This window comes from Micromys minutus (assembly GCF_963924665.1).
Source record: "Micromys minutus genome assembly, chromosome: 13".
Taxonomy (NCBI): domain Eukaryota; kingdom Metazoa; phylum Chordata; class Mammalia; order Rodentia; family Muridae; genus Micromys; species Micromys minutus.
In genome coordinates, this window is record NC_137982.1 from 1,481,777 (window position 1) to 1,756,491 (window position 274,715).

At 51.1% G+C, this 274,715-nt stretch overlaps 24 protein-coding genes across 37 annotated transcripts in view; 12 read left to right on the forward strand and 12 right to left on the reverse strand.

Moving 5' to 3' along the window:
* The first annotated feature begins 63,283 nt into the window (after positions 1 to 63,283).
* NRARP (NOTCH regulated ankyrin repeat protein) lies at positions 63,284 to 65,786 on the forward strand. The gene has a single exon (XM_080927455.1). The coding sequence runs from the start codon at positions 63,625 to 63,627 to the stop codon at positions 63,967 to 63,969; it is 345 nt and encodes a 114-aa protein (XP_080783581.1). The 5' UTR covers positions 63,284 to 63,624; the 3' UTR covers positions 63,970 to 65,786.
* A 9,032-nt stretch (positions 65,787 to 74,818) lies between these two features.
* On the reverse strand, positions 74,819 to 76,807 carry TOR4A (torsin family 4 member A). Its single transcript, XM_080927864.1, has 2 exons — positions 76,722 to 76,807; positions 74,819 to 76,164 (listed from the first exon to the last, which is right to left on the reverse strand). The coding sequence occupies exon 2, from the start codon at positions 76,126 to 76,128 to the stop codon at positions 74,845 to 74,847; it is 1,284 nt and encodes a 427-aa protein (XP_080783990.1). The 5' UTR covers positions 76,129 to 76,164; positions 76,722 to 76,807; the 3' UTR covers positions 74,819 to 74,844.
* A 2,889-nt stretch (positions 76,808 to 79,696) lies between these two features.
* On the reverse strand, positions 79,697 to 93,944 carry NELFB (negative elongation factor complex member B). Its single transcript, XM_080927201.1, has 12 exons — positions 93,814 to 93,944; positions 93,564 to 93,663; positions 93,007 to 93,237; positions 89,464 to 89,649; positions 88,224 to 88,336; positions 87,317 to 87,419; positions 87,010 to 87,105; positions 86,467 to 86,609; positions 86,274 to 86,380; positions 81,006 to 81,147; positions 80,618 to 80,726; positions 79,697 to 80,425 (listed from the first exon to the last, which is right to left on the reverse strand). Exons 2-12 carry the CDS (start codon positions 93,612 to 93,614, stop codon positions 80,279 to 80,281), a joined length of 1,428 nt encoding a protein of 475 aa, XP_080783327.1. The 5' UTR covers positions 93,615 to 93,663; positions 93,814 to 93,944; the 3' UTR covers positions 79,697 to 80,278.
* Positions 93,945 to 96,130: 2,186 nt separating this feature from the next.
* STPG3 (sperm-tail PG-rich repeat containing 3) lies at positions 96,131 to 97,916 on the reverse strand. The gene is made up of 6 exons (XM_080928154.1): positions 97,588 to 97,916; positions 97,339 to 97,496; positions 97,108 to 97,242; positions 96,931 to 97,019; positions 96,425 to 96,719; positions 96,131 to 96,309 (listed from the first exon to the last, which is right to left on the reverse strand). The coding sequence occupies exons 1-6, from the start codon at positions 97,692 to 97,694 to the stop codon at positions 96,176 to 96,178; spliced, it is 918 nt and encodes a 305-aa protein (XP_080784280.1). The 5' UTR covers positions 97,695 to 97,916; the 3' UTR covers positions 96,131 to 96,175.
* A 1,128-nt stretch (positions 97,917 to 99,044) lies between these two features.
* On the forward strand, positions 99,045 to 104,551 carry CIMIP2A (ciliary microtubule inner protein 2A). The gene is made up of 9 exons (XM_080927322.1): positions 99,045 to 99,059; positions 101,138 to 101,319; positions 101,466 to 101,598; positions 102,547 to 102,761; positions 102,861 to 103,111; positions 103,193 to 103,319; positions 103,710 to 103,804; positions 104,049 to 104,166; positions 104,436 to 104,551. Exons 3-9 carry the CDS (start codon positions 101,543 to 101,545, stop codon positions 104,522 to 104,524), a joined length of 951 nt encoding a protein of 316 aa, XP_080783448.1. The 5' UTR covers positions 99,045 to 99,059; positions 101,138 to 101,319; positions 101,466 to 101,542; the 3' UTR covers positions 104,525 to 104,551.
* On the reverse strand, positions 104,515 to 106,971 carry TUBB4B (tubulin beta 4B class IVb). The gene is made up of 4 exons (XM_080927321.1): positions 106,838 to 106,971; positions 106,424 to 106,532; positions 106,240 to 106,350; positions 104,515 to 105,711 (listed from the first exon to the last, which is right to left on the reverse strand). Exons 1-4 carry the CDS (start codon positions 106,892 to 106,894, stop codon positions 104,651 to 104,653), a joined length of 1,338 nt encoding a protein of 445 aa, XP_080783447.1. The 5' UTR covers positions 106,895 to 106,971; the 3' UTR covers positions 104,515 to 104,650.
* Positions 106,972 to 111,102: 4,131 nt separating this feature from the next.
* On the reverse strand, positions 111,103 to 115,296 carry SLC34A3 (solute carrier family 34 member 3; the record flags this gene model as incomplete). Its single annotated transcript, XM_080927550.1, is given in 12 exon segments — positions 111,103 to 111,567; positions 112,514 to 112,638; positions 112,715 to 112,831; positions 112,913 to 113,130; positions 113,132 to 113,181; positions 113,350 to 113,439; positions 113,602 to 113,797; positions 113,885 to 113,996; positions 114,073 to 114,216; positions 114,298 to 114,426; positions 114,862 to 114,948; positions 115,197 to 115,296. Coding segments are annotated over 12 exon segments (1,818 nt in total). The 5' UTR covers positions 115,282 to 115,296.
* A 2,451-nt stretch (positions 115,297 to 117,747) lies between these two features.
* On the reverse strand, positions 117,748 to 118,218 carry RNF224 (ring finger protein 224; the record flags this gene model as incomplete). Its single annotated transcript, XM_080928158.1, has 1 exon — positions 117,748 to 118,218. The coding sequence occupies one exon, from the start codon at positions 118,216 to 118,218 to the stop codon at positions 117,748 to 117,750; it is 471 nt and encodes a 156-aa protein (XP_080784284.1).
* A 2,362-nt stretch (positions 118,219 to 120,580) lies between these two features.
* Positions 120,581 to 121,015, reverse strand: CYSRT1 (cysteine rich tail 1; the record flags this gene model as incomplete). The annotated part of the gene is made up of 1 exon (XM_080927239.1): positions 120,581 to 121,015. Exon 1 carries the CDS (start codon positions 121,007 to 121,009, stop codon positions 120,581 to 120,583), a length of 429 nt encoding a protein of 142 aa, XP_080783365.1. The 5' UTR covers positions 121,010 to 121,015.
* A 2,456-nt stretch (positions 121,016 to 123,471) lies between these two features.
* On the forward strand, positions 123,472 to 125,750 carry RNF208 (ring finger protein 208). Its single transcript, XM_080928025.1, has 2 exons — positions 123,472 to 124,021; positions 124,272 to 125,750. The coding sequence occupies exon 2, from the start codon at positions 124,786 to 124,788 to the stop codon at positions 125,581 to 125,583; it is 798 nt and encodes a 265-aa protein (XP_080784151.1). The 5' UTR covers positions 123,472 to 124,021; positions 124,272 to 124,785; the 3' UTR covers positions 125,584 to 125,750.
* Positions 125,751 to 127,642: 1,892 nt separating this feature from the next.
* On the reverse strand, positions 127,643 to 136,452 carry NDOR1 (NADPH dependent diflavin oxidoreductase 1). Of its 3 annotated transcripts, XR_013975290.1 has the most exons (15): positions 136,297 to 136,452; positions 135,943 to 136,020; positions 132,935 to 133,032; positions 131,455 to 131,553; positions 131,271 to 131,372; positions 130,975 to 131,184; positions 130,579 to 130,700; positions 130,274 to 130,494; positions 130,082 to 130,189; positions 129,826 to 129,940; positions 129,575 to 129,724; positions 129,366 to 129,484; positions 129,206 to 129,300; positions 127,866 to 127,985; positions 127,643 to 127,692 (listed from the first exon to the last, which is right to left on the reverse strand). XR_013975290.1 is itself a non-coding variant. In XM_080927006.1 (14 exons), exons 1-14 carry the CDS (start codon positions 136,429 to 136,431, stop codon positions 127,949 to 127,951), a joined length of 1,689 nt encoding a protein of 562 aa, XP_080783132.1. In that variant the 5' UTR covers positions 136,432 to 136,452; the 3' UTR covers positions 127,771 to 127,948. The 3 variants fall into 3 exon arrangements, 2 of the variants coding, with proteins under 2 accessions (XP_080783132.1, XP_080783131.1); XM_080927006.1 differs by lacking the exon at positions 127,643 to 127,692 and having other exon boundaries at positions 127,771 to 127,985; XM_080927005.1 differs by lacking the exon at positions 127,643 to 127,692 and having other exon boundaries at positions 127,771 to 129,100.
* A 102-nt stretch (positions 136,453 to 136,554) lies between these two features.
* TMEM203 (transmembrane protein 203) lies at positions 136,555 to 137,464 on the forward strand. The gene has a single exon (XM_080928155.1). It carries the CDS (start codon positions 136,751 to 136,753, stop codon positions 137,159 to 137,161), a length of 411 nt encoding a protein of 136 aa, XP_080784281.1. The 5' UTR covers positions 136,555 to 136,750; the 3' UTR covers positions 137,162 to 137,464.
* Positions 137,465 to 141,412: 3,948 nt separating this feature from the next.
* Positions 141,413 to 148,605, forward strand: TPRN (taperin). 2 transcript variants are annotated; one of them, XM_080927025.1, is made up of 4 exons: positions 141,422 to 143,292; positions 147,771 to 147,990; positions 148,081 to 148,187; positions 148,307 to 148,605. In XM_080927025.1, exons 1-4 carry the CDS (start codon positions 141,430 to 141,432, stop codon positions 148,367 to 148,369), a joined length of 2,253 nt encoding a protein of 750 aa, XP_080783151.1. In that variant the 5' UTR covers positions 141,422 to 141,429; the 3' UTR covers positions 148,370 to 148,605. The 2 variants fall into 2 exon arrangements, with proteins under 2 accessions (XP_080783152.1, XP_080783151.1); XM_080927026.1 differs by having other exon boundaries at positions 141,413 to 143,292; positions 147,771 to 148,187.
* A 1,381-nt stretch (positions 148,606 to 149,986) lies between these two features.
* On the reverse strand, positions 149,987 to 151,319 carry SSNA1 (SS nuclear autoantigen 1). Its single transcript, XM_080927745.1, has 3 exons — positions 151,195 to 151,319; positions 150,828 to 151,027; positions 149,987 to 150,500 (listed from the first exon to the last, which is right to left on the reverse strand). The coding sequence occupies exons 1-3, from the start codon at positions 151,244 to 151,246 to the stop codon at positions 150,393 to 150,395; spliced, it is 360 nt and encodes a 119-aa protein (XP_080783871.1). The 5' UTR covers positions 151,247 to 151,319; the 3' UTR covers positions 149,987 to 150,392.
* An 86-nt stretch (positions 151,320 to 151,405) lies between these two features.
* On the forward strand, positions 151,406 to 163,018 carry ANAPC2 (anaphase promoting complex subunit 2). Its single transcript, XM_080927744.1, has 13 exons — positions 151,406 to 151,572; positions 151,809 to 152,431; positions 152,693 to 152,825; positions 153,600 to 153,774; positions 154,726 to 154,845; positions 155,903 to 156,020; positions 156,431 to 156,612; positions 157,293 to 157,434; positions 158,186 to 158,261; positions 158,343 to 158,546; positions 161,987 to 162,116; positions 162,370 to 162,605; positions 162,684 to 163,018. The coding sequence occupies exons 1-13, from the start codon at positions 151,408 to 151,410 to the stop codon at positions 162,894 to 162,896; spliced, it is 2,517 nt and encodes an 838-aa protein (XP_080783870.1). The 5' UTR covers positions 151,406 to 151,407; the 3' UTR covers positions 162,897 to 163,018.
* A 2,522-nt stretch (positions 163,019 to 165,540) lies between these two features.
* Positions 165,541 to 166,528, forward strand: TMEM210 (transmembrane protein 210; the record flags this gene model as incomplete). The annotated part of the gene is made up of 4 exons (XM_080927348.1): positions 165,541 to 165,628; positions 165,784 to 165,919; positions 166,149 to 166,178; positions 166,339 to 166,528. 4 exons carry the CDS (start codon positions 165,541 to 165,543, stop codon positions 166,526 to 166,528), a joined length of 444 nt encoding a protein of 147 aa, XP_080783474.1.
* An 852-nt stretch (positions 166,529 to 167,380) lies between these two features.
* On the forward strand, positions 167,381 to 168,455 carry LRRC26 (leucine rich repeat containing 26; the record flags this gene model as incomplete). Its single annotated transcript, XM_080927466.1, has 2 exons — positions 167,381 to 168,053; positions 168,130 to 168,455. 2 exons carry the CDS (start codon positions 167,381 to 167,383, stop codon positions 168,453 to 168,455), a joined length of 999 nt encoding a protein of 332 aa, XP_080783592.1.
* Positions 168,456 to 169,349: 894 nt separating this feature from the next.
* GRIN1 (glutamate ionotropic receptor NMDA type subunit 1) lies at positions 169,350 to 193,182 on the reverse strand (the record flags this gene model as incomplete). Of its 8 annotated transcripts, none has more annotated exons than XM_080928229.1 (21): positions 169,350 to 169,496; positions 171,809 to 171,919; positions 173,156 to 173,301; positions 173,385 to 173,494; positions 173,841 to 174,002; positions 174,163 to 174,320; positions 174,436 to 174,584; positions 174,658 to 174,770; positions 174,882 to 175,000; positions 175,075 to 175,239; positions 175,497 to 175,624; positions 175,704 to 175,845; positions 179,503 to 179,586; positions 179,684 to 179,828; positions 180,735 to 180,909; positions 180,982 to 181,103; positions 185,418 to 185,518; positions 186,316 to 186,378; positions 188,161 to 188,337; positions 191,019 to 191,153; positions 192,925 to 193,182. In XM_080928229.1, the coding sequence occupies 21 exons, from the start codon at positions 193,180 to 193,182 to the stop codon at positions 169,428 to 169,430; spliced, it is 2,832 nt and encodes a 943-aa protein (XP_080784355.1). The 8 variants fall into 8 exon arrangements, with proteins under 8 accessions (XP_080784355.1, XP_080784357.1, XP_080784360.1 ...); XM_080928228.1 differs by lacking the exon at positions 169,350 to 169,496 and adding an exon at positions 169,736 to 169,852; XM_080928231.1 differs by lacking the exon at positions 186,316 to 186,378.
* An 11,937-nt stretch (positions 193,183 to 205,119) lies between these two features.
* On the forward strand, positions 205,120 to 223,283 carry MAN1B1 (mannosidase alpha class 1B member 1). 3 transcript variants are annotated; one of them, XM_080927280.1, is made up of 13 exons: positions 205,120 to 205,328; positions 205,775 to 205,883; positions 206,745 to 206,860; positions 209,994 to 210,148; positions 212,234 to 212,337; positions 213,614 to 213,799; positions 215,384 to 215,532; positions 215,823 to 216,011; positions 219,193 to 219,383; positions 219,726 to 219,846; positions 220,317 to 220,514; positions 220,597 to 220,728; positions 221,498 to 223,283. In XM_080927280.1, exons 1-13 carry the CDS (start codon positions 205,212 to 205,214, stop codon positions 221,699 to 221,701), a joined length of 1,971 nt encoding a protein of 656 aa, XP_080783406.1. In that variant the 5' UTR covers positions 205,120 to 205,211; the 3' UTR covers positions 221,702 to 223,283. The 3 variants fall into 3 exon arrangements, with proteins under 3 accessions (XP_080783406.1, XP_080783408.1, XP_080783407.1); XM_080927282.1 differs by having other exon boundaries at positions 220,601 to 220,728; XM_080927281.1 differs by having other exon boundaries at positions 220,317 to 220,446; positions 220,601 to 220,728.
* A 112-nt stretch (positions 223,284 to 223,395) lies between these two features.
* DPP7 (dipeptidyl peptidase 7) lies at positions 223,396 to 227,279 on the reverse strand. The gene is made up of 13 exons (XM_080927287.1): positions 227,157 to 227,279; positions 226,955 to 227,068; positions 226,741 to 226,880; positions 226,472 to 226,635; positions 225,791 to 225,926; positions 225,636 to 225,717; positions 225,372 to 225,538; positions 225,168 to 225,228; positions 224,654 to 224,772; positions 224,410 to 224,566; positions 224,219 to 224,283; positions 223,808 to 223,878; positions 223,396 to 223,690 (listed from the first exon to the last, which is right to left on the reverse strand). The coding sequence occupies exons 1-13, from the start codon at positions 227,251 to 227,253 to the stop codon at positions 223,543 to 223,545; spliced, it is 1,521 nt and encodes a 506-aa protein (XP_080783413.1). The 5' UTR covers positions 227,254 to 227,279; the 3' UTR covers positions 223,396 to 223,542.
* A 5,973-nt stretch (positions 227,280 to 233,252) lies between these two features.
* On the reverse strand, positions 233,253 to 237,487 carry UAP1L1 (UDP-N-acetylglucosamine pyrophosphorylase 1 like 1; the record flags this gene model as incomplete). Its single annotated transcript, XM_080928259.1, has 9 exons — positions 233,253 to 233,345; positions 233,709 to 233,775; positions 234,251 to 234,436; positions 234,841 to 234,981; positions 235,352 to 235,545; positions 235,641 to 235,813; positions 236,372 to 236,547; positions 236,755 to 236,959; positions 237,199 to 237,487. 9 exons carry the CDS (start codon positions 237,485 to 237,487, stop codon positions 233,253 to 233,255), a joined length of 1,524 nt encoding a protein of 507 aa, XP_080784385.1.
* A 6,487-nt stretch (positions 237,488 to 243,974) lies between these two features.
* On the forward strand, positions 243,975 to 248,360 carry SAPCD2 (suppressor APC domain containing 2; the record flags this gene model as incomplete). Its single annotated transcript, XM_080928151.1, has 6 exons — positions 243,975 to 244,542; positions 246,946 to 247,052; positions 247,592 to 247,738; positions 247,859 to 247,966; positions 248,053 to 248,154; positions 248,232 to 248,360. The coding sequence occupies 6 exons, from the start codon at positions 243,975 to 243,977 to the stop codon at positions 248,358 to 248,360; spliced, it is 1,161 nt and encodes a 386-aa protein (XP_080784277.1).
* A 16,319-nt stretch (positions 248,361 to 264,679) lies between these two features.
* On the forward strand, positions 264,680 to 269,713 carry ENTPD2 (ectonucleoside triphosphate diphosphohydrolase 2). Its single transcript, XM_080928256.1, has 9 exons — positions 264,680 to 264,832; positions 266,059 to 266,176; positions 266,680 to 266,830; positions 266,971 to 267,130; positions 267,214 to 267,441; positions 267,921 to 268,175; positions 268,258 to 268,377; positions 269,193 to 269,327; positions 269,402 to 269,713. Exons 1-9 carry the CDS (start codon positions 264,716 to 264,718, stop codon positions 269,603 to 269,605), a joined length of 1,488 nt encoding a protein of 495 aa, XP_080784382.1. The 5' UTR covers positions 264,680 to 264,715; the 3' UTR covers positions 269,606 to 269,713.
* Positions 269,714 to 271,100: 1,387 nt separating this feature from the next.
* The window catches only part of NPDC1 (neural proliferation, differentiation and control 1), a 5,723-nt gene continuing 2,108 nt past the window's right edge, over positions 271,101 to 274,715 (forward strand). For both annotated transcript variants that reach the window (XM_080927411.1, XM_080927412.1), the window contains exons 1-2: positions 271,101 to 271,363; positions 273,763 to 273,906. In XM_080927411.1, coding sequence (XP_080783537.1) covers positions 271,252 to 271,363; positions 273,763 to 273,906 — 256 coding nt within the window. In that variant the 5' untranslated portion in view covers positions 271,101 to 271,251. The remainder of the gene's footprint in view (positions 271,364 to 273,762; positions 273,907 to 274,715) is intronic.

Consider the following 274,715-nt stretch of genomic DNA (forward strand, 5'->3'; position numbering starts at 1 on the left):
GTGTCTGGTAGTGTGCACTGTGTGTGTATCACAGTGTCTGGTGGTGTGCAGTGTGTGTGTGACAGTGCCTGGTGGTGTTCAGTGTGTGTGTGTGATAGTTCTGGTGGTGTGTAGTGTGTGTGTGTGAGACAGTGTCTGGTGGTGTGCAGTGTGTGTGTGTGACAGTGTCTGGTGGTGTGCAGTGTGTGCGTGTGACAGTGTCTGGTGGTGTGCAGTGTGTGTGTGACAGTGTCTGGTGGTATTCAGTGTGTGTGTATCACAGTTTCTGGTGGTGTGCAGTGTGTGTGTGTGACAGTTCTGGTGGTGTGCAGTGTGTTATGAATGGGAGTGTTGAGAACTGAGGATGGCTTCCTGCTATTAGGTGCCATGCTGGCTTATGGCCTCAAACCAGGCCGCTCCCTCGGAGACACCAGGGTAGGTAGTCATATGCTGCTTGTTGGTCTCTTTAGGAGCTGTCCTGTCACCTGCCTGAGCATGGGGACATTTGTCTTGTCTATGGACACAGCACTGCAGACATTAGTACAGCAGACTAAAGGGGGGTTGGACGACAGAGCGGCAGCTTTGGGAGAAGAGCTGTATCTCCAGGGTCCAGGGAGGATGGAAACTGATACCAGAGCATAGCTCCCTGAGGGTCTCCGGGGGCCTATGGCACTTTCTCAGGACCCTCTGCAGACACCCATGTCCCTGTACCTTAGCCCTATCCCTCCATGGGTCATCTCAGAGCCATGTTCACATAAGTGTGAGGACATCTGGAGAGACATCAGTGATCCAAATGTCCCTAAGTTCCCAGGACCCCTCCTACATTTCCTCAACTTCTGAAGAATCCATAATTGTCTGTTCTGAACTTCAGTAAGTCGGCCTCCCTAGGTTGTAGCTTCCCCTCCCCCTCCCTGTGTGCCTGGGAAGCAGCGCCTGGGGTCAAGGTTCAGGCTCTGGCCAGAGGCCATCTGTCTTGCTGTCCCAGACCTGCCAGCAGTCCCAGGATGTTCTTACAGCAGCAGCTGTGGACTCGGGCATGGCCTAGTCCCAGGTCGGCTGTGGAGAGGGATTCAGCCAGAGCCCATGTGTGAATAAAGTGAGAGGCAGGCTAGAGGGACTGGAGCAGAAGGCCCCAGAAGTCAGCAGTGTTCACCTGGCTCCTCAGCCCTACAGCTCTTCCATAGTATCCCTGCCCAGCTTGCTTGCCATAGCCACGCCCTGGAGCTACCCTCTTGTGGCTCTGCAGAAAGCCACAGAACTGGCTTCTCTCATTCATCCAGACGAACGCCTCTCTGCATCCTGTAGTTATGTCATAAGAACAGGACGTAGCAATTGTTTGCAATGTGTGTCAGCGTGCCCCTGGACCTGGCTGTGATCGGTGCTGCCTAGGTAGAGACCCACACCTGCCCACAGGCATGACCCACACAGCCTTGAGGCACCTAGGGCCCCTCCGCTCTCACATGACTGGCCACAGTGTGGACAAGGAAGAACAATGATTAGGGAGGTTACCATGGGGATGTTTGTCATGCACTGTGCCACGTGCTCCAGAAAGACAGGGCTGTTAGTGCCTCTGGGCCTCAACACTGGCAAGGACAGTATACAAGAGGCCCTTGGGGAACTCTGGGAAGGAAGCATCTAGTGACAAGTGGGGAGGTCATAACAGGGGTAGTGCCTTCAGGCTGAAACCCAGAGGGTCTAGTGACAGAGGAGCGAATGGATAAATATTAGCTTTGGTGCCAAGTCCACTAGGGCATTAACAGGCAAAGCCTGTGCTGTTTTCACGGAGTTTCCCAAAGGTCCCTGGAATCTTTGCTGGGCTAGCAATGACAGGGAAGCAGCAGGTCCCTTAGAAAGCTAGAGTGACAGTGACAGTGCTCACCTCTAAAGCCAGCACTGGGGAGGCAGAGGCAGGCAGGTCCCCGTGAGTGTGAGACCAACAAGGTCTTCACAGTGAGTCCCAGCACATCCAGGGCTACATCAAGAAACCGTATCTCAAAAAGCAGAAAACTAGGGAAAGCTAGGGAAACCTGATTGGGGGTGGGGTCTGCTGGCCGCCAGAGCTGACAGACACTGCAGTAAGTGGAAACGGTACGGAACACAGACCACAGACATTAATCGGGAGCCTGTAGGCTCAGCTTCAGGTCCACCACCGGAAAGGTTGGGATGAATCTATTGAACTTAAAACAGCATTTTTGGTTACTCTTTATGCTTTTAAAACAGCTGTCATTCTGTAGCTCTGACTAGCATATAAACCATACTGACCTCAAACTTTTAAGAGTTCTATTTCTGTTCACCCAGTGGTGGGAGTCTGGGAGTCTATTGTTTCCAGCTCCTGGGTGGTTTTGAGGTTTTCTTTCTCCTAATCTATTTAATGTTTGAGGGTGTTTTGCCTGTGTGTGCGCAGGGGCTCCACATACTTGCACTACACAAGGAAGCTTGAAGAGGAAGCCATTGGATGCCCTGGGACTGGAGTGGGAATGGCTGGGAGTCACCCTGTCAATGCTGCAAGTTGAGTCCAGCTCTTCTGGAAGAGAAGCTGATGGCTCTTAACCACTGAGCCGTCTGACTCCCAGCTTTCCACTGAGACCAACACGTTTAAGATCATCCACCTTCAACTGCGTGTGTGCACTGTCCCGCCACCTTGCAGACCTGAGGCTGCTTTGAAAACTGCCTCAAGACCAGGCAGAGTGGTGGACACCTTTAATTCCAGCCCTCAGGAGGTAGAGGCAGGTGGATCTCTGTGAGTTCAAGACCAGCTTGGTCTACATAAACAAATCCTGTCTCAAAAGAAAAAAATGAAAAAGAACAAGAACCCTTACTCAAGCCAGTGGCAATGATTATGAGCCCAGCGCTGGAGAGGCTGAGGCAAGACAGCCACTAGAGCCAAGAGCAGAGTAAAACTTGATACATGGTAAGACCTGTATATGAAAAGAAGGTGGTGTTGGGCTATTCTCCCAAGGTTCTTTTTTTTTTTTAAGATATATTTATTTATTTTATGTTTGTAAGCACACTGTCACAGTCTTCAGACACAGCAGAAGAGGGCATTGGATCTCATTACAGATGGTTGTGAGCCACCATGTGGTTGCTGGGAATTGAACTCAGGACCTCTGGAAGAGGTCTTTTAACACTACTGAGTGTTCTTAACTACTGAGCCATCTCTCCAGCACCCTATTTTTGATTCTTAGTTCCCATGTTGTGGCTGAAAAACAATCTGCAACCCTAGTTCCAGGGGATTTGGTGCCCTCTTCTGGTCACGGCAGGCTTCAGGTAACACAGACATAACATATACAGGAAAAACACCCATAAGCAAAGAAAAAATATAATTACATTTAAAATAAATTAATTAATACAAATAAAAACAAACAGGGTGCTAGAGAGATGGCTCAGTGGTTAAGAGCACTGACTGCTCTTCCAGAGGTTCTGAGTTCAAATCCCAGCAACCACATGGTGGCCCACAACCATCTGTAATGGGATCTGGTGCCCTCTTCTGGTGTCTGAAGACAAATAGCTACAGAGTACTCATCATATACATAAAATAAATAAACAAATCTTTTAAAATAGAACAAGCAAGCAAAAACAAATCCTAAGTACAAGGATGCACACATGTCCACATACACACATAGTTGCTCACATTCAAATCTGTACATATAAAAACATATAAATACATATTGCTATTTTCATGGACATAGTATATTATCTATTGATTTCAAAATTAGGGACTTTGTAGATAATATGATTCAGCCTTAACTTCGCCTTTGAAAGAGAGATTAGAAACTGGAGTTTGGAGAATTCCCAGGAGATACCATATAAGGAAAGAAACTGACAGGGATGGCGAATCCGTGGCTTTTCTTTCTGAGATGGGGGTGCTAGAGTGAGGGTCAGGATATTCTGAAAGCTTGCGTTGTGAATGGAGTGTTGGTTTGGGGTTATGGTCAGTGTTAAGGCATATTACATTCTGGTGGACCTAGAAGAAAAGGAAGTTGAGTTTAGGGTGATGCTGGGTAAGAGAAAAGAAATTTGTTGGAAACACAGGGATTTGGTTAGACATGCTATGCTCAGAGATGGGACAGCAGCTGAAAATGGAGGCCACGGGGGCTTGGCTGTTGCTATCACCCATCTCACTATAAAACCAAATGTGCTGTCATCTAAGAACACTCGAGCCAGGCTTGCTGGCTGCTGCAGTCAGGAAAATCTTAGCAGGTTCCTGGAGATGTCTGATCCACCCAACCTCAGGACCCAGGGCCTCTTAGCAGACATATGCAAGAGGATTAACCCACAGGTCTGGCCAGCTGTTTAGCTGCATGGGGGCTGGGGGAGGAGTTCAGGGTGGGTGGAGTCACTGCTGGATGGCAGGCATGGAGTGAGGGTGGGCATTTGAGGGTGAGTGACTATAGTAGTCCAGGAGCAAGGGAGAGCAGGAACAGTGTTTGGGCAAGGCCACAGAGATAGGAACTTTTAACATGGCACTAAGATGGCTGGGCAAGGACAGAAGCTGAGCTGTTCCAGGATATATGGACCACACTCTGGTGGGTGAGGTCCAAAATGCCACTGGTAAAAATAAAAATAAAGGAGAGTAATGAAGGGTAGGGAAACTAAGCACTTGATGAGGATTAATATCTAGACTCTATAGAGAAATGGAAAAAATTAAACAAAAATTCATTCAAAATGACCACATTAATTGAACACAGTTCTCAGAAGAAGAGATTAAAAAATGGCTAAAGGTCCATGTGATGTTCAGTGTCCTTAGCCATGGAAAATGTATTATTAGGAGTGCACTGAGGTTCCAGCTCCCCAGCCAGAACAACCATCACCAAGAAATGAACCTCAGGGCTGGGGAGACTCCCTCTGCTCTTCAGAGCGCCGGCTGCTTTCCCACGGGACCCCGGCTGATTCCCAGCACCCACGCGGCAGCTCACAGCTGTCTGTAACTCCAGATCTGAGACCCACACACAGACATGCAGGCAAAACACCAATGAAAGTAAAAAAAAAAAAATTGGAAGAAAAAGAAGGAAGAAAGAATATGAATATCAACAATATCAGCCAGGGTGTAGAGAGAGAGGAGCCATTGAGCACTGCTATGGAAACGTTAACTAAATGCCACTATAGAAATTAACTTACAGTCTTAGCATGGAAGAGCATGTTTGGTTGGTTCGGATTTTCAGTTTTGTTTTTGTTTTGTTTTTTAAATATTTATTTATTTATTTTATGTATGTGAGTACACTTTAGCTATCTTCAGACACACCAGCAGAGGGCATCAGGTCTCATTACAGATGGTTGTGAGCCACCATGTGGTTGCTGGGTTTTGAACTCAGAACCTCTGGAAGAGCAGCCAGTGCTCTTAACACTGAGCCTTCTCTCCAGCCCCGCCCCTCATTTTTGTTTTGTTTCTTGTTTATTTTGTTTTTTTTGAGTCAGGGTTTCTCTGTGTAGCCCTAGCTGGTTGGAACTCACTCTGTAGACCAGGCTGGCCTTGAGCTCAGAGATCAAGACAGAGTATTCTATCAGAGACAACAAACAGGGGGTGGGGGTGGTCCCGAGTTCAATTCCCAGCAGCCATGTTGGGCATCTCACAACTGCATTTAACTCTAGTTCTACTATTACCCTCTTATAAACTCTCAAGACAACTCTACTCACATGCATACACACTCCTGCAGACACACACACACACACACACACACACACACAATCTTAAGGATAATAAAGATCCATCTTTAAGTTCTTTTGGTTCTTTTGAAGTCAGTCTTTCTTTGAATAATTTGAGCTATTTTCTTTGTTTGCCTTTGAGACACGGTCTCGCTACATAGCCCTTGTGGCGTGGAACTTAGAGACCAGGCTGGGCTTGAACGCTCAGATCTGTCTGCCTTCTGAGTTCTGGGATTAAAGGCGTGTGCCACCGTTCCTGTCTTCTTAGTTTTGTCACTTTATTTCTTTAGCAACTGTAGGTATTTTTTTCTGTGCAATCTCTGTCTATACCCTGCTGTTGAATATTCTCAGAATATTATCAGTTTTGGTGGCTTGCTTCTTGGCATTTTTTTAAAAGTGGGTGTGGGGGGGGGAGACTCACTTTGAAGACCAGGCTAGCCTCAAACTCAGAGATCCACCTGCCTCTGCCTCCCAAGTGCTGGTATTAAAGGCATGTGCCACCATGGCCAGCTTGCTTCTTAGTATGATTTCTAATTGACATTTTCCCCTTGGTGGCACTGGCCAGGAAGTCCTTGTATGTAGGTAAAGAACATTTGTGCTTTGATTCTATAAATAATTAGCACTGGAGATGACTTTCAAGACTCCATGTACAAATGGTATTCCATGCCCCATGGTGAAATCCATGCCCACTGTGGCTTCCTTTGATTCCAGGAGTTCACATAGACAGGCACCTTCCCTCCTGTGGAGGGCCCTAGACGCCGCTCCTTGTGTAGTACTCCTGAGCCACTGGCTCCCGACAGCCTTGGGGTCTCTTCCGTGCTCTTTCTTGGTATGCAGCAGCCATTGGAGGTGTTGATGTTGGAGCATGGATGTCTCTAAAGTCTGTTTTGTTGTCAAGATCGCTGCGATTTTAAAGCTAAGTGAAAGCCTTACAGGTATCCTTGAACTTCCCTCTAAAGCACTGTCGACAGCCTCCCTGACATGGAGGGAGCAGGTCTTCTGCTCGTAGACACATGAGGCTTTTTAAGGGGAGTCATTCTGTGGCGGTAGGTGACATCATTAATCCACATGAAGAAATGCTTTACTAAGCAAGAGTCCCAGGCTTTGCCTAAGTCAGAGATCGGAAGTATGAGAGAGGCAGTGAGTGGCCCTGGGAAGTGGCAGACCTGGGTACCATTCAAGGTGTCTCGTTGACCACCCTGGTGTAGCTCTGTACTGTAACCATTGGCTATGGGGCAAATTTTTGGCCAAGGCTTGGCTCAGTGGGACCCTGGGGAAGCAACCAGAGCCTCAGTAGAACAGAGTAAGGAGACCTCTGACTGGGAGGAGGCCTTAGGAACCATTCTAAGCTGTTTCTGTTCTGGGTATTTGAGTGGTCTTCCTTCATCTTCTCCCCTCCCTGTGTCCTGAGGGACTTACCCGTGGGCCAATAGCTCCCCATACTAGGGGCATGCCCTGGCCTGCAATAGGGACATGGAAACCCCTTGCTCTCTGCAGCCCAGTGGCTGTCCCTCCATCCTCTAAGATGTAATATGGATAAAGCCCAAGGTACAGCTGAAGGCACAGTTTACCTCTACATTAGGTGAGACCAAAATCATGTGTCTTCTGGGGAACTATTCCTTAAGTGTATCTGGGGAGAGAGGAGAATTCACCCAGATGCATGCGCAGTACCTAAGCATGGACTTCTTTTCTTGGGACATTCAGCATCAGTTTGTTGGGTATGCAGAGGGAATTGAACATGTATGTAAGGCTGACCTGACAGGCCAGCCCAGAACAGACTCATTTTGGACTTTCCCTTCTCATAAGCAGGAAGGTGTTAGCTGTTGCTGCCTCCTAGAAAGAGAAGCCATGTCTGCTCTGTCAGAGATGAGTTGCAGCGAGCAGGTCCCTGCTGCTGGTCTCAGACCTCAGGACAAGTAGCTGCTTCTGTCTTGGAAGCACTGACGCCCTCCCTGGGTCTGACCAGCAAGTCCTGAGGCTCTCAGAGACAGCCCCCTCCTTATACCCTGTGGACCTGCCTTAGGTTTCTGGTAGGGTGTGGTCAGTTCTGTGTCAGTGAATATGTCTACATCCACATATCTTGCAGTTCTGAGAAATGATCTACCAGAATCTGTCATGGCTCAGAATAATCTTGGCAGTGGATGTCCACAGGGTGAGGTACAACCCAGAAGTCTGTACTACATAGACCCTACTGTATGGGGTCACACTGGCAGCTGCTTTCAACCCTGGTTGGTTCTTTGCAAATGGAAGCCAGTGGCCTAGTCACTCTCAATTCCCAGATCTACAGGTAGGGAGTTGGGTCAATGACAGGCGGTATCGACTCAGGTTCGGTGCTTCTGTCCACTCCCCTGTTACCAGTCTGGCTGTGGCAGACTCAGGTTCAGCCCTTTGGCTTAGACCAAGCTCCAGTCTTTACGGGATGGTGTGGACAAGGGCCATGGCCCAGGACCTTGGGGCTCAGCGGATCAAAGTGGAATCTCAGTGGCACGGGAAGTCATGGATGTTGGCTAAATAACAACAGTTACCTTCTGAACAGATTAATTTTTAAAAACCTCTGTGCAAGTAGGAAAGGCTGTAAGGGGCCTCTGAGGAGGGGGACAAAGTGACAATAAGGTTTTGTGACTCTTCAGCTCCAGGAGGAAGCCTGGATGGGTTGGCTGCACTGGATGAGCCTCTGGCCAGATGGTTGGGCATGACTGAGGGCAGCCAGGGCTGGTGGCTGGAGGCTCCCTAGAGGCTTGTGTGGCCTGTGAGACGCAGCCACACTCAAAGTCAACACAGGAGGGAAATTGAGCCACTCCCCTGCCATTCCCGAGTTTGCTGAGCTCCTTGCCAGACTAACCAGCCCTCCACTGTCCACTAAGGTGGACAATACCCACAAGCCCCTGGCCATGCTTTGCCTGTGAGCTTGACTCTCAGCATCCTGAGGGATGTGTAGTCTGGGCTGAACCCACTCACCTTCCCAACCTTCTACCTACTGACCCAGGCCAGGGAATCTGAGCCCTCATCCTAGGCCTGCCCAGAGCTCCAAGCCTTCCCCCGAGCCAAGTGCCTCATCCTCATGGGCTCTGGACAGTGCCTTACTGGCAGCTGGGTTTTGGGTATTCCTTTCAGAATTGGGGTCTCAGGGACTGGGCTCAGAAGCCCCTCAGACTACTTCATCTGAGAAAAGGTATCAAGGTGCTCACTGAAGGCCCAGAGGAGCCCTTCTGAGGAAGCCGACCAGCCTCTCACAGCCCTGGTGGTCCAATCTTGCCAGTGAGTTCCAGCAGACGTACCTAGGCTGGCAGGACACCCTCCTATCCTTTGTCCTGTTGTCAGCTGATTAATCTGTCTGTTTGCTGAGTGTGTCAGCGGGCACCCCAGATAAAAGCACTTAAAGGGCTGACAGTACCGAGCGTGTGCTGCCTCTGGGTTAACTTTGTTAGCACCGACATCGTTGGTGAACGCCCAGAAGGTTAGAAAAGAAACTTCCAGTCCTTCCAGAAAGTTCCATATTCAGAGTCCCAGGCCCAGCTAGGAGGGTGTGAGGCACCTGGAGAGGGAGTGGCTTTCACAGCTGTAGACCTATCATGGACCTAAGGTACTCACATCCCAGCTACGGCTAGAGAGGCCTCGAGTGGAGCGTGGACCGCGCATGCCTGCTAACCTCATAACTTCTGCCCTGTTGCCACTGAGCCTCAGGACAGTGCTCTGGGGTCGCCACTCCTATAGCTTCAGTTTAGGCGCTGGGCGCCAGGAGCGACCTAAGCCTCTGAGACCTTGGCTGGCCCTGGGAGGCCATGTGTCAGCAGTACCACAACTCATATAGCTTCATTTCTTGTCACACCTGCTTCTCAAAACTATTTCGGGGCACCGAGGAACCAAGATGGCCACACACCCAGGAACAATGTGGGGTTGGGCGCCACCCCCCAGCCATTCTTAAGGCTGAATGGTGGCTGTGCCTGGAGAGAGAGCTGGGAGGCAGAAGGCAAGCTAGTGTCCCGGGTGTCTTCTGTCACACTGAGGCTTTTCAAAGAGTGTCTGGGGCTGCTGAATGTGCCTCTCTTGCTCTCCAAGGCAGACATCCTACACAAAGGGGGCTCTTGTCCCGCACAGGCCCCTTCTGGGAAGAAAAGCCATTGTCCAGGAGCAGGGCCGCCCAGCAGGCGGTACATGCTCCGCTGCTCACCACCGCGCCCGTCCAAAGGGGCCCCATTCAAGCCTGTCTGCCCGGATTAGCAAGGACTCACGACTCAATGTGCCTCGATATTTCATGTCGAGGGTAGCGGCTGGCTCTGGGCAGAATCAATGGCTGCTTTTGTCTGCTGAGTTATTTTATTTACATTTTTAAAACAGCTTATCAAGGTAAAAAGATAGCTTTGCAAAAAAAAAAAAAAAAGTGTTTGGCTTCGTGCAGCACGGAGGTGGGAGGCTGGGCTGGCACTGGGGTCCTAAGCCAGCCTGGGCACCTGCCCAGCCCTCCTGCCACTCAGGGGAGTGGGGGAGTAGGGGAGATGGTTCCCTCAGGGCCACTCTGACCCAGCTGGCTGCACAGCTCTGAGTGTCCCACCTGGGCAGTGGAGGGTCAGGGGAGGTTCCTATTACCTCCATCTGTCTTCAGTCCTGGCCTCGCCCTCCTGTGGAACCAGCACCCAAGCTTCCTCGTCAGTCTCTGCCAAGCCTTTGTCCTGGACAGGCAGGGCATCTTCATTTCAAGCCTGGGTTTGCCTGGTCACTGTGTTATCATGACCTCAGAGAAGATTCAGCAGAAACGATCCCTAGGCTGGTCTGACCACAATAATAGGCCACAAAGAAGCCTGAAGTTCAAGCTAGGCCAAAACCAGGGGGCTTCCTGAAGGAGGTGGCTCTGGGTTCTGTTGTTTCTCCTCACCCAACAAGAGCAGCTGATGGTATCGAAATGCACAGAAAAGGCTTCTCTGGTCCTAGCCCTAACCAGGTCGGCTATAAAAATAAAACAAACAAACGTCCCACTGTGGATAGATAATGGGGCTTCGAACCTTGGAGTGCTGGCCACACACCAGGCTGGCCACTAGAGGGCAGCCTAGGTGCATGGGGAGATCCTGTCTGGCACATAAACCAGCCTGTTGTACTCTAAGTGACCCCACATAGAAAGGATAGAGGAAGATGATCTTAGCCAGCCCATGTCACATCTACCTAACAGATGAGACCCCACACCTAAGAAGCATAGCCCTCCACCCCCAGGGACAAGCCTCCCATGGCTAGGCTTAGAGAAGACAGACAGACGGTCTGGAACATCCATAGGACAGTAACAGTGCAGTTGAAGCTGTGGGAAGCCCCAGACCTTTCACCCACTGCCCCTCACCATTCCAACCGGCCTTCCTCCCCGAGCACTGGGCAGATCCGAACCCACATTCGGAAAAGGACAGCCCAGTCCTTGGCTCCCCTGTCCCTGATGAAGACAGGTCAGGCCCAGGAGAGGGGCCTCAGGGGACTCTGAGTGGGGATGATCCTAACATGATGTGTGGACCGGGCGCTGGGCATCCCTGGTCTCACTGGGATCTTGCAGCTTCTGAAGGATCTGTGACCCAGAAGGCCCTTGTGTGAACTGTAGGTACTTCCTGGTGACCATGTCTGTCCTCCTCTACCCCTGCAGACCCTAAGACCATCCTCAACCTCACATCCTGTATTCCTCCTCAAACCGTGCATACCTTCCCACTGCCTGAGATCATCCCACGCCCCAGGCCCCTTGGGGCCTGGTGAGGCCAAGCCCCCTGGGTAAGAGCCAGCTCTGGCGGCATTGGGTCAGCGCAGGGAAAGCCCAGCCCGAACCCCTTGGGCTGGACGCCGCCAAGCCTTTCCCAGGCCGCTATTTTGGGCTCTCTGAGCCTTGGGGGTGGGGTGCCAGATAGCTTTGCTGCTGCTCTTGCTGGTTATTTTTGCTCATAATGGGAGCACGATCTATGGAAATTATTATTAGCATCCCGGGCTACGGTACGTGCTAGTACCCAGGTCCCGAATGTGCTCTGTCCAGCAGTGGGAAGGTCTCAGCTGCACAGCAGGGTTGGGGGAATTGCCTCTCAGCTCCATCCACTCCCCATCGCATGCTCTCCAGGCTGCCTGTCACCTAGGAAGACTTTGTCATTTCAACAGCCATGACAGCCTGGGGGCAGAGCTGACCACCGGCCTTTACCCTTGACCTTCCTTCCACTTTCCACTTCCTTGGAGCTGGATGAGAGTGGAGGGATGCAGAGTGGAGGGGTGCAGAGTCCCTTTAGATAAAGCTCGGAGGGATCATGGCCCCAGGAACTTGGTGTGTGCCCCCAGACCTCTAAGGCATGTGGTGCCCCTTGGTCCTCTGCTGCATTTCCCCAGGACAGGCCCTGCCCCTCTTCCAGACCCGTAAAGGCTCCTGGGAGAGATGGGGTGGCTGTGCACAGGTCACTGTGGGTCTCTGGCCCCAACTGCCTGACCCTTGCAAGCCCTGAGTCCTGGGGAACAGGACAAACAGGTGAGTTCTCCCTGCCATCTGTCCTGTCCCCCCACCCCCCACGCCCAGACGGGAGTCTTGGAGTGAGCCTCCTGCTGTGTGAGTGGGTTCTACAGTGAGATGTGAGAAGACCCCAGACTGTGTTTGCGGGGTGGCACCGTACCCCCTCCTGAGTACCTGTACCAGGCAATTGTGTTGGGCAGAAAGTGGGAGCTGCAGCCTGAGCTGCTTATGGGAAAGGTAAATGTCTTTCTCATGCAAATCATTCAGGTTCAAACCTGGATAAAGCCGGGGTCTCCAGAAATAGTGCTCGGTGGGGGTGGGGAGTCTCTCATCACCAAACTCCAGGCTTCTGCCAAGACAGAGTAACAGCAGGACAGGGCCTAAGAGGCGTCAAGAAGTACCAGCTAATGCAGGATTGGGGCCTGCAACACAGTGTGTAGAGGCCACTAAGCTGACTTCCTGTTGTAGGGAAGCCACAACCAGGCACGGCAGTAATGGTGCCTTGTTCCATGTCACTCAGAGCCTGAGATTTAACTGGGCACAATGATATACAACTTTAGTTCCAGCATTTGGGAGACAGAGGCAGGTGGGTCTCTGAGTTCCTGGCCAGCCTGGCCTACAGATCCAGTTCCAGGACAACCTGGGCTACACAGAGAAACCCTGTGAGTGTGTGTGTGGCTGCTGCTGGCATTTTAAGGTGGGCTGGGCTTAAGGTTTCTCAGTCCAGACCTGCAGCGACCTTGGGACAAATGATAGAGTCTCGAAAGTCATTATGAAGGCTGGAGAGATGTCTCAGTGGTTAAGAGCACTGACTACTCTTTCAAAGGTTCTGAGTTCAAACCCCAGCAACCACATGGTGGCTCACAACCATCTGTAATGGGATCTGATGCCTTCTTCTGGTGTGTCTGAAGACAGCAACAGTGTACTCACATACATAAAATAAATAAACAAAGCACTAAAAAAAAGAAAAAGAAAAGAAAGTCATTATGCCGTGCCCACCAGCACAAACACACAGTAGCTCTGACATGCGCTATGGGAGCATCCAGCAAGATGTACCCAGAATGTGTGGTTTAGGCCTAAAGGCTGGGGTCCTCTGCTCTGTCCCACGTGAACTGAGTAGCCTGGCAAATGTATGTGTCACAGCTGTGAGAGGAAAGATATCCTGGCAGTCAAGAAGTACCACAAAGTCACGGTGCACAACAAACCTCACTCGAGACATTCATTGGGAGGGAGAAGCCAGGAGGGTGGCTGCTTCTGCCCCGGTGAAGCGCAGCAGGGACCTGGCTGGAAGACGGGTTTAGATAGGATTCCTTGGGTGGAGGCTCAGGGTGGAGATTGCCAGGGTGGGGATTGGTGGGACTCCAAATCCAGAGCTTAGGCTGAGACCAGGGATCGGTGGGATTTCAAGTCCTGAACTTTGTCTTTTTACTCTGTAGGGTGGGGTTCAGCTGTCTGGCCAGTTAGATTATTCTGCGGGTGAAACCTGGAGGTTGGAGGCCCTCAGAAGAGGAGCCTGGCCACTCATGGGCTGTACTGTGTCCATGGGCTGGAGGAAGCAAACAGGCCCCTTCTGCAGGGCCCATGGAAGGGGTCTACTGAGGCCTTGTTCTTGGGAAATCGCTGGAGTGTTCTGAGCGATAACCCAGGAGCCTTTGGAGTTTCTCTGGCAGCCTACGGGTGCACTTTGTGCTTTGTTCACCTCAAGGAAATGTCTCATAGCCACCAGAGCACTGCTGTGTTGTCCCCACCTCTGCCCAGCTTGGTGAGCAGAGCTGGTAGTGAGGCTCTTGAGGGGTCCAATCTTTGGTTACTGGATGAGGGGGTTCACAATGACCCACAGGGCTCTGGCATCATCGGCCTGGAGACAGGTCACACAGCATGTGCAGGGTCACAGCACGCCGGCTTCTGGTGGGAGGAGGGTGTGGTACTGGCCGTGGTCCTGAGTTTTGCTTCCCTGCAGCGAGCTCCCCGCCCCCGCTGCATATCACCAGGCAGCCAGAGCTCTGAGAAAGCTGCGGATTCCTGGTGCTAGCCTGGCTTTGACATCACAGGCATTGCCAAGTACATCCTATAAAGTAGCTGATGCTGGGTGGCCTCCTGGGACCTCAAGAGGCGGGCAGAAGACATATGTACTCTTTTACCTTGAGCTCATCATCTCTGTCAGGGCCATAGCAGATAGTATAGTCAAGTGGCTTCTTCGAGGGATGAGTGTGCGAGGACACAGTCCCTGTTCCACCGAGAGCACTGCCAGAGCAGGCTGGCGTTTTCCACTCCCACCATCATTTGTTCAGTCCTCTGACCAAGGGTTCTCTCCTACCCGGTATTTGGAGTCTGTCTAGTTGTTCAGAAAATTGACAGGATGCCCACAGGTGTGGATTGACTGTAGTCATGTGTGTATGTGTGTGTGTGTGAGAGAGAGAGAGAGAGAATATAAGCATGACTATACTATGTATATGTGCATACGTGAGTGTGAGCATGTCTATGTGTAGCACAGTATATTTGCCTCTGTGTGCTAGTGTATTAATGTGCACGCATCTAGTGTAAATATGTGTATGTGTGTCTCTGTGGTTTATGAACTTGTGTGAATGTGTTCACATGTGTGAGTCTGTGTGATGTGAGAAGGTTTCTGTGTGAGGGTGTATGTGTGAGGGGCCTCGTGAGGGTTGCTGCATCTGGAGAAGACTGTTCCACTGTGTTCTTATTGCTGGCCTGCGTGGGTAGCACAGAGCTCTGAAGCACCGTGGCTGTCTGTCAGGCTGCAGTGGTGAGACACGTGTCTCAAGCCTATGCAGCACCTCACTTGATAGAAAGGAAGTTGGACCAGTGTCCGACCTCCCTGGACCTGTTCTTGCTGACTTTCCCCTCTAAGATTGCCATGTGGTGACAGCCACTTCTAAGTCTCTGCATCTTAAGAATGGGGCTCTATAGCTGCCTCCGGAGTGGCTGTGGTTGATATGAAGAAGACAAAGTATGCAGGGCCAGCCTGAGGCAGGCAGAGTCATCTGCCCTTGCCAACTTACCATATTAAACAAGGAAACAAAGCTGGTGAAGGAGTCTGCTGATCAGAACCAGAGCCTCTGTGCAGAGAGGCGTAGATGTCTGGAAAGGGGGCACATGGGGAGATTTAACTACAGATGCTGGTTTAAGTTCATGGCTTTGTTCCCTGGAAGACTAGATGTAAGGACATCCCATAGTGACGAGTGTGCCTAGCAACCAGGTCTGGGTTTCTGGATGCTGGTTACCAGTAACAGAAACAGGGACTCTGTAGAACAGACTGAATATCAAAGTGATGGTGCTTGGAACATTTTAAACTCCGTGAATCCACGGTGGTGCACAAGGGAGGTGAATGAGCCCTGGGGCACACTGACTTGCTCTCTGTGACTCCCAAGGGAGCAACTGATTCAGCTACAAACTGTTAAAGAAAAAAAATCCAAATTACTGATACAGGGTTAGCAAGGGAATGACAGGTGTTGAAACGATGGTGTGGTCACCCTTTGCCACTTACTTAAAACGTATTCGATATAAGAGACCGAATACTTGAAAGGAAGTGGGGAAGGAGGGCTAATGCTGAGCAGTTCTATTTGTTAAATGAATGGACTCTGGGTTTTAAACTTTTGTCTGCAGCAAAGGGGGACATGGTCTACACAAAGGTGGCAAGGATTCTTTCTAACACTTGGAAAGAGAAATCACACCAATTTTAGGTAGGATTTTTAAGAGAAAAGACACAATTTTAATTTGCTTTATTTAGCCACCATAACTTTTAAAAGGTCAGTTTATGAATATCGGTGCCAAAATACTAAACAGAAGAGGGAGAGGCATAGCCCAGTGGCTCAGCTCATCAGAGGTCCTAAATTCACACTGACTTTACTTCAAGAAAAAAATTTTTAATTTAAAATAAAAAATTAGCAAACAGGTCAACTAACACATTAAAGAGATCAGCAAAGAACAAGAAGAGAAACTTACATCTAAATGTTTGTAGAGTCAGGAGCTGATACAGGACCACTGATCAAAATATACAAGATCTCTTACAACCAGCTAAGCAACCTGACTTATAGCTGGACAAAGGACAGTCACCTCAACAAAGGTGACACGCAGGGAGGAATAAACATATGAGACTTACAGTTAAAACAAGACAGTAGTGCACACAACCAAATGACAGAAACCTTAGTAGTTAACCCCATGTAAATTACTCAGGGTTCTCTAAAGAACAGAGCTTATGGGGTTTCTCTGTCTCTGTCCCTCTCTTTCCCCCTCCCCATCACCCTCTCTCTGTGTCTTTCTCTGTCTCTGTCTCTGTCTCTGTCTCTGTCTCTGTCTCTCTCTCTCTCTCTCTCCCTCCCCTTCTCCCTCTTTCTCTGTCTCTCCTTCTCTTGCTCTCTAATATAAATAAGACATATTAGAACTGTTACAGGCTGACAGACTGTGGTCCAGCTAATCCAACAATGGTGCCTCTGAATGGAAGGTTCAAGACTCCAGAGTTGTTCAGCTCATGAGGCTGAAGCTGGATGTCTCCCTGGTCTTCAGTGTGCACTGGAATCCCAGAGAACTCGGCGCTAATGCCAGGGAAGGAATGGACTTGCCGGCAAGGCAAGCAGGCAAAGAGTGAGGCTTCCTTCCTCCATGTGCTTTATGTAGGCTGCCTGCAGGCGGTGTGGCCCAGAGGGGAGGTGGGTCCTCACTGCTCAGAGACCTGGGTCAGAAGTAGATCTTCCTACTCTAAGCAAGAATCCCTTACAGGTGTGTCCTTCTGTCTGGGAGTTTTAGCTAATTCCAGATGAAGTAAAGCTGGCAAGCTGGAATGGAATGGAATGGAATGGAATGGAATGGAATGGAATGGAATGGAATGGGATGGAATGGAATAGAATAGAATAGAATAGAGTATCCATCACAAGTGCACTCTTTGCCAGCTTGCTACACAATTACGTCTCCTATGCCATGGCTAATTTCCGAGTGAAATGCTGCAGGGAGGTGCATAGGGGTTGCAGGTCATAATTATGACTAACACGATATAACAGCAAATGCATTATAGATTCAGAATGTGTGACAATGTCCCCTGAGGGACATTCTCTTAATATCTCAAATATAAACACAATTACCATTGATACTCTGTTAATTGATGCTAATTAGAAGATAAAGAATCATGTGGCACTGGAGGGCAGGCCCTGCACCTCTCCGGGCGACACAGCAGAGCTAATGCTGGTGGCAGGGGTGTAGGCAAGCAGGGACCTGAGGGTGAACTTGTTTGCTGTGCGGCAGTGTGGGCAAAGGAGAGCAAAGCCCTCCCTGCTTCACCCCTTGCCATCTAAAGCAGGTGGGAGGCCTGGCCCTGTCCCTCACCTTCCTCAGCACCCGGTCTGCACGGTAGAGCTAGACTTGGACATGGGGTTGCAGGTGAGGTGGCCTGGGAGCAGAGAGAGCACAGGAGGACTGGCCCTGCCCCCTGTGTGCTGTGCAGGGGGTGGGAGGGGCTAGGCCTAGGGAGAGGCCGTCCCTTCTCCCTCTTATGGCAGGAGGAGAACTGGCCATGCCTCATCCGCTGCGGCACTTGGAGTGTGGGCACTGCCTCTTGCCAGGGCAGCAGGGTGGAGCTGGCCCTGTCTGTGGTGGGGAGGGGCTTGGGAGGTTTGGGGGAGGTGGGGGTTGCTGGTGAGCCGACTCCAAGGATGTGAACATTGAAAAGCTGGAGGCTAACCAGCTCCGATACCTCTCGGGCCCAGATCCAGGGATTGGAATTGGTCCACCCTAACAACTACCCCTTGGACAAACTGCTGGACACATGAAGGAGACGGTCCCACGGACCCCAAACTACAGGCTCTCTGTGGTATAGGACAGCAAAAGAATATCCAAGAGGGGTCCCAGTGAGGTTCCAGTATTGATTGGGTATTGGTTAGAGTAGCAGAAGGCCTAAACTAGACCAGCAAGTCATTGCAGTGAACATTTGCAAGCAAAGGGTGTACTGTGGGACGCACCACAGTCTCCATGATGAGATTTTGTTTTTCTCTGTTGCAGGGAATTTTGCAAGGATGGAAGAAAGGTACCAGGGGACAGAGAGATGACTGGGATTGTGGTGCATGGTGTGAAATTCACCAAAAAAAAAAAAAAAAAAAAAAAAAAAAAAGTTTTTTTTTTTTTTTAAACCCGAAAGCTGGGCATTGTGGACATGTTTTTAATCCAGCACTCAGGGGGCAGAGACAGGAGGATCTCTGAGTTTAAGGCCAGCCTGGTCTACAGAGTGAGGTTTATGACAACCAGGACTACCTGGAGAACCCTGTTTCAAAACAGAACATTAGAAACTGAAGAATGAAAATATGAATATCTGTACAAACACATCCTTAACAAAATACGACAGAGACGCTGTTGTAATCCTCATTTCTGCACTGGTCACATGGCCTCGGGTCGCATTTATGACTCTTTCCTCATCTGCACGTTCTGTGTCTCCTCCACGCTCTGTGAGCCGTTCAGCAGATCTTGGCTCTTTTCCTGGAGGGTGACCCATACCTTCACTCCTGATGGGATCTGTGTTCTTGGTCATCCTGCCGGAATTAGTTTCTTGGAGTTTCCCATTGACTTTTATCACAAGACATGGTTGTACTAAGAGATGCCCTAAAGCAGGGGTTCTCAACTTTCCTAATGCTGAGACCCTTTAACACAGCTCCTCATGTTATGATGACCCCAACCATGATCTTATTTTTATTTCTACTTCATAACTGTACTTTTGTTACTGTTATGAATTGCGATGTTCTGATGGTCTTAGAGGATCCCTGAGAAAAGGTCATTCAACCCTCAAAGGATTCGTCACGCACAGATTAAAAACCACTGCCCTAAAGACTCTCCTGAACTCGACATAAACTTTCTTTCCTCAACTGCAGAGGAAATCCAGTTCTCCCTGATAATCTAGATCTGTCACACCTAACACTGCTATTCCTTTCTTTCAAAAAAGATTATTTATTTTATGTATGAGTACAGAGTATCTCAGAGGAGGGCATCGGATCCCAAGATGGCTGTGAGCCACCATGTGGTTGCTGATAATTGAACTCAGGACCTCTGGAAGAACAGTCAGGGAGTGTTTTTAACCGCAGAGCCACCTCTCCAGCCCTGTTATTCCTTCTTAACCTGTTGGCTTAAGGGCATCAGAAGGGCAAAGCGACCAGGAGAGAAGTCTGAGCTTCCAGATCAATAGAATGCTGTGGCTCCTGGTTGGAGCACTCCACACTCTGCAAACAAAACTTGTAGGTTGCAGACTTTAAGGAACAAGAAGCAAAACTTTTCCTACTGGTCACTCTGGGTACAGCGAGTGGAGCTAACTATCCCCTTGTCCACCCCCTGATTCCTGGACCCATGGATCCTGACTACGAGAGAAACCGTATGGTAATATATTGAATTGTATGCTGATTCAAAACCCAGCCTAACCCTTCAGTCTGCTGCCTCCTAATCGGCTTTGTAATTGAGTCTTCAAAGGGCCACTCCATCTTTTTATCAGGCCGGCTGTTTCAGAATGGTGGCCAACAGGGTGAGAGCAGAGGGTTACGTGGTCATTTACCCAGTGCTGCACGTCTTCTCTGGCCATGGGCTGAGTTCCTCGGTCAGAAGCAATACTGTGTTGGGCGACAGTGCATTCTGTGAGTCCACACATTGTGGTTTTCCGAAAGCATAACATGCAGGAGAGGCAAGTCCACAGGAGAGTGAGCACCTGCTTCAGCAAAGACAAAGCACTGTCCTCTGCCCAGAGGATGTCACCAGGAAACTGCCGTGTCTGGGGCTCAGTGTTGGTCTCTGCTGTTGGCAGATCTGTCACTCAGCAGCAGCTGGAGTCAGGTCAGCCTTGGTAATAAATGTCCATGTTGCTGAGCCCATGCATAACCCCCTTCTCTGCCACCATGGTTACTTTATTCATGGACCCTCTGGACAATGACAGGGATGTCTGCAGAAAGTGTCTGACTGCCCACAGAATGGTCATCCTATCTATTGATTACGGACCTCCTCCTCAGCTGAAGTCACCTTTCGGTGGGCTGTAGGTGTGTGCTCAGAAGCAGACAGCGCGGTGGCAGAAGTGGGAAACACAGACTCCACCATGTCACCTGCTGGGGCTTCAGGACCTGCGCGGGTTCAATCATGTAAACACCACTTCCATTTGGTAAGAGATGCTGCTGTGCACCTCCTACTTTATGGCTTGGTGGGTCGGATAAAACCCACCTCGTGGTGGGCAGTTAGGTCACACGCTAACTATGTGGCCAATTGTGAAAGGCTACTGAAGCCCAGTAGCAGACTCAGATCTGTCTTTCAACAGGAGAATAGTTGTCTGCAGATAATGGTAGGGCCTTGCTCTTAAATCTCAAAGGTCTCGTCTGTGATTCACATACAGGGGACTGTCAAGGCTTCCAACAGCATCCCTGTCCGTCACTGACACCTCAAGTTCCCTCATGTCTATTGGATCATACGCTCCCAGTGCTGGAGCACCCCACGCAGCAGCCTGGACCTATTGAAGAGCCTTCTCCTTCACCAGACCCCACACAACACTGGCAGCTTTTGAGTCACTGGTATATGGGTTGAAGCAACACAGCCAAGTGAGGAATGTGTTGTCTGCAGAATCCAAATAGGCCCACCGAATGTTGTGCTTCTGGTGGGAGGGCCAGGTTCTATAACTTACCCTTCACTTTAGAAGAAATACCTCTGCAGGCCCCACACCACTGGACTCCCAAGACTTTCACTGAGGTAAAAGGCCCTTGGATTTTGGTTGGATGTATTTCCCATTCATTCACTTGCATATGTGTTACCAACGAGTCCAAAGTGGTTGCAACTTCCTGCTCACTTGGTCCAATCAGCACAATGTCATCAATATAGTGCACCAGTGTGGTATTCTGTGGAAGAAATGGATTATCAAAATCCCTTATAATTATGGCACAGAGCTCTGGAGTTAATATATCCTTGAGACAAAACTGTAAAGGTATAGTGCTGGCCTTGCCAACTGAAAGCAAATTGCTTCTGAAGGGTCTTATGGACAGGTACGGAGAAGAAGCCATTTACTTGACCAACAGCTGCATACCAGGTACGAGGAGACGTTTTAATTTGCTTAAGTGAGGACATCACATCTGGTCCAGCAGCTGTAATCTGAGTCACTACCAGACTGACCTTTCAATAGTCAACTGTCAGCCTCCATGATCCATGTGTCATCTGCGTTGCCCAGGTAGGAGAGTTAAAGGGAGATGTGCTGGGATCCACCACCCCTGCATCTCTCAAGTCCCTGATGGTGGCACGAACTTCAGTTCTCCCAGGGATGCGACACTGCTTTGATTCACTATTTTCCCTGGCAGAGGAAACTATAAAGATTTCCATCTAGTCTTTCCAACCATAACAGCCCTCACTCCACAGGTCAGGGAACCAATGTGAGAATTCTGCCACCTTCTAAGTCTATCTCTTTCAAATATACATCCTGAGACTGGGGAAATAACCACAGAATGAGTTCAGGGACCCACTAGACCTACTGTGAGTCAGACTTCAGCCAAAACTCCATTAATCCCCTGGCCTCCGTAAGTCCCTACTTTAACTGGAGGCCACAATGTTTTTGGGGATCTCCCAGAATCAATGAGACTCTGGAGAGTCTGACTGTTCCCTCGCCCCAGTGTACCCTTGTCAAAGGCTGTATTACCCTCTGGGAAAAGGCTAGCAATAAAATTCCTAGGTAATTTACTAAGGTCCTTCCCCAGGGGAACCTGGGTAACCCTTCACTCAAGGGGTTCTAGGTGTGCAAACTGGCTCAAGTCTGAAATTTTATTCACAGACCTAGATTCTAACTTTTGCCATGATTCAGTGGGGCCTTTCTTTCACTTGTTTGAGAATTTTTTCACTTGTCCAGATCAAACAAAACTTCAGTAGGCCTCTTATCTATTTCATGCCTGGAAACACCATGACTGATCATCAAAGGTCCAGATGAGTAAGGCCGTCAGAGTCAGTTCACGACTGTCCTGACCGTTACGGGCTGCCATTCCTCACCTCACGGTCACACATTGATTTGTCGGTGCTATGACATCTACAATCAGCTTGCCTTTCACGATTCACTGCTGCCATCTGGCCCCTGCTACCTTGGGCACAATTAGAGCTACAGCATTTCATTCATTCAGCAGAGTAGCAGCATCTCCAGCCCTGCAGTCCAGCACAAGAAAAAGGGCGACAACGCTTCTCAAATGTGCCGCTGCTCCTCTCCACATTCTGCATCTTACAGGATTAGTGATGGGCTTTCTTCTGGGCCCTCCTGTTGTGGAGGATTGGGTTTTACACAGTGTACTCGCTCTAGCATTACAACTTCCCTGAGCCCTACAATCCCTTCATCAACACAAACCAAGGGATATCAGGCATCAACTATCCTTGTCAGTAGGCCATCTTATGACAAGCACTTCAGCCAACCATTCAAACAAACCTTTGACACCTTTTTTCACTGTGTGAACCTTCATATTAAACCTAGATTCTTCATTCGGAGGCTCCACATCAATAAACTCAGACTGATCTAGTTTTATGTTTCTTCCACCATTATCCCACACCCTTAAAATCCATCCCCACACATATTCACTAGACTTCTGCTTGAATGAATTAGCAAATTCATTAAGCGCCTTAGTAGTGTAGTTCCTCTCCTCATGGACTACAATCTCTATGTCCCCTCTAGCTTTGCCTTAAGTCTGGTTATAGGTCTAGAGGCAAGTATTGGTGCACCCTGAGGGATACCAGTGTGGTCATGCCTGGCATTTCCTTCAGAGAAGTCACTGCTGGTTTTACAAACAACAAAGAATGAATTTTCTCAGTCAAAGGTGAAAAGGGCACCATTTCAGGGAGTGGAGGTGTGAGGGCCCCTTCTGCTGAGGGTGGAGAGACTTCTTCCTCAGTTGAGAATCTGAGGGTTCAAAGTTCTCAGCTTCAGTGGGATCCCCACACCCCTATCCAAAGGAAGAGATTCCGTGCTTCCCCACCAATGCCTGTACTTTAACCACCAACCAGCGCCTGTATTTTAACCACCAACCAGTACCTGTATTTTAACCACCAACCAGTGCCTGTACTTTAACCACCAACCAGCGCCTGTACTTTAACCACCAACCAGCGCCTGTACTTTAACCTTTGACCAGTGCCTGTACTTTAACCACCAACCAGTGACTGTACTTTAACCACCAACCAGCGCCTGTATTTTAACCACCAACCAGCACCTGTATTTTAACCACCAACCAGTGCCTGTATTTTAACCACCAACCAGCGCCTGTACTTTAACCACCAACACCCTCCAAGGCTAGGGTTCAATTTCCACTGTAACTCAGCCAACCTCATAATGAGAACTTCAGTTCGTTTTTTTCGTAACTTGACTCTGCTGCTGTTGGAGGAAGATTCTCTTCCAGGGCACACTTGAAAACATGTAGACTGTTGATGGCAGTGTTTCCCAACCTTTCTAATGCTGTGACCCTTTAATACAGTTCATGTTTTAGTGACCCGTAATCATAAATGATTTCATTGTTACTCCATAACTGTAATTTTGCTACTGTTATGAATGGTAATGTAATATCTGATATGCAACCTCCCCAAAAGAGGTCGTGACCCACAGGTTGAGAACCTCTAGTTGGTGTGCATCTGAAACTTGTCATTTTTATCCCTGAGTTCATTGTTATACTTTATGTATTCTGGGATACTAGACATTGGTTCATTTTATCAGGAAGCTCATTCTCTTTCTTTAAAGATTTTCTTATTTTGTGTATGTGGGTTATACTGTCAGACAGGATACCCACACACAGAACTCAGGACCTCTGGAAGAACAGTCAGTGCTCTTTACCGCTGAGCCATCTCTGCAGCTCTAAAGAGCTCATTCTTTTCCTTTGTCAATTTATCTAGAGATGCTAGGAGCAACCATCATTTTATTTTTCCATAAATGGTCGAAAGTTTTGGTCGCTTGCCTATCAGAATTGGTGAACCTGGAGAATTAAGTGTATTTGTCTCCTTAAGTTGGTAAATAGTTCACACCATGGGCTTTCAGTATTACCCAAGCTCCCAGGAGCAGCTTCAGTAACTGAAGAGGCTTTGGTATGTAAAGGTGATGGCAAGTTGGAAAACCTGTCCAAGACACTTAAAACATTCGTCCTTGTAAAGCAGTGGCGGTGCACGCCTTGAATCCCAGCACTGAGAAGGCAGAGGTATTCGAATCTCTGAGTTTGAGGCCAGCCTGGTCTACAAAGTGAGTTCCAGGACAGTCAAGGATACACAGAAAAACTCTGTCTCAGAAAAAAGAAAAGAAAGATGCATGCATATACTTCTGGTGCTTTAGAACCACTTCTGGTACCAAAAATCTATATTAGTCAGTGTTCTCTTATTACAGTCTCCCTCTCCCTCCCTCCCTCCCTCCCCCCTCTCTCCCTCTCCCTCCCCTTCTCCCTCTTTCTCTGTCTCTCCTTCTCTTGCTCTCTAATATAAATAAGACATATTAGAACTGTTACAGGCTGACAGACTGTGGTCCAGCTAATCCAACAATGGTGCCTCTGAATGGAAGGTTCAAGACTCCAGAGTTGTTCAGCTCATGAGGCTGAAGCTGGATGTCTCCCTGGTCTTCAGTGTGCACTGGAATCCCAGAGAACTCGGCGCTAATGCCAGGGAAGGAATGGACTTGCCGGCAAGGCAAGCAGGCAAAGAGTGAGGCTTCCTTCCTCCATGTGCTTTATGTAGGCTGCCTGCAGGCGGTGTGGCCCAGAGGGGAGGTGGGTCCTCACTGCTCAGAGACCTGGGTCAGAAGTAGATCTTCCTACTCTAAGCCAGAATCCCTTACAGGTGTGTCCTTCTGTCTGGGAGTTTTAGCTAATTCCAGATGGAGTCAGGTTGGCAAGCAAGAACAGCCATCACATTATGGTTGCCAACAAAAAATGCAACAGCAGAGACTTGAATTCTGTTGGCCAGAACACAGACTCATACAGCCACTTGGGAAAACACTTTTATTGGATTTCTCTGTATCCAACCCAGTGTGCACACCAGCCTTAACCATCGCTTGCATTTGGAAGCAGCCAAGATGTCCTCTGGTGGAGTGCGGTCTATCAAAGAGTAGACTACTCAGTGGTGAAAAGAAAGGGAAAGGACTCCAGCCAGACACTGAAACACATATCTGCAAGACAGTCACTAACACCCAAGAGCTCAGGGGCCAGCATGAGTAACAGAACAGGGCTCATTTTTTAAAGCCGCTATCAAGGTCAAAAGCACTTGGAAGAAACAAATACATGTTGCTAACTGAAAGAAGCCAATCTGAAAGGCTGAGTGCTTCTTTATTTTAAGAAGGGGACCTTCTGGAAAGGGAAAGCTAGAGACAGACAGGAAGGCTGATTGTGATTTCTTTAAAGCACAAACACTTCCTTTATTCTTCTTTCTAGAATTCTGATAGCTTTAGATTTTTCATTTTTAGGTAATGTCCATATTCTGTATGAGGCACAGGTCTGATTGTCCTCATGATTCGTGTCTGATTTCTCTCCCACTGAATTGCTTTTGTGAGACATAGACACCTATGGGTGGGTTAATCCATTAACAGGCTCATGATCTGAAGGACTGTGGGAACTTGAGAGACGAGGACAGCTGAAGAGATTAGGGTCCGTAGGAACTACAGATCTTGTTTGATGGTTCGTTCACTCCCTCCCCTTCTCTGCTAGCCACCATGAGGAACAGCTCTGCTTCCCAAGCCTGCCTCATCATATTACCCTGCCCTTCACAGTCCCCAGCAACACGGTTACACAACCTCTGACATCATGGGCCAAAGATGTCTCACCGTAACCACAGAAAGCCGACCAGTCAATCCTCAATATTTAATTCCCTGGGATTGTATAAAATGTTATGGTCAATTACAGTGTGCAAATTAACAAATATTTGGGCTATTCAAATTACCTAGTTTCTCTTAAGGAAGCTTTACACATTCATCTTTCAAGAAATGTGTCCATTTGGAGCCAGAGAGAAGATTCGGTGGATAAGGGAGTGTGCTGTCAACCCTGATGACCTGGGTTTGATCTCCAGAACCAGCTCCACAAAATTGTCCTCTGACCTCCACTTTTATGTTCACACACACACGCACACACACACACACACACACACACACACACACACACACACACATGCATGGATATTTGCTCAAGAATGCACATGCACACACACGCTAAAATAAAATGATTTAAAAGGAAATGTATGATGCTATATTGAGGGCTCACTGCTGAAGAGTGTCTCCTGTGGGAGCTGGAGAGATGGTTCAGTGGTTAGAGCACTGACTGCTCTTCCAGAGGTCCTGAGTTCAATTCCCAGCAACCACACGGTGACTCACAACCATCTGTAATAGAATCTGATGCCCTCCTCTGGTGTGTCTGAAGACAGTGACAATGTACTCACATACATAAAATAAATAAATCTTTAAAAAAAAAATAATAAAGACAGGATTTCACTGTGTGGCCTTGGCTGGTCTAGAACGAGATGTACAGAGCAGGCTGGCTTGGAACTCTGAGATCCACCTACTTCTGTCTCTTGAGTTCTGGAATTAAAGATTTACACTACCATGCTCAATCAGAAAGACTTATGAACGATGATCCTGTGTGTAAGTTGCTCAAAGTAGTTCAACTATTGCTTGTCTTCCTGTAAGCTTCGTTTGCTATGGGCAGAGCCTCATTAAATAGACCATTTCTGAGTCAAGAGGCTTGGTCTATAATCAATGCTCTACGAACTATGAAACTTTTCTAAATACTGGTTCTTGGGAACACAATATCCCCAGTTTTTCTTTGTTTGTTTTGTGTTTGGAAGGCTGGTGACTTTCCCTTCCGTCTTCTTTTCTAGCTTAAGAGTTTCCTCACACGAACGTACTAGTTAGTACTCAAGCAAATTCTTGAGGGAGGCCTCCACAGACCTTTGGGGTATCTGTGGCACTTCCTTCTCCTACACGATGAACCAGAGTTCCAATGAAGGAAGACGTGGGCGCTCCATTGCGGTATGGGGATGAGGTGTCACTGTATAAGCTGCCCCTATCTGAAGACTGTCTCTGCAAAGGTTGTGGCCATTTTCCAAGCTGTTTCAGGTTAGAGGCCATTTATGGTCCTGATAAGCAGATGTAGCATTTGTGGAAATCGGAACCAATGGCGTCTACCCTAACCCCACACAATGGTGACTGGGACCTGCACTGGTGCACAGAGCAAAGGATGGATAGAAAGAATAAAGATTGGTGGGGAGGGGGAAATGGATTTTTTCCCAGAAGATACAATTTTATATGTAAGGAAGAAAATCGACAGATGATATTTTAGAATTAATAAATAAATTTGTCAAGATGGCTGGTTGTAAGGTTAATATATAAAAATCAGCCGGCAGTGCTATTGCACGCCTTTAATCCCAGCACTCTGGAGACAGAGGCAGGTGGATTCGTGAGTTCAAGGCCTCTCTAGTCTACAAAGTGAGTTCCTGGGTCTCCAGGGCTACACAGGAGAACCATATATATGTATGCATGTGTATATGTATATATGAATACACATTAGTTGCTCCTTTTCTTGTGAAATATAACTATAATACCAGTACTTAGGAGTCTGAGGCAGGAGGATTGCTGAGCATTGGAGAGCAGTCTAGGCTGCACAATGAATGCGATTAGTCCAGCATGAGCCACACAGTGAGACTCTGTGTGGCTGGTTTTATGTCAACTTGACACAAGCTGCAGTCATGTGAGAGAAGAGACCTCTTCTCTCTACATTAAGAAAATGTAGGCAGGACTGGAGAGATGGCTCAGCAGTTGAGAGTGCTCTTCCAGAGGTCCTGAGTTCAAGCCCAGCACCCACATGGTGGCTCACAGCCTTCTTCTGCTGTGTCTGAAGATAGTGACAATGTACTCACATGCCTAAAATAAATACATCTTATAAAAGAAAAGAAAATGTAGATCAGCCTGTAGAGCATTTTTAAAAATTAGTGATTGATGGGGAGGGCCCAGCCATTGTGAGTGGAGCCATCCCTGGGCTGGTGGTCCTGGAGTCTATAAGAAAGCAGGCTGAGCAAGCCAGGGAAAGCAAGCCAGTAAGCAACATCCCTCCATGGCCTCTGCACCAGCTCCTGCTTCCTGACCTGCTTGGGTTCCTGTCCTGACTTCCTTTGATGAAGAATGATGCATGAGCTTCAGCCAAATAAACCTTTTCCTTCCTAAGTTGCTTTGGTCATGGTGTTTCGCTCTAGCGATAGGAATCCTAAGACGGCCTTTTTGTTAAAAAGATTCTCAGTGGACAAGCTTTAAAGTTACATATGATCAAGCTATGCCCAGTGGGGCACACAGCCTCCTTCTGCTGCCTGTGGATCTCAGCTCCTTCTCCAGCACCGTGTCTGCCTGTGTCCCTTATGCTTCCCACCATGATCATAGTCTAAACTTCCAAACCGTAAGCCAGCCCCAACTAAATGTTTGCCTTTATAAGAGGTGCCATGGTTGTGGCGTCTCTTCAGGCAATGAAACCCTAAGACAGATTTTTTTATTAGATACCTTTGCGTCTACATTTGAAATGTTATCCCCTTCCCCCACTCTCATCCCCTAAGACAGATGTTTTATATTGAGACTGGACAGAGAATTCACAAGTGCACAGACACTTGGATTCTGTGTACCTTACCACAGACCAGTTGTGTCCCAACAGATAGTTTATTTTTTTAAATGGTGCTTTTAAAACACTGATTGGAAACAACATTTATTGCCTCTAAAGTGAAGAAAATTCTAAGACGGAAGTGACAGTGACGGCCATTAGGAGGCTGGAGACTTGGAAGCAAGAGGTCTGGCATTGACTTCAAAAACTACAAATGCAAGAACCTGTCAAGACAGCGGTGGGGCCCAGGAGGATTCATCAGCCAGAAGCCAAGCTTTTTCAAACAACCAAGATGAAAGCAGGATCCTGGGAGTCCTTGCAGGGGACAAGGTGAGCTGACAGAAAAGCTAAGGATGAGGCTGGGCACTTACGAAGAAAAAGAAGTGTCACTCAAGATAGCTTTGAAGGCTGAAATTACTACAAGTTCCACCAGCGACATCGGTTGACCTCTCTGGGGAGGGTTCCTGCAGTGTACACCATAACATCCATAGAGAAGCAGAAAGGAGAGCACAGGGGCCACACATACACACACAAACACACTCACACATACACACTCACACACACATATACATTCACACACACTCACACTCACATACACACTCACACACACATATACATTCACACACACTCACACACACATACACACTCACATACACACTCACATACACACTCACACACACATATACATTCACACACACTCACACACACATACACACTCACATACACACTCACACACACATATACATTCACACACACATACACACTCACATACACACTCACACACACATATACATTCACACACACTCACACACACATATACATTCACACACACTCACACACACATATACATTCACACACACATACACACTCACATACACACTCACACACACATATACATTCACACACACTCACACACACATACACACTCACATACACACTCACACACACATATACATTCACACACACTCACACACACATATACATTCACACACACATACACACTCACACATACACACTCACACACACAAAAACACACACACACACACACACACACACACACACGGTAGCTGTACTACAACTAACTTAATCCCAGAGACCAAGGCCCATTGTTTATTTATTTATTTGTTTGTTTGTTTGTTTTTGTTTGTTTGTTTGTTTATATGTATGTATGTATATGCATGCTCTGTCTGCATGTACATCTGCATGCCACCAGAGGGCATCAGATCACATTACAGATGGTTGGAGCCATCATGCGGTTGCTGGGAACTGAATTTAGGACTTCTGGGAAAATAACCAGTATCCTTGACTGCTAAGCCATCTCTCCAGCTCCAAGCCCCATTTCTTAATAACTCCAAACCTCAGCTGAGCCACTCCAGAGCTAAGAATCCAGCACACATCCCATCATCCAAATCATAGCAGCCCCATGGTGAAGCTGGGAAGTTATCAAAGAGATAACCAGTCCCCACCCCATCCTCCAGGAGTGCAGGAAGCTGGCAGACACTTGCTCCTGCTGAGCATTGCCTTGCAGACCAACACTTGTTCCGCCTCAGAGTCACAGGCCAACCTTGTACACACTAGCACAGACCACTCAGAGTGGAGCCTGGGAAAGAGAAGAAAACAGACACAAGAAATCTCTAAATAAATAATGCTCTTTCTCATTGGTATTAAAAAAAAAAAATGAAGGCTGAACAAAATCAACATAGGAAATCAACTTGAAGATGTCTTCTAAAAAGTATTACAAAAAAAATTAGTAAAGACTGTTTAATTACAAATTTTGTCAAGAAAGCCAAAGATTTAGATAATGATAGCCCCAGGGAAAGTAAGCAGAGAGTGACCACGAGAAAGCAGGAAGTGTTATCTGATTGGCCCTGGAGAAGGGGCTGCAGGATCCTGACAAACAGGCCTGTCTAGAGAGGAGTACAAGATTCCTCCTAGAGTTCTGTAGAATTCCTGTCCATGGGAGTGGCTGATGAAATAAAATCTTAAAACATAGTAACTTGGTATCAGCAACAGACAGGCTCTCTCCTTACTGCAGTACTCCAGGTGATGTCTGAGGTCGGAACGGCTGAGCCCCCAGAGTATCGGGGAAGGGATTTGGAGGGACACCCTTGAATTTGCCCCACTAAGAGCCCAGGGCACTAGGGCATGCTCTGTATGCCCTTTGCTCCCAAGCCCTGTCACTGCTTCCGGACGCTGAGCGTTGTCAGCCAGGGCGGGCTCTGACATCTGTGAACTGACTTCTGCTTCACTTCTGCATCTTCTCCGCCCTCCTTCGTCCCTCCAGAAGTTGTTGACAGGTTTTGAACAACTAGGGGCTTGTACCTGGCCTAAAGGGACAAACCCCTTTCTGTCCTCAGCCACTGGTAATAGTCTGGGACTGGCAGCTGTGGGGTTGGGAGTAGGCGTAGGCGGAGACACCTGAGGCTGCCCTAGGCACAGCCTTGCTAGGAACTGCCAATCTGGTAACCACAGATACCCAGTCCCTCCCCACAGCCATGCCTCTGGCCCCTTCCAGTGTAGATCTTATCAGCCCTCAGACACATCCTGCAGTCTGGGGTGGAAGCAAGGGCAGAATCCTGGGGTAAGTGAAGAACAACCATCCTGATAATGGCTGACCACAGCACCAAGAGGTAAGGGGAGTGCAGCTTAATGTTGCACGATGCACTTAACTCTCCCTGAGGAAGACAGAGGTGAGGCAGATGGAAGCAGGCGGAAACATCAGGCCTGATTCGGGCGGGCGCAGAGGTCTCACCCGCTGCTGAGTGCTTTCTACTGAGGAATCCCAGTTTTAGTGGGAGAAGGCAGGAAGCAGAAGTCCTGCCACAATGTCAGGAAGGCCTTGCCCTGAAAAGAGACGTAAAAGCCCTTAGCAGGGCTACTGCCCCAGGTCACCTATTTGGGATCTAAAGGAAGGGGCTGTGCTGTGCACACAACACACGGTCTGACTGACGGAGAGCCGGGGTGGGCTCCCAGGAGGGCAAGGGCTTGAGCCAGGAGAGAGCCCAGACCTTGGGAAGATTGTACAGCCCAGAGTAGAAATTGGAAGACACACACCTCTGCTGCCTCTGCTGTCTTTGCCCACAGGAGGACAGAGCCCTGTTTGGATGTCCCAAAGTCCCCTGCCTCTCTTTCCACACTGAGCCCCAATGTCATTGTCCAGAAGTGTCTAGAGGATCTGTGCTACAAGCAGTCAATGGAGGTGCATGGACTGGTGCCTGGGCTAGTGTGTAATCAGTGTGTGGTGACATCTGAGAGAGGCTGCTTTCCTAACCCACAGCCATCCTCTCACGTCACCCCTAGGTACGCTCGACCTGGGCACTACTGCCCATCTGCTGGGCTGATAGCTCCCTGGCCTCCGCACCAGACAGCTGGACCTCTAAGGCCAACATGTTAGCTGCCCATGATGGGCCAGATGGGACTTGGTTTCATGTAGGGTACCAAACACAGGCCTGTGGTGAGGGTAGCTCAACTCTGGTGGCTCACAGCTTCTGGGGCTGTCACTGGTGACAACTTACTTTTTGCTTCTGCAGAAAAACATGCACCAAGATCTAGGCTGACCACATGCTGAAGAGTTATCCCACACTGCTGCGAGACTCTGACCAATTCCTGTGAGGCCTAGAACAATCCTGGGGGAGGTGTTTTCCTGTTTATTAATGTACACTTGTGTGCTGTGTGGGTCAGAGAGCTTCCCTGCTGCTCACAGACCAGCCGAGCCCCTGGAGCTGCACGGATGGTGGGTGAAAAGGAGAGACAGGACAAGTATGCATCTTCAAAGAGCAGCCCTCTGTGTGGATGTGTCTGTGCTGTAATTCAGCCAGTTCTTAGCTGTGCAGGTGATCCTGGGGCCAGATCCCAGAGTTGTCTCATGGGTGCAAAGCTGTCCTTGGACTCCAGCTACAACAACCTGTGACAAAATGGAGGGGTTCTTGAGATCTTGATGTGGCACACACAGGAATATGACTGACCAGTAAAGCTAGCCCTCCACCCCCGCCTGGCAGAGGGTGGCATCCAGCCAGAGCAGCAATAAGCCACTGGGGAGGAGGGACAGTGAATCACCAGAGAGGAATGCACAGCCCCTGGGTGAGGTCCGGAAGGCTAGTCCCCCCTGGGTGCCAAGGCCGAGCTGGCCGGAAGGGCAGCGGATATCCTGAAGAATGTGGAGGAGTTCCCACATATTGTCATCCACGTGGGAACCCATGGTCAAGGGGAAACAGACACCTCAGGATGCAGGGGCACTGTAGCCATCTGGGCAGGCAGCTTCACAGGGGCCAGCATGATCCTTGAGGGACATGGAGGCCATAAAGGCCAGAGGTCATGAGGGCAAGGAGTTATAACTCTTGGGGGGCCCTACACTTAAGTCATCTGTGGCTTCATGGACGACTTGTCCAGTGTATGTCCCTTGATGAAACCCAAAATGCCCAGCTGTGGCCTTGTCCTGGGTTTTCCAGAGACCTGAGGGTCTCTGCTTCATAGCCACTTCTGTTCCTACACTGAGTACAAGGTGCTGGATTACGGTAGCCAAACCGGGAGGGCTCGGCTCTGTGAGAAGTGAGTCACTACTGCTCTGGTGCTGATCCCTGCCACCTATCCCAACAAGATACCTGGACATTCTTGGTGCTCCCAGGAGCCCGTCTGATCACAGAGGATAAAGAAGGGAAGGCCCAGCATATTGTCTACAGGCAAGCAAGGGTCAGACGGAGGAAAAGCAGGGGACGCCATGTTCTAGAAAATTGTTCTGACCAGACAGAAGGGCTGATGAACATCCCTACTCTCATAGCCGTATAGAGTTGGGGGCTTAAAGATGCAGACAGGCCTGGCTGCATGGCGACCTGGTCTCTGAGGATCTTTGGACAGGAGAGGTCCCTGTGGACCTGCAAGGCTTAGCCGTACCTGCTGAGATCAGCTGAGTCCCCTGGGCCTATGGGAGTCCTTGTTGATGACTCCACAGACCTAGTAAAGCAGAGACTCTGGCTGCAAAAATTGTCAGTGATGATGTCACTGCTACCCAGTGCACTCCGGACTTCTCATCACCCAAGGAGCAGCTGCCAGCTGTGGTGGCCAACTCAGGCTCTAAGGGAGGTGAGCACCTTGCCTCAAGGTGAAGTTCTGCTTGGGACAGCACCATTCCTTGAGGCTGTGATGACAAATGACACAATCTGCCACCTGTCTGGATAGGATGTGTCTTATGGTCAGATCCATAGATGGCAGACTGTGCTCCTCACCACCAACCCTAAGGAGGAGACCAAGAGTACGAACCCTGTGAGCCCCTTCTGAGTATGCCACTGTCCCAGGATGCGTGGGAGATATGACACATGTCAAGGCACAGGCAGGACAAGAATGTCCCCAGTCCTGCTCCTCTTAGAGTAACCCAGACTGACTCAAGCCTGAAGGAGCTGCAGGGGAAAAGGAATATCCCTACCACAGGGACAGCATCCACTCCTGGCCCCCTGGGAGGGTGACATGCTCCTATGGCAAGAACAGGGACCCTCTGAGGCTGATAAGGCACCAGGACTTCTTGAGTATCAGTGCTTATAAGCCAGCGTGCAAAAGGTGCCTGTCTCAGTCTTTTTATTGATGTCAAATACCTGACATGTCCAACTTAAGGAGAGAAGCTCGTTTTAGCTCAGACGGAGGGTGCAGTTCACCATGACAGAACAGACATGACAGACAGGCAGAGTGTGGGGTGAATGGTCATGCACCCACAATCAGGAAGCAGAGAGGTGGGAGCTAGTATTTCAGCCTCATGCTCTGTCTCCTCAGCCCAGGACCTCTGTCCATGGGGCGATGCCATACACAGTCAGGATGAATCTTTCCCATTGCAGTTAACCTAGTCTAGAGACTGTCACAGACATGCCTAGAGGCTGGTCTCCTAGTGCTGCATGAAGGTATTCGTCATCACAGTGCCCATGGCCTCCCTGCGGCCCAGGCCTGCGATCCTATGGACAGACAGGCACCACACAGCTGGAAACGCTTCATCTTCCAGGGCCTTGATCCCTCTAGCTGCCCTGAACCATAGCCCCTGCTGATCAGCGGTACCCCTGGCCACAATCTCTGTCTTTCTCGCTCCACGTAGCCTGGCAGGATTGGTGTGGACTTGGAGTGAAAGAAACTTCATTTGCTGTGCTGGGCCAGTCTCATGCATCCTTTCTGTGACGTGCCCCAGGAATGAGTTCTGTTGGATGTGCTTGTACTCTCGAGCCACCCGGAGGACAGGACACAGGACACTAGGCTACTGCCCCAGCTTCACTCTGACTACTCAGGCTGGTGCAGAACAGCAGACTTGGGGCAGTTCGCTGGTGCACAAGCAGGAAAGTATCCACGCTTTCCCAACCCCAAAGCCCTCTCCTTGCTGCCAAGCCTCCCCAAAAGCAACTGGTCAAGTGGGCGCTGTAGGATGATGATCTTCTCCCTTGTCTGGGTTATTATCAAGTTGTCCCCAAAGGTCAGGGCAGATCCACAGAATTTAAGGGAGAAGTTCCCGCTGACTGCACAGCACCCCTAACCCTCCTGATGTAAGGCACTTTCTTAGCAGTGTGCTCTGAGCAGGAGCCCTGTAGGCCAGGAATCTTCCCTGAAGGGTCTAGGTGGCTGGTGACTGTAGCCTGTGGCTACACACAGCCATCCTCACTGTTCCCGGCACCTCCTTCTGCACTGGCACAGGAGTAGGATGACACAGGATGATGTGACAAGCCATCATCCCCAGGGCCAGTGCCTCAACCCGACAGGGTTTCTTAGACAGAGGGAGAGGGCGTCATTATCTGTGGATAAGAATGGAGAGCTGTGAGGCCTGAACCTCCAGGTACAGCAAGTACCGGACAGGCCCTCGAGGAAAGCACTGCAGCTTTCCAGCTGGAACTGATGAGCACTTCGTGAGGGGGAGCTTGTCTATATGGGCGCAGAACGGTGAAGCAGGTCTGTAACCACACACACGCACACACACACACACACACTTGCCTCCTTGCCTTCTGCGCAGGCTAATTTTATGTCAACTTGACACAGGCTAGAGTCATCTCAGAGGATAAAGTCCCAATCGAGAAACTCCTCCAATAAGACAAGGCTGTAGAGCATTTTTCTTAATTAGTGATTGATGTGGAAGGGCCCAGCCCACACACACTTCACCCCTGGGCAGTGGTTGTGTGGAGAGATGGCTCAGTGGTTAAGAGCACTGACTGTCCAGAGGTCCTGAGTTCAATTCCCAACAACCACATGGTGGCTCACAACCATCTGTAATGAGATCTGATGCCCTCTTCCGGTGTGTCTGAAGACAGCAACAGTATATTTATAAAAGTAAGTAAATAAATAAATCTTTAAAAAAAAATAAAGTAAGATAAACAAGCCAGTAAGCAGCACCCCTCACAGCCTCTGCATCCACTCCTGCCTCCAGGTTCCTGCCCTGTTTGAGCTCCTATCCTGACTTCCTTTGATGATGCTGATACTGTAGTGTGAACCAAATAAATCCTTTCCTCCTGGGATGGTTTGTCTATGCTTGGCCCAGGGAGTGGCATGATTAGAAGGTGTGACCTTGGAGTAGGTGTGACACTGTGGGTGTGGGCTTAAGACAATCGTCCTACCTGCCTGGAAGCCAGTATTCTGCTAGCTGCCTTCGGATGAAGATGTAGAATTCTCAGCTTCTCCTGCACCATGCCTGCCTGGATGCTGCCATGCTCCTGCCTCTGATAATAGATTGAACCTTTGAACCTGTAAGCCAGCCCCAGTTAAATGTTTTTCTTATAAGACTTGCTTTGGTCATGGTGTCTGCTCACAGCAGTAAAACCCTAAGACACCTCCCCAAGTTGCTTTGGTCATCATGTTTCATCAGAGCAATGGTAACCTTAACTAAGGTACCTCTATACACTAAACTATACTCTAGACAGTTAAAGCTGTCTTTGTCCACTCGGTTGCAGATGCCTCCTGTTCAGTGGAGGTGCACCAAGCCCTATGTAGAAAGCCTGCCCACTTCTGCCACCCAGGGGACCTGGGCAGGAGACAGAAGTCCAGACACTGGGAGAGACCAGCCAGCATTGCAGGAACCCATGCTGCAGGCAGCTGCAACCCTCCCCAGGAATGTAAATACTTGAGGCTCCTTACTTAGGATTCTTGGGGAAAGGAGTCAGTGTCTAAGCATTGGACATACAGACATGAGGCAGCAGCTTTTACTCTAGATCACGGTGGGTCTTAACTGAGGGCAGGCCGTTCCCACCATGGATTAAGGCAGCACCTGGCCATTTACATGAGTTTCTCCCTCCACTCCAATATATACAGGACTCCCCGACTCCGTGCACCTACCCAAGCTCTTCTGTGTAGCATCATTTGTTTGGCCTGCACTTCTGAATTCTGGGGTTCATAAAACTGGTGACACTCTTAACACAAAACAGAGCTGACCTTTTGCTACACAGATGACCCATGGCTGGAACTTTTTGCAGGTGCCTGTGGCCACCTGGAAAGCTGCTGTCTCCAAGGTCCCTGACAGGACCTTCCATGCAGTATGTGATGGCATGCTCTGGGGGCTTGCACAGAGCCTTGTTGTCCTGGTACGGGTGTAGATGTACTTGCTGAACAACAGCGAGGAGCCCCATGAGGCGAGTGTTGAGAGACCTGTGAGCAATGGCCATAGCAGACATCACAATGCTAGGCCTGGGCAATTAGAACAAGTTTCTGGGCAGTGCTTAAGCACACCTCGCTCACCCTTTAGCTCTAACAGTCAGCTTCTTGTCAGCACAGTCGCTGTGTCACAGGGAAGACCTGGAAGGTGGTGAAGGAGCTTCTTTCTTCTTGCCTGTTGACCTTGCCTCTGTGGGCACCCATGTTCCTCGCTCCTGACCCCCGAGTATCACTTCACACCCCATTCCAGCTCTGGACAGTCTAGTGCTTGTTGTCCAGAAGGCGTCTAGCAACACCACGCTGAACAGGAAGCAGCATCATGGTGAGAACAGGAAGAAACGCTTACATGGCAAAGGGCAGCCTGCTCTTCCTTGGTAACCTGCTCTTGCAGAAGCTAACGGATTCCATGAGAATCACACCAGTCCCTTCCATGGCTGGTTCTCCTACATCTGACTGCCTCCAACAGACTCTCCTCTTAAGCATTGGCACTTTAGCATTGCCACCAAGGGACCAAGCTCCCAGCGAAGAGATCCCTGGGAGCTTAGACGTCATATGTAGCTCTCTGCCATAGTCTGGCATCAAAGTACTAAGAGCCTTTTCCTGAGACAGAGAGGATGCAGGCGGGCCACATTTCTCAAACTTTGTTGTTCAATAATCTCCAGTGGGTGCAGGACATGGTGGTGTACACCTTTAATCTCAGCACTTTGGAGGCAGAAGCAGATGGGTTTCCATGGGTTTCAGGCCAACCTGGTCTCCATTGCAAATTCCAAGCCAGCTAGAGCTACACAGTGAGACTCTGTCTCAAGGAGAAGGGGAAAGAAAAAGGGAAAAACAGCACCCAGTAGGTATCGAAGAAGCAGCCTGGAATGTTTGAGTATCTGCCCCTGCAGAGGCTTTCGCAGAAGTGACAAGCTTAGCTGAGGATCCTGAGTGTGCTGGGGGCTCTGGCCATGCCATCGTAGGTCTAATTCCACATGAAGAAAATGGCCTGTAAGTTACCTTATCCAGCCAAGCATGGTGACAAATAAATTTGAATCTGAGACCAGCCTGGGACCTGAGACCCTGTCTCAAAAATTTCCAGCTGCTCTGGAATCTTAGCTCTGGGGAGTTAGAGACAAGATTGGGAACTAGGGGTCGACACTGGGTAAATATCAAGTTCAAGGCTAGTCTGGCCTACACGAGGCCTGTCTCAATAAACAAACAAAAAGTAACTTTTTCCTTTGTGCAATGCAGGGAGTCAAAGCCAGGGTCTCAGGCCTACCTGCAAACGCTAACTGCAGCCCAGGTCTTCAGAGTGACTTCTCCCAAGTGCCGGGGTAGTGCTGTGATGGGCTTGTCTCATGTCTCTAGGCTGGGTTCTCAGCATGGGATGACAGGTCATGACTGAGGAAAAAGAGAGAAAAGACCTTTGTCGCCTGCAGCCATTCCTGGCTACTTTAGAACAGAAATGAAATTTGCAGTTGGCATTAGTAAAATGTGTTCCCAGGCTTCCGGGTTTGGTTTCATTTTACTACATGTGGGCATGCCTTTTCTTGTTTTTGACAGTGCTGTATCACCAAGTGTCTTCCAAAAGTGACCACATGGTGAACCCAAAGAGTGGCCCAAGGACCCTCACAGAGTCTGTGAGCCACTGGACAAGTTTACTGCATGAATCCCTCAGCTTGCTGACACACAGGTTTGGGCAGAACACAGAGTCTTCCTAAACCTGGGGACAGCTGTTGAGACTGTACAAAGTGGCTCTGGAAGTCACCACGGAGAAACCATGTGCTCATGAACTGAGTATTTTCAATCTCTACTCTGATGCCATCCAAGTACATTTACTAATCTTCTCTGAAGGACTGTGTTCCATTTGTTAAGATTTTCTCCCAAGAACTTTACTGTCCTGTGTGGCTGTACACTATGTGGTTCTTATTTTCTGTTCATTGCAGAGCTGAGGCTGTCTTCTCTCTGATTCGCTCATGCCCAGTGATGTCAGCTCCCTGGAACATCTCCATGAAAATGTACTACCTACAAAGTTAGGGCTTTTGTTTTTCTGTCCAATCCTATCTTCTAGTTGTTTTTTTTTTCTTACCTCATGAGTCAAGACCCCAAGCTCTTAGTCTGATGGTACCGTCTCTTCGCTCATGGTCAGGAAAGAACATTTAGAAGCGTGGTGATAGCAAATGCTGTGGACTTGGAATCTAGCATTGATGGCCAGTAATAGGTACTCAGTTGTCTGTATCTTACTGTTGTCAACTTATAATCTTCCTGGAAGATGTCTGTCATATGTCACACCCATAGGCACAGGTGCCACTAAGCTTACTGTCCCTGCGTCAGGATCTGCAGCACATGGTTCTGTTCCCATTCTTGCTCTCGCTTACTTCTTCTCTTTATTTTTTTTAATCCAAAGAAGGATCAACTAAACATCTTAAGAGATGGCCTATACTCTGTTAATCCTTCCGTTTACAGTTCCTTTCGGTCAGGATTTCGAACCAAAGCTAAGGCTCAAACTAGACAAGCGTTGTCGCTGAGCATCAGTGCCCATCTCGCTCATTTCTATTCTTGTCTTTGTGGTTTCCTTGCTCTGCTTTCTTGGGGTTGGTCCCGAGCAGAACACCTTAGGCTTCAGTGTTGAGCCTCTCATACTTTGTGACTGACGTTCATCAGTTTCCCTGATGCCCAGTCTTCACGGCACCCCAGCAGCTCTGACTTGCAATCTTTCCTCACAGCTCAGCTCTAATCATCTGTGATTGTCTGTCACCGCTGCGCATTCTTGTACGGCTTCTTCTTTGTTTGTCTGAGTCAGGGTTTCTCTGTGTAGCCCCCTGTGTCCCGGGACTTGCTCTGCAGACCAGGCTGGCCGGGAACTCGGACATCTGGCTTCCCCTGCTTCCCAGCACTGGAGTTAAAGGTGTGCGTTACCTGCCCTAAGGCTTCATTTAAAAAATTCAAGTCTTGACAGTGGTGGTTTCCTTTTAACATGAGCTAAGTTCTTGTTATAATAACTGATGGAAATTGGAATTTGTCTCAATTTGTGCCTTTTTATTTGTTTGTTTTAGAGACAGGGTCTCACTATGTAGCCTTGGATAACTGAGAACTCACTAGGCAGACCATGGTGGCTGTGGATATGGCTCATTTCTTAGAGGACTTACCTAGCATGCATGAGGCCCTGGGTTTGATCTCCAGCTCTGCATAAACCAGGCATGGCGCTGCAGGCAAGACAATCATAAATTTAAGGTCGTCCTCTGCAGTTTGCAGGTTGCCTTGGGCTACCTGAGACCCTGTCTCAAACACTTAAAATAAGGCTGAGTGTGGCACACACCTTTAATCCCAGCACTGGGGAGGCCAAATCAGGCAGCTAGATCTCCATGAGTTCATGGCCAGCGTGGTTCACAGAGACCCAGTTTCAAAGAATTAAAATAAAATCAATATAGTCAATTACAGAACAATTCAGCTTTCAACTTACTAATTTCTAGCATTTAAATGCTATGGTTTTTTCACATCCACAAATCAGACATCGCCATACCTAATTTTATGCATCTGATGTCATTTAGAGCTGGTGGTTCTATGTATGCTGCACTGCTGTTCTCTAAGAAGACGCAAATGGCTTCCTGTGAGTTTCCTGTCTCAGAAGACTAGATAGACAGCCTTGAGAACAGGCTCTGCTCTTGGCTTCGATTGCCCTTTGTGGGCGGACCGGCTGCTGCTGGTGATACCCTTTGCTTCATAGCATTGTGTCAATTTATCGGTTTTGTAGACTTTTTAAAAACTTTTTATTTCGTGTGCATGTGCCATGAGGAACAGGTGGAGATTGTAGGACAACCTGAAGAAACCAGTGCTGTCCTTCCACCTTCTGGGTCTCAGACAGAGCGGCGGTGACCAGCCTTGGCAGCAGGTGCCTTTACCTACGAGCCATGCCTTTGGTCCAGGTTTGCTTTTATTTTTGTTTCCTTATTCATCATATAAGTACATTTTTCTTTTTTGAGATAGGGTCTCACTCTGTAGACCAGGCTTTGAGCTCACAGAGATCTGCCTGCCTCTGCTTCCTGGGACTAAAGGCGTGAGTCACCATGACTAGAATATGTATTTTTAACACCACAAAGTACCTGTTTATTTTCCTTAATTTTCATGGCTAAATTTACATCCATACAGTTTTCCCAGCCAGGCATGGTGGGACACACCGTTCATCCCAGCACTCCAGAGACAGAGACTGGTGGATCTCTTTGAGTTCGAGGCCAGCCTGGTCTATATAAGGAGTTCCAGAATGGCCAAGGTTACATGGTGAGAACCTGTTTTGAAAGGAATAAAGTAATAATGATAATGATAATGATAATGATAATGATAATGATAATAATAATAATAATAATAATAATAATAATAATAATAATATCAGGTGCTGGAGAGATGACTCAGCGGTTAAGAGCATTGTCTGCTCTTTAAAAGGTCCCAAGTTCAATTCCCAGCAACCATCTTGTGGTTCATATCCATCTATAATGAGATCTGGTGCCCTCTTCTGGCCTGCAGGCATACATGCAGGTAGAGTGCTGTATACATAATAAATAAAAAATACAGAACTGCCATTCTAACCATTTGTGGGCATCTGAATCTGTGGCATGAAAAAGTTGTCACTGCTGGGCAAACAACACAGTTCACTACTTCATCATCTCATCAGAAACAAAGTAGCCAGTGAGATGCTGTGGTGCCTCCCCTACAACCCCTAGTAACTGCTGCTGTACTCTCTGGTTTTGAGGATTCTGCTATCCAAAGGCCTTGCATAAGTGAAGCCAGTTGTATTTGCCCTTATATGTATTGGTCCCAAGACTCCCAAGATAGCATAATGTGCCGTCATTAGAGACTCCTGTATGCCTGCCACATCACTGTGTCTCTAGGTGACTTGCTACTATGTCATTAGGAAATCATGGTGGGACAAAGAGTTTTACATGCTTAGGACAGATGACCACTGGGCAGGCACAACTACACAGCTCAGCAGAGATGGGGAGAACACATCACATTCATCAGAGGGCTTGATGCACGGCAAATCTGTTTGGATTGCTGCAGCCCTCTGGGATTTTAAAGAATACCTTCAGTGTGCATTTGGTTAAACCTACAGATTCAGGGCCTGTGGATATGGGGAGATGATTATTGTACACAGCACACTTCCAGGATTCATGCACATCCTGTCATGTGACAGGTTCTTCCTTTTTAAGACTGAGTAATACTCCACGGCTTATTTAGGCCATTTTCTGATTACTGCTGTTGGTGGACACTTGTGTTGGCTCCCTCTTATGGCTACGGTGAGAACTGCTGCAGTGAGTATGGGTTGTACCGTGGTTGCTTTTGACTCCCTAGGGCACACCTGGGGTGAGGGGATCTTTAATAGCTAGGATACTCTGTATTTACATTTGAGAAGTTACCTCTCTATCCCGTCCCCTCCCCTCCCCCTCCACCCTGCGTTTACTTTCTTGAGGAACAATCACACAGTAACCCCACTGCCTATTTTGTAGCCCAGACTGGTCTGCAACTCACATCAATCCTCCTGCCTCTGCTTTTAAAAGCTGGCAATACAAGTGTGGACCACCACATGATGTTGAGTATATATTTGAATGTCTTCCTTGGGCAAATATCCTCTCAGGCCCTCAGTCCTCTTTCAGTTGGGCAGTTTGTCCCTTCATTGTTGAAGTCCTTTTTATATTCTGGATGTTACTGATGGATCAGATATTCAATCTGCAAATGTTTTCTGCACTGCATGTGTGTGTGTGTGAGTGTGTGCTCTGTATACGTGTGTGTGCACATCAGTGTGTGAATATGTGTATACATGTGTGTGAATATGGGCATGAGTGAGTGAGTGTGTGTGTGTGTGTATGTGTGCACTTGTATCTGGGAGGACACTGAGATGAGACAGGGTCCCACATATAGCTAATCCTGGCCTTGACCTTGCTACGTAACAGAATGACCTCGAAGTTCGGACCTTCCTGTTTCTTCCTCCCAGTGCTAGAATTACGGGGGTGGGCCAGCTGCAGTATTGAGATTCTAACCCAGCATTCTGTGTGCTGGGCCATGCCTCCAGCCCTCTCTTCCTTCTCTGGAAGGTGAAGATGTGGAAGCGCTGACTTTGACGAAGTGGTTGGTCAGTCACTCTGCTGTCTTGCTTGGTGTCAGAGCTACAGATGCGCTGTCAGCCCAGGGCATGAAGCGGCCCTGTTTCCTTCTGAGGACTTTATAATTTTCACTGCCTCGAGGTGGCCTCATATTCACTAAAGATCACTCAAGACTTGTAAGGAATCCTTCTACACACAGACATCTGTATCTGCCCCACACCTGTCATCTCTGCCCCCTCACCAATGCATGTGATATCCACTACTTTGCCCCCGTTGTCCCCTCTTGGCTTCTGCATCCCTCTCACAGAATTCTCCATGTTGGATAGCTTCCTTGTTTCTTGATGCAGTGAAATGTTCCCGTCTCATTCATTTTCTGCGTTTTGACTCCACAAGCTGGAAGCAGCCATTCCTCCCCAAAGTCCTGACTTCTCTCCTCACAACGGACACTTGAAAGCTGGCAGGCAGAGTTTCGGCTGCAGGAGTCTGGTTTCCAGGCCTTGGCAGTGGGCAGAGGGATGAGAGACAGCTTTGTTTAAACTGCAGTCTAGGGCTGGGGCAATAGCTCAGTCTGGAAAAGTGCTTCCCTGGTACAGCACAAAAACCTAGGTTTGATTCCCAGAACCACATAATCCAAATTTGGTGGTGCTTACCTGTAATCCCAGAACTGGAAAGACAAAGACAGGAGCTAAGAAATTCAAAGTAGAGGCCGGCCTGGAACCTGTGGCCAAAGTTTTAAAATAGTCAGGATGGTGGTACAATTCTTTAATCCCAGCACCCAGGAGAGAGACAACTAGATCTCTGAGAATTCAAGGCCAGCCTGATTCACATAAACGAACTGCAGACCACCCAGAGCTATATAGTGAGATCCTGTCTCAAAAGACCAAAATAACCCAGATAAATAAAAACAGTGTATATCAATTCAAATTTTCTATTTAGTTTTGGTTATTTTTTTAAAGATTTACTTATTTATTATATATAAGTACACTGTAGCTGTCTTCAGACACACCAGAAGAGGGCATCAGATCTCATTACAGATGGTTGTGAGCCACCATGTGGTTGCTGGGATTTGAACTCAGGACCTCTAGAAGAGCAGTCAGTGCTCTTAACCACTGAGCCATTTTTTATAACATCCTTAATTTAATTCATATGCTCTTTCTCTTAGCTCCAAACCCCAGTGCCCCTACCATCAGCAAAATTATGCATAGTCAAGGCTGGAGGAATGTTGAGGCAGTGGAGAGCACTGGATGCTCTGGTTTGATTCTTGGTGTTCACTTGGCAGCTCACAACCATCTGTAACTGCAGTTCCAAGTACCTGACGCCTGCGTCTCGCATGAATGTAGTGCCCAGACACACATGCAGGCAAAGCATCTATGTACATAACATAAGTGAATTTAAATCCTTAGTACTGGGGAAAATAGGATCAAGCGAGATGGCACAGTGGGTCACGGTGCTTCCAGGCCAGTCTGACAGCCTTGACCTGCCAGCACCCACAGAGAAGAGCAAAAAATCCCACAAGTCGCCCTCTGACCTCCACACTCGTTCTGTGACATGTGTGCTTGTATGTGTACTCTCTGTTTTTCTGTCTGTTTCTGTCTGTCTGCCTCACACACACACACACACACACACACACACTTCTTTTAAATGTTTCAGCATGACAGGATCAACAGTATCACCAACACTGATATTTGTGGGTATTGGTGTGTGGTGTGTGTGTGTGCACACACGCGTGTGCACACGAATGTGCATGTGTGTGACAGGAGAAGAGGGTACACTGTGTGTATGAAAGTCAGAAAATAACAACCTGAGTGTTGATCCTCACCTTCCACACTAAGACAGGCTCGATTTGTTGTCCATCAAGGAAGCAGAGCTGGAAATTGTCTCTCCTGAGCAGACAGAGATGCACAGCCTAGCATGACACGAGTTCTGATTCAAATTCAGGTCCACTCAAGTACTTACCCAACGAGCCATCTCTCCAGCCCTTTTGGGGGTCATTTTGTCATTAATGTGTCTTTGATGTATGTATGGGGACACCTGTGCCGCAGTGGGAAGTCACAGGACAATTCTGTGGAGTTGGTTTTCTCTTTGAACCTGGTTTCAGGGATCAAAGTTAACTGGCCATAACTATACAGAAGACATCTTTACCCTCATGGCATTTCAAGCCCTGTCATCTGTCACTTTATTGCCTCTCAATTTATTGTTTCCAGCCTCTCAAAATACCTTTCTCCATTCTCTGGTCATATTCTTCAGGAGGTTGCTTTTAAAGTTTAATTTTGTTTGTAACTAAATAAAATGTTTGCATTGTTCCATAAATGTATCTGTAAATCAAGGTGGGCTGCTGGCCTCAGAGCCAGTGGGAACAAAGGTTGATACCAATTGACAAAGGAGACAACCCTGAGAGTGTGAGAGGGGCAGTGGGGCAGCCTTACCTGTTGGCATTGTTCCTTCAAGGTGGCTGGATGGGACAGAAGATCATCCTGCCTCAGGGGTGCCATACCACCAGGACAGAGTTGGAACCTGTTCCTGTCTAAGCCCCTCTGTCCACCAAGGGACCTCAGTCACACTGGGTTCCTTAGGCATTCTTCATGTGAGGCTGGTGTGAAAGAAGGCTTCTCCTCACCTGGTGGACCCAGAAGAAGCGAGGAAACATCCTGGGATATGTGCGCCCCAGCACTCCCTGGCCATGTATCTGCCTCTCTGTAAACAGTACCCTCAAGGCCCAACAGCAAGCCAAAGGCATGCTCAGGCACCTCAGCAGAGATCTTCACTGACGCCGGGTGGGTCCTGAATGCCCATACTCCCATGTGACAAGCACTTGGAAGGTTCGCAAGAACCAGTGTGTGCCTGGGTGGCGGTCCCTGGGTGGTGGTGGGCATGCGTGCTCTGAGTTTTTCTGTCCATGGGAGCAGTGTCCACAATTCATTCTCCATCCCTATCTAGACAGCTGCACACAGGCTGCATGTCAGGGAAGTCACTGCAGCCTGGGCCAGAATTTTTTACAGAATTCCAGTCAGGCCAGCATGACCAAGCTAGTGGCTCCCATGGCCACTGGTTTGTGGAATTTATTCTGACCCTTCAGGGGCTTCTGGGATGAACCAAGAGAATGTTCCTGGAGCCTGGAGGACCTCCAGGCCACACAACTGTTGGATGTGTGTATACTGGAGAGCTCTTCCAGGTGAAGGAGGGAAGATGAGGAGCGTCTTCTGGCTCCCCGAAGTAAGGGGTCTGGTCCTGCTGATCAGGAATTCAGCTCTTGCACGTGAATGCTCCCTAGAGAGCAGTCAGGAAGCTCCTCCAAGCAATGGTATTTGTTTTGGACCCTGGACTTGGAAGACTTCTTTAGAAGCGGTAGTCTGAGCCCCTCAGGTGGCCATTATCAGGTTTTCTACCCACCTCCCTGGCTGGGCAGGACAGAGCTCAGCCCCACTTTCCCAGACTCTGGCAGACTAGCTCACCTGGCTGGGGAGGGACCAGCCAGGACCGGTTCCTCTCCTCCTGGAGCTTGGTTTGTGTTTCTGGACTTGGCAGAATCCGCCTACAGTGCTGAAAGTATTCAGGATGAGAAGCATTCTTCAGGTTCCTGAGTTGGGGATGCAAGCTGACCTGCTAGCTTCACTACCCCATAGGGACAGTGGCTTCCTCCATGGCACTTTGGTACAGTGAGGAAGTGTGCTCCCAATCTTTTCCTTCAGCGGTGAGCTCCAGGGGAGACAGGAACCACGTCTGTCCGCTGCCTCTCTTTGTCTGAGCTCAGCCCGGCAAGTGTTTTAAAGACCCCAGGATGTCCGGGACGCCTGGGGAGGCATTTTAATGAGCTTTTCAGAACCTTGGCTGCGGCTTTTTCTTGAGAAAACAGGAAGTTGGGTAGATGGGAGGAAACCCCTACTCAATCCAGAGCCGCGTGCAGGCAACAGCCTGCTGTCTGGATCTGCCCAGAGATCTTCAGACTTGGAGAAGGCCTTCAGCACCTATGCACGGACAGTGTGTAGAGACACAGAGCAAGCCCATAGCCCGGCTGAGCAAAATGATAAATTTAAACCTAAGGACAGGTTCTGAGAGGTAACTTGGGAGCAATGAAACCAGATCAGGGACCAGCAAATACCCAGTCCAGAAGGGGCAGCAGCTGGCTCTCCCGGGACAGAGAATAGGCATGGAGCAAGAGCAAGGCATGAGGACTCTGGATACCAACACTGAAGACATGAACATCCAGGGGCTCTCAGGGTCGGTCTTGGAGGGACCATTCTTGCAAGTGAGGCAGGCATGGAGAAGAGGCGCATAGGCTGTTTTGGCCCTCGTCCAACTGCCCAGCTGGGGCTCTCTTCAGCCCCATCCCTGATACCATGCCCAGCTTTAGGCACCCCACAGCAGCTCATGTTGCTGCCCTGGTCAGGAAGCAGAACCCACACCAAAAAAAAAAAAAAGACACACAGACTCAGTGGCTGAGATCAGGGCCCTTGTTAGTGGAAGAAACAGCCTTGGAAAGCTTTCATCAGTCCTCACAGAATTCACAGGCCAATGGTAGGAGTCCAGTGATCAAAGTCATTGAGAAGCATCCATGAAAATGCTGGGGAGAGTGTTGGGATTCTGTAGACCCCACCCCTCAGTTACCTGGAATAGCCAGGTCTCTCTCTCCCTCTCTCTCTCTCTCTCTCTCTCTCTCTCTCTCTCTCTCTCTCTCTCTCTCTCTCTCTCTCGCCCCCCCCCCTTGCCCACCACTCCCCATTCCCTTCCTCCCTCTCCATGTGCTCATGGTCGGCCTCTATTTCTCTTCTCTTCTCTTCTCTTTCTGCCTCTACTATCCTCTTAACTCCCCCCACCCATGACCTGAATAAACTCTATTCTGTACTATACCGTCATGTGGCTGGTCCCTCGGGGGAAGAGATTCCCAACATGGGCAGCCAGAGGCATCTCCCTCGCCCCTGTGCCTTGCTGCACCTCCATGGACCATATCTCCCCCCTTCATCTCTTAACATTGGTGCCTCACTTGGGGCACCAATGATTTGTATATAAAAAGAAAAGATGATGTCCCAGGTTCATGGAGGTGTGGTAGAACGGGGGTGTGTTACTGTGATTGCTAGAGGTGTCTGAGTGTGGGAGTCCTGGGTTAGAGGAGACCTAATCACAAGGTGAGGAGTGCCCACCTGGAGCCCAGGGACCTGGGGCATGACAGTCTCCTGGGGAAGTGACAGTCTTGGAAGCTTGGGCTCACACTTCCATTAGCAATGTCCATCAAGGGACATTCCCAGTACTGTCTACCATGAGAAAATATTTTATCAAAGAAACTTGAGTTTTTGTTTTGTTTAAAAGAAAAAAAAAAAAGAAAAGCTAAACATGAACCGCTAAAATGGTTGGGAGTAATATCTATTTTTACTGTCCCTTTGGTCCCCTGACCCATGATTAGGGAACGGGCCCTGTGAGGGTATGTTTTAAAGAGTGACGTCAAGCCTTTGGAAGTATGTGTCCCGAGAGGCCGGTGACCCCAGCACCTCGGGGAGCTTTTAGGCAGAGCCAGCAAAGGGCTTTCCCCAGTGCTGAAAAGCCACCATCGGTGAAATAGGTCTTAAGGGTCCAACCAGGCACTTTGAACAAGAGGGGGTCCTGAGTGGAAGATGCCAGGGAGAACACGGTCCCTTCCCTAGCCTCCACATACACGCACAGACTCCTTCTGCCAGCCCTAACTGCTACCCTGTAGAGAACCCAAGGTCTTGTCGGTGTCCATCCTGACAGGAAGCAGAGCTAAGTTAGGAGTCTCACCAACCAGGGGTGCAGGAGAAACCTAACCCAAAGCATCCCCTGAGGTGTCTACAGGTCAGGGAACAGCCTTAGAGGAGGCTAAGGCTCCAGCAGTGCAGAGTCCTTTTTCCAGCTGTGGAAAAGCCTGGCTTCTGCTGGCCTAGAGCAAGTCCCGGCGGCTTTAAGAAGGCTCTTGGCACTGTTGGGTCCATGTGGTGGCTATTCCTCTCCCTTTAAGAGAAGAAATTGTCCCTGTGTCCCATTGCAACCCCAAAACTTCAGCCTTCACAACATGGAGCAGGCCTTCCTGAGTCTTAATCCTGCCCCTACAATGTCATAAGCAGTCACTAGCAATCACTCTAAGTTTTCAACAAAGTTATTAGAGACCTCCTCTATGGCCTACTCATGAATTGTCTAGGCTGAGGGACCCTTTGGGTACATCTGGGAGGGCTGTACTGCCCCTGGAGTAGTGGGGGAGTCGGGCCATCTTGACAGTAGTAGACATGCATGCTGCCCACCATGACAACAGTAGGCGTGCATGCTGCCCACCATGACAGCAGTAGACATGCATGCTGCCCACCATGACAGCAGTAGGCGTGCATGCTGCCCACCATGACAGCAGTAGGCGTGCATGCTGCCCAATTACAATACCAGCCTCAGAAGTAGAAAAATTCAGAAGAGGAAAAAAAAAAATCAGAGCTTGGAGGTTTCTGAGTAAACACTGGCCACCTAGACCAAGGTGACCTCTCCCAGAACGAGCCCATGGTCACTCAGAACCATTACACTACTCCAGTATCATCCTCAGGCCGAGTCAGTGGGCACTTGGGAGGCAGATCCAGCCAGATCTCGGTACGTTCAAGGCTAACCTGACCTACATAGCGAGTTCCAAGACACCAAGACTACAAAAAGAGACCCTGGCTCAAGGGAACAAGGTTCAGTGGGCAGGGTAGGAGATGTAGCTCAGGGCTTAAGAGCACTGGTTGCTCTTCCAGTGAACCCAGGTTCAATACCTAGCACCCTTATGGTGACTCAAAACCATCCGTAACTCCAATCCCAAGGATCCTGAGATCCTCCTCTGGTCTCTGTGGGCACTAGGCATATGTGATTCACAGATGCACATGCAGGCAAAACCTCTATACACATCCGGTTCAAACAGAAATGAAGGGATAGGGATCAAAAAGACCCTACCAAAGTAATGTCCACGGGCCAGATGCATCAAAAGCCAGCCTTTAAGTCCTCACTCCCGCTGGGCTCTAGATAGTGGGAAGGAAAGGGAGTCTGGGGCCTCAGAAGATCTGCCCTAACTGCCCTCTGAAGGGAGTGAGCACAGTGTTTCCCTCATCCCCAGTGTAGCCGAACTGCTGAGATCCCAGAATCCCAGAGAGCTTGCCCAATACATAAGGTTCACTGCCCTCACTGGGTGGCTGAGCCCAGTCTCCAGACAGTGGGGCTTCTCCCATTTTCACTGGCGCTGTGATGAAGGAAGGAAGAAGCCCTTGAGGCTGAAAATAAAGAAGTAAGGTTGATGGGGTAGGAAGAAAGGCAACAGGCAGTTCAGAAGTGGGTCTGGGGGAGAGCTGAGGTTAACAAGGCCAGGCCTTGTCACTGTGCCACGAGGCACATCCTGGCCGGCAGGAACACCTGGATGGACCGCTGAAGCAGGCAGACACAGTCCTCTTCTACCTGCACAGGGTCCCCGATCAAACCTGAAAACCCATCTGGGGTCTTTCCAACCCTCCCAAGCCAGACCTGACCAGGAAATGTCCATGGCCACTTTAAGGAGTGCGGGAGAGCCTCTCTAGGACCCCAGGACACGGATTTGTAACAGGGCAAAGGAGAGGCCCCTGTGGTCTCACACCAGCTCAGCCCTGCAGTGGTCCAAGCGGTTGCCCTCAGCCGAGTCCCTGGGAACCAGTGTGCTGCTTCTGAGAATTTGATGCCACTGCCCCCTCACAATCCTCACCCATTCTAGTTGGCTGGGTGGGTTTCTCTGGTCCCCTACTTCAAGTCCTGAGACCACTGCCCACATAACTGCCTGGCAAGAGATTGTTTAGGGTCTATCACCTGCTGCGGGTGGTGGCCCTGGTGGGGGGCCACCCCCTGACCCAAACTAGGCAGTGCCCAACCCGTGGAAGGCAGGGTAGCCTGCAACACGTACCCTTGCGACTGGGGCGGGAAGGCAGTGGCAGCCGTTTGCTTTTGAATCCCCGCCGGCGCCCTGAGTGGCCCTTTCAAAGGCTATGACGGGGGCGGGGGCCGTTCCCAGGCGCGCCCCGCCCGCCCTGCGCCCCTCCTCCCGCTTTCCCACGCCTGCCCGTCCGGCGGGTTCTCACGGCCGCTGCCCATCCCCCCGTCTGGGAACCTCCTGCTCTATGCAAGGACTAGGGGGTGGGGGGCGGGGGTGGCGCCCGGGAACACCCGGGAGAAGGGAGTCGGGACCTGTGGGGAGAAGGGCACCCCGACGCTTGGAGAAAGCAGCGTCTGGCACCAGCGAGAAGGGCACCCTAGAATCGGGAGATGGAAGAGGAGGACCTGCGGGGGGCCTGAGCCCGAGAGAATGGCGCTCCAGGGACTGAGGCGGGGCCTCAAGAAGTGGGGGTGGGTATTTCGTTTGTGAGCTGGGTGGAGAGGGGAGCCCTGCCAGGCCTGGGAGGAGGCGTCCTGTGTGGCCCAGGGCAGCAGAGCCGTAGTCCTCAGAGGCCCCAGTCTACCTACACTCACTGTCTTGGCCTGCGTGACCACTGATAGGGCTCCTGAAGCCTGGCCAGGCTGAGCAAATGCAGATTTCTTCTAGATAAGAATTCCTGAAAACAAACTCTCCTCCAGGGCTGGAGATGTAGCTTGAGCTTAGAGGGTAGACTGCTTTCCTAACATGCAGAAAGCCCAGTCTCAGGAGACTCCTCACCCCTACCCGCCCTCACCCCAAGCACTGCATAAACCCCGTCTCTGTAATCCCTGCACAGGATGATCAAAAGTTTAAGGGTACCCTCAACTAAATAGCAAGGAGCAGCCAGGGCTACCTAAGACCCTGGGTTTTGTTTTTTTTTTTCTTTAAGAAAGTTCCCACTTTACTGGGGTAAGAAACAGTGTTTTGCTCTTGAAGGGAGCTGAGAACCTGTGGCTATGGCCCACTGTCCAGACAGTCTTACTTAGCCACTTTACAACTTGATCCACAGAGGGACTGAAACACCCGTGAAGTGTACTGAAGTTTAGGCTCGGCGCTGATGAACCTGCCAGCCTGTAAGACCCCGGCTCCCACAGCGTAGGCCTAAGAACCCGGAGAAGACTGAGGAAAGGGTCTGCTTTTGGTGAGGAAGGCAGGACTGGACCTCGTGAGCTCCCTGCTGGGAATCACCTTTAGTTCTGTAGGCAGGTGTAAGGTCAAGAGAGGAGCTCAGACTTTGAAGCTCCTCCTTGGTGCAGGCTGTGGGACACCTGCAGTCACATGTAGCTCTGACATGCACTCCCATGCAGGCACTCAAGCTGAGTATGCTGTTCAGCAGTCAAGTGCTTGAGACCCCAGCTTCCATCTCAGCACTAGGAGAAAGGGGAAAGTGACCCTGGGTCACTGGTTCTTTTGAGATTCTGAAGCACCCTTACCCTTCACCCCATTCACCCTTCCTTCCTGGGAGACACACCGGTGTTCCCTTCTTCACAGCCTTACAGTCTGAGCACCAAAGTACCAGCTGAGCTGCCCCTGACCCCTGAAGGGACCCTCACCAGGAAGACAGTCCCAGGCACATCCCCACAGCCCATCCCCCACTTGTCTGTGGAGACATTGTCCCAGTTGCACAAAAGGCCTGGGCAGCGGGTAGGTGGGGGAGGGGTCAGACCCGTGGGAACTGCCCTTCCTTAGCCAGGGGGCGGGACAGGGGCCAGAGGGCAAAGCTCTTGCCAAGGGCTGCCATCTTCACCAGCTCCAAACACATTCACACCTTAGGAGTGTGAGCCCCCCAGTAGAGGACATAGCTTACCATTACCACATAAGAACAGTATGAAATTATTGCTAGACGTTAAACAAAACTTCATGCACATAAGCAGACCTCTCCATATCGCCAGGGTCCTGGGGCCCAGACCCTTCTTGCCTATCCTTAGCCTGATGCCAGTAGAAAATCAGAGTCACGCTGTCAAGTTCCCAAGTGTGTTTGTCAAATGTGGCTCAGCAATCAATTCCTCTCCCTCAAGAGAGGGTCTGAGCAGGCAACCCTCAGGTCACATTAGGGCCCTGAGTCAGCTCAGGGCCCAAAAAATGTTCCCAGGATATCCTGGGAAAGAGAGGTGTGAATCAGAGCCAGACCATGGCGGGCTGGGCTAGCACCTCACTGCTTTTTCCTGGGCCCTGTCCCGCCCAGTCTAGCAAGGTGTCAGACCATTTGTCCAGAAAGTCCCTAAGAACGTGTCAGAGGGGCAAGTAAATCAAAACCTGTGGGACTTGGAAGGAAGCTGATAGGCAGCAGCCCGGTGCCCCTCGCCCAGGAGCCTTATCCGTTGCCAGGGTGGGTGTGTCCAGGTATTACATCTGCTACTGACTTCCTGCCAGACAGTAGGGTGTGATGTGCTCACTTCCTCCCCATTTCTTTGTGCTTTGCTATTCCCAGATTGTGGGAAATAGACAGAAATGGCCTGTCACTCTGAAGTGTGTGCTCAGTGTCTACGTTCCAAGTACCTCCTGGGTGGGGGTTAGGAGTGAGAGAGCTTCTGAGACAAGGCTATGCCTGTGCTTGCCAGTGGAGTGGGGATAGTGGGGATGCCCAGGCCAGGGTGTCCCTCAGACCTCCCCCAGCCCCTTTGTGAGGCTTAGGTCCAGCTGGAAGCGGGGCACAGAAGACTGGCCTTGATTAGAACCCCAGAAAACTCAGCAGCTAGGAGGGGAAGCCCTGGCATCTGGTCTGGCCAAGTTGGAATGCACCTGCCCTTTTTGCAGAGGCATGAGGTCCTAAGAAGATCCTCTGATATCTGGGTCTCTTGCCCTATCCCCTAGACTTGGGGAGGAAACCCCTACAGGCCATCAGGTCACCCATCTTGTCCCCAGCTGGGAGGTGGGGCATGGACAGCATAGCTGTGCCAGGTACCTGCTGGGCAGGGAGAGCAGGCTGTGGGAATCACCAGGGCGGCCTGCCTGTGGGAGGCAAGCTCCGGTCACTTCTGCCTACCCCCACAGATGCCTGGATCAGTTCCCAATGCAAAGGCTCCCAACCTGACAGGCCACCACTTGCTGCTCTGCACCTTAGGGCACATGGCTCCTACAGGATCCAGTTCCGGAAGGACCAGGGCTCATGCCCCACTCTTTCCTCAGTCTCCCACTTGATGAGGCATGGGACCTCAGGAACGCCTGGGGCTGGAGGGCATCTGAGAGGCTAATGGCCTCTTCAGGCTTGGATCCTGTTGCCTTTGGCCTAGGGGAGGCCTGGTGGACTCTGGGAAAAGAGCAGAGCTGAAAAGCTGCCGTTCCAGCTCTGCTCCTGTACCCATTGACCTGGCCTAAGGCCTTGTCCTGAGCTTGCTCCCTATGCTTGCCATACCTGTGTGCCATCTGTCTACTTTTGGGGGACACAGGGCAAGCGTACCTGTAGGCACACAATCCTCACTTGTGGTATAAGGACGAGTGGTCACACAGGCACACATGTTCTTGGAGCAGTGCGCTACAACTAGTGTGACAGCTCTGGATCCTTTGGCCGTGATCACCCTTGTGACATCAGCTAGCAGTAGGCCCATTCATGGTATGACCCTAGCACTCTGGGAATAGCTCCCCACCCAACCAATCTCTGCTTCAGTTGGAGGAGCAGGCAGATGGTGCCCCAGATGCAGTTACAGGGTAATCCTGGTAATCCAAGTAACCCTGGAGCCCAGAGGAAAGGCTGCTGGAACGATCAGTGCACACCTCCCAGGATCCCCATCTTGGGACACACCTGAATGAGCTCTTTTTTCTATTTTTGCCCAGACTTGCAGAGAGCAACATCAAATTAACATCAGGCTGTGGCTCCACAAGCCCACCAGTACCCAGCTGGTGGCCAATTCAACAAGGAAGCTTTGGCCATGGGGCTCAGGGCTTACCAGCAACACCCACAGGCAGAAGTGCCCTGAGTCAGGGCACTATTGGCACCCCACAGCTGCCAAGAGAGTCAGGCACACAGGGACCCCAGGGACCCAGCAGCCAGGCGTCTTCCCAACTTCTCCTGGGCCCTCACACACCCTCTAGGTGTTCTTCCTACTGGACGTGCACACAGCTGTGCTGGTCTAGGTTCAGGCCTCTGCTCAATCTGAACACCCCCACCCTCGCAGGATCCAGAGACTTCCCAAAGTTGAGGCTCCCAGCTTCACACTAGCAGAGAGGCAATAGAAAGAACCTGGTGTGGGGCCTTGGACAGTTTGAGAGAACCAGCTGCTACAAGCCTCCTCTCTGCAAAAAGAGGCTGTTGGGCGCCCAGGTGCCAGGAGCACTCAGCATTAAGCTAAATTCTTCAGGAATGGTCACAATTTTAATGGCCTAGTGTATACTTGGCCATGATGGCCCTGTGGCTGGTCCTCTTATGGGCTGCAAGCCTGAAGGTGGAGGGCGGGTGCTGTGAACAGTGCAGAACTGGCTTTTCCAGACCAGGCGGGGGCAGGGTTCCCTGGGCCCCACAAGGGTGACAGCAAGGCCCAAGAGCGGGCAGCAGGCCGTGGGAAAACCAGCACTCGTGGTTCCCGAAGGTGGGGCCAGGTCCTTGTGGACAGCACCAGGCGTTTGCACGGTGGTGACTCAGCATAGCCAGTTGCCTCACCCAGACTGCACACATGGCCCGATCCTAGGAGGGCTAGGAACACAGAGGACATGCAGCCTTTAACTCTACCGAGCCGTATGTTCTTGCCCCATCTACGGAAGGACATGATAAATCAGAAAAGGGGCCTCTGTGGTGGTAGCCTTGGGCACTTGGTAGAGCCTCAAGTGCAGATGTTTAGCTCTTGCTAATGTTAGCTACTTGCACACCTGCCCCAAGGAAGTGCCTACACTCCGAGCTGTACCCAGAGACCAGGCTGGGTGAAGTGATGAAGGAGAGTAGGAGCCCTCCATGAGTAGGGCTTCATGGTGGGAAAGATAGGAGCTGGGGCAAAGGCAGGGCAGGTCCTAGCTCCCTACAAGCCCCAGCCCAGGCCCCTGGCCAGCGGGGGCTGCAGAGCTGAAGTGGCGGCTAAGCCACAGGTAATGCAACCTTGTGATGTCGAAAGGCCCGTGGGAAAAGGATGTGTGGGTGGGGCAGGTGCCGCCCAACATGGCACACCCTGAGGCTCCAAATGTGTTCTTCCAGGACACCTGCCTGGCTCACCCAAAACCCCCAAGAGGGGCAGGGGCACGGCATGATCACTAGAGAGCAAGCTGTCAGTCACCTCCCTACAGCCCTTCTCTGTGACTCAGGGACCCTACCTCCCTTCAGTTGCTCTGACACCCAGAAGTACATACTTCCATAAACACACACATGCCTTCCCAGAACTCCCACCTTCAGCTGATCCTGAAACTCAAATTCATTTATTTGTGTAGCAGCCGGTTGGAGGTCATGAGCAGCGTCATCTGGGATTAAGTCCTACCTTCTTTGCCCTGGTCAATGGTGGTAGGTTAACAGGCACAGGTAAACAGGTTTGGAGTTGGGGTATAGCAAGGAAGTTCTAACAGGCTAAACTGGACCCTCAGATGCCCTAGAAAACCACTGCATATTCAAGGTCCCCAAAAAGATCCGGAGTGGGTTTGTTCCTGACCCACCATGGACTTCGGGACCACAGCAGACCTGTGGCTTTAGCAGCTATTCCAGATGTTATAAAATATAGACTGAAGATCTAGGAAAACCGGAAGATCCAGGGAAAGCTACAGCTGGTCACGGTGACCTTTCTTCTCACACATGAGCCTGGCTGTTCAGGAGGGTACGGGCCTGGCTCTTCCCTAAAGATTTGGGGTCTGGAGGTGAGTGAGGTAGTTTCCAAGGCCTTGAGAAATGGAAGAAGCAACTCACGGCCCAGAGAAGGTGAACGTAAAGGGGGGCTCCTGGGTACCAGACAGTACACAGGCTGGAGACAGGCCCTGTGGCCCAAACTTCAGTGGAAGATGACAGGCCCATGTGCAAGTCAGCCCACAGAAATAGAGGGGACGGTGGGATAGAGGAGTGTCCCAGCTTCCTGGTCTCCAGGGTCAACTGTATGCTACAACCCTTACTTTAGGCACCATCCTTCACATGCTATGGATGAGGAAACGTGGGTTTGGAGTTGGGGCAGAGCAGGTAAGTCCTAAGCAGGACTCGACACCCTTTTACTGCCCAGGCCTGTAACAGTGACTAGGACCTTAAGATCTCCAGAGAGGTGATGGAGCAACGGATACAGCTCAGTGGTGAGCAGGGGGACTGGAGCAAAACAGGTAAGGGGATCCCTGTAGCAGGTGGGGGGATGCTGGGGTCCTTCAGGGGTGGATCTCAAGGGTAGCTGGGGAAGTGCTGAGGGCCCCTCTCACCCTGAACTTCCTGGGTACTGTAGAAAGGTGGTAAGGCTGAGAGCCAGTGGCCTGTTCTCATGCAGTTGACCCTGACTAGGAAGCTGGGACATTCAGAAGCCCTTTGGGGTCAAGCAAACCGTCCTCTCTGTTTCTGTGGCCTGTAGACTGCTGGGTGGTTTGCACACTGCCAGTTGCCTGGCACCATGACACGGGCCAGTCACTCACTTTAAGTTCAGGGCACAGAGCCTGTCCCCCATTGCAGTGGGCCGGTATACGGACACTTCAGTCTGTCTACATTAGCTCTCAGTTCTCTGTAAGTCACCTGGGAGTGGGCGGAGAGAAACTTTCCCCTCTTGGGGTCCAACAGCTGCAGTCTTCACAAGGTGCAGCGGGGCAGGCAGCCTCACGTGGAGACCTCCAGCTTGCATTTCCTTGCAAGAGGGCAACCTCTCAGCTTAGCTGATACCACAGAGGTCTACAGAGTAAAAGTGTGGGGGGGGCGGTGAGGTAAACCAGACTTCAAGGAAGAGGCCTCCTCCACCTGGTGGGGATCTGTTGTACCCACTCATGTCCTGCCTATAGTTAATCTGGAACCTTCTGTAAACGAATTTTTGACAAATGAATTAAGGGGGTCGCAGGAGCGGAGTGGCTGCCCCTCTCATCTGCTATCTAGACTCCCTTCAGTTGCTCCCAGTCCTGCAGAAATTCTTCAGCGGGACACTGGCCCCTCTACCCTCTGCTCACAATCTGGCCAGGACCTGCAAAGGCCAGCAAAAACCATCCCCAACGTTTTTTTGAGGCCCTGAGGGCCCCACCCTGGTACTGGCTGATTTCGAAATGGGCTCTTTGGCAGTGGGCTTATCTCTTTATCACTACAAAAGGTCTGCCCCACCCCCACCCACTGGTTCTCAGGCCCCTGGATCCCTAATCAGCAGATCTCATGGCCAGGACTTGTTTCCCAGGGACCTTTGAGCCCTAAGAATGGCCCAAAGTTTAAGTTCCCTGGGGAGGAAGCCAGAAGCACCAAGGCTTCTCAGCCTCTGCTCTTTGGACTCTCCATTTGGGAGGTGGGGGGCAGGGCAGTGAGCCAGGCACGGATATAACGAGATTCAACTTACAGTGGCTTGGGCACAGGTGGCTCTAGGCCCCTTAGGACGCTTCCATCAGGCCCTACCATCTTCTTTTTTAGGCGATGAAGCCACCAGGAGCAAGGATTCTCTTAGATGGGACCAGACGAGTTCCCCAGAACCTGCTGGAAGAAACGAGACCTTGGGTACAGCTCGTGGATGCCTTGAGCCAACTGAGAAATCCCCAAGACCTGGCCCCAGAGGAGGGGCTGGGGGACAGTGCTGTAACTATGATCTCTCTCCCTTGAGACTGGGCAAAGCCAGAGGGCATATAGGCCAACACTTCAGCTACACTGACCAATGGCACACCACTGGGGCTGGAAGGGGTCCTATGTGGCATGCTAAAGGAGCCTTGGTTGCAAGATTTCTACTGTTTTTAGCAATGTAGCAACATTTTCTGGGATAGCTCCCACTTGGGCCTCATCATCACACACTTCCATGAGGTCCTGGAGAGGGCCCCCAGCTGCTGTGGGCCAAGTCAAGCCTCCAGCACAACCAGTAGCCCCTTTTAAACACAAAGCATCCAGAAACAGCCAAACAATAAACCTGAAAAACATTTGACCTGTGTGATTCAGGCTGTAGCCTTGTCTGTTTGCTTAATCTATCCCCCATACCTATTCCAAACCCTTCCACATGCCTTCAGGCTGTTAGAGATTCCAAAGACAAATCAATTTCTAAATGTCCAGGGTTACAGGCCCATAAGGTCTCTGTCTCCCGGGAACAGACGGAGGTGGCTCTCCTGGGAGAGAGAAGAGCAGCCATTATAACTGACTGGGAGGCTGGAAGCAGCTGCCTACCTACTAATGCTGCAGGACTCTCACCCTAGTCACACTGCCTAGTCACACTGAGGAAGCTGAGGCCCCCCCATAATCAAAGCTAGCTACCCTAGAGGATCTGAGGATGCTGATGTCAGGGACCTCAGAAGTAGGAAGGCCAATGGGAACAAAGGGAAGGGGGGAAGGGAGGGAAGAGAAGACCCAGGGTGGAAGCTCCTGCACACAGCCAGCCTGCAGCCAGCACACTTGGTGTTCCTGCAGCCTGCCCCTCCTTGCTCACTCCCCAGGAATGTACCACCTCCACCCCTTGCTCACATCCCTTTCCTTTGCTTCCTGCCTCGAGAGGAAACCGGCTCAGATTTGGCTGAAGAACCTAACAGATGCCTTCAGGCAACAAGGTTCTGAGTGTTATTTCTGCCTAGTGCAGGGAGTGTCTACAGGCCCAGGAGTGTGGTCTCAGAGCCATGTCTGCCCACTGCCCTTGGGATCTCGGACCTTCCTACAGTCTATGACATGCCACTTGCCCAGATGTGCCTGGGATCTACATCTGAGCCATTCTGCCCACAGCAACCTGACACCTCCTAGATGAGGAGAGCTGGGCAGAGACTGCAGCAACTCCCAGTGTCCCTCGGAGCCGGACCTTCCACTCAGCCTGACCTGAGCATCTGGTGTTGAGAGGATGAGGGTTGGAGTGGTTTCCTCCAGGAACTAGCTCTCTGTCCTCTCCTGGAAGAGTTCCTGACCACATTCTTCCCCACTCCTGGGTTGCAAGGAAGCATCAAGGAGCATTTAATTGCTTGCCAGCATAGTGGCATCCTAGGCAGCGGCAGGACCAAAGGTGAAATGGGAGGACACCTAACCATACCGCCAACCTCGATCCTGCCCCTAGGCCCATCCTTGGGACAGCCTTGCCCACTGTCCCAATGTGTTTCCCTGGCCCTCGCCTCCTCTTTGCCCAGAGCAGGACTCACTCACTTCCATCCTTGCCATTTCAGGGGGTTGGAGGCTGTTTGCCCCATGCAGGTTCGGGCATGGGAAGCAAGCCCCAAACTTAGGAGACTGGTTGCAGTATGCCCTTCTCAGCTGCAGACAGGCTGCCTCAAGGACTGGGTATAGTCACAGTGGTAACAGAGCAGCTATGGTGTCCATCCAGTATTTGCCTGCCATGCTGAGTGGTTACAGTGACTGTCTGCTGCAGTTCCTGCCGGCCTCCTTCCTCTGCTCTGCCGGCTGGCTGGAGCTCAGTGTTTGTTATTTGATTCCTATCCTCTCTCTTCTACCAGGTGTCTGGGCTGCTGGGAAGAAACACTCTCCTCTTTCCCACGCTCCCCAACACATTTTAATGAATTAGCTGGAAGCCCCGCCCCCCACTGCCCACTGGCCTCCCTCCCCTGCTCCGCGCCTTTAAGGTGGCTGCAGGCCTGGCCCGGCTTTGGCCAGCTGCCCTGCCTGTGCTGTCCTCCTATGGCCTCTCTGGGTGCCTAGACTACCCCACCCAGATTTCCCCAACAGGGATTCCAGAACGCTGCCCCTTCACAGCTCTGCTCTCACAGATGCTGGCTGCAGGAGTCAGGCATCTGGAGGGAGAAGGATGCCCTTCCCACTGTCCCCTTCTAGGAATGAGCAGATGGTGGTCAGGATGCTCTTAGGATCCGGAAAGGAATAAAGGTGAGAGTCCAGTATCACAGCCAGAAGGGGGTCTCAAGCGAGACCCCAAGCGAGCATCATAAACAGCAGCACTTAATACTGGGGGGAGGGAGGCTGAGGCTCTCTGGGAGGGCCTCCCCTCCCTCTCTTCCATAACATGGAACAAATGTTCACCTTTTGGGTGGTGCTTACTAGAAACCAAATGCCCCACAGCCTTCCCCAAGCCCCTCCTTATCTGAGACAGGAAAGCATGGGTGTGGGCCAGAGCAAAGCCGTGAGGGAGCATGAGCCAGCAGGGGATTTCTTAACCAGCACCTAAGAAGTCCTCCAGGTAGCTGGTCATTCGGCTCACAGTGGTGGTGGTACACCAAGCACATCTGTCTGTCCTTTGAGTCTGACACAGGGCAAAATGTCCTCAGGAAAAAGCTTTTACTACGATAGGCCTGCCACACCAGCCATGCTATTCTGCAAGAACTAGCTGAGCCTTCCAGCTCTCACAGCCCCTGTGGTGGCGGCCTAGCGTTCCCACACTGAGCTCACACAGGGCCCCTTTGTCTGCCGCCTGCTGCGGATGTCAACAGGACTTTTCTCCCAGGCTCTGCTCTGGGCAAGCATCTCAGATACCCTTCCTCAGCCCAGGCTGGAGCCCACCTAGGTAGGGGCCCATCCGGTGACCCATTCACCTTCAAGGGACAGCCCTGGGCTCAGTGAAAGTAAGGGCTCTGCTCACCCCAAGGTGTGGTCTCTGACTCCTGCCTGTCTGATGCCTTGTCCAAGCCCTATGCAGATGTATTATATAGCTTGGGCCAACTAGGAAGCAGAGCCTGTTCTCCTGTGCTCCCAGAACTCCCTTTTCTCCCTGCCTGCCTCGTTCTGGGTTAGTGTTCTGTGACACAGACATCAGTCAGAATCCCCAACTGCACCTCAATTCACCTGCACTGTGGGAAGAACCTCAAGGATTCCTCGCCAGATCTTGGAACAGTGAGGCGTAAGGTGTGGATCCGGGACCAAATGGGCAGAACCCAATAGACCACGGATCGCAAGAAGACCAGAGAGGTTTCCAAGCTGAATACACATGAGATTCAGCTCCTCTGGCTACTAAAAGGGGAGTGTGACCCTAAACTGGGTGACCTGACAGCAAGTGGCTCCATTCAACTTAGCTATGGTTTCTGCCAGAGCACAAAGTAAGGTTGGGGGGCAGGCCCCGTAAGCACCATACGTTCTGAGTCTGGAGCAGGAGCTTCCGCAGACGGAGCCTGGCAGGGTGGTCTGCCCAGCTGAGGCTTACAGTTGCCTGCTTGGAATTCCCAGTAAGCTTCAGAAGAAATCAAGCCCTGACGTGCCTGCCTCCTGCTCTGTCAAGTCTTGAGATCATTCCTCCTTAATTTTCAGCAGCCACAGTGAAGCTGAAGCTATAAAACAATGAGGGTGAGCGTTGCCTTCCCAGCCAGCGCCAGCACCTCCTGCCTCCTGGTCAGTTGTTAAGAGTGGTCAATGAAACGTGAGGCTTATGGTTTGGAAATGAGTCATTTCAGAACTCCCTCAGAGGGCAGTGCTGTGGGTCTCACAAGCCAGCCCTATGTGTCCTACATGCTGACAACGGCTGAGCAGAGGCAACAAACACATAGGGAGAGTGGTGACAGACTGCCCACCATGAGAGACAGACAGACTGTGCCAGCCTGTCCAAGGAACCCTTACACTGGGGGTGGCTTAAGGGCATGGTGCTCCTTTCATTAGTGTGGAGGGGCCAAACACAACTGCTGCTCAAGCTCCCTGGGTAGTTACTCTTGAGTAGAAAGTGTGTGATGGAGAAAAAGGAAGAGTGATGGAGAACTAAGCAACCGAGCGGTGTGTGAAATTGCTACCTATGAACGCCAGGTCCAGGCCTGGGAGTGTCTGCGCGAGGAACTCGCAGTTTCCAACATCTGTGAAGGAAGAAGAAAACTGCGGGACGTTATACACTGGAACAACCGGACCCAGGATCCGGCAGTGATGCTGGAAAACCCCTGAGGCCGCTTGACCACCCCGTCTGGTGCTGGCTGAGACCAGCGCCCTCTATCGTGGAGGGAGCAGCCGCACGACCCTGCCTCCGCCCCGCCCCCACGTGGGCACCACCCAATCGAAAGTGCCCTGGTGTGCGCGTCAAGAGCGTCCATTGTTATGCAAATATAAGACCCGTAAAAGACTCCGGGAAGCGCCGGGAGAATTAGAACTGTTTTGCAGAGGGACGCGGGTGGAGTTCAGCTGGAGCAAAGCCTAACCTCGAAGGGACCACGACTGCTAGTGTCGCGGCCTCCAGCTGCCCCAGGTCCTGCGAACCAGCACCCAGCCCTGTCGCCCGCCCGCCTGGGCGCGGCTGAATGCAGCAGGGGTCCCGCGCCTGCGGCCCTCGGCCCCGAGCGCCCGGAGAGCGCAGGGGCGGCGTGCGGGGCCCGGGGGCGCAGCGCCCTCCATGCGCCGAGGCGTACCCCGAGACACGCCCCGAGACAGCCCGGGGCCCGCATCGCAGCCGCCGCCCGCGCTGAGCCGGGGCGCGGCCCTAGCTCTGCGGCAGCATGAGCCAAGCCGAGCTGTCCACCTGCTCGGCGCCACAGACGCAGCGCATCTTCCAGGAAGCCGTGCGCAAGGGAAACACGCAGGAGCTGCAGTCGCTGCTGCAGAACATGACTAACTGCGAATTCAACGTGAACTCGTTTGGGCCGGAGGGCCAGACAGCACTGCACCAGTCAGTCATCGACGGCAACCTGGAGCTGGTGAAGCTGCTGGTCAAGTTCGGCGCGGACATCCGCCTAGCCAACCGCGACGGCTGGAGCGCGCTGCACATCGCCGCTTTCGGGGGCCACCAGGACATCGTGCTCTATCTCATCACCAAGGCCAAGTACGCGGCCAGCAGCCGGTGATAGCCACCCCGACCCCGGACCCTGGCCTCACCTGCGTCGTCTCTGCTGTACCTTCCCGCCAACTACCTCGGTGTGCGCCAGGTTTGCTGGTCCGCGTGGAAATCGGGCTAGGTCTCTACGTCCGCGGCCACGACCAAAGGAGCGCGTCCGTGGCCCCCAGGGTTCGGCTCTCCGCAAGAGAGCGCCTCCCCTCGGCAGTCCTCTGAGCCCCGCAGGGCCCCGAGTCTTCCCTCGGCCCCCGACCGCCTAGAGGGTGGGGGCGGGGCGCAGGCTCCAGTCCATTTTGAAATTTGAGTCTCACACTGGGAGACTTCGGAATCCCGAGATACCGGATCCTCCGCTTGAAATGTTTTCTCCGGAAGGTGAAAGGCGCGGGCGGACTCGCGCTCCCGCCGCCGCCCGTGAGGCCCGGCCGCCCGGCCGCAGTGTGGCTCCCGCCACTGGCGGCCGCCAAGCAGCCACTACCGGGACTCCACCATCTGCGCGCCCTCGCTCTAGGAAGGGGACGCTCCGGGTTCCTCACGTCCTCGACTATTTATCACGTGTGTGTATATTTGTGGGTGAAGTTTGTGCGCCTGAGTTTTTTTGTTTGGAAATATTGTGCGTGGTTATGGGAGAAAGATGCATTTTTTTTCCTTAAAACTAAAAACTTGAGTCTACCATTTCTTGGTTGCACTGAAAATACCGCCTAGCCCTATGGTTTTCCCATTGCTAGCCCCTCCCCCACCAAGTCCCTTATCTTCCACACCTCATTCCTCTGTTCCTCTCCCTGGATTCTGAGTTCAGGGAGCCCAGGATCTGTCTCCTTTTACCGTCCCGTGAGAGGCCACCATTTCCCCACACCGGTTGGTTTAGCAATGTTCCAAAGGGACCTTGAAGCCCGCGTGGCTGGGACGTGGGGATTCTAAGAGCCTTCCTAGTGACTTCTATTATAGTTAATAGTCGGTTGCACACTTTTTTAAAAAAGTAAATGAATTTGCCACAATTAAATGTCATAACATTTATGACAGAATATAAAATATTAACATATTTTAAGCCAAGTTTTAGGTGTATTTTTTTGAATCTTAGTTATGAACCCAATTTTAAAGGGCGTTGTATCCAGCGTTGTGAAGGCTGTTGTGTACCCATATTTATATTTTTATAAAATTCCTATAAAGACTGTGAATCTCTCATGCTATGGCTGACTGAAGAACTTCTGTGACCGTCCTGTCTTCCCCAGCTCCTCCCCCTCAGCCCCTTCTCCCTACCCAGACCCTGCTCCAGGACCCTATTATGATCTGAGGATCCTGCTATGAGGGAGGGGCTGTGCCAAGGACCAGGGCTGGAGGAGGTGCTGGAGTGTCACTTGCTGTCCCTGAAAGGAGAGACTTCCTGGTTTCTGTGGTTCCAATTTTCTATGCAACCCCACACCCCTTCTTGTTTTGATCCTGGGAAATAAAAGGGAGGCTGAATTATTCAAATTTAAATGAGGTTTCCCCTTCATAGTAGTGCTGCTGACCCTTCGTGCAAAAATGGGGAGCACTTGAGGACACAGGTGGGTGGAGCCTTTTGTGCCGCCTGGCCATATTCTTTGGTCTTCTGGGCTTTTATGAACCAGTGTGGGAGGAACAGTGATACTGTCGTGAAACTGGCAGCCATTGAGACAAGCACAGATTACTTCAAAAGGAGTTCTGTATGGTTTTTCTACATGCAAATGCCTTTTTAATTATGTTAATTAATGTTAAGACTTCCTGAGCCTATGTTGAAGCTTCAAATGGCTCCTGGTTTGGTCTCTATCTGTATGAAGTCTGTGGCACATCCTGAGCGTACGATATAGACTTGTAGCCCATTGTGAAAAATTTATAAATAAATTTTTCATTGGTCTTTTTATATTAAAAAAGATACTGGTTCTTAATTTTGGCAGAAGTCACTAATCCCCTCTAAGGGATGAGGTTGGGCCAGGGCATGCTATCTTCAACTAATAGGTGATGGCTGCTTGGCTTGTGAATCCAAAGATCTGTGTAAAACATGAGCTCAGCCTAGCTCAACTGTCACTGTCTAAGTCAACCACAGGGGCTTTGGGAACCCAGATACCACCTCAGGAGCTGTGTCTCAGCTACTTCCTAGGATTGGCAATGGCTGAGACCTCCCCAGAGAAGTCTGTTTGTAGCCTCATGCTTCCTACCCAGTCTGAGGTGTTAACCCTGGAGGAACTTCTGCACAGATGAGGGTCTCTTTAGATTCAGGGGAACATTCCAGTTGCTCCTGGGCGAGCAAACCCCCCTAGAGATTTGGGGCTTCCAGAGTCCAGGGCCAAATTCACCATAAAGTAGATCTGAGTTAGGTCCAGGGTTCCCATGCCTGTGATCTGAGAAAATGCATTGGAGGAACATGGACAACTCATTCCTGGGGTCCTGACTGGACCAGAGCAACAGCCATCAGGAGAGCTCCAAAGGAGCCCTAACATAAGTGGTTGTTCTGAAACAAACTCCAGGCAGCCATCATCCCACACATGCCCCTCAGGTTCCCACTTTCGAGGTCTTAACATTGTTTCCCCATCCACAGTAAGGTTATTAGACTTCCAAGAATGAATAGACTGTGATAAGACACTGGAGGGAGGGATGGGGTCTTCCTCAGGAAGTCCTGCCCCAGGAATTGTCACCACCAGGAGTGGCCATGTCTTCCCTCTGCTCTACACTGTTTTCAGGGGAACAAGTCTGAGGTTACTGATGCTCATTTCCCTGGAGCAGTGGCCAGCCGTCCAGCTCAAACTGCCCAAAGTTAGGAGGATGTGGCCAGTTAAGTCTTCAGTCCCCACCCTAGACTTCTGAGTACGGAGTGTGAGGAGGGAAGGCTCAGCAAGAGCCTTTACAGCCTTTAAAATTCGCCCACCTAAGAGAGGCTCGAGGGCTTCCATGGATGTGTTTGCCAATGCAATCCTGCATCTCCCCAAAGCTCTTTGGAGGGATCCAACAGACGGCGGTGTCAAGAACGAAATGAGGCTAAGAAGAGATGGCAAACCTGGGTGTGGTGGCATAGACCTTTTACTCCAGGCGCTCTCTGAGTTCCAGGCCAGCCTGATCTACACAGTTCCAGAACAAAAAAAAAAAAAAAAAAAAAAAAAAAAAAAAAAAGGCTGAGGAAGACAGTCTGGGCTACGGGAAAAGCACTGAGCCTCTTCCCAAAGCCGAACACTAGGAGGCAGGTAGGTAGACATGCTCCTTCCCCTTGGGCTCAGAGCTGTGGTAAGAATGCCAGCTGGTCAGACCCACTGAGTGCACAAAGTCTGGGAGCACAGGGGACTGTAGGCAGGGTGTTCCAGAGTGAGGACTGTGCAGAGCAGGGGAAGATTTAGCTGAAGTCCTTAGGCTGGCGGACTGGAAGGGCTCGCAGGAAGAGTGCCCGGCCGCATGGCTCCCGTGACAGAGCAGACGTCTCTGTGACCAGGTCAAGGTTGCCATATCTCTGGTGCCCATTTCCCTAGAATGTAGTGGCCAGTGGTCCTTTCAGCTCTACAAAGTACCCGTTGCAGCGGAGCAGGCAGTTAGTATGGGCTGGACGAGTCTCCGGTAAAGTCCTTTCCTCTCCCCAGACACCGTAGGGCAGGTGAAAAGAACCTGGCCCTCCAGAGCTGCACATGTGCCTGTTGCCAGGTACTAGCCAAGAGGTACTGAGAGGACCTGGAGGATTGGGCACCAGAATAATTGGGGAACCCTGAAGTTCTCCCTCAGGACACAGAATTCGAAGGTCAAGGCCTGCCCCTTGTTTTCTGGAGAGTGCTTGGCTCCTACCTTTGATCTGATCCATTACACAGACAATATTTACTGCCAGAAATGCAGAAATACCGTCGTCCACTTGTAAGAGTGAACTGGGAAGAGCTAGAACACAGAACAGGCCAGAAAGGGAGAAGAGCAGTGGCTACGGGGCAGTCTTGTCCCTAAAGCTCATCACAAGAATGGACAAAGGGGACGTGCACCACGATGAAGGAACAGCTACCCTTTGACCTGGGAAAGCCAGCTGTGTCTTGGTGCTCCCACGAGGCCTGAAGGAAAGAGGCGACATCCACAGGCCTTGAAGGACGGGAAAGGAGGCCTTGTGCCTGGGACTGCTAAGCAACAAAGCCCAAGCCTTCCGTATAAGGGCTCAGACCATAGGAGGGGCCGTCGAAGGTCTGGGAACCTCAGCAACTGCTCCTTCTGAGGCCTTGGCAAGACCCTCCTGGGGCTCTAGGGTCCCTGGAGGCCGTCCTCCCCCACCGCCTCAGCCCCGCCCCCGTGCGGCGCATTCTTCTGGTTGGATGTCCTTCCGACAGTCCCCTGCGCGTCCGTCTGTCGGTCTTTCTTCTCTCGCCCGCACCAAAGCCGCGGCCCCATTCATTCTGGAGGCCTCTGCCCTCTCCTGAGCGGGTCCTCGCTCGGCGAGCAGCTGCTATGCTAATGAGGACGGCGGCGGGTGGGGCGGGCAAGACTCACAAAGGCAGAGTCTTTACATTCAAAGCCAGCGGGGCCGTTCCTGCGAGCCCGCCAGGCGAGGCGGCCGGGAGCGGCGCCCTCCGGCGCACCGGCTGCCCAAGCACCCACTGCCGGGCTCGGTGTGAGGGCAGAGACCAGCTGTCGTCTGCTCTAGGTCACTGCCTGGGACCCGCAGCTACTTAGGAGGACCTGCTTGTGCCCTCCAGACGCTTCTCTTAGTGGCTCGGTGCACGTGTGCAGGCTGCGAGTGACACCCTCCCCAAGACAAGAAAGAGACAAGGAGGTTGGAGGAGACCCAAGCAGAGTCTGAGAACACCCTGGTCCTGACCAAACAGGAGCAGAGATCTCCGGTCACCTCCCGAGAGCGGGCGGGGTTCCCCTTAGGCACCGAGAGACGGGGACGGGTTGGGGGAGACAGGGGCGGGCAAGACTGGCTCTCTGGATCTCGGACGCACCTTGCCCAGCCTGGACCTCCCCGGCCTCTGATGATCCGGGCTCTTCCTGTGGAGCTTAAAGCTAGTTAGGGGAAAGGGCGTGGAAGCTGGGGAGGGGGCGGCTGCGGCTGGCCTGCCAGACTGTGCTGCCTCCCTGTGGTCACGGCCAGCACTGTGGTTCCCGCCAAGAGCACTAGGTGTGTGGCTGAGGTGGGCAGCTGTGTTTGTGCTTCTGGTTGCCCAGGATTCCAGCCTCCATCCGTCGGAGGCATGGGTGACCTGCTTAGGTCACAAAGGAACAAGAGCTGACATGCATGGGTCAGAAAGACATGACCAGCTGGGGCTCTGCCCAGGGGTGGGAGCTCCACAAGGTGGGCTATGAGACAGAGGATGAGTTCCCAGAACTGATGACACCGGAACCAGACAGAGTAGACAGCCTGGCCTAAAGCAGTGGGAATGGCGTTAGTGTATGACAAGCAGGATGGACGGAGAGAAAGAAATAGGGAAAGACCAGGGAGAAAATGCACAGCGAGCGGGCCTTGGCAGCTGCTGAAGTTGAAAACCTGATCATTTGTGGGAGGGACAGGAAAGCAACCGATCAGAAGGTGGAAATGGTCCAAGCTGTACGTGGTCGAGGCCAACTGCCCAGCTGAGACCCCTGAACCACTTCTGCAGTCCCTATAATGTCTTGACCAAGTGGAAAATGGAGGCTATCCCAATGCTCAAGACTTCAAAGATGGTTAGCAAAACACCCACCTTTACCCAAAGGCCACACTTCTAACGGCTGCAGGATACAGGACACATTCCAAACGATCCTTAAGATAGGCTAGAGGGTGCCTCTGGGTACAGAGCCTGGAGCCTCTGTGGGCCCAGTGGTGGCTGGCACTAGTAGGCTGCCTCTCCTGCAGCCTTATGAATGATAAGCACAGAAAACCATAAGCCAAGGAAATGCTTCCCCTCTCCCTCCCTTCCTCCCCCTTCCCTCCTTTTTCCTTCTCTCCCTCGCATCCTCCATCCTGCTGTGTAGCCCTGGCTGTCCTGGAGCTTGATTCTAGGCCTCAACTGTAGAGATCCTCCTGCTTCTGCCTCCCAGTCTTCTGTTGGGGACTAAAGGGGTACACTACCACTGCCCGGCAATTCAATGGTTTCTTTTCAATGTTGCTTCTTCGGTCCTGGTGCTTTATCACAGCAGTGTGCAAGTAGTTAAGTTATACACCTATCAAAAGCGACCTGAAGCCTGCGGACCAGAGTTCCGCCTCCGGAACTAACAGTCAAGGGAGGGAGAGCAGCCACTCCACAGGTGTCCTGTGACCTCCACACACTAGCTGTGGAACACACTAATGTGCGCTCACATCACGTACACAGCTAAGCTTGGTGGTAGTTGCATGCCAACAGTCTCAGCACTCAGAATCTGTGAGTTGGAGGCCAGCTAGAGCTACAGAGTGAGACCCAGTCTCAAGAAAATACATTTTAAAATTAAAAACTTTGAACCAGGTGTGGTGAACACCTTTAGTCCCAGAACTTGAGAGGCGGAGGCAAGAAGTTCTGATTCGAGGCCAGCCTGAGCTATAGAGTGAGTTCCAGGACAGCCAAGGCTATACAGAGAGTCCCTGTCTCACACCTGCACACCCCCCCAAAAAATAATTAAAACTAATATAAGCTTGGTGGTGGTGGTGGCACGCGCCTTTAGTCCCAGCACTAGGGAGGCAGAGGCAGGTGGATCTGAGTTGGAGGCCAGCCTGGTTACACAGAGAAACCCTGTCTTGAAAAACCAATTAATAATAGCAATAAACTAAAATCTTTGAGGACTAGGCAGGTTTCACCATGGCGGAGCATTTGTTTTTTTCCAGACAGGGGTTTTCTGTGTGGCCTTGTCTATCCTTAAACTCAGTCTATAGACCAGGATGCCCTCAAACTCAGAGATCCTCCTGCCTCTGCTCCTGAGTGCTGGATTAAAGCTGAGTACTGCTATACCCAGTTTGAAACAGCATTTTTAAAAGTTAAAGTGAGTGAAAAATGATGTCACAGAACATGGAAGACGCCATGGCTGAGAGCTCTTGCAAAGGACCCTGGTCCGATTCTCAGCACCCGTGTCTGCCCACCCACAGCGGTCTGTAACTCTAGCTCCAGGAGATGCAACTTCCTCTTCTGCCCCGGGACACCAACACTAACATAAGCATAATTTTTTAAAAAATTAATTGAAAGAGGTGGCTCAGTGGTTAGAGCACTGACTGCTCTTCCAGAGGTCCTGAGTTCAAATCCCAGCACCACATGGTGGCTCATAACCATCTGTAATGGGATCTGATGCCCTCTTCTGGTGTGACAGCTTCAGCATGGTCATATATATAGAATAAATATGTAATTCTTTAAAAAATAAAGGGTTTGGAGAGATAGTTCAGTGTTTAGGAACACTGTCTTCCCTCATCGAGGACCCGAGTCAGTTCCTAGCACCTACATGGAGGCTCGCAACTGTAACTCCAGTTCCTAAGAGTCTGATTTTCTCCTCTGCCATCCCCATGCCCCATGCATGCTTGTAGCACACAGTCATACATCCAGGCAAGACACTCATACACACAGCATAAATAAAACTTTAAAATAATAAGGTCTTCCCTCGATGCTCTACATCAAAATCTTGCTGCCTCCGCCTTCATTCTTTTGTCTAACCTACGGCTATCCTGTGGTTGTGAGCATATTGTGTCAGAAGCACAGATGGCTACATATGTGCTCTTCTACACTGTTAAGAGTTTATAGGACAGGGCTGGAGAGATGGCTCAGCAGTTAAGAGCACTGACTGTTCTTCCAGAGGTCCTGAGTTCAAGTCCCAGCAACCACATGGTGGCTCACAACCATCTGTAATGGGATCTGATGCCCTCTTCTGGTATGCATGAAGAGATCAACAGTGTATATACAAAACAAATAAATCTTTAAAAAAATAAGTTCTTAAGAGCTGCTAGGGACACCACAAAACCAAGCTCAGCGTGGGTTTTTGAGTCAAGTCCATAGAGCCAAGGTACAGGACGAGGCTGGCTGGGTGGCTGTCAAGCTCCTTGCTTGCTGGTTCCTTGACCCATGGGTGTTGAGTTGATGGGTGCTCGTTAATTCATTCGTCTGGCACACTGATGTGTTCATATGGTATCTCCTCATCTTCAGCATCTGTGTCTGGCAGGGCAGATGGTGTTTCAAGCATAGAGAAGTGCAGTCATCCTGCCTCTGTGTTTCCCAAAATGGAGTCAAATTCTGCTTTGTAAAATGAAATAACCTAAGGCAAGGCACAGACTAGAAGCCACTGTTTTATAATTATGACTTGGAGCCCAATACCGCCTGATCTCAAACTGGTCTGTGTCATTTCTGATTCTCAGAAGGCCTGCTGTTAGGGTTCCTTTAACTGCCCTTGTTTACACTTCTAAAGACAAAGACACTTAAAGTTCTTAAGACAGGTTTCTGCCCTCTAGATTTATGGGTCAAGAGGTCAAAAACATGTTTTAAAGACGAAAAAAAAAGTCTCTCCCCTCCCACCCACCAACACCTTGACACATTTCTGTTTTGAAGATGGAAAGTTTCCCCTCTGTGATGGGCTGTCTGCTTTCCCAAACCTTGACTTGATTAAAGTGGTTCCCTCTTCCAGCTTCTGTCTCCACATGTGTTTGGTAGAGGCTCTGAACGGTGCTGAGTGGGAGCAGCCTTCTCAGAGTCATACATTTGGATACTTGGTCCCTGGTTGGTATAACTATTTGGGATGGATTAGAAAGTGTGACCTCAAGGTGTACCTCCAGAGCTTCACTTGGAACCAATGCTCTCTGTTTCCTGCTTGTGAATCACAGCAGGATTAATGGAAATTCAGAGTCTGAAGCCAGTCTAGGCTACAAGGAGTTCAAGGCAAGCCTGGACTATATAGCAAGATCCTATCTCAAAAATAAAACAAAAAGAGCAAAAACAGAGTACTGAGTTCTGGGTCACCTAGGATCTCATAGCAAGTCTGTATCAAAAGGATAAAGACGATAGTGCCTTGCAGATTTCCTGCTCAGTTCTGCTGGCTAAACTATGAACTTCAGCTTCCTGTTACACTTCCCTCCAGAATTTCTCAAATATCAAAACCTACAAAGTCCATTTGGCCAGAATGATGGTGCACAAGTATAATTTTAGCATTTAAGAGGCTCAAAACTTCAAGGTGAACCTGGGCTACAAATGTAAAACCCTGTCTGAAACACGAATTAGGGTTCAGGAGTTTTGAGACAAGAGTTTTTCTGTGTAGCCCTGACTGTCCTGGAACTCCCTCTAGAGACCAGCTCTTAAACTAAAGAGCTGCCTGTCTCTGCCTCTGAGTGTTGGGACTAAAGGTGCACACCACCATACCCACCTCTGAAACCAGGAAGTAGTAAATGGATGCTTAGAGCCACTGGTGAATTCCCAGTGACGGGTTTCAGCATCTTTTTCTCAACCCATAGACAAACAGAAAAGGAAAAGAAGATGGGTAGATTGGAGCTGCAGTTTATCCGTGGACATAATGCAACCTGCTCGGTGCTGAGTGTTCAGGCCTCTTTAGACCAGAAATTAGCCTCCATGAAATTATTTTAGAGGTGCACAGTTTTATAAATAAATAGAGAAAAAATACAGACGTTTAGTGAAGGACTGAAAGCAACACATAGCCAGGTAGGTTTCCAAGTGACAATCCTGGGGCCATCATCCTGCAAGAACTGAACAGTGCCCACATTCAGCAGGTCATGCACACAGGATTCTCAGACCATGCTTGGCAAACGGGAGACAATGAAATTCAAAAGGACATGCAAGAGAGCCTGCCAGTGATCCTCTCTAGGGAAACCTGAGCCTGGGTGGCTTTGTACCTCTCGCCCAGTGTGAGGAGGACTTATTACCCCCATTGAGGGGCCTCTCCTCTCTGATCTCTTCTTGTGTCACCACTGGCTGTATCCCTCAAGCCTCACTTCTGGATGTGCCACTTTCTAACCCAGAATGATGAGCATTCACAGGCAAAGTCTGGATGCAGCCACCAGGTGGCAGCACAGATGCGCCAGAGTACTAAGAAACCTCATGCCTAGCAAATTCCACGCAAATGGAGACAGGCTGAACCCAGGACGCCAAAGGTCTTCAGGTCCAGCACAGCACAGGCAGGCAGAGGCCTTGCACCTGTCCATCTGCCCCCACCCCACTGGGTCTCATAATTGCTTCCTGCTTCCTACAAACAGCCAGTCAGGCTGAAGACCCGGGGTCACTTCTACTGCTGCCTGTTTGCTGTGGACTCAACTGCTGTCACTCCAGAGCCGGGGGATGGAAGAGGTCAGTACAAGGACTGAGCTCCTCAGCAGTAGGACAGACTGGAGTCCAGTGAACATTTTTAGGAAACCTGAACACCTCCCTGGAGTATAGGTTCCTCTTCTCTCACGTCATCTGCTGAGCAGAGCCCTGAACCTTGCAGCTGATTCCAAAGCCACTCTATGTGTCTGTCTGGACAAACAGGCAGCCAGTTTCAAGAGGGTGGGTCTCCCAGTAGGTCCATCCTCCAAAACATCTGAATTCCGCTGGATCTACTCACTGGCTTGTAGCTAGCTCCATCGTCTTCTGAGGCAGGTCTAGAGGAGCATTCCCCACCTTGTGGGCTCTAAAGAGGCACTGAAGGGGTGGTTGGGAGTTTGTGAGAGGCATGGAAGCTGCCATATGTTCCAGAGGACCACAATCCTACCACAACCACACACCTGAGACCATCTGTACCGTAAGTGCATACTGGCTACCTCCTAGGGTTACGGGAGGCCTTATCACATGTTTCTCGGACAGGGTGGGCATAGTCGGAGCTGGGGCAGGGGGAGACTCCATATAGGGGGGACCTTAGGGAATCTCAAGGCTCAAGGGTGAAGAAGAATAGTTCAGAGCTGAGGCACTGAATCGGCCTCCCTAGCTCCTGGGGTGAACCATCTTGGGGGCCACAAATCACCTGACATCCTTCCTGTTTTCTTTGAATGCCTGGGCCCACTGACTACCTAGTGTTCAGCATGTGCAGGGTTGTGCTGCAAGAGGTTGACCTTAGCTACTACCTGCTTACAGCCAGTGATGGCAAATTCATGGCCAGCAACGTGGTAGTAGCTGAGTTGCTCTGCCAGACGTTCTGCCAGCGCCTGCTCAGGAAAAAAGCCCTCCCCTGCCATCTCCTCTCTGAAGCAGTTGACCACATCTGGCTTGTCCAGTAGCAGGAAGGGCACGATGGCTGCCGTGTGCCACAGAGGGTGCACACGGGCCAGGAGCTCTCGAAGACTGGTGTGTAACTCCTCCTCAGCTGAAGACTCCTCGGTCTGAGTACTGCGTGCACCGTGGCGGAGTGGAGGCAACATCCGTGACGCATTTTGCAGCACAAAGTGTGTGATCTCTGTACCACCAGCACCACTTAGGAGGACATAGACAGCATTGTGGAAATGGTGCGAACGCTGTGGCTGCACGAGGTTGTGCAGTTCATCCAGCAGCGCAGGTGGTAAGAGTTCAGCCTCATCCAGGACCAAGAGAGGGGTCTTCTCCTCAGCCTCAGCCTGTGCCACCACATCCGCCACACGCTGTGCCAGCTCCTTCCGGCAGTCCTGAACCGGCCGTGACTCTGGACAGTGATGTCGTGCATGGTACTGCAGAACCAAAGCACCATCCTCCAGCACTGCGCGAAAGTGGCGTGCCAGCAGGCGCCCCACGTGACTCTTGCCTACACCAGTGGGCCCGTGCAGCGCCAGGAGCAAGGGATGACTGTGCACATGTGTAGCCAAGTAGTCTCGCAGCAGGGCCATGATGCGGCCCACAGCAGCCGGCTGGCCAAACACGGAACACTGCAGCGCCTTCTCCAGCCCGTCCAGGTCGTAACGCTGTGCATTATCGTCCAGATTTTCAATGGCGTTGAGAACCTGGAATCCCACAATGGCTACAAGAAGAAGCAGGCAACGCTGTGCACGACTCTGTCGCTCTGTGCGGGGTCGGCACTTCCGCGAGGTTTCCGGATAGAGCACTACCCGACTACGCCTGCGCCTCTTTCGGGGTGTCCTAGAAGACAGTTCCGTCAGGCTGTCGAAGGTGAAGAATTTAGGTTGGTCTAGGTCGCCACGCAGAGTCCCCAAGCTGCCGCTGGGCCCGAGTGTCCCCGTCCCAAGGTTCGGCTCAGTGCCTGGCTGCAAGAGGCGCCTCTTGCGCAGGACACAGACTCGGCGGCGTAGACGGAGCACAGCGCGCACTGGCGCGATCACACATGGTCCCTTGGCCTGGGGCTCTAGGCTAGGATGGCCGCGGTCCATGGCTCAGGAACTGTGCTAGGCATGCAGCTCCCCTCCCTGTAATAGGAAAACGGGAAGACTTCCTGAGTCCCGGATCTTACCCTCTGGGGGGTTCCTTAAGGTGCTTTACGGCCAAATACTAGCCCCGCCTCGCCTAGCTCCACTAACCAGGAAGCCCAGCTCTCAGCAGGAGGGCCCCAACGCATGCAAATCTCTTGGGTCCTCTTAGCAAAGGCCTAGGCCTTGAGGAAGTGCGGGGGTGGGGTGAGGTGTATAATTTATCAGACTGTTGACTTCCCTCTTGGAGGAATAAACAAATCCTAAGTAGGCCCCTTGTCCCAGAGGACTCCGTACCCCTAAGAGTTGAGGCTCTCCTCATACTTAGGACAGTCGGTGGAAAGGAATGAGCAGACAAACGTTCATGTTTTGGGGAATGAACTCTAGCAATGTTCCTAGTAACAACCCACTTCCACCCCGAGCCCCCATCCAAGCACAAATCTGGGGCCCCTCAGCATCCTCCCAGAGAACACGAGCAGAAAAAAGAACAGAAAGAGCAAGGAAGGATTAGAGCCTTGACTATGAGGCTGGCCTGGATCTCTCCACATCATCCCTACCTGCAGCTGCTCAGGCTCCCCAGCTCGGCCACTCCCTTCCGAGGCCAATAGCCAGCAACTCAGGAAACAGGAAATGCTAGTCTTCCACCCCGAGGGTGAGGTGGGTGGGCCAGGGTCTGGCTGGCCCAACTCGGGCTTGAAGGGGTAGCGACTCCTGCAGGTCCCCAGGGACAGGAGCAGAGGAAGCTCTGGGGAGGTTTCCGCTTAGATGCAAAGGAAGTGAGTCAGGGGTGCTGGCAGGCGGAGCTTGGGCTGAACGGATCCGCCAGTGGGGGGAGGTCTGGCTGACTGGCCCAGAACCCCTATCCAGGGCACAGAGAGGGAGGGGGCCCGTCCAGCAGTTCTTCCCGTAGGTTCCCTGGACTCCTAAAAGCTCAGTCTGCCCTCTACTGATACCGTCTGTGCCAGGACACTCCTTTCCCTGACCCAGAAAAACTGAGGAAGGGACCCTAAAGACTACTGAGGCTCTCAGCTGAACATAAACTAGTAGAAAGCAGGTCATTTGCTTAGCTGGGTGCCTCTAATTCCTTTCTTTTCTTCTCTGCTTCCCTTCTTTCCCCTATTGTACTCACCCACCCCTTTGCCCATTCAGCTGGACCTCTCATAGGACAGGGTCCAAGAAACGGAAGTTCTAGAGATAGAACCCCTTAGGGCTCAGGGTCCTTGTAGAGTGGGAGGAGCAGATTTGGAAATGTTCTTGAACCAAGAAGCGGGAGACAGAGAAGCTTTAGACTTCACTGCCACCTGTCTGCCTGTGGCCCTGCCCACGGCCATGCCCATTTCTGCAGGAAGGGACTTGCCTGAATGGCTCCAGACTCCTCCCATTCTGAAAGGGAGCTGCTTGCTTCCTTGGCCAGCCTAGGATTCCTGAACTTTTCAGAACTCTCACAAAGTTTAGAGTGGCCAAAGAAGATGTTTCCAGATCCCTCTAGACAACTCAGCCTCATCCATGACCCCGCCCCCTCATCTACACTTCAGACTGTAAAGTGTCAGTGCAGACAGCTGACTGACCAGGTCCTGGAGGGGAGAGGCTCTTAGAAACTTTGGTTGTCTAGTCTAGAATTTTCTGACCCGGGAAGAATACTGCCCTGAGGTAACTGACCAGGCCCTGCAAGAAAGGGCCAGGGTAATCTCTAGATAAGCCCAATGCTGGCCAGCTTCTTTTGCAAGAAGGCTGATCTGTCCAACTCTCTGGGGCCCAGCCTCCCCTTCTGGGAAGAGGAAAAAACCTGACCAAGTGACCTATTCAGGGAACTTACTTCCCAGAGTTAATCTTTGCAAGGATAAGGCTTTTATAGACAAGTTTCATAAGCTCCAGTGCCAGCCTTGTCCAACCCTACTGTAAAACCTGACCCTTCACCCGCCCCACCCTTTCCTTCCACAGCTCCTTGAAGGCACACTTGCAGAATCCAGCCACACAGACCTTTTGTCTTTCCCAGCCCTCAGCCTCTAGCAGCCCTTCCCTCTGCACAGTGACCTTGCCCAGAATCCAGTCCACCACAGCTTCTGTCCTCAGCCCAGTCCTTTCCTGTCAACCCCATGTAGCCGCAGTCACTATCCTAAGCACATGAGTGTTAGTTAGTGTTGGACCGTACAGCCCTGCCCTTCCTAGAATGTGTGTGCTGTGTAAGTAGCAGTTGCCTGGATATGACACCCCACACATCCCAGTGCCATAAGCTTGTACTAACGGATCATTGGCATCACCCCACAGACATGTCTCTTCCGCTTTACAAATAAGCAAGCAAGCCGAGCCTAATGGGAGGCACTTAGGAGGCCTAAGTAGATGGTGAGTCTGTGACTCTGAGGACAGCCTCTGCAGAGAGCCTGTCACAGAAAAAAATAATAAAACGAGAATCCAGCAGCACTCCCCTGAACTGAAGGCCTGTGTTTATAAAACTTAGCAGCTCTCCTGTGGTCCTACAGTGATCTGGCGGTGTTGTGTGCTGGAGTCTCCCCAGCCACCTAGAGGATGGTAGAGGCTAAAAATTCAATCCACTGTGCTGTGCCTTCAGTATTGGTTATGATCAGACAAGGCTGTATGAATGTCACCTTCAGGCAGCCCATGGCTTTAAAGAGAGAAAACAGAACTCGTACATTTTCAGTCCTCCCCACCCCACTCCCCCAAATCACTGAGTACCCTATGCCTCAGGCCTCTGTTGGAAAGATGGATATCAAATTCATCCTGATCTTTGGACCAGGTCCTTGAGCCAAAATAAACACTTTCGTTATGACTCATCTAGCCTATGGTGTTACAACAGAAAACTGAACAGCCCCTTCCCCGGCACTCAGCTTCAGGGATGTATTCAACAGCCTGCCCTCCCCGCCAGTGACAAACACCCAGAGTCATACCGTCCATTAACAACTGGGAAAGCTAGGCACAGACTGGGGTCCCTGCAAACACCCACACCTGCCTGATCCCATCACAGCAAGAGAGCTTTCATCAGGCCTCACACTTCTTCCCTGCTCAGCCACTCTGGTGGTTCCTGTCTTGAAGGCACAGGAAGGCCCAGTGCCAGCCAGGGGTGTCTAAGCTGCCACAGGGCTGTGAAGGTTGATGTCCAGAGTCACTCTGACCTAGGGCTTGTCCTTGGTCCTCCTAGGGATTTCTATACCTCTTTTTGAAAGGAGCAAAAGACTGTACACAGAGACCAAGGCACGCTGAGAGGCCCTGGGATCTTCCAGCTGGGCCCTACACCAGGTTACTCAGAACAGAGTTGCCAGGCACACAGGCCAAAGCACTGACTCTCCAGAAGGTTACATCCTCCTGACATGGTGGCATGCACTAGTCCTAGCATGTGGGAGGCAAAGGCAGGATCTCTCCAAGTCCAAGACCAGCCTAGTCCAAACAGTAAGAGAAGGCCAGTAAAAGACATGTAGTGGAAGGAAGAGAGAGAGAGCGCACAAAGAAGAAAAAAGAATGTCATTGCATCTACCCCTGAATCCAGTCCCAGGACAAACAGAATCTTCACCATGAATTTATCAAAATGTGTTTTATTTACATAAGTGGAAAATTCAATGTGTACAACCAAAGTCCCCCTACTCAAAGGCTGAAACACATAGCTGGAGAAGCATTTGTTTTCTATTGCAAAGGTAAACTGAGGCAGGGAGCTGCAGTGCAGAGCTCTGCCTACAGACCTCAGTCAGCAGGGACTGTGCACTGGCATCAGAAGGCTCAGGCCTGCTGCAGACTTCCCACCTGGCTTCTGTGGAGGGTACCACTGCTGTGCTTAGGATATCAGCCCGACAGATCTGCCCTAGTGAACCCAGCATACCTTCTCCTTGGACTCTGTCCAGACTGAACGTCAGTCAGGCGTCTGCAGTCGTCTGCCCACTGCTTTTCCTATACCCCAACCACCACCCACCTCTGCCAGGGTCAAGTGGGCCAAGTCCTACCATGCCATTATAGTCCTTTTGATGTGCAAGTAGACAACTGGGGACGTTTTGGGATCAGAGGAGAGAGCTCCTTGCCAAGGAACAGCCCTCTCAGCTCAGCCTACGCCCTAGCCACTAGGGCCACCCTTCCATTGGGGTACTACCATCAGACAGTCCCCAGAGCCTCAAAGTGCGGTTGGAGCCGGCACACTGGGAAGAGGCAGCTCCAGTGCTGGTGTCTCTGCAGCCTGGGTAGGACTAGGCTTCCGATGGTCTAACTGCTCCAACTTCTCACCAAGCTGGGAGTAGAGCTCCTTCACGGCCTCCCCGCTCTGTGGGAAAACCAGAAATGGGCATGCCATAGGGCAGGGTCTGTCTGAGCCTACATGGAGGAGTGAACCCATAGGCAAGACCAATCATAAAGAACACCATCAAAGTAAGCACCAAGGGCATCGTACCACAGCTGGACTGGCCAAGCACATTCACAGAACAATGCCCTCTAAGTAGGAACTGACGATACCCACCTGGCCCGTGGGCTCCAGAGCCTTCTGCAATGCCTCCAGCTTAGAAGGGGCCACTCTGGTGTGCAAGTGGAGGAGAAGCCTCAGCACATGACGGTGCACATTTTCCTTCCTGGAAGAGATCAGTGGAGCTGGAGGTACCATAACACTTGCTTCCCTGCTAGGCACAATCCACCCTGGGGTTGGCATGTGCCTTCAGTTTTTCCCACTCTACCTAGAGGTAAATCAGAACTGACCCCGGGGTCATCCCCAAGCTACATCCAAGAATTCCCCAGTCTAGCACAGGTCCCAGTGCTCAAAGACCCACCTGTGGTCTGTTAGTAGGATGGGACCTCAACTCCCCTCTCAAGTTGTCAAACACAAGAACTGGAAGGAACTATGTGTGTCCTACCTGGGAGAGGCAGTGAGGAAGAAGCCGTCAAAGAGGCTGCTGCAGAAATCCTCCAGGGCAAATTCATCAGCCAACAGTGCCAGGCTCCCCGTGAGCAGGTGGAGGAAGATGTCACTGAAGGCCAGGTCACCAAAGGTCTCCACTGTAAACATAACAGGGTGGCTCAGCCTCTGCCCTTAGGGACTCTCTTTGTCCCAAGCTCTGAACAGAACCCAGGTGAGCAGAGTTGACCAGCTAAAGTAGACCTGTGGCTCTCATCAGGGAAGCAGGACCATAGCTAGGTCTTGCTTCTACAAAGGGAAGGTGTCTTCCCACACCCAGGGGCTCTGCTCTGAATCAGCCTCCAGACAAACTAGAGATATGCAGAAGCAGAAGAGTATGGCCCAGAGGGAATTCTGCCAGACCTTCCAGATGATTTCTCAGGAAAACACAAAGGAAACACTGACAAACTTCCTGTTTGAAGACATCACAGTAGGACAGATGAGATGGCCAAGCCACTGCATGTGTCCTGCTCACACCCAATGGCATGAAGAGATCTGCTGGCACAGGCAGGCAGTTCGGCCAGAGGTAAACCTCATACTGACATCTAGACAGCAGGCATTCAATAAGAGCTAACAGGATCCCACAGCTAGGCCTTCTCTCAGGAAGGATGAACACAGTGCAGACAGCCTTGGGACCCATCACCATTCTTGACAACTGGGAGCAGTTTTGATGGCAGATCCAGTGGATGTCACTAGAACTCACTGGGAAGCTGGAGCATTTCTGGGATAGTCACATGTTCTAGGAGCACTACTGAGAACAGATTAATGGATCTCAGCCACTTAATGGCTTGCCTGGTCATATACAGAATCACCACCAAGAAGCTGAGAAGGCAGGACTCTTCCACTTTCCAACAACCATGACACTTGAAAGGCACCCTGAATCCTGACTGGGGTCCATAACACCCTGCTGAGACACAGGAACTACCCCACCATCCATCCAATGACACAAGCTCACAGCAGCTCTTGCTCAGTTTTTTAAATCATCTTTTGGGTTTTTTTTTGTTTTTTGTAGAGATGCCTACTAAGCTGTTCAGACTAGGGTTATGGCCCAAATTCCTCTCCTGCAGGCTCATGTTCTGAACATTCGGTCCCCAGGAGCTGGTGGTGGTGTTCTGAAGGAGGCAAGGCCTGGCTGCTAGGAGCAGGTCAGTAAGAGCAGGAATGTAAAGGTTGTGTGTGGTCCTGACTCCAGTCACGTTCTGCTCCTAGCTTGCTTTAGGCTCTGCCACGTGCTTGCTCTGCTGTGCCCCATGATATCCTCCCACCAAGAAAAACCGAGACCTTCTGAACTGAGTCAATCGTCTCTCAAGACTGGAGATGGGAAAAACAACATCGTCAACCAACCAAACCCTCCACAGCTCCCATGGACTAGAACACCAACCATGGAGCACACATTGAGAGGCCCATGGCTCCAGTTGCATATGCAGAGGACAGCAGTGTCTGGCATCAATGTGAGAAGAGAAGGGTCCAGTGAGGGCGCATTTTCACAATGTAGGGGAAGCCAAGGCACTGAGGTGGAGAGAGTGAAGCTAGTGCACCTTCGTGAAGACAAGTAGAGGGGGAGGGGGGATGGGAGGGGGCGAGTGAAGGGGATAACATTTCAAATGTAAATACAGAGTGTATCTAATAAAAAAGAAGAAGACGACTGAGACGGCTCAGTGGTTAGGAGCACTTGATGCTCAGGCAGAAGACCCAGGTTCAGTCACTAACACCTGCACTGGTGGCTCACAGCCGTCTGTAATCAGGACCCAGGGATCTTAAGCCTCTCTGGACTCCATGAGCAACACACACCTGGTACACTTATATACCTTCAGGCAAACACTCAGAAGATAAAAAATAAGCTCTTACTGAGGCTTGATGGTAAGGCAAGAGGAGGCAGAGGCAGGTAAAGATCTGTGAGTTTGAGCCTAGCCTGGTCTACACAGTGAGTTCCAGGACAACCAGAGCTACATGACTGGGTCTCAAAAACAAACAAACAAACACCAAAACAAAACAAAAACAAAAACAAAAACAGAAAATTAAACATATGAAACATACAATAAAAAAAAAAAAAAAAAAAAAGACTATGGGCTGGAGAAACAGCGCAGTGGTTAGAGCACTGATTGCTCTTCCAGAGGTCCTGAGTTCAAATCCCAGCAACCACATGGTGGCTCACAACCATCTATAATGAGATCTGATGCCCTCTTCTGGTGTGTCTAAAGATAGCTACAGTGTACTCATATGTAATAAATAAATCTTAAAAAAAAACAAACAAAAAAAACACACCTGGATCTAGATCCTCCTTCTCCAGCTCCATCTTGATTCCCCAGGAACCTCCCTTCTGCCCCCACTTCTGCTCCTCGACCTTTCCCTCCTCTCTCTCTCCTGTCCAGTCATAAATCTACACTATCCCATCTCAAACAAACCAAGAAATCAAAATAACTAAGCAGCAAAGGCCACACAAGCCTGGAGACCTGAGCCGATGCCCACAGTCGCTCTCTGACCTCTACACGTGTGCTGAGGCGCAGAGTCACACACGAAGCAGACACATGCAGAATCATCTTTTAGAAACAAAAATAAAGAGTTGAAGAAAACTGAACTTCTACTCTTATTAGAGCTCATTCATATGTAAGATCAAGTAAGACTTTTTCTCAATTATGTGCATGGGTGCTTTGCCTGCATGTATGTTTGTACAGCATGCGTGTGTCTGGTGTCCAGAGTGGTCAGAAGAGAACCAGAGTTAGACAGTTGTGAGCCACCATGAAGCTCTGGGAATCAAATGGCACTCTGGAAGAGCAAGCAATCAGTGCTCTCAGCCACTGAGCCATCTCCCAACAACTGAACGGGAGGACACAGGTGCCTTCGAGGCAGAGATGCCCAGGCAGGAAGCACAGGCCACAGTGCCGACTGAAAACAGACTGAAGCGTGGACAACACAAGCCAAAGCTCTTACATCGGCAGCAGCAGGTCCCGATACCCCTAAAGCTGGAGGGTGCAGACTGTACAGCTGTACAGGAGTCAGTCTGGTCATATGCAATTCAAGCTCAGCCAAGGCTCCTCCAAATTTCCTACCTCTAGAACAGACAGTAAGTCTCAGTCGTTTCAAGCTGCTAACTTGTAACTTGTTAAAAAGAAAAGGCCAGGCTAAGAAAACCCACATAAATAAATGTGCACACAGCAAACAGGAAATAGAGAAGCCAGGCAGTGGTGCCCAGCACTGGGAGGGGCAATAGAGGCAGACAGATCTCTAAGTTCAAGACCAACCTGGTCTACAGGGCAGGTTCCAGGGCAGCCAGGACTGCATAATGAAACTTTTTTTTTTAAAGATTTATTTATTATATATAAGTATACTCTAGCTGTCTTTATGTACACCAGAAGAGGGCATCAGATCTCATTAAATTGAATTAAGGGAGTGGTGACCTTGGGGCAAGATCCCAGCTACAGGCCTTTAATCCCAGGAGACAGAGCCATGCAGCTCTCTGAGTTCAAGGTCAATCTACAGAGCAAGTTCCAGTACAGCCAAGCCTAGGCAGTTAAGAAGCTGAAAAACAGAAAGCTGATGATAAAGTAATACAACAAGGGGCCATGCTCCAGCCTCAGCAAGCAGCAGAACTTGGCAGCTTTGGCCATGTGTCTCTGGCTTCATAGTCAAAAGGAGAAGGAGACTACTGGGACAATTGATGATGAATAGCTGTAGCTTAGAAATTATCACTGATTAAGAGACCAGCATCACTGAGATAAAATCTTCTAGAAAGTATTTTCAAGAGCACAAAAAAAGCTGTGTTTCAGAGATCGCCAAGGCTGTACCTCATGCTGCAGCTGAACTTGGTAATGTGTAAGAGTCACCCAGGTGGTACTGGTTTTGAAGGCATGAAGGGGCCATGAAGAGCAGCTGAGTCTTGGCACTGTGAGAAGTCATGGAAGATCATTGGTGAAGGTACAGCCTCAGTTGATGGCCCAGGACTGAAGGGGTCATGCAAAGGAGCTGAGGTTAGGCAACATGAAGGGAGCCTATGAGAGACTATTGGTGAAGCCTCATTGCAGTGGAAGATTCCAGTGAATTGGAGATGCCAGTACCATGGGGTGATCACCAAGAACAGCAGCGGCAGTGGAGTGGATCAACCTGAGCTTAGAGAGCTACAGAGGGAGAAGTGGAGAAGTGACACCAGCCCTTTGGAGGAGCCCAGAAGATCATGTGTGGATCCCAAGCATTAGAACAAGAAGCTGTAACATTGAAGCTACCTTGGTGACCCCAAGATTTTCAAGATGCCAGAGTCATAGGGTATGAAGTTTGTTTCAGTCCACAAAGATAAAAAAGGAGTTGGAGATTTGAAGACCAGTTTGACATTAGACATGGAGGTGCAGAGTTTGGAGTTTGCCCAGTAGGGTTCCTGGGTTGCTTTGGGGATTACAGTTAAGAGATTGGATGAATCTCAGAAGAGACTGTGAGCTTTGGACTTTTAACATTGTTGAGATGCTACAGACTATGAGGACTTTTGAAGTTGGACTAAATGTATTTTGCATTATGCTATGTTTAGGAATGGCCCCTATAGATTCATATGTTTGAAAAAGAATATGGGGGCCAGGGAGTGAAATGTGATGGTTTGTATAGGTTTGGCTCAGGAAGTAGCACTTTTAGGAGGTGTAATCTTGTTGAAATAGGTATGTCACTGTGGGTATGGGCTTTAATACCCTAGTCCTAGCTGCCAGGAGTCAGTATTCTGCTAGCAGCCTGCAGATGAAGATGTAGAACTCTCAGTTCCTCCTGTACCGTGCCTGCCTGGATGCTGCCATGTTCCTGCCTTGATGATAATGGACTAACCTCTGAACCTGTAAGCCAGCCCCAATTAAATGTTGTCCTTTATAAGACTTATGTTTTCTTTTAAAACAGGGTCCTCTACATAGCCTTGGCTTTCCTGGACAACCTAAAGGGCTGCTGAGATGGCAGAGACTTGAGTTGATTGCCTGGAACCCACATAAAGGTGGAAGAGTCTGAGAGCTGACTATATATAGACCAGGCTAATCTTGAACTCACAGAGATCTGCCTCCCTCTGCCTCCGAAGTGCTGGAATGAAGAACATGCACCACCCTACCTGGCTATAAAAGTATGAATCTCTTCTGTAGGATCCACTGGCATCTCTGAAATAGAGCTAAACCTGCTCTGCAGGCACACAGTGTCTACTGAAGGCAGAGGAAAGCAGCAGAGCTCAGCGCACAGGTGGCAGGTGAGTGCAGCCGTCAGGACTCACCAAGTCCAGGCAGCAGGCGCAGAAGTGCATTCTTGTTTCTCTGCTTGGTGATGTGTAGGACGTAGTACAGTCCCACCTCACAAGCCATGCGCTGCTCCTGCAGAAACCTGCATGCAAGAAGCCATGGTCTTCAGTCAGCCCACCTGGCCTTCCCATGCTAGTGCCTCCCGAAAACCCTGCCCTGGAGTCCTACTTGGTGAAGCTCTCAGGAAGTGTGTTGGGATATGTGACTGGGGCTTTCTCCTCAGCTGGAAGCTTCTGATCCACGTTGAAAGTGTAGTCATCCACCACGAAGGACATGAGCATCGGCAGGAACTTGGTGATGAGCTCTGTCTCCTGGCAGGAGTGTTCAGTCCCCTGAGGTCCCACTGAGCCTGGCTGCTCTCCACAGACACCCGAACCCACTCTGCCATGTACATCCAGCCCTTACCCACCCAATACACTTGCCTCAAATCCAGATTTCCTGGACATTGGTCCCCCAAATCCCTCCTTCCTGTTTCCTAAGACTCATGTCTAGTGCTATATTCTTGAATCCCCCATCATGGCTACACCTGCAAAGCCCCATCTGGACCCCAGTCCCCATGGAATAGCTTCCACCCTGCAGCCAGTCTACCAAGAGAACCAACATCCATGATGGGTGTTCACCTACGGATGACCTGCGCAAGTAGAGTTTTGCTACCAGAGGGCACCCTTGCACGCCCCATAATTGTAGAAAGGAGAAAACCCGACCTCATACCATCTTAGGCTCCTTGAAGACCTGGCTGTCTATTAAGTCCCATGCACCTTGGCCCAGTGCCAGCAGCCTAAGTAGGAGCAGGAGGTCAGGACTATCCTGAAAGAAGACAGAGGCATCAGCAAGAGCTCACAGGGACCACACCATCCTCTGGTCTCACTGGACAAAGCAGGCTCTCTGCTTTCCAGAGCCAGGACTGTAAGAGCATGTGATCATAAGGCACCCATGTGCCAATACCCACCTATGGAGTAAAACTCAATTTCACAAGCAGTATATGCTTTGCACAGCCGGCGGCCGTGACTATACTCACCCTGGGCAGTGTCTCCTGGCTAACCAGCTCCTGCAAGTGCCTGATGGTACTCAGGGACAGTGTGTTGATGGCAAAGGGGTCGCACAGGATCATAGACAAGTCCCTGGAAGGAATCAGACCTTGATATAAATTGAGGAGCCTGGTTATTCTTTCTAATAGCTGCAGTGCCAGACCCACTACAGGGACAGCGACAGACTGAGATGCAAGGGCTTGGGGACTGGCCCCAGATAGCCAGTCTCTCTCTGTACTGAATTCATGGTTTAATCTATAACCTTCTCAAAGATCTTCTAAACTACAAAGTTAAAGAAAAAAATTAACCCCCAACACACTAAATTCATACTCTACTTGAAAAGCTCTGGCTCGGGAAGTAATGGTGATATGATTTTAATCCTAGCACTCAGGAGAGACAGAGAAAAACGTGTGACCAGTTTGTGGCCAGCCTGGTCTAAGTAGTGAATCTCAGGTCAGTTTGGCCACAAAGCAAGAAGACCCTGTCTCAAAACAGAAACAAGCCTCTGGATTCAATTCTAGGTTTAGCCAGTGGAAGAATATAATAAATAATGTGGCAAGGCTGTGGCAGCCAGACATCTTCAAGAGAGGCAAAGGATGCTGGGAATCAGGCTGAAGTATCTAATGCGGCCCTAAGCTCACACCTACCTTGCCATAAACAGCAGTCCCCTCCCTGACTGAGCTCCCTAGGTTGGCCACCCCAGGAACAGCAGGCTTCAAACTTCATGCACAGGTTTGAATCCTCTTGTAATGAGTAGCAAGCCTATTAACAGTGGGCCTGGTACCAAGCATGACCATCCCAACATACCAGAATAGGCTTCAACCATCAAGAGTGAACAGCAACCTCCACCGATGCCTGTTTAGGGATCAAAGGCTAGGGTCCTCAAAAAGCTCTCACCCCAAAACTTGTTCCTGGCCCTTCTTCACACCATCAAGAAATCCCTGTAGCTCCCGGGCTCTTTTGCTGTCCACAAACCGTTCACGGATGCAGGCATCCAGGCACCAGGTGAACTACAGGAAGGAAAAATACAATCTAGGTATACCCAGACTCTCACTCCCCAAACTCTGCCACTACCCAGATGGCTGTGGGGACCACAAAGTCAAATACAGGAGAGAAGCAAAAGTAAGCACACGCTGACGCCCAAGACTCCACCCTAAGCCAAACCCCAGGACAGAGAAAGAAAAATGTCCCTGGAGAGGACAGAGAAAATGGCAATCATTAAAAAGGGTACATTCGAAGGCTGGGCAGCAGCAATCTCCAGGCCTAGACAGCCAACACTACCATTTGCCGTGTACTCAATCAGCAGGTATTAACAAAGGAAAAAAACAAAACAGCTCTCAGGACTGCAGAGATGGCTCAGTGGTTAAGAGCACTGACTGCTCTTCCAGAGGTCAATTCCCAGCAATAACCCATAATGGGATCTGATGCCCTCTTCTGGTGCGTCTGAAGACAGGGACAGTGTGCTCATACACATAAAATAAACAAATCTTTAAAAAAATGTCTGAAGACAGGGACAGTTTACTCATACACATAAAATAAACAAATCTTTAAAAAACAAAACAAAGCACAGCTCTCATTCCCAGGTGTCCAGAAGGCAACATGGCATGGAACTGAGACACCAGAGAGCTTCCATGGAGGACCAATGGCCCATAGAGAACAGGAGCCTCCCTAGGTCTCCAAAGTACCAAGAATCAGGACAGCACACGAAAGAGGCTGGGGGATGGATGGGCAGGTTATAGCAGATATGTACTGTTGCTCTGTGCCTAGTAATAAGCAACAATATATAATACCCAGGAGGTGGTCTCAGGTCTGTTTTCTTGGTGGGGGACAGAAAACCTCATTCCTATTATTACTTTGGTACTGGCCAGCAAGAAGCTCTGAGGTCTGGGGCAAGAGAAGCCAGGAGCCCAATAGAAAGATGGTCACAGGGCCTGCCACTTCCAGCTCTAAAGCAGAAGCTAGAGGGCCTGCAAGGGAGGCACCAGGACCAGGTGTCTGCAGGACCTATTCATCTCCCAGTGGAGCTGGCAGTCTGAGAAGCTTAGGATTGGGCAGCAGGCTGGCTGCCATTCCTGGGTTAATGAATGCAGAGAAGGAGGGTACAGGAGAAGTGCAGAGGTGGGCATGCAGTACCCACCTTGTGGCAGGGATCCACAGTACAGATGTCACTGACATCCAAATCATGCAAAGACATAAGCAGCTCAGCTCGTAATGTGCAATAGTGCACATTCCTGGTCCGCAGGAACAGCGTACGCAGGAACTGCAGCACCATGTCATACAGCTTCACATTCTTCCCTACCATCTGTGTCAGCTTCTGCACTACCTAGGGTAAAACAGACAAACCAAGTCCAAACTCTCCACCCCAGAACAAGGAAAGGTGGACATTTCTTTAATCCTAGCACTTGGGAGGCATTAAGACAGCTCCAACCCCAGAGATGGCGCCACCCACAGGTGACAGGAACATGGCACGTCCATCGCCATGGAAACAGCCAAAGCATTCATTCCCAGAAGACATCAGTTCAAAAACCCACCTTCACCTGAGAGTAAGTGATGTCACTACCCCTATAAAAGACTGAAACCCCTCCTCCTCTTCCTGTTTTTCTCTTCTCTTCCCTTAACCCTGACCCCTGTTCCATCCCTGTTCTATTAAATCTCTCCATACGGAACCCTGTTGGTTTGGTGTGGTTTGTCCGGGTGTGAGCTGAGAAATAGAATTAACAACAGAGGTAGGTGGGTCTCTCTTGAGTTGCCTAGAACTCACAGATCAAGTTCCAGAACAGCTAAGGCTACATAAAAAGACCCTGTCTCAAAAAACAAAAACAAAACATAAAAGCCCATCCCAGCACCACCTTAGCAACAATACATACAAGTTTCCCAGTCCTGGATACAGAGCTGGCCTCTCTCTTTTTGGCATGAGATATTTCTTTCTCTGTCATGAAATGTTGGCACTGTATTCTAGGGGAGCCAGTTTCAACTACTCAAAGTGGTAGATTCACATTCATTCCAGGGATATCCTAAAAGGCCCTCAGTATGTGATCTTACTGTGCTTCAAGGACTTGCCTGCCAGGTTAACGGATAGGTAACTCATCCTAGAAGCACTGCTGAGCCACCCTGAAGAAAGAGCCCAACATAGAACACTCAGGCTATGCAGCTATTGCCTCTGGGCCTGGATTAAGGCCTATCAGGCTACACTGGGCTCTCTGCTTTCCTGTCTCCTAGTGTTAAACCATAAACACCGATATCCAGCTTTTCCCTGCCTTGTACTCTAGGCAAGGGCCATGCAAGGACAAATGTCTGTTCCACACGTACCCAACAAAGGCAAACCAAACAGTCCAGCTCAAATAGCTGGAGGGGTAGGGAGTAGGTGTGCCTTTAATCCCAACACTCAGGAGGCAGAGACAGGCAGGATCTCTGAGTTTAAGGCCAGCTTGGTCTAGAGGGAGTTCAAGGACAGTTCAGACTACACAGACAACCCTTGTCTTGGGGAGAAAAAAAAAGTCTTCACCAACACAAAGAACTTTCACTCAGCTTCTAACCGACCAAGGTTAACTGAGTCTCAGGCCTATGGTACAAAGAGACATTTGGGCTAAGTCTAGAGTAAAGATATCACAGGAAGCTCAAAGGCATCAGGTTAGCCTCAACAAGGAGTGAGGTCAGCAGGAGGAGGTAGAAAAGTGCAGAAGCCAGTGGTTGGTCTGTTGTTTCACACTCCAAGACCCCTGCCAAGAACTCTCGGACTGACCTGGATCTTTATCTCAGGAACAAAATCTTCTCTGCTGACATCACTGAGCCATGCGGATGGTCCAAAGTTCTATTCACTGGGTACAGATCACAGGCACAACCTAACCCTGACACATGACCAGCTCGGGACCACCTGCTTATAAGCAAGACAGCTAACCTGCAGCCAAGACTGCAAAGGTGATCCGATAGCCCTGTCCCAAGTGTTGGAAAATCAGAGCACTGAGAAGTCTGCAAAGTCTCCAAGAGGAAAAATATGCCAGCATCAAAGTGCCATAAATCAGACTTATCTGCAGAAACTTACAACGGAGAATATCAAGACAGGTCTTTGGCACTTAGGACTATAATTCTAAATCTAGCCACTTGGCCCAGGAGTCCAAACAATGTCCAATGTGTCAGCTGTGGAAGCTCACATTTCAAGTCATAAACTTCAACCAAACCTGAATGAAATGAAGGGAAGGAAAGAAAACCTGGAAGATGTAAGAAAGGCACATCAACACAGGACAGACACTGGGCTAAATTAGGCCTGTTGTGGCCTGAAATGTCAAAGCAGAGTCAAGAAGGCTCGGGGGCCTGAGAGCTTGGGGAAGCAAGGAAGGAGCCAGAGTACCACAGGGAGCTAGAGAACTGGAAACGGTGTGCACCCAAGCCCAATGCCAGTCTGTCTACCACTCTCTAGTCACTGCAGAAAAGGTCTCTCACTAAACCTGCAGGTTGTATTTATTTGGTTCTGGCAACACCAGCAGGTCCTCAAGTCCCAGTGATTCCCCTAGCTCTGCCTCCACCCTCCCAGCACAGAGACTATTATTAGAATGACACAAAGATCAGCATGGCCCCTGCACAAGGATGACATGCAAATTCATGAAATGTTCCATATTAAAAAAGAAAAGAGTTCATCTATTTTTGTCAAAGTAGACACTAGAATTTTTTGAATGACTTCTATAGCTTGATCTTTCTACTAAAGTGTTAGTCTAAAGTAAGCTAGTCACAAAGTCTTAAGAACTGGCAAGGTGGCCAGAGGTGGTGCATATGCTTTCAATCAAGAAGTAGAGACAGGCAGAGGTCAAGGCAGCATGGTCTACAGAGTGAGTTTCAGGACACCTACAAAGAGAAAGCCTGTCTCAATAAACAAAACAAAACAGGATAAGACTCCTGCAAGTTGTCTTTTGATCTCTACACCACATGGTCCTTCACACAGATACATGATAAGTAAAGTAATACATAAATTCTCCACATAAAAAATGATGCTCATGGGCTGGAGAGATGGCTAAATGAGCACAGCGCTCTCCCAGAGGAACAGGTCCAGTTCCTACCACCTACAGCTCACACAGACCCCACCCCATGGGCATCCCACACTTCCTGCCTGTGGGCACAGGACGTTTTAGACACACACAGAGATACAAACAAATAATTAAAACTCACTTAAAACATTTTAAAGATGCCATTTATGAGCCAGCCATGGTGGTCATGCCTTAAATCCAGCACTTGGCAGCAGAGGCAGATTTCTATGAGTTCAGAGCCAGCCTAATCTACATAGGGAGTTTCAGGCCAGTCAGAGCTACATTAGAAGATCCTGTCTCAAAAATGAGCAAGCCACTTATGACAAACGAACTTAGAATAATGCCAACATCATTAAGAGGTAAGAATAATAGGTAAAAAAATTGAATTCAGTGGGGTTTTTGTTTGTTTGTTTTGGTTTTTGGGTTTTCTTTTTTGTTTGTTTTGTTTTTTGAGATGAGATCTGTTATTAAGGTTGGCCTCAAATTCACAGCAATCCTCCTGCCTCAACCTCTGCCAACCAACTTTTTCCAGGCTACATATACAAGCTCATGCTGATAGAAACAGACTAAACTATACACAGGGAAGAGTCAAGAAATGAAGGGCTGGCCACAAAACCCTAGGAGGCGTTTGCCTCACTGAACACACCCTGCCCTCTTCTCACCTCTCCCTGGCGCCTGGTCTTGGGGGAAGGGCTGAAGAAGTTGTGCAGGACAGAGAGCTCTGTGCTGAAGAGCGCACTCTCTTTCTCCAGGATATACTGCTTCAGCAGTGGTGAGACCTCATCACCAAAGAGAGCCTGGTTGTCTTGCCATATCTGCCTCTTTACTTCCACAGCACATGCCCGGTACAATTCCTTGTCAGCCATCACCAGCTTCAGCTTCTTCTCAGGAACCTACACAATAAACACCACAGCTCCTACAAGTGCTGCCTTTGTCGACAAGTTTCCCTCCACAAGGACTCCCCTGCCCACAGACCCTATAGAGCCCAACTACATCAACAGGCACCTGTGATGTACCTCCAACAGGTGAATTCAGACATCCCTCTTCCCAGGAAAGACCCACTCTGCACTTCAAGGGATAAGTGTATCCACTTGGCTCAACCAGGGGAAGTGTGTGATACAGAGAAGGTGCCCAGAGCTTGCTGGAGGGTGGGAACAAGTCCATATAACTTTCCCGGAGCTAAGCTCATAGTCTGGAGGGCTGGCTCCACAGCTCTCACCTTCGGCAAGTGTTTCATGACACACATCACCACTGGTTGTAGGGATGGCATCTTGACCAGAGAAAAGCTCTTTTCCAGAAGGTCTTCCAGCTTCTTGTACCTGCGCAGATTTGCTCAGCTGAGCAAGTGGGCCTCCATATGCAGAACATACAGAGAAGGAAGTCCCTCAAACACATTCCAGGTTGTATCTACAAGTACAGCCATGGAGACCTCACTCACAAAGATAAGCAGCTCACTGGTAGAGACCCACCTCTCCTCTGCCTTTCCCTCAGAGGCAATAGCTGACACTCGTTCCAGCAGTTTGTCACGTAGCTCATCAAACACTGATTGATGAAACTCTAGCCGCGGTGTCCCGTGTAGATCTAAGAAGGGCAGAGCTGACTGCAAGGAAGGCAGCAACACGCCATTCTCTGTCTGGAGAAGCAGAGTGTAAACGCTTACGCATTTTGCTTGGCCATAGCCAAGTCAGCACGGGCACCAGGGATGCCCTAGGTACACGGGTCCGCCGTGGTAACCGCGGAGAGGGAAAAATGCCCAAAGTTACTCAACGGGTTCCTAGCTCAGAACCTCTAGTGCCTCCATCCAAGAGTCGGGAGACACCGAATTGTGTCCTGCTTTCCTAGCCGCCCCGGCCCCTCCTGCCTACCTGAAATTGCTCAATGGCCTTGAGAGGCTCGGTGCAGTTGGTCAGGGTCTCTTTCAGGTCTTCGCCATTGGCCACGCCCAGGTCCTGGAGCCCCGCGAACAAGGCCGAGGCTCCGGTGGCCGCTCGGCTGTGTACCCCATCCCCGCCGCGCTCTGCTGGAGCCGTAGCGGACGCTGACGGAGCCCCAGAAGCCCTCTCCACGGTGCCACGAGGACCCCCCAAGCCCCGTTCGCCCGCCGCCTCCAGTGTGGCCAGTTCGCGTCAGCAGAGCTGCTTGCACCGACCCACACCTCCCACTTCCGCCCTTGACTGTCTAGGTCCAGCAGCCAATAGGCCCCGGGTAAACGCCGCCGCCGCGCGCAGGTTCCGGACGGCGACTTGAGTGCAGTGAGTGGTCGTGAGCTCGCGCTCAGGGGGCGGGGCGGGATGTGTAGCAACCCTATCTCGATAGGCCTCGGCCATTCTAGCCATGGCCGCAGTCAGTGCTATGAAGTTTTTAGCCTTTCACTTTGTCTGCTCTCTGGGAACCAGAACCTACGCCAGTTCCAGGAGATCTGATGCTCTCTTCTGACCTTCACAAGCACCAGGCATACATACATACGTGCATTTATATGAATAAATTAAATCACTTTTTAAGTGAGTTCTGGTTTGGGCTTAGTGGTATGCTTCCCCCTCCCACCCCTACCTCCCCACCCCCACCTTGAGACATAGACACTTTAGACCAGGTTGCCTCAAATTCAGATCCCCTGCCTCTGCCTCCTGACTGCTGGGATTAAAGGCTTATGCTGTGACACTTAGCAATGATGCATATCTTTAATCCTAGCACTTGGGAGGTAGAACCAGGTGAATCTCTGTGAGTTCAGGACTGGCCTGGTTTACATGGTAACTTCCAAGACAACCAGGGCCTATCTGGGGAGGATGGAAAAAAAGAAAGAAATCAGCTCTGAGAGCTAGGGAAATGGCTCAGCAGTTAAGAAAGTTTTTCTGCTATTGCAGGGGACCTGGATTCAGTTCCAGCACCTACATAGCAGCTGTTACATCAGTTCCAAGGAATCTAATGTCTTCTGGGCACTAAGCACACCTGATACATATACCATACTAGCAAGCATAATACCATACACATAAAATACATTTTTAACATGTTCTTTAGTGAGATCTGTGTCTGGGTGAAGAAGAAAGTATTGAGAGGGCCCTGGAGAAACTGCTATCACTAGCTGCAAGGTGAGGCTCCTGAATGGGGCTCCTTCTAAGTAGGAAGACAGGTCAACAGTACTAAGGGGCAGGGGGTCACATGCTAGGGCCAAAGGCTTTGGGCTTGGGTTCTCAAAACATAAGTTAGCAAACCCAGATGAATCTTCAGGTCAAGGCTCCAGGGAAGCAGGGCCAGAGTCTGGTGAGCTGATTCCCTGGGTCCTACCTCAGTGTGCTAGGCAAGGCTGTGTGGAAGTGACAGCTTCACAGGATCTGGCTTCCCATCCCATCCCAATAGCTCCTCAGCCCAGCAAGCAGCCCTGATCCTCAGGTAGATGCTGGACCTTGGGTGACTGGATCAGATTGTCCTACATTGCCAAAGGCTTTTTTTTTTTTTTTTTTTTTCTCTATTCTATCCTAGGTCAGAAAGCTAGGGGTTAGTTTCCAGCCTGCCATTTCAATCCTGAAGAAAAGAACACCACCATGCAGGAACAGAGAAAGCCAGAAATACCAGGGAAGCAGGAAGCCACTTATTCAAGCCCATGGGCAAAGCATAGGCAACCAGGTACACCAGAGACAATAGTTCAGAAGAATCATTTGCATCTCGGTATAGTGGGGGAAAGGGAGACTCTGGGAAGACTCTTCTTTCTTGCACAGCTTAAGCCAGAAGAGTGGGTGAGGGGTGTCTAGCGGGTCAGAAGGCCAGGCTACAGACAAGAGTTCTGCCTAGGAAATCATCAAGAGAGGTCAGCTTTGCAGTCTATATCCGATGGGCCTACAGTGTGCAGAAGGGGCCTGTGTCGTGGCGCTTGGGTCTGCGCACTCCTTGAATAACTACTCCAGGCGAAGATGGGAAGCGTGAATTGTAGCAGTCTTCCACGTAGTAGGCAGCTGGACCTGGGGTTCGGGCTGTAGAGAGAGTGAGCTGATCCTAGTCCTCACCCCAACATGCCTCCCCTCCCTTTCTGTCCAAGCCCCACTCCACCCGCAAGCAGGCCAAGCCTCTTTTTTAGGTCTTCCTTACAAGAGCTGACCCAGGATGCAAATGCAGGAGAGCGGCTCATGGAGAAGGCGGGTGAGCGTGTGCCCTGCAGACGGCACCCAGGAAGGATGTTATAGGTGTTGGGGCTGGGTCGCTTCTCGCCAGGGGGCTTTGAGGTAGGCAAGAGTGGGGTGTAGCTACAAGGACCTCGGGCTCGGAGCATCCCTGGGCGGAAATGATTCTCGGGTATTTTGTCAGCAGAGCGACGGCGGCCTCCAAAGCTGAAAGCCGGGAAGGCAGGCTGGCTCAGCGGCGTGTACTCGGCGGGCGATGGCCACTATGAAGAGTCAGGACGCTGCAAGCTCCTTGCCCAGCTTCATCCTACCCTTCTAGGCCTGACCCATCATGCATCTGTGCTTTCCCTGGCATGTAGCCCCTCCCACAGGCCGTCTAACCCCTCCTTTCCTCACCAGCAACACCCCTATCTCCTCAAGGCGGTCCCTTTTCATACTCTTTCTCTACCTGGCTGGCCCACATAGTGTCCCTACCTTTGTCTCTTGGTTGAAGTCAGTCTTCTGCGTGAAGGGGCTTTCACTTTGGAGCCACATGGTCTGCCATGCCCTTCGGCCACCACCCTCTGTAGTGGGGCGGATGGTCGGTGGGGAGGTATTCAGGGCAAGAGGTTCCCATTCCCCCAGTATAGGCAGGGTTGTAGGGACATGCACCTCGACCCGGGTACTTGCGACCGATGGTGTATTGGGGGTGTGGAGAGGACTCTCGCAGAGACACACTGGGGACCTCATACTGGGTTGGGCCAGGGACATCCAGGTCCGTCAGGATTGGAGGACGTCTCTCTAGCCCTGATGCAAAAAGCAAGCTCCAGACCCATGTCTTCGCAGAAAGCTATTTCCCAGCCCCCATACTGGCCTGGGGAGGAAGTGAAGACCCTCACTCACACAGCTCCCTCAGAGTCCCTGTGCAGATAGGTGTGGACTCATTGTGGGGGCCTATTCTTAACCTGAAGCCACTTGGGGCTCTCTTTGTCTTTGGGGGCCACATCTCATTCCAGGCAGTCTCCAGCTCCTGGTCCCACCATAACACAGTAGCGTTGGGCCTGCAAGGAAGCAAACAGCCACTGTTCATCTATCCCAGTGGTCCTCCCACTGGGCTGTCCTCCCCACCCCCATACTACCCTCTGAAATTACTGGATGGGATGAAGAGGTTTCTGATTCAGGGGGCCCCGAGTCCAATGTTTGCCTCCATTGATGTAAAAATTTGCCAGGAATTTCACAGCCTTCTGGTCAAAGTTCATCCTGAAGCCTGGGCTCCTTGCCGGGAGCACCACTGGGCTCTGTGACCTCACTGTTGGGTCATGCCCCTCCTTCTCTGTTGCTGAGAGCGCCCTAGGAAAGGAATAGTGTCCAGATCAGGAGGGGCTCTCCCACAGGGCCTCCATCCGTAGTACCCCTCCTTACCTGCTGAGACTGTCACCCAGGTCAGCCTTGGTCAAGACAGGTTGTAACTTGTCCCAGTCCTTCTTCCCTTTACTGGGGGCTTGAGTCCACTCTTAACAGTGCTTCTGGGACCCCACCCTAGATAAAGAAGGGGCAGGGCCAAGCTCTGCAGGATGGTTCCATGTGTGAGGGCCAATTGAAAGGGTATAGAAAGACAGCTGAGGAGGACGAGCAGCTGCCTCTGCAGCAAAGCCCATCATGGAGAAACACAGCAAAGCAACTGAGGCCTGGCTGCTGGTCTAGCCGGTCAAGGCAGGGCTGGTTATAAGAACTTGTCTTCTGGCAGGCGCTGAAGCTAGACAGCTAGAATGTATTAGATGAACTAGGTTGTGCCTAAATGATATACAAAGCTATACTGGGGCTGGAGAGATGGCTCAGCGGTCCCGAGTTCAATTCCCAGCAACCACATGGTGGCTCACAACCATCTGTAATGGGATCTGATGCCCTCTTCCGGTGTGTGTGAAGACAGCTGCAGTGTACAAAGGTTTACTGGGCCTGAGCAAGCACTAAAGCCCTTCCAAAGGGCCTCTGATGCTGGCTGGTCCGGATGTCTGAGCACTGACCTTGGCCCCAACCATACCCACGCAGGCCTCAGACAAAAATACCTTATCCAGAAAGCTGCCTCCAGCTTTCTTCTACCATAACTGGGTCTCTTCCTTTCTGGATCTCTCCCTCTAGCACTGGCCCTGACTGATACTTTTCTGGATAAATGGATGGAGACATGAGGAAAGAAGTTTAATTTGGACAAAGGGACCACAGGCTGCCTGACGCCTCCTCCTGCACTGTGCAGTGTCCTTTGAGAACGCAGTTGATGGTGCTGAGGTACCTGGTGTGGAGGGCTCTGAAGAAGCATTTGTTTTCACTTACGTGACTTCAGTTCCTCCCTGTAAAAGTAGTGTTGTGGGATAGGAATGGTGGGATAGGGGAGTCAGTGCCTCCCCCAAAGCACAGGAGCCTGAGTTGGATGTCTAGGGGCAGTAAAATCCAGGTGTGCTCCTCTGCAGTCCCACCTCTGGGGAGACAGAGGCAGGAGGATCCCTGGAGTTCACTCCTCAGCCAATGGAGCTGAACCAAAAGCACTGCTGTGGAGCTGGGCATGGTGGCCCACACTTGGAATTGCAGCACTTGGGAGGCTGAGGCAGGAGGATCACTACAAGTTCAAGGTCAGCTTGGGCTACATAACAACAACACAAAGATACAGTTGTGATGGTGTTACACATGTATCTATTTTTGTTTCAAGAATTACTGTGTTTTGCCTACATGTATGTGTGTGTACCACATGTAAGCCTAGTGATGTGGAGGCTGGAAGAGGACATCGGATCCCCTGGAAGTGGAGTCACACATGATTGTGACCTACCATGTGGGTGCTGGGAGTTGAACCTGGATCTTCTGAAAAAATCAACAAATGCTCTCAGATACCTCTCTAGCCTCACAACCACCACGTGCCTTTGTTTAGTTTTAGAGCCACTTCTTTAGGGTGGTGGGAAAAAGTCTTGTTTAGATTTTATATTAGCAAATTGTGTTCTGGGGTGTACCTCAGAGACCCACATTAGAAACTTCCATTACCAACACAGGAGCCGCGCTTCTTTGATACTGGCAGAACTACACCTCTTTATATTTAAAGACTGTGGGCTGGTTGTGTTTTCAAGTGTGTGTTTATATTTACATTTTAATATTGGATGGTTAATTTTTAATATTTTGTAAGATTTTAAAAAAAGATTTATTTTTAATGCAACTAAAAAAAATGTCACCTGAATTGATTGTTGGTTTTTCCAGGCAGGGTTTTTCTGTGTAGCCCTGGCTGTCCTGGAACTCTCTCAGTAGATCAGGCTGGCTAAATTCAAAGATTGCCTCTGCCTCCCAACTGCTAAGTGCCACTATGCCCAGCTCATTATTTCTCATATTTCTGACTGTGTGTGTGTGTGTGTGTGTGTGTGGTGTGTATGTGTGTGGTGTGTGTGTGGTGTATGCTGGTGTATGTTTGTGTGTGTGTGTGTGTGTGTGTGTGTGTGTGTGTGGTGTGTGTATGGTGTATGTGGTGTGTGTGTATGTGTGTATGGTGTATGGTAGTGTATGTTTGTGTGTGTATGTGGTGTATGTGTGTGGTGTATGGTGGTGTATGTTTGTGTGTGTGTGGTGTGTGTATGGTGGTGTATGTCTGTGTGTGTCTGTGGTGTGTGTGTATGCGTGTGTGTATGTGTGTGTGGGGGGGTGTGTGTGAGTAGGTTTATGTCTGTGAGTGCAGATGTCAGAGGCCAGGGCGTTGGTAGTTGTAAAATACTGATCTGAGTGTTGGAAGCCAAGCCTGGGTTGGAAGAGAAACAGGTGGTCTTATCCGCTGAGCCATCAGGTCTGGCCCTTCAAGGGTCTCTATGTGGAATTATCTGTTCGATACACTTATTGCAAAGTTTAGTCAGCCAGACATGCTGTTGATTTGAAAAGTAGAATCTGCTCCTTTCCCCCATGTTCTATTCATTTTATGGTTGTAAAGTTCTGTCTAAAAGCTCGGGAGATAGCTCAGCTGTGCTTTCTGTGCAAATATGGAGAGTTTAGTTCATATCATCGCCAACATACACATAAAAGCTTAGGCACTGGCCATCAACCCTGACAGCCTGACTTCACTCCCCAGAACCCACAGGTGGAAGAGATAACCAGCTCCCCAAACGTTGTCCTCTGACCTCCACAGGAGTGCCACAGTACACAGTAGAGCTGATAAAAATTTGTTTTATAAATTTGTGTTGGGGAAATCAGACAGGTGGAAGAAAACATTGACAGTGTCCCAGAGGAACACTACAAGGACTCTACACATCTGTACATACGTGCAAAAAAGGATTTCTGTTATTAAATAGGGTTTTATTTGCTAGAGCGTGCTAGTAGAAGTCTGAGGACAACTTTTGGAAGTGGGTTCTCTTTCACATGATGAGTTTGTGGGACCGAACTCAGGCCATCAGACTTCATGACAAGCATTTTTTACCTCCAAGTCATCTCACCAGCAAAGAAAGTTTTCGTTTTATGTTGGTGTGTTTTGCCTGTATGTACGTCTGTGTGAGGGTATCAGATCCCCTGGAAGTGGAATTACAAACAGGTGTAAACTACCATTGAGTGTTGGGATTTGAACCAGGGTCCTCTGAAAGAGCAGTCAGTGCTTTTAACTACTGAGCCATTTCTTCAGCCCCAAGTGTTTTTCTGCATTAAAAAACAGAAAGAGGATTTGTTAAGTATTGAAAATGTCTTACTACAGGAGAACAAGCCTATTGGAGAGTCCACACGGCTGTCTATCTGGGAAACCTGACTCAGTACTGACTTCCTCAGTGGAGAAGGACTAGGGTAAAGACTCCATCATGAAGTAGGACTGCTTTTCACCTGGGCCTCTGAGGGTACTGAGAGTCCACCCACTTTCCATTCCTGGCTCCTGAACTCTGGGTGAGTAGGGCTTCCTTCCAGGACCCCTACCTTGCTCAGGACCTTCCTAGCTGGTCTTTGAACCAGAGATGCTGTGAGTAGGAAGTGCTCACAGGGTTAACAGATGGCTGTGTCCATAATGCTGGCCCCTTCACAATGGTTACCAGGCAACAGGTCTCTGCAGGGAAGAAAGGTGGACACAGAAAGGGCTGAACCAACAAGGACAAGGACAGAGTCAAAGCAAATGACAGCCACTCAGAAACACAACCTCTTCACTCCAGAACCCCACTACATCCCTGGGTAAGGGAGCTCTACAGGGAAAGAGGATGGGGCTGGGGAAAGGGGTGTGCAGTAAGGCTGGGGCCAGTGCTGAAGAGGCCCAAGGCCAGGGTTACCAAGGATGGAACAGAGACTACCAGGGATGAAGAGCTCTGACACAGGAAAACTCTGAGGCGGAATTCTAGAGGAAGGCTGAGTCTTGCCCCTCCCTGTGGCAGCCACATAGCTGGCAGAGACTGGATTAGCAAATGCTAGACTTCCTCTCCATAGGAAGAAGTGGTTTAGAGATGGGATAAGTGTAAGCCAATTAAACACACACACACACACACAAAAAAAAAAAAAAAAAAAAAAAAAAAAAAAAAAAAAAAAAAAAGACACATGCAAAATCTCCAGCACTGCAAAATAAAATAAAAACCCTCCAAGACTGTGTGTGCATACCGACCTCGAAGCACATAAGACAGGGGATTTCTAAAGGACCTATATACCTCCTTTCAAAATTGGTCTCTTTTGGAGCTGTTTTTAGGGTGAGGGATGGAGAGTATTGAGAATGATTGGGTGCTGGGCTGGAGAGATGGTTCAGCTGTTAAAAGCATTTGCAAGTCTTCTAGATAATGTAGGTTCAGTTCCCAGCATCCACATAGTAGCTTCATAATCAGCTATAACTCCAGTTCCAGGTGTTCCATCCCCCTCCTCTGACTTCCACAGGCACTAGATATTCAATGTGGAACACAGACATGTAGGCAAAACACCTATGCACAGAATTGCTGAGTATAAGGTCTGCTATGGAGGGCAATCTGAGAGTAGTAATGTTAGTAGAGATGTGGCATATGCTAACGCTGACTTCCAGGAGGCCCAGAAATCAGGTGCTTCCACAACCTTCATCTAAAATGAGCAGAGGCTAGGTAACCTGCCATGCCCAGTGGCTGCCAATTAACCGGCAGGAGTGGTTTCTCCCCGGCCTCTCCACAGCTATGCTGGTTTCTACCCTCAACTTCGCTACCAGGTGGGAAACACCTATGGCCGAGCCACCGCACAGCTGCTCACAGATCCCAGCGTACAGAAGAGCCCCTGCTCTGTGCTGTCACCTATGTCCAAGCCCAAGTTCATTGAGGACTTCAGCAAATCCAAGCCACCATGGACTCCCTGCAGGGACCTGACAGAGCCCTACATACCCCACTATACCAGTGAGCTTCATGCCTAGGGTGGGATCCCACCTTAGCTCTGCCTCCGTTGGGGCTCCAACCTCCTTCCTACGTGGCTCAAGAGCTACCCTGTCTATACAGGTCTGAAACCCTACAAGAATTTTGAGATCCTGGGCCAGCCCCCACGCCAGGAGCTGCCACAGGTAGAGAATATATCCAGACAGGGTCCACTGCCTGCAGGCTTCATGCCTTATCCCCCCTACCCACCGTGCCCTCCAGGCAGAAAGGGGGAAGCCAGAGACCTGGGCCATCCAGGTCTACTGCTGGCATATGGGGAAGAGGCTTGGAAGAATGCAGCACCTCTTCAGGAGACCCCAGGGAGGTACCACCAGGTAACTGGAGACACTATGACTTGAGGCCCCTCCCTCCCCAGGTGGAAGCTATGTAGTAGTAATTTGCCCTTCCCTTTCTAGCTGTACCACTGCAGAAGGGATGAGTACCTGCCTCCACATCCCCCACAGGAGACACTAGATGTGGGCAGATTCCAGCGACTGCCCCAGCTAGACCACCCCAACCTAATCCAACGCAAGGCCATCTCAGGTAAAGTGTTGGGTACCTGAGCTGTTCTCCATAAGGTAATAACCGAGGGCTTGCTACCTGGTCTGGGCCTGTCCTACAGAGAACAGGGGAGCCTCTCATGTTTAGCATGTTTCCTCAAACCAGCCCAGCTGCTGTGGGATGTTTTTGAGACAGGGCTTGTGTATAGCCCTGGCTGGCTTGTAACTCCCTCTGTAGACCAGGCTATCCTCAAACCCAGATATCCACCTGCCTCTGCCTCCTGAGTCCTGGGATTAAAGGTGTGCACCACTACAGCCTGGCTCAACCTTTAGGTATGTAATGGGCTTAACAGCTGAAAACTCAGGGATAAGGGCATTTGACACACATGAGTATAGAAGACATGCCCTAACCCTAACATCCAACCATCTGCAGGTTATGCTGGCTTTGTTCCCCAGTTTGCCTGGGTAATGGGGATGAATTACCGTGATGGAGTCACACAAGCTATGGACGACTTTGACAAGAACCAGGTAGGACAAGGTCCCAGCCTGACTTCTGCCCACATACCTCAACTAGGTCAGGCCTTCCTGCCAGCCTTGCTCCCACTCCCACCTTAATGACCCTTAAGGGTCACCCCAGCTTGAGGCTGTTCACATAGTAACAAGGTAGGATTCCCTAGTAAAGGGGTGGTGGTGGTGTCAGATGGGTAAGGATCCCCAGAAGCATGATCTTGGTCACCAATGTGGGTAAACAGCACATTATCTATTTCTCTAGTTTGTGTTCAGACATCCTGTTTGTGCCCTGGGTGAAAGGCTACCTAGGACCCACTGGCCAAACACCACAATCTACAGAAGCCAAGGCCTGGCTCCTTTCTACATGGGCTTCATACCCTGTAAGTACCAGAAGCTATTACTTCAAAAAAGTTCGCTCATACTACACACTAAGCCCGGAACAGGCTCAAATGGGCCTGCTTTATCCTCCGCACTTGTGGCTCATTAGCTGGTGACCCACTGGCCAGAGTCCCAGTCTGGGGCTCACCAGTCATTCCTGCTAAGCCAAAACTACTCCATGCCTAGAGAAGCAGCCCTGGTTCACAGCCTGCACTGACCTCTCCAAACGTGCTAATCCCGGGAGCTCAGCTTAAGCTTTTCTTCCTTGCAGCCATGCAGGACAACTACGCACTGACATTCGGTAACAGCACCCGAAAAGCGTATCAGAAGGAACTGGAGAGACGAAGCCACACACTATGAATTGCTTTAATGGTGGTGTCTGTACAAGTGATGTCAGGACAGCAAATGCACAGTGGACATGGCTAGACAGGCTGTGAATGAATAAAGAGTTCACGCTGCTCCCATGCCTTAGTGACTAAGACAGCGCTAAGCCACCTCCTCCTCAGCCTCCTCCTCAAACTCTCCCTCCTCCTCTGCGGTGGCATCCTGGTACTGCTGGTACTCGGACACCAGGTCATTCATGTTGCTCTCAGCCTCGGTGAACTCCATCTCATCCATGCCCTCACCCGTGTACCAGTGTAGGAAGGCCTTGCGTCGGAACATGGCTGTGAACTGCTCTGAGATTCGTTTGAACAGCTCCTGAATAGCTGTGCTGTTACCAATGAAGGTGGCGGACATTTTTAGGCCCCGAGGTGGAATGTCACAGACAGCTGTTTTCACATTGTTGGGGATCCACTCAACAAAGTAGCTGCTGTTCTTGTTTTGGACGTTAAGCATCTGTTCATCCACCTCCTTCATAGACATGCGGCCCCTGAACACAGCAGCCACTGTCAAGTAGCGCCCGTGGCGGGGATCACAGGCAGCCATCATGTTCTTGGCATCAAACATCTGCTGGGTGAGCTCAGGCACGGTCAGGGCACGGTACTGCTGGCTTCCCCGGCTGGTCAAGGGGGCAAAGCCAGGCATGAAGAAGTGCAGGCGAGGGAAGGGCACCATATTTACAGCCAGTTTCCGCAGGTCAGCATTTAGCTGGCCAGGGAATCGCAGGCAAGTGGTTACCCCACTCATGGTGGCGGACACTAGATGGTTCAGGTCACCATAAGTGGGTGTGGTCAGCTTTAGGGTTCTGAAGCAGATGTCATAGAGTGCTTCATTATCAATACAATAGGTCTCATCTGTGTTTTCAACCAGCTGGTGGACTGAAAGGGTGGCATTGTAGGGCTCCACCACTGTGTCCGACACCTTGGGGGAAGGTACCACACTGAAAGTGTTCATGATTCTGTCTGGGTACTCCTCCCGGATCTTGCTGATAAGGAGGGTACCCATCCCAGACCCAGTCCCCCCACCCAGGGAGTGGGTCAGCTGGAAGCCCTGCAGGCAGTCACAGCTCTCCGCTTCCTTCCTCACAACATCCAACACCGAGTCAACCAGCTCTGCGCCTTCTGTGTAGTGCCCCTTGGCCCAGTTGTTCCCAGCCCCACTTTGACCTGTAAAAGAAAACAGCAGGTCACTAACTAGGTATGTGTCCAAGGGGCCAAATGACATGATAAATAGTGTACAGACCCCCAATCTGTATAAGAAAGGGGAAAGGGGAGTGCTGTGTATAACGGCACATGCTTTTAATCCCAGCACTTGGGGGGGCAATTAGCTCTGAGTTTAAGGCCAGCTTGGTCTACAGTTACATGACAGCCAGGGATACATAGATCCAGCACGTGAGGGTTGGGGGGAAGCAGATGAACAGAACACATCAGAGCTAAGACAGTAAATCTTCCCAAGGCGCCTCTGCCAGTATTCAAGGAGAGAGCATAGGGGCCCCTGCCACTAGGTCAGGTTTGCTACTAGCCTACCCACAGTTGGACCTTCCTCCTAAAGGTGCTTTTCTGCCAAGGGAGTGAGTGACTCAGAGAGCAAAAAAGTGTACATCTGGTCGGCTAGTAAGCAGGAACTTTAGGTCAGCCCCTTGACCTTTGAGCCTCAGCGGTAGCAAGCCATGCCCACACCCCCACCACACTCACCAAAGACGAAATTATCAGGTCTAAAGATCTGCCCGAAGGGCCCTGAACGCACCGAGTCCATGGTGCCGGGCTCCAAGTCCACGAGCACGGCGCGGGGCACATACTTGCCACCTGGTGGGATAGGAGAACGTCAAGTGTGCTCAAACTGGAAGGGTGGTCAGGAGGACGGGGTAGAGAAGCTTACCTGTGGCCTCGTTGTAGTACACGTTGATGCGCTCCAGCTGGAGGTCGCTATCTCCGTGGTACGTGCCAGTGGGATCAATGCCATGCTCGTCGCTGATTACCTCCCAGAACTGCAAGGGAGTCGGGCGTTAGCTGAGTCACCCCGGCCGGTGCGCTCCAAGGCAGCCCCGCCCCGGATGGGTGCGGCAGGCCCTTCCCCCACCCCACCCCACTCCGGTCTCAAGAGCGCCAGGGCGACGGATCCCTAAGGGCCGCGCACCGTCCGCCCTACCGCCACCGCCACCGGCTCTACGTCTCAGCCCAGCGTACACCGGTAACCAGGACGCAGTGAAGGGCGACGCAGCCTGCCGCTTCCGCCATCTTCTCCGGCTGGCCGTCCCAGGGGCGTCCGTCCCGCAGAAACCTAGCCTCCTACCTTGGCGCCAATCTGGTTGCCGCACTGCCCAGCCTGCAGGTGCACGATCTCCCTCATGGCGGCGGCGACTGCGGAGCGGCTGTAGAGAAGGAGCACTTAGGGAGGAGCAGGCGCACAGAGTGCTACAACCGACGCTCTGCCAACATTTATATACCTCTTATGACCCGCCCTCTCCAGCATAGGATTGGGCCTTCAGAACGAGGCCACGAATTACCCTTATTTGATTGGCTACTTTTCCGTCAATCGAGCACTCTAGGGCCCGCCCTCCCAACGATATACGCTCATTATTGGTCAGTCCTGCCTAAGGGTCTCCCTATCACAATCCCCGCCCTGGCGCCGCAGTGTTCAATCCATTGGGTGTTTCAAATGATTGATTTGCATTCCCATTGGCTGCCTCCTAGGAGCACTCCGAGAACCTGACACTATTGGCTGAGCTGTTTTGGCGTCCTGGTAACCGCCGCAGTGCAGCGCGCGGGCGGGACGTGGAAAGCCAGCTTCCGGCTCAGAGGGAGGGGGCGTCTTTTCGGAGCTTTACGGGTTTGGGGGGCTTGGAAGATCTAGCAGCTGCAGCTGGGGAGAGAAAGGAGCCTCGGGCAGTGCGGTCCGGAACACACCTTGCAAGCTTCCAAGCTGAGGCGAATTAAAACATTAATAAGCTCTGGCAGAGCTTCTGGGCCCTTCCGGGACGCACTGGGCAGGCGCGGGGTCCTCTCGCTCTGGGAGGGCCATTGCTCCGCCCCTTCGGCCGCGCTAAGCTGTTGTGGAAACCTGCTGGCTTGGAGCCGGTCTCCTTGGAGCCTGAGCTCCAAGTGCGCGCAGAGCTGCTTGGAGATTACAGGGCTGGGCATGCCCGGCCATGACTGTGAGAGGGAAAAACAAACAAATGTGTGCAAGTCCCTGTCCTGTAGTGAATCGCTTGGGAAACACTACATGTACATATTTCTATACTTTTTTTTTTTAATTGTGAGGTCCAAAGTACCCCTACCCCCAAAATAGCAGTGCTGACATTGTCCTAAACAGAAGGACTTGGCAGGTAAACAAGCTTAAAGGTTTCTGTTTACCGGAAGAGCAGATCTCTTAAGGTGATTAATGTTCACCTTAACTTTAGCCTTCTTGCCCAAATCAACTACCTCTGTCGAAGGCAAGTAGTTCGGAATCAATCCTTTTCCTCCATTTGTTCTCCCCCACCAATGTCCTCAGCGTTTAGATCTCCAATATCTTTCTGCCCATGAGATGGTCTAGTTGGTAGTTTCTCTATGCCATTGCTTATACGAGGCATATAACCTGAAATTCAGACTGGCCTTGAACTCAAGGCAATTCTCCCTTACCCCCAGAATGCAAGGATTACTGTTTTTAGTCTCCATGACTGACTTGGAACTTTTTAAAGGAATATTACACTATGGGGTCTGTCCCAGTCTCGCCTCCAGTACTTCTGGCTTTAGAGATGAACTACCTCTAAAACTAAAGGTGTTAGGCAATCCCTGTTGGTTGCGGTACTAACCATATCACAAGGACAAAAACATCAGGACAAGCAGAGTTCTATATCCTAAGCAACAGCACGCTGTTGCTGTGTACAAGATGCAGTCCTCTTCATATTTATTACACTAACCAGTGTGCCACTCCCTAGCAAGACCCTTCTTGCCCTTTCCCCAGAAAGGTAGTTCAGGAAGGGGTTGGGGCGGAGTTCTGTTGACCACACTGACAGGACCCATACCTCAGGAGGTTTAAATGTGTGTGAGGTACCAGGTCACTTTGTGACATGCTGAGGGTTGTCTCAGTGCCTAGAACATTTTCTGAGTTGAAGCTATTGAGCAAAGTAGCTTAGCTGCCAACATGTCAACTTAGCCACTAGAATCTCACAGGCAGCACACATCTGAGAAGGAAGCAGAAGTTCGGTGTCTTAACACAAAGAGCTTTCTGGGCTTCTTTGAGATGTCTGGGTCTCAAGCTGGGCAACAGGTATAAACAACATAGCAAAAGAACAAGGCTCTTGAGCATAAGCCCACCAAGGACAGTGGCTACGCACAGCTGGCAGGGGAAGAAGGCCTGAGAGGATGGATGTTCACAGAGCTGGCCAGAAGAGCCGGGAAGCAGGCAGAACGGGCTGTGGAAGTATTGAGTGCCTGCCCTCCCTCCCCAGTCTGCAGCTGTTGGAGCTGCACAAGGAAGGCTCTGTTTACTGGTGGCTATGGTCCCAGTGGGAGGGTGCATTACTGCCAGGCAGGAGCAGCAGGCAGACAGTCTCTGTGGCCTTAAAGGACCCATGGTCAGCTTTTGTGGCAGGCCTCCCCTCACCCCGGAAGGAGAGGTGCCAAGGTGCTTCCCCTGTGGACTAGGCCTCACTGACTCCCTCAGTCAGTCCAGAGATGCAGCCTGGATGTGCCCCTCCTCTAGAGCATCAGAGAACACAGTGAGACCGTGTGAAAGCACCCTTCGATTGGTCACAAGAGTGGGTGAATCAAGGCTGCAGTGCACAGACCTTGCTCTGTCCTTGCTGGAGTTCATCTCTGCAAGTCCTTGGTTCAGTCAATTCTCTTGGTGGACAGAGTAAATTCTAGGCCTAGGAAGCCTAGGAGCTGGGGGTAGGGAATGGCACAAAACCTGGGTGACAATAAAGGCTAAGGACAAAGAGGGCCTTGGATGTTCTGAAGGACAGAAAGGACCATGGAGGCACCTACAATGTGTATGGGAGATAGAAGGAAATCAGAAATACAAAGGACATGACTCAGTGATTATGAGCTCTTGTTTCACTGGCAAAGGGTTGGTGGTTCACAACCATTCCTCTATCCAAGTGATCTGACAACTTCTGGCCTCCAATGTCACCAGGCACAAGTGGTGCACATACATAAAATGCAGCCCCCCCCCAAAAAAAAACACTCATACACATAAGCCTAAAGTATTTTAAAACAAAACACTACCCCCCCACACACAGATACACACACACACACACACACACACACACACACACACACACCAAGATAGAACCCTTGGGCAATAAACGGGTGGCTCTGGAGGCTCTGGGGCTCCTTGAATGTCATGCCTGCTGACTTGCAGAGAACAGCTGGGCAAACTTGGAGGTTAGGGTACAAGGAAGTTTTAGGCCAAGAAAATTTACACCAATGTGTCCTGTGTGCCACATGTGGGCAAGGACAGTTATAAGTGAGCCAACTCAAACTCATGAACTTAAAACTTTGAGGGATTTATTTGTTGCAGCTTAATCCCATAATTCTGTTTCAATGTCAAAAGGCTGGATGCTGTCCAATATACCTGAAAACTGTAAGGGACAGACCAAAAGGGATCCCTGTCAGCTCCCCTGTGGGTCTGATTACTTTAACCTGTGCCTGAGTTTTGGTTTGCTTTCCTTTTGGTGGTGGGGGTGGGGGGGGGGGTGGGGGGGATCAAAGTTGTATACAGGCTTCAGCTGTTGGGGGTGGTGAGAGGTAGCTGCCTCTTCTCTGGTGTTCAGTTACCTGTTGGCTGTAGGACAAACCTTCCGGTTTGAAAACCAGACCATCCAGCGGGGGCAAGAAGGAGGAGGGAAGAAGCCCCAACCAGGGCCCCATCCTTTCCCAAGTCCTTTCTTAGGTACCCAGGTGAAGAAAATGGTGTCAAGGCCTTATATCTTTTTACCTAGATGGGCAAGTGCTAGGAGGCTACCTGGACAAGTCTGGGCACCAAGGTGGTGGAGGTAGGGTGGTGGAGGTAGTTTAGGATCCGGACAGAAGGAAGGGTGTCCCCTGGCGGAGAGGGAAACTATGCCTGACCGAGCTTGCTGGCAGGACACAGAGTCAGCCTCTTGCCCAACTCGGTAAAAGTCAGATTCTCAACTGCAGCTCCCTCACAGCCATCGCTGGCGGATCTCAGGCTCCGTGAACCTGGGCTCTGCCCAGCCTTCCCGGGCAGCTCTCGGCCGGAAGGCCTCCTGTAAACCGGCTGTCACCAGCCACCACGGAAATAAACAAGCTGCAGACTTGGGGGATGTGGCTGAGGAACACCACCCTAATCTCGAGTCTCCGCTGGGGGCAGCGTGGAGCTGCTTGGCTATCTCCACTCAGCACTGGGATAGATACCTTCTCAGGCAACCTCATCCAGGAGAGAAGGTCAGCACTACTCAATAGTAACCTCATTTATTTGAAAAGGAGAGGATGCAGAGACTAGAATACCCATGTGGAGCCCCGCCCAGGGGAAGATTGGCAGGCAGTTTCTCTTGCCTCCAATGCTCTGAAGCTAGAGGAGCTGGGCTGATGGGCTATGGCACCCACTCCTCACAACTGCTGAGAAGCTATGACTTGTGGGTTCTCATAGCAGTGAGCCACTTTGCTGGTCATATGGGAGTTGCTGCAGGCCCTGCAAGGGCAACAACCAGTCACCAGGCGGTCCCAGGGCTCCAGAGAATGCAGCCAGAGTGGCAGCCAGGCCCAGGATCGGAGACAGTGAGGCAGCCAAGATGGTCGGTGTCGTTGCAGGATATTAATCAGGATGATAAGGAGCACCAGCCCCACCAGAGGACCCCCAACTGCAGCCAGCACTGAGCCCCCGGCCAGGGAAAGTCCAAAGGCTGCTAGGGGTAGCAGAAGGAAGGAGAATAGTAGGTAGACAATGGCCACCCAGCGGTACTGGGCAGTCAGGTCCCCAAAGCGCTTGGCCAGTGGAATGGGCAGTCTCAAGACAGGCACCAGGTACCACAGCAGTATGCCAGCCAGGTTGAAGAAGAAGTGGATGAGAGCAACCTGGTAGGCAGGAAGGGCAAAAGGGGGTAAGGAGCTTGGATCAGATGGCATAAGTCACCTGGGCTCTGGGCTCTTTAGAAACCATGCCTTTCCTTACTCTGGTGAAGTCTAAAGCTTGCGTCCTGCTGCGTGGTTCAGACAGACCACTTAGGACAGCAGAGTGTAGCCAGAGTAGCACCTATTCACCATATTTAGGAGCCGGGACTAAGTCAGCACCTGTGCGTGCTAACACATCCCTGCTGCCATCAGAGACAATGGGAGGTGAGCAGGGAACATTGAATGAGCACAGTCCAGAGGCTGGGAGGGGACGGTGCAGGCTCTGGAGGGTCTGAGTGACAAAGATGGAAGTGGGATGCAGCAGCCAGTGCTATTCAAGATATTCAGAAGGTAATCCTGTCCTGGGCTGAGGGACTCTAGAGTCAGGACAGTGGACCAAGACTAGCTAGAGAGTCTGAGCTCCAATAGGATTAAGGAGATTTGGGGTTAGAAAGAGACAACTCAGAGGCAGAACGGAGTCTCAGCTCAGGAGGCAGGATGAAGCTAGCACAATTGAGTTGGAGCATCCCCAGGATGGAGTCTGGGAAGACAGAAGCTTGGTACATGGAGGAACAGGAATTTGGGAGCATGGGCCAGACAACACTTGGATACCCGAGGAGGGACACAGTAAAGAGTCCAGGATGGAGGGGTCAGAGGAGCGGGGGTCCTTCAGGGGGATCTAGGGGGCTGGCAATGATAGAGGGACAAAGGACGTAAGATGATGGTCGTTCTGGGAAAGCAGCCCTGGAAAGGAAGAGCAGAGGCTCCAGCTGTGAGGGCTCTGCGATGTCCCCTGGGTCTGAGAGGTGGAGCTGCAGGCCTGTGGTCAGAGTCTGAGGAGCTTAAGGAGAGCTGGGTATGTAGCCAGCCTGGGTTGTGCTGCGAACGGGAAAATGTTGGAGGCCAGTACCTGAACTGCGGCGAGTAACATGTCTGCAGGGCTGGCCAAGGCAGCCAGCAGGGCTGTAGTGGTGGTGCCAATGTTGGAGCCCAGAAAAAGGGGGTAGGCACGTTCCAGGTCGATTACCCCAACCCCTGGAGAAATGAGGGGTTACCAGGAGGCTGAATCTCAGCTCCTTCAACCCCAAGCCCACTGCCCACTTTGGCTCACCCATGAGGGGCACGATGGCTGCTGTGAAGACGCTACTGCTCTGAAGCAAGAATGTTAAGCCTGCACCAACGAGGATGGCCAAGTAGCCGCTGAGCCAGCCAAAAGGGAAGGGAAAATCTGCAGGGGTGCATGGTGGAGGGGCTGGGTCATTCTTAAATCCCTGCCTGGTCCTCCAGCCCAGGGCACCCTTACACTCACTGGCATTGATAACAGTCTTCACAGCTTGTGCGATGCGGCCCTGCAGCACAGAGTTGAGCAGTTTCACGATGAGGACAAGACAGACACAGAGCACCAGCAGCGAACCCGCCAACAGGATGAAGCCCACAGCCAGGTCTGTGAGTTTTGCGCCCGCAAACAAGTGGTGGCCTGGGGCCGGGCAGGGCAGGGTGGTGAGTAGGAGGGAGTCAGAGCAGGAGGCAGGGTAGGGATGGGACGGTGGAGGTACTCACAGAGCAGTCTGTCCTCCTCTGGAGATGCCGAGCTGTTCCTTTCTGTGCTTCCCTGGGGTTGAGGGGTAGGGAGGACTCAGGCCAGGCTCACAGTAGGCACACAGATTCAGAAGGCTCACAATCAAGTGGGTGGGATGATTCAGCAAGTCAGAGGTCAAATAAGGGATAGGGTCAGAGGCACCTCACCGTCTCCCCCCTGAAGCCACACCAGTGCTTAATCAGGCTGCTGTTAGTGGTGTTGCTGGCAACACTGCCTGTAACCACACTGCTATCCAGCTGGTAGACAAAGGAGCAAAGGATCATGGTTATGTGTCTGGCATTCCTACACCTCAGCCTAGTGTAAGTCTGAACCCTCTCTGTCCCCATCCAGGACAGGGCTTCTGCCTGCTGCTCCGTCAGCCAGATGCAGTTACCTTCCTCTGGCACATCTGTCCTCACCTGGATGATGAGGTGTGTGAAAGGCCGAGTCAGTGCCTTGAGGATGTCGGGGGCCTGACCCCCTGCCTGCAGGCTGGCAGCACCCAGGGCCAGCTCACTCAGTCTCTCTAATGCTGCAGTGGCACACTCCAGTGGCAGCAATACCAACACTGTGAGCCAGTTGAAGATGCCATGCACAGCCGAGCCGCTGAAGGCCCTGCAGTCACACAGGGCAGGCTGTCTGCCTGAGCAGCCTCCACTGAGGCCAAGGCAGAACCAGCCTGGCTCTTCAGCCATTACTCACCTCTGAAATTCATCCCGGTCCCCTGACTGTGCCATCGAGACCAGGGTGCTGGTGATGGAAGTACCCACGTTGACGCCCATGATGATGGGCACAGACACCTGGACAGTCAGCACTGTAGGGGTGCCATTTTAGCAATGCCTGCTCACCAACCCCCCCACCACTGCCCTGGGAAAGAGAAGTACACTCACACTTAGATGCCACCATGCTGACCACAATAGAGGAAGATGTGCTGGAGCTCTGAACAAGCACTGTGACCAACACACCAATGACCAAACCAGCCACAGGGTTGGACAGCACCACATTGTCCTTGAAAATGTCTCCAGCCATTTTGCCTATTCCCCACAGGAAGATGCAACGAGGCTGTAAAACATGGAATTCCCATCCCCACCCTGACCTCCCACCTGGCCACTCACTGCCTAGTAGCTGGAAAGCAGAGCTGAGGATGTCCAGGGAGCAGATGAAGAAGTAGAGGCTTCCCAGGAGTCCGCATGCCTTGAGAAAGCCACTGCCCACCTGGCGAAGCCTGCGGGTCATGCCAACCTCTAGGGACATTGGATAGGATTATCTTTGACCAGCTGACTACTCCCCAGCCACCCACACACACACAAACACTTTGCTCCTTGAGAACAGGGTCCATATTTCCTGTCACTTCTTAGGCAGAGCACAGGGTTTCCCTTCTGTCCCTTTGGGCAGGGACCCACGTCTCCCTTTGTATCCGTTCCCCAGGGCAGAGACTGTGCCCCTCTGTCCTCCTTTGCCCTTTTGCTACATGGCTTAGCCCATGACCTTGAAGGGGGAGTCCCAGAACTGGAGCCACCAACAGGGAGTAAAGGAAGACAAGAGGCTGGAGAGGGTTTCCTCAAGCATTTCCATGTGTGTTTCTAGGAGGTGGGTTCTATCAAGTCCCAGGAGATACTCTGCTGGGGAAGGGGAAGGCAGGGGCCTGCCTGTGCACTGTGTCACACACCTAATCTTACCTTTCAGTTGCTCAGTGTTCTTCAGCTGAGAGAAGGTCTGGGGGTCTGTGCCTCCCTCCTCTAAGCCTAGGGTGGAACAGGAGATCCCTGCAGAGGTCAGGTAGGGCTGTTTGTAGAATTCCCAAGGAGAAAGACAAAAGGAACGTAGAGGGGGAGGGCACTGGGAAACAAGGGGCCATGGGTGAAGCACAGAAGCAGGGATGGGGAAAGTTCCAGTGAGTCTGGTTCAGGTCAGAGGCGTGAAGAGACCATTTGATTTCAAGAGGGAAGCTAGAGAAATCTCATTTTTGCCTAGGGTACTTGTCAAGAGTTAGGAGCCCAGCGACACCTGATACCTGCATTTTTCAGACTCCGGTCTACCAGGTCAATTGCATCCAGAGTAGAGTTGGGGACCGGACCACCAGCAAGGGAATTCGGCATGGATTTCAAGAAGGGGAAGACCCAGGCCCAATCCTAGATCTGCTGAGGGCAAGGCAGGTACAAGTTGGTTGTCTCTCCTACTCCACCCTCTATCCCACCAAGCAGGCTAAAGTCAGGCCCCTGACCTGAAACCTCAGCTTCAGCCCTCTCCCACCTCCAACCCCAAACCTTGCAGGTCTTGGTTGGCTCTGACCACAGACAGATGGGTACGATGACTCGAGTGGTTAGCAGATGAGCCCAGTCTAGTTTCAGAGGACAGAAGAAACAGGACACACGCTGGCTCCCCAGCTCCCTCACTGGTCCTTGCTGACAGCTGACTGAGGGTACAGGGTTCTGGGGCGCTGGCAGGAAGTAGCGGCTAGCTAGAGAACCCTGGGATTTTGCCTATCAAGTGTCAGTAAGGACACTGCAGATGGTCCCAGCTTAGACTTTGGTATTTGATACCAAACAAGTGACGCCTTTGCTTGATAAGAGCCCCACCCCCAGCCTTAGGAGCGGAGCTTCGGAGCCCCCTGCCCATGTCAGGACCCTCCTGGGCTTCTGGATCTGGAACTGGCCCCTTTCCACAGTGCTTAGGCTCAGGCCCAGGGGTCCTTTGTGTCCCCTCCCTCCAGCCTGCCTCTAGGCTCTTCTCACTTGCCCTAAGGTCCTGGGGTTTCGAAATGATTCCCAAACCCTGGACCTGACGCTCACTAAGCTCTGGGCTTAGTGTCCCAGAGCTCGATCCGGTTCTAGGAGCTCCTACCTGCATGTGTGGTGAGGGGCACCAGCGGGGAGGAAGCACAGCGGGAACAGCTGCAGGTCAAAGATCTGTCAGGTGCGCACATGACCTGCTGTGTCTGGAGCCCCATTAATGTTTACCCAGGAGCTGGGGCCCCCAAGGGGAGACCCTGCCTGGCCCAAGGCCTTATTCGGACCCTTGTCGTCCTAGGGATAGGAGTCCTGAGCCCCCAGCCCAACTCTCTCGGGGTAGAACTTCTTCCAGAGATGGGCCAGGAGCAAAATAGAGCTAGACACTGAGCCACCAGGAGGCATCCGTTACATTTAATGGACATTCTATACCACCCAGGCAGGATGCTGTCTGTCTGTCTGAAGCTGCCTAGAAACCCCATGAGAAGCTGCCCTTTTCCTTCCTTCTGTGTTGCAGACTCTGCAAACCTTATCATGGTCATCCTTTCCCCTGACAGAGACAAGAGAGAAGCCCTTTGCACCAGAAGATGGGTGTGGAAGATGGATTTCCTCAGGTGGCCTGGGAATGCACCCAGGCTCTATGATCAGCAGATTCAAATCTGAGTTTAAGGGTGGGGTCAGATCCAGAAGGGCTTTCTGTGGAGCTCAGCAGGGGCTTCGGGACTTGGAGTTTCTATCTGCATCGAAGGAGGTGGACAGAGCTCACCGCCTGACCCCTCTCTGAGTATCTTTTCCCAGCTGAGCACTGTCCTGTCAACACGTGCATGTGAAATGTCCCTTCTGGTGGACCAGACCCCTTCCAGCCCATAGGATGAGGATTGGGCCCTTCCCTGCAGGCTGTTTCCCTGCCGGCCCTGCAGGTTTGCACCCTGTCTGCTCACTGCCCAGCCTTGTCCCAGGCTGCTTGAGGGACTTTGCCCAGGGAAGGAGTCTTTTCAATGTTTATTCAGCAAATACTCTTTCCTCCTGTCCTACACCCAGGAGGCTCCTCCCAGGGGCTCCTGAATGCAGCTCCTCCTCAGAAAGATAGAGGCTCACAGCTTTGGCCTTGCGGTTTCAGTCATCTGCAGCCTCTGGTGCCCACTGAAAGGTGTGTGTTATAGTCGCCAGGGACAGACGGAAGCTGAGAGTCTTAAGATGGATAATGAGCCTTGAGACTTCAGTCAAGACCCCTTGTCAGAGCTAGCTCTCTGTGGCGCCACTCTTTGGTACCTGCCAAAGAAGTAGCCTTGTGCTGCCGACCCTCTCGGACCCTATGAGCACAGAGCCTGACTCGTGGTAGTAACTCATAGACAGCAACACAGGAGACTCCAGGGATAGAGGAGGTAACTTGCCCTCTCTCCAGATTCATACCTCTGATGTTTACAGAGAGGAAGACCTGCTCTGATGCCAGCTACTCATATACAACCATAGCCTGGCCCTGTCCCTGCCCTTACACTCCCCCCATAGACTCTGAGCTGAGTCCTGGGTTTCTAGGAAGCATAGACAACAGGATGCTGGCTCCCAAATAAAGTCAGGCTACTTGGGGATGGGAATCTAGATTGGGAGGTCACCAGCCTACTGTGGAGTCTTATGGCACCATGGCCATTGACACTGACCTTAGGCTATGGCCCGAAATGTTCCTGTTCAGGGTGACACCTGAATGTTTGGGCGTCTAAGACTATAGGAAAGCCACCTTGCTTGCAGGCTGTTCTGTCTGCACTGTGTATGACCAGTGGCTCCAAGGTAGGCAAGCTACTAAGCAGTTTCTTTTGTGGGGGTGGGGATGGGCAGAAGTTAGACTTCGGGGTTCCCAGGGGAATACCAGCACAGCCTTCCCCAGCCCCAGCAGCAGCGTCCAGGCTGAGGGAAGTGGGGTTGGGGGCCCAAGGTGGGGTAGAGTCCAGCTGGCTGCTGAGTGACGGTAGTGCTGACTTTGAGGGGGACAGAGGATCTGAGTTCTAGTTTTGACGGCTCCCGTTCAGCTTTGACTGCCAAGAAGGCAGCCAGGTCCAGGTCCAGCATGGTCACCCCTCCACGGGGAATAGGAGTACTTTGTCGGCACTGTGGACAGGGGATCCAGTGCTGTTCGTGGGCTGGAGTATCCAGCCGCCTCATGCATGCCTGGCAGAAGGTATGGCCACAGTAGAGACGTCTAGGCAAGTGGACTGAGAAGTCATAGGCAGAATAGCAGATGATGCAGTCATTCCGTGGGGCGGTCAGGGCTGTCCCCTCCTCCAAGGCTTGGAGGCCTTCAGGCTGCAGCATCCTGGGGACAGTATGAGGGAACCAACAGACCAACAGCAAAAGCTACAATCTACCTCTGCCCACCTATGTGACAGTTTGATCCATGCTTGTCTCCAGAATGCCTCCCCAAAGACAAAAACCAGGGCCATGGAAAAGTAAGTGCCTCCACACCCGGAGGGAAAGCTCCCGTTTTGGACTGTCATAAAGTCTTGTTTCTGAGGCCACTGGCTGAGACAGCACTCTATCCCACTGTTGAGACCCCTCCATGGCCCCTCCTGCTTACTTCCACCCCTAGCCTTCCTGAACTCCAGGCTTCTCTTACCTGCATCTGCTCCACCAGAAAGCTATTCCAAGCTAGAGGATTGTAGGAGGATGTAGGGACCCTGGACACCTCATGGCTTCCTCCTTGGGCTCGCATTACTATCTACACAGGCAAGATGGCAGGAGGCAGGTGGTGGCAGCGTCAAGCCAGAGTGGGTTCCTCTTTCAGCCACAAAGCACCTGCAACTGGATCTGATGCACCACCCACTGGGCAGGAGATAAGGTGAACCAGCCCCCTGCATAACCGGATGCTGCCCAGACCACTCCTCCCTGTAACTCCTAGAGACCTGGCTCTGTCTTTCTGTGCTCCAAGCTGTCCTGAGCATCCTTGTCCTCCCTGTTCTTGTCCTCTTTTCCCTGGCTCAGCCTCCACCCCTCTTGTCTGATCCCCATACTGTAATATCTTCCTGCTTTGGCCTGAGTGAAGCCCACTCCAGCCTCAGCTCACATCACCGCTCAGGGGACCTGCCACCACCCACTGGCAGCTCCAGATTAGGTGCATATTCTTGATAAATTGTGACACTTCTCAGCATCATCTTCCTCTCTCCCTAGCCAGGCCCACGGAGTCACACACAGAGTCACACTCGGAGTGTGTCGATCTCCCTCCTACACCCATCATCTCCAAAGCACTCCCCTTGCTTATCAAAAGCACCTCCCAGCTGACTGCCCATCAGACCCCCAGCCTTTGCAATAGTTCAGGGAGATAGTTCAGGGAAGTGGGTTCAGTGTTCCCTATGATGAGGACTGAAGATGTGCAGAAGTAGGGAACCCATTTGTGTTGGGATAGGCTGTCAGGGCCCCTATCTTGTAGCACAAGGGGTTGCTACAAGAAAGCCAAAGGGCAGAACAACCCTTCTTACTCACTTTTACCCATTCTCTTGGCAGTCTGCCTTTAAGACTGGTCAAACGGGTTCCTGTACTGGCCTTTACTAGAACAGGGGACAAAGAGCTCGGGAAGGAGACTCAGGGCAATGACCTATCTGCTCATACTTGGAGACCTGGACACACTACACATCTAGCCTGTTCGCTCATATGTCCTGTCTCTGTATCAAGGGATGGTGACTTTGGCAGGACTAGTTTGTCTTGTGAAGCCAGCTCTTCTCCTCCATGTGGTGTGTGGCTCTGCCCTGCCCCGGAAACACCAGGCTGCCAGGACTGGCTTCCCTGCACACTCCCTATCCTGGCATCTCATACAAGCCCCCAGCAAGCATCTTACACTGCTTGGACAGACAAGAAGAGGGCACTCTCTCAGCCCTTCCCTGCCTTACCTTCAAGACCTAGTATAGATCACTCAAAAACATGAATGCAATAGAGCTCTAGATTGTAGGAATTACGTTTTGTGGGGAACAGAAACATGCCCTGGCTGAGGTTGGCAGGTGACTCACATTGGGCAGGGCTGGATTCTGGGTCCTGCATCCTGTGCTCCGACTCCCTGAAACCTGCTAACACCAGCTCCACCCACCAACAGTCCTCCAATCTGATCCTTCTCTAAAGTACTTTCTCAGGACCCCAGCAGTGGCGTGCATGACACCCTCCTTGTTTACTATCTCAGCTTTAGCCTTATGAAGTACAGGGAACTGGTTCAGGGTAGTGGACATATTACCACCTACAAGACCCTGGGCAGACTGAGACCTGCAAGCTCCCTAAATTATGGATGTCATGAGACAGTCTTGGAGCTCTCCAGTCTCTGGAAGATCCCACAGAGTTTGGGAACCTGGTGGGGAGATTGTATTTGTAGATGTTAAGGACAAAAGTAGCTGTCCAGACTAGGACCCTCTCCCAAATGGGCCCCTGGTAAAAAAGCAGTCACGGGCACAATGGTCATCCTGCTTTATTGTCAACGTCTCGCAGGAAGTGAAGGGTATCCCTGTTGCTGCCAACATGGCTCGCGGCTGGACCCCTACTCCAGAGGGCTGTAGCGGAACCTTCCTCGTGGATAGGCTCCCTTGTCCAGGGCAAGAAATGGCTGATGGCCATGACCATGGCTGCTCCTGATGTCCAGCACCGCTTTGGCATTGAGCAGAAACCTGGGCTCCACAGCCCTGGAGGTTGGAAAGCCAGGCTAGGAGACAACGCAGCAGCTGTGACAACGGCAGAAGCGAGGGCAGTGGCAGCAGGAGCAGCAAGGGCAGCAGCAGCAGTGGTGGGCAATGTCATCCCCACGCCCTACAGGTGGCAGGCCAGCATAAGTCAGTCCCGACGGACGCTGCCCGCTGCTGTAGGGATTGCAGGGTGACTGCCAGGTCTGCTGGTTCTGCTCGGAAGCAGTACCCTTGACGCCTTTAATACCTTTGGGTCCCGGGGCTTCAGTAGTTTGTAAGAGGCCCACTGGCTCTGGGGTACAGGTTCCTGAAGGCAGAGGCTGAGTCTCAGATGAGGAAGATGAAGAGGGAACCTCCTCTAACTGCTGCCCCAGGTCAGACCGTAGATGAGCCCGAGGGATGCTAATGTGGGCATATGGATTCTTCACAACCATCTCATGGGGGTCCATGGTCCAGGCTGCAGGGGCGAGCAGAGAAACATGTATGGACTCAGGGAAGGGAAAAAGCTGCTTGAGAGCCCATAGTCTAGGAAGACACCCCTTAAAGAAGTCTGCCCTGTGGAGAGCCATTTCCCTGAGACACCTGTGTGCAGATGTGGAGACATCAGAATGTGTATTGGAGGTAGGCCCAAGTACCCAGTTACCACCCTCCACCAAGGATCTAAGAAATGCTCCAGGAAGCAGCTAAGAATGGGGATAAAAGGCTAGAAGGCACTGAAGACTTGGTCTAAGGGAGAATAGGGGCTGCCCAGAAGGAACCTGTAAGAACAGGTCAGTATCAGGACAAGGACTCACCTGTGGCAAGCAGCAGCCTTGTCTTCTTAGTCCTCCAGCTCCAGGTCCTAGTGCCTGTGAGTAGCTCTCAGCCACTGGCTTTTCCCTCCTAGAGAGGGGTGGGGCCTTGGGGCGGAGCTCAAAGATGGGCTTCCCAAGATCCCAAGAGGCCTCAACAACTAGAGCACAGCATGCAGTCACCCCTCATTCCCAGATGGGTGGAGGCCAGGTTAGGGCTTTAAGGGGCATTTGTCAATCTGGGGTGACTCAATCACAACTCATCTGAGCATGCCCTACCTCCTTGGGTCATGGCCCCAGAAAAGAAGTAGAGGCAGGCCTTCAGATTCTGGGGTCTTCAGATGTGCTGGGGTTACATCTCTTCTTCCACCTTTCTGATTTCCTCCTTGACACCAACTGTCCATACCCAGCACATTCTGAGTACAAAACTATTTGGAGGATTGTCCACTTTTATGATGACGATGATAAAGTTTGACACAACTTCGCAGATACACTTTACTTATCTTACAGTTGGTGACATGAACTTCAGACACAAATACATTTTCAGCTCCTTTTTTAAACTTGCAGTTTCCCTGTGTTGGTGAGTTGGGGTAAAAGCTCCCCGAATTTTTTTGTTTCCAGCACTTATCTTTGGCCCTAGTACCCTTTTGCTTTTGCAGCGTCACCTCCTTGCCCATAGTGGGCACGAAGAATGACGGTGGGGCTAGGGTTGAGACAACAGTGGGAAGGGCTCGGGTCCTCTCCAGGAAACACCAGGAAGAACACCAAGTAGGACAGGGCCTGCAAGCCAGGGTAACTGAGGAAGCCTGAGTAAAGCCAGTCAGACAGGTCGAGACAAGAGTCCTAGCTACTTAGCAAGTAGAAGGAAATGGGTCTGGGGGAAACACGCTTAATAGGTGAAAACCAGAGCTCGCTATATAAGCACCCTCAATCTTGCTCATCGCCCCTTTAGACTCCGCCCCAAGCCGGGAGCATGCGTAAACCCGGCCGAGGTGCCCAGTGGAAACTTAATTCCCAGAAGCCTTTGCGCTCCAGGGTTTCCTAAAGACCCGGTTTGGACGGATCCTTCTCTGCAACACTCAGCTCAGAAGGCTGGAGTAGGGGAACCCAATTCTCCTATGGGGCGTGGCTTCGTTTCATGGGGCGGGACCCTAGGTAGAGGGTGGGGCGGTAGGTGGCCTTGCGCGCATGCTGAGTGGGTAAGTGAGCAGAGTCCTCAAGGGAAGGGTGGGCTCATTCCTTTCTCTGGCCACAGCTATCAGAGTTGCTCAGCATCATGCCAAGTTCCCAAGAAACGCCTCCCCTCTACACCTCAGCACCTGACCCCTCCTCTAACATTGTCTTGCTGAAAGAGCTCTGAAGTGGGCCACAGAACTGTAAAGTATGGCCCAGTTTTGGCTCACCAGGAACACTGCTCCACTCGTCAAATTGTACAGAAAGGGGCTGTAACCTGAAGGAAATCTGGACTTTGCAGGGTCAGGGATAGGACTCAGTGTTGGTCACAGGTATGGTGGCCATAGAGGGTAGAGAATGGCATTCTGAACATGTAAACACCTGGTCATCAGTGTGTCCTTAGTTTCTTTTCCTCACTGAGGGCTCACCCCCGCCCCCCGAGGCAAAGGTGTAGCCCAGGTTGAAGAGGACCAGGTAGTAGTAGGAGGAGGATGATGAAAGGAATGGGGCCTCTGCTGGGTGGGGTCAGTTTAGTACATAACTGTGAGACATAGAAGCACGTGCTGACCTGATGAGGTTCAAGAAAGGGCTACCCCACCCTAGGCAGGTGAGTGTGCGCAGTGGGCCCTCCACCCTGGACTGCCAGCCTCTCCAGGTATTTCCAACTCTCCACCTCCAGTCCGTGAACCTTCTGAGCCTCCTGTGACTGCCCCAGCTCCCTCTGTCCACTCGTCTGGTATCCATTTAACCCCTTGTCCCTTTTGCTGTCCTACTCCCTCTTTGATGAATCTTGTGCAGTGTGGATACGTCAGTGAACTGGAAAACTCCCGGCGTTCGCACAGGGGGTGTGTCGGGGTTTGGAGTGAAAGGACCCTGCCCTTTCAGAGCTCGAAAGGTAGCTGAGACCCAAATGGGACGCTGGAACCCCTGCTCCGGCATTGTGAGGCTCGAAATGAGGGAGTAAAATGGGAAGGTTTCCCTTACAAAATTCGGCGGAGGGTTTGGTCCCTCGAGGGGTCAGCCAAGAGGAAAGGGAATGTTGGCTGCTCGGGGATTCTGACCAGCCGGTAGCTAGCTGGGAGGTCGACACTGGGAGCCGACGCCAGGCCAGACGTGGATCGAGGGGCGGCTAGGAGACTGGCCCCGCCCCGTGGACCCCGCGCGGGTCCCCAGACGGGGGGTGGCGCTGCGGGCACGGGCGGGCGCCGCGCGCACTGCGGTCCCCGCGCCTCCGCCGCAGAACGCGCCACGCTCCGCACGCACCTGCCGCCGCCGCTGCTGTCGCCGCCACCGCGCCGAGCCTTGCGTCCAGCACCAGCGCTCGAGCCTCTGGGTGCTGCTTGGGCCTGCCATCACCCGAGGTCTCCCCTGGAGCCGCGGGAGCTATCGGAGCCACTAGAGCAGGAGAGCCAAGGTGTGAGCGCTGCATCCGGGCCTGCCTTTGAGACAACCTCTGCTGCGGCGGCGGCGCAGCCGGGGAACGCCAGGCTGGGGCAGGTGAGCCGGGTGGAGGGTGGGGGTGAGGGGGAGGGGCGGGGGGCCAGACACATCATCCCTTTTCATTTTCATAGAGACAGTTCTCAGGACAGTGAGTCTGCCCTCGGAGAGTATACTGGGGAGGGGGTTGCGTTCAGAGTCCCGTGGAGACTTGGATGTCAGGGTCAGAGGTCGGGCACCCTGTCCTTTGTGGGCGAGGGCGAGAGTGAGGTGGGCCCCGTGCTGCCCTCACGTTATCTCTCACCCGCAGCTCGGGCCTGGTGCAGGCCTCTCCATTGCTGTTGCCGCGGAGCCTGCAGCCCAGGTCCTCCGGCAGCCAGGGATCAGGCTAGCTGCCTTCCCTGGGCGCCCTGTCCTGGAGCCATGGGGCCCACCTAGCCCCTGCCTGCCAAGATGTCCCGGCCCAGGGACTACTGACCTCTGCTACAGGAGGAGGCCCCTCCACGCCCCCTTGCCAGCCTCAGCAGACAGAGACCCTGGGTGAGCCCCACAGCCCAAAACAGCCTCCCATACCCCCTTGTCCCCGCCTGCTTCCCCCTCCCCCTCCTCTTCCTCCTCCTCTTCGGACTGAACCAGATAAGCCATTGTGGCCACTGGGAGGAGGGCTGCCCTCCAAGCTGTCACCGGCTGCCCCTTGCAGTCCACGGAGTAACCGTGGTCCTCATCAGGCCTGGCAGGACCAGGATGCAGCCCCTTCTCTTCCCCCTCGGCCCCACCCAACACCCCCACCTGTGCCAACATCGAGTCTGACTGTAGAGGGCCGGATGCCAGCTGACCCGGGGCCTGAGGTGGGCAGTGGATGGCCAGGCCTCCTCATGTCCTGCCTGAAAGGCCCCCATGTCATCCTCAAAATGGAGGCCATGAAGATTGTCCATCCTGAAAAGTTCCCTGAGCTCCCGGCGGCCACCCCCTGCTTCCCACCTGCACCCAGGCCCACTCCCACTCTGGCACCCAAGCGTGCTTGGCCCTCCGACACAGAGATCATTGTCAACCAGGCATGTGGGGGGGACATGCCTACCTTGGAAGGAGCATCCCACACTCCACCCTTGCCAAGGCGGCCCCGAAAAGGCAGTTCTGAGTTGGGTTTCCCCCGGGTGGCACCAGTGGATGAGGTCATTGTAAATCAGTATGTGATTCGACCTGGCCCAACAGCCTCTGCACCTTCATCCTCTGGGCCAGTGATAGCAGGTGAGCCCCTGGAATGCCCTACCTGTGGGCACACATACAATGTTACTCAACGGCGGCCCCGTGTGCTGTCTTGCCTGCACTCTGTGTGTGAGCAGTGCCTGCAGATTCTTTATGAGTCTTGCCCTAAGTACAAGTTCATCTCCTGTCCCACCTGCCACCGTGAGACTGTGCTCTTCACTGACTATGGCCTGGCTGCACTGGCTGTCAACACATCCATCCTGAGCCGCTTGCCACCTGAAGCCCTGACTGCCCCATCCGGTGGCCAGTGGGGAGGTGAATCTGAAGGCAGCTGCTACCAGACCTTCCGGCAGTACTGTGGGGCTGCATGCACCTGCCATGTGCGGAACCCACTTTCTGCCTGCTCCATCATGTAGTGTCACCTGCCCACTACTGCCTGCAGGCCCTTGCTCGCCGCTTCTTCAGGGAACTGGCTTTGTCCTGTTGCCTGCTGACCCTTTCTTGCCCACTGTGGCTTCTGGCCCTACCCTGCGTGGCATTGTCGCTGCAGCCAACTTTGCCATTAAAACTCTTTGCCAAAGTTTGCACTTGTTCACTGATTGAAGCTAACTCCCGTGGGCTAAGCTATGGGTTCCCAAGGCTATAATCCAAACATGGTCTAACCAGGAGCTGCCAGAGGGCGGCCCAGCTGCATTCAAGGTTGGCCTGTTCTGCTTGTTGAAGGCCAAGCTGGGTCATGTGTGCTGCTCAGGAGGTCTACTGGTGCAGAGGACGGCTAGTGTGTAGTACATAGGGATGTGACCCAGCTAGGCAGACAGAACTTTGAGCTGTGTGTGGTGAAGCTCGCTGGGAGTCTCAGCACCCTGGAAGCTAGGGCAGGATTGTGAAGTCAGCATGGGTTGCACAGAAAGATCCTGCTGCCCCCTGCTCTCCCCCCAAAAGTACCTTTCCTCTGGCCAAGAATATGGAAATGGCCTTTGGACAGCATATATAGTAGAGGCTTACGCTGGCTAAGATCAAGGACCCAGCAGTCTTCCAAATGGCACTGGTCTGCGTATGACTGAACATACCGTAAAGGGTTGTGGGGAGAGTGCCTGGATGGCAGAGGTCGAGATGGAATGAGGATGGCTGTGGTAATGATGGCATCAGTAACGACCGTTTATTGAGAGCCTAGGCTTCTTATACAGCACTCACGTTACCCCTGCATCGAGTCACCAATGAACTATGAGCTTACATTTGTCTCCACCTCCCAGTGAGGGTTCCAGGTCCTAACTGCAGAGTCAATTAGGACCAGAACTGGGCCTTGGGCATTTGGAGGCCTCAGGGTCTGTCTGTGCAGTGCAGGCCTCTCTTGGTAGCTACTGTGGCTGCTGCTGTTGCCTTCAGGGACACACACCAGCTTCTGTCTGGAGTAGGCGAGTCTCTGCAGCAGTTGCCTTCTCCTATAAACAGATCTTGGTATAAACAGAGTCACTGCTAGAATCATACATTTGTGTCCACCCTCACCAGCTGGACCTCGAGCTGGCGGTATAGCCCAGCTCCTGCCTGTGGCCAGTCAAGTGCCTGTCCATGGCAAGCACGTAGGGTTCTTTTCCCAGCTCTTCCTGCCAGGCCAAGCTCCTTCAGAGGCTGTCCTTGTGTCCTTGGCTTTAGCCAGTATCACGGGTGTACAAGCACTCTGACTGGCTCAGGCTCTTAGGCATCTGTCTCTCGTCTTGGTATTGGTGATAACAAGTCCGTGCCAGTTACCAGAATCCGAGAATGGACTTCAAAGCTTGGCCAACATCCTGGGCTCTGCTTAGTGGCTGGAACGGTCCAGCAGCACGAGGAGCGCTCCTAGTAACACGAGTGGCATAAAGATGACCACCAGCCCTAGCAGTTCAAGTACCAGCAGGCTCAGCAGCGACAAGCGGCGGGCACAGGGGCCACGTTCCCGCAGCGTCCACAACCAGGTACCTAGGCTGGGAGGGCAGGGCAGAAAGGGGAGACAGCTTCGTCCTCCCACAGGTCCTGCCAAGAAGCGCAGTCGGTAGCGGTGCTCTAAGGAACCCCAGGGCCAAGGGCCAGGATGCAGGGATGTGATGGATGCAGCGGGCCTTGCGCACTGGGGTCCATCAGCTCGAAGCAGTTCCTCCTGCAGCTGACAGATCTCCCACTCTAGCATGGGTGTCTTCTGACGACACAGTGGACAGCACACACGGCCCAGGTCAGCTCTGGGGGTCATGCCTAGCAGCTGGTGCAGGCAGCCCACACACAGGCTGTGGCCACAGTTCAGCATGGTCAGGTGGTGCTCACTAGGCCCGTAAGGCTCAGCACATACGGGACATTCCTCCTCCTCCTGCCCCTCACCTTCCTGTCCCTCCACAGTTGATAAGGCCCAGGCCCCGGATGGGTCTCTGGCCTCCAGTTCAGGTTTACTGTCTGGAGCTCTGGCACCCTGGGAGGCCCCGAGATCATCCTCTTCATCTGCTGGTGGCTGGCACAGTGGGTCCAAGAGCTCAGGACCCGGAGAAGCAAAGAGTGAACTAGGAGACACAGAGCTGGTGTCATTAGGCCCCAGGGTAGAGTCACCAGAGCAGAAGTCAGGATGTGTAGACTGTGACTCCAGGGTTACAGCAGGGATTGTTGCAGGAATGAAGGTTAGTGTGGCCCTCAAAAGCCAGGCAGAGCTTAGTCTCCCATTCAGTGGATCACTAACCTCTATACACCTCTGGCTTGCTGACTCACTGGAAATAAACTTCAATCAGGTCCTCGAAGCATGTCAACTCAACTCCTGGTATCTCAGGCCCAAGAGTGCTGTTGGCTAGGTCTGGTCTCTCTTCCAGAAGTTGAAGGACAAAACAGAGGTTCCTTAGCTCCCAGCTGCCCTCGGACCCGTCTGACTCCTCCAACAAGGTTTCTCTTTTTAGAGGTGGAGGCCCTGCCCATGGGCGGGCCAACACAAACCACACCCCTCCACCCGATCATTCTTCCAGTTCTTTTGGAAAGAATAGTGTGTTCTGGTTCTTGGCTGGGACTTCCAAATAGCTAAACCCTTTCTGTTTGGCTATCAGAGAAGGGTATATGAGCTTGGCTGAGTTGTATGACCATCAGAGAAGGGCACTTGCTTGGCTAAGCTATCAGTTTAAAGACTCTTAAGCACAAAGGGGACAGACACCAAGAGGCAGTCACACATCAAACACCCAGGTGTGTTATGACTCAGGCACAGGTATCAGGCAAGGAGGTACCTGTACACAGCCTGTGCTCAAACCCTGGAAGGGCCTTTGCTCACCACTAGCAGATGCAGATAATCATGTCCAACCCACCACCCTCAAGTCTAGAAGCAAAACCAGAAGTGAGTGGCTACCCAGACAGTTTATTCATGTTTATGGACCTGAACATAGATGGATTTGCCCATTCTCAATGCTCAGACGTGGCCTGAGTTGCACAGGTGGTGTGGGATGAGTGGGAACAGCATGAGATCAGAGCAGTGAAGCCCTCACACAGCTCTATGCCCCTTGGAGGGCTCAGCAGGCCCTTGGAGGGATGGACTTCAATACAGATTTGGGGCAGAGTGAGGGGCTGAGAGAAAACCAGGAGTTCAGGCTGCACTGGGGCTGGGGCTATGTATGGGACATTGGGTTCCACTGAGTTTGGCTATGTGCAGGGACTGTCCTCCTGGTCAGCTGGACCAAAAAAGCTGAACTGTGCTCTGAGGTTAGATGGCAAGAGGTAACAACGGGCCCTCTAGACTCCAGCAGGCCCCCCAGTGCAGCTGTTAGTGTGAATGTGAGCGAGCGAGTGGCTTCTCAGGCCCAGGTCTCAGTCTGGAAGCGCAGAGTCTGCTGAAGCCTGGCAAGGTAGGCTGTGGCATCTGTGGTGGAGAGTCGTCCTTCTTCTTGAAATATGGATATGAGGGCTTCCGAAACACCCGTAGGCATGTTCTTAGCATTGCTGGAGGGGCAGCCTCAGAAAGCTCAGTGATCCTGGAGTCCCAACCTCTTCTATCCCAGTCCCCCAAAGGCTGGTCCACTCCCCTCCATTCCCAAGTTGGCTCACCCTGCTAGGTAGAAGAAAGCACCTTGGCCGTCCAGCAGCTCCCAGACCAGTGGCCCCAGCTCTCGTAGCCGGTGCTGCACATACACCTTCTGTTCCTGCAAGTGTGAGAGGCTAAGTTTTAGCCATCCCAACTCCTGCCCCATCTAACGAATACACTCACCTGCTCCCGGGAGAAAGCTGTAACCAGGGTCAGGCAGCCCTTCTGCTCTAGCTCTTGCCATTCAGTCTCCCAGTAGAAGTCCTGATCCCGGTGGCGGCAGCCGAAGAACAAGATGTTTCCTGGGAAACACAGGGTAGTCCCTGTCTGGATGCAGGAGCTCAGCTAGACCAGTCTCCATGGCCTCACTGCTCTGGAACTCCTGTACGCACCAGTTTGGCCACGGGCCGCTCGCTCTTGAATGGCTGCTCGGAAGGGAGCCACACCAGTTCCAGGCCCCACCATGATAATGGGTGTGTCCGGTGTTTCTGGGAACACTAGGCTCCCAGGCCGTACCCACAGAGGCACCCGGACAGGTCCTGCTGTAGAAGGGAGATGGCATGTAGGAGGTCAAAAGACAATGCTGAGGTGCTCACTGGGGCTTGAGGCCATACTCTCTCCCAACCCCAGAGCTATGGATTACCTTGCCCAGGATTCAGGGATGCTAGCCAGGAGGAGCAGAGGCCATGGCGGGGCTCCTTCAGGCGAGTCTGGTACTTTACCACGGCCACAAGGATCTGTATCCTCCTGGGATGAGCCTACAGAAAGAGTGATAGCTCTAACTCGCTAAAGCACTCCTGCCTGCTACCAACCCCAGGAGGGACAGCCCCTATTTGTAAACATCCTACCCAGTCCCAGCATTCCCAGCCAGCCTTCAGTTCTACTTAGGAGTCCCTCACCAGTTGGGAAGAAGCAATGGAGAAGGCCCGTGGGCGGATCCGAGGGATTAGGTCCAAAAGGTATTCTGGAGGAATAGCACGCGCAGTGTGTGGAAAGTCACATAGCACCTGGATAAATGGAGTCTTACTGTGATGGTGGTGTGCATGCCATAGATCGGTGGCCCATACCCACCTGCCTGCCCACAAGCCCACCTCCAAGATGGTTCTGCGGGGTCGATTACAGTACTCCCAGAGCTCTTCCTGACCTCTGGCAGAGCTGAATTCCAGCAGCTTCTCCCGCTCCAGTGCATGTGGGGAGAGACAAGCCAAGAGTTCAAAGAAGGAACGGCGGGGCACACTGGCAATGTCCAAGTACTGCGACACAAGGTGCCTCACAGTGCAGGGCTGAGGCAGCCCTGGTGGGTAAGGGACACCTGCAGGAATGGCATAGAGGCTTGCTGGGTAGGGTCATTAGGTGGCACCTTGGACCTCAGAGCTAGTGCATCTCCCATACTCACCTGGCTCCCGTGGCTTAAGTGTAAAAAACTGATTGGGGTCCAGGCACAACAGTTGGCAGAACTGCTGGGTGTGGGCCTCTGAGTTAGAGGGCAGGATTAAGACAACATCACCAGCAGCAAAACTGTATGAAAAAGTCACCAGAAATGTGGGGATGGTATGGAGGGACAGATGGGCTGAGGGGATGGAAGGGATGTGTACTGCGGAGGAGGATGAAGGGACTAAGGAGATGGAAGTGGGCTGGAGGTAGAGCTCTTCCAGCTGCTGTGCAGCCTGGTCTTTGGCTTTGGCATACCCTTCTGAAGGCCTACTTACTGCCTACCTTTCCCCTGACCACATCAGCTTCCTAGGAACACATGGACATCCTGCCTGACTGCTTGAGAGCTTTGGCTCCTTACCTGATATTTGAGTCTATAATGTCAAACTCAATCAGCCGAACATCCTGAAAGTGTTGGGGGCCAGTGACCCTCTGGTTGGTGATCACAGGTGCCAGAAAGGGCTGTAACTCTGATGGGGGTGTCTGAGAGGCTGAGCTGGCTATGTTCAGCTCCTCAGCCCCTATGCTGGGGACCTCGTGAAGAAACTGGAAGATGAACTTGGAGGGCAAGCTGTGAAAAGTGGAACTATGAGTTGGGAGGGCTGGGGGATAAGCTTCAAGTCCCTTGATATTCATATACCCAAGGCTCAGACTCACGGGACTCCATGAGGGATCTCAGGAATGCTGAGGGGTACTGGGTACATAACCATTATCTTCTCCCAAAGGTCTCCTACCCAGGGGTCAATGGCAGCATCAGGCCTAGGAAAGAGTACAGGTGTTGGCCTCTGTGGGCCAGAGCCAAGATGGGATGCCGTAGAGGGATGCTGACACCAAGACTTACCCTAGCTCATGCTGGTCATCACCTAGACATGGGGGCAGGAGGGCACTGCCCCCTAGCTGCAGCAGCCTGCGATGTAGCTTCTTGGCCACAAAGTTGAACCTGTGGGTAGAGACAGCAAGGTAGGCCCAGAGTATGAGTGGTAGTGTAGCTAACCTCTTGGTCCAAGCAAAGCAGTACAGGACCTCCCTCAAGGGTCACTTCCTCAGTGGAGCACATTCAGGGGATGAGAGACTGGAGCAACAACTACAACAACACACATTAGGTCCCTTGACCTCAACAAGTTGCCACGTCGAGGACAGTCTCATTTACCTATGAAGTGATGAGGACCATGGCCCTGGCCAGGGCTCCACAGTTACTATTGGAGATGGAGTAGGGGTGGGGTAGACAGCAGATAACCATGTTTTTCTGTAAGATTTACCCTCTTTGGCCTGTAAAAGATTCACTGGTCCTTGGATCAGCTTGTCTGTCTGGGAACCACATCAATAGTTAAATTCTATCCTACCTGCTCTGTGTCCACATAGTGCCAATGAGCAAAAGCATCTAGCAAAGCCACACCACTTCCTGTTTTTTATTGTTTTTGGTTTAGTAAGATACAATCCCACCCTAGACTTTGTGGCAATCTCCCATATTAGCTTTCTGAGTGCTGGGAGTGTGAGTGAGCCACCATACTCAGCTTCCATTTTCTGTTTTTTTGTTTTTAACTGAATTCATTTTACATGAGTACACTGTAGCTGTCCTCAGACACACCAGAAGAGGGCATCAGATCTCATTACAGATGGTTGTGAGTCACCATGTGGTTGCTGGGAATTGAACTCTGGACTCTGGAAGAGCAGTCAGTGCTCTTAACTGCTCTGAGCCCCACTTTTTTTTTTTTTATTATAAACTAATCAAGAACCCTGTCCTGCACCCAACTTTTTAGGGGGCTGGAGTGGCCCTCAATGCTGAATGACACTGGGCCCTGAGAAAAACAGGTCTCAGGTATTAGACAGCTACTTGCATCTTTGAGTGGAAATCCCCAGCCAATGAACAAAGCTAACAGCACTGCTTGTTTAGGGACACAACTGTCCACAAACCCTGACAGTGACAACCACGAGCTTTCCTAACAAGTTACCTGAAGGTATGCTGTCCACCCAGGGATCTTTTCAAGTTGTCAATACTTCAAACTATGTTTGGAACACAGTGAAGAACAGGGACAGATTGGATGTAATTCTGGCTGGTTTGAGCCTTACCATGCCCTGAATTCCATGGTGGTACTCTGCCACCCTGTCCCCTTCCCCAACGGTGGCCTTCTCTGTGCAGAGTCCTTACAACGATTAGTGGGCCACTAGGGAATTTCTGTGGATAAGGTTGATGAGCCAACACAGTGCAGGGCCACATGGTCTATAGTGGATGGGCACCTGGGGTCCCAGCTGTCTGCCACATTTCTTTCTTGACTTTAAAAACTGTTCCCATCTGGCCAGCAAGTCCACCCCCTACTCACTTGGCATATGAGGAATCCCCGAGGCCTAGGACAGCAAAATCCATTTGACAGAGGGAGGTGGACGGCAGGCTCTTTCGGAATATGAACCTCCAGAAGTTCTGTAGCCACAGGAAACTGTGTTAGGACCACAGCTCAGGCCAGTTTTCTGTCTGAGGTCCCAGAAGTGAGAGGATAGTGTGGAAGGAAGACCATTAGAGTCCAGAACTGTACAGCTGGACAATCTGGACAGCTCTCCTTCACATGGTACACAATTACAGACCAGAAACCTACACACAAAGAAAACTTATTCTAACTGAGTGAATATTTCTCATATATGTTGATCTGTAGCTCAATGCCCCATCTACTTACTAGGGCAGCCTGATGCCCTCCTGAGGTATTCTTCCTATTCTGCTCATGGAGAACTCACCACCTGCTCACTCTACTACCGTAGTAAGCCAGCCAGTCCTCACTCAAGTCTTCTGGGTAAAAAAGCAAGACGGGCTGTGCTCTGACCCTCTGAAGGTGTCGACTCCCTGACTCATGCCCTCAAACTCTGGTCTACACTGACCTTTCCAGTTTGCTGACGATAGCTTGTTGCCCTCTGGCCTGTTAGCTGTCAGGCCATGCTACTTACTATCCCAGTAGTTATGCTGTCCTCTGCGGATGCCCCTTTGCGAGCAGGTGGTCACTGTCTCAGGCTGCAGTTTTCTACTTCCACTATGTGCAACTGTTTATTTGCTTGTAGACATGATCTGTGTAGCCCTGGCTGTCCTGGAACTTTTTCTGTAGACCAGGTGGTCTCTGGAGTGCTGTGCCACCATCACCCAGTTGAGTGACACTGTTAATGTCCTTACTAATTGCCTTCCTACCCCTTCCTCATTCTGTCACTGCTCATGTGATCTTTAAGTTCTGTTGACTGTTTTCCTCCACGGTTTAATTTCTGTGTTACACCTGGGAGAACTGCTCAGCTGTATCTCCCAATACTTTGCAGATTCTTTTTCCTGCTTCCCTACCTCTGTCTGTCCTACTTCGGTCCTGGTCTCAGCCCAGGAATGCTGCATCCATACTGAATTCTGGGTTTTATTTGTCTTTGCCTTTCACTAGTCTTCACTCTCACAGACATACTCATTCTTTCTCTATACTATTTGTAGTTAAGAAGCTTCTGGAAAAACTCTGGGACATGCCTGTCATGGTAGATCTCACCAGAAAGGGATAAGCAGAGACCTAGTTATTGGATTTTTTCCCTATAATTCCAATGTGTTTTTAAAGAGGATTAGGGCAAAGTGGCCAAGGCCTTCGTGTCCTGCAGACATGAGTAGCCATACTCCTGTGTTTGAGATGCTGGGTCTGTAGCCTCTTCAAAGGACTTCAGTTCCTGTTGTGATTGAGACAGTGACTACTGACTCCTGCTTCTGTGTGGGCTGTCCACAGACCAGCACACCTCAAACCTGCCTTACCTCTTTGTCCCCTTCTTATTTTTGAGACAGGATTTCACTCTGTAGCCCTGGCTGTCCTGAAACTCACTCTGTAGACCAGGTCAGCCTCAAACTCAGAGGTTCACCTGCCTCTGACTCCAAGTGTGCCACCAATGCCTGACAAGTTGTTTATTTCTGACTCATGTTTTTGGTTGACATTAGCTTGAGGGTGGCTCCAAACTCTTGGTCCTTCAGATTTAGCCTCTGGAGGGCTGAGATTACAGGTGCACATCACCATAACTGGCTGATATAGTTTCTTAACATGTAGGTGAGGGCAGCCTTGAACTCTCTTGATCCTACTTCATCTTCTCTAGAGCTGGATATCAGTGTCTGCTCCCCACAGACCACTCTCCTTAGTAGTCACTACTGATCCTAGAGATGCCTTTCAAGCCTCCCACCCTATCCTTGACCTTGGGAAGGGAACTCCTCCTGTCTGACCCTATCCATGCTAGGTGGCAGGCTTGAAAGATAGGGGTTTTGCTTTCTCAGTTTTATTTTGGGTGCTCCAGCAGTGTCACTTGTGCCAGGACCTTCCTAGTGCTGACAGCTAACTGCAGCTCTTCTAGGCATCTTCTGGCACCTGCCCAAGCTGGTCTCTCATTTCTCAGGTGAAATTACTATGTATCCTGTCTCCTGTTGTGACTCTGTCCCTCATCTTCCAGCTCCCTCTCACTACACATCCTGTTGGCTCTACCTTTTTGGATTCTCTGGAATGTGCCTGGTTTATTCAGCCCTGGGCCACATGCACACCTCCTGTTTATGGCAGCACATTCCCTAACATTATTCTTGCTTCAATGACAGCATCACTGTGCCACTTCCACAGTTCCTAGAGCTTTCATCCTAAGCCCAATGTTTTCCTATAGCTACCCAGGTTTTTTGAATGAACCCCCTTTTCCTTCCCCTTTCCTGTCAGCACAGTTCATGGCTGGGGAATCCTCAACTTTCTGCCCTTCACACAGGTTGCTTCTCGCCATCATCTGCCCTTGCTATTTATTAACTAATTTTGGAGATGGAGTCCCACTATGTAGCCCTGGCTAGCTCCATCTGCTCCTGCCTCCCAACAGCTAGCATTAAAGGCGTGCTCCTTCCTTCCAAAAAGTTGTGCCTGATTTCAGGACCCCCTTCACTCCCTTAACACCTGGCATTTTCTAACACTAAACCCTAACACTAGGTGTTTCCTTGTAATTGACCATTAAATCTGTTGTTTTGGTCATTGAGCTCCATAAAAGAAAAATGTGGCTGCTGTGTCCCAGATGGTGCCAGGAATATATATGCTTTGAAAAAAGAGAGAATTAAAGAAAGTTTTCTTAATGTTACAAAGCTTGAACTTCAACACATGGCCCAGACCAGACTCATGTCAGCCTGGGAAACAAAATGGTCAAAGCTACTGAGTGACTACTAAGAGCTATTTCTGTCCTCAGATCTACACAAAGAATATCTCTCAAAGGCACCTCTCATATTTAATATGCTTTGAAGGGAAGCTATTTCTGTGCACGTTGGGACTCTTACACAGCAATGAAAACTGGACGAGGGTACACATCAGGCCGGCCTTACCTTCATGTTGTCAGGAGGGTCTCCTTGGCCTGTGGTCGCACAAACAAATATCACCAGGGGCTCCCTAATGAGATTCGCCTCAAGGACAAGACACAGGTAGGTGTAAGGTCTCTGGCGGCCCTGATCAGTGCCCTCCCTGCACCGCATGCCACCACCACCTTCACCTAGGGTAACAGAGTAAACGTGTTTGGACAATTATTCCCAGTGACTACCGGGCCTTCTCTTTCTCAGGCCTCAGCCTCGTGCCTCCCTTTTCCCCAAATCCGCTTGGGCCGAAAGGGCCACACTCAAACGTCCTCCGTCCGAGGACGCTTAGTCGGGTGGAGGGTCTCCGCCGTAGCATCCGAGCCTCACCACGCAGTAAGAGTCCAAAGCCTGCACACAGCAACCTAGCCGCCGGCGCCGGGCCTCGCGGCCCAGCCTCTCCGCCTCGTCCTGGGCTGTGCCAGTTTGGCTACCAAAAAGCACCAGGAGCTGTGGAACCTGCATTACTGTACACGCCGGCCAGAACCGAACAACCCACTGACTTCCCCTTTCCGGTGTCAACAGGAAATGACGCATTTCAGCTGCGCCAGCCGCCAGGGGCGGGGATAGCGTCTGTACGTCACGGGCTTCTACAACTAATATCCCGTTCCAGGACCCGGGTTGGGGTCCTGAGGGCCGCAGAGCCCCAGGGCTGGCGTCCGTGCCAAGTTGGGCTGCTTGCTGCTTCGCGTGTGCAGCGGCGGCAGCAGGCGTTCGTCAGGTCTGCGGTCGGAGTCGTCACGGCTCGGTGCCGGGCACCGGCGGCCGGTATTAAACAGGCGCGATGTTATTCTCGCTGCGGGAGCTGGTGCAGTGGCTGGGCTTTGCCACCTTTGAAATATTCGTGCACCTGCTGGCCCTGTTGGTGTTTTCCGTCTTGTTGGCACTGCGAGTGGATGGCCTGGCCCCAGGCCTCTCCTGGTGGAACGTCTTTGTGCCCTTTTTCGCCGCCGACGGGCTCAGCACCTATTTCACCACCATCGTTTCCGTTCGTCTCTTCCAAGATGGGGAGAAGCGACTGGCTGTACTGCGCCTCTTCTGGGTTCTCACCGTCCTTAGCCTCAAGTTTGTCTTTGAGATGCTGCTGTGCCAAAAGCTAGTGGAGCAGACTCGAGAGCTCTGGTTCGGCCTGATCACGTCTCCGGTCTTCATTCTCCTGCAGCTTCTCATGATCCGGGCCTGTCGCGTCAACTAGCCTCCTGCAGTGACTGGAAATGGAGCACTGCGCAGCTGAAGTTCTGGACCTCGCATTCCAGACCCTACTTGGTGCCACACTGTTGGAGCTTTGGTCAGAAATCAGTGTCTGCTTGCGCCCAGTTTAGTATTCAGTTTTCTTTATATCTAAGATCGTTTCCTCGAGCAAAAGTTAAAAGTGAAGCCTCGTTTATTAAAACTTATTTCCAGTTATTCATGCTCTGAATTGCCAGTCAATTCTGAACTTTTCCAACATTTGGAGCTTGCATATAAGTAAAATATCCTGATAGGCTCTGAGTATTTATTTCCCTTTAAACATCAGCTTGTTCACTCAGCAGCACTGACCTCAGCGCACCCCTTCATCTATCCAGGGCAGACTTATTTATACAGTTGATAATGTCTGGAAAACACTAGTCTTCTGTTCATTCCACCTCACATAGAGAGAGCAGACTGGAAAAAGAGCATGAACACTCTGTGTGGGTATCTACCAATTGAGAAAAAAAAAAATTCTGGTCTCAAGACATTGCTTGATTTCCTGGCCCAATAGATTGTAGTTTCACGGACTTTCCCACCACCTTGTGGCAGGTGTCATTAGTACACTTGAGACAGACAGACCTAGATAAGACCATAGACATTCGGGACTGGTGCTCCCGTGCTCATGGAAGTGGGTACATACTTCATAGGAGCTTGTGAACAGCTCAGGTTTATTAGCTTAAGGTCTTAGAGTTTATGTCAGTCATGTGCCAAAGGAGACCATTTGCTGATGGAAAAAATGTTTCCTGAAATTAACAATGTATACTTACGAATCTCAATGTTTACATCAGGTGTATGCTAAGATGCTCCTTGCCTCCTGGACAGGAGTCATAGGGTTGGGGTTATTAGTGCACCATGGCTAACTTTGGGGTTAGACTGTTTTTGGGAAATCCCCATTTCTTGTTGTAGACCGGTAACTTGCACTACTACCTGCCCTGTACTTTGTAGCGTATGTGACACCAGTGCCCAGACTTATTAGTGTGTAACCATTAGTGAGCTCTGATGGCAATGATGCAGAGTTGAGGTGACAAATGATGGTCTGAGGACAGTTTTCACGGTTTTTAAAAATAGAGTGTTGCACAGCAAAGCCTTGCCTAAAATTTGCTTTGTAATCAATGATGACCTTTAACCTCCTGTTTTATGTGATTCTGGACTCAAATCAAGGCATCATATATATTAGACAACCATGACCACTGCTGTTGCTGCTGCTACTGAAACAGGAGCTCACTCTATAGAACAGGCCTCTAATTCATAGAGTTAGAAGTCCTTTTGTGGGATTTAGGCTGTAATGGGAACCCTGATTTTTGCCTCCTAAAAGCTGGGTTTGAAGGCATGGACCACCACATATGGCTTAGGCAAGCATCCTGCCAACTGAACTACATTATGTTTTTTACATTTAAAGACTATTTCTGTGTATATGTGTGTGAATGCAGGTGTATTATATCATGCCACGTATGCAAATTATTTCTGTCAGCCGTATGATATCAGGGAGCAAACTCAGCTTGGGCTGCTTGCAAGTGCCTCTGGGCCATCTCATAAGATCTAAATTTTACATATTTAAAGGATTTAAATCAGGATGCCACACTTTCCTGGAGTGGCTGTAAAAAAAGAAAAGGAACATGTGGATATAACTTTGTTGATTGAGCATTTACCCATAATCTTATTTTGAGAGGGAGTGGAGGTAGGAGGATCAAAATTACATTGTCATCATTGGGAGCATAGCTGGAAGCCAGCCTGGGCTGTGAGTCCCAGCCTGAGAGAGAGAAAGAGGGAGGGGGGACAGGGAGACAGGAGAAAATTTAAAGGAACATCAACAAAAGGTAATAGTTGACAGATCAAATGTGACCTGCTGAATACAGGGTCCTTAGTATGTTTAGCCATTTGAGTGGGATCATTCTTCTGTCTTGTTTTTTGAGACAGAGTTTCTCTGTGCAGTAACAACCCTGCCTGTCCTGGAACTCCTTTGTAGACCAGGCTGGCCTTGAACTCAGAGATCTGCCTGTCTGCCTCTGCCTCCTGAGTGCTGGGATTAAAGGCATACACCACCAGCAGCTGATTAGGTCATTCTTTTACACACACACACACACACGCACACACACACACACACACACACACACACACACACACACGAGAGAGAGAGAGAGAGAGAGAGAGAGAGAGAGAGAGAGAGAGAGAGAGAGAGAGAGAGAGAGAGAGAGAGAGATCTGTGTGCAGCACAGGTGCACTGTGCATAAAGGCCAGAAGGGGGCACTGGATCCCCAGGAGCCAGTTATAGCCGTGCTAGGATCCAAATCTAGGTTCGTTCTCTACAGAGTGGTAGATGCTCTTAACACCTCACCAGTCCCTGGGCCATTTAGTTTAGATGAGGAAGAGACCGTCCTGAGTATGTAAGAAGGTTAGTGGTGTGTCTGGTCCTTACATATTGGTTGTCTGTAACAGCCTTCATTTGTAACAACCAGAAGTTCATTCTGACATTGCCAGGTTTGCTTGTGACAAAACTGTCCTTGTTGAGGATCGCTAGGTTAATAATTTAGTGTGGTTCTTTGCAAAACAGGCATGCTGCTCTGCGCTCCAGCACAGCGGCTTATGCCTCCTCTGCTGGGGATGAATAGTTAGTCATGTCACACACTGAGGAAATGAGTCAAGGGGTGACTTGTCTGGTTTGCTCCCAGCTAGAAAAAAAATGTTTCCAATCCAGGATTGGGATACTTTTTTCCCTCAAAGCAAGATACAAGCTGAACTTTAGAGTGATTTTCCTTGTAACATTTAGATATTTTTTGTGTGTTCCTGTTTTATTTTGGTAATTTAGAACTTGGAATTTTGAATATAAAAGCCATGAGTACTAAAAGTCTCCTTTGAAGAGGTGATTTGAGGGGGCTGAGGCTATAGCTCAGTAGTAAAGTGCTTGCTCAGCATTCAGAAGGCTCTGCATCCAATTCCTGATACTACCAAGGGTAAGTAAGTGACTTGGGAAAGACTTCTGGAAAGCTGAAATTCAGTTTATAATCTCCAGTTTATATTGATGGAGTGGGTTAGCAGGCAAGTTAAAGATCCAGCTAAGGTGTACCAGCTGTAGACTGCCATGCAACCCAGAAGCCTAAAGGCACTACCGCTAGCCTCAGTTTTTGCAGAGACCCACATTCCATGAAGCAAAATCCCAGAAGGCAAGTGGCACCGGGGGCAGCAATACCAGACCTTCAGTGGTTGTGGACTGAATGGTAGATAAAGGAAAAACACCACCGGTCTGTACTGTAGCCCCTAATTTTCTAATGCCTCCAAGCAGTTGTCTTACTGTGTATGCTGGAGAGGGGTGTATATTGTGCACTATGTAGCTCTACCCCAAGAAATTTTTTAAAACTTACTGGCTGTGAGGTTGTGACCCTTCTTCAGTAACTAGCCCCTACCCATTCTTGGAAGTATATATTTCAACAGGAGTTAGTGGGACTTACCCCCCCTCCTTTTTTATGTACTTTTCTGCATGATAGAACTGCCTAAATGTATGAGGCTCCGTTTTTATGTGTAACGTGTGTGTGTGTGTGTGCACGAGGAAAGCAGAAAGAAGGCTGCTTCCTTGGTGCCTCCTACACATAATGAATGCCTGGCAGGACCGTGGGTGGCAAGCTGTGCTTTAGATATTTACACACACAGTAGGTCTGGGACCAACAAAACCAAGATTCTCGAAAACACATTCTTTATGCCCAGGTGGATCTCAGAAGCAGCATTTCTAGGTCCGAAAGGGGACCTTGGCTGCCTGCCCACAGCGGTTCAAGGACTCCAGATTGGAGCGGAGCCTGGGCCTAAAGGTGGAAGGCCTGTGCAGCGTATGTACTTAAGTCAGAACTGTGCCAAGGTCACCTAGGTTGCAAGGGTCCGCTAGGCGACACCTGCTTTAATTACCAGCCCTGTTTTAATTGGGGTCTAAGGCACCGGGTCCAGCGCGCATAGGCGGAAGTGAGGAGCAGCCATTGAGCAGCGCTTCACTGGGAGTGTTCACAGACCTTCACCAATAGGGTCTGGCTCGTAGTCCAATGAGAACGCTAAAGGGGAGGGTTTTCTCCAGTCAACTGGGCCGTAAGCGTTTGCTATAGGTAGGCAGTTCTGCCTTAGGTCCGAGCGCACTTGCCCAATTGGTGGCTACTAAGGGGGGCGTGGCACGGCGCGGTACTGAGGCAAGTAGCTGAGAGTCTGTACGGCGCGGTCGCCGTGCAGTCCGGTCGGCGGCCGCGGGTCCGCAGCATGGCGGGCCTAGGGCGGCTTGACCCGGGGCCGCGGACCGTGATGCCCGCTTGGAAACGGGAGATCCTTGAGAGGAGGCGAGCTAAACTGGCCGCCCTGAGCGGAGGCCAGGGATCTGGAGCGGCGCCGGATGGGCCTAACGAGCGGCTGGTGCTGGCCGAGAGTCTGGGTCCGCTAAGCCAGAACCCGTTCATGCGACTTGAATCGGAGCGGCGGCGCGGGGCGCGGCCGGCTCAGCAGCTGCTGGAGCTATACTGTCGCGTGCCCGGCGTGCGGACCATTCGAGCCGACAACATCCTCATCATCGAGTCAACGCCAGGCTTCCCGCCCGCTGTTCCGCCCGCTGCGGGCATCCGTGCTGCCGAGGTAGTGGTGTACGAGGCGCCACAGCCCGGCCGTGTCAGCCGCCTACTGGAAAAGTTTGACTCACCTGCTGCGCCCCGCCGCCGCGGGAGCCCAGAGCGCTTCCGCCCCGCGCTCCCGCAGCTTCCCGTGGCATCTGCATCTGCTGCCACACGCGCTCCTACCAATCGGTCGTTGGCTCCTGCCCCACCGGTGCACCCCAGCCAGCCCGCACCCCCTACTTCGACTGTCCCCGTTGCCCAGCGCGTGGCTCAGCGCTCTGCCTGTTGCGAGCCGGCTCACCCCGACAGCACTGCTGGCCCCGGGGCCCGGCGCAGCGACTTCCTACAGAAGACCGGCAGCAACTCCTTCACTGTCCACCCCCGGGGCCTGCCCCGCAGTGCGGTCAATCGCTCTCTTTCTAATGGACCCATGACTCAGGAATCCCCTGCCAGCCCTGCCAATGGGTTGTCAGGTTCTCCGCCTGTACCTGGCAAGTGGAAGCCAAAGGTGGAGTCAAAGGAACCCTTCCTCCACCCGCCCCCAACCCCTGGGACCCCAAGTGCCACTCCAGTTGGGCCCCCTGCCTCCCCGGCGCCCAGCCCAGCCAGTGCCACTCCTAGTCAGCGCCAGTGGGTCTCCTCTGCCACCAGCGCCAATGATTCCTTCGAAATAAGGCCATCCTCCAAGCCAGACATGGAAACTATCCCAATTGGGGACCTTCAGGCCAGGGCCCTGGCCAACCTCCGGGTGAACTCCCGCAACTCCTTCGTGTTGATCCCCAAGCGCAAAGCCCCTGGGAACTATCCTTTGGCGGGGAGGCAATTCGAGGAGCCAAAGGGGGAGGTGGGCAGGGCCTCTCAGAGCCAGGGGCTCGGATCCCAGCTGGTGTCTACTGTGGATGGTGCACCTGCCCTAGAAAAGAGTCCCTTGGCTGCTGAGATGCAATTGACAGTTAGGGAGGGGGGCTGCCCCAGGCCAGCCATTACTGACACAGACAAGTCTGTTAGGTGGCAGAGGCCAGCCTCACCACCTCCATTTCTATCAGCCACTGCTGAAGGTGAGCTGGCTGAAGGCTTGGAGGTTCCTGGCTTGGCCAAGAATGGCCAGGAGCCTGTGAGGCCAGGACTTCCCGTCACCTTCATTGATGAAGTAGACTCAGAGGATGAGGCCTTTCAAGAAGCCAAACTGCCCTCATCAGTTGGTGTGCCTTCCCAGTACCACCTGCATGCTGCCAGGCCTGGGCACACCTCAGAGCTCCTGAACCGAGGTAGCAATACTTTCATAGTAGTGCCCAAGAAGAAGCCAGGGACCCTTCAGGAGCCACACTTAAGTCAAACCAATGGGCAGTTCCAGCAAGGGGCAGAGGAACAGCATGCTGATAGCCTCTCTGGACCCCACACTACCCTGGAGAACACCCTAAAGAAACGATACCCCACTGTGCATGAGATCGAGGTGATTGGTGGTTACCTGGCCCTGCAGAAGTCCTGCCTCATCAAGGCTGGCTCCTCAAGAAAAAAGGTAAGTGGTAAGGAGAGGGCTGCTGGCACGGGACGCCTTCACCATAAGTCATGGGAGAGTGGGGCTGTGTGCTTGGGCCAGGGAAAGGGCCTCTGTGAACTGTGTCAGCCCCGGCCTGGGGTTAGTTAGCCTACTGTTTACTTCAGAGATTTGTGAGAAGTAGCCAGGTAGTGCAGAGTTCCAGCATCCCTTTGGAATTGGTAGTTCCAACTAATTGCAGATCTACCTTCAGGAAATAGCCTGGCCTGTTTGTTGGCTCTGGCCTGGCCTTTGATTTGGAGGCAGCTGGCATATTCCTGTGGAGTTTAGCTTGGACAGATATCCAGAGCCTAGATGTAAATGGGAAGGAAGAAGTCCAGTTATTCTTTTGCAGGCCCTCCTCACTTTGAGGTCAGTCTGGGCACACAGGGAATTCTCAGCACCCAGGAAAGTCCAGGAGCCACAGCTCGTCGGGCCTTTGCCTTCTGCAAGCATGGATTGAGCACCCAGGCTTCATGCCAGACATGGTCAACAGGGCCTTGGGCAGAGAAAAATCAAGAATAATCCCCTAGAGGCTCAAATGACGGGGTGAGCCATATTTCCTAGCTAGCTCTGGCCAGTGGCTTGGAACCCTCTGGGCACAAGGAAATCATTCCTCGGATTCTTTCTGATTGCTCCAGGATCTGTGTTTGTCCCCTGGGGCAAATTCCAAGACCTACCCCACATGACTGTTAGTCAACTGGTGCAGGGATGTGTACCTTTCTCTTCTGCTGAGACGGCACCTGCAGTGTCTACACAGCTAGATTTAAGGTTCACCCAGGTTAGAGTTGTGCCCCTACCTATTTCCTTGGGGACCTTTTGTCCTGAGCCATGCCACCTCCTTACTCATTTCCCCTTACATTTTGGTTTTGCTTCCTGTTCCAGTTGGCCTTGCCATCATCTCTCCTTCCAATTCCATCTGCCATGTCAGGCATCCGTGGTGATTTTGATAGGGATTCTGGTGAGGAGACTCAGGGTTGTTAACACTTTTTTCCCCAACATGAGACCATGTCTCCCCCACTCTCACCTTTGCTCTTTACCCTGAGTCCTTTGAGCAGACAGATCCAGGCCTTTCCCCATCTTTCCCCATTTTCCTGACCCTGATGTGTCTGAGGTGGTGTGAGGTGGCCGTCCCCACGCTTGTCCAAGAAGTGGAAGTGAAGGAAGCATCCCTGTAGAGCTGAGTCCAGGGTCCTGTTTCCAAGAGCCTTACTCCTGTCCTGGGATACTTGGCTTCTTGAAACTGAAAAGCTGCTCCTAATAGCCTGGCTCTCCTGTCCCTGTCTAGGACAACTGAGAATCACCCTTGGCTGGGTTAAAGTGAGAAAGGCAGGGATGCTAGGTATGGTTGTTCATGCAGATCTCAAACGCACAAGCAGGGCAAGGCCTAAAGGCTAACAGGGGCTGGGGTGGGACCCTGGCCAGCATCCTCGCTGTCTAGGCCAGACGGAAGGAGTTGGGGGTCCAGATGGATGATGCTTATTATGGCCAAGTGGCCTGGGCAGGGCTTTCTGTAGCAGCACAACCTGCTGGTTGTGCTGTCCTGCCTTTGCATGCACCAGCTGCCCTGCCCAGCAAGACACAGAATACCAGTGGGAGGGGGCAGGGCACAAAGCTGCCCAGCCTTCCGATCAATGTACAGGGTGAGGCCTGCATGTACTTTGTCCTTCCCTGACATTTCTACCTGCAGCCCCCAGGAAAACCCAGGGAACTCCTAAAACCCAAGTAATTGCCCTGACACAGACTCCTGTTTCTTCCTGTGGGAGTAGGTGGTCCCAGAGGACCTTGGGGCTACTGGACTTTGGTTTCCCTCCCAACCATGACTGGGAGCCGAAGGCAGTGCTGGTGGTTTTCTAGGGTATGACTGAGGGATTACCCTTCACTGGGATGCCAGTTTGGCAGAGGGTACATGACTTCAGAGGGACTCAGCCCTGCTTTGGCTAGTTGGGGTTGCCTCTGATGGCCAGTGTCTCTGAGAGACAGCCTGGCAGAAACATTTCCACTTAGGTTATCTGTTGGGAGGAAGAGACCCAGTCTGTGCCCCTCTTCCCTGGGGTAGGATGTTGCAGCTTCCCAGCCCCCACTGTTTTCTTGGTAAGAGGAGTGTCCTTTCACCTCTCCCTCCCTTATTGGGAGCACCAGTGGCTCCCACCTGTCTGGCTGCTACTTCCTCTTTCCCACCTCCTGTTCCTGTGCCACACCCTAGCGTTAGTGTCCTCAGGGCTCAGCCCTCCACCCTCACTTCTGTGACCTAGTTATGGCCCTCAGCCTGGCTCCCATCTAAAGGCGAGTCTGTCCTTTCGGCTCTTTCCAGTACTGTCATCTTTCTCCAGTCTGCACCTGCCTGTCCTAGTTGAAGCCGGCCTGAATGTCCTCTCACCTTGTTTTGCTTTTGATTCAGTCTCTCTCACCCAACTCTTCTCATGGGTGACCGCTTGATGATCTTTCTGGAGCCTGGAACCCCAGAGAGAGACTGGACCCTTATTCAGGAAACCTCACTGGTACAGGGTGTGCCCTGGGGGGTAGCAGCTGTGGCTATCACAGTTGGGTAGCTCTGATCTATTGTCCTGTTACCCTTGGGAACTTTGGCTGGGGGCCAGATAGGGGATGGGAGCGAGGCTGTGTGCAAGGGAGTGGGGGCAGGGTTTGGCTAAACTTCACCTCCAGCCGGGCCAGTTGAGCAGTTTCCCTGCTTTAGAGTCCCAGGGTGGACACCTTTTGGTAACCCAAGCTGGGTGTGTATGGGTAGGGCAGGTTGAGGGAGAACAAAAGGGCCCTGTAAAAGCTGGAAGGTTCTGCCACCCAGAGCCCTGTGAAAGCCCAGAGGTTCCATCACCTGCCTGCCATATTAGATGTGCTGGGTAAAGTCCCCCAGATACTGGTGACCAGATATGTTCAGTGACAATCCTTGTCTGGACCTTCCCCACATGCCCTGGTGGCTCCACCCATAGTAGGCTATTATAAGCATGAGTTACAGGTGACCTACTGACCTGTGCTGGAAGGGGGAAGGAGACCTATGAAAACTGGTCTGCCAGAGGAAACAAGGGAGATAGTGGGGGTTGGGGGGCTGGGCCCCAGCTGAAACAGGCAGGCTTATGAGCTGCTTCCCCACCCCCAGCCTGGCCAGGCTGTGCCAGGCACTATACCCACATGTGTCTATCCCTTCAGCCTCCCTGCTGGGAACTGGTCATGCAGACTAATGAGGGTGTGCTAATCTAGCTGGGTCCTGGCAGCTGGTCCTGCATTGTCAGTAGTAAGGGATAGGCCTCCATCCAGGGGCCACTTTGTTATAGAAGGCTACAGGAATGTTAGACTCTATACTATCTTGGGCTCCTCCTAGGGTACTTACTTATCTCAGAAGGCTAGTCAGGAAGGCCAGGTGACATCATCCCTCAGCTTCCACCTAAGTTGTCTCCAGTGTGATCTCATTTTCAAGGACTAGATAGACCTTGAGGCCAGACAAGGGTACAGCATGTCTTCCTATGACAAGAGTGAACATCTTTGTTTTGCCTGACCCAGAGGCAAATCCCCATTTGCCTGTTAGTGTGTGCAGATGGCCAAGTAGGGAGGGCCTGGGAGAGCAGACATCTCCAGCAGGCTGAGAAGGCAGGAGCTCTAATTCCTGTGTTTTTTCCCCCCTGGTCCTGGGTTAGGGTATCTTCCAATGGGCAGAGGGCTCAGGGGTATTAACAGTCATGTGGGCAAGGGTGGCCACTGATTGAGAGGGACAGGAGGCAGGGTCCTGGCTCATAGTCTAGGCATCCTGCTTTTGTGGGCCCTTAGTACATTCTGTGGCCTGTGCCAGGGTCATTTTGCTGCCTCAGGACAGGCTCAACCCTCCTGCCAGGCTAGTCTTCCATCCTGTTGGGCCTCTGGCTCCTTCTGGAGGAAGAGGGGAACCTGAGCTGGCAGTTGGTGTCCTGTGCTTAGGAGTTTAATATTTCGAGCCCAGCAAGACTGCCTCAGGCAACTGCTCATGTTCATTACCAACTCACTAGGCTGAGCTCAGCTGAGAGGACTAGGGGACCTCAGCAGTCATCGACTGTAGAGATGGGGCTCCCAGCCCAGGTAGCAGACAGGAGGATCATGACAGAGGGTTGCCCACAGCCTTTTGTCCCTTAGAACCAGGCCAGTGAGGCTACAGTAGGGTAGGAGTTGGGATCACTGATGTTATTGCTGGTCCCCTAGTCTCTATAGAAGGTGGGACTCCCAACTAGCCTGAAAAATAGGTGGTACCTAGCACTAACAACCCAACCAAAGCAGGCCCCTGACAGTGATGGTTGGTGCTAAGATTCTTTCCTGCACAGATACCCAGAATATGGAATTTGTTTTAGGAGCTGCTGCAGGCAGAGGGTGGGACAGTTGGAACCTGTAACTCTTGGTAGAAGCATCTTCTCTCCGTTTAGCATCTCTGCTTACCTGGGTGGTAGGGTCCCTGTTGACATGGCTCTTACTCCTAGATGAAGATCTCCTTCAATGATAAGAGCCTGCATACAACATTTGAGTACCCTTCGGAGAGCTCTCTGGCACAGGAAGAGGCGGCAGAGGAAGAGGAGGAGGAGGAGGAGGAGGGAGAGGAAGATGAAGAGGATGAAGTGGGGCCTGACTCAGAGAAACCCTTCACAGTTTTCTTGCCCCGGGCCACATTTGTAAGCAGTGTGGTACCTGAGAGCAGTTCAGGTAATCAATCATATCTGTTGGGATGGGCAGCCTGGGAGTGGAACCTGGACCACACTTGCAGGTATCCATGCCTTTGTCTTTGTTTCACAGGTCTGTCCAGCTACACTCCAAAGCATTCCATGGCCTTCAGCAAGTGGCAGGAGCAGACACTGGTGCAGGCTCCAACTGAGGTGGAGCTCCCACCAAAGGAGGTCATGGTAAGCCAGGGTGGAGGGTGCTGGGTGAACACCCAGACCACCAAAGGAGGCTGATTGGCTTGGGGAAGGGTTGATGGCTGAATTAAGCCTTAGTGGCTATATTCTATTCTTTCTCTCAGCTCACACCTGCCAGTCAGAATGATCTCTCGGACTTCCGCAGCGAGCCAGCCCTCTATTTCTGACCCCTGCAACTGTCAGGATGGCCAAGACTTAGCCCCAGGTGTGGAGGTCCTGGAAGCCAGTCAATACCCAGGAGCTCCGACTGCATTCTGTGCCCCTTCCACCTGGCTCTCCTTGCCTTCTTTCTCTGTTGTCTCTTTCTGCCTTTAGGGCCAGATCTGAATCTCACACCAAGGAAGAACAGGTGGGAATTGCCTGTGACACAGGCTGACATCTGTCCATATTGTCTCATGTGTGATGAGGTAGAAGCCTGAACAGATCTTGTCCAGGGTGTTATCAGACATTTCAACCCCTACCTTTTGGGGAGTGGCCACTGTCAGGAGTGAAAGGCCACCCTAGCTATTTGTTCTTTGCTGAAATCCAAGCTCCTGCCCTCAGCCTATGATTCTGCTGTGGTGGAACTCAGCTACTCTTCATCAAAGATGGCAGGGTGGGTTTTTTTTCCTTTCTCCCGATATTGGACTCAATAAACAGCACTGTAACAAGGCCGCTTTTGCCTTCTTTACACAGCCCTCAGTCTGAGAACAAGGTGGAGGCCTAATTTGGGCAAAAGGTGACCTCAGTCTGGTATTGTCACACTTTGAGCTCTTGCTGGTCTGGCTCTTGCTTTGTTCTCTCCCCACTGCAAGCCTGCTGTTTTCTCACTCAGATCTAGTACCATGGGAAGTGGACCTAATCTCTGGGCTCTGCAACTCCATGACCCAGGGGCCTTGATACCAGATGAAAGGAAGGTGGGTGTGATTGACAGGACTCAGCACAGGGCCAGAAGCCAAGTGAGATAGCTAGTGGTGCCCCACACAGGAATGGGGCTAAATGAAAATTTGGAGGTCTTTTTCTCATGTTTGATTTGGATACCTACTGTTCTATAAGCCTGTAACAAGGCTTATAGAGTTCCCAAAAGTCTAGCAAGTTGCAGAGCTGCCTGCTTGGAGGCCTTGGCAGCAAGTGCAGAGATAGGGCCATCTACAGGCATTAAATGTCTCTCCTTTTCCTGTCACCTAAGAGCAAATATACTGCTCGACTAGGCTCAAGCACAGTGTTAATATTCTGTTACTCTCAGAGAAGAAAAACCCAGCTTTATAGATATTTAAGAAAGGGTTTCACACTGTCCCAAGCTGGTTTAGTTTACTATGCAGACTTGAATGGCCTTGAACTTAAGGCCGTCCTTCTTCCTCAACAGGGGATGATAGTGTAAACTACCACAGCTGCTTTCTGGGTCTTCTTGGTCAATAAATACTTCCAAACTTTTCCCAAAAGCTGTGGCAAAGGGTTGGGTCATAGGGCACATGGAAACAGGAAGTAAGCAACAGGCTTGGTTGGGAAATGGGTCCTGGCAGCAGCAGTGTATTGGACCAAACAGAATTTTGTACTGAGGGATAGAATTGTCTATCTCTATCTCTGAGCTAGGCTCTGTACCACATAGCCCCTCACAGAAAAGTGGTTTGTGTACTGCACTTGGGGAAAAGACCAGCAGCTTTACAAGGAGATAGGGCTGACTGAGTGAGGTGAAGTGTCAGGAAAAACTTCAGGTCTTCTTCCTACCAACAGAATGTGTGGTAGCTGGTAGGCAATGCCACAGATCTTGCAAAACAACCTTTATTGAATCACTAGAGGCCATGGGGACGGGACCTAAGGTTTCAGTTCTGGAGTCAAGATTCTTTCTTCAATATGCCTAGCCTGGGGCTCTAGTGCTGAGGAGACAAAGTGAGGGGCTCCCACAGTACTTGGACTAGGATCAGGACATTCTAGGCAGCCCAAGGGAATACAGTAGCTTCAGAGAGAGGTTCCTCATGGAGCTGACCAGGGGTTCTGGGTCCCCATAGCACTTGGGAGTACAGAGCTGGGAACACCTTTTCCATTGGACTGTCCTAGGGCTTTTCTTGTCACTCAAGGCAGGTGGAAGTCAGAAATGCCCCTCTGGACACCAGAGATAAAAGACATCTGAGCCCACAAAGAACAAAGATGCTTTAGGACAGACATGTTGGGGACTGAGCAGCTATAGGCCACAGCTGAAACAGGCACTCGTCAGCTGTCCTTGCCTCCACTATTCTTCTGGTCTGAAGCTGTGGCTTTAGTCAGGTTCCCAGCTTCTCTTTTGAGTACACTAAGCAGAGTCTGAGAGCTCTCCAGGATCTGGGGCCAGAGAAATAGAAGAATGTTATTTCTCTAGTAGGAAGGTCCCATTGCCTCAGCCTCTGATACTGGAGGATGGGAATCTCAATCTGGCCATCTGTGCTGCAGCCGATGGGTTATGGTAAAATTATCCTCCCTCCTGCACCTGTCCCAGCCAGGCTGGGTTAGTTCGGGCCCACCACAGTGTACTGTCCAACACACCACTGCTCACGCTCTTAGATCCCGCAGACAGCCCACTGTCCCCGCCAACAGCCTCTGAACCACAAGGGGCCCTACCTAGCCTCAGACGGTAGTAAGCCACTGACAACGGACATCTGAGAGCCCCACCTTGAGATAAGCTGCCTCTGTCTCTGCGATGGTCCGGTCAAACTCATTGCGAGAGGCGATCTTGCGCGCCAGGTTCTCGTTGACGCGGGCCAACTTCTCCGTGAGCTGTCTCACCTCATTCTGTAGCCGCTGCTTTTCGTCCTCCTCCTGCTGGATCTGCCGGCACAGCTCCTCTCGCTTCTGACACAACTCCTCGATGCCTAGGGTGGGCGGGAAGACAGAGCTGTAGGTTGGGGCTCGTGAGCTTCGGACCCCGACCAGCGCGACAGAGGCAGGCCGCAGAGCGGGGCTCGTGAGGCGTGTCCATGCAGCCTCCCGAGTGGGTCGGCCAGCCCCCGGCCCACGGCTTTCAGCACCCGACGCTCACACTTGACCAACTCGTTGTTGTAGTTCTGCAGCGCCGCGCCCTGTTGGGTCATGGTCGGCACCCGGTACGGAAGGCTCAACCGCCGCCTACACAGCCAAGTCCGCGCCTGCGCACTGTCTCCACAGCGCACGAACCAGCAAACGTCACCGCCACAGGTCCGCGCCTGCGTCATCACCGTGCGCTACACTGGGCGGGTCTGTTTTGTGGACAGTGATGGAGGCCGAGGGTGTGGCGGCGGCGGCGGCGGCGGCGGCGGCTACGGCCGCGACGACTACAATTGTTTCCGCCGATGACTGCGACTCTAGGCCTGGACAGGAGCTCTTGGTTGCCTGGAATACTGTGAGCACCGGTCTGGTGCCGCCGGCCGCGCTGGGGCTGGTGAGGCCGGGGAAAGGTTGGTCGGGCCTGTGCAGAGTTGCCGCGACTTTGTGTACTTTAGGGAGTCTACCCTTAGGTCTTCAGAGCTCCGTGCTCTGCCTCTAGTGGGCTTGCCTCCTTCCTCACCTACGTAATTTGATTTCCTGACAGCTCTTCCGTTGCTGATTTTCCTCCCCCCACATCCCTCCTCTCCTTTTACCCTTATTCCGCCCCTCTGCTCACGGTTTTCGATCCAGGCATCTTCCCGGACCAGCGGTGCAGTCCCACCAAAGGAGGAAGAGCTTCGTGCAGCCGTGGAGGTTCTGAGGGGCCACGGTCTGCACTCGGTCCTAGAGGAGTGGTTCGTGGAAGTGCTGCAGAACGACCTTCAAGGCAACATTGCCACGGAGTTCTGGAATGCCATCGCCTTGCGTGAAAACTCTGTCGATGAACCCCAATGCCTTGTGCTGCTCCTGGATGCGTTCGGTTTGCTGGAAAGCCGCTTGGATCCCTATCTGCATAGCCTAGAACTCCTAGAAAAATGGACTCGTCTGGGCTTGCTGATGGGCGCTGGAGCTCAGGGGCTTCGGGAGAAAGTTCACACTATGTTGCGGGGAGTCCTGTTTTTTTCCACCCCCAGGACATTCCAGGAGATGGTCCAGCGCCTCTATGGTCGTTTCCTGAGAGTCTATATGCAGAGCAAGAGAAAAGGAGAAGGGGGCACAGACCCAGAACTGGAGGGTGAGCTAGACAGCCGGTATGCCCGCCGCAGGTACTACCGACTTTTGCAGAGCCCTCTGTGCGCAGGATGTGGCAGTGACAAGCAGCAGTGTTGGTGCCGCCAGGCACTGGAGCAGTTCAACCAGCTCAGCCAGGTCCTGTAAGTACTGCTTCCTGGCCATGCCTCCATTTCTCTGGATGCCTCATTAGTCCTAAATTAAAAAGATCAATGAATAGAGCTAATAAACTGACTGATGAGGTCTTTACACCTGTTCTTGTAACCAGGGATCATTGTGTATCAAGGTTATACTGTCCTGGACATAGACATAGGATGTCTGTACTGTATCTTTATGGGAAGAGCCCTGCTAGGTAAGGGACAGATGTGTGTTGTGGGTTCTCCATGAGCAGGGATCTCCTCCAGGCACAGGCTCAGTCTGCTGGAGCGGGTTAGCGCTGAGGCCGTGACAACCACCCTGCATCAGGTGACCCGGGAAAGGATGGAAGACCGTTGCCGAGGAGAGTATGAGCGCTCTTTCTTGCGTGAGTTCCACAAGGTGAGGATCTCCTCCCTGGTCTGTTTCCTATTAAGGGCAAAAGTGGAGTTGTGGTAGACCTTATAGCAAACAGTGGGCAAGCTGACCAGGAGTGGTGCTGGTTCAGGTTATCTTGATGCTGTAAGAGGCCAATCCTGGACCCTGATGACAAGAACAGATCTGGTATGTACTAAATAGGTCTGTGCATTTAAAATAGAAACCTTAAATCCTGGTCCAGAGGTGGCTCCAAGGAGTTCCTCAGGCAGGTGTGGCAAGACAGGTCTACCAGACCCTTCTCTTTTCACTGCCCTATAAAACATATGCTGACTTTACAGTTCCCATCAGGATTAACCTATAACCAGTCTGTACTCTGGCACATACCTAGGGTGTCCTCAGTGAATGCCTCTGGTTGCCCATATTGAGTTTATAATTCTGCTATGGGTTTCCCAGCATTGTGAAGAAGCTAGGTTCAGCCCCATGAAGTCATACATCTTGTTTCTGCTTCAGTCTATACTTCGAATTCTTCAAGTGTTTATCTGCTGTGGATGCATATTAGCCAAGATGGGGAGTGATCAAAGTGGGTGTCCCAGCAGTGTTGGCCTAGAGTCGTGAACCTGGAAATTCTTGGGGCAGCTGCATTGAACCCTGGGCAGTGGAGTGTAGACTTGATACTTCTGGCCTGGCCTCCACACACAGGTTGGAGCTCCTCTAGGGCTTGCCAAAGGTGTATGGTTACTGGGACAGAATGGAGCTTTTAAATATTATTACACCTCACACACTAATGATCTTTCACAGTGGATCGAGAGAGTGGTCGGTTGGCTTGGCAAAGTGTTCCTTCAGGACAACCCCAGCAGGCCGACTTCTCCAGAAGCTGGGAATACACTGCGTCGTTGGCGCTGCCACGTTCAGAGATTCTTCTACCGTATCTATGCCAGCCTACGCATTGAGGAGCTTTTCAGCATCATCCGAGGTTGGTCCTTCCTCTTACTTTGCAGGACCTACCTTTGCAGTGATTTCCTTTGCTTTGCCTTCTGCTGTTGGCAGCATGGTGAGCTGAGCACAGTGGACTTCCTCTGACATGGCTCAGTCTAGATGAGCACTGAGCAGGTGCCTCTAGGTGTATCCATTATAATCAAGTGTTAACGTATAGAAGAGAGTAGGGTAGGGCTAGAGAGTCGGCTCGTCACTTAAGATGGCTTATTGCTCTTAAAGAATACTCAGGTTGTTGTTAGCACCCATGTGGCAGCTCACAGCCATCTGTAACTGCAGTTATAGAGGATCCCAAACCCTCGTCTGCCCTCCGCGGGTGCAGGCATGCACAGGGAGCCTATACATATGGGCAGGCAGACGGCCCTGCAAATAAACACTCACAGGAATAATACCCTAAATCTAAAACGTTAACATTTGCAGCTGGGCATTGGTGGCACACACTTTTAAGCCCAGCACATGGAGGCAGAGGCAGGTGTACGGATCTCTGTGAGTTTAAGGCTGGCCTGGCATTTTTTACTAATTGCAAGAATCGTTTGACAGCATTATTTCTATTTTCCCAAGAGCTAGTACAACTTGGGACAGTTAAGCTATCTGCCATTGTATACGACGGGAGGGATGACTGTTGTGTGAGTCAAGGCAGCTGTTGGAGCTTAAGTGTCACTGCACACACTAATGCTGTACTAATTAATGATCACAGTGGATCAAGAGAGCAGTTGGTTGGCCTAGTGAAGTGTTCCTTCAGTGAAGCAGTCATATGTGCTTCTGGTCAAGACGGGAGAGTCATCTAAGGTCATCTGTTGGCCTCCAGTGACAGTTACACTGACAGTAGAACGTGTACCTGATGGTGTGTACCTTGTGCTATGTATGTCCTTTAGTGCCTTCTACACCTTTTCATTCACCTCTCTCTGTGGTATGGACGGTTCTCTTTCAGACTTCCCAGACTCTCGGCCAGCCATTGAAGACCTGAAGTACTGCTTGGAGAGGACAGATCAGAGGCAGCAGCTCCTCGTGTCCCTGAAGGTGGCCCTAGAGACTCGACTCCTCCACCCAGGTATTGTGTGGCCGAGGTGGCCTGGCCATTCGAACAGTCCTCAGGGCTCACATACAGTTCTAGCCCTGGATTTGTAGGCCTGAGAAAGGAGCATGATATTAAGCAGTTTTTGAAGTCCTTGGGAGAGCCGGGCTAATCCTGAGCTTTATCTAGTTTTAGAAGAAGTCAGAGCATGATTTGGTTTGGGGGTGGTTTTTAGAATAGACTGTGTCCTAAGGGCAAAGTTTATCTATTACTACTTTTATGCTTCTGTGACCAAATATATGATAGAATCATCTTAAGGGCAAAAGGATAAATTCTCTTGGTCTCAAAAGGTTTTTGATCATACTTGGAAAGGTTGTTGGTTGGCATACTCACTTGACAGGCAAGAAACCAAGTCCTCAAGAACTAAATACTTCTATTAGCTAAGCCCTGATGACAGAGGCCTTTTTTTTTTTTTTTTTTTTTTCTTTCTTTTTTGAGACATAAGTAGCTTTATGTAGACCAGACTGGACTTGAACTCACAGAGTCTGCCTCTCTCTGCCTCCCAATAGCTGGGATTAAAGGAGTATACCACCACACCTGACTTGCTAAAGACCCTTGGGCCTTTAAAAGACCACTGCAAGTTGGGAATCAAGCATTCAAAACATAAGCCTGGGGGCTGGGGGAGATGGCTCAGCAGTAAAGAGCAGTGGTTGTTCTTCCAGAGGTCCTGAGTTCAATTCCCAGCAACCACATGGTGGCTCACAACCATCTGTAATGGGATCCGATGGATGCCCTCTTCTGGTGTGTCTGAAGACAGGTATATTCACATACATAAATAAATCTTTAAAAAAAAAACAACCAAGAAACCAATCATGAGCTTATAGGGACACTCTAAATTCAAAGTCTAACAGACTCTAACTATAAATGGATTAAGATGGGATGGAGGCAAGAAGGTAACTCACTGCGATCTGCTTGAACGAAGTCATAGCAACCTTCAGATCACCCAGCCGTGTGGCCAGCTGCCCATTCAGGTGTTGGTGTTCACCAGGCTGCTTTCCAGGCCACTGTGTGATCTCTGGCTCTTACTCTCTAGGTGTCAACACATGTGACATCATCACTCTCTACATTTCTGCCATCAAGGCATTACGTGTGCTAGATCCCTCTATGGTCATCCTGGAGGTGGCTTGTGAGCCCATCCGTCGCTACCTGAGGTGAGTGGCACTGGCACTTGGCTCTCTCTGCCGACCTCTGGTGTTTGCAGAACCAGAGTGAGTCAGCCCTGACATGCCATAGACATGAGGCTCTGCCTGGGTAGGGCTGGATGGCTCAGGGTAAGGAACCTTTTTCCTTTTGCTAGTCTTAAGGTAGTTGTCCAGCCCACTACAGTGTTGCACTGTGTGTGTATGTATGCATAAAAGAGAGTGCTCTGGTGGATTCCTTGGCAAAGCTGGTCATTAAGCCCCCACTTTATTCAGAGTAGTGCTGGGCTTTTTATTTTGATGAATCCATATGGTATGCCTTTAGTACCTGCTAGTTAACACCAGCCACACTAGCCTGGGCTGTAGTGGGTGTCGTGCTGCCCATGTACATTGTCAGAGACAACAATACTTAATCCTGGCAGGACACGAGAGGACACAGTACGGCAGATTGTGGCTGGTCTAACTGGGGACTCAGATGGGACTGGGGACTTGGCTGTTGAGCTGTCTAAGACTGACCCGGCCTGCCTGGAGACCGGCCAGGACAGTGAGGATGATTCTGGCGAGCCCGAGGACTGGGTCCCTGATCCTGTGGACGCTGATCCTGGTCAGTTTACCTGTTGGCCTCACCTCTGCCTTTTCTTGGGCTTCTTCGGTGGTCTATTGGGTTCTGGTTATAAATGTTGCTACCCAGAAGGAGCCGTTGCCTCAAATTTGGGGGTGGGGAGTCAGAGGTTAGGGCCTTGTTTAACACTAACTGGATTGTTGTATGTTCCCCACCTTAGCTAGAAGGTACCTTTGTGGGTTATACCTGAGAGACCAGGTTCATGGGAAGTCTGCATATTCCACTCTGTCTGTGATTTGATCCTGATTCTCATGTATTAAGGTGTCATCTTTGTCCTGGCCAGGCCCCATCTTTGTCCTGGCCAGGCCCCATCTTTGGCCTGGCCATACTCTGCTGGGTTATCATAAGCTATGGATTCTTTATCCTGCTCAGGTCTTAGCATGAACATGGCATCTTCAACCTTTTAAAGGAAAACCCTTGTTCTATTCCTTATGGCTGATTTATGATCCTTGTGAAATAGGAGGCACTGTTTATGAGAACAGTTGCCTTAGGAACCAAACCCCCTAGCTCTGCTGGGAGACATATTATTCTCAGCTGCCTAGGACATTGAGAGCAAACCCTCCAGGCTGTGTGAAACTGCTATATCCAGTAGGTGAACTCTTAAGTATCACTGTCCTTGTCAAAGTGCTAGAGGTATGCACTAGCTCCTCTATGCTATGCAGCAAAGTCAAGTTCCAAGCGACGCTCTTCAGACATCATCAGCCTGCTGGTCAGCATCTATGGCAGCAAAGACCTGTTTATCAATGAGTACCGTTCACTACTTGCGGATCGCCTCCTCCACCAGTTCAGCTTCAGCCCTGAGAGGTAAGGCAAGGAGCTGGTTGACCTTTAGGGGGCGCTGAGGCCTAAAGTCTCTTTATTCTGTATTCGGAGGAAAACATTACTAGTACTGCCCCTATTGGCCAAGTGTTGTAATAATAATTAATCTCAGTTGACAGTTTCTACCTGCTAATATCATTCAGTTCCCAATTAAAAGACATACAACATTTATATATATAAAACATTAGACGTGGGCAGATATCAGCTCTCTAAGCTATTATGTCTACTTCCCTATTAATCTGAGTTATAACTCAATACGTTTCATCTGGGACCTCTTAACTCCTATTGGCCAGCCTTATAGCCATGTTTTATGATTGATCTACCCTGTGGTATCTTCTCTCCACCTCCTCCTCTTCCTCCTTGTGGTCCTGCCTCAGACGCCAAGCCCAGGAACTGAAACCTTGTCTGCCTCTCCTCTGCCCAGCTATAGGCTGTGGGCATCTTTATTCAATAGTTTTAAATTAAGGAACAAGGTTACATACCATCATCCTCCTCATTCTGAGACAACCAGACTTTTTTTGGGGGGGAGGGCTGGATATTTAGCATTACAATGCATAACAAAAGACCAAACCTCAACGGCCAAAATGACCAAATTCTGGCTGTAGTGTTGTGCTTCCTGCCTTTCCTTCAGCCTAGGGCATCCTTAGCAGGTGGGTTGTCTGGCCCAGTTGTCTGTCTAGGGTACCAGTTGAAATGGGGTCATACTGCAGCCCCTCCCAGACACTTGTTCTTCCAGGGAGATCCGTAATGTGGAACTGTTGAAGCTGCGCTTTGGTGAAGCCCCCATGCACTTCTGTGAGGTCATGCTCAAGGTAAATATCCAGGACTGCCCCAAACACTTGCGCCTGCCACCACCATTAAGCCCAGGACATTGATAAGGTGTCCTTTCTTAGGATATGGCAGATTCCCGCCGCATCAATGCCAATATCCGCGAGGAGGATGAGAAGCGGCCTGTGGAAGAACAGCCACCGTTTGGGGTCTATGCTGTCATATTGTCCAGTGAATTTTGGCCTCCCTTCAAAGATGAGAAGCTTGAGGTCCCTGAGGATATCAGGGCCGCCCTAGATGTTTACTGCAAGAAGTATGAGAAACTGAAGGTACAGCCAGTAGGCCTCTTGGTCGTTTGTATCTCTGGGCATACCGTCAGACCCCACACAGAATTCATTAACCCATGTGGTCTATGTCCAGGTAGCATAGCTGAGCCCTAATGTTGTAAAAGCTGGAGTTCAGTCAGTGTCATGGCCAAGTTCAAGGATCCTTCCTGAGCTTGTGGTCAGTTATGGCATGGGAGGTAAGAGGCTGACACACAGGTGGAGAGTTCCACTCTAGACCATATATATAAATGTGGGTCCTTGTCAGGTCCGGCTAGGAGCAACTAGGTAGAAAATACAGGTAGGTGTGCCACAGGAACCTCTGCAGCATCTTGTTCCTGATGAGGAAAGTGCTGAGCCTTGTTGTGCTTCTTCCTGTAATCAGAAGGCCTCAATTGGCTTCAGGCTAAGGATCTGTGCCCCTAGATGAGTCCCTTTGAGTACTTGAGTAACAGAGTATGACCCTGACTAGAGAAGTTAAAGAAGGAAAGTGTTTGTGTCAGTAGCTGTGAGAAACTCACTGCCTGGCTTAGTTTCTGAGAGTCTAGCTATGGTCTTTGTGGCCTTTACCGACACCAGGTGAAAGTGTGGTTACTGGTCACCAGTATGTCCTGTTTTGGTCCATGCCACGACGGTGTGTCTAATTACAGTCGTTTGAGTACTGCAGCCCTACCACTTCCTGGTTGAGGATATCTGGGTGGCCAGTCCTGTGTCCTCTCCTACTGCTCCTCTGACCTGTTTTGAGTATGAGGTCCTTGTTGGCTTTCCTTTTTGCCCTGGGTCCCAGACATGGCTTAGCCGCATCTTGTTGATCAGATCCAAAGAGTTAGGATGGACACACATTAGTGTCATTTATCTCAATTTTTGCTCATACTGGAATGGCTTTGGTAAACCCCAGTGTTAGGAAAGCTAAACTGGCTGCAACTAGGGGAAGCTGCTGATGCTGCCTCTTTCTGGCTGTAAAGTCGGTTTATTGGTATGCTTCTTCCTTAAGAGCTGCAGGGGTCCCAGAGGGTGTCAGACCATCAGCTGGCTACGGGAGCGGAGTAATCAGTGTTGTGGGTGCTGCCTTAATGAAATACTGCAGGTTACAGGGTTTACCAGGTTAGAGATGTATTACTGGGTTGTGTGGCCCCAGAATGCTCTAAGGGAAACAATCCTGCCTCTTGCAGTAGCCCTAGCAGATCTAAATAAATGGCCTTTTTGTTTGTTTTGCTTTTGTTTTTCAAGACAGGGTTTTTCTGTATCGTTCTGGCTTTCCTGGAAGGAAAGACCAGGCTACCCTCCAACTCAGAGATCCAACTGCCTCTGCCTCCCAAGTGCTGGGATTAAAGGTGTGTGCCACCACTGCCCAGGAGGTAATTGTATATCTTTATGTTCAAGTTTTCTCTGTGTCTGTTTCCCTCTTCTTGGGATACTAGTTATATCAGACTAAGGACCAATTTTATTGCAGGACAACCTTTTTAGCAGATTACATATTTAATGACTGTGTTTCCAAATAAGGCCATATTTGGAGACAGGACTTAGAGTGTCAGTGGAGAGTCAGTGTCTCGGGCTTTACTTACTCTTTGAAGGGATACAGTTTGGCCCACGGCAGTCTGTGGTTGCTAAAATAATATTCTTCCCATGAGCAAGTTAGCCAATCCCAGTATTTCCTAAGTTAACCACTTCAGCGTCAGTTCTTACAAGTCTCTTCTAGTCCACGGGGGGAAGTGCGTGTAGCACTGAGGACACTGAAGCAGGACAGCATTACGTAGGCTGGCTATAGAAGGAGGATGAGACCCCTCCCCCTGCAGTGGATCCATCTGAAGCAGGTTTCATCTCCAGCTCCATGCTGTGAGGTTGTTTTGATCCAAAGTCCATTGTTAAAACACGCCTAGTTCAGAAATGGGCATTCCCAAAGGTAAGAAGGATCATGAGCCTAAAGCAGGTCTGAAACCCAGCAAGCTTGCCTGACAACCCCGTGTGCACTCTCCTGTGTCTCTGTCACTTCTGTCAGACTGTCACTCAGTGCTTTCCATGAAGTGTTCAGTGTCCAACTTATCAAGTGCCAGTGTGGTCCTGGGCCAAGGGTGCTGGAAACACCTGTCACCCCAACCTTGGAAGGCAGGCGCAGCAGCAGCACTGCTAGTCTGAGGCAGGCTTGCTGTGTGCATCACAAGCTTCAAGACAACTAGAACTATAAAGTCCTGTCTTTAAAAGAAGAAAGTGAGGGAAGGGTTCTCCTGGATGTGCCATGTGTTCCGGGTGGGTCTACAAGTCACAGTCATCTCAGCAAATGTCTAGCCACGGCCTGGTAGTTTTCTGCCGGCTTCCCCCTACTGTCTAGTACTTTGTTCCTCATTTCATCTGAGCTCTCACCAGAAGGTCGTCTTAATGTCCTCATCTCTGCCAACATTGTCCTCCTTAGTGTGTGCAGCAGCTCTCCTTGAGCCTTCACCAGCGTCCTCCTCATGCCAACAGACTGACCAATCTAGCGTTTAACTTCTATGTACTTCCCCATTGTACAGACAAGTTCTACATTTCAGGCATTTTTAGCAGTTTCCCTCCTTAGAGCCAGAATCATCTTTGATTTTTCCTTTTGAGACAGGGCTTCTCTATGTAGCGGTGGCTATCCTGAAACTAACTCTGTAGACCAGGCTGGCCTCAAACTTTAACAGAGATCCACCTGCCTCTGCCTCACAAATGCTGGGATTAAAGGTATGTACTATTCATACAGTAGAATCTTCATTTATTATGACTTCTTTAACAAAGTGTCATGGGCTGAGTCTTTTTTTTTTTTTTTTAAGATTTATTTATTGAATTCACTGTAGCTATCTTCAGACACACCAGAAGAGGGCATCCAATCTCATTACAGATGGTTGTGAGCCACCATGTGGTTGCTGGGATTTGAACTCAGGACCTCTGGAAGAGCAGTCAGTGCTCTTAACCACTGAGCCATCTCTCCAGCCCATGGGCTGAGTCATTTTAAACCACAGAAGAATACTGTTTTAGTTCTGGGAAGTAGGATTCAGTGTCAGGGTTGGCAGGACTGTACTCCTCCTGATGCCTCTAAAAACCCAGCTTTTGGTATATCAGCACACTCACACCTCTCATAACCAGCCCCTTCTGTGCCTTAAGGCCTACCCTACTTCAGTATGATCTCTTTTTAACTAATTACATCTCCATTAACTCTTTGCAAATAGCCCATGTTCTGAGGTACTGAGACATAAGAGACATACAATTTATCAGCAGTGTTCATTGTTATATCATGGTTGTTCAGGAGCTAAGGACTGGAACCAAGTTTCCTGGTCTTGCTGCTGATACCTGCCTGCCAGGGATGGCATCGGTACAGGCCATTGGTGCAAAAGCCATTCCTTGCTGGGTAGCATGGCATATGAGCCTATGCCTTGTTCATCTGGACCTGCCTGGAACCCACTGGACTGTTTTTGATAATTCCTGCTCAGGCTATGCGGACACTCAGTTGGAAGCACACCCTGGGCCTGGTGACAATGGATGTGGAGCTGGCTGACCGCACCTTGTCTGTTGCGGTGACCCCAGTGCAGGCAGTGATCTTGCTGTATTTCCAGGATCAAGGTGAGTCCCTAGAGCCCCATCTGGTCTGCCTTGAACACACTACTTTGGGACTAGTGCTAGGCTCTGCTGTCTGATGAGCTGTAAGGTGACATACTGACACCCTTGTCCCCTGCAGAATTTAGGGGTAGCCACTGTTGTTTTTACCTATGAGTTACACAGGAGAATGCATCTGTATCTGGGGGTCTAGTTAGCTAGCAGGTATTGGAGCAGGTATAACCTCCAGTGTACCTGCATCCTGTGGCTCTGCATACAGCTAGCTGGACCCTGGAGGAGCTGAGCAAGGTGGTGAAGATGCCTGTGGCACTGCTGCGAAGACGCATGTCAGTGTGGCTGCAGCAGGGTGTGCTGCGGGAGGAGCCTCCAGGCACCTTCTCTGTCATTGAGGAAGAGCGGCCTCAGGATAGGGATAACATGGTGCTGATTGACAGTGATGATGAGAGCGACTCGGGCATGGCCTCCCAGGCTGACCAGAAGGAAGAGGAGCTAATGGTACGTTGGCCATTTCTACATTGGGCTGGGGTAGGCCAAGCAAGTGGCCAACTAACCATGCCTGGCTTCTGTTTCTAGCTCTTCTGGACATACATCCAGGCTATGCTGACCAACCTAGAGAGCCTCTCTCTGGAGCGCATCTACAGCATGCTCCGAATGTTTGTAATGACTGGCCCTGCGCTGGCTGAGATTGACCTGCAGGAGCTCCAGGGCTACTTGCAGAAGAAGGTTCGAGACCAGCAGCTTATCTACTCTGCAGGTGTCTACCGCCTGCCTAAGAATAGCAACTGAAGTTTCTCTTCCAGACTCTTATCTACAGTGTTTATGCCTGGATGGCAACCCCTGGATAGACAGCTAGGGTACCTTCTGTCCCCATGTTCCTGTGCCCAGCTTCTGCCTATTCCTGCCTAACACCCAAAGAACAAATTAAAGCATATTAGCTCATCCTTTCATGTATTTTGTTGGGCCCCGTGAATACAAACAGGTCTGCCTTCTATAGTCACCCTGCCATAACCCTACAGGGCCTGGATTCCCAGTAGCAGTAGCTACCCAAGAAGCCAGGCTTACCCAAGCCTGAGCTTGTGTGTTTGGGCAATAGATTTCCCCTAAAGCTAACTTCTGTAGCCCGTCCTAGACATATGCTGGTGCCTGTTTCGGCAGCTTAGAGTCTCCTGAGTCAGACTTTGGCCCCATTCTGCTTTTGTGACCTTTAAAAGGAACTCTTGGGCCTTCACTTGTGTGTAGCAAATGTGGAGTCAATGCAAGGCTTTGTGCTGTTAGGATATTTACACTTGATCAGATCCTCAGGTGAGGCAACCTGAGGCAGGCAGTCTAGGGCTGCCTAAGGACACAGGTTAGTGGCCAGGGGATTATTAGACCTTGGTCCTTTTTTCTCTACTAGTCATACTGTTTGGAGCTTACAAGTATGTACTGAGATTCTTTCATGTTCCCCAGAGCTGCCGTCAGAAGTACAGGAAGAGAAGAGAAGCCAGGACACAGTAATCCCTTCCCCCAAGTAGGGGCTCAGCCACTCTTGTAGGTAGGCTGTCCCAGACACTGTTGAGGACAGGTAGGCCCTGCCCTCAACCTTGGGGTCTGTATTGACTAGATAACACAGTGGTGGAACACAGCGTGGGTTCCTGTGTCCCTGGCCCAGAACAGCTGTTTTCAGTCAGGAAATACTGACCTGAGGGACCATCCTCAAAGGAAATGAAAGCCCTTTGGAATCATTGAGTGCACACCCAGATCCTGTCCAAGGTGGATCCCAGGCCACAAGCCACACCCAGCTTGAGCTGTTGCCACTACCCCAGTTCCCCCAAGCCCAGTCTATGCTACAGAACCACCGCTTCTCATCCTTAGCTACTGGCTCTGGCTTGGGTCCTGAGCAAGAGTCCCCTTCAGAGGTCTCGTTTCACTCTTCTGTTCTAGAGGGATCTCTTGCCTCAGATTTTAAAGGGTAGAGGTAGGTATTAGGTACTCAACCTTGGTCAGAGCCTAAGAGTTCCCAGAAATCTAGGAAGCCTTGCTCACAGTACTTCAAAAATGAGGCTTTTTCTCGAGCTTCCAATCCTGAGTCCCTACTTCCTCCCACCTAAGTGTCATTGCTACAAGAACTGCTCCTCTGAGCTGTGGTGGCAGCAGAGGCCCTGACATTCCCCCCACCAAGTGTTCCTGTTTGGTTCCTACCACCAGGCCACAGACGGGTGTGTCTTTGTCCTAACCAGGATATAAACTTGCTAGGCTGGCTTGGCAGGGTGACAGTGCCAGCCCTGGGCCTCAGGCACACCTTCTGTTCTTCTACATTCCTTTGGACTAGGTTTGTGGATGTGACCTAAAGACCAGAGAAGTCTTTGGTTCTCAACAACATTCAACCACCTCAAAGCCCATGTCAGAGCTGCTAGCTGTTCCTTAAAGACCAACCCTAGAAGGGTACCTGTGATGCTGGCACAGATGTCCCTGTGATTAGGGCCACTGGGTTCAAACTGTGCTCCCCTCTTGGCTCCTCGTTGGCTCCAGCTGGCAGGAGGCTGGACTCAGTCAGCTGTAGGGCTGACATTTCCTCCTGCCTGTTTGATTGGCAGGTCCCCATAGAAGAGAGTAGCAGCAGGGTGGAGCTGCTCTGCTTCCCAGCCTGGGTCACCAAATTCAGTACAGAGATGTAGGTTAACCCTGACCATGCCAGCCTATAGGCAAACATTCTTCCTTGGGCAGTGGCTGTCTGATCTTAAAGGTAACAGATCCTGGGGGCACTGAGCTCTGACTAATAATGCAGCATGTGAGTCAGAGTGCAGTCAGTTCTGAGCCATCTGCTCCCTGAGGGGGAATGTTCTTAAGCTATGTTGAGGTATCCTTCTCAGTATCAAATGTAGCCAGTGACTCTCCTATCCCAGGGGATGGTCAAGGATTCCTTAGGACACTAATAGTCCTCTAACCTGGGCTTTAAAGGCTATATGAGCTCAGTCCACTAAGGGAATCAAGAAGGGCAACTGAACACATGTACCCACCCACCTCCCACTGCCTCCTCATCCCCTGCTTGCCTCAACCTGGGGACTGGTTTATTAGGGAGTTAGGTAGAACTCTGACTCCACTTAGAGATGTCAAAAAACAAACACCATAGTCCTTAAACAGCAGACGGAAGCCAAAGTAGGTTTCTCATCCATTTAACTAGAAGTTCTATCTGTCCTGAAAGCTGTAGCTCTAATATCCCCTGACTAGGATCTGGTCAGAGCTTGCCAACCCTGTCCCCTTTACCTGTTCCATCCAGGGCTCTCTGCCCCAGGCCTCCTGGAATCCCAGCATCCAAGTATGAAAGGTCAGGTCAGCCTGAAGGCTCTGAGGCCCTGCCCCCACACCCTCTGCCTCACAGACCCACTGTGAGGTCAGCACCTTCCAGTGAGTTCTGTCTAGAGGTGTGTGGTGGGGCTGGGGGCTGGACATGGCCCCCTGTCCCCAGCCTGACTCCGGCCCAGCTGGCAGCCCCCTTGGCCTGATATATCTGTCCCTTTTGTTCATCCCTGCTTCAGGTGCCTCCTCCCAGTAGTCCTCCAGCCATATCCCCTCCCTTTTCCAGGCAGGGCAAGCCATCTGTGTCCTTCTGAGGGCCACAGGGTGGGGGGTGGACCTGAGGTCCTCCACAGGCAGATGACTGCCCCCTGGTCTTGTGGCTTTGTTTCTGCAGCTGGAACCTACTGTGAATGCAGCCTTGGTCTCAGCCGGGAGGCCCTTATTGCCCTCATTGTGGTGCTGGCTGGCGTCAGTGCCAGCTGCTTCTGTGCCCTCCTTGTTGTGGCGATTGGTGTCTTTCGGGCCAAGGAGTGCGTGAGCTGGGAATGGGCACAGCGGGAGCGAGGCCTTACAACTGGCCCTGGGCTGTTAGCCATGCGTTGAGAGGCCTCTGCCTGGGGTGGTGTGACATGAGAGGCTGGGGCAGTGTTTTCCGTGCTGTGTGTGGGTGTGAGGGTTATAGGAAGATGGGCCAGGGGACTTCCAGGCACATAGAATGAGCATTTCTCCAAAGTTTACACCTGCCTTTGTCCCCCTCAGTGACATATGCCTTGGACACTCGGAAAGTGGGTAAGTGTGTCAGAGAAGTCTCAAGGGTGAGCTGTGTCCTCTCTCTGTCCCCTCTTGGAAGTGCAGCTCACAGTTGTGTTGAGAGCGATATCCTCAAGGGCTGGCCTCCCCTGGGTGGCCAAGGCCTTGTTGGATCATGCTAATGTAGTCTGTCATGCAGGTTGGTGGGGCCCTATGGGGCCCAGGAAGATCACATAGACCTGCACACGGTGCATGTGGAGTCTCACATCATGGACCCTGATGTGGAGGTATCCATGATGCAGTCCTTGGAGAACCAAGGCCTCACGACCTCGAATCCTCCTCTAGAGCCACCTTCATCTCCTCCCCCTTCTCCCCAACTTCCGCGGTAGTGGAGGGCTGCTAGGCTGGAGAATTAAACAGTATTTAGTGATTATGTGCTGTCCTTCTTGCATGTCCCTCAGGAGGTAATGTTTGTGCATGAATCATGGTGGCTGTCTCCACCCTGGGTTACTGAGCCACACCCTTGGGTTTCTAGCTCCTACTCCAGCTCTTTCCTGCACTTTCCTACTATTGGTCTTATAAAGATGACTGACCCTGGGTCCTCCCACCTTCCCAGATTCCCCAGGACAGGACCTATAAGCTGACAAACCAAAGGGAGCTGAACTGACCAAACAGGCCAGTGCCCTTTCCCCAGACACTGCCCTGGGGGGATGGAGGTCTTCCAAGGTGGAGAGGGTTGCAACAACTCTTTCCTACACTCCCTCTTTTGCCTTAGATGTACCGTCCCTCCTACACTTCCAGGTCTTTCCCTCTGCAGCCAGGTTCCATCATGTGTTTGCTTTCACCAATCTTTTGTCAAGAGACTGGGATTCTTTTAGGATCTCTGGGGTCCATTTGCTGAATAGGAATGGAATAGCAACTGGGGTGTGGAGCAAGGCACTGAGGCCTATATTCTATGCAGAATTGGTGGCTCTTTAGGTCTCAGTGGGGAAGCCAATGGTCTCATCAGCTCTATTCCGGGCTCAAGGCCAAGCCAAGACTGGAGCTCTGGACAGGTGGTTGGCAGTGCTGGGCATTGGCTCTGTGCCTAGCCCCCGCCCAAGTAGAGGAACCAGCAGTGGGACAGAAACTGTTGTGCTAGGGCAGGAGAGTTAATACTTGTGCAGGTGAGGCAGGGATAAGCGCTGGGTCACCTGGACTCTGAAGCCGCACAGGGATCAAGGTCCCCACGAGCTGCCTCCATGCGGGGTTCTTTTTTCTCGCGGCTTCTGCCGCAGCTCTCTCTACTGCTGCTGCTGTCGTTGAGTCGAGTCTGGACCCAGGAGCACATTGGAACTGCCCCTTCCAAATCCCCGGTGGCCCCCGAATGCCCCGAGGCATGTTCATGTTCACCAGGAGGCAAGGCCAATTGCTCCGCACTCGCGCTGCCCGCGGTACCAGTGGGCCTGAGCTGGCAAGTACGCTCACTACTGCTCGATCACAATCGCGTGAGCGCACTGCCTCCAGGTGCCTTCGCCGATGCAGGCGCGCTGCTCTACCTAGATCTGCGGGAGAACAGGCTTCGGTCGGTGCACGCGCGAGCTTTCTGGGGTTTGGGAGTGTTACAGTGGCTGGATCTGAGCTCCAACCAGCTGGAAACTCTGTCTCCTGGCACCTTCGCGCCGCTGCGTGCGCTGAGTTTTCTCTCCCTAGCGGGTAACCGGCTGGCACTACTGGAACCTTCGATCCTGGGCCCGCTCCCTTTACTGAGGGTGCTCAGCCTGCAGGACAATTCCCTATCGGCACTCGAGGCGGGTTTGCTGAATGGCTTGCCTGCCCTCGACGTGTTGCGCTTGCACGGCAACCCCTGGGCGTGCAGCTGCGCGCTGCGGCCGCTTTGCACCTGGCTGCGTAAGCACCCGCGTTCCACCTCAGGTGAGCCATCTGGGGCGCAGGACGGATAATGTTTGGTGCAATTGCTGCCATCTGACGCCGCTCCTGTATCCCGCAGAAACTGAGACCCTGCTTTGCGTGTCTCCAAGACTCCAGACGCTCAACCTACTCACAGCCTTTCCGGACGCCGCCTTCAAAAAGTGCACTCAGTCACTCGCAGCGAGAGACCTGGCGGTGGTCTACGCTCTCGGGCCGGTCTCTTTTCTTGCCAGTTTGGCCATCTGCCTGGCACTGGGCTCCTTTCTCACTGCCTGTGGTGCACGGCGCAGTCGTCGGCGCCGGAGCCCCACAGTGCGCCACTTACTAAGAAGAGAACTAGATCCCGAGGGTCCAGCCTCCCCGGAGGATGCTGGGAGCCCTGCAACTGTAGCTATCCAGGCCTAAGGGAATTGCGGCGGTTTCTAGCGCCCCTGCAGTGCTCTGCACTTTGAAAACTCCCCGCAAATCCCTGATCCTTCCTTCACATTCCCCGTAGGCGTCAACAATAGACAAAACCCGGAAACTTTCTGACATTCTTTTAGGCATCACCACTGAATACCGGGATTAGGGGTGGCTGTCCTGGTGTCCCTGGGGCAGCGCGGTGCTGCGCACCGGTGGCTCGGGGAAGGCACGCGCTTGGACACTGGGAGAGCTGGTCATGTACAGGGTGGTTGGTTGAGTGACACCAGACTGGGAGGCGGATGGCGCTCCCTGGTGCCCAAGGTGCGGGACTCATCACGAGCCAGCGTCTGAGGAAGCTATTGTGGCTGCAGGCAGAAGAGAAGGCTCAGCCCTCTTGGAGTCTGGAGCCCTAGATATCAGGGAGCCAGAGAGCACCCTGGGAAGTGCTGCCACTAGGGCAGTGAAGGCTAACCCTGGGAAAGGTCAGGGCCAACCCAGTGAATGGGGTGGGGAAATGTTGTGGGATGCAGCAGGAGAGAGAGGTGGAAATCAGGTTGCAGAGAGCAGGCGCTGGAGGAGGCTTGGGGTGGTGACCTAGCAAGCTGGGGCCATGGGCCCCGACTGTAGCTTGGGATAGTGGCTGGAGAAAGGATGAGGCTGCCATTTCTGCTCCAGACTCCTCCGACCAGGGCCACTTAGGCCCCTCACCCCACTGCTTTAGAGACCTCAGGGCCCTGCCTCTGCCGGAGCGCCCTGTGGCCCTGCCCAGCCGGCTCAGCTCTGGCCCATCCTCAGCCGCTCTGGTCCGCACCTTGGTCCTGCAGGGGCTGCCCGCCAGGCAGCAGAGCAGGCGGACGGGAGGCCCAGGGTGGGCAGTCTCTGGGGCGGGTGGGCTTCCCTCAGGCCTTCCCGAGCAGCAGGACTCATCAGTGTCCTTGGCCGGGCTAACTGGGCAGGTGGGCGCCTCCGGGGGCCTCACACCACGGTGCTGACCGAGGGATCTGAGAGGTTGAGCGGGCCCGTGATATCAGTGGGATGGTACTGCTGTAAAATAGAAATACACAGACAAGGCGGCCCGTTAGCTCCGACGTCGGGGGCACGCGCGGGGCCGGGACAGGGTGGACCGGCCAGCCGGCCGACCGGCGGGCAGGCGGGCACGGCCTGGGGGAGGCTGGGGGTGCTCCTCCCCCGACCCCGTCGTGCTCCGGGGCTCTGCGTGGGCCAGGCCGCTGTCCCGTGCGTCTGTCTGCGGGGGAGGGGCAGAGGAGGGCGGGCGGGGCGTCTCAGCTCTCCCTATGACGGGAACACAGCTGCAGCTGGCCCTCCTCCCTCTCAATAGCGCGTCGCGGCAGCACTGTGTCTTTTTGGTTTTGCAAAGCGCCGCGTCCACCCCCGGTGCTCTATAAATAAGAACCAACAATCAATACCTGCTGGCCCCGCCGGCCACCAGGGATCCCAGCCCTGAGCGCCCAGTGCTGCCCTGGCCCGGACCGGCCACAGGACAGGGGCAGAGGATCTCAGCAGCTGGACCGACCCCACCCCACCCAAAGGAGCCCCCACCCAGGCCTCCCTCTGAACAGCACCCAGGCCCAGAGACAGGGTGGGAGCTGGACTGCCCTCCCCCACCCAGCCCCCAGAGGTCAACCCTGCAGGGTGGGGCCAGCTCCAGATGGCCCGAAAGAAAGGGTCCCTGGTGCCCAGGGAGGCTCAGGTAAAGATTGAACTGAGAGCAAGTCCCCAGAAAGGAACCACGTAGATCTCTGAGTTGTACCTGGCCAGCTCCAGATGGGGCCCCAAGATTTAGTGACCCCCACTGAAAATGGCCTGCCACCTGCAGGACTTTTGTACTCTCCCCACTTTGGCCACCTGGCCCCTCAGTACAGATTGTCTTCTCTGTCAGATTTTCCTTTTCCCACACAAATCCCAGCCCACAGGCTCCCTTGGCCCTGCTCTCCCTCCCCTGCGCCTCCTTGTGGGGGTTCTGGCTCAGACCTTGAAAGCATAGACCTTGTCCACTTTCCCTGGTCTGGGTGACCCTGAAGATAGTGTTTGCACCAGCTCCTGGAGCCTCAAGTTGGTGCAAACCACAGATCCTCACTCTTCATCCGCTCTTTCTGAACCAAGGCCCCTGGAGAGCCGAGCAGCCAGGCCTTGTGAGTCTCTCTGGAGCACACTAGTACTTTCAACCTGGCATTTTGCTTCGTGCCAAATTCTGTCTGTGTCTTTCTTCCTGGGCATAGGAGTGTAACTACAAACCCAGATTCCTCATGGGGCACAAGCCCCTTGTGGGTGACACTCCCCACTGGTTAGAGGGCTTCCTGTGGGCTAGAGGGTAACTTGGTAGGATCGGGGTGACCCTAACAAAGAGGGAACCTGTTGGAGGACTTTCTTCTGAGTATGTGTGTCTGGTGTAGTGACATGCTGCCCAAGGCAGGGAACTGGGTTCTGGCTCTGAAGGCAGGAGGTCTGACTCTGGCAGTGGCCTGTGGCAGTGCTTGGGGGTTTGAGCTGAAGCACGGGGGGGGGGGGGTCTTAGCCTCCCCTTCCTGGGCCTCCTTCTGAGAACCTGTTTTGCCTTAGGTGCTCAGGCCCCAGGACTTTCAAGGACACCCTATCCATGCTCAGATCATCTTGGGTGCTGCTGCCACACTCCATCAGGGACCTGTTCAATACGGCAACACCACACTCCCCACCTGACAGTCTCCCGGTGACCAAGGGTCAGTGCCAATGCTAAGCCCCAGCCGTCCACCCAGATGGACCCAGGCCCGGCCCCAGCCCCCGGCCCACACAGAGACCACATGGAGGATGTAACAGGCATGGCTCTGGTGAGACAGGCGAGACAGGTGTCTGGGGGCAGGGCCAGTGGCCAGACAGACGGACGGGATGGGACATCACAGCTACACCCTGCAGGGCTGTTGCAGGGCAAGAATGAAGGCATCAAACCCCATGTGGAGGCAAGAGAAACGGATGAAACAGACGTGGTGTGGCCTCCTGGCAGGGGCAACCTGGGGCAGGGCTGCTCTGGTTCCCAGGGTCCGGGCAGCCCAGAGAGGCAGTGAGGCTGACTGACTGACCAACAACATGACACAGCTTCCGGATGGCGTGTGGGTCATGGCGTGGGGAGAGAGGTGGGCAGACTAACGTGGAGACACATGGGGAAGCTGAGGACCCGTGAGGACTGGAGGAGAGGTCTGGAGCATTCTAAAGGACAGCACCCTTTAATGGGTGGAGGGTTGGTGACTTGGCACAGATGGCCAGGGTTGAAGATGGGGCAGGGGTGGGATGGCAAGGGAGAGGGAGACAGACATGGGGCAAGGGAGGAGTCAGAGACGCGGGACTGGGGTGCTTCCCCTTACCGTGTCTTTGGAGGACCTACGTCTCTTGAAGCTGGAGGCCAGGGTGGAGGTGATAGCCCTAAATGTGGCTTTCTTTTTAGGGTCGGGCTCTGCTCTACCACTCTTTCTATCCTAAAATGAATATGTATAAGCGATTAGACAGCTAAGGGTGGCGGCCACACCTGCCCTTGCCTGATCCTTGGGGCTGCTGCCAGGCCTGGCCAGTCACTCAGGCCCTGACTCCTGCCTGCCTCACTGTGCTGAACAGATGGACCAACAGCCAGACTTTCAAGAGTGGCCTCTTCTGCCCGGGGTTGGGCCTGTCCTTGCTTGTGTTGGGTCTGGGCTTGGGGATCCTGATGGCACTCTTCCTGGGATGTTCGCCTGGCTCCCTGGCTTAGAGGCATCCTGAGGAGGAGGAGCCCCTGAGGACAGGAAGAGCTTCCCCTCAGGACACAACAGCCTTTCTGTTCAGAGGCTGCTGACCCCAAAGGGCACACACCAGGAAAGGGCCAAGGACCCGAGGAAGTGTCCAGTTGGAATTGGAGTGATAGACAGAGGCCGATCCGGGACGCTGGCCTGGAGTCTGATGGCCAGCATGGCCCTGGACAGTTGTGGCCAGGTCCCCAGGGGACCTGTAGGGCCAAAAGCAAGAATGGGTGGATGAGAGGTGTGGGGGCTCCAGTAGCCCCGTCCACCCACAGCCCTCACTGCAGTGTTAATGTCAGCTCAGGACACAGCTCCGGGACACCCAGAGAAAGAGAAGAGAAGCGAATCAGAACCTGACCATCGGCCACTAGTCTTCAGGCCTCTATGAGCCTCACTGCCCACCCTGTCCCTTTCCCTGGTGAACTCTGACCATCCCACATGCAGCCTCATCCCTGCAAACCACAAATCCACATGGATGTGGCCTGAGGCAGATCAGCCCCATTGAGATTTGAAATCACAAAGCAAGACACAGCATGAAAAGGGGTCCCCAAATGGTGTCAAAGGTGCTTGGGGATAGAGGGCTAAGTGCATCTCAGAATCACGTGCTATACGCAGGAGGGCCCTTGTCTTACCCTGCCTGTTTGCCTTCCTATGGATTGAATGTCAGTAGCTGACCTTGGAGACAGAGGGGCCAGGCAGAGGCTTGAAGCAGAGTGCATGGCTTCCCTGGGCCCAGCTTGGCAGTGGGTGGCCACCTGCAGGCAGCCACTGCCAGTGCTGCCCCTGTGCCTTGGGAACACTCACCACTGCCCCTGGCCATGGCTCCTAGCACCAGTCCTGCCCATGAGCCAGAGCCAGTGCCACGGCCTGTAGGGATAGAGTAGGGCCGTGGCCTGGCGGGGCCCTGGACGCCAGGCCTCGGAGGGTGGCCTGTCCTACCTGCAGGTTCTTCCTCCACACGTTCACGGCTGCAAAAGCCAGCTGCATCTGCTTCCTACGGGCATCCTTGTGCCGCTTGTAGGCGATCTCAATGAAAATGAGGAAGATCCCAGCTACGATGCCTCCAGCCACCAGCATGAAGACCCCTGTGTGAAGGGATCTTCAGCAGCCTGCCCGGAGGCTAAAGCCCCAAATCCAACCCTGGACCACAGCAGCATGGAAGGCGCACCTGCCATGTTCTCAAAAGTGAGGGTTGCCGGAGCATTGCTGCGGGAGTCACACTCCTGATACCGAACCCATGTCTTATCCAGATCTTCCATGAAGCCATTCTCATGGGACCTAGGTAAGTAAGGGGAAAGGAAAGGCAGGGCTGGAAGCAGGGTGGGGCTGGGAATGAGTGGGACATTCAGGGGGAAGAACTGGGAGTAGGCAGGGCTCAAAGGGAAGGCAATACTGTGGACCGGGACTTGCAGTCCAAGTGAGGCTTTTGGAGTCGGGGAGGCCTGGAGCCTTGGCTGGGCTGGTAATGGGGTTGATGCCTGGTCTGGGTGGAGTAGATCCTTTAAGGCTGTTGTTAACAGCTGTTGGCTGGGGGTGGAGTCGTGGGATGTGCTGCTGCTGGGGCACTGGGAGGTTCTCGGAGCAAAGCGGAGAGGGAGCAGTTTCCAGCACGGGGCAGACTCACTTGAGTATGGACAGGGACACATTCTGCTTCCAGGGGCTGTCCTTGCGCATGCCGATGCCAAAGCCCGAGCGGAAGAACAGCTCGCCCGTGGTCACCAGATCACACTTCTGTGAAGCCTCAAACTCCAACACAGCTGAGTCCCAGATGAAGGCATGGAGTTTGCTGCAGGCAGAGGCAGAGTCAAAGGAGCCCCAGTAGCCTGAACCCCACCTTGCTTGCACTGCAGTAGACAGTCTTCACTTGTGCTTCCTGGGTAAGGGGCTCCCCTTTGCCTGTCCCTTTACTGCCCCCCAGCCAGGGCGGCCCTCGGTCCCTGGCTCACTTGTCCCGCACGGCCTGGATGGCCTCGGCGGCGCTCTCATAGTTGTGTTTTTCCATGTGCCGGTACATGGTGCTCAGCTCCACCTGCCTCCGGAAGTAGATGTCCACGGAACTCTGTTTCACAGTTGCGTAGATGAACTTGTCTGAGGGGTTTCTGAGCTGTAGGGACAGATACCTCAGCTCGCAGCTGCTCCCCAAGCCTCACAAGAGACAGACACTCCCTCTTAACCTCTTGACCCTCCCTGCCCCAAAAACCCCAACCCAGGGCCCTCACCCTGGGGTCATTGATGCCTGTGATGCGTTCCTCAGGCCGGTCCAGCACCAGGAAAGCTGCCAGGTTGGCAGTGTAGGAAGCAACGATGATCATGGCAAAACCAGCCCACACCATGCCTAGGATACGTGCAGAGAAACTCCGGGGGGCACCTGTGGGCAGAGACTTGGGTTGGTTCCTCGAAATCAGAGAATGTAGCCATGCAGGCCGTGGGCTTGACCTCACCTTCCCCAATGCCGGAGTTGAGCAGGACGCCCCAGGAGAACCACATGGCAGAGGACAGGGTCAGTGCATCCTCCTCTTCCTCCTCACTGTTCACTTTGAATCGGCCAAAGGGACTGTGGAGCGCAAAGAGAAGGCAGGAGAGAGGCAGGAGAGGCAGCTCTGCCCAGCCCTGCCCAGTTCTGCCCGCCCTACACAGAGGGTCTGGCTCTCTGCATGGTGCTCACCTGAAGCGGTCCAGCAGGTACAGCATCACAGCCACCACGTGAACGGACAGCCCCACCAGCAACCACAGAGTGCTCTGAAAAGGCTGCATGAATGAGTCCAGTGTGCTCCGGGGGATCTCCTGCAGGTGGCCAATGGTCAGTGTCACCTGGGTCTTCCATGGTCCCATCCCATCCCCTCCTGGTCCCTGCCTACCTTCTTGACCAAAATAGTCAGGCCCTGGTACTTGAAGGGCTTGGAGAACTCTATGTACTGCGCACGCTCATTGTTGATGGTCAGCGGTGCTACAATCATGTCCGCTTGACCGCTGAGGAGCTCTCCCATCATCCCGTTCCACTCCTTTTTGTTGCTGTTGTTTACCTGTGGAGAGAGAACCGGTGGGGCTGCAGATGGCCTGACCACAGCTCTGAACAAGAACTCCTATACCACAGTAGCACATGGTGAACGCATCTCCTGCTCTGCATCTGACTCACTTCTAAAGCCCAGCCCCAACCAACAGGCCCCTGCTGAAAAGGCTCCACCCAGCCTATAGGCTTTCCAATTAATCCACCTCAGCTCACAAAACCCTCCCATTAGCCCCTTCACTCCAGGCCCTGCCCCTGCCGTCCCCTCCATACCCGCTCCTGTGTGCCAAACTTGCCATCGGCCACCAGGTGCACCTCGTAGGTAAAATTCATGGTCCGTGCCAGCTTGATGAGCAGGTCAATGCAGAAGCCATAGCAGCACTGGGGTACTGTGTGGCGTGCTGTGGGCAGTTAGGGACTATTAACCTTGGGTTCCTGAACGGAGGCCCTTCTCCCTACCACACTTTGCCCAGCACTCACGGCTGCCTGGGGACGTGTCATTAGGCCCCGTACAGATCACCTTCTTGACTGGGTCACCATTGACTGTGAACTCCTCTTTGCATGTCCCATCGCTCATTGTGGGCTTGACATACACAAAGGGCTCTTGGTGTATTGTCACTATCTGCACGGAAAGATAAGAACCAGCCCGGGCCACCTGGCCTCTCAGCACACAGAAACCCCTCTCCTTCATGGCTTTCCAGTGCTGTATTATATCCCAAGCCTAAAGCATTCTCCTGATTTTCAGTCAGTCCACACCCTTCTGACATGGTTGGCACTGCCTGCCTGCTGCCCTTGGGGACAGATCCAGGTCGTGGTCCCTTTCCCTCAGGCTGCAGTTTATACATTACTCTATCATAGTACAGTACTGGGCACCAGGTTGGGAGCAGAAAGACTGTGTGTCTTTTCCAAAGCCACTCTGGCCTCCACTGGCATGTAGCCTTCAGTCCTTGATCTTTATCTTTTATGAGTACACTGTAGCTGTCTTCAGACACACCAGAAGAGAGCATCAGATCTCATTACAGATGGTTGTGAGCCGCCATGTGGTTGCTGGGAATTGAACTCAGGACCTCTGGAAGAGCAGTCAGTGCTCTTAACCACTGAGCCATCTCTCCAGCCCGATCCTCGTCTTTTAAAAAACGACCTTTAAGGCATGTTTATACGTATGTATGTGTTACTATGTATTCATGTATGTGAGCAAATGCACATGGAGGCCAGATATCTTCCTCTATCACTTGTATTATTTACACACTTATCTTTCATTTTATGTGTGTGTGTGCCTGAGTGTATGTATGTGTATCACATATATGCAGGAACCCACAGAAATCAGATGCCCTAAAACTGAAGTTACAGATAGCTGTAAACTACCATGTGGGTGCTGGGAATTGAGCAGAGGCTCTTTGCAAAAGCAATAGGTACTCTTAACCTCTGAGAGGATATCTCGCCAGCCCCTATTTTATTTTATTATGTCTATTTTAAGTGTATGGGTGCACTACAGGTGCATATAGTACCCACAGAGGCCAGAAAGAACATCAGATCTCCTGGAACTACAGAGACAGATGGTTGTAAGCTGCTGTGTGGGTACTGGGACTTAAACCTGGGTCCTATAGGAGAACAGCCAGTACTCTAAACCACTGAACCATCTCTCCAGTCCCATCGTTTTTATTATTATCATTAGTTTTCTTCTATGCCTGAAGCACAGGAATTGGCTAGGTTGTTTAGTCAGCAAGCTTTAGTGACCAACGTGTCTCTGACTGCTCCTTCCACCGAGGACAGGGTCATGATGAGGACGGCGGTGCGCAGCCATGTCCGGACTTTTACGTGGGTGCTGGGATCCAAATTCATGCACCCCACAGGGCTGTTTACCAGTCCCCATACATTTTTTTGAGTCAGGGTCTGTAGCTCTGGCTATGTCACTCTGGCTGATGTGAAACTTGCTGTGTAGACCATGCTGGCTTTGAACTCACAGAAATCCACCTAACTCTGCCTCCTGAATACAAGGATTAAAGGTGTGTCCTACCACTTCAGCATTCTGTTTGTTTTTTAGAGAATTATTTGTTTCATGTATGTGAGTACACTGTAGCTGTCTTCAGACACACCAGAAGAGGGCATCAGATCCCATTATAGATATGGTTGTGAGCCACCATGTGGTTGCTGGGAACTGAACTCAGGACATCTGGATTCTTAACCTCTTAACTGTTGAGTCACCTCTCCAGCCCCTGTTTTTTGTTTTTTCAAGACAAGGGTTTTCTGTGTAGCCCTGGCTGTCCTGAAACTTGCTCTGTAGACCAGACTAACCTTGAACTCACAGACATTTCTCTGCCTCTGCCTCTTTTGTACCAGAAGTAAAAGTGTGTGTCACCGCTGCCTGGCATGCTTTTCTTTTCTTCCTTTCTATTTCTTTTTAAAGACAGGGCCTCATAGATGGAAGGGAAAGTACAGTTGGGATATAATACATGAGAGAAAAATAAATTAATTAATTAAAAATGCCTCCATAAGATTAGGCTGTGGGCCATTGAATGAGAGAGGGGCAGCCCATTGTGGGTGGAGCCACCCTGGGCTGGTGGTCCTGGGTTGTACAAGAAAGCAGGCAAAGCAAACCATAAGGAGCAAGCCAATAAGCAGCACCCTCCAAGGCCTCTGCCTTATTTCCTGCTTCCAGGTTCCTGCCCTGTTTAAATTCCTGTCATGAGTTCCTTCAATGATGGAACACAATATGGAGGTCTAAGCCAAATAAACTCCTCTTCTCCACGGCCTCCCCAAGAAAGAAAGAGCCTCATAGAGTCAAGGCCGGCTGCTGCTTGCTACATAGCTGAGGACCCTGATCTGACTCTGTCTGCCTCCAAAGTGCTGGGTTTAAAGGCTCGCTCCACCATGCCTACTTAATTCTCTCTCAAGGCCAAGACTTCAGCTTTGGCATTCTCTCTCCCTGTTTTCAAGGTCCACAGTCTCAAGTCTGGGGGATGCCAGAGTGGAACACAGTCAGTTGCTGAGGGTCTGTATCAGATGCAAAGAACAGAGGGGTAAGCAGCTCAGGCAGGAGTGGACAGCAAGGGAAGGTGTGGTGACAGGAAGTGGGAGAGGTACCCTCACTGGGAGCCATGAGAAGGAAGAGTCAAGAGAAGGAGGCAGGACGATTTTTTTTTTTAATTATGTAAGTGTATCTGCTAGTGCTGTTGAAAAGATTAGTGATGTGGTTAGACAGTTATGAGCACTTGAAGATCTTACAGAAGACCCGATTTCTGTTTCCTACTACCCACATGGTGGCTTACAAACATTCATTCCAGTTACAGGCGACCCAATATCCTGAACTCTGCGGGCACCAGAAAAGCATATGGTACCTACATATACAGGCAGGCAAAAACACTCATACATATAAAATAAAATTGAGCAAACCAGTGAGGCCAGAAACATTCCTAATAGCCACTGACACCTTGAAAGGTCTTTCTGATTATGGATGTTTACCTACAGCCTTCAGTCCCCCTCCCACCATGGCTATCCTGGAATTACCTGTGTAGACCAAGCTGGCCTCGAACTCATAGAGATCTGTCTCTGGGATTAAAGGGATGCGCCACCACCCCCAGCACCCTCAGCCTCTTTAACATCAGGTGCCTGAACTGCAAACAGATAGCATTGAGTTTTCCAGACAACACTCATTGTCCTGTGAGAGACGCAGACAGGTACTCACCAGAGAGTGAGACAAAGGCCCCACTGCAGTGGTAAACTCAGTCATCAGGGCTGAGATATTTGATGAAGGCACTAAGAGAAGGTTGGCTAGGAACATGACACTGTGGAGTCTGCTTTTGGTGATCTACAGTGTCAGAGCTGGGAGGAATCCTCAGAATAGCCCTTAGGCAGAGGGAGGGGCCCATGGATGAACCCAAGGAAAATGTAAATCAGGCTGAGGAAAAGAGGCTATACAGAAATAAGCCATCTTAGGAAGGGGGTTCCTAGGCACCCAAAGGGAAACAGGACACTTGAGACAGTAAGTTCTAAGCTAAACTCTGCACTGGGGCCCAGAGCCTCACCCACTGTCCCTCTGCCTCCTCAGTTCTTCCTTGGACTTACTGGCCAAGGATAGGGCAGGATAGTGCACCAAGATGCTGCTGGGCAGAAACTGTTTCTCCCCTCCCCCTCCACTCCTGCCTCCTCTGCCAGCGCTGGTTCACCCTCCAACTCCTCTCTCTGCGCTCTGTGACCTCATTCCCTTTCCTCCTTGCCTGAATGGATAGATTAAGCATTGCTGATGGGAATGTTGGGGTACATCAGCGGGGTTCCCCACCTTTAGTCTGGTGGACATCTGGTATCCTCTAGGCTTCTCTGTCTCTCCTCCTGGCCAGATAATCTTCCTGTCATTTGGGATAACCTGGGGGTGGGAGTATGAGATGGAGGGTGGCCACGCAGGGGTCTTGGCCCCAGGACCCTAAGGCCCCAGCCCCCACCCCCTCATGACCCCCACCTACATGGGTACCATTGTAGATGCCCACTTGCACCAGCTTGCGGTTCTGCAGGTTCATGATACTATAGTTGGCAAACTTCCGGTCCCCATCCTCATTGAATTCCACACGGCCAGTCACTCCATCTGCATACTTAGAAGACATCAGCACCCTGGGAAGAGAGCATAGCTTAGACCTGCCAAGAAGACCCATTCTTCCTGGCTTCCAAGTGGCCCAAGCTCCCATCCCTTCTGCCCTAGTCTCAAGAAAGAGAAGATTAGCAGATGGTAGCTCCTCACACTGAGTGGTGGGCATGGTACGTGCCTGCCAGCACCAGATGGGCAGCTACTGCATCTGAAGCCATGTCAAAGGCTTCTCTGGATTAGACCATGCGATTCTCATAGCGGCCATTCCGGGTTTACAGGGAAGGCAGAAGTCCAGAGAACTTCAGGCCCATTTGCCATCAAATGGGGGAAGTAGGTGGATCCTTTACTTAGTTCTAGCCCCCGAGTGGCTTGCCTGGCTGTATGTTTGCTCAATGGAGCGCATCAGTGAGCCTGTGTGCATGTGAAGTATTGGGTCACCCCTATGAGTGTGCTAGTGGCATTCATATGTCATGTTCCTCTGCGTTTCTGTGCATTCACTAGCATGTGTGTGCAGCCTGTAACTGTACGGATCCATGAAAAACTGTTGACAATGACTCTGAGGTTCCGCAGCCATTCCCTTGGTCAGCCTTGACTTTCTGTTGTCCATGAATGCCTACTCTGAATTTCTGTGTTCCTGGAACTTCCCAGGCCCCACCTGCAGTAAGAACTTCCTTTTGGAACACCAGGCACTGTGGGGGGTGAAGTAAAATCTGCAGTGTGGACAGGAAGGGGTGGCAAAGTAGAGGCAGCCACAGCTTCAGTGACAGTAGAGGTAAGGGCTATAGTGCTGAGACACTAGAGACAGAAGATGCGGTTCGAGGATACAGATCTGCGTTGGAGGTGACGAAGCATATAGCACGTCCTAGATAGGACTGGCTGGACCACCCCCGGAACAGCCCATTCCCCCACCTACTGAGAGCAACCCCGCCCACCTCTTGAACAGTGGTCCTGTCTTCCAGATGTTGGTGTTACCCACACAACCCCGAGGAGGGTCAGTGATGTTCTCCTTCTCTAGGAGCTCGTGAACTGCCTGTGCCACCACGCCCACTGCGTCACTGATGTGGGCCGACTCGTTCTTGCCATTGATGAGCTGAAGTCCGATGATACCTGTGGGGGACCCTGCAGCTTAGAGACTAGACAGGCCTACAGTCCCAGGCGACCCCACAGCCCAGCACTCACCATCAGGAGCGTAGCGCAGGGCGTTCCCAGAGATCTCGCGCTCCCCCACCAGCCACACGTACCCAGAGCCTGTCATGTTCAGCATCGCAGCTGCGCGGTACACGGTGGCAGCATCATCCTCACTGTGGGGCAGACCCGGGTGACGAGCCAGGACTCCAGGTCTCCCTACCCCGGCCACAGCCTCTCCCTTTCATGTGTTCTGGGAGCATGTCTATGCCCACAACCCTTTCTGCAGCCAGACCTGGAGGTCTGTACGGGAGAATAGGCTGGACCCAAGGCCTTTCCAATCTTAAGTTGCTAGGCTCTGCCTTTAGGAGGCAGGAATAGGGTACAAAATGTCTTCCCGAACTCCTGATGGCCCACTGTTGGGTACATGCTCCAAATACTATGCTGAAACCATCTCAGCATCCTTACAGGAAGACGTTCCAAGGGTCAGGTTACATAGTGGCAGGGTAGGACCTGTGCCTAGGTCATCCACTCCAGCAGCTGTGACCCAGTGAGCTCTAGGCAAGCCACAGGCCTTGTAGGCCACTGTTTGAGGCTGTGAAGTGATGAGGTGCGGGCTCTGGGCTAAGTAGGGCCCAGTGCTCTAGTTGCTATGCTGAGCACTCTGAAGATATTATTGGGCAGGAGAAAGACTGTTCCAGGGTAAGTACAACCCCTTGACATTCAAGGCCAGGACCACCAGGACAAGCCTCACCTTACAGGGACATGTTGTAAGTGCTTGAGGTGCCCTCATAAACAATTCCTGTGGACAGTGAAACAGGGGCCTAGCCATGACTCTGAGTTTTCCTGGTCCCCCATAGGCAGTGAGGATCCTGTCCTTACCCTGTGCCTGTCAGACTCTACTGTTCAAGGTCCAACTGGGACTGGGACTTTGGTTCTCCAGCACATGTTTAAAGGGCACATGGAGGACAAGTGGCTTCCCCAATATTGGGTTATTTTCCTTGTTGAAAATGTTATCTCAAATGTATTTCATGTGTATACCATGTATTATGTCACCAATCTGGTGCCCAGTGCCTGTGGCAGTCAGACCACAGTATCAGATCCCCTAGAATTGGAGTTATGAAGGGTTGTGAGTCACTGTGGGTGCTGAGAACTGAATCCAGGTCCTCTGGGAGCACTAGGCCCTCTCTGCAGCCCTACTGACTTCTTTTTACATCAGCTTCATAACCAAGATATCCCCAGTTCCCTGAGAAGCCTGCTCCCAACTTTCTAAGTGATTAATTAACCAAAATAAATGCTCTAAATGACTATGCTGTTGGTGATGTGAACAACACACACACACACACACACACACCACCATGTGGGAGGTAGAGGCAGGCGATGCCCCACAAGTTCAAGGCCAGCCTGGTCTACACAACAACATGAAGGGAACAAAATAAACGAAACAAAAATATGTGACAGAGGTACTGTGCACTGGGCACAGAAGGGTTACCCAGAACCACACATGCCCAGGAACATATCTGACACCAGCTATACCCCCCCCAACCTGGACAGAGAACCCCATCTTCCCAGTACAACTCAGAGCTACACAATGTTGCATGGTGCAATGACTGTGATCAATGAAATGGTTATTGACAAGAGGTCTGATCAATCCATCAAACCTCATCAGACCATTTTACAGAAATGGTGATACTGGTGAAGACAGGGTGAGGAAAATAGAAATGAAAAGCTTTGGAGATGAGTTCTGTGTATCCTATAGACAAATGAAGTCTGGAAAACAAACTCTGTTGTGAAGAAGGTGGCTAAAGTGTGAGGAGGGTTGGGATGTTCAGCAGCAGGGCCTCGCTCACTTGGCATACATAAGCATGAGGTTCCACGGGCCGTTCAAGGTTTAAAAAGCACTGTGGATTGTAGCTATAATTCAACATACATGTAGCATGCAGTATATTCACATGAGGAACATGGAGCATGCCACTGTGTGCATGCTTGTATGTGAATGCTGCGTGTTCGGTGGGTGTGTCCAGACAGTTCACAGTTCACATCTCTAACCACCAACCCCCTTCTTCCTATGACTTCTTTGCTAGAGCCATGTTTGGCAAGTCTGTCATCACCGTGGAGGAGGCCCTTCTTGCTCTATGTCCCTTCAGCTGCAGTGGTTAGTACTGGAAAGTATTAGCCAGGAAGTAGCTAGTGCCCACTCTTCTGCTGGGGCCTGGGTGTGCTGGGATTCTGTGAATGGTTTTCTGCCCGTCATTGTAAATCAAGCAGCTGTTCCTGGCTTTGCCCATTACAAAGGCACTAATAATGAGAAGGTATGCTTTAAAGCAGTGACTTGCTCAGGAAAGTCTTTTTGCTGGACTGCTGTATTTATTCGTTTGCCCACCATCCCGAACATTCTTTTATCCAAACTAAACAAATCTCCCTACGATGAGAAGCATAAACAAAATCAGAAAATAGGAGGGCGTGGTGGGGATTTTCTGAGGATGGCTTTCCTTGGTCAACTAGGGCTGAGCTTTCCCTCCAAGGGCCTTCTCTGCACTGCTCTTTTCTGGACATGTTTCTCTCTCACTTACTCTTTCCCTCCTTCCCTCTCTCGTTCTGACTGGGTCTCAAGTGGCCAAAGCTGACCTTGAACTTGCCAGGTAGTTGAGGATGATTCTTGAACTCTTGACCCTTCTGCCTCTGGAGTGCTGGGATTACAGGTATGCACTGCCATACCTGGTTCTATGTGGTGCTGAAGACTGGGCCTAGGGCATTGTTAATGCAAGGTAGGTGTGTGAGCAATGAAGGGGCATCCCCTGCCTCATCTGGATGTAGTTCTAATTCATTCTCTAGCAGCCCTGGACCATCCCTCACCCAGAGTTTGCAGTTAGAATCAGTGGTTTCCAACCTGTGGGTTAAGACTCCTCTCAGGGTCACATAGCAGATATTCACATTACAATTTACATAACAGTAGCAAAATTACAGTTATGAGGCAGCAATGAAATATTTTTCAGGGGGAGATCATTACAACATGTAATGTATTAATGGGTCTCGCCATTAGGAAGGTTGAGAAGCACTGAGTTAGATGAATAGCAAAGGCACATGGTCTGTGGCTCTGCAGTGTGGCTGTACACAATTACATGCCTGCCACAGTGTGTGTGTTACATGGTGCAACTGCCACCTGCTGCCTGATGCTCCTAGGGGGGGTTGGTGATGCTGGGGACATTATTCAACACCACATCTGACCACTATCACCTTCAGAGTGAAGCAGATAGTACTAGCCCTGCCATCTGAGTGAAGATATTGTAAGCTTTTCAGGCTGAGTCCTGGCTGCCCTACCCTGCAATCTGTGGACAGGGGCAGTGTTCAGAGAGACAGTCTGTTGACTAAGTCTGCGAATAGCTATCTATCCTGTGCCCGAGCACAGTTGTCCCTTTTCTGTCAGCAGAACAGCAGGGTTAGGGTATTTCCCCAAAGCTGGATGATGCGCTGTTTTCCCCCCTCTGTTGGACCGCAGCAGAGGTGGACAGACTATGGACTGGATCCACCTAGACCTCTCCGCTGTCTCTAGGGCTGCCACACTATGCATTTTTCCTTTCCATGGGTCTTAGGTTCTAGTCTTCCCCTTTACCAGAAATCTGAGTTGTTTGAGAATAGGGATAGTTTACTGTGTACACTTTCACAATATTGAAATGGGTTGAGAGGAAGGTCCTTTCCAAGGCCAGCCTGTTTTCCATGAGTTCTCATCAGTGGCTTTGTCTCCTCTGTTGGCCTGCATGTGATGTTTGCTGCTCTCCTCTGTCCTCGACTTTCAGAATATTTATATAGCTATGCCTCCCAGTCTATGGGCTTCCCAGCACTCTGTCTCTAACCCCAAGCTGAGTTTAGGGCAGACAGCAAACGGTGCTATTTGACTGCAAAAGGGGGAGAACATGGGGAGGGACAGAGGATGGGGAGCTGACTAGGCTCCAAGAGAGATGGGGTAAAGCTCTCCTTGGTGAAAATCTTATATATATATATATATATAAAGAATGCATATATATATATATATATACACACACTGTAGCTGTCTTCAGACACACTAGGAGAGGGCATCAAGTCTCATTACAGATGGTTGTGAGCCACCATATGGTGGCTGGGAATTGAACTCAGGACCTCTGGAAGAGCAGCCAGTGCTCTTAACCACTGAGCCACCTCTACAGCTCAATCTTTTCATTTTCTAAGATTTATTCATCTTTATTTTACATCGCTGGTGTTTTGCCTGCATGCATGTCTGTGTGAGGGCATCAGATGCCCTGGAAGGGGAGCTACAGACAGTTGTGAGCTGCGTGTGAGTGCTGGGAATTGAACCCAGGTCCTCAGCCAGCAGTGCTCTTACCTAATGAAGTTTTATTTTTGTTTTCCTAATGGAGCTCATGTTGCCCAATAGTGCCCCAAACCTAGCCTTGGTCGCAGACTTAGGCCCCAGCAGAATCATAAGAATGAGCTGAGGAAGCCAGCCTACTCACCTCGCAGAAAGGATGATGACCCGGGCCTCCAGTTCCCGGGCCTCCATCAGCAGGGCCGTCACATTCTTGGTTCCGGGGTCAAACTGCAGCACCTTCTCCGCCTGTGGTATGAACAGGAGCATTAGCAGGGAGCTGGGAAAGGGAACATGGTACCTCAGTGGCAAGAGTGGGGCCAAAGCTGCTAGGAACCCCGAGGCAGCCTAGCTATAGCTGCCGTGGCCTGTCCTTGCCACCTGCACTGTGCGCCTGCCTCCTGGCTCTGTGCTGGCCTGTCCTTGCTGCCTGTCTCTTCTTCAGCCTGCTGATGTCCTGTGCTCACTGAAGCTCTGCTCTTCTCTCAGTCAGCTTTCTCCAGGTCTCTCTTGCCATCTCACTCCTGTCCTGGTTTATTTTGCACTGAGCATGCAAGCTGAAGTGGACCGAGACTTAGAAAGAGACGTGCAGCGAACAGGAAATAGAAAAGTTTTGGAATGCAACTGGGAACAGAGACGGGGCTGACTTTTCCAAAACCTTGGGAGATCTCAGCTCAGACCTGATTCCTCTGGCTCCTATAGGAGCGGCCCAGACTCTGAAGTGACCAGGTGGGCAGGCTCCCTCCCTGGGTTCCACTAGGAAACCCTGGCGGACCTGGAGATTCATGCACTTCCCAGAGCAGCGCCTCCTGTGATCGTGCTTGCCTTGAGGATGCGGGCCAGGGTCACGGCGGGTGGGCCATGGGCACCCACACCGCCCACCCCTGCCCTCTCCTGCCTGCCTGCTGCCTGCCTCACCACCTGTCTTTCCTCACTGCTCAGACCTGCGGCTCGGCGCGGTGGGGCCAGAAAGCACCCAGTGGCTGAGGCACCGCAGGCCAGGGCTCGCTAGTCGGTGGGTGGCGTGCACGTCCATGCATATATACCTTGGGTCCGCGCTTGTTGTCATAGGACAGTTGGTCGAGGTTTTCATAGTTCCTTTTTTTACTCTGATGAATAATGTGCACAGAGAAAATATGCAGACACAGAAGAAGATTATAAACGGTTGAAAATGACGGCGCTAAAGCAATCACACCACCTCCTCGGCACGTCTGCAGACGGGCACGTACCTGGAGCTCGCAAACACCGAGACCCGGGGTGGGGATAGGGGAAGGGGTGGAGCTGAGGGGGGAGGGGCCACAGAGGCTCCCTGCCTTGGAGCTATACTCTTGGAAAGTCTTTTTCAGGAGAAAGGGCAGCCTTGTCCACACCACCCTTGAGGGTCCCGCCTGCCACCCCCCACCCCTGTCATGCACCTGTGGTGTGACCCCAGCAGTACCCACCCCCACCCGCATCAGTTCTTAGTGCAGCTTGCAAGGCCCTGTCCCTATAACCCTCCCACTCCTCCCCCTTCTCCTCCTTCCTGTTTTCTTCTCACTAACCCGGAATGCTCACACCCAAATGCCCACAATTGTGTCTGAAACTATTAATAGTGTCTGGGTGTGTATTTGTATGCCTGCAGAGGGATAAGCTCCTGCCAAAGAAGGTAAATCTATTAAGTCTGTGATGCAAGGGCAGGCCATATAGATTAAACATGTGAGTGTGGGCATGTGCATATGTGTGTGTGTGTGTGTGTGTGTGTGCTTGTGAGTGTGTGAGCAGGTGGTTGGGTGTGCAGGGCTCAGGCTGGGGAACATGTGAGTAGGTTGGTAGTTTGTGTGGCTTTGACAGCAGAAGTACATACTGCCACATACTGAGACTGGGACTATCTTCAGAGAGGCGGAGCCCTTGGTGCTGATAACCAGACTCAATGGACCACCCTGAAAGATTCACCCTGAGCCTGTCCCTAGCCTCAACTCCCACCACCAACCCATGCCCTCGACTCCCCCACCCCCCCCCCGAGGCCTATGGCACCTTGGGTGTGGGGGACAATGGTTGGTGCTCAATACGGTGAGGCCAGCTATGATTTTGCAGGCGGAACATGCTCCCACCCGTCTCCCTCCCCCATCTGTCTTTTGGGGCCCCTCCCCAGCCTGGGCCTCCTCCTCTCTGCTACCTGAAAAGCACCAACCAGCTGCTTCTTGGTGCTCTGTGTCCTGGGACTGAGGGGGTCAGGGGTCGGGGGCCAGGTCCTTATTAGGCCGACATGGGTGTTGGCAAGGAAGGGCATAGGGGTCACTTTGACCCCTTCTACCTCAAATCCCGGCTCTGGTCTTTGGCAGTTCCACACACTGAGGGCCAGGCTGAGATGGGAGAGTATGTGTATCCTGAGATCAGTGTCTACATAGTCCCATGAGGGATGCAGAGCTAAGCTCTGGAGTGGGGGAGGGGAGCACAGTGTAAGCCTGAGTAGCCAAGGAGTTGCAGATGAGCAGGGCTTCAATTCGAGCCACAGGCAGCTATGAGGCAGAGGGTCTTAGAAGGGTGTGGCCTCTGTGAGGACTTGGATGTACCCCAGTGCTCCAGGGCGGAGACTGTAAGGGTGTGGATGGCATCTGGCAGAGAGGGTCTGAGTTGGGGCTAGGGAGGCCTGAGGCTGCGGGGGTGCGGGACGGGGGTGTTTGCAGAGCTCCAGGTGGTCCAGCCCTCGCGCAGCAGGGACTGACACGAAGGAGATTTCGACTAATGGCAAAAGCAAGTGAAATGAGCCGAGGACAGGCCGGGGCGGGCGCCGCCAGACGCGGTGGTGCTGAGCATGCAGGATGGAGAGAAAGTGTTCACAAGGAGCCACAGACATGGCACGGCCCGCCGGCTCCTGCTGGACAAGGACCTCGGCAGGGCTAGGGCCTCACCTTGGACTCTCGCTCCTCCAGCAATGTCTCCAGGCGCTTCTGCGCTGCCCGGCCCTCGTGGTCATCGCTGACCAGCAGGATGATATGGTTCCAGTTGTAGACTCGCATCATCTCAAACCAGACGCTGGACTGGTGGGAGTAGGGCGGAACGGTGCGGAGGAAGCTCAGGTGGATGCTCTGTTGGTAGGACCGAGAGGCTGAGGCAGGACCAGGCTAAGCAGGTTTCCCTCTCCCACTGATGGGGTCACTTCCTCCCACCTGCTCTTACTCTTCTACTGTGAGAGTAAAGGCTTGACATTTCCAGTAGCACCCTGACATAGGGTGACTGCCAGCTTCCCACCAGGACTCCCCTAGAAAGGTTGACCATAGGAGCTTCTTTAAGACATCAATGGGCTTCACAAGGTGCTTGCCCCAGTTTCAATAGCTGTATTTTGGGCTGGGAGTACACCTCAGCATTTGCCTAGTGCAAACAAGGTTCTGGGGTTCTAGCCCAGGAACTGGTAAGAAAATAACAATCACATTTATATGTAGTCAGTCTTCTGTGTAGGGCTCAAATGTTGCCTTTCTTCCCTGGATTCAGTGGCTGTGTGGCTTCCTAGTGCCTTGCTACTCAAATTACTGTAGCTGCCCGGGCCTGTCTGTCTGAGTGAACATGGCTCCTTTTGTACTCTCATGATTTACACTGTTCTTGGTCCTCCAATGCTTCTAGGCTAGTTTTTTTTTTTTTTTTTTTTTTTTTACCTGTTCCCTCTTGGTGGCCAGGGGCAGTACTCTGGAGGGATAGCCTGTTCTCGGCCTCTGCAACCGGCTGCAGGCAGCTTGCATCACATTTGGTGCTGCAGACCTGCTCTTTCTGGCCTGTGTAATGGGCAGAGGGCTGACTTTGAATTGAAGCCATCAGGGGCTGGAATGTGCCTGTGATGTTTGTTCCCACTGTTGGCCCTACACAGGCCCAATGGGTTGGCCTGTGGTCAGTCTCTAGGTTGGTCCAGCTGTATTATGGGGCCTTCTGGTTTCTTGTTTGTCCTGGCTACTTCATTCTTATAGTCACTGCTTACTTTTATACACAAGGGTAAAATGTTCCAGAGGGAAAAATGGCCGAGAGGCATATATTGAGAGCATGTTCCTCACTGGCAGACAGAGTGGCTAAAGGGCCTGGGTATGTGAGCCCTTTGACCTCAGTCTGATGCTGTCCTCATGAGCCCTCCCACAAGTCCTACCACTGAGTCCCCTTTTGTCACCAAATGGCAGACTAACTACATCCTTGGGCCTAAATGGCCAGTATCCCTGCCTTAAGGCAGATTTTCGAGAACTGTAGGGTCAGGACAGGAAGACTTTACAGGGCAGTGGGGACCTGGAGACCTACTTTGCAGCCCACTAGCCCTCTGGCTGACCCCAGGCACCAGCTGGTTGTCTCCACGTGGCTTCTCAATGACTGTAGGCTGTTCAAGTCTACAGGTTGTAGGGAGAAGGCTATGGTGTCTGTTAGGCCACTGGGTGTCAGGAAACCCTGATGCTAAGGTTGATCTGACATTACTAGATTAGCAGGGCCTCATCTTCTCTACTTGGGGGACATAGACTCCTACTACTTACTTGATGAAGGTTAGGTAGGAATGTCCTGAGATTCCTGGAATGCCTCCTCATGCTAATGAGGCATCTCTGTACCTTAGCCTTCATCCAATGACCTTTGCCCACCCTGGATAGTCTCATGCCCTTCCCCCAGTTATATAACCCTTGGATCACCCCAAATAAAGTGTATGCATACAGCCCACCCTGAGTAAAGGTGGGCTTTATACACAAGCTAAGATCGTCTGAGAGCACTGTTTCATTGAAGATCGTGGGAGAAGACCCTTTCCTAAAAGAGCTTCAACACTAATCCATAAAAAAGGCCTTTTCTCCCCACCCGCCCCCTGCTCCTGATGACCGAATTATCTCACCACCGCCCCACACTCCCAGTCAGACTGGGATCATACAGAACTTCATCCTCTCAGCCCAGTGTGAAGCAATATCTGGACACCCAGAGAGGGAGGAAGTGAGGACTGGCATCCCACAGCTGGACCCCAAAATGCATCCCACAGCTGGGTGATTGGACTACATCCCAGTTGATAGAGACTCATGAAAAAATAAAGATCATATGATCTAGAGCAAGTTTCCTGTGACTCTGGGTTGACTCAGTAGCTACTCTTCAGCTTTGGGGTCCAAATGAATGGAGGCTAGACCAGCCTTGGGCCACAAGAGCTCTCCAGAATGCTGGACCGAGATCCTTTAGTCCCTGAGATTTGTGGCCTCCTGCCACAAGCTGCCTGTTCTGTCTTCCCCACGTCCCATCTCCTATTGCGTTTCCGTTGGCGAGGCTGGGGTCCGCAGCATCCCTGTCTACCCCAAGTACTTCGGCACTTGCTGCTCCTAGGAACTTCTCAACTTTGTTTGCTGCTGCATACAAAGCCCATTTGTCCCAGGAAGCTCCCTGTTCACCTCCTGTTTAACCCATGAAGCCCTCTTCTCCCCAAGGAGGTGTGATTTTTGCCTGTCATTGGGAACCATCCTGAGTCCATGTGACAAGCATCTGTGAGGATACCAGCGTTATGTGAGCGAGTGTGTGGCACTGTGTGAGAGTGACATCATAAGCACATGGGACTTGAGAGTGCATGCTAACATGTGTGGTGAGTGTGAGACATGTAAACATGTATGTAACTGAGTTCTCATAGTCAGTGTGATTGAGTATGGGTAACTTGTGTACCATCCTATGAGGTCCAGTGAGGTATGTGTTTATGAGTGGGTGTGTTACTTATGTACTACCTGGAGCTGACCACAGGGAGAGCAAGATAACTGGTGGCGAGTCTGGTGCTCAGGCTTACCTTGTCCGAGTAGATGGACATGCGGGTAGTCAGTCCCAGGACGGGAATTCTGTAGAAACCAGCTGTGTAGGACACAGGGGTGGGAGTGAAGTGGTCGTTGGGAGTAGGCGGGTGACTAACTAGGATAGCGTAGACCTGCAGATACAGGAGACAGAGTCAGCTCTGAGGCACAGGACGGGCATTTTACTAGAATTTGAGATTCCAAGTAGCCAGAACTGGAGCGGCACGCCAGGGACCAGGTGGCGCCATTTGTGCACAAAGTCCCACACATCTAAGACACAAAAGAATGAGCCACAGTGCTCTGGTGATGAACCCATTGTAGAGAAGGGGCAGCACTGAGCAAAACTCCAGGGATATAGATCACACACACGCACACACACACCACACATCACAACACACACACACTACATACACACACACACCATACACACCACACACACACCATACACACACACCACATATCACAACACATATCACATACAACACATGGCACACACACACCAATAACACACACACACCACACATATCACAACACACATACTACACACACCATACACACCACACACACCATACACACACACACCACATATCACACCACATACACATATAACACATGATACACACACACCACACATATCACAACACACATACTACACACACCACATATCACACCACATACACACACACACCATACACACCACACACACCACATATCACAACAGATGACACACACACACAACACACACACCACATACACACACACACAACACACACACACACACCACATACACACACACACACACACATACACCATACACACCACATATCACAACACACACATACAACACACAACACACACGGAGGGAGGAACACAGAGTTGGTAGATCCTCTCTTCTGACCAGCGCTCACCTCTTGTAAAGTGGGGTGGGGGTGGGGGCCACAAGTTTCTGAGCAAAATTCTGGCATGGGGTATGAGGACTGCTTCTCACCACCCCCCAGGATGCCCAGCCTGTACCCTTCATGTCACAGTAGGGAATGTAGGTATGCATGTGACTATATAGTGTTCATGAGCAAGGGCTGGAACATGTGTGCACTATGGGCACCAACCCGTCTATGTTTATTATATATGTGTCTCATGATGGAAGCAGGGTTACTATGTACACTGACCACATAAAGCGGCGTGTCTATGGATAAGCAGATGTGTGTGAGTGAGCATGACTGTGTTATATGGAGATGCAGTGTGTGCTAGTGGCATGTACGTGAACATGTGTGTGAGCAGGCATGTTCATGGATATAGACATCCTTTGAAGAACATGTATGAAGAGACTTGGCACAGTCTCCGTCCCTGTCCTCATTTTACATGAGTTTGTGCATTGCAGTGACCCTCATGGCTTCATTGGAATTCAGCAGCCAGTTCAGCCAGGGGCGGACAGCTTCAACAGCGACATGTCCTCCCCTGCAGCACACTGCACTCAGCTCCCACTCTGCCTTGGTGTCTCCGGCATGCGCAGTCCTCACTCCCACCCCTGCAGAGCCTGCTTGCTCTGGCACCTGGGCCATCCTTTGCAGGCCCATGAATGGGGGAAGGGAAGAGAGGTAAGGAAAGAAACAAAGATAGCCCTAGGCCTCATCCAGTCGCTCCCTGAAGTGCTCCTCCATCTTGAGCTCCTCCACCACACTGACTGGAGGAACAAATCACCAGTGATAGTCGCAAGACAGCACACGGTCCTCTGAAAATTGGTCCAGGAGGAACCAGCGGACACAGACATTTGTCCCAGGCCTCTCCAGGGGCCAGTTGGCTTGGAGTGGTCTGGTAAGGAGACTGAGAAGGACCAGGGAAGGATCGAATGAAACTGGGGCAGAGGAGGATGGTGGAGGAGCAGGGGAGAGGGGAAGTAGTGGTCACCTGGCTGGAGATGAGGTCCTCACACACTGACAGGGCCATCTGTATGGCGTTGGGCTTGTGGGTGACAGAAGTGGCGTTGAGCTGTATCTTCCAAGAGCCGTGTCGCTTATTGGCCTGGTTTACTGCCTCGCGGAACATCTGCTCATGCTTGCGCGTGCTCAGCACCGCGCCGATGTTTACGATCTTGGGGTCGCAGGCAGCGCGGGCGAAGGAGCAGGAGAAAAGCAGGGCGAATGTCAGCAGGTGCATGGTGCTCATGAGCCCCGGGCACAGCGGGCCTGGCTCTGGGTTGCGCGAGCGCGACGACCTCGCGATGTACGACCCGCGGGACCGCCCGCGCGGTCAAGCGCCCGCGGGTTCTCCAGGAGCCCGGGGCGGGCGCGACGGATGCTGTCCGAGGTGCTGAAGCGTGTTTGGCGCTGCTCGAACACCCGCGCGGAAAAGGTGGAAAGGACAGCCGCGCGGATTGCGCGACTGGTCCTGATGCTGCGGCGACTGCAGCAGCTGCGGAGTCATGAGCGGGACCTACGCGTTCTACCCCTCCCACCGCCCCCGCTTCCTGACGCCGAGTCGAGCGCGCGCCTCCTGACGCGCGCGCCTGCGTTGGCGTGAATGCTTGGAGCACGCGAGTGAGGAGCGCCCACGCGGGTGTGTGCACGCGCGTTAACATACAGAGAACCAGGGACAGTTAATCATCCGTGTGGTCCCAGACCTGAAATAGCTGAGCGGGGAAGGCTAGAGGGGTTTCTTATCACCACGTCCACGTGCACCTGCACTCCAGTGTATTTCAATAAGAGGAAATGGGTTGTAAATGCTGGAGTGTGTCCGCTCGAGTTTGTAACATTTTGGGACTTGATTCTTTCAAGGTCAAAAAGAGGCCCTGTCCCTCTATACCTCTGGGGGAAGAACATTGGTGCTCTTCTCCCACAGGACTCAGTATTGTAGGAAAGAGTTGGGTACAGTCTAGAGGCTGAGATAGGATTGCTAGAGTTCAATACCAGCCTGGGCTACACAGTAACAGGATCTGTCTATAAATAAATAACACCAAATTTTGGGGAGAGGAACATCATACCTTCTTGGATCTGTGACTTAGACTCCCTTCTGGAGGTTAAGAATAGGTGTGGCGTTGGTTCCCCTACTATAGAGTGGTACCTTCTAGGAGACCTGAAGGAGACCAAGGACAGAGGGGGCTGTTTACAGCAGCTAAAGCAAGGTTAGACATTAGGCAGCACATGGGGCTCCTGCCCGACATGTCTGAGCTAGGAATTTTGTATTCCCTGCTTTCTCTCTTTGACTGCTCACAGCAGTCACTTCTCAGAGCTCCCCTTGTCCCTCGTCTGGCAATCCTAATTCTTTGTCCCCTCTCAGACATAGAAAGTACAGCCCTTCCCAAATTCAAAAAACAGCTGAAGCTCCACCCCTGCCAGTGACATCACTATTTCCAATAGCAACCAAGAATTTTGCAGGCTCCCCTTAAATGCTTCCTAGGGGACAAAGGAGCTAGTCTCCACAGCTATATGCTGAGCAGTGCAGGGGAGAATCCTGGACCCACAGGCTCACACTCCTGATTCCTCTTACTAAAGCTGTCTTCCTCAACAGAGCACAGGCAGGCCTGTTGCACTGTCTAAGCCCTTGTCAAGGTTACATGTCTGCACACTCTCTGCTCTTGCATTGAGGGACACAGGGGAAAGAGCTCAGCCTCAGGGCCCTGATGCTCCAACAGCTTTCAGAAGGCCCAGAGCTGGCACCATCTGCACACAGGTTGGGGCCATCTCCAGACATCTGTGGCTTCTGACAAGTCAGGACCGGGAGGCTGAATAGGGGTGGGCCAGGGCTCTGTTACTGGGGCAGGAATCACCAGTCCATCCTATGAACCAAAGCCTGTTCCTATTGACATGTTAGACTGTGTTGCTGAATATCCAATGATCAGTAAACAGTTGTTCCCAGATTGCAGTCTGAAATTGACCATGGTAGAGCTACTTATTTATACCAGGGATGACTTGCCAAAGCAGCAGTTTCCCTCCCCCTTCCTGAGAGCCCATTTGCCAGCACACAGCTCTTCTTGGGCTGTGTGTCCTCAATCTTTTGGTCTGAACTCCTTGGGAAGGTTCCAATAATTAGGGCAGGGAGGAGGCAGAGCCTACCCAACTCATCATCTCTTTTGACTCTGTTCTCTATTATCCGTCAGGGACTTCTTTTATACTCCCTTCATGGTTGGCTGCAGTCAGACAAGCCACCAATCTTGTTTCTGCCTGCTGCAATAACAGACCGACTGACAAACTGTCTAGGGTTGAGACCTCGCTGGGTCCTAGGGAAATAAGAGCTGTGAACATGACCAGAGATGCTCAGGACTATCCTGTGGTGGGTCCCCAGGTTGGAATCGAGGCCCAGTTCCACCCCCAGGCCACTATGGAAAGTTCACTGTGTAAAAAGCACCAACAAAGGAGGCTATGGATGCTGAATCTGCCCATGCTCCTCCACCGCTCTGGAGACTGCAGCCCCACTGCGAAAGGGTTTGCCATCTCTGACTCCCCGCTTACATCTATTAGACACAGTTCATTGACCTCGGTTCATGACAAATACAGATTTTGTTTTTTGTCTTTGCTTTGTTTTGTTTTTTGGCTTTTTTTCCCCCAAATAGGGTTTCTCTATATAGCCCTGGGTCTCCTGGAACTCACTCTGTAGACCAGGCTGGCCTCAAACTCACAGTTCTGCCTGCTTCTGCCTCCCAAGTACTGGGATTAAAGGCATCCAGGCTGGTGCATTGGGTTTTGCTCTCAGATCTCAGATCAGAAGTTGAGAAAGAACTGGTCTCTGTGTCAGCCCATGGATACAGTCTCACCAAGTGGAAGCCAGTTTGAAAGGAGGAAGCTAGAAAAGCGAGGAGAGGTAGAAACCATGTGCAAATATCTCTATATACTGGCCCCGTGGTCAGATAACAGGCCTTTACTTGGAGTTCAACTGATGGGGCTGCTTCTGGTTAGACTGGAGATTGGGACTGGCCAGCATTAGGCCTGGCTACCAGGTAAAGTGACTGGGTCAGGGCTTCTATGTTTTCTTTACGTCTCATATCAAATCCAACAGCTAAACAAGAATGTTCTGTTAAGGGTTGCCTGGAGGGATTGGAGAGATGGCTCAGTGGTGAAGAGCCCTGACTGCTCTTCCAGAGGTCCTGTGTTCAAATTCCAGCAACCACATGGTGGCTCACAACCATCTGTAATGGGATCTGATGCCCTCTGCTGGTGTCTGAAGACAGCTACAATATACTTATATATAATAGATAAATAAATCTTTTAAAAAAGGGGGTTTGCCTGGAGCCTCTCTCCTCTCTGGTTAAGACTACCAAACAAAAGACAAAGATATCAAGGCCACTTTTTTCCAAGCACGCTCATGCGCACATATGTGCACACCCACACAAACACACACATATATACACAAACACACACATATATACACAATACTCTCATACAAATAAAATAAATAAAACATTTGAGATGGGGGTCTTTCTGTTGCTGTGCCTGGCCTTGAACTCACAGAGTATCTGTGTTCTGCCTTATGAGAGCTGAGATTAAAGGTGTGTGCCACTGTGAGGACAATGTCTGTTTTACATAAAGAATTAAATCTGGGATTAACGAGAGAGTTCAGCACGTCAGCGTGCTTTTGTCAAGCTCGATGACCTGAGTGTGACCCCTAAGACCCACACAGCAGGTTGTCCTGTGGCCGTCACACATGTTCCACGCAGGAGGCCACACTGGTCTCTGTCAACAATCATGTAGCTCTAAAACCTTTAAAGAATGAAAAGTCTTGGTTGAACATCAGATACCGTAGTGTGTAGAACATCTTTAATGTTTTTCAGAGTTGATTGGCATTTTGAGTTTATAATCATAGGTGCTGAGATTATTGCTTCCTATGTTTAGGGCCACTTTAAAAATAGTCAGATTCCAAGCTAAAATTCACTTAACAATTGTTTTGAAACTCAAGTCAGAAACTCAAATGTAAGGCCGGGCATAGTGGTGCACACTTTTAAGCAGAAGCAGGTGGATCGCTGAGTTTGAGGTCTCAGAGTGAGTTCCAGGATAAACAGGGCTACACAGAAAGACCCTGTCTCAAGGAAAGAAAAAAGAAGAAGAAATTCAAATGAAACTTTAAAATACAGAAAAATTTTACACGATACAATCAAAAGATAAAGTAATTTGACACATGTTTAGAAATAATGGTGGTAAAACAATAAAGTATTTGTTTTATACAATGAAACCATTCTGAGTCTGTGAGGAAGAGAGCTTGGCTTTTTCTGCACTGTGAAAACTCTGAAATCCATAACTCATGTCTGAGCCAAGGTTTTGCGGGTATCCTGTATTTCTTGTGATGTCATGTGAAGTATGAAGCACACAGGTTATTAACCAAGGCTTCAGTAAATTTGCACTGCGTAATGTGGTTGAACATTACTAGAAATAGCTCAAATTTATTATGTATTTGATTTTGAATTTTTAGTCAGAAAGCTTTCAGGCCTGGTGAGTGTTTTACCATCTACCATGGGAGAATGTGTGCTTATCCCAGCAACTCCGAGAAAACGCTCAGTTGGGTTGCACAGTCCTGTAGAGTTTGCAAGCCTCCTTTTCCCTGGGAGCAGCAAGTACTCTCTTCCCAGGGTTAAGCAGGAAATCAGTCCCTCACTACTGGCTGTGACCCTGTGATGCCTGCAGGTCTTGGAGAGCCTGGGGCCAATCATCTACACTGCGGGAGCTGCTGAGCATAGGTGCAAGTCTGGGTCTGCTGGACAGGAACCCTCACAGGATGTCACACAGGAAGCACCAAAAGACACGGCTGGAGTCTGACTTAGCGCTAAAACTGATTTTGAGCAGTCTGGCAGCAAGAGTAGTCTTCTAGAATGTTCAGTGGTAAAGGAAGGCCATGCTGCTTTTTGTTTTGTTTTGAAACAATCACAATGAACCCAGAATGGCCTCTATTTTGCTACATAGCAAGGATGACCTCCTGATCCTCTACCTTCCTATTAGAGATGTACAACATTATGCCTAGTTTTTGGCTTTCATAAAACGTTTTGGTGGTGCTGTAGATTGAACCCAGAGGTTTGTACATGCTGAACGAGTGCTTCACTACTGAACTATATTCCTGCCCTTTGCTATATTTTAGCCACTAGGTTTCCAGTTTATTTGTTTACTTATAGGTTTTTACATTTTTATTTTTATTTTATGTGTATAAGTGCTTTGTCTTCATGTACTGTTGTGGGGTATTGTCTTAGTCAGGGTTTCTATTTCTGAACAAGCATATGACCAAGAAGCAAGTTGGGGAGGAAAGGGTTTGTTCAGCTTACACTTTCACATTGCTGTTCATCACCGTTGGAGTCAGGACTGGAACTCAAGCAGGTCAGGAAGCAGGAGCTGATGCAGAGGCCATGGAGGGATGTTGCTTACTGACCTGCTTGGGTTCCAGTCCTGACTTCCTCTGGTGATGAACAGTGATATGAAAGTGTAAGCTGAATAAACCCTTTCCTGCCCAACTTGCTTCTTGGTCATGTTTTGTGCAGGAATAGACCCTGACTAAGATAAATTGGTACCAGCATAGTGGGGTATTACTGTGACAATCTGACCATGTTTGAGGGAGGACTGTGGAAGGACGTTGGAACTTTGATCTAGAAGAGCCATTGGGAAGTTAAGAGCTCTGTGGGATGTTCTGTAGGAGCTTGGAAGATAATGTTAAGAACAGTGCAGAAGATGGAGGCCTGGCTTGTGAAATTTCAGAGGGAAGATTAAAGACTCTTTAATCAGGGCTATTGCTGTTTTGATTGTGAAGATTCTGTGGTTTTGGTTAGCTGGGGCTGAAGAATCCACTGTGATTAACAGGATACCAGAACTGCTAAAGCAAAACCTATGCATTACTGGGACTACTGATGCTGGCTAGCTGGAGCTAAGAAATTAATGGTGATGAAGAAGAGACCAACATCACTGAGGTGAAATCTTCTGGGAAGTGTTTTCTGAGAGCACAAAGAGGCTGTTTTCCAGAGATAGCCAAGGTTGTACCTCGTGCTGTGGCTGGACTTGGTCATGTGTAAGAGTCACCCAGGTGGTACTGGTTTTGAAGCATGAAGGGGTCATGAAGAGCAGCTGAGGCCTGGCACTGTGAGAGGCCATGGAAGGCCACCGGTGAAGGTGCAGCCTCAGTTGCAATTAGTGCCCCAGGACTGACAGTAGTGTTTTGGAGATGCCAGTACCATGAGATGACCACCAAGAACAGCAGCAGCAGTGGAGTGGATCTACCTGAGCTATAGAGGGCAGAGCTGGAGAAGTGATGCCAGCCCTTTTGGAGGGGCCCAGAAGATCATGTGTGGATCCCAGACACTGGAACAAGATGCCAGAGCCCTGGGATATCTGCTGAGAAAAGCTGCTAACAGGGAGTGTAACAAGCCCAGGAGAAAGAAGTTTGTTTCAGTCCACAAAGATGAAAAGGGAGTTGGAGATCTGAAAACCGATTTGACATCAGCCATGGAGATGCAGAGTTTAGAGTTTGCCCAGCTGGTTTCCCATCTTGCTTTGGGGATTACAGTTAAGTGATTGGATGAAATTAAAAAGAGACTTTGAACTTTGAACTTTCACCATTGTTGAGGCTGCTATAAACTATGGGAACCCTGGAAGTTGGACTAAATGTAATTTGCATTATGCTATGTTTAGGTGTGGCTCCCACAGCCTCATGTGCTTGAACAAACCTATGAGGACCAGGGAGTGGAATATGATAGTTTGTATATGCTTGGGCCAGGGAGTGACACTATTAGGAGGTGTGGCCTTGTTGGAATAGGCATGTCACTGTGGGTGTGGGCTTAAGACCCTCACCCTTGCTGCCTGGAAGTGTCTTTCATTAGCAGCCTTCAGATGAAGATGTGGAATACTCAGCTCCTGCTGCACCATGCCTGCCTGGATGCTGCCATGCTCTTGCTTTGATGACACTGGACTGAACCCCTGAACTTGTAGGACAGCCCCATTAAATGTTGTCCTTTATAAGACTTGTCATTGTCATGGATCTCTTCACAGCAGTAAAACCCTAAGAGTAAAACCCTATTTACCAGAGAAGACTGCTCAAACATAGATTTAAGCCAATAGAAAGTCTTTATTAGCCAGCTGTCAACTACACTGGGTGTTTGGGATCCCAGTGTAGCCCCTATCCTTCTTCAGGGCTGAGAACCATGCTCTTAGGCCTTAAGCTCTGTTTATCAACTAATAGAATTCATTCTTAATTTAACAGTCACAGGTCACAAAGTCTACTGTATTTAATCACGAGGCCAGTCTCTGGAAGATTTTGCAAACCCAGTGCTTGCAAAGATAGCACTGTCTCAAGTTTCATTCTTTGCTCCCTAAACACAGGCTATGAGACTTGTAGGAAGCTCCAACACACTATGACTTGTAAGAGAAGAGGGTCCCCTTATACCACAAATATGCTACTGTTACCTACCTCATAAAATCTTTGTTGCTCTTTTTCTCTAGCTTGTGGAAGGCTATTCTAATCTCTCTTAGAATTTCCTGCTTTGGTTTTCATTTGTTAAATAAATGTATGCTTAAATTTATCTTTCAATTGAATTTTCTTTTTTGGAGACTGAGCTGTAGCTCTGGCTGGGTCTGGAACTCTCTCTGTAGACCAGGCTGGCCTGGAACTCACAGATCCATCTGGCCTCTGCCTCTCAAGTGCTGGGGACTACAGCTGTGCAGCACCACACCTGGCTTCAGCTAAATATTTCCCTTCAAGAAAACAAAAATCAAGAGACCCATGAAACGAGACCACGTCTCAACAAAAACAATAAAAATAAGAAAATCCTTTATGTATATTATGATTGAGGGATGGGGGTGAGGAGATGGTTCAGCGGTAAAGAGCAAGCGCTCTGGATCTGAGGGGTTCTCAATGTGATGGCTACTATAACTCCATGTTATACTAGGCATCTTCCTTGGTACCCACCAGTTCTTTGTCTGATTCCAGTCCCTAGAAAGTAAATTCCTAACAACCTGGACTGGGTGACACCCGCTCCATACTCCTGGACATGCGCAGCAGTGGCCATCTACATGTGTTGCGACCCACTGCTTTCTTGCTGCTGTAACTTGCCTATGCAGATGCTTAGGCTGCCTGGCAGAGTGAGGTAGCTCGAGGGGCTTATGCAGATACTCAAGCTCGTACAGTTTTCCAGGTTTAAAAACCCTTCCCTCGGGGGCTGAAGAGATGGCGCTGTGATTAACAGCACTGACTGATCTTTCAGATTCAAATCCTAGTACCCACCACTCAGCTAACAATTATTGGTTACTCTAATCCCAGGGGAAACAGTGCCCTCTTCTGGCCTTCATGGCACTTCATGCAAATGGTATACATACATGCCTATAAAACATCCATATACATAAAATAAAAAACTCATACAAATCATCATACAAATGGTATGTATACATGCCTACAAAACACCCATATATATAAAATAAAAATCTCAAAAATGATTAAAAACAATTCTTTCCTCACCCCTTCTCACGTTAGTCTCAGAATAGACTCAGAGAATGTTGTCCTGCTAGCCGTAATCAATAAATCTTTTAATTATAATTGGATTCAGTCTCTGAGCTTTTTTCAGTGTCAGAAACTCCATAACACCAAGACCTATATGAAAAGCCAGGCATACAAACACATGTCTGTAATTACAGAGCTGAGTGGGGACAGACCACCGAGCTCATCAACCAACCACTGAAGCAGAACAGCAAGCTTCAGGTTTAGTGAGAAACCGTTTCAAAAAGGAAGGTGGACAGAGAATTGAAGAAGACTCTCATTGATTTTTGACCTCCACAAGGGTATACATTAGTATCCTCAGAAAGGGGGGGGGGGGAGAGAGAGAGAGAGAGAGAGAGAGAGAGAGAGAGAGAGAGAGAGATTGTTTACATATAGTTCCTACAAATATGAATTCACTTACCCTCAGGATTGAGATTTAAAGGCCAAAGGCCTCACAATGTTTTTTTTTTTAATAGTCCTAGGGTTTTACCCAGGATGAATTCTCTAATGTTAAATCCAGTACAAATAACTGTTAAGCACCATGGTTCAGTATTACTTTTGTTGCTTAGATAAAACACAATGGCCACTTGGTGGTCTCACACTTTCTTAATCCCAGCACGCAGGAAGTAAAAGGCAGGTGGATCTTTGTGAGTTTGAAGCCAGTCTGGTCTGTAGTTCCAGGACAGCCAGTGGTACATAGAGGAACCCTGTCCCAAGCGAAAGATGAAGGCCCAAAAATAACTTCAAAGTTTATAGGTCCAAGTAGCTGGGAGACTCCAGCGTGCTCTTGTGAGAAGGGAGATGTACAGGGTTCGGATCTTTTTGTTGGTGGGTGGTTGGTTTTGTTTTAGATGGGGCTTCACTAGATATTCCAGGCTGGCCTTGAACTCACTGTGGAGTTTAATCTCAAGCTCACAAGGATTCTCCAGTCTCAGTCACCAAATCTGAACTTGAACTTCCCCTACATAACCTCCAGAGTGTGCTGATTGTAGGGTGTGCCACAGATCCCAAAATAAAGTTCTTTATAGGTGTTTCTACATTTTCCACTTCTTGAGTTGATTTTTCTAACTTGTATCTTAAGAACTTTTCTAGTTTACCTAAGCTTCTTGATGCATGAGTTACTTTATATGTTGATGCATGAGTGTACTTTATCGTTGATGCATGAGTGTGTGTACTTTATATCTTGCTAGTTCAGTGCTGGCTACCATTTGGCCTACTGGTCACACAGTATTCAAACAATAGAAAGCTACACCTTTAAATGCACAAACATTCATCATAGGCCACATATAAGACCTGACATATAAGAGACTTATGTCTCTTATAATCTATTTCTCTCACTCTCCCTTTCTCTTCTGTTTCCCCCTCCCTCTCTCCTCCATTCTTCCAAATAGGGTCTCATTCTGTTCTGACGTTGAACTTGAAATTTTCCAGTGTCAGCATCCTGAGTATTGAAAGCACAGGTGTGGGCTACAGCTAGCCCTCCTCCAGTCTGTTAATGTGGAAATGGTTAAGGCTTTCCATCACTTTCAGTTTTTGTCAAAGCTTCAACGTTTTCAAAAATACATTATTTCTAATTATATATGTGGATATGTGCATTTGTGTGAAGGTGTACAGAGGCCAGATGCATCAGACACCCTGGTGTAGAGTTGTGGTTGTAAGGTGCCTGATGTGAGAATCCTGGTCCTATACAAAAGTAGTACCTTCCTTAAAATCAATGAGCCACCTCTCCAGCTCCTCCTTTTCTCATTTGATTCAATATTATTTTCCAATTTATTTTGTGATGAAAAAATCTATTTAGAATGATGTTTAAGCTTTTCAAGTATTGATTTCTCATTTTTAAATCCCAATGTGGCTAAAAAATGTTGTGTGACTTAAATCTGTTCAAATTTATTTAACTTCTTTTAGGTCTTCTATATGGCCTATAGTAAATGTATCTTTAAAGGTGTATCTTCCCATTGTTTTGAGTATTGTGTGATAAATTGTTAGGTCAACTGATTTCAAGCACTGGACTGGTCTCTCTTCCTTCTTCCCTTGTCCCTCCTTTTCTCTCTCCCTGTTGATAATCTGCTGTGTGTGTGTGTGTGTTTTCTTATCAGATCGAGAATTCCCAGTTCTCCTCTGCCTCCCAAATGTCATGGTTACAGCACCATCAAATTCAGCTTTAAATTCTGTTTTCGATGAGTCTGCTTCTCATAAATAAGAATTCTGTAAGGTTTTTCTCTTGTGGTTCTTTTAATGTGCATGGTTTTGCTTATTTTTGAGACAGGTTTTATGCAGGTAGCCTGCCAAGTGCTGGGAGTGTCACCACCACCTGGCTTCTCTTTTCTTTCCTTTTAAGACAAGGTTTCCATCACTCTGGCTCCCAGGCTGGTCTGGAGCTCACTATTTAACTTCCTTACCACTGCAGTGGTAAGATTCCCTTTATGGACACAGATAGGTGTTGCTTTGCTTCTGAAGTCAGAGAACTAATGAGAAGGCTTAAGTTACCTCATCATTACTCTCTGTGGCTGACTTGGTTTTCCTCTTTCAACCCCCTCCAGACCTTCATTGTCGCTAGATTCTGAGCTTTGTCAAGAATTTGTCCCACAGTGGCTTATCATTCTTTCCTGGCTTGAATTAAAAGATTTTCAGCTACCGATTTTGTTTTTTATGTCTGACAAACTCTTCCTTATTTCCTCTCTCAGAGGTCTATTTTTTAACTTTGAGCTCTAACTAGGCCTTTGGCATGCCAATTGCCATCTCATGGTCATGAACATTGCAGAACTTGGGAATGTGCAGACCTGGTTTGAGTTGTGAAGAGCCAAAAAGAGCTCCGCCTTCATTTTAGGAAGATATGCAGACCTCAAAATCATCGCACCATCTGCTATGGTTCCAAAAACCTACATTTAAGGGCTCTGTTGCAAGAGACCAGAGAGGACTTAAAAGTAGGGAAAGGGCGCGGGACCAGGTATGTCTTCTGTAGAAGATTCAAACTAAATGGTCGCGACGTAGGGAACTCTCCAAACACCCAGAAATACCCCAAGCAAGCTGTTGGGAAGCAGCGGTTTCACCCACCAGACAGCGGGCAGTTTTGTCGTTTTTCGTGTTTTCCTCGAGGGAACCACGTGCTCGGAAAAGTGTGGTCGTTTTAAACCCGTCCTCAAGTACACAGTAGCGCTCGGAGAGGAATGATCGGAGAAAGGGTCGCTCCCAGGCCGGGGCGACTAGAAAGGACAGGTCATGACCTCAGGGCGCAGAGCCAGCCCAGGACTCAGCCTCAGCAGGGCCGTCCCTTCCTCCGGTCAGGAGTTTTACGTTTCACCTCTAGGTGCGATAGGGTGACGCCAGATCTAGCTCCCCGAGACCGAGCGCAGGACTCCAGCAAGGGAGATGGTCCGCAACTCAAGGCAGACGTAACTGCAACCAAGAACACGTCTCCAAGCCGTAGCCAGCCAGCCCCTGCCGGGAAGTCTGCAGGGTACCTGCAAGGATGCGGGTGCGCGCGATTTAGTGACGTAAGGACGTAATGGGTAACGTCAGCAGTGCAGGGGCGGGCATCCTGACGCAAGCCACATGCCGCCCAGTTTAAGGGTGTACGCAGGCGCGGTGGTCAAACTAGGGTTCTGCGCTTGCGCAATGACCGATAACCCGCTGCGCGTGCGCACTGGTGTCTAGGGCGATGGGCGGGGTGTGGACGCCTTCGGTATGGCAGCCCGCGGTCTTTCTCAGTCTTGGGCTTCCTGACACCTCCAGCAAGCGAGGTCTCTTGGGCCGGCTCCTCAGTTATGTACCCACCGCCGCCGCCGGCGCCGGCGCCTCACCGGGACTTCATCTCGGTGACGCTGAGCCTGGGCGAGAGTTACGACAACAGCAAGAGCCGGCGGCGGCGCTCATGCTGGAGGGTGAGGCGGGGTCAGGGCAGGGGAAGTCTTACTGAGGGAAGTGCCTAGCTGGAGCGTCTGTGTCTCTTCCAGCTTTCAGGTTTTCTGCTGCGTCTGGTTCTCGCGGCTTGGTCCAGGTGGTGGTTGCTTCCCCTGCCTGATGCCAGGTGCCCTGGGGGTCCTTGGCTGAGGGGCACGGACACAGCATGTATATGGTCCGATGTATGGTCCGTCGACGCCTGAGCCAAGTCATGGGGATTTCAGAAGTTTTTCTCCAGTGCGTGAGCAGCTGGACACATGGTGTACAGCTCTTTTGCCACGTATGAGCTAGTGTGCTCTGTCACCTCCTCCACTGACTGCCCTGCCAATGTTAACTTTGCTGAGAGGGAACTTACCTGCCCTGAAGACATACATTAAGTAAGGGTCTCTGAATCTGTGACAAGTGTCATTTTCTGGCTCTTTCTTAGAAATGGAAGCAACTTTCGAGGTTACAGCGGAATGTAATTCTCTTCGTCCTGGGCTTTCTGGTTCTCTGTGGATTCCTGTATTCTCTTCAGGTGGCTGACCAGTGGAAAGGTATCAAATACCAGTGGTGCAGGGCAGAGGGGATGGAGGCTGAGCTCAAATACATTATTGCAATCCAAATAAAACAGTACACAAGACATATGTGGTGACAGATTGACAAGAAAAATAGCAGAGGGAAAAAGGTGGAGCTCAGTATGACCATCTACTGTACAAATAACCCTGTAGGCTGCTCTCTAGGTCTTTGGGGCCAATAGTGCTGCCTCTTCCTGCCAGAGAACATCCATCAGTAGCATCAGATCTATCAGCACTAATCACATGTCCCTACCATGTATTACTGTGTGTCTGCCAAGGACCAGTGGATTTCCTGAAAAGATGCCTAGGATCCCTTCTGGGCTTCTTTAAGGTTGGAGACCAAAACATTGCTTCAAATTGCTCAAATCAAGCTGCCTGTTTAAGCACTATTAAGTGATATGTTGAGGGGGATGTTGTATGTTGTGCTTAAGGACACACTGCCAAATACTTGAAAAAGAATTGATTCAGCCTACCAAAGGCTGTAGTCCCAGGATGTGGGAGATAGAGGCAGGAGGATCAGGAGTCAAGGCCAGCTTGAGCCACACAAAACCCTGCCAAAGCTGGGAGGTGGTGGCTCTTTTAATCCCAGCACTTGGGAGGGAGAAGCAGGTGAATCTGAGTTTGAGGCCAGCCTGGTTTACAAAGTGAGTTCTGGACAGCCAGGGATCCACAGAGAAACCCTGTCTGCAAAAAACAACACTAGTACCAGATCGGATTCCTCTGGGCCTTCTTGAACTCAGTAGCTTCTTGGAGGTCTCACTACCTGAAACAAATAGCACCTGTTTAGACATCGCTTCTGGAGCCTATATGGGCCTTAAGGTGAAAGGTTTGCTTCCACAGCTCTGAGTGGCAGACCTGCAGAAGTAGAGAAGATGAAGCTAGAAGCCCTGCCTGTCTTACCAGCTCCTCAGAAGGAAAGTGCTGAACCAGAAGGGTTTGCAGACATACTCTCTCAGGTATTTCCAGTAAAGGCTATGTGGGGTTGTCCTTGGGGTCTGTTTTGGAGCATTCTAAGTTGGCAAATACTGCCTCAAAGAGGCTGAAGTGTTTCTTTTTCCTGTCACATTCAACCTTACACTGGTTCAGTTGAGGCTGTGTGTATAAAGTTGGGGAAGGAAGAGGCAGACACTTGCTTCATTCTCTTTGAACACCACCATGGTTAAGCTCCTGTGTCAAGTGCTGGCTGCCCACTTGTGAAGGAGAGGGCACTTCTCTTTGGAGGAACCACAGAAGCTGATAGGAAGGACAGATGAGAGCCAGCAGTAAATAGGATCAGACAGTTGGTTGGCACATGGCAGAATACAGGTCAATGCTGAGAGGTGGGACCGTCCCTAGTTCCATTTAAGAAGCCCCTGTCTCTGTCTAGGTAGGCAGGGCAAGGTTGAAGGAGATAGATCTTTGCAAAGTGACCTTCTGGTGGAGCCAGGCTGGGGTGTAGGAATGAGGATCTATCCTGGTGGTGGTTCTGGTGGTGCCTAAGGGGTGTGGACAGTGTGCTCAGGAAGATTTGAGGACGGAGAGGAGAGCTGTGCCCATGTGGAGGTGCTGCGCCGTGGAGCAAAATGCTGCTCAGGGAAGTTATGGTGTGGAAAAGAGTGAGGGTCCCTATACAGAGGGGCCTTTGAGAAAAGAGCCAGCTTAGGAACACTGAGGAACTCCTATCTGACTGCTGTCTTGCACCTAACAGGCAGCATGGAGCAATGGTGGTATTAGAATCACCTGCCAGAGGAGGCATTTCTGGGGAATCCTGGGTCAAGGTATTGTAGTTTGTCTAGAGGGGGTTGGAATAGGCAGGCTTCATCCTGGGGTACCCAATCTGAGAAGCTTAGGGTTGTGGGGAGTGGGGCAGATGGATTGGAGCCTAGAGGTGTGTCAGAGGCAATAAAAGAGCCAGTTGCTGAGAGCTGACTTGTGGTAGAGAAGGGCCAGACTCAGATTTCTTGAGAGTTGAGGCAGTTGTCCATTGCAGTTGAGTTCTACATCTCTAAAGCCTTGGCTATTTGGGGTTTTAGTTTTAGTTTGGTTTGTTTCTTTTTTTTCCCCACATAGCCAAGACTACACCTAGCAGATGTTGCAAGTTTTCAACTTCCCCTGTGGGTAGAGTCTTGGGCCCAGGTGGAGGTTTCATGTCCCTCAAGATTAGGGTATCTGTTGTACAGACAGGAGACCTCTGCTGATGGCCACTCTAGAAGGTGTCTCCTCAGTGTGGTTCCAGGCTGAGAATGGGTGCAGGTTGGTTTGGGGTCCAAGCATGGGACATCAGTCCTGGTGAATTTAGGGGTGCTCACTGAAAAGTACAAGAATGTAGTAGCCGGGGCTGGCAAGTCCCTTGGTCAGGCCATAATGGGGAGAGGGGAGAATTTGGAAAAGGACAGTCAGTGTCATACTGTTCATACAGCTTTTGGTTGACAGACTGTTTCCCCATGGTGATGCTGCTTCCTTTTCTTGTGTTCTTTGGCATCTGGCTCATGAAATAGGCTAACAGATAGGAGAGACATAACACACACACACACACATCTACTCATCCCCCAGATAGGAAACCATGACTGACCAAAGTCCAAATCGGTGAACCAGTGACCTGTATTGGGGTTTCTTACAGGGATATGGGTGAGAAGTGACTTAAAGATAGCTGTGTCACTGAAGCCCACCCAGTGTGATGAGCATTCACAGAGCTGGGGATCTGGTGCTACGAAACAGTCTGTAGGCAGCTCAGCAGGTTGGAGAGTGCCCTTTCCAGTTGGTCTGACCCTCTTCCAGCAGCTCAGCTGTGTTCTGCTTCTTCAGGCAGCTGGTCTGGTCTCAGTCTGTGTAGCTTGGCTTGTCTGAGGGTCTTCATTGCAGCTAAGCTCCTTTAAGAGGGACTTTCAGCCTTTATTGCTTACTCTGACGGGGAGGAACCTATTGAATTTGGTCAGTTTCAGTGGTTTCTTGCTCAAAGATCTTCCTGGAGGATGGAATGTTTCAGTCCGGTGGAAACTTCCGTTCTCTGGCGTGGGAGAGGAAGCATTGAGTTTCTCCAGTGGTTCAGTATGCTGCCCTCCATGGCCTTGTGCTCGCTGTCAGGTGCTCACCCTACTCTGCAGCTTAGAATGTTCTAAATACTTGTATACTTCAGTAGATTTCATTGCATATACGCATTTAAACACAGTTGAGGATAGGTGTCATGTGGACCTAGTTAGTTGGTTAGTATTTTTGAGACAGAGGTTCCCTATGTAGCCCTGTCTATCATGAACTTACTTTGTAGACAAAGCTGGCCTCCAACTCAGAGATTCATCTGCCCCTGCCTCTAGAGTACTGGGATTAGGTCTATGCCATATGCTCTGTTTGGTTTTATTTTGTTTGTTCAGGACAGCGTTCTTCTATGTAGCCCTGGCTGTCACTGTAGACCAGGCTGGTTTCAAACTTAAGAGATCTGCCTGCCTCTGCCTCCCAAGTGCCGGGATTAAAGGCCTGCACTGCCTTTACATGGCAGCCTGCCCCGCTGTATTTTTATCCTGGGCTTTTGGTATCTTCTGTCATGTTAGTTCTAGCTGGGTCATCCACCGCACGCATGTTTTACCATAATTTACCAAGTTATTCACTGAGAATATAAATAAAGGTAAGAGTGGGTTTCTGTGCCTGCTGCCATGAAAGCTCAGAAGTCTGGGAATTATGCCATTTTATTGACTGGCCTGCCCTGGGTGTGAGGGTGGCGGGGGACCCAGCCCTGTCATTTCATCCCTGTTGTTTGTGAGAACACTTTCTACACTTACTCAGACGGAGAGTGCTAATCCTGGCTGTCATCCTCGGCGTCCTTATCTTTGCCATTCTTACTTATCTCTGGGACTGTTTCAGTCTTAAAATATCCCTGAGGGCTCTCAACTCTACCCAGACCTGTACTAAGTATTTGGTATTTCTCCAAGTTTTTAAGCAGCTCATCTCTCAAACCTTCAGATTGCTTAAAAGTGAAACAAATTCCCCTCAAGGCCTGGTAGAGCACAGTCGTCCACTGCCCTCTTTGGGTATGGATACACACTTGAGGGGCAGAGTAGAGAAGCCCAGGCCATGACAGGTGATATATTTTCACATGTGACTCTGATTTTGGTTTAGAAGCGGCAAAGGCATTTTCGGCGGGGGCCTCCCCACCTGCAGATCAGACCCCCCAACACTGTCTCCAAAGATGGGATGCAGGATAATGCTAAGGAGAGAGAAGCAGCCCCGCGGAAAGCTCAACAGGACGAAGGCACACAGAGAACCGTCATCAGGTACCACTAGCAGGAGATGGGTCTGAATGTGCAGTGTCTCATGCCGGCTTGGCTTTTGTTTCAATGAAAACTCATCTTGTCTGTGTCACGTGCTCCATTTGAAACAGACCGTGTTGTAAAGATAGCTTCAGTGAGGTTGATTATGCGGTCAGATTTCAGAGCCACATTTGGCCCATGGCCTGTTCTCTGGTGTGCTTGGTCTGAGAGCAAGGCTCTTTGAAGGAATGTGAGGGTAGAGCTTCAAGAGGGAGTGGAGTGAGGAGGACAGGAAGACTCAGCCTTTCTCTGTGCAGGCAGCTGCGGGGGTGACTGTTGGTTGACAGGCACCTCCTGTTCTAGCTACTTCTAGCTTGGCAGTGAGTAAAATAAGAAAGCATGGCCTGGCTCCCTGGACTGAGCTGGCACTTGTCAGCCCAGCAAATTTTTGCTTGCAATACTCCTGGAAACCTCAGCTTAGATGGTTTTCAGCTTCATTTCTTACTCAGTGCCACACTTGAAGGTATCAGGAGTGGCCTAAGTTCTAAGCCTGTGCAGCTGTTCTGAGGATGTGGAGCCTGCGGTCTTAGATTCATGAGGACATTGGATACAGTGTGGAAGAAGCAGTGTAAAAAGCCCCAGGAAAAAACTTCCAAAGCCAGTGTCTAGTTTAGCTTGGGGTTGCTTATGATATGCTCTTACGGACAGAAGCTCTTAGAATGGAGAGGCAGGGTCTCTGGAGAGATGGCTTAGTGGTTAGAGCACTGACTGCTCTTCCAGAGGTCCTGAGTTCAAATCCCAGCAACCACATGGTGGCTCACAACCGTCTGAATGAGATCTGACGCTCTTTTCTGGTGTGTCTGAAGACAGCTACAGTGTACTTACATATATAAATATGTAAATATAAATAAATAATGGCGATATAAATAAATCTTTAAAAAAGAAAAGAATGGAGGGGTAGTAGCTGAGCCCTCTTCTGCTCAGGTTTTTGAAGCAGTCCTTTGTGTTCATGCTTCAGCAGCATGTGCTGAAGTTAGAATGACAATGACACAGAAAACTGGCCTGGCTCAGGTGACATGCAAATCTGTGAAGCACCTATAATAAAAATAAATAAAAAGCCAGATGTGGCAGTGCACACCTTTAATCCTAGCACTTAAGAGTTAGATATCTGGTGGATATCTGAGGCCAGCCTAGTCTATATAGGAAGCTCTAGACCAGCCAAAGTTACTCACAAAAAAGAAGGGGGGGTAGTGAAGTTAAGAACACTTGTTGCAAACAGCACCCACATAGCAGCTTACAACAATCCATAACTACAGCTGCAGGGAACCTGACTCTTCTGACCTTTGAGAGCAGCAGGCACCCAGGTAGCACAAACACATGCGGGCAAACATTCAGTACACATAAAATAAAAAGAAAAAGGAAAAGAATACACTATAGACCAGGAGGTGGGAGTGCATACCTTTAATTCCAGCATTTGAGAAAGTCAGGGAGATTTGTGTAAGTTTGAGGACAGGCATGACTACAAAGAGACCCTGTCTCCAAAAAAATGAACAGAGGACAAAGATACACTGTAGCAACACTAAAAAAGAAAGCCTTTAGGCTGCTGCTTAACTGTGTGCCTTGTAGCAGACACATGGTTATCTCTACTTGTCATCACTGGGAACTGCAGGTGGACTTCCTAAGTGTCACATCTGAGAGAGACAATTCCAGGCTAGGAGGGTGCCCTGACTCCTGCACCTATAGACTTCACTTTGGGTTCATTCGGTAGATTGCAGTCATTTCTGTAGAAGCTTCAGCCTCTGGCCGCTGCATTCCTCCTTGGGTTGCTCCTTGGAATTCCTTACATCTCAAAAACTCCTCTTGCTTAGGTCTCTCTGATCTAGGCTTTTTTCTTAGAGCAGCCCTAGGATTGTCTTTTCCACACCCAGATGGCTGTACCCAGGATGAGTGCCATGTTCTGGATAGTGTGTGTGTCAGGATTGCCTAGTTGTTTTTCTGTCACTCTATGTTCCCTACCAGATGCGTTCCTCTCGGGGCAGGCCTTGTCCTAGGCATGGCGTGGGATTTGGAGGGTTGATCTAGCTGACTGCTTTCCCCTCTCCTCTCAAGCTGGCGGGGAGCAGTGATTGAGCCTGAACAGTCCACTGAACTTCCTTCCAAAAGAGCCTCCATACAACCTCTGGTTTTGGCATCCAAGATATGGAAAGAGCCAGGTGAGTTTTTCTTCACTCTTGCCTCACAGAACCTGTGCCCAAGAGCCTGAGGATTAGCACTCTCCATCTAGGTCATGACCTTCTGACTGTGCAGTTCACCCTTCAGCATCTAGACTCTGTCCACATGCCTCTTACAGCATTGGGACTGTTGGTGGATTCTCGGTTGTTCTGATTTTGTGCCTGAGTGCTGAGCAGCCAGAGAGGATGCTCTGTTGAAGGTTGGCTTTGCCATTCTGCTCCTGGGCCAGGTTGTGCCTGAGCACGAGAAGACACAAAATTGAAGTCATACATTTTAGAAATAAAGATTAAACAAAATAATTTTTTATCATTCTTTTTGTTTTTCTTCTTTTGTTTGTTTTTGAGACAGGTGTTTTTTTCTTTGTAGCCCTGTCTGTCCTGGAATTTGATCTATTGTAGACCAGGCTGGCCTCTGTAGAAGGCAGACTGAATGCCTCTGTCTCTCAAGTGCTGGGATTAAAGGTGTGGGCCACAACTGCCAGCATCAATAAAAATAAAAGTCTAGTTATTGGAAAGAAGAGACACAGTGTCCCTTGATGTGTCTGCTTATTTCTAGACCTCACAGGTCTCTGGGCCACTCGGGTTTGCAGCACTGTTTACTGCTGTGCTTGGTCCCGGCCTCATGGTCCGTGTGGTTCCGTGTACACTAGCCCATTCCCATTCTCAGTACGCTTGGCATGCTTCTGTTGTGATGTAGTCTTTGAGGGTCTGCATGGTTTCATACACTGAACCTTAGAACCTACTGGGAAGAGGTATGTGGTGTGGTACGCCACAGATTGCTATGTGCTGCCTAGTTGAGGAGAAGAAAGCTCCTGGTGGGGATGAGGCACTCTCGAGGAGGCCATATAAGTGCTGGTGTTCCCATGTGGACTCTGGAAGCTCATCTTGTTGGAGAACATGTACAATTTAGGCTGTATCTGCCACAATCTGCCCAATCACGGGTTCCTGCTTGTCCCTAAGTTCACATTAGGCATTGGTGGCCGGGTTCCATGTTCATTTTCTGCACTGTAGTGGTGCAGAGAGGGACTTGAGGTTGTAGTACGGTTGAGTGTGGCTTCCAGGTGACATGGCTACTTGTCACTGTATCACTGAGGGTCCAGCCTGTACTTTGTCCTCCTGGCTTCTCTGCTTCACTGTAACTCGTGCTTCTGCCCAGCGCGTGTCTTGCTACATTAACTGAAGGGTCACAGGTGGCCTCTGGTGGCCTTACCTACCCCAAGAGTGGGGCTGTTCCTCCTACTTGTGCTTTCTTCTCTAGCCCCCCCGAATGACCGCCAGCGTGGAGTGATTGAGGCCTTTCTCCATGCTTGGAAAGGTTACCAAAACTTTGCGTGGGGCCATGATGAACTGAAGCCTGTGTCCAAAACCTTCAGTGAGTGGTTTGGCCTGGGCCTCACCCTGATCGATGCCTTGGATACCATGTGGATTTTGGGTCTGAAGAAAGGTAATGACTCCTTTTTTGATTGGACTGAGTCTCCATGTATGACACATAAGCCAAAGCATCATGTGAAAGTCCCTCCATGTGGACCATGAATGCTGCTCCATTGGACTTTGGTTTTCTCCTGGATACAGGAAAATGTGTGCTTGGTGTACTCAGGGCCTGTTTCTTATCCAGGCTCTTGTTCAGAGCAGCTGTCCATTGCCTCCTGAAGAGTGTGGCCTTGGACTCTCAGCCAAGTCTGCTCGATGCACAGTAAGGGGGCTGGATTTGCTTTGGCTTTGTAGCTCCAAGGTACCCTACTGAGGTTATTCAGATGCCATTTAACTTGGTAGTGTGGGTCCTTAATAATTTCTAAATTGATAATTGTTTTTTATTTTAGTTTTTATTCTTTTAAAAGACTTTCTTTTTGATCATATATAGGCATGTGTGCTTGCATGTAGGTGTGCACACATGATATGAACGCAAGTGCCCTTGCAAAGGCAGAGACAGCAGATCCTCTGGATCCAGAGTTGCACACGACTATGAGTCTCGTTACGGTGCTGACAGCCATCCCACGAGAATGGCACTCTGACTGCCGAGCTGTCACTCCTGCCCCAGGTTAATTTTTGGGATTGCTTGAGCAGCCTATTGGCCGCTCATTAGCCACGCATGTCCTGCTTGTGACATGGCATTTGAAGAGAACTGCATACCAGGGCTGCTCCACAGGAGACCCTTTCCTGCAGAAGGCATTTTGTTTGGATTTGTTTGTTAAATTTCTTTTCTTTGTGTGTGTACATGTGTGGGCATTTGTGTGTATTATGGCACACATGCAGAGGTCGGAGGCCAACTTGTGGGTTCCAGGCACAGAACCCAGGTTTTCAGACTTTGGTGGTAAGCGCCTGTATTCACTGAGCATCTGTCCTGCCCTCTTGGTTGTTTAAAGGCAGGCCTCAGATGGCCTGGACTGACTGAGCTCACTGGGTAGCTGAAGACACCTACTTCCGTAGTGTGCTACACCGTGCTTGACTATTGTTTTGGTTTTGGTTCTAAAAACCAATGTTTTAGGGGATAGAGCAATAGCTAAGTGTTCAAGAGCACTGGCTGCTCTTCAGATGCCCAGGTTCTGTTCCTAGGGCCCACAGGGTAACTAACAACTACACACACGGTACACAGACATTCATACACACAAAATAAAAATGTCAAAATGTATTTTAAAACAGGAGAATTGAAGAAATGGCATATAGTTAAAGAGTGGTGTTTGCTCTTCCAGAGGACCCAGGTTTGGCTCCACCACCCATCTGTAACCCCATTTCCGGGGGAATCTGACGCCTTCTGACGTCTCTGGAGGCATTATACATATATATGTTGTGCATACCTGCACACACACACACAAAACACCCAAATACATAAAAGTAAAGTAAAAAACAGGTCTTAGTATATAACTTTAGGTGTCCCAAAAGGAACTGTGTAGCCCCTCGCCTTGAATTTTGGGAAATCCTCCTGCCTCAGCCTCCCAAGTGCTAAGGTCTCAGAGTTGTGTCATTGCACTTTGTTCCGTGTAGAGTGACAGACCTGGGCGTCTGCTCTTCCACTCTCTCTGTTCCACAGAATTTACGGAAGCCAGGAAATGGGTGTCAGAGAAGTTAGACTTCCAGAAGAATGTTGATGTCAACCTGTTTGAGAGTACCATCCGCATCTTAGGGGGTCTGCTGAGTGCCTACCACTTGTCGGGGGACAGCCTTTTCCTGAGCAAAGCTGTGAGTGCTCCTGGCTAGGCTTCCTGTGACCTGGTGTGTGGAATTGGAAGAAATTATTTCTGCTTTCCTCTTCCAGTGCATTTGAGTTGTATTGGTGTGTGTGAGCTGCTGTCCTTCTGTTATTGCTGCTGTGATGTATGGGAATGCTCTTGATGCTGATGCCTTACCCTAGTTTTGCTGTGTAATGGGCGTTAGAAAGCCACCAAACCATACTTCTCTACCTGGCTGGGCACAGATGGCTGAAATGTGGAAAACGGCTCTAACTTGGATCTCTGGTGCTTTTATGCTAGGAAGATTTTGGAAACAGGCTAATGCCTGCCTTTACCACACCCTCCAAGATTCCATACTCTGATGTGAATATTGGCACTGGATTTGCCCACTCACCCCAGTGGACTTCAGACAGCACAGTGGCAGAAGTGACAAGCATTCAGTTGGAGTTCCGGGAGCTCTCTCGTCTTACTGGAGTTAAGAAATTCCAGGTAAGGGCTGGAGTTAAACGTACTTGCTGCCTTTTGTGAGAGGACCCAGCTTCAGCACCCAGAAACTACTTGGTGGCTCACACCCTCTGTTTTGTGCTTTTTTTGTTGTTTGTTTGTTCGACTTAAGGCAGGGTTTCACTATATTACCCTGGCTCGACTAAAAATCAGTATATAGACCATAGAAATCTACCTGTCCACCTCCAGAGTACTGGGGATACAGGTGTCCCCACCACACACACTGTCTTACAACCTCTATAACTCCAATTCCAGGGTGTCTGACACCCTTTTTTGGCCTTCATATGCACTATGCATACATGTGGTACACATACATGTAGGCAAACACTTATACACATAAAATAAGAATAAAACTTCAGAGAGACAAAGAAACAAAAACAATTTCAGGTAAGAAGGGTAGGTTTTAGCTAGACATGGTTTCCCTTTGTCTAAGTGCTTCTCATGAGTAATTGGTATGCTGTTTTGCTGTGTGAATTTCAGCTTTTGTTTTTTTAATTAAACATTTAAAATTATTTATATGGGGCTATACTTGTTGGTGGTGGTGGTAGTGTGTGTGTGTGTGTGTGTAGGTCAGGGGCAACCAAGGTGGACTGTTCTGCCTTTCTACTTTTATATAACTAGGTTGCCTGGCAAATTACTTTACCTGCTGGGCCACCTGGTTGTTCCTTACTGATTTTCAATATGTCTGCTTTTTAAAACCATCTATTAATAGCCCTCCTCATTTTGCGCAGTGCAGACTGTGCCAGTTAAAAAGTCTGTGCTTCTATTCCCAGCCCCTCATAGCTCCAGGCTTCTGTTCCTGGGAAGGGATACGTACAAGGGACTCATGTGGGTAGAAGCCACACTCTGCCATCTCCTGATGGCATCTTCCACTCAGCCTCCTCTGTTCCGCTGCCGTTGTTAGGGTTCCTGTCTTTCTCTGCTATAATCACCCCACAGGTGGAGGACTTCGCTGTGATCTTGCTGCTGTGCTGCTAATGTACACAGTTGGGTGCTTCTGGGTCTTAGCTCTCTGAGTGACATTGCATGTGGCACACAGAATTGTGTGAGATGCACTTTGAATTCTTGAGCTTCTTCACTTGAACTGGACTTGCTGGGTCACATGGCCATTCTGTGCTTCCTGTTTCAGAGGTCAGCACAGCGCTAGAACAGCACTGTTTTCCTTTCCCACCATTAATAACAAGATCCCAGTTCCCACATCCTCAGCAGCACGTTTTTGTTTGATCAGACTCTCTGTGGTCATTGTGACTTGACCTGTATTTCCCTAGTGTTCTTGATGATGAACATCTTTCATGTGCTTATGTTACTGCTCTGGACAAAGGTCTCAGTTCTTTTGACCATTACCTTTCTGCACTAGGCTCTGGCATTAACTGACCTGCGCACCTTTGCGTCATGCTTCCAGCATTGAAGCCGCCCATATTGCCTCTTAGCCACTCTGCTTGGTGTTGTTTTGAGTAGGGATAGGAAGTCTTCCAACTTTATCCATTCCTTTTTTTTATTCCCATACAGTGAATCCCCACCATAGTTTCTCTCCCTCCACCCCTTCCAGTTTTCTCCTCATCACACCCTGAACCCCTCCCGCCTTCCCCCTCAGATCCATTCCTCAGTTTCTCTTCAGAACAGGCTTCCCATAGATGTCAACCAAACATGGCACAACAAGACCCACGTCTAAACACAAACCTCATGTCAGGGTGGGTGAGGCACCCATTAGGAGGAACAGGGTCCCAAGGGCAGGGGAGAAGGTCAGAGACACTCCCACTCTCACTGTTAGGGTCTCATAAAAACGCCAAGCTAAGACCACGACATATATACAGAGTGTCTCACACAGACTGATGCAGACTCACTAACTGCCTCTTCAGTCTCGGCCCCTATAAGCCCTGCGTAGAGTTGATTCTGTGGGCTGTGTTCTTAACCCTGTGGCTCCTACAATTTCCTACAGTTTCTCCTCCTTCACCGCTTTTCCAAAGCTCTGAGAGGAGCTTTGACCCCATGAAGATCTGTAGTTTGGGATCTCTCTCCACCTGATATTTGACTGTGGGTCTCTGCATATGCTTGCTCCCTTTAATGGCCAGAGGAAGTCTGTCTGGTGATGATTGAGCTAGGCATAAATCTGGTGATTTGAAATTTCTTTTCTTTTTCTTTTTGAGATTTATTTATTTTATTTATATGGGTACACTGTGGCTATTTTCAGAAACACCAGTACAGGACATTGGATCCCATCACAGATGGTTGTGAGCCACCATGTGGTTCTTGGGGATTGAACTCAGGACCTGTGGAAGAGCAGTCAGTGATCTTAACCACTGAGCCATCTCTCCAGCCCCCGATTTGAAATTTCTTGAAAATTCTTTGTAGGTTTTAGGATGGGCTTTTTTGTGTTTTAAAAAGATAGGGATTGCATTGACTTTGTAGATCACTTTGGGGAGCCTGGACACCTCAACAGTTAGGTCTTCTAACCTGTAAACATAAGAACTTCTATTTCCTTAATACCAGTTTTTTATTTGTTTTGTTTTGTTTTCTGAGACAGGGTTTTTCTGTGTAGCCCTGGATGTCCTGAAACTCTATAAACCAGGCTAGCCTCGAATTCAGGTTCCACCTGCCTTTGCCTCTCAAGTGCTTGGATTAAAGGCTTACAACACCAACCACTGCCCAGCTGTTTATATCAGTTTTAATACCTTTCTTCAGTGGTGTTTTGTTTTGAAACAGGGTCTCACTGTGTAGTCCTAACTGGCCTGAAACTTACTGTATAGACCAAGCTGGCCTCGAACTCAGAGATCTACCTGCGTCTATATCTGTCCCCTTAGTTCTGGGATTGAGAGTAAAGATATATGTCACCATACCCAGCCCTCTCTGTAGTGTTGTATAGATTAATATAGAAGTCCTTTCACCTCTGCAATGATTTCTAAATATTTCATTTTATTTTTCATAAAATATCTGTGATTTCTGTCACATACAGCTTCTGTTATGTTGCTTAATACGCTGCTGAACCACCTTGGTAGCATGTCATGCAGGAGCTCAGTATCCACATTGCTAAAGAAACTGGTTTAGTTTTTTTCCTGTGATAGGATATTGCTGGCTTCATGGCACAGGTCAGGAAGCTTTCCCTTCCATTCCTGAAGTTTGACAAGAGTTGGTTGGAGTAAGTCCACTTTCCTCTTGTCTGCCGCAGGAGGCCGTGGAGGAAGTGACAAAGCACATCCACTCCCTGTCTGGGAAGAAAGACGGGCTGGTGCCTATGTTCATCAACACCAACAGCGGCCTCTTCACCCACCCGGGAGTGTTCACCTTGGGTGCCAGGGCTGACAGCTACTACGAATACCTGCTGAAACAGTGGATCCAGGGTGGCAAGAAGGAGACACAGTGAGGCCTGACCACTGCCTTGATGCAGGGCCCCCAGCTTCTGTCCCCACCCTCAGCTAGGAGCAGTAGTCATATAGGCGGTTTGACTCCTCAACAGGAACTCACTTCCCGGATGGAGGGGCCATTCAGTCAGCACAGCCCGCCTTGTAGCCGTGTTCATGTTGGCAGGTGTTCAAGGGCCTGAGCTCTGACTCGGGCTGTGTGTGCAGAAATTGCTTCCTGGGCAGGGCCAGGTCGTAGAGCTCATGAAGGTCGTAGAGCTTAGTGGAGCTCCTGTCCTGTGGCTCTGAGGAAGACAGTGCCATGACAGAGCTCAGAGTAAGCTGTCTTGTCTGTTCACAGGTTGCTGGAAGACTATGTTAAAGCCATTGAGGGGATAAAAGCACATCTGCTGCGGCAGTCTGAGCCCAGAAAGCTCACTTTCGTGGGAGAACTTGCCCACGGCCGCTTCAGTGCCAAGATGGTAAGCTGTGTGGACTGGCAGAGCCTTTGGAAAGCCGCTCCGTTCTCTGTGACTTTCAGGGTCTTAGCTTTTGTTGGCCAGTAACAGGGAAATCTAGTCATTTGCTGTGTACCATGGCCACGGCTTGACCTGTTCTCATGACCCCAAGCAGAGGTCTCACATGCTGCAGTAGCAGGCATGGGCTCTCCAAGATGCAGCTGCCCTCCTCATGGTTCTATGGTTTCTGAGTGCAGCACATCTCTAAGGTGTTTGTTGTAGACAGGTGGAGGGGATCCAGAAAGCCGGGTCAGTATGACCCCCCAGTGAGAACCTGCACTGTAGCTTTTCCCCTGGACCTAAGTCTGCATGTGACAAGTGCTGGGAGCCTCGCTGCTCCTGGGGCTTCTCTCCTCCAGTCAGGTTGACTGTTCTTGGTACTGGCCAGGCAGCCTGGGTCTAGGCCCAAATACCAGAAGATACTTTGTTTCCAGGACCACTTGGTGTGCTTCCTGCCAGGGACCCTGGCTTTGGGCGTTCACCATGGCCTGCCAGCTGACCACATGGACCTGGCTCGGGCGCTCATGGAGACCTGCTATCAGATGAACCAGCAGATGGAGACAGGTCTGAGCCCTGAGATTGCACATTTCAACATGTACCCTCGGGCACATCATAAAGATGTGGAGGTCAAGGTGAGCCCAGCATGGGCTGGCCTGGGGCAGGGGTGATGCTAGCAGGGGTGGATATTCCCTGAGACTCTTTCTCTGCCCCTAGCCAGCTGACAGGCACAACCTGCTGCGGCCGGAGACTGTGGAAAGCCTATTCTATCTGTACCGTGTTACAAGGGACCGCAAGTACCAGGACTGGGGCTGGGAAATCCTGCAGAGCTTCAATAAGTACACACGGGTGAGCTGTTAGGTGCTTCTCTGTGGTCTTGGCTGGTGACAGACACAGCTAGGTTCCTGCAAAGCTCTGGCCGGACCTACCCTTGAGACTGCTGTGTCACAGACTGGGAAGATCAGTTTTCTCAGGCCTCCAGTTGGCTGCTCCCTAGTTGTGTGTGACCTTGATAATGTAGTCACCCTGCTGAGCTGGGTGCATCAGGGCCCTGTTGTCTTTGGAGGCTTGGAGATGTCCAGTGTTTCCGGGCTCATTCTTAGGACCCATGCTTTTCTGAGAAGGGTCTTTTTCTCCTGCCCTGTCCTACCCATGGCTTATGAAATGCTTGCAGTTAGCCAGAGTGCTGACCTCACACATACCCCTCCCCTGCTGGAATCCATGTTCTCCCTTGCTCTTTCTCTTCCTGTACAGTGGCCAGAAAAGGTTAGAGCTAGATGTGGCTTAAGTGTGACACCTAGCTCTTTGCTCCAGACCTCCAGCTCCAGCTTCTTGCCTGTACCTGCCCTGGGTTGTGCATAGCAAGCTAGAGCTGGACATGTACTGTAGCTGTACCCTTTTGGAGGTATTTTCTGGTCACTTGGGTTGTTGGCATTTTACAGGATCCTCTGTAGACCTGTGGTTGACCTTAGCTATTACCTAGGTAGTTGCTAGGATGGAGCCTACTCTAGGGCCATAGACAGAAGGTTGAACAAGTAGCCTGGATGACACCTCTAGCTAATGGTTCTCCCCAAGGCTTGGCTCAACCCGTGTCATTGAGGCTTTGACTCTTACGCAGGTGGCTTCAGGTGGCTATTCTTCTATCAATAATGTCCAGAATTCACACAAGCCTGAGCCCAGAGACAAGATGGAAAGCTTCTTTGTGGGAGAAACGCTGAAGTACCTGTACCTGCTGTTTTCTGATGATCTGGAGCTGCTCAGCCTGGACACCTGTGTGTTTAACACAGAAGCCCATCCCCTACCCATCTGGGCTCCTGCCTAGGAGGATAGCACCTGGCCTGGGCACTAGTGGAGGCTTTGGTGGTCCTGTTGGGTCTGTGACCTTCACAGGGCAGCCGACAAGTGGGATGCTCCTGCCCAGTTGTAGGTCCCTCCCGATTCAGCTTTTCATGAAGGTGGTGGGAGGGGCAGGAGTCAGATCAGCAGGTGTGGGTTCTGGGATTAGGCTGGCAAGTCTACCAAGCCTTTGACTTCCTCAAAGCCTCATATCTTGGCTCCCAATTCCAATTCCCATGTCTGAATGACCCATGTTGGCTGACTGATGGCAGCCCCATAGTAGTCCCAATTATTATTACCTCCTGGGATCACCCAGGACCCCAGTGCCTGTATTGAGTTCAGAGTGATAGCCCAAGCCAGTGAGGTGCTGGGCTTGGCCCAATGTCCTATAAAAGCCCTGACTCCTGATCAACCCAAGGGTCCGCTGGGCCAGTATGACCTTGAGGGTCTTTGTGGCTCTAGTGTTTACGGGTTGGACTCAGGGATCCTTCTGGCTACCCTACTGGGATGGCAGGAGTTAGAACAGCAATTTTGTCTTATTCCCAGGATACCCTGGTATAATGTGATTTCTCAGTTGAGAAGTGGACTTGGTCCCACTGAAATGGGTCTTGTGGAGAGGGAGAAGGGGTGGTGTCTGTCTAGACCAACCTTAAGTTCTCTAGATAACATTTCAGTAACTATCCCCTAAAGTCAGAGCTGTCCACTTGAGGTAGGAAGAGCTGGGAAGAATAGGCTTTGGGGCCATTATACAAACAGGCTGCTCAGTTGTGCTATCTCAGAATGGTCTGTGAAGATCACCTGCTCTTGCTGGCTGATAGGTTTGTGCCTTAGCATCTGAGCCCATGGAGTAGTCTTTGATGAGTTGCTACTAGACTGTCCCTGGGCCTTGGCTAGGATTCCCCTATCTAATTCCAAACAGCACAGCATAGGACAGACTAGACAGAGCCTAAAGGACCTCAGTACTCTGGGCCTGTGTTCCCTGTGCACCCCAGGATTCGGAGATTTGACATGCTAACTCCTCATGTGCAGCTCAAGAGCATCTCAGTGGTAGCCACCCTGTGCCTCTGAGGTATACTAGTTGCTCTGGGGATTTCCTGTCAAGACACTTGTACCCCAAACTGGTTCTAACACCAAAAGTGTCTGCAAAGAAGGACCTGGCTGGTAACATCCTCAGGTCTCCAATTTATGGGTAGAACCCCCCCCCCCCCCCATCAGCTTTAGTCCCTCCCATTAGCTTCTCTCTATGTTGTCCTGTGCCAGGAACCACATAGGCTTGTGAATGGACAATTTAGGCTGTGGTCAAGGCTTAAGCAGTTGAGAAGTGTATTCTTCATCTCCTGCCTTCTCCCAGATGTATTCTGGAAGATATGGTTGGTGTCAAAGGGGCAGCAACTGCCCTGTGGCCCTCTGAAGAGTTACTATAGATCAGAATAACTGGGTAGATGTCCACAAAGTTGGGAGCTGGGAGCCACATTAAAGCAGACAACATGGGAATGGTCCTAGAGGGGAGGCTGGTGCCCAGTAGAGGCCGAGTTCCCTCCCTCCTCCTCTGAAACCCGAGAGCTGGAGTCTCTGCTTAATTAAATGTCTAACTGGTCTCAGCAGGCTGTGTGCAGCGTGTTACTTTATCTAGAGCATATCTCCAAGTATCTCAACCCTCCACACATGGATCCTACATGATAAGGACACATCATATGTTTATTCAGTTTCTTCTGTCTACCACCAGCTCCTTGCTTGAAGTTCAGCTTAGTCCACGGATCTGAGTAAGGCAAGCTGTCATGCCACAACTGCTCACATAAAACAGGGATCTCTGGGTTTTGCTGCATATTAGCTGGAAGGGTGCTGCTTCTTAGGCCCAGGCCACTGTGGCACTGCTGGTTGCTTTAGTCTGGCTGCTTCTACCCACTCGCGAATGAGGGTAGCTTCCAGCTTGCGCGCCTCCACGACAGATGGGGGGTCTTCTGAGTTAGATGCTCTAGAAGCAGACAGATAAAGGTGGGGACGTTCAGGTGGCAAGCATACAGGTGGAGCTTCATGCCCATCCAACCCACAACCCAGCACTGGCCCAGAGGCGGGCTGCCCTCCACTGCACCTGAGGTCTAGGTGATGTGCTCCCCCATGGATGGTGACAGCAATTATTGATGTACTCAGGTTGCTCTGGATCTGTTGGAAGAATCTGAGTCATGTGGCCTGTGCTTTAAGCCTCAGGTAGGCAAGCCCTCTCCCACCCTTGTACCTGACATAGATGTCAGTACTGTCTTTGGAATGCAACTGAAGCCATAATGAGCTTAAAGCACAGCTTCAAATAGCTCCATTGAAAAGGAAAGGTGGGAAGTGATGGGCCAGATGTTAGACTACTCTAAGTGATTGGGAAAAAGCAAAGGAGAGAAGCGGAACCTGAGTGAGTCTGCAGAGGCGAAGTTCTATGAGGAGCCTGGCAATGCAGTCCAAGCACTGCCAAGAATACCGACATGTGGCTGCCAGCTGCCAGGCCTGGACTTACCCCACCCCCTGCCCAGGGGTCTAGGTCACCGTTGGAGAAAATGATGTTGCTGGCCGCTTTAAGGTCTAAAAGGAACACAGCAAGTATCCAGTATGGGCTTTAAAGCTGCATCAGGCACTGCAGAACCAGCTCAAGGCAGAGGCAGGATCCTTCCCAGCACCCGGCTCCCAGTCACCAGCCCAGGCCTTTACCGCCACCCCAGAAGCTGGTCTGCAGCCAGTCTGGCCGGGGCCACACGCCCCATGTATCCAGGCAGTATTGCTGGCGGAGTTCATCAGAGAACGGGATTTCAGGGAACATGTCTGTCACATTGTTGCTGTCAAAGGTCAGATTGATTTCCGTACAGGCCTGCAGGTGCCCCACAGTGAAGTCAGAGAAGCAGGTCACACACCCAACCCATACGCTTGCCAGTTTAGCTCCTCTATGTTCACAAACCTGGTAGTCCCAGGCCCTGGCGTCAGAGCCAGTGCCACAGCCAGTGGGGTCAGCACAGCTTTGGTACAGCCGATAGATGTCAAAACACGGTTCCGTGCCAGAGGAGTTGTAGACCAGCCCTGGATAAGATCAGTGCTGGGACCAGCAGCCAGCCGGCCAGTACATGCTCAGCTACTCCCCACCCACCTTGGAAGGAAGGCTAACGTAAGTGCACCGTGAAGTAAGCACTTGGAGTCTGTGGAGCATGTGTTGCTCAGGGACAGCAAAGGCCCCATGGCAACCCTGGCCCCATGGCAACCCTCCAGGGTAGCTGTGCCTGTTCCTAAGATGGCTGGAAAGTCATCTGCTCACTTCAGCTTATGCCCAGTTCCTAAAACACAGGTTCTGTCATTTCAAAAGCTGTACTGGGTCCCCCACTACATCTCAAATAGCCTACCAGACCAAGCCAGGTCAGCAACATGGGTCACTGTTAGAATCACGACCCATGCCCCATGAAGGCCAAGAGTAGACCTACCTGCCAGTGCCCGGAGACCCACGATCCTCTGGCTCTCACTCAACAGCCGTTCACAGCCCACCTAGACAAGGGCAGCAGACTATCTCAGCGCAGGCCCCTTCAGAGTGAGTCAGGGCTGCCTACATGGGTAGAGCAGCAGATGTCTTGAAAGCAGGTAGCTGCAAAGCTAGCACTGGGTCCTGCACCCAGGGAGAACCACCTTACCTTGACAGGGTTGGCAGGAAGGGGCCCTAGAAAGTCAGTAGCGTACGGGTAATCCATCATGGCGAGCACAGTGAATGCATTCCGGGCGAACCCAAAGAGCTGAGTCAGGTCCTTTGGGCTGGAAAGTGATTGGCAGGTACCAAAATTCTGGCTGATGGTGTCATATGCTGAGAAGAGAGAGGCCAGGAGAAAAGGCTGACTAACTGCTGATAAATGTGAAGGGGAAGAGTAAATGCCCAAAGTGGGCAGGAAGGATTTCCTCACCTCCCTGGAGGAACAAGTCTTTGATTTGCCGGAAGGCATCCTGCACAGCCTGGGCACACTTGGGACTCTGGCCATAAAAGTCCTGGAGGAGAGGCCGAGGTTGCTGCTGCTGCCATTCCTACAGTGGCCCGGGGTACCCAAGTCCCCTCACTCACCGCTGTAACATCTCGGAAGAACTGGTAGGAGTTGCCAAGGCCTGCCACAGCTACAACAGGAGCGCTGGCTGCCAGTGCCCCAGCTACCAGATGGGGGTACTTCATCCTCATGTAGGCGCTCAGCATCCCCCCATAACTGGGGGCGGGGGGCAGAGCAGAGGATTATGGTTGTGGGAAGCTGTCTGCATGCTCAGGCCAGCAGCCTCCCCATCCTCCAGGCTGAGGTGCTTAGGCTGGACCTGTGTCATCTGCTTGCTGTTTGCCTGTTCAGAAGTCCCAAGTGGGGGTGTGGGGGGAGGGGGGAGGACCTGAAGCTGTCAGGCCCACTTCTGATCCCAGGGCCAAGGCAGATAAAGCCTTCACTGGGAAAAGGCACCTGTGGGTGCCCTGCCCTAGTCCAGCAATGAAGACATTACTAAGACAAAATCAGAAGGCAATGTCACATACACTGCCTATGAGGTCCACGCAGCCTTTCCATGTACAGGTCTAGGCACACTGGGGCTAGGCAGAGGATGTAGAGAATGTGAGAGACATCTCTTTGGCCCTCCTTTATATAAGGTGTCACTTGGTACAACAGGGTGGGGCCAGAATAGGACTCTTTTCTTAGAGTTGGGTAAGAATAGGACTCTTTGGATCTCATGTGGGGGACAGATCTGTCCTGAAGGGATATTAAGGACCCACCTTCCTCCAAAGGCTATGGTGGGGGCATCCTGGACCCCAAGACCCTGCCTCAGGGCCTGGAGCAGCACAGCAAAGTCAGCCAGCGCCTGCTCCACAGTCAGCAGCTGTGTGTATCCCCGCTGTGTGGACTGCACACCGAACGGAAGCGATTTCCCATAGTACCGCTGCAGGAAACAGGAAGGAAGGCTAACTGGAAGCAGGAAGGGATGGCCTCTGTGCTCCCCACCTTCTTCAATTCAGGGACTGCCAGGAACCGTCCAGGTACCCACGTGCTCGGCAAAGACAAGAAGGGCCTCCTGCTGGGCTGCCAGTTCCACCATGAAGCCAGAGTTGTTAGCGAAGGACCAGATATCCCCCTCATTCCCTGTGTAGAAGAAAATGGGCCCCTCGCCCATCTTCCAGAACTTATCTATGGGAAGTAAATGGATTTCCGTAAGGCCAGGGATCTGCAGGTAGGGATCGTACTGTGGGACCAGCACTCACCTGACACCAGGAACCGCTGGCCAAAGGTTTTGTTGCGAAAACTCTCAAAGTTGAAATGGTCTATGTATTGTTCAAAATAATTCTCACGGAAGTCGGGGTCTAGAACTCTGTCGGCTGAGGGCAGGTGCAGAGGCTCAGGAGCCGTTAGGGATCACCGCGGACCCAGAAGCGTCATGAGGGAGGCCAGCCAGTCTGCACTCACCTGTGGCCTGGAGGTTGCACAGACCCAGTGTCAACAGAAGGACAAGGACCCAGGAGGGGACCCCGTGGTCCATAGGAACACGAGGCTGGAAGCTCATGCCTGACTCTGAGCCGGGTGCTGGCAGTCATGTGACCCTTGCAGTCATGTGACCCTGGTCACGTGACAGGAGGGGCGGGGCAGCATCACATGACAGCCTGATGGGGCTGTCCTACTGTGGTTGAATTCTAGCGGGAGGACTAGCCCACTCTCCCTCTTACTTCAGCTTCCCAGTTCTTCAATCCAAATTTCTGAACTCCAATTGTTTCCACAAAGATGGTCACTGGAGGAGACGCAGGAAGCAGAGGGCTAAGGCTCATCAGGACTGTATGGTCTCCCAAGTGTCCAGCTGCTGAGTACCACAAGGTGATGGGAGGGAGTCCTCACACACAAGGATGCCATAGGACGTTGAAGGCCCCAGGGGCTGCAGGCCCCACATGTTCCACTGGCTGCTAGAGCTTCCTACTCATTCAGCCTGGGCACTGAAAACAGCCGGAGCATCGCCGTCATGCACTCGGCTAAAATGACCGCTTTGCTCGACGGGCCCATAATTACAGAGCCCTCAGAGCGTGCCGCGGAGGGACAGTGTCTCTGGAAGAGGGCGCTGGACGTATCTGGGATCTCTGTTCTCCCCCTGCTGGCTGTGCCCACAGCCCGAACAGAGGGGAGGAAATGAAGGGGCAGGGCTTCTGTTGGAAGCTGCACTCCACCTCATTGGCATGGAGTGTGCAGAGAAAAGAAAGAACAAGTTTTCGCTCTGGCACTCGGCCCCAGGTCTGGAAGAGGAGAGACATCCATGAAAGTTGGGGACTTGGACTGGCTCTGCCATGAGTGGACCACGTCCATCCGGCAGGGCCACAGTCCGGTGGGACGCACAGCGTTACTTCGAGGTTCCCGTGACCTGTTTATGCAGCCCACTCCTTTGAATGCAGAAATGGCATCTCCTGTGGCATTACACACAGATCTTTGTTGTCACACATTTCTCCTTTTATTATTTTAGGATTTGGCATTTTGGGAATTTTTTGTAAGTCATCTTTCTTTTTTTTTAAGATTTTATTTATTATATATAAGTACACTGTAGCTGTCTTCAGACACACCAGAAAAGAGCATCGGATCTCATTACAGATGGTTGTGAGCCATCATGTGGTTGCTGGGAATTGAACTCAGGACCTCTGGAAGATCAGTCAGTCAGTGCTCTTAACCACTGAGCCATCTCTCCAGCCCTTCTTCCTGTTTTTTCTTTTTAAATTAAAGGAATTAGGCATATTTATTTTATGTGTTTTGCCTGCATGCATATGTATTAGCACATACATGTTTGGTTTCCTTAGGGCTCATAGGGGTTTGGAACCCCCACTACAACTGCAGTTACAGATGGCTGTTAAGCACTGTGAGGACACTAGGAATCAAACCAGGGACCTCTGCAAGAGCAGCAGTACTTTTAACCACTGAGCCACCTCTCCCTTCACGAGTTTTAAGGTGGAAAGGTGTGTTTAGCTACCAGTGTCTTTCATTTTAATTTCTCCCTTCATACTTCTTACTGGTGCACAGCTACTTCATACTTTTAAGTTTGAACATGTTTATTTTATGAATATGGCTGTTTTTACCTGCCTGTATGTCTGTGCGCTGTATATATGCAGAGTCCAGAAGTGAGTGCTTAATACCCTTAGATCTGTAATGTTAGGTGATTGTGAGCCCCTGTGGGACTGGGATTTGAACCCAGGTACTCTGGAAGAGCAGCCAAAGCTCTTAAGCTCTTAACCACTTACTTATGTATATCAGGTATTTCTGTATAGAGTAGGATGACCTGAACTTGTAGCATTCCTGTCTGAGCCTCTCACATCTTGGAATTACATGCATGCACCACCACACTGGCAAAGCGCAGAGGCTTAACCCAGGCAAGCACTATTCCACCAAGCTATACAGCTATATTTAGCTGTTTCTAAACTATCCTTTGGATAAATGGAGATCTGTGACTTTGATGTTATTTGGGGTGGGCAGAGGTCTTGTGATTGTTTCCAGTACTGGTGTAACCTCAGGTCTTAGCATTTGACTTATAATTTTTTTTTTTTTTTTTTTTTTTTTTTTTTTTTTTTTTTTTTTTTTTTTTTGGTGCACGTTTGTGTGACCATGGGGTTTTGACAGTTGTGACTGCTCACGAGTCTAACTTTTTCAGTCATGGATTTTCTGACTGTGATGACCTCTGTGCTAAGTTTTGCATCTTGTGCAGAGGGAGCACCTTGCCCACCAAAGTCCATATTGTCCAAGGGTCTTGAGGCTTCAGTAGGAAGTGCTAGGACTACACAGACCTTGCTTGGGCAATGGTATGGCAAGTATGTCTTCTGTGAGGATCCCTGCTTGAAAATGGAAGCCAGCGTCACTGCTGTGTTTCCTACCACTTGGACTCCTTCCTTCTTTGGACTCAGTTTTATTTGGGGAGCAAAGGAATTTCATTACTCGTTGTACAAGGTCTCTTGCCAGATGGAAATCCTGTAGGTACTAATGTCCCATAAACTGGTCAAAGGTACTTCTCAAATGTGAAGAGCCAAGTGTGGCGATGTGCCCTTTAACCCCACTACTCCAGTGAGGCAGGAGACTCTGAGTGCAGCCAACCTGGCCTAGAGAGCGTCTTAGACCAGCCAGGGCTACTACATACAGAGACCCCTATCTCAAACAATAAAATGTACTTTTTGTATGTATATTGATTAGGTTCATATGAAGTCAGTTTTCTAGACTCTGAAACAAACTTGTTAGACCCCTTGCTTCATGACCATCAGATGGCACAAATCTGCATTATGGAATTTGTGTGAATTTAGAGCAGGGTCTTTCAAGTTGGTTTCAAACTCACTGTTCTCTTGCCTCTTCCAAGTGCTGGGAAGATGGGCAAGACTGGGTGCTCTTGGTTTTGCTTGGTAATCCCGACCACCGCATTCAGCTTGCCAGTGGGTAGCACCTCTTCCCGAAGGTAGATAGGGCCGTTCAATGGCTCTGCTTACTCTGTGCTCCACTGCGAAGCCCTCTGAAACGCCTACAGTTCACCCAGGTCAGTGTTTTGCCAGGACTTACACTGTCACTGGCAGAAGTACCACTGGCTTCTGCACATGTGTAGACCCAGGTGTCACTACTGCCAGTTGTCTTGGAAGATACTTACCATCTGGTGATCATAAGACCCCTAAAGATTTCGAAGTGGTATTGGGTCCTGGCCTCTTCCTAACCATCCACTCCTACTCTAAATAATATGGTTGCTTTCCTGCAGGGATCAAATGTATCACCACACTGGGCTTGCCCGATTCCCTTTCTAATGAATGGGATCTGCTGATCACAGCAGCAAGTTCAAACTAAGTCAGCAACATAGACCTGCATGTTCCGTCTTTCCATAAATTCACAAACTACTGTGACCTCACTGTCTATAATTCACTGGGTACTCTTGATTTTGCTTGGTAACGATGACCACTAGCAAACGTGGGTTCTTTTATTACATTCCAATCTTAACTACTAACAGCAACAACTCAGATTACATACTTTGCGTCATACAAAGATGTCAGTCACAGATTGCCTAAGAAAGGTTAAAAAGGCTTCAGGGTTTGGAGCTGGAAAAACAGGGAGCAGATGCAGAGATCAGGCCCATACAACAGGCAAGATGGAAGCAAGGTACTTAGCTCCCATGATTCTCCTGGGCTGGGTTCCTGACGGGTGACGAGTTTGACGGGTACTTGAGATACACACACAGCAGCTCCTGCTGTATAAAATGGAGCGAATCTATGTAAGGCTCAATATGAAGACTGCTGACTCTACAGAGGAAGCTAGAATAGGCCCCACCTGCTTCCCCATAAGGTGAATATGGCTACACGTGGCCACGGCTAGGCCCTTCCTGCTACCCTTGTGGGTAGGGGATGTAACGGGGACGCTTACTTGAGGCTCCGTGGACTTGGGATCTATGTTCTAAGACAAACCATTTAGGTTTGTTCAATGTCTGTACTCAATGCTCAACACTGCAGAGCAGCACTGTTTGCCCTGCCTCATGTTTGCTCCAGCTTCAACTACACGGCTTTTGTCCACTTTTGAGATACTACCTGTCTCACTGTGTAGCTGTGTGGCCTGGCACTCCCAGGTTGGTCTCAAACTCAAGAAGTCGGCCTGCCTCTGCCTGCCTAGGACTGAGATTAAAAGCTGTGCCTCTGCCCAGGCTCCAGCTACACATTTAGTGTGCAACCTGGCTGTGTATCTCCAGGTGCCCGAAGGACCCCCATTATGGCAAAGCCTACTTGGCCTTTGGTTTCTCTGAATTTAAAAACCCTATGGGTCTCAGGCCTCCTCCTCTTCATCTTGAGGTCACGTTTAGTGCCCTCCTGGTTATCTTACCACACATACCGGACCCAGCCATCAAGTGATGCTTCCTACAGCCACTGAAAAATTAGGAGCTTATCAAAAAGGAGAGTCCTTGAACTCCTGGGGAAGGCTGAATGGAAGCATGAAGGGTTTCTTAGCCTCCTGTTCCCAAAGTCCTGTCCCCTGGATCCCCCCATTCCCACCTCTGTATGTCATGAGAAAATGCATCCAAGGCTGGCGCCCTGGCCTACCATGCAAATGGAGCCCCGGATTTCAACTTCCACCACCCCATAAACTGAGCACCTTGTCAGGAGGTTCAGAGGTCCAAGGTTAGCCCTGGCTGTGTGGCTAATTCAAGGCCAGCCTGGGATGCACAAGACCCTGCCCACCAACCCCTGCAGCCTGGGTTTATTCCAAATGTCCAATCTGTGAAAATAAAAATGTCTACTCTTAGTCTTTTCAGGATAATATGGGGACTGGTGGAGCTGTAACTATGGAGGTGCCCTAAAGGAGAGCTCCCTGGTGAGGGGACAATTATTTATCTTGCTTGAATGCGGGGTATGGCAATATATTCACGTGAGATCTTGAGACACTGTATGTCTGTCACCCCCAGTCTGATAGCCTTATAATCGTGTAAACTGCAATCACCAAGGACTTGGGTGAAGGATGTGGAGATTTCTTTGAAGTTTTTTTTAGTGCTTTCAAGAATCCAAGAGGAGACTGGGGGTTTTCATCTCCATCCCTTTGATCTCCCTGGGGGCCCTGGCTTGCCTGTGGAACAACAAGAGAAGGTGCCAAGATATGCTTCAGAGGTCTACAGCAAGATGACCACAGAGCCCAGCAAAAGCTCTTTGACTTCTCCATGCTGGTCCACCAATGGCAGCCGTGGGCCTGATCCTCCGTCCCACCCAGATCTCTGCCCACTGCTTCCACAGCCTCTGGGAAAGCTAACGGGAGGGATGGAGCAGGAGCCCACATTTCTGGGGGTAGGTGGCTGTAGAGCAGGCTGCCTGTCCTGACCACTACTACACTACAGGGAAGGGCTGGGGTCATCATATGGGAAACACTGTGAATCAACGGAGGTACAGTCAGTGACAGAACCGGGCCGGAGCAGAGCCAAGCACCACTTTAAACGGAAGCTACATCTCCATCCCAAGGTGTGCTCCTGTCTGGATCAAAATCAGTTGCAGAAGGCAACCGGTGTGGTCTTTTGTTTTGGGAAGAAAATATTTAGGACACAGCAGCCTGTGGGAGAGAGGGAGAAAGGGTGTGTAGACCAGAGTTCTCCAACCCAGTCTTAACCACTGGCATCAGGCTACTACTGGTCCTGTCCGGCGTGACATGCTCGGCCTTATTCCGGTTATGGTTCTGCTGTCTTTTAACTACACCCCGTAAGGCACAGCTCACTGAGTGCTGAGCATGTGGCTGGCAGGCATGCTAGGAGGGCAGACGCCTTCTTAGACAACGCCTCCCTCCCTCCACCCCCGAAGCCTTTCCAACATTCTCAACTGCCTGCCTCTCAGCCAAGCCTCAGAGCCAGCAAGGGGGCAAAAACGAAACAAACACAACCCACACACACAGACAACCAGAGTCCATGGACGTCCCAACCTTTCAAAATCAACTAGCACTCGTGTTTTGGTGTCCTGCAGGCTAGCATTTCCACTTGGAGCCCGGCCCAGAGACGGCTCACCATGCTATAGAAGCCCACGGGCAGAGAGCCCGGGAGCAAGCAGGTTAGCACTCCTGTGGCTGCAGCAGCCTGGCTCGGTCCTCATCCAGGATGAATGGACACTGGAGTTTTCGGCCTTGCAGGTACATTTCCAACCCCTATAAAGAAGGGGTGACAGTGGCTAAGTGTCCACTCAGTCTGCCATACCCCCTCCAGCCTGAAACGGCACTCCAGCGTTGCTGTGTCAGGGAGGGGCTGCACAGGACTACAGGCTAGTGTGTCTTTCCCTCAGCAAGACTCCCCAAGTTTTAGTCTAAGCCTTGATTCCTTCCTGTATCCCAACCCCTCTAAGATGACAAAGGCCTCCAGACCCCTCAGTCCACCACATCCCAAAAGTTCACACTTCACTAGCCACCTGAACTGGGGCTGTAACCTTCCACCCCAGTACCAGCTTCTCCCGTTTGCTTCTGGTTCCCACAGAGCAGAACTGCTGAAGCCCTGGACCGGAACTGCATGCTCACCTCTCCGGAGTAAGACACCAAGGGCGATATCTCACAGATGGCTGGAGGGTCTCCATTTGGGAGCAAGCTAGGGGAGAGCAACAGTCAGCACCCCTCTCAATGGGGACCCCTCCCCAGCTCCCTCAGGACATGAGCTGGTGTCTGCCCAGCATGAATGCCAGACATCAGTCATACGTCCACGGATCCTCCCCTCTGCACAGCCCAAACCCTACACAGGGACCCTGCACAGAGCTCAGACAGGCAGGCCCACCTGCAGCTCCAGAATGACAACAGAGGAGACAGACACCGAAGGTCCTTTTCCTCTCCTGTCCTGCCGAGACTTCCTCAAGTCTCTCTTGAGGGTTAGGCCTAGGTCTCATCTCCAAAGCTTATGAGAGCATTTTGGGGGAATTTGAGACCCTGCCCTCCGGGTTCCCTGGTCACTGGTTGGAAACATAGCTGTCTGCATTTGGGGTGGCACTGGGTCAGAAGCCAGCTGGGGCAGTAGCAGCGTCAACAGGATCTGGGATGAGAGTACTGCCCAGGCCAGCCTGAGCCCTCACCCAGACTGCTCCGGAAGCTGGACCCCGCGTACATCCAGGAAGTGGGCCCCAGCCCGTAGAGCCCAGCGGTAGTGCTGAGTCAGCAAGGCTCGCCTGCAGGTGGAGGGGTTGTCTCTGTCAGCCGTGTCAGCATTCTTCAGTGGGGAAAACTCCTCCTCCCGACACACTTCAAAGGCAACAAAGTTCCTGGTAGAAAGAAGGGCTCACCGTCACCCTGGGTGCCAGTCAGCTGCCCTGCTCTGGACAGGCAAGAGGAGGTCACAGTTCCCTAACTGGAAGTCTTTTCCCCTGAGTTCAGTGATCTGGTGATCCAGGACGGTCCCAAGGTCCTAGGAATTCTTATCCTCCAATTCTCACTTGCCACATGTCCAGAGGAAGACAGACCATGGGTCCCAAGTCCAGAGAAAGAGGACAGCCCCACCTAGCAACTCCAGAACCTGACCCTGAGAACAACCAGCCTGTAGTCCCTGAACTTCCCCACCCCACCTGCTACTCACAAGTTACCCCTTCCCTACTGTGCTGCTGGACCTCTAAACTCATCCCCTAACAGAGAGGGAAGAAGAGAAAAGTAAGTGACTTCCAGCACTAACTTAGCAAACTGGAACACATCAAAAACAAACTTCTCCATCTTTATCCCATTCGGTCTTAGCGGCTTTACCAGATTTCCCTCCTCATCCACGTACGGAACCTTCTTCACGGCCACATGCAGCTTCAGCAGGGGCTCAAACTCCCTGGCGAGAGGACAAAGGGAGTGTGGCTCAGACAGGGCCCCCGGGATGCCAGTCCTCACTTCTGTATACCCAGCCAGCTGCAGCAGCATGAGAACCTAGCTACTATATCTCTGGGAAGGACACAGGTTTCTCTACACATCCCCAGGAACCACCAGCCACAATGCAGCCCAAGCTAATGACAGGGCAGAGGTGGGGCCGATCCACAAGCGAGAGCTGTGACCAGGGCCTCACGCAGACCGCACAGAGCATGACTCATTGGGAACACAGGAATTCTCTCTACTCAGCCCCTTGCCACTCCCCGAGGGGCCCAGCTCCAGCAGCATTCTTAGATCCAGCTTAGTCTGGGAGACCACTACCTATTACCACATACCTGGTGACCATATCTAGGAAACCTCTGGTGAAGAAATGGTTACAGATGTTGCCTGCGTTGTAGAGCAAGGTCCCATCAGCCCCACGCTGCGCAGCAATCTCAGGGCTGATCTCGCTGTATTCCACCACCTGGGGGACACCATCCACCAGGCACACCACACCCACTGGCTCTTCAGGGCACGCCTTCTCCACCACCTGCAGCCACCAGGCACAGACTCAGAGGGACAGGAGTAGGAGGGATGGGATTTAGCAAGAGGCAGAGCCAAGGAAAACGCAAGCTTGGCGCTCACCTTGGCACCACAGTCTGCTCCCTGAAGCACACAGAAGCCAATGAAGACTGGGTCAGCCAAGCGCACCAAGATGTTGTCTACACAGTACACATGCACAAACTCCACGCCGCGCTGCTTCATGTCCTCCAGGATCTGGTGGTCAGCCAGGGCACAGTACAAGCCCCCATTACCGTCTACAAAGGAGAAAGGAGTGGGCTACTCACGGACTCTAGGAAATGCTGCAGCACACAAACCACCGGTGACTCCTGTTAGCATTCTGGTTGAGCTCCACTCACAGTTACCTGGCAACAGTCAGGGATGCCTGACACTATAAAAGGGGCTGGTAGCCCCTCCTCTCTCTCTTGCTCTTGCCCTCTTTCCCCTTTGTCCCTTCTCCCCCATCTCCTATTCCCCCATGCTACGTGCTCATGGCCAGGCCCCTACTTCTCTCCTCCTCCCACCCCGCCCCGCCTTTCTCTGCCCCTGTGCACCGAATAAACTATTCTATACTAGACCGTTGTGTCACTGGTCTCAGGGGGAAGGGATGCCTCAACATGGGCCCGCCAAAGTCACCCCACCCCCTACACTTCACCACACCTCCACAGAGCATATCCCTTTCTTTATCTTTTATGAACACATCAACTCCAGACTGGCCAGGGCCACACAGCCTGCCCGAGGACAGCTTACCTGACCCACAGCTGTACTCTGGCCTAGGTGGGGCAACCTTTCCCTGTCCAAGGTGTGGGCCATACCTGGGGCCATGGCAACTTTGTCTTTCCGTTCCAAGATGGCCTTGCCCTCAAAGGTCACAGCAGGTAGCATGCGCTGCTCGAACAGAACCACATTAGTGGGGTCTAGGTGGAAGAAGTCATGCTCCTTGAAGAACTTGATCGTGGGTCCCAGTGTAAACTCACTGGTCATGATGTACCTGTAAATGTCCTAGCAGTGAGCTGCTTCCAGGGGAATCTGGCTCAACCTCGCAAGTGTGGCAGGAACAGGTCTACATGGGGCTCAGTAAGGTCAAGCACTGGGCTCTGTCTAGGGCCATGTTAAGACTGGGTCTAAGGTCTTGGTGTGGGGCAGGCCTGGATCATTTAGGGGTGGTCTTTCAGGGAGGTTGGCATGGAGGACGCACCAGGGTACTGTGCAGTGGGTCCCGAGTCGTTGGCCAGCCAACTGTTGAACACGCCGGATCCGCTCTGCTTGCAGTTGGTACAGGGTCTTCTGGCTGGGCAGCCCAACTTGATACATGCCTTTGGGGTAGGTGACTCCCAGGCGAGTGCCCTGCCCACCAGCCAGCAGCAGAACAGCTACCTTGTTCAGAGCAATCTGTCGGAAACCTGGAGAGAGGCAGGTCCTGAGGAAAAGCCTCGCACTTTGGAGAGCCACAAGTGAGCCTGCACGACGGGGTCTACTAAGCGCAGGAGGAAGGAGCTGCAAAGCCAGTAACTGCCCGCAGCACTTTTCAAGTCCGTCCCCTCCACTCCGCACTCACTTCCCCCCACCCCCGGAGGCACTAACTCTTCCGGCCGCTGCGGGCAGCGTCTGCCCAACCCCCGCCTGGTACGGCGTTGCCTACCTTCCTCTTCCCACCGCAGGCGTGTTTCTTGGTCGCAGCGGATCGCGCTGCCCACGCGTTCTGGGGGCAGGGGCTGTAGGCGCGCCGCCAGGTCCGGCAGAGGACCCGGGGCTAGCGCGCCCGCGGCTGAGGCGCGCTGGCAGTGCTCTCGCAGCGCGTCGGCTTCCAATGCCGCGAGCTCCGCTAGCAGCGCGGCTCGAGACTCCGGAGCCAGGTCGGCCCAGAAGCGCAGGAGGTGGTCCTGGCCCGCGCGCTGCAGCTGTGCTCGCACATCCCTCTCCGAGGCCATTCTGCAACTGCAGCTGCAGGCTCGGCCCGTGCTCGTGACTTTCTGACCAAAGTCACGAGACCAGGCCGACAGCGGCGGTCACAGGGAGGCGGGCCCAGGGTACAGCACCTCCACCCGGGACCCCGCCCCTTTTCCCCTTGGGCTCCAGTTCGATCCTCTTTGGCTCCGCCCGTCTTCAAACCATTTTAAAGTAGTTAGTTTCCCCGGCGCGTTTCGTGAACTTGAATGCTGGGATCTGGCCTCCCGAGCTAACTCCATTCAAGGTGTACGGTCCAGATCTGGCCCTCCTCGTCTCCCAAGACCTAGGCGTTTCTCTCCTAAGTAACTCCCATCTCGCTCCCCACTTGGAAGAAACTGTTCTGTCCTTGCCCTGTGGAAGAAAGGGTGGAGGTGCCCGCACCGGGCTGACCAGACCTAACCCTGCCTCCTGCCTGTGCACAGCCAGAAGAATAGTTGGTAGCAGAATTTTTGCAGAGCCATTGTTTCTGGCATGAATTCCGGAGTGATGGCACCTAGGCTTTGAAGTAGTCTTAGCATAACTTAGTCCCAAGACATACCCGGCAACCAGGAAGTCTCTTATGGCTGAGAATTGCTTAGATGTTGGTTCCTTCAGACAACCCCTAGATCAGATGAAAGGTTTTGGAGTGCGGAAATTGACTTGCTAAAAGTGCCTTTTGTGAAACTGGGAAAAGTTACTTCTGAAAAAAGTCCTTCTGGAAAGTTGCTAGCCTTCAATCCTTGAGAGGCAGATTCCGTGTTGCTGAGAAGCCTAAAATTTATCCTTCAGTGTCTCTTTCTTCTGACTGAGCAACCAGAGCCAAGACAGTGGCCTTGGGAGCCTCTCTCTTTAGAAGCTGAGCCTGAGAAGAGTCCCCTGATCCTGTAAGCATTAACCTACACCACCACTGCTAGGCCTGGGAGGAGGCCAGACCCAGGCTAGCTTTAACTTGCACCCACCTCCCTCTCCTGCCTACTTTTAGGAACTCGGTTTTTCCAGACTGGTTCTGCAGCCCTTTATTCCTTTAAATGCTTTTTTAATTTATTATATTTAAATACTCTGTAGCTGTTTTTTTATTTGCTTTTTCATAAAGCCTCTTGTTTGTTTGTTGTTGCTGTTGTTTTGTGTGTGTTGTTTTCTATTTTTGAGATGAGATTTTTTTTGTGTAGTCTTGGCTGTCTTGAAACTCACTCTGTAAACCAGGTGGGCCTCAAATTCAGAGATCCTCCTGCCTCTGCCTCTGGAGGGTTGGGATTAAAGGCGAGCCCCACCACCACCTTGTATAGATAAAAACCTCTTGGGAAAAGTACGAAACAGAGCTGGAGAGGTGACTCAGTAGTGAAGAGCACTGACTGACTGCTCTTCCAGAGGTCCTGAGTCCAAATCCCAGCAACCACATGGTGGCTCACAAGCATCTGTAATGAGATCTGATGCCCTCTGCTGGTCGGTCTGAGGACAGCTACAGTGTGCTTGTATATATAAAAATCAGTAAATCTTTTTTAAAAGTATTTGTTGTATTTTTTAAAGATTTATTTTATGTATATAACTACACTGTTGCTGTCTTCAGACACACCAGAAGAAGGCATCATATCTCATTAAAGATGGTTGTGAGGCTGTGCCTGGCTCCCGCTCTCACAGCCTTTGCAGTACATTGAGCTCCATAGAGACAGCGCCGGGGCAAGCGAGAGCCGGACCGGCACTGGGCGACTCTGTGCCTCGTGGAGGAAAATCAACTCAACATGGGCAAAGATCCTAAGAAGCCGAGAGGCAAGATGTCCTCATACGCATTCTCTGTGCAAACCTGCCGGGAGGAGCACGAGAAGCACCTGGATGCTTTGTTAACTTCTCAGAGTTCTCCAAGAAGTGCTTTAGAAGACCATGTCTGCTAAAGGAAAGGGGACATTTGAAGATATGGCAAAGGCTCGTTATGAAAGAGAAATGAAAACCTACATCCCCTCCAAAGGGGAGACCAAAAAGGAGTTCAAGGACCCCAATGAGCCCAAGAGGCCTCCTTCGGCCTTCTTCTTGTTCTGTTTTGAGTACCGCCCAAAAATCAAAGGCGAGCATCCTGGCTTATCCGTTGGTGATGTCACAAAGAAACCAGGAGAGATGTGGAACAACGCTGCGGTGGATGACAAGCAGCCCTATGAGAAGAAGGCCGCCATGCTGAAGGAGAAGAACGAGAAGGATATTGCTGCCTACAGAGCTAAAGGAAAACCTGATGCAGTGAAAAGGGGGTGGTCAAGGCTGAAAAGAGCAAGAAAAAGAAGGATGAGGAAGAGGATGAGGAAGAGGAGGAAGAAGATGATGAATAAATTGGTTCTAGCGCAGTTTTTTTCTTGTCTATAAAACATTTAACCCCCTGTGTTCAACTCAATCCTTTTAAAGAAAAACATTAAAATGTACGACTGTGTAAAATTTGTTTCTAAACTGTACAGTGTCTTTTTTTGTATAGTTAACACACTATTAAATGTGTCTTTAGATGGCCCTGTACTGGTGGAATTTTCAATAGGCACTAACCTTGCCTGGTGCAGTCTGGGGGTTGTCAATTGGTGAGGAAATTTAAAGCAGGTTCTTGTTGGTGCACAGCAGTTTGGTTGTTTTCATTTCTTTGTTTTTTTTTTTTTTTTTTTTTTTTTGGTTTTCTTTTGTTTTTTGTTTTTCATCTTCAGTTGTCTCTGATGCAGCTTATATGAAGATAATTGTTATTCTGTTAACTGAAAACCACTCTGTAATTGGGAAAAAAAACATGTCGCTGATTTGCTGACTTTCTGAATGCTTCTCAGAAATAAATACATTTTTTTAATTAAAAAAAAAGATGGCTGTGAGCCACCATGTGGATTTGAACTTAGGACCTCTGGAAGAGCAGTCAGTGCTCTTAACCACTGAGCCATCTCTCCAGCTCCCAAAATAGATAAGTCTTAAAAAAGTTTGCAAAACCATAGCTTAAGTCATTTTTAAGACAGCTTTGTTTTTGTTTTTGTTATTTTTTAGAAACTAGCTTTAAAAGTATCTGCCCACCTCTTTTTTTTTTTAAGTTTGAAGGTAAAGCCTGTGGTGACAAAGGCCTTCAATCCCAGCACTAGGGAGGCAGAGGCAGGCGGATCTCTGAGTTACAGGACAGACAGAGCTACACAGAGAAACCCTGTTTCAAACAACAGCAAAAGAAGTTCAAAGGAAAGGCTGGCGAGTTTGGGTGAGATCATCAGGTAAGGCCTCTTCTGCTCTGCGTCCCCGTGATGGCTCATCCCATCCATGACTCCAGTTCCAGGAGAGTCTGACACCTCTTTAATCTTCCCCGGCACGAGTGTGTTGCATAAGCACTCATACATATAAAGTAAGATTCATCAATCTGAAGGGAATGCAACATTTAAATGGCGCTTTGGGAACCAAAATAGAGTAGTACCATATTGCTCAGTTACACAGGCAACCAACACGTTTCGGCCCAATGTGTTTAGGCAGGCAGCTTCAGCGCAAACACCTCACGTGGAAGATCTGGCTTGGCAGAGTGGAGGCCATAAAGCCTCTTGAACCAGAAAAGATTTCGGTCTCCAGCCACAGCGAGGGCCGTGCCCCTTTGCAATGAATGGCTTCTTCTCATCTGAACTCCCTTCTCTGAACCCCTCCTTCCATCACAGCATTTTCTTACATTCCTTCTTCACTGCCCCATGAGAAGGAAGCTCAGGAGGCAGGGTACTGTTTGGTCCATTGCTCTCTCTCTCTGTCTCCTGCCATGAATATCGGACACACAGGAACACATTTGTCTACTGAGCTAATGACTGTCAGATCCCAAGCCAAGCACCACTGTGACTGGGTCACAGCAAAAACGCATTGTAGGTTAATGTCTATGTGCAGGTGAGGCTGGCACTAGTTAGGTGAAGGCCATACATGATTGGACAGTAGAGAGTGTGGGACAAAGGTTCTGTAAGGGGGGAGAGAGGGGGAAGGAGTTGAATCCAGACGGAGACTTCAGCTCAAGGTGAACCAGATCCATTCTATCTTGTCTAGGTGGACGGTTTATATCTTTATTAATTGGCAGTGAATTTATTGTTTGGCTGTATTGTGGACTGAGAATTTAACATAGGAATCTGATCGATAAGTTATTGATTGTTGAGTCGTGATTTTACGGGCTGTGGAGGACAGTGTGTGTGAGCAATGGCTGACGGGCAGCTGGAGCGTGCAGATCCGACTCTGTTGCCCCCTCAGAGTGAGACCTCACTGGGCCCAGGGAAAAAGATGTGTGTACTAGGCATGGTAACTACCCACCTAGGGATGGCGTAGAGAGGACAGCTTTTGAACCACACGGCAGAGTAGCAGCTGGGTCCACACATGCCATGTGACCCTAATGGCACCAGCACTAGCTCAGAATAAAAGGTTAAAGTTTTAATAATTACCACAACTCCTTCCCCCAGCAACTATTAGCTGCCTATCACTACGTAGGCAGAGGTTAGGCCTCAAGAGCCTCCCTAGCACCCACAGGCTTTTCTTATCCTCTCTGCAAGTAGCCTCAGTTCACCAGGGCTGCAGCTCATTGGCTTTGCTATACTGGTTTCACTTCATGTAGGTGGCTGCTCCTGTAACTAGCTATGCATTTGTCCCGGGCACCCCCAAGGCCCCATCCTAGCTTGGTGCCCCACTGCAATGTGGCATTTGCACAATCCCCTCACCAAACACAGCTTCCAATATGTTTATTATCCACTGAGTGCCTACATTTCAGACCAATGCGAGGCCTTGGGGTGGCTGTTTTATTCCCAAACATCACAGTAATTCATGGGAAGCAGTCACTATAGCCAGCCATGTAAGGTAAAAACATTTGAAAAGACTTTGGGCGGGGGCAGAGGAAGCAAGTGCCTGGGCAAAGTCTGAAAGGTTCATAGCAGTCAATCAATACAGAGGATAGCCCTCTTCACGTAGCCCAGGGCCTGGAAGAAAGGGGGCATGGCTGGATATCCTAAGGACTAGGCGAGACGGGGGTATTTAAAATGTGAGACATCAGAGGGTCTTTGACCAAGTCTTCTCTCAAAGGGGCAGCAACTCCATGGAACTCTGGGACCACCAAAATACCTTACTATGAATGGGCCACAGCTGGTGAGATGGGTGTGGTAGCACACACCTTTAATCCCAGCACTCAGGAGCTCCGAGTTCCTGGTCAGCTTGGTCTACTAGCAAGCTTCAGGCCTGTCAAGGTTGCACAGGAAGACCCTGTCCCAAGACAGACATATAAAAATAATTTTGAATGAGCAACCCCTAGAAACGTGGAACAAGGGGAGTTGGGCAGGAAAGTTGCTTCCACAGCTTGAGACGCCTGCTCTATTGCCAGAGGCCTGCCGGCATGGGCTGGAGTGAAGTCCTGAGTTAAGGGCCTGTCTGCAGGCATTCAGCAACGTTGTTGAAGAGTCTCTCAGTGTGTTTTGAAAGTACAGGCAGCAGGTAACAGATGGGGTGTTCTCAGCAGCTACATTTGTTTCAGTGACATTCAAAAGTTTGGGAAGGTGAGCAGGTGCAGGCATAGAGGACAGGCTAAGGAGTGGCAGAGGGGGTGGGGCATCCTAAGGATCTCCCTGGCCGCTAGGGGTACTCCTGTCCAACCCTGAGATGGGCTTTTGGGCCAAGAAAGCAGGCTAAGGACAGAAGGGTCAAGTGGTCCCACTGCAGAGCTAGGCCAGGACTGTGAGGGCCAGAATGATGGCCAGTGATGTCCCTAAAAGGGCCAGAGCAGGGGACCAGGACCAGAGTAAGTCAGGGGAGCTGGTCACCGGATGGGCATCTGGGGACAGAAGACAACTTGGCTTTGTCCTATAGTTGGCAGGACAAGACAGACTGTCCCAAAGGACCAAAGGCAGAGCTGGCAGTTGTAGGGACAGAGGCCTCAGTGAAGGAGAGCGCCCAACTGTCTGGAGCCTATAAGTCTCTTGGGGCATTCCTAATGCAAGAGAAGGGAGCCCCAGAGTCAATCGGCGCCTGGGGTCAGGGGACCCTCAGTGTAAAGGACCGAAGAGAGCAGGAGGGGCTAGACATTCTATCCTGTGAGGCTACTTGTGGTACAAGATCTGTGAAGGGCCCCACGCTCCGCCCCTCAGAGAAGTGGCTGGCGAGGCCAAGCTCAAATGAACCAGAGAAAAGGCTCTCCCGAAGCAGGAGGGATGGTGGACGTGGAGGCAGGGGGACCGTGAGAATCAGTGGTAAGAACTCCGGCTGGTTCTACACGTTTCTCAGGTCTCCGGGGACCCACTTCCAGGTCCGGTGGTGTGGGCGCCCCTCCCTACTGCAGGAGAAATTAAACTGGGACTGGTGGCTGCCGAGCCAATCCCGGAGCAGATGGGCCAGTTTCGACCAATAGCCGCCGTGAATACTAATGAAAGCTGACGCGGCGGCGAGCAGAGCTCCATTCAAAAACAGCAGCTATTGTGGCCACGGGGCGCGCGCGTCGCCTTGCAGGTTCTGCCTTCTGGTCTTGAGGGCACCGACGCCGGTGGAAGCTGGGCGCCCATGGCCGTGGCAGCGATGGCCGAGCGTGGCCGCCTATCGCATGCTGCGCCCACGCCCAGCACGGAGGGGCTACCGCGAGCCTTTCTCCAGAGCCTGCGCACCCTCTTCGACATCCTAGACGACCGACAGCGCGGGTACGTGCACTTGCGCGAGATCGAGTCCCGCTGGCAAGGTGCAGACGCACGCGAGCTGCCCTGCGGCGTGCTCGAGGGTTTGCGCCAGGTGGCCCCGGCCAGTGGCTACCTGACATTCGAGCGTTTCGTGGCCGGCTTGCGCACCTCGCTCCTGAACGCCGATGGAGGCCCGCGGGATCCCGCACGGGTCGCGGCTCGGCCTGGGGACCAGTCGTCCCTGCAGCGGCGCCTGATGTTCGCACCGGCTGATGAGCCGCGGACTGTCCTGGAGAGGAAGCCTCTGCCTCCAAGTGCGCGCTCTGCTCCTGCTGGCCCCAGTGGCACCTCCCGGAACCCTGAGCCATTATGTGTTCCGGCGGAGGGGGCGCCCTGTCCCACAGAGCCTGAGAGGCCCTTGAGCAAGGCGCTGGAGCGGATCCCCAGCGCGGATTCAGGTGAGTTTGGGTGGCCCCCAGTCCCACCTCTTAATTCCAGGGACTTGTGCTAGAAACTGGAGACCCGCAAGGTCTTGTCAGAGGGATGGAGAGGAGGACGACTATGGGCAGACCCCAGAGCCTCTTAAGCAAGGTTGGGACCACCTGGATTTGGACAGGGCAGATAAGTGACTCTGATCACGCAGGAGAAGCCCACTCTGTCTCAGACCTAAGCTGGGCACTGGAACCTCTGTGGCGGTGAGAGAAGGCATGCTTCCCTAGACCCGAGAACATCTGGGTCCTCATCCTCATTTCTGCTTGTGCACAGGTTTCTTCTTAAAAAGCGCTTGTTCGCATGTTCTAACCTGTCCTGAAGGTCTTTCTCAGTGTGACACCCTGCAGAGACAGCCCTGCCTGCTTCTCCACCCAGGCATAGGCGCTGAAGAAGGCCGGGTGTGTGTAGGATGCTGAGGTGTGTGTCCCACAGCACCTGCTGTGCTACGCTGCTGCAGATACACCGCCAGACATGGACCTCGGTCTCTGGGGAATCCAGCAGGCCCTTCTTCCTTCCGGTCTAGTTGGCAGGGACAGGAGACTGTTGAATGGCCCCCTGTCTGCCTCGAGAACAGGACCTGCATTATGCCTAGCATGGAGGCAGGTGCTCAGGAACCCAAGGCCCTCTTCCACCCCTGCTTCCCATTCATCCTGTGCAGCGTCCTGTCAGGGCTGCCCACTCTTGGCAGCTGCCAGTCCATTTTAGTACTGGTCACGGCTCTGCCAACCTCACCAGACCTCTCCTACCTCAGCCAAATCCTACCACCTCAAAACAGGGATTTGGCTCCTGTGAATTGAGAAAAACACACGCGCCCACACACACACACACACACACACACACACACACAGAGAGAGAGAGAGAGAGAGAGAGAGAGAGAGAGAGAGAGAGAGAGAGACTGGGCTTTATCTGCAGCTCAAGCCTTGACTCCCTGTTGCTGTGGGAGGGAAGCTTCTGGACATAGCTGGTCATCTCGGCTGTGAGGCTGAAGTCAGCCCTGCGACGGGACTGTGTGTAATGGACAGGCTCAGGGGTTGTCTGTGGTACAGATCTGTTTTCCTTGTGTGACCGAGTCACTTACTCCTCTGAAAACCGTGTGCTCAGGGCCCGTGACTGGGTAATAGCCAGCCATTGGACTTGCTCTGGAAGAGCCACAGAGCCACATTAGCTCCCTGTGAGAGTCCTCCCAACACACGGAGAACCTCAAATTCCCAATCCTATGGTCTGTGCCTCTTTTCTGTGCAGGTCAGGTTCAAGTGTCCCAGGTTCCTTCCCAGAACTCACTGCCAGTAGCTGCTCTGGCCCCACCCTCTGGAGGTAGCATCCTTTGTGGCTCTCACTGCCTGAAACTGCAGGCCACTCAGCACAGCAGGCTGGGACACGAACTCTGGGGCTTGCTTGGAACTAGAGTCTCTGTCACTCACTGCTACGGCTCAGCCTTGGGGGATGATCCTGATGCCAGGGACAGGGTTGGAGGCCCTGAGGGAAGCTGCCTTCCCCACTACCTGCACCCCACTTCTGGTAGGTGGGGAGACCCTCCAGATGCTGTTCTCAGGAGTCCTCTGCACACATATGCACAGCTTGCTTTATAGTGTGATTGATGGCTTCTGGGCAGGAGTTAGGTCTCCAGCACCAGTGGAGAGTAAGTTTTCCTGCTGCAGGTACAGCACCACGGGGCCCTGTGCAGCCGAGAAAGCTGTGTCGAGGGCCAGAGGGTTCTGCCTGTCCACCTGGTTTTGTTTGTTGGTTTGTTTTTCGTGTTGTTGTTTTGGTTTTGTTTCTGAGACAGGGTCTCTGTACATACTTCTGGCTGTCCTGGACATCACTATGTAAACCAGGATGGCCTTGAACTCACAGAGATCTGCCTGTTTCTCCCTCCTGAGTGCTGGGATCAAAGGGCCTATCTATTTCATCTCTTACCGTTCACCCTTTGATACTCTTTGATATTCTTTTTATTAAAACAAAATTTTTATTAATGTATATAAGTACACTGTTGCTGTCTTCAGACACACCAGAAGAGGGCATCAGATCCCATTATAGATGGTTGTGAGCCACCATGTGGTTGCTGGGATTTGAACTCAGGACCTCTGGAAGAGCAGATAGGTATCTGATATGTTTTGTCAGGCACTGGGTGGCTCCCTGTCCTCTCAGGTCAGGTGAGGAAGGCAGGACAGGCAAGAGGAGACCAAGTCCTAGCTAGGCACAAAGTCATCAGATAAAGCAAAAAGCACACTCAGGAGTCAGTACTGACAGGTTCCCAGTACAGGCCTGGTCCCTGTCAGAGGTAGCTGGGGGTTCTGGAAGGGCTGGGAGCTGACATCATGAGGCCATTAGGCTGGTCCAGAGTTAAGCTATGATCCTGACTGTTACAGGTGCAGCAGCCTGCAAGACCACAGACATAGGTGAAGCCCGGCAGACTCCACGGGCCCGAGGCGAGCGTCGACGGCACACCATCACCAACGGTGTGGACTGCAGCCTGGTGAGAGGGGCCAGGACTCGGAGGGAATCGGTGTTGTCCAGAAGGTTGGAAACCAGGGAAAAACCATGAGCCTGGTTACTTGGGGAATCTGTAGGAGAACTGGTCAGCCATCTCTCTCTCTCTCTCTCTTCCTGGGCTTAGGGAAGAAGACAAAGTCAGGCAGAGGGAGAAGAGGCTCCTTAGAGATGCCTGGGGACAGAGTGTGGGACCCTGCTTTGCCTACTGCAAGAGGCTCACCTCTGCAGGCCAGCTCAGTGCACAGATAGCATGAGTATTTCAAGATGGAGTGCTGAGGCTGTTCAGTCACTCCATTGCCCCGGGGAAGCCTCAGCCAAAGAGGAGGAGCTAGGCTAGCTGGTGCTTTCCCTGTGTGCGCTTTGCACACGTGCTGAGGTAACTGTGTCTGTGTGCTGGCCTGCCTGTGCCCGGGTCTCAACGTCCACATGTGCAGCTCCGAGCACACGGATGTGTGCAGGTGTGCATGGTTCCAGTCTGCTCACTGGCACAAGTGCATTCCCATGCGCACTCGTGTGTTGCAGTTGAAGCAGATGAAGGAGTTAGAGCAGGAACAGGAGGTGCTGCTGCAGGGTCTGGAGATGATGGCTCGGGGAAGAGAGTGGTACCAGCAGCAGCTGCAGCGCGTGCAGGAACGTCAGCGCCGCCTGAGCCAGAGCAGAGCTGCCACCGTGAGTGCCGGGCTGCCCCTGAGTGGGCTCCCTCTAGGCTCTGGGGTGAAACTTGAGGGGAATAGGAGTGCCAGGTGCAGGGATTTCCTCATGGCTTGGCATTCCTTGCTTCTCTTCCAGGACCTTGGGGCTGACGGAAGCCCCCGCCCTCTGGGGAGGTTGCTGCCCAAAGTCCAGGAGGTGGCCCGGTGCCTGGGAGAGCTGTTGACTGCAGCCTGCTCTGGGAGAGTGAGTGCTCTGGAGGCTGCCCAGCACCCCTTGTCCTTGTTCTGGACACTGCCTGGAGAGGCCTGGCTGACTCTGTGCTCCCTCAGGCTCCGCCTTCGTCCTCTTTGGGCCCCACCTCACCCTCAACTCCAGTCTGGCAGCAGCAGACCATCCTCATGCTGAAAGAACAGAACCGGCTTCTCACTCAGGTGAGGTGTGGGAAGGTAGGGCTGGGGCTGGCGGCCCAGCGAGCCCTGACCGCCTGTCTGCCCACCTGCCCACCCAGGAGGTGACTGATAAGAGCGAGCGAATCACGAAGCTGGAGCAGGAGAAGTCGGCGCTCATCAAGCAGCTGTTTGAGGCCCGAGCTCTCAGCCAACAGGATTCGGGGCCTCTGGACTCCACGTTCATCTAGCTGGTTGTACCTCCTAGGACTTCAGCTCCATGGCACTGCTGGAGCCTGTCTTCTCACTGAAGATCATCAGAGAGCGGAGACCACAGAGCCCTTGAGGAGGTACCCGCCTCCAGACTTGGGTGCTTCCCACTGTCGGTGGTGGAGGATCAGCCTCATGTGTACGTGATCTCAGGCAGCCCTGACAGAGAAGGGGACATGGTTACAGCTGTCCCGGCCCCTCTTGCAGGGATTCCTGGGATCACTGGTGTTTAGTAAAATGTACTGGTCACACTGGGCTGTATTTCTCATGATGCCCAGCAGGGGCCGCTGGTTGAGCTGGGTTCTCACCCCCTGTCTCACCCTGGTATTATCACTGAGTGAATGAGCAAGTAGATTTTTGTGCTGAGGGTGGGCTAGGAGCCCAGAAACCAAGAGGTTAGGGGTTCCTTCTCTCCACCAGGGGCACTATAGGAAGGCGATTGTAGCTCAGAGGTAGAATGGGGCATGGGAGGAGATGGGACCATCTAATAGAGAGCTCTGTTTCTGCCTGTTGAAGAGCCACAAAGTCAGGGGTTGTGTGTAGCAGAGGCTGAGAAGGGAAATCTGGCTGCAGCTGGACTGGGCTGGTGTGGTTCCTAGAAGTAAGCCAATAGCTCAGTTCACCCACCTTACCAACACTAACCAGGGAAAGACACCGGCGTCGAGGTGGCTCAGGTGGTTCTCCCCAGGGCGGTCCTATCCCCCAAATGTTCGGGCCTCCCAGACAAGTCATGAGGTGCACTGTGGGCAGAATACACCATCTATTATTATTCTTTTATTTATTTATTTTTTAAAAGACAGAGTTTCTCTGTGTAGCCCTGGCTGTAGACCAGGCAGGTCTAGTGCTGGATTAAAGGCATGAGCCACCACACCCCCCAAATCTGCGCCTTTCAGTGTCCTACTGGGCTCAGCAGTGTCATCATTGACTCAACTGTAGCAAATCGATCTGAGCGTGTGGAAAGAAGCTGAGCCTCTGGGAATGACGGTTTCCCCGCCTGTGCGTCCAGTCGGCAGCCGGGGTGGGCACAGATTGGATGAGGAGAATCTATTTAGCCTGGGCTGGTGGAGCCAGGTGCCTGCTAACAAAAGCACGGAGACGTCACAGGTGAGCTCTGTGGCCTGGAGACTCCAGTATGGAACATGAGCCCATGTGTGTGGCCTGCAAAGCAACCTGATCAGGTACAGGCTGATCTAGCACCTGGGCCATCTCCTTCAGGAACTGGAGTGTTTTCTGGGCATGAAGGAAAACTAGTTCTAAAAGGTGGTTGTGTTTTACAAGCTCAGTTTACCCAGGTGAACTTGCCTTAGATGAGTGCCATCTAGAGACAGGTTTCCATGGCAACAGTTTGGATCTGCCTCCTCCCCTGCCCGCCCACCACCCACCCACCTTCCCCAAGATGGCCTCCTTCGAGTTCCTTGTTTTACCCCTGCACCCTTACTTTCCGTGGCTTGGCGCTCCTGTCCCTCAGGGGGACACTTGCCTAGTCTCTAGACTCAGCCTGTGACATTTCAAGAACTGGGGCCTGACTGCCTATTCTATAGACAAAGTCTCAGCAGGGCCTGGGTCATGCCAAACTCTTCAGACGGGCAGCCCACCTCAGAGGCACGGCCTCCTGTTCCTTCTGGCTGCGTCCAAGCTGGTTACTCCATCTACAAAATAGAATCCTTTCTTTACACACCAGACCCTATTTAAATTTACTTGTGTCACATGACATGGTGAAAAGACAAAGGTGGTGACTGAGGTGGCAGAGGGGCAGGAGGGTCTTTGGAGTTCGAGGCCATACTGGTCTACAGAGTGAGTTCCAGGACAGCCAGGACTACACAGAGACTCGAACCCTCACATACAGAACAATGACACCAGTGGCCAGCTGGGTGCGCAGCTTGTCCTCTGAAGCGTCTGTCACACCTTGAAGAGCTGCATTCTCTCATGGAACAACACAGCCTCTGCTCTAGGGTGACATTCCTCAGGAGATAAAACTGAAACACAATGACTCAGATGGAAATTCAGCAAACACAGCCTCAGCCTCGATTGTCCAAGGAGGGTGAAAAACACGCCCATGGTTTCTAAAATACTATCATTTCTTGGAAGTTGGTGGCCTGGAGCCAGACTGCCTGGGAGGCCCTAGAGACCTCAAGGGAGGATTTGTGTTTTTATTTCAGACACAGGGTTTGTGTAATCCTAGTTGTCCTGAAACTCACTCTGTAGACCACCTGCCTCTTTCTCCCAAGTGTATGGCTTATTTAATGTGCGTGAGTGCACTGTTTCAGACTCACCAGAAGAGGGCACCAGATCCCATTACAGATGGTTGTGAGCCACCTGTGGTTGCTGGGAATTGAACACAGGATCTCTGGAAGAGCAGTCAGTGCTCTCAACCACTGAGCCACCTCTCCAGCCCCCAAAGTGTAGGGTTAAAGGTGTGCTCCACCACAATCCAGGGCGTGTTTTAAGTGGTCCTGAGAGGCTGAGGGGCACTGGCAGAGGCCAGTGCAGTTCCTCATGGAGCCACAGCTCCAGTAGTATAGAGTAGGAAAGTCTCTCCTGCAGGCTGGCCTGTATTTTTCCGAGGGGTACTGCGTACTTGACCCTTGGGTGTTAGTCGCACACGTAGATTCCCAGTTGTGACAACCTAAACTGTCTGGAGACATCTTTCACTGTTCTCAGGGGAAACTGCCCTGGTTGAGAGGAACACAGACACAACAAACAGGTTTCAAGCATTTTGTGTAGAGTAAGTTCTGAGGAGATTAACTTCTCTAGGCTTAAAAAAAAAAAAAATCACAGGTCACAGAAGCCAAGAAAAGGCAAGACCTGAGGGGAGACGTTGGGGTGCTAGAGTGTGCAAAGTAAACAGTAGCAGTAGTAAGCAGTCTGCACTGTTTTACAAAAGGCATTACCTTCCAATAGAGTAAAAGGATGTCAAACAATATGAGTCAAGAGAACTAGAAATGAAAAGCACTGCAAGTCTTCCCCAAAAGAACTGAACATCATACAAAACCCTTTATCCCAGCCAGAAAAGAACTGCATTTCTAGACAGGTTAGGAAGCTATCCAAAAAAAAATAGTCCTAAGCAAGGACAGAGAGGGAGGGAGTGTGTGTGTGTGTGTGTGTGTGTGTGTGTGGTACAGGACCCTGACTAATGGGTGAGGCTGGACATCCGGGGACAAACGGGACAGGGAAAGAGAAGGGCAGACAGAGCTGGCGTACAGCTTTCTCGCCCTGTGAGCATGGTGTGGCTGTGAGCAGGCAAGGATAGTTCGGAATGCCGCCCGACGCAAAATTGTGAGTTTACTTTAAGCATAAGGTTTTGGATTTTGTCTGTGGCCGTAGGTCCCTGAGCATTTCCGGTCTCATCTGACGGGATTTCTTCTTCTTGTTCTTGAGCATGAGATTCGTGTGCTATCTTGTAGATGACATCATGTTCTGGTGTCTGAAGGTGAGACTTGTTTAACCGCCTTCAGTTCTGACCATTAAGAACACCAGCAAATTCTGGTAACAGGAGAAAGAAACTCGAGCTTGTTTTTACAAGGTCACAAAAAAGAATGCAATGACCAAAAAGAAATCACCCATCAAAAGCCCACCAGAGTGACAAGAAAACAGAAGAGACTATCCTAAGGAAGAAAGAACTATCTAGAAGGAGAAGGGGCCACTGTGTGTACGGGATGGTGGGGGGTGCTGAGAAAAACTGTCTAATGTCACACTTGTATAAAAATACCATCAAGAAATCCACTATTTGGGCTGGAGAGATTCCTTGCTTATTGAGAACACTGGCTGCTCCGCTAAAGGACATGGGTTCAGTTCCTAGTACCAGCATACCAGCCTAGACATGCATGCAGGAACAACACTAAAACACAGCTAAACTAAATGGCCTAACACGGTGGCACACAACTTTAATTCCTGCCCTTGGGAGGCAGAGGCCAGTCAGAGCTACATAGCTAGATAGACACTGCTCAAAAGCAAGACAAACAAAACCCACTATTTTTAAATAGCAATGTAAAATTAACTTTAAAAAAATCAAAGGCCAAAACAATATAAGTATTCACCTCAAAGTCTGTATCAGGAGATGCTGTCTCTACAGCACAGTTAGACCAAAATATTTTCAAACAAAATTGGAAGTTTACCACCAAAAGGTTATCAGCAATGGGATCTATGGGTGTATCAGAAGATAAAATTCAGGAAAGATTCTTTATTTTTCTTCTTCCCAGTCTTTTCTATATCAACAGGTAGGTTGTCCTAGACGCGCCCCCAAGGTGGGGGTTATATAGCTTCTCTGTATTTTTTTCTTCGCTACTCTGGGTTCTTCTGTCTCCTAGAAGTACAGTATCTTCTCTGGCTCAGCTCAGCTTCTTCTGGCTCACCTTTTCCCATTGTTGCTCTGCTCAGTTCTCCCCTTTTCTCTCCTCTCCCCTCCTCGCCCCCTCCTCTTCCTTTTGTCTGACTCAATCTCTTCCTCAGCTGCCCTCTCTAACCCTGCTCTCGACCCTGGACCCTCTTCCCGTCGCCTGGACCTTACTCCAATCCTACTCCCACCCTAGTCGATCTCAGCCTCTGCTGGCTTTTTTTTTTCCTCTCCCGTTCCCAGAAGTCCCTGAAGGTCATAAGGTCAAGCAGTTTTAACAGCTAAGCATCCCCAAAGAGTCAGTTGACTGGCCACTGGGGAACCTTTAAAGGGCCAGGCATAGAGAATAAATCGGGCTACACCTTTGCCAGGAATCTGATGCTCTATGGATATGTTTGGAAGCCTGCACACAGGACGAGGAGATGGCTCGGTTGGTAAAGTGCATGTTGCACGTTACAAGCACCCACATAAAAAGTTGGGGTGGTGGTGCACGTCTGTAATCCCAGTGCCGGGAGATGGAGACAGGAACATCTTTGGGGCTCAGTAAGTTCTCAGTCAGAAAGAGACACCTAAAGTAAATCTCTGCCCTCCACAGGTACACGTACACATGTGCACCAACATTCACATAAACAGGCACTTATATTCATAGGTGTGCATAAAATATACTCACAGGTGTGCATAGAGTTAAAACAGGGATGTCTCATTGAACACTACCTAACAGCAGCACTCTCTTGTGGGGATGCAAGATGACTAAGGAGCGGCAGGTCTTTAGGGTGTTTACGGTGTTCATAGGCAGGATTCTGTGCCAGTGAAGGCTACATCTCCACAGATGTGGGATGCAGGGTAACAGCTGTCTTAGATGACAGTCTGTAAAACAGCAGATTTCTTTACTCAGGAACAAGGGCTCTGAAATAAACCTCGGGGAGAAGGTAGGGGTTTTTTAGGGAGAGAGTACATTATTGGCTGGGGCTGGGGTGCTGGGAATACTTTATTTGCATGAAGGGGAACTCCAGATGTTTAAATTTGTAATTTGGCCAGGACTTCCTCAAGAAGGTCAGAGGTCATGATGCTACGTTCCCCAGGGTATGCAGGCTGAGAACAGGGAGTAGGGAACCTTACTCTGCTGGTCCCAAAATGAGATTTTCGGGGTTTGGATGATTTTCTGCCTCACACTTGTTCCATTCTTCTCCCTGGTCACACTTGCTACACAAAGTATGTCTGTTAAAACAACTAGGCAAATAACTACATGGCGTATGCTTTCCAAAGGGCAACCTAAGTAAAATGCCGAGTCCCAGGCCTCCTCAGTGTTGGAACTGCAGGCAAGAGATACCCTAATACATGACAGCTAATAAGGAACGAGTCTCTAGGGGGATAACAATTCTGGACCTGGAATGTCCCTTGGGCCACGCAGTGGGTATTGCTGTCCCTCCAAGGAGGATGCACAGACAGATGCTTGAGCTGGGAAAGGAGGGATTCACACAAAAGCACAGACTGTAGCAACCCCAAAATACCCTGGTCACGCGGCAGGCCAGTGAGGAGCAGAGCCGCTGTCGTTCACACGCCATAGCTTTTCAGGAAACCTCCGTGTGCCAGAACCAGTTGCCACCATGGACAATAGTTTGGTAATTGCCTCAAAGACTAAAATTCGGCTCAGTGGTTAAGGGTATTTGCTCTGCAAGCCTGCTGACCCGAATTCTGCTTGCTTCTCACACCGAGCTGCTTCAGTCTCCACCCAGAACCTGTGTAAAGGTGTGAGAGAAGCAAGTTCACAGAGTTGTCCTCTGACCTCCACACATGCACTGTGGCACACGTGTCCCCCATTATATATACATGCAATAATAATAAATAACAATTAAGGAATTTAAATAAACTCACCAAACTCATATTCTATATATGATGGTGTTCATTGTCAACTTGACTATATTAGGGTATCCAGTAATTTGGTCAAATACTGCTTTAATATTCATATCAATTTAATGTTTAAATCAGTGGGCTCTAAGTAAAGCACATTGCCCTCTATCACATGAGTGAGTGTCACCTGTTAAAATGACTGTTTTAAAAGATAAGATTCCCAGATGGGAACAAGGCCTTTGAACTCAAGGTTGCAACATTTATGTCCAACTCTAGACCTGCTCTGCTGAAGTGTCTCTCTACCTTCCTGAGCCTCTGACAAACATTCTCCTCCACACAGTGGTCCAGATTTTCTGGAGAGTTTGTGTGTGTGTGTGTGTGTGTGTGTGTGTGTGTGTGTGTGGATTTTATTTTGTGTTTTGGTTTGGATTGTTTCGAGACTGGGTTTCTCTATGTAGCCCTGGCTGTCCTATAACTTGCTCTGTAGACCACAATGGCCTCGAACTTAGAACCTGCCTCTCCTGCCTCTGGTTTTCTGGGACTAATGGCATTTGCCATCATGCCCTGGTTACCCACAGCCCAATCTTAATTAAAGTTTCTCAATGAAAGTTTCCTCTTCTCAGATGACTATAGTTAGTGTCAAGTTGACCTAAATCCAGTCAGCATAGTACTGGTTAATTTTATATACATTACCTACTTATGTAACAGTCATGAAATATCATGACACAAAGGGAACTGTCAATGGGATAAGGAGTTAAGAGCAGGAAATGGCCTGGGCTTAGCTAGAAAGTTTGGTGAAAGAGGCCTTTTAGCCACGAGGTGCTTGACTGTCACAGTGAAGCCATGTTTGCTCAGGCTGCTCTGTGAGAGTTGTGCACGCATGTGCTACATGTCACAACTGGTGACAAACAAGTTTCTAAGTCTCTTGATCACTCTTGTCCACTAGTTGCATGAGATGCCTGCACCAAGTGAGGCTGTGTAAGGCCAAGAGGCATTGTCTCTGGAACCTTTAATAGCCACTCCTGTTCCCAGAATTCCAAGAGGTAACAGACCATAAAAGGCATAGGGCCCTTTAAATGGCCAGTCACAGCAATGAGTCACTCCAGAAAACCTCTTCCAGGTCAATTCAGTACGTGTTCTTCCCTTACTTGTATCCCAACCTGGCTCTAAAACGCATACTTGGGTACATCTGGATTTAAGTTCTTGAACCTTCTTTCTACCTGCCTTTGAGAGCTGGGGTTCCAGGGGAACTTCTGTCTGCCCTGGAGAGCTGTACACCACCACATCCAACTTTACTTGCCATTTTATCTTGTTTACTTTTCCCTGAGTTGGCTTCACTATGTAGTCCTGGCTGTCCCGGAACTCACTTTGTAGACAAGGCTGGCCTTGAACTCATAGAAAACTGCCTGCTTCTGCTTCCCAAGTGCTGGGATGAAAGGTGTGTTCCACGACCACCTGGGGTATTTGATCATTTTTCTTAAAAAGATTTATTATGTATATAGTCTCTGTCTGCATATATGCTTGCATGCCAGAAGAGGGCATCAGATCTCACTATAGATGGCTGTGAGCCACCATGTGGTTGCTGGGAATTGAACTCAGGACTCTGGAAGAAGCCATCTCTCCAGCCCTGCTCATTTTTAAAAGAAAAAACTTAAATAAAGAATTTGATGCCTTAGTTAGTAATATTGTTACTGTGTTGAAACATAGTGTACGAAAGCAACTTGGGAAGGAAAAGCTTTATCACAGGTATTTCCTTTTCTCTGGAACTCCGGTGGGCATGGGTGTTTCCTCAGAGTTCCCATGACATCCTCAAGAAATTTGGTGCATTGGGCTCCAGTTTCAGGATCACCACGACCTTCATTCAGTGCATCTCGGTCCCAGAGCAAAGTCCCCGCATTGCTGCTGACCTCTACAGGCTCTTTCCCGGAAACTCTTGCACTGAGGCTGTCACATGGAGAGTCTGTCTGTCCCCTGAAGCTTCTGCCCTGCACTGTGTGCTCACAGGAATCCCCAGGGCCTGCATAGCAAGTCCAGCTAAGTCTATCCGAGGGCAGTTTGCCTGCTTCCTGGTTTCCAGTGCAAGGTAAGAAGAGTCCCCAGTCAGAAGCAGTGTGCACACTATGATAAGTCCGTAAGAGGGACACAGTTACTTACAGAGTGTGGGTCCAAGCACACTGCCTCACTAACAGCTCGTACCACCCACATGGTGACTCATAACCAGTTCCTGGAGTTCCAATGTCATCTTCTCAACTCCAAGGGTACAGCACACAGTCAGCACACATAAAAACATGCAGGTGAAATAGTCAAACACATAAAACGGAAGCATTAAGGCTCTGACAAGGTGGCCCTTACAATCATGGTCATTGGGGCACTGCTACATGTGACCCCAGCTGAGGCCAAAGGGTCAGTTGAGGCCAGAAAACTGAGAGTATTCCGGGCATCAATCGAGACTCCCTAACAGTTAGGGATAGATTAATTACATTGAAATCCACTGGGCACGGCTCTGTGACATCCCTGGCTTTTCTATGGCACCAAGAATGGTCTCAGAGGCTTTCTCAAAGATGAAAATAGGTTCAGGCAATGGTGGCACACACCTTTAGTTCCAGTACTTGGAAGGCAGAGGTAAACAGATTTTTGTGAGTTCAAGGCCAGCCTGATTTACAGAACAAATTCCAGGGCAGCCATGGTTACACAGAGAAACACTGTCTTGAAACACAAGACAAAAACAAGCAAAAAAAAAAAAAAAAATGTTCCATACAGTGACTGAATTCTAGGGAGGTCAAATGGAAAATGGAGACTGTGTGGAAGGGCCCTTCACATCCAATTAAACAAGATGTGAGGAAAGCAAAACTTGTTACATGGCAAACCTGTCCCTTAGGAGAAATATACATGGAACTTCAGTGCCGTACCTCAGACACAGAAGATTCAGGACACAGAAACAAATACCTTGAATGTTGGGGTGACAATGACCCAACGCTGAGCCCTGGAAGCAGGACTTGTGTAAGAGATACTATAACCAGGGTGAGCATTCCAGGAATATTGCAGTGACGAACAAGCCGAACACGGGCAGACATCTTTTCCTCTGATTTGGGATATCCTGCTGCAACAAGGCTTCAGAGGAGGACAAACAGCTAGGCTGACCACTGAGAAGCTACCGTCAGACAGGCAGAAGGTAGGTTCCCGATGGGGAGCCCGAGAATGAGCTTCTTTTCACCCCTTTGAGGGTCTTGCTGTGTGGGCCTGTCTCAGAGCTAGTGCTGGAACCCCAGGTGTGTGTCTCCACGCCTGGCTGTAAGCAATATTGCTAAAAGCACCACTGAGCACTGGAAAGCAATCAGGGACTAAGACATTAGGGATAAAGACATCAGCGAGAGAATACCATGGGTGTTCCCAAAGTCATTGTGGTAGATCAAAAGCAGGTAAGTGGTTCTATGATGAGAAATCTCTGAAACACACACTGATAGTGCTACCACCTGTTCAAGTTCCAAAGCTTTGAACTTATAAAGCTTATTCAAGCCAGGTGGTGCCTTTAATCTCAGCACTCTGTGCAGGCAGGCAGATCTCCGAGTTCAAGGCCGACAGGAACTACACAGAGAAACCCTGTCAACAAACAAACCAAAACCTCATCTAACTGAAGAAAATTATGCTGAAACCAATTCAATATGCTCAGAATGTTAACTACCTAAAATCTCTCATACCTCAACTGAAAACACCTTTAGTGTGCACTTGAACATTGTCTTAATTAAGGTTTTACTGCTGAGAACAGATGCTGTGACCAAGGCAAGTCTTATAAAGAAACATTTAACTGGGGCTGGCTTGCAGATTCAGAGGTTCAGTCCAGTATCATCAGCATGGGAGCATGGCAGCGTCCAGGCAGGCATGGTGGAGGAGGAGCTGAGAGTTCTACATCTCCATCTTAAGGCTGCTAGCAGAATACTGGCTTCCAGGCAACTGGGGTGAGGGTCTTAAGTCCACACCCACAGTGACACACTTACTCCAACAAGGCCACACCTCCTAATAGTGCCACTCCCTGGGCCAAGCACATACAGACCATCACACACATTAAAGTGTGATTTGGAAACCATTTCAATAACGTGTGAGGTGAACACTCCTTAGATGTTCTACAAAGTGTGAAATAAAATTATTGTGTTGAAAAAGTAAATGAGAAATTGGGGAGGTGGAGGACTCGGGAGTGGATACTGCCCACATCTGATGACACGACTTCTGATCATCTATGTCACAGCACAAGGCTGGCTCCAGAAAGCTGTTCTGGGGCTGGAGAGGTGGCCCAGTGGTTAGGAGCACTGTGTGCTCTTCCAGAGGTCCTGAGTTCAACTCCCAGCAACCACATGGTGGCTCACAACCATCTGTAATGGGATCCGATGCCCTCTTCTGGTGTGTCTGAAAACAGCTACAGTGTACTTACATATAATAAATTTTAAAATCTTTTAAAAAATTTAAAAAGTCGCCTGAATTTCTACAAACAGTAGAAAAAAATCTTGAGGAACTGAAATTAAAGCTACAACATCAAATCAATGTGCCAGTGGTAAGTCTCAGAAAAGTGCACAGGGTTTTAATTCACTATAATTCTTTCTTATGTGTACTGTGTGTGCACCCGAGTGCACATATGTGAAGTGAATGGTGTATGCAGGAGTCTGCAGAGGTCAGAAGAGGGTTCTGGAACTAGAGTTACAGGCAGCAGGAGCCACGGTGGGGGCTGTAGGAACTGAACTTGGGTCCCCGCACAAGCCATATGTGGGCTTGGGTTTTGTTTGTTTGTTTGGTCAGTTTGGTTTGGTTTTTGAAACAAGGTTTGTCTGTGTAGCCCTGGCTGTCCTGGAACTCACTCTGTAGACCAGGCTGGCCTTGACTTCACAGAGATCCACCTGCCTCTGTCTCCTGAGTGCTGGGATTAAAGGTGTGCGCCACCACCCAGTATGTGTTTTTAACTATTGAGTTGTCTCTTTAGAGTCTATAACAGGGCTTTAGAGAAGTTTTTCTTTTGAATTTAGAATCTGTTTATTTTTATTATGTGTGTCGATGTGTCTGTGTATGGGTTTGGGCCTGTGAGAGGAATGCTTTCAGAGGCCATAAGGGGATATCAGACTCCCCAGAGTTGGAGTGACAGCTGGCTGTAAGCCCCCACCTCCCCAATGGATGATGGGAACTCTGATTGGCTGGAAGAGCAGTACACACTTCTAACCACTGAACCATCACTTCAGCTGCTACCCTCTCCCAGTTTAAAAAAAAAAAAAAAAAAAAAAAAAAAAGAACATAGTAGGCAGTAGGCCTCACTTGTAATTCTAATTGCTCAAGAGGGTGAAGTAAGACTGAGTTAGAGGTTAGTCTTGGCTACACATACGCAAGGCCCTCTCTCAACCAAAGTCACCAATCACATAAAAAATACAAACCAAAAAAGGAAGTAGGGACGGGGCTTCTTCCCAAAAGTCAAGACCTGCCCTGAAGCACTGGGGACAGATTCCATGGGTGAGTGGAAGAGCCCTGGAGACCCCAAAGAGATGTCACATAGGCAGAGATGGAGGATGGGGACAGAGAACTCAGTACACACAGGCCGGGGTGACAGTGATACTGGGACACTTCATTCTTCACACAGGAAAACATGAGCTGGAACTGTTCCCTCCCATCCCCCATACAAGCATTATCCAGATGGATGGGAGGCTTGCTATCAGCCAACCACAGGCCTCCAGGGAATATCCCATGAGCTCACTGTACTTACTCAGACATGAGCCTAACCAAGCAATCCTGGAACAGAGTGCAGATGCCCTGGGAGCTTCAATAACTTGTCACCAACACCTGGTACCCAGGCCACAGAGCAAGAGCCAGCAAGTCAGGAAGGCCAGGACAACCATTCCTAAAAAAAAAGACCGAAGGATAGAAAAAGCCGCAGTGGCTCTGTAAAATCTAGTGACTGCCCACACCAAGTGTGGACTTGCAGTCAGAGTGAGCCAAACAGTGAGCTACACTCAGGCCTGCCAGGGGTTGTAATTGTTCTGAAGCAAAACTCTCTGCATTTAATGAGGTTTGACACAAACCTGTGTTGTGGCCAGCAATTCTGTTCCCAAGATACTGTCCAGACGACAGCCGTAAGCCCATTGTCCATTTTGAATACTCACAGGGCAGAATGTTTAACACTGAGACAGTGAACAACACCTTCAGTGTCCACAGGGCTTCCTCAAGAAACCACAGTGTGAGTGAAAGAAGCCCTCTCAGGACGAGGCCAGTTTGACACAAGCTGTCATCTGAAAGGAGGAGCTGAAGGCAGACAAGACTAAGGTTGGCAGGACGGGACGGCACATCCCACTGTGGATGCTGGGTCTGAAGGCATGGGCTGCCACCACCCTGTTGGTTCAGGAACCTTTAATCCCTGCACTTAGAAGGCAGAGGAAGGTAGATTTCTGTGAATTAGAGGCCAGCCAGGTCTACAGAGCAGGGCTACACAGAGAAACTCTGTTCTCCCATCACCATCACCCCCAAAGAAAACTAAAAAATAACTAACTAACTAAATATACAAATAAAGGAAGGAAGAAAATCAGGAAAACCATCATTATTTAGAGATACATTAGTATTCAGTAAAGAAGAAAAGTGAGGGCCAGGTCAACATCTAAGGAAGGACACTGCCCACGGGGCCACCAAGGATGGGATATCTAACATTCCAGGGCTTTCACACAAGTTCCTACTGTTGTTCATCTTCAGCCCCACCTAACAAGATATAAACTGGCCGAATTTCACAGGTCAGCCGTTTTCCCCTCCCCCGACTCTATGCGAAGTCTGCTCTCTTCAGAATAGGTAGGATATGGACGTGTATTCCCTCCACACACCCACATGAGTGTAAGATCACGCCTGGCTTACTGTGCATCCTAGAACCTATCTTTGCCTTGCACTGGGTCCAGTATTTGCTGACTGGGTGAATGAATTCATAAAGAAAGGAGTCCTTAGTCTAGGGGGATAGCTCGGTCTGTTCAGTGCTTACCAGAAGGATGGGCTGTATGTGATCTCCAGCACCTATAAAACAAAACAACAACAAATGGAGGTGTGCTGCCTATGTTTCTAACCCGGCACTGAGGAGGCGGAGAAGGGTCACTTCCTGTAGCTTGCTGGCCAAGCAGCTTAGACTATTCAGTGTGCTCACATTTCCTCACATATAAATATACAACTTACCCACCCCCCCCCAAAAAAAACCCTTTTTAATGGGAGAGAGGGTATGGGAAAGATTGTTCAATGGTTAGAAGCACTTGCAAAGGACCCAGACTGGCACCCACAGTAGCTAGGAGATCTTCCTGCCCATGCATATGTAACGCTCATATACATAAGAATAGTTATAAATAGTCAAAATGTGTTTGTTAAGCTAGGCATTCATGGCACACACCTTTTGGGAGGCAGAGGCAGGCTGATCTGTGAGTTCAAGGCCAGCCTGGTCTCCACAGAGAACTCCTGTCTTGAAAAAACAAAACAAAAGAACAGCAGTCAAAGGATTTATTTTAGGGGCTGGAGAGATGTCTCAGGTGTTGAAAGCCCTGGCTGCTCTCCCAGAGGACCCAGGTTTCATTCTCAGCACCCATATAGCTCAAAACTGTCTCTAATCCAGTTCCAGGGGACCTGATGCTCTCTTCTGAGTTTCATGAGCATCAGGCACACACACAGTGCACAGACATATGTGCACACTGAATACCCATACACATAAAATAGAGGCACTAGGAGAAATTCTTCTTTTTCTTAAAGATTTATTTATTTCATGTATGTGAGCACACTGTAGCTGTCTTCAGACACACCAGAAGAGGGAATTGGATCCCACTGTACATGGCTGTGAGCCACCATGTGTTTGCTGGGAATTCAACTCAGGACCTCCAGAAGAGCAGTCAGTGCTCTTAACCACTGAGCCATCTCTCCAGCCCTGAGAAATTCTTATTCTATTTAATTTTTTAAAGTTTTAATGTATGTAGTATGTGTGTGTGTTGTCGGTGGCAGGGGTGGGGGGTGGGACTGTGCAAATGTATGCAGATGCCCAGGAAACCCAGAGACATTAGTTCCTTCTACCCCCAAACTGGAGATGTAGGAGATTGTGAACCGCCTAATATAGGTACTGGGGACTGAACTTGGGTCCTCTACTGAAGCAGGATATTCCATTAACCTTTGCTCCAAATCTCTAAAAGAAGGAAGAGCAAGATGAAGAAAGAGAGGAAGGAAGGAAGGAAGAAAGAATAGAAGGAAGGAAGGAAGGAAGAAAGAACAGAAGGAAGGAAAGAAGGAAGGAAGGAAGGAAGGAAGGAAGGAAGGGGGGGCTTGCTGGGGACCTTCTTCACTGAAGCGATTTCAGCTTCTAAACACAGTGAGAAAACTAAGGGGCAGCTAAGGTCTTATAGGTAGGTGTAGCAGGAAGCCCCAAGCGGGCCGAGGGGAAGGAGAGGCTCTGGCTTTAGGCCTCCACATTCCTCTGCCTGAGCCAGAGCCAACACACACACAGAACACATCTGGAGTCCACCCCGCCTAGAGACTGAAGTTGCTGCTCCTCCTTTAGCCCTGACCATCTTCAGTCTTCATCCTGGCTGTTCCCAACTCTCAGCCCCCTACCCTTCTTGGTCGGCTAATCTGGGGGCTTGGCCATAAGAGTCTCCCAAGGGCAGGGGTCAGAGGTCTTGTCCCACCTCTGTCTCATCTTTTCAGGTCCCCAGTTGCCCATCAGGAAGTCCTACTGGGCTTGGAAGAGGGGTGCTGGCTGGCTGGTAGCTCCCCGTGACCACAGCCTTTCATACAGTGTCCCCTCCTTTCCTGGCCTCTGGTGACTCTGGCTCATATGGCCTATCAGGAATGGACAAAAAACCTTGGGGGGGGGGAAGGGATGGGAGAGCTAGCTGGAAACTGGAGCCTTGCCTCTTGTCCACTGGTGACCACACCCAGAGATTCCCTTCTGGAGTCTCACAAGCTGGGCTTTGAAGAGATTGAGCCACCTCCAGGGTTCCTCCCCTCTGGGGTCCTGAGCTGGAAGAAAGGATCCTTTGCTGGGCCTGAAACACCAGACCCTCAGCCAGGGCAGCACTCCCAGTCCTATTGTTCTTGCCTGTTCAGCAGCCAAGGCATTGCCCTGATGCCTGCAGCAAAAGCCATTCTTCAGCTGCAGCAGCCCCGTTCCCTGGTGGTCTCACCACATGGCTCCCTGCTGCCCCATGGATGGGATTCTTTGTGTCACTGGAATTCCCATGTTGTAAGGGCATGAAGTGGCCTGGCTGCTGGCCAGGAAGCCCTGTCTGCCTGCCTGGTCGGTCTAGCTTACTGGGTCAGGAGGAGGGGGAGGGTTAGGCCAGGGCTAGCACTTTCCCAACCCCCAGCCCGTGTCCAGGAACTTCTTGCTGACCAGGGTGCAAGCTTGCTTTGGAGCATTCTCTTCCTGTAGGATGAAATCTGTTATCCTGTAGGATGTAACTTGTCCTCCTGTTCTTCTATAGTTTAGGTCTGTGTGTCTGTCTCCTAAGGCAGAAAATGGAGGGGTGATCAAGGCCTGAGATAAAATTCAGAGACAGAGAACCTCATCTGCCCTCAATGTACTGTTTAGGCTTATGATGGCAGATCATCTTGCCCTTTTCAGTAGAAGATACTCATTAGTCCGGGAAGTCATAGCAGCTTCTAACAACAAGCAGATGCTGAAACCCTGTACCCTTCTGAGCCTCGACCCAAGACCCAGTAGTTGAAACTTAATTATGTTGGCAGAAGAGTCTGACTTGTCTTTCCCTGGCCAGAAACAAATTTTGCTCTGAGGGCGCAGCATTTTCCAAGCAAGGTTGCCTAGGAATCAGCCCAGCCAAACCCCAACACCAGGTATCCTCTCAGGACTTCTAGGACAGGGCCGGGCACTCCCTCTGCTGGGTGAATAGGAAGGAAGAACCTGACTGATAGACGTGGGGCAACCCAGCCAAGAACCTGCGTGAGGAGGGGTGGTGCGGCTGAGTCACCCACACCACTCACCTGCGACTTCACGAGAGGCAGGGCGGACTTTGGGCGGTCCCGCGGCGGGAGGACCTTAATGTGGGCGGGGCACACACCAGCCCCGCCCCTGAGCCTAACTCTGGGGCCCCGGCCACCCGGGCCTCCCCGCTGCCTGCTGTCCGGGGTCCCCGCTGTGTTCTCCCGCGCGTTCTCATGGCTGGAAAATTGGTGTCACTGGTGCCACCCCTGCTGCTGGCTGCCGTGGGCCTCGCCGGCCTTCTGCTACTGTGCGTCCCTACCCAAGACGTCCGGGAGCCGCCCGCCCTCAAGGTGCACGCGCTCACTGCGGCGCTAGGGAGCAGCTGGCTCCGGGGTTAGGGGGTGTCTGTCGGGAACTGTAGGTGCGCGCCAGAACGCCCTGCGCTCTCACACCAGCGCGGGACTGTGCCTCCGGCCGGGTCCTAGGTTCCGCACTTCGTTTTACTGCGTCCGCGGGGTGACAGCGACGCTTCCGGAGCCCCAAGGCACTAGAGGCAAAGTTCGTGGGATTTCCCCTGTTGTGGCTCCGCGATGGAGCTGCCCGATCTGCAGAGGAGCTTTCTTCCAGCTCCCTTCATGCGGTTTCCATCTTCCCTGACTGTGGCAAGAACCCCCGCCCCAAGTCCAGCGCCATTTCCGGGCAGCACCTTGAGCGTGCCGTTAGAGAAGTTAGAGAAGGGCATTGGTTCTAGACTCAACTCCAGATGAGAGACAACACACACTATGGATCTCAACCCTCTCAGACCAAGGTCTGAACTGTGACACTTGAAAGAAGGAAAAAAGAAGCTAGCTAGTTCTAAAGGGGTATTAGTCACCAATCCTCAGCCGCCTTTAACTTTTTGCTGGTCTTTTGCTGAGTTTGTATGGGGACTAGACATCCCAGCCCCAGGGACCTAGAATGGAAGCGGGAAAGCACTGTAGCCCTGAGGGATGGGGCTGTGGGGTGTGGGAGTTGAATCATCGTATCTGCCTGACTCTGGAGTTCTCTGCTCTGCAGGACTGGAGCAGCCCTTTCCCAGGCGAGAACTGGCACATGCCCCAGGCTGGGGTCCAGCCAGGCTCCCTCAGCTAGAGCCCAGCCCCTTGGAGCTGCAAAGAAGGCCCATCTAATGCCTTTCTCTGCTCTGCAAAACCAGTCTCTCCCTCTTCCAGGCTTCTACATTCAACCCCAGTCACATTCTTTCCCAATGGCCCTTGCTTCAACATCCTATGGTTAGGCTAAGGTTCCAGCAGACACAGGCAAAGTGGGGAAGGAAAGGTGTTTGGCTTTGCTTCTCCTTACCAGAGCAAAGTTCCAGATGGAACTCCCTATCCCTGGACCAACCTGAGGCATGGGGGTAGGGTCACCACAGGAAGTCTGGGTCAGTCTCCTTCCATTCAAGCTGTATCACTGTGAATGCTCTTGGCTGACCCCCAGCTTCCCTGTGTAATTTGATACCTAATGGTGGAAATGAAGAGTGGGGAAAGGGAAAGGAGTCCCCAGATCCCTTGGGCTGACTTACTACATCCACCCACAGTATGGCATTGTTCTGGATGCTGGCTCTTCACACACATCCATGTTTGTCTACAAGTGGCCAGCGGACAAGGAAAATGACACAGGCATCGTGGGCCAGCACAGCTCTTGTGATGTTCAAGGTGAGCATGGTCTTGGGTTTCTGTTCAGTCTTAGCTTGGCAGGCCCAAACAGCTATTCCCCTCTGCTTGCTGCTAGGTGGGGCTCAGTCGAGGCAGGAGTTCAAAAGGAGAGGCTGGGTTCTCTGGACCTGGGAGGAGCTGTGGGTATTTTATGTTCTAGAACTGAAACCCTAGGGTGCAGGTGGGAAGCCTTGGGTTTAATGACCCAAGACAGTTCTCTACACTATAGATGAGGCAGCTGGGCCTCTGAGGATCTAAGGGTGTGTCCCAGCAAGTTCTATGGGGGCTAGGCTAGGCTGACAATGCCCAAGTCTCTCTCCTGGCACCTGTGTCCACAGCTACTAGGCAGGCGGCAGCATCAGAGACTGTGGGTGGCACCTGGTCCCTTTGTCTCCAACTTGGGTGTCTCTGGGATTAAGCTTGGAAGGTGTATCCAAGCAGCTTCGATCGTGTATGTTAGAAACCATCCACCAAGCCTGGTCCCAACTCCTTGTTCTCTCCAGGTGGTGGCATCTCTAGCTATGCAAATGACCCTTCTAGGGCAGGCCAGAGTCTGGTTGAATGTCTTGAACAGGCACTTCGGGATGTGCCCAAAGACAGATATGCCAGCACACCCCTCTACCTGGGAGCTACAGCAGGCATGCGCCTACTCAAGTGAGTACCTATACCCTGACTTGGCCCAGGGGCCTGCACATCTCTTCAGCAGAGCTCCCTGGGCAGGCTCTCAGGAGGGCAAGCCTGGCAGAGAGCATCTGGGGATGAGCTCCATCAGAGTCCCCTCCCCCATTCTACAGCCTGACCAGCCCAGAGGCCGCAGCCAGGGTGCTCGAGGCAGTGACACAGACGCTCACAAAGTACCCCTTTGACTTCCGGGGTGCTCGCATCCTCTCGGGACAGGATGAAGGGGTGTTTGGCTGGGTGACTGCCAACTACCTGCTGGAGAACTTCATCAAGGTGGGCCTGCAGCTGGCCAAAGAGCCTGGGGTCCTGCCGGCTTTGCTTGCCCACAGTCTTAATCCAACCTCTATTCCCCACAGTATGGCTGGGTAGGCCGGTGGATACGCCCAAGGAAGGGAACACTGGGGGCCATGGACCTAGGGGGTGCCTCAACACAGATCACCTTTGAGACAGCCAGTCCATCTGAAGATCCAGACAATGAGGTCCATTTGCGGCTCTATGGCCAGCATTACCGCGTCTACACCCATAGCTTCTTGTGCTATGGCCGGGACCAGGTTCTCCAGAGGCTTCTGGCCCGTGCCCTCCAGGTGTGTCTCCAGACTCAGCCACAACACCACACTGGTGCCTTCTGGAGGAAGGGAGGGAGAAGGGACAAAAGACAACAGAGCAGAGCCAAAACGCAGCTGCTAGCCTCAGGGACCTTAAGAGAGGCCTTCTTTTCCATGGCTATCCACATAGCTGTGAAGCCCACAGTGGGCCCCTGCCTCCAGCTAGGTATGTTTCAGCTTGAAGACAGGTGGGGAGGAGCTCGGCGGTGTAAGGGTCAGGAATGGAGGCTTAGAATGAGGAGAACCAGAGAATCATCTCAGAACCTTGAATGCCTGGCTGACAGGTCTGCTGTTTGTCCGGCAGGTAACGGTTGCTATGGTTTCTCACGGGCACACAAGTGATGTTGCCCAAGTTGGATTTATGAACTGTTCATCATGCTTCTTCTCTGGGGTGGGGGTGCAAGGCAGCAGCTAAAGTGGGGAGCTCCATCTGGCTAACACTCTGGCTAACTCCCTAGGTTCACCGCTTCCACCCCTGCTGGCCAAAGGGCTACTTCACCCGAGTGCCACTACAGGAAGTCTATCGGTCACCATGCACCATGGGTCAGCGTCCCCCGACCTTCAACAGCAGCGCCATTGTCAGCCTGTCAGGGACCAGCGACACTGCTCTCTGTCGTGACCTCGTCTCCGGGCTCTTCAATGTCTCCTCCTGCCCCTTTTCCCAATGCTCCTTCGATGGGGTCTTCCAGCCTCCCTTGGCTGGGAACTTCATAGTGAGTCTGGGTAGATGGATGTGGGACCGGGAGACCCTAAGCATGTGGTGATAGGGTGACTGCACACCCCTTTCTCCCACAGGCCTTTTCTGCTTTCTACTATACTGTGGATTTCCTGAAGACAGTGATGGGGCTGCCTGTGGAAACCCTGAAGCAGCTGGAGGAAGCCACAGAGATCACCTGCAGCCAGACCTGGGCTGAGGTGAGGCCTGTCCCCATATTGTCTATGGCTGGGCAGGAAGCTTGCCCCTCCAGCTGAGCTCAGTATAGAGAGACCCAAGAAACAGCCAGGCTAATGTGGGAGCTCGGGGCTGGATAAGCTAGGTCAGGTCTCCTTGGGGCCTCATCCTACCTACAATCAAGGTCTGGAGAACACGTGGAACAGACATTGCAGGGGCTCTGTGGCAGTATGGACCTCAGAGAAAGGAATAGAAAGGCAGTGTCGAGGACAAAGTGAGAAAAGAATGTCCTAGTGGGGAAGGAGTACTCAGGACAGACTCGGCAGGGCTTGGGGTATACCTGGAGAAATTGAAGCTACCACCAGATTTCTGGCTCTGGTCATGGGCTGAACAGTAGTTCCAGGTAAGGAAAACTAGAGCGGCCCTGACAGCTGGAGTGTGCGGGGCCACCATGTCTCCTGGAGAAACAGATCCCTCTAATCTTAGGTACTCAGGGAGGCCTCAGAAAAGTGAGGCCAATAGGTCAGAGCAATACTAAGCCTGCACTTCTGTTCCTTTAATTATGACTCAAGGATGCTACTACCCCCTACTTCCTAGTGGCCATTCTTGCTATTTCTCCATCCAGCTGTTGGGAGGGGAGAACACAAAAGCCTTCCAGCAGTCACGAGGTTTATCCCAGAGGAGTGTCTGCCTAGGCAGGGTGTTTGGACTAGGTCTTTCTGTGTATTTTCTGTGTATGCCTTTCTTGGCCTGAACTGTGGGCTGAAGGGGTTACTGTACCCCGGGGGCCATAGCTCCTAGTGCTCTTGAAACTAACGGTGTCTTGCTCTCTTCTTAGCTTCAGGCCCGAGTGCCAGGACAGCAGGCCCGTCTGACTGACTACTGCGCTGTAGCCATGTTCATACATCAGCTACTGAGCCGCGGCTACCGCTTCGATGAGCGCTCTTTCAGAGGAGTGGTCTTCCAAAAGAAGGTGGGTAAATGGCGGGGTCAGAGGATTGGGGCGCGGCCTCTTGGAGGCTGATGCCATACCACGCCCCCTCTTAGGCTGCAGACACGGCTGTCGGCTGGGCGCTGGGCTACATGCTGAATCTGACCAACCTGATTCCCGCTGACCTCCCGGGACTTCGTAAGGGCACCCACTTTAGCTCCTGGGTCGCCCTCCTGCTGCTCTTCACAGTCCTGATCTTGGCGGCGCTAGTCCTGCTCCTGCGCCAGCTGCGCTCTGCCAAGTCTGCAGGCGCCCTCTAGGGGTGCCCTGGGAGCTTCTCCCAACACCCTACTATCCCTCCAGAGCCTACAGGCTAGGCGTCAGTTCCATGCCTACTTGTAAAAGAATTTTGTAATAAAAGATTTTTTTCCCTAGAGCAGTGACGTGTTCATAGGCTGGGGCATCCTTTGTTGTCTGTTCCCACCACCAGCTGTCTTGGTTCCAGGATTTTTCTTTCCTCCCTTTTGGTTCCAAACCGAGGCAATGGAGGCACTTCTACCTGCTCTGGTCTGGGGTTGTCCCTGAGTCTGAGTTTTCTATGACTGAGAGAATCCTAGCAAATCTCAGGTTCCCCTTGATGACATCCACAGGAATTGAAGCTGCACTCCATGTTTTTTTCCCAACTGATACCTGAAGGTCAGAGGCACCTGCATCCCACAGCCCAAGTTTCTGTTTCAGGAAAAGTGTGCCCTGTGTATGGGGCTTTTCTTTGGCCTCTTTCATGGGAAATTAGCTCAGACTGTATTTATGTTCAGTCAGTGCCTTGAGGGCTGGGTTGGGATGGAAGTGCACACAGGACACACACACACACACACACACACACAGTCATTTGATACATTTTATAAACCTGTACTGACAGCATCCCTGAAGGTTGGGAAGAAGTATAGGGCTGGCGAACTCAACCTTGTTCTTTTCTTTGTGTGTGTTTTTTTGGGTTTTATTTGTTTTTCTCCTATAAGACAGGTTATCTCTGTGTAACCTTGACTGTCCTGGAACTCACTCTGTAGACCTGGCTGGGCTTGAACTCACAGAGATCTGCCTACTTCTGCATCTTGAGTGATGGGATTAAAGGCGTGAGCCACCACACTGAGCTTCAGGATTGCCTTCTTGACTCAACCGGGGGGGAGGCCTCTGGTGGGGGTGGAGTGTGCTCAGAGGGGACTGTAAATGAATGGCAGTCATGAGGCACCATGGATGTTCCTTACCTGGGACCATGACCACCTTGGACAGCTCCCAGACTGTCGGCAATGATGTCAAGCTACTCTTGCCCCCTGGTGGCATCATTCGGGAAGGAGCCTGACTTGATCTTGTGAGCCTGCTGTTTGCTTTTCTTCCTGGCTTACAAAGCACACCTGTGTATCTCTGTACACCTGTTTATCCTTTGTTAGATACATTTTGCAAACCTGCAACAGTCAGCCTAGTCTACAAAGCCAGGATCTGTCCCTGGTGTTCCCCTAGTCTAAGATCCTCCGTTCTAACAGGGTGGGTGGTGAAGGTTTGGACCACTAAGAAGAAGGCGTGCATCCTGGGACACCCACCGCCAGGCAATCTCAAACTAGATTTCTGGGTAATGAGGAGGCATCCTGTTGTAGAGGCTAGAGGGCCCGAGGCACTCAGCCGCCTGAAGAAAGAGGACCCTCAACAGGATGCAGAGGGAGGGGGCTCAGACTAGAGATGTCCCGCCTCCGCAGGTGGAGCGCGCAGGCGCACTCCCGACACTTTTCTCAGGCCGCCGCGCCTCCATCCCATCCCGGATCCATTGCCGCAACGTCAGCGCCGCCGCCTCCTCTTTTCCTCTTCCTCCTCCGCCCCACTCGCTTCCCGGCTTCTCCAGTCGCGGTTCCCGGAGTGGGTACCGAGCCCGGGACCTTGGGGTGCCATGCTGCCCGGGTGACGGCGCTGAAGCATGGCGACGCCCGTCCCTCCGCCTTCCCCGAGGCACCTGCGGCTGCTGCGGCTGCTGCTCTCCGGCTTCATCCTGGGAGCGGCCCTGAATGGTGCCACCGCCCGCCGCTCGGGTGAGCGAGGGCTCTGGGCGCAGGCTGCGGTGCGCTTCGGGGCTGGGATTGCAGGGCGGGGAATCCTGCCACCCGGCGCCGCCCTAGTCTTCCTCTGCCATCGCCCTGGCCTTACCCAGGCCCACAGGCCAGGCAGGCCTGGTCCGCTGGGCATGGATTGGGTAAACAGGTCAGGCCCGTTGAAGGCCAGGCTAGATGAGTCCTCTCTCAGGTCTTTGGAGGCGAATGTAGATTTCATGCGCTTTTGGTCTTTGTCTCTGTGTTCCTGAGTCAGTGTGGTGTGTGTCTCCGGACGTCTTTCTGGGTCTGCAGCCATCTGGTTCCTGGTGGCTCTTCCAGGGGATCCTATGTCTTTGTTTCTGTGTCTCTGCGGCTTCCATTGGGCAGGGTTGTTTCTGGTTGTCAGCGGGCCTTGCCTGTCAGCCCCTGTCTCAAGTGTGTGTGTCTGTGTGTGTGTGGAGAGGGGTTCCCGTGGTACAGTCTAAGGGTTCCAGGCCTAGGGTCTTGTTACAACTTAGTGAGGTCAAGCTGCCCCATCCCCTGTCCTGGAGGGCATGCACCACCCAGTCGTCTCGTCTGAGGTCTGCGTATTGACCCTTCAAAACAGTGTGAGCCCCCTGAGTGGGAGAACATTCTTGATAGATGGGTCCTGAAGCCACAGGATCCAGATCGAATCTCCCGAGGGGAGTAAAATGGAGAGGGTACCCATGTGCTCACTGAGTTCATCTGGAACCATGTTTGGGAGCTGCTTTGAGCCCAGGTTACAGATGAGGAAACTGAGGGCACCGAGAGGTGACTGGTATGTGGCACAACTGGACCTCTAACAAGACTAGTTTGGATGTGGGGCCTTGAGAGCTGGGCAGATCCGGCCAGAGGTGCTAAATAGGCTCCAGGTGGATCCTCCTCAGGGATGGGACTAAGGCACAGTACTGGGCTCCCTGGGCAGGTACAGGCCTCTGCTCATTGGCCTCTGTAGCTGAATGCAGAGACCTGGCCTGACCCATGCTAAGCACCGCCTTATCACACCTAGTGCCCAAGAAGTATGGGTAGAAAACCAGTTACTCTCCAGCTGGCACTGTTTCTGGACCCAGGCTGGAGGGGTCTTTCTACCCAAGATTAAACAATAGGCTAGTAGGCTAGGGAGGCCCTACTGCCCAAAGCCAGCATTGTGCTACAGCTCTGTTATAGGTCTCACTAGGTTGTCAGCACCAGGGGCAGGGACTGTCTGGCTCCCTGGAGGAGAGCTGGTGGGTGGAGTCCCTATAAGCCTCCTGGCAATATGCTGTTTAACTCTCCTGAGCCCCGAGCTCAGATGCTGTTCCTGGAGGCCTCTGACACAGTTTATGGAGGATAGACGGTATCCATACTAGGATTCAGGGTACTACCTGCCACCAGAGCTTCTGGAACTTCTTTGTAGGAAATGTAGAGTGTGAGATTCCAAAGGAAACTAAGCCTGTAGAAGGACATGGTCAACACATCCCAGGACCCTTCCAGCGCTGCCTGCAGTGTGGAGACTGGAAGGGTCTGGTTGGCAGATACAGGCAGGGTTGATGGTCCTGCTGGGCATTTGCTTGGCTTTGCTGGCTACTCGAGACAAGGACCAGAGTCCCGGGCTGAGATTATTCCTTACCTTTGAAGCAACTGAACTTACACATCCCATAGGTGAGGCTGAGGCATAAAGCTCACTGCTCTGTCTGTAGCTGTGTGGGGATGGGCTGATCTAAGAGAACACTGTGCTCTGGCCCCCAGGCCCCAAGCAACAAAAATGTGACTCAGAGCTTTGACTTAGATGAGCAGCCTCAACACGGATCACCTCAGGCCTTTCAATTCCCTCGTTGTATCTAAGCCAGGGCCATCTTAGGTCCCCCAAACCCCAGCGCCCTGAAGACAAAGGCTAGGTGGAGAGAGCCATGGTTTTCTGGACTGAGCATTTGTTCTGTGGGCTGCCAGACTAACTGGGGTTATAGGATTATGTGATGGGGTAAAGAGAGGAGCCCAATGTTTAGGAGAAATGTTACTCAGCATCCTTTACTTCTCCAGAGCCAAAGAGAGAACAGAGCTCTGTCTTCCGTAGCAATCTGGACAAAAGGTTCTGGCTCTCCCTGAGCCATGCAAAGGTCAAAAGCCAGCTTTGGAGAGCTGGCTGGGCAGTTAGGGTCGCTCATCCTTTAAGCAAGACTGTGGGGATGGGTGGGGCAGGATAGTTCCCATAAAACTTTGGACTGTTTGTTTCCTGACTCTGAGACTTGGCAGTAGAAAACCAGGGCCTGCCCAGAACAATGGCTAGAGCTAGGCCTGGCCAGCTCTGTGGAGGAAGAGGTTTCTAAGCAGAGCACTGCTGTAGGGCTGGTGGTCAGCCATGTAGGCTGTGATGGGCTCTGCCTCTGCTTCTTCCTCAGATGTTTCCACCTGTCCTGGAAGCCTGGATTGTGCCCTGAAGAGGCGGGCAAAATGCCCACCAGGGGCACGTGTCTGTGGACCATGCCTTCAGTCTTTCCAAGAGGACCAGAGAGGGTTCTGTGTGCCAAGGAAGCACCAATCTGGTATGGCAGAGATATACTCACAGAAATGGGTGCATGGGATGTGTTTCCCCCTCCATTTCTTGCCCTGTGGGTCCATACCTAAGGATCCTAAAGCTTCGTGATAGTGGCCCCACAATCCCTCTGAGCACCATGGACTGCTCAGGTCCAAGACCAGAGTGACAAGCCCCTCCATCCTTTCAAGATGGTGCTGACCGAGTGAACTAGGCTGAGTCCTATGGCAGCTGGGTCCTTCAGAACAGAGGATGACCTCAGGAGACAGAGAGGTCAGACTGTTAGGCGTGGACCATGACAGGTCTCCCAGAGCCCTTCCAGTGGTCCACTCTTGCTCCCTCTAGGCAACCTGCTCATTTCTCTTGCTCGCGTATCCTGTGCTTCCCCACTCAGCATGTTGGGAGTGCCGGCCCAGCGGTGGTAGCCACTGTCCTGAATTCAGTGTATCTGATGTCTCTTCAGGATGAGGGGTGCTGGGGATGTGGCCAGCCAGGCTTCGTGGTAGAGAGGAGCCCTGAGAGAAAGCCAAAGATTGAGTCCCATGTGGGAGATTTTTTTTTTTTTTTCAAGGCAGGTTTTCTCTGTGTAGTCCTGGGTATCCTGGAACTGACTCTGTAGACCAGGCTAGCCTTGAGCTCACAGAGATCCACCTGCCTCTGCCTCCCAAGTGCTGGGATTAAAGGCCATGCACCTTGCCAAGTGCACCCAGCTGGAGAGCTTCTCTTTGGACTGTGAGGTATTAAGGGAGAACCAGCCAGGGTCTACCCCATCCCCACCCCATCCCTGCAGGCAGCTTCTTTTCTGATGGCCTGGGAGTA

What these genes read in the sequence shown, in the direction of transcription:
- NDOR1 (XM_080927005.1), bottom strand. Translation starts at nt 136,431, where the DNA reads ATGCAGGTTCCACAGCTCCTGGTGCTTTTTGGTAGCCAAACTGGCACA. An exon ending in ATTATAGACTCAAATATCAG is followed by an intron (nt 130,701 to 130,974) that starts GTAAGGAGCCAA and finishes TTTTTCATACAG; the next exon opens with TTTTGCTGCTGGTGATGTTG. An exon ending in CAGCTTTCTCCCGGGAGCAG is followed by an intron (nt 129,301 to 129,365) that starts GTGAGTGTATTC and finishes TCACACTTGCAG; the next exon opens with GAACAGAAGGTGTATGTGCA.
- ANAPC2 (XM_080927744.1), top strand. Translation starts at nt 151,408, where the DNA reads ATGGAGGCCGAGGGTGTGGCGGCGGCGGCGGCGGCGGCGGCGGCTACG. An exon ending in CGCCGGCCGCGCTGGGGCTG is followed by an intron (nt 151,573 to 151,808) that starts GTGAGGCCGGGG and finishes TTTTCGATCCAG; the next exon opens with GCATCTTCCCGGACCAGCGG. An exon ending in AACCAGCTCAGCCAGGTCCT is followed by an intron (nt 152,432 to 152,692) that starts GTAAGTACTGCT and finishes GATCTCCTCCAG; the next exon opens with GCACAGGCTCAGTCTGCTGG.
- NELFB (XM_080927201.1), bottom strand. Translation starts at nt 93,614, where the DNA reads ATGCCATCCCTACAACCAGTGGTGATGTGTGTCATGAAACACTTGCCG. An exon ending in CTTCCTGAGAGCTTCACCAA is followed by an intron (nt 86,381 to 86,466) that starts GTAGGACTCCAG and finishes TCTTGCATGCAG; the next exon opens with GTTTCTGCAGGAGCAGCGCA. An exon ending in GCGCCTGCTGCCTGGACTTG is followed by an intron (nt 81,148 to 86,273) that starts GTGAGTCCTGAC and finishes TTATGTTTACAG; the next exon opens with TGGAGACCTTTGGTGACCTG.
- RNF208 (XM_080928025.1), top strand. Translation starts at nt 124,786, where the DNA reads ATGCCAGCTGACCCGGGGCCTGAGGTGGGCAGTGGATGGCCAGGCCTC.
- TMEM203 (XM_080928155.1), top strand. Translation starts at nt 136,751, where the DNA reads ATGTTATTCTCGCTGCGGGAGCTGGTGCAGTGGCTGGGCTTTGCCACC.
- TPRN (XM_080927026.1), top strand. Translation starts at nt 141,430, where the DNA reads ATGGCGGGCCTAGGGCGGCTTGACCCGGGGCCGCGGACCGTGATGCCC. An exon ending in CTGGCTCCTCAAGAAAAAAG is followed by an intron (nt 143,293 to 147,770) that starts GTAAGTGGTAAG and finishes TCTTACTCCTAG; the next exon opens with ATGAAGATCTCCTTCAATGA. An exon ending in TCCCACCAAAGGAGGTCATG is followed by an intron (nt 148,188 to 148,306) that starts GTAAGCCAGGGT and finishes TCTTTCTCTCAG; the next exon opens with CTCACACCTGCCAGTCAGAA.
- DPP7 (XM_080927287.1), bottom strand. Translation starts at nt 227,253, where the DNA reads ATGAGCTTCCAGCCTCGTGTTCCTATGGACCACGGGGTCCCCTCCTGG. An exon ending in TTCTTGTCTTTGCCGAGCAC is followed by an intron (nt 226,636 to 226,740) that starts GTGGGTACCTGG and finishes TGTTTCCTGCAG; the next exon opens with CGGTACTATGGGAAATCGCT. An exon ending in AGACTTGTTCCTCCAGGGAG is followed by an intron (nt 225,539 to 225,635) that starts GTGAGGAAATCC and finishes CTCTCTTCTCAG; the next exon opens with CATATGACACCATCAGCCAG.
- SSNA1 (XM_080927745.1), bottom strand. Translation starts at nt 151,246, where the DNA reads ATGACCCAACAGGGCGCGGCGCTGCAGAACTACAACAACGAGTTGGTC. An exon ending in CAACAACGAGTTGGTCAAGT is followed by an intron (nt 151,028 to 151,194) that starts GTGAGCGTCGGG and finishes CGCCCACCCTAG; the next exon opens with GCATCGAGGAGTTGTGTCAG. An exon ending in CAGAGGCAGCTTATCTCAAG is followed by an intron (nt 150,501 to 150,827) that starts GTGGGGCTCTCA and finishes CTCTGGCCCCAG; the next exon opens with ATCCTGGAGAGCTCTCAGAC.
- ENTPD2 (XM_080928256.1), top strand. Translation starts at nt 264,716, where the DNA reads ATGGCTGGAAAATTGGTGTCACTGGTGCCACCCCTGCTGCTGGCTGCC. An exon ending in GCAGGCATGCGCCTACTCAA is followed by an intron (nt 266,831 to 266,970) that starts GTGAGTACCTAT and finishes CCCATTCTACAG; the next exon opens with CCTGACCAGCCCAGAGGCCG. An exon ending in GAGTGGTCTTCCAAAAGAAG is followed by an intron (nt 269,328 to 269,401) that starts GTGGGTAAATGG and finishes GCCCCCTCTTAG; the next exon opens with GCTGCAGACACGGCTGTCGG.
- CIMIP2A (XM_080927322.1), top strand. Translation starts at nt 101,543, where the DNA reads ATGACAGCCACTCAGAAACACAACCTCTTCACTCCAGAACCCCACTAC. An exon ending in GAACCCCACTACATCCCTGG is followed by an intron (nt 101,599 to 102,546) that starts GTAAGGGAGCTC and finishes GCCTCTCCACAG; the next exon opens with CTATGCTGGTTTCTACCCTC. An exon ending in CTACATACCCCACTATACCA is followed by an intron (nt 102,762 to 102,860) that starts GTGAGCTTCATG and finishes CTGTCTATACAG; the next exon opens with GTCTGAAACCCTACAAGAAT.
- NRARP (XM_080927455.1), top strand. Translation starts at nt 63,625, where the DNA reads ATGAGCCAAGCCGAGCTGTCCACCTGCTCGGCGCCACAGACGCAGCGC.
- TUBB4B (XM_080927321.1), bottom strand. Translation starts at nt 106,894, where the DNA reads ATGAGGGAGATCGTGCACCTGCAGGCTGGGCAGTGCGGCAACCAGATT. An exon ending in GCAACCAGATTGGCGCCAAG is followed by an intron (nt 106,533 to 106,837) that starts GTAGGAGGCTAG and finishes ACTCCCTTGCAG; the next exon opens with TTCTGGGAGGTAATCAGCGA. An exon ending in GTACTACAACGAGGCCACAG is followed by an intron (nt 106,351 to 106,423) that starts GTAAGCTTCTCT and finishes CTATCCCACCAG; the next exon opens with GTGGCAAGTATGTGCCCCGC.
- STPG3 (XM_080928154.1), bottom strand. Translation starts at nt 97,694, where the DNA reads ATGAACTTTGACCAGAAGGCTGTGAAATTCCTGGCAAATTTTTACATC. An exon ending in AAACCTCTTCATCCCATCCA is followed by an intron (nt 97,497 to 97,587) that starts GTAATTTCAGAG and finishes GCTTCCTTGCAG; the next exon opens with GCCCAACGCTACTGTGTTAT. An exon ending in AGGGACTCTGAGGGAGCTGT is followed by an intron (nt 97,243 to 97,338) that starts GTGAGTGAGGGT and finishes TTTTTGCATCAG; the next exon opens with GGCTAGAGAGACGTCCTCCA.
- TOR4A (XM_080927864.1), bottom strand. Translation starts at nt 76,128, where the DNA reads ATGGACCGCGGCCATCCTAGCCTAGAGCCCCAGGCCAAGGGACCATGT.
- MAN1B1 (XM_080927280.1), top strand. Translation starts at nt 205,212, where the DNA reads ATGTACCCACCGCCGCCGCCGGCGCCGGCGCCTCACCGGGACTTCATC. An exon ending in GGCGGCGCTCATGCTGGAGG is followed by an intron (nt 205,329 to 205,774) that starts GTGAGGCGGGGT and finishes GCTCTTTCTTAG; the next exon opens with AAATGGAAGCAACTTTCGAG. An exon ending in GGTGGCTGACCAGTGGAAAG is followed by an intron (nt 205,884 to 206,744) that starts GTATCAAATACC and finishes TTGCTTCCACAG; the next exon opens with CTCTGAGTGGCAGACCTGCA.